Source organism: Molothrus aeneus, chromosome 20 (assembly GCF_037042795.1).
Source record: "Molothrus aeneus isolate 106 chromosome 20, BPBGC_Maene_1.0, whole genome shotgun sequence".
NCBI classification, from domain to species: domain Eukaryota; kingdom Metazoa; phylum Chordata; class Aves; order Passeriformes; family Icteridae; genus Molothrus; species Molothrus aeneus.
Genome location: NC_089665.1, coordinates 10947122 through 11230656, shown reverse-complemented (window position 1 = coordinate 11230656; position 283535 = coordinate 10947122). Strand labels below are relative to the sequence as shown.

Here is a 283535-nt window from a genome sequence, read left to right as displayed (position 1 = left end):
AAGAATGAGTGAGCTGTTTTGAATGTGTCTTTCTGGTGTATGACCCTAAATGGGGATTCAGGTGAAAACCAGAGACACCCAGACTCCTCTCCATTTGTCTCGTTCATGAAAGCCAATTTCCTTCCCTTGCTTTATGTAATTGTCTTGTCCTCAATCTAATATTCCAGGTTTATGAGGAACAACAAATCAATACCCTCTTTTTTGAAAACTGCCAATTAATTAATTGCTGGTGTCTGCCTGCATGCTGCAATCATACTAGATGTCAGCAGTAATTAATTTTTAAAGGAAATTGTTCTTGCTGAATTTTGAACACCAGCTCAGATCCCATCTTTCCTGCATGTTCACCTGAAGGGATGCTAGGCTGTTTCCCACAGGGGCATGTTCCTGACTGGTGGGGTGAGGAGCAGGTGCAGCTCATGGGAAAAGTGGACAGTGACACATCTGCACTGCAGCTCTGGGGGCATTCTCACAGGATTTTTGCATTAAATATGTTACTTTGGCTTATAAGAAAGTGAAAATACATGCAGAAAGCAAAGAAAAAAAAATATATGCCTTTTGAAAAAGAATAACCACCTTTACCAATGTAGAACAAAAATACCTGCAAGGTCTGCTTCTGCTGTTGAACAGACACATTGGCTGTTGTATCATATAGACTTAGAAGGAACATCAAACCTCAGCTTTTCTCCTGGAATACAAATTATCCTCATTAAAAACCAAACTATATTAAGCTCTCATTGTAAGCTTTTAGAGAGACTAAAGGATAAACAGGAAGGAAATGGCCTCTCCTCTGCTTGCTTTTTTTCACCAGTAGGAACATGCATTTTTTAAAGTTTTAACAGATCACTTCACTACTCTGAAGGTCAAGTGAGGAAGCTCAGTTGCATCTCACTGCCTTCTCCCTGCCAGGCCAGCTCCTAAAACATCAGCCTGTTCATTCAATGTTGACTGAACCTTGGACTCCTCACACTACTGCTTCTTCACATCCCTGATTGAGCCTTCCCCTCCCTCTGGGTTATCATGGATTATCTGACATTCCTCTAAATTCCCACAGGAAGTACACACCTTACCATCTCTGGGAGGCACAGAGATGACTTGTGGCTGTCACTTTGCCCTCACCAAAACCCAGGGTCCCCTGGCACTGACTGACCAGTGCTGCCACGTCATGGTGGTGGAGGGCAGAGAGAGATCGTCCTCCCAGCCAGCAGTGCAGGGGCTGCGGACTGCTGGGGTGCAAACAGCAAACTGCAATCGAGCCAGGACAGCAGTGTTAGCACACAGTGTCTAAAACAAATATTCCAAGGAGTCCCGGTTCACCGCAGATCTGTTGGCTTCACAGCTCAATGACCAGCACCACCAGCCCAGGAGCATCACCACAGCACCAGTGCCTGCTGCAAGCCACAAAATGCTTGCAAGGTGGCCTCTTAGATGGATCTGCTGAAGTCCCCTGGCTCTAAGCAATAGGGAAGAATACCTCTTGTCAACTCATCAGTGTGCTTTAAAAATAGCCCAAGAAACTCTGGTGAAACCTTAGCTGATGAGCTTTTCAGTGGTTTCTGAATTTAAATAGTTTCTTAATTCAATGGCTTTTCCCTCTCCCTTTACATGTTGCCTCAGGGTTATTTTTGCAGAATCACTTGAATTTCTTGTAACATGAACAGATTCCAATGCCAGCAGCATTGATTTGCTGTATTATACTGAGAATTAAGGGGTTGTTTTCCAGTACTGTTGCCTATCCCAGTCTGTTCTCTGAGGGCTGAGCTTTGGTTTGCAGCCTGCAATAGATAGGGAAGGCAGGGGCAGTGCTGGGGGTGAGGGGGATTTAGTACTGGCTTCCTGTTTATTTAACTGTCCTTGCTTTTTTGTCTCATTTTCCCCACATTGACCTCTCTGTGCTTTCAGCAGCATCTGCCACACCCAGGAGGTGAGGGGGTGGCATCTGGCAGGAGCATCACCTCAGGTTCTGGACACAGGTACTGTTGGGGCAGGCACACAAACTACGTGAACTGTCTTCCACCAAAGCTGTTTTGGACAGCGGAGGAGGATAGAGCCATGAACACTCTTCTGACCTCTTGTTTAAAAGCGTTTGGAACAGCAGCATTCAAACAGTCTGGCAGAATATTTTTCAATAAATCTTGAATGTGGCAGTTACATTTTCTATACTGTGCTGGAAAAAGGATTACAGTATACTTACTGCAGAGACAGGAAGATTGATTCTCACTTGGAAAATCTGTCAGATTTCTTGATTTAGAGAGCTGATGATTGGTGGAGTGTTTAGGCTTGATTTATCTCAAGTTTTCTTTCTCGCTTGCTTGCTTTCTCACTTTTTTCCCCCTGCATGTCGTTTTAATGTTAACATGAGTTAGTCTTATTCTGAATGATTTTTTGTTTAACAACTATTGAGGGGAGTTTGGATGTTTTTGATATTCAAGTCAAAACTCTCTTCTCTAATACTTGTTTGGTCAGAGTAACATGACTGAATTTCACTTTCATGAGGTCTAAATAAAGTCACTGTACTTTATGGTGACAGACATTGGAATCCAACCCTTTACTCTAAAGACTGGATAGATGCTTATTCCCTGTGGAAAAGCCTTCTTGGCCCCAGAGAGCTCTGCAACAAATTGTCTAGACCTTTAAAGATTAAGTTACTGTTTTCTTGGCCTAGCCATGGGAAGGAAGGTGGATCACACCCATAATTCCTCCAGGTCCTGGTGTTGCTGTCAGCACTCTGAGCAGAGTTTGGCTCACATCTAACAGTGTATGATAACCCTGATTGCAAATGAACACATGCGTGTCAAATGTTTAAAGATGGTCCTCCAAAAAATACCCATTAGAATTTAACATTTACACTGTATTTTGAAGGGAGATTCTTTGCTTTATATTCTCCTGCTCAAACACAGCATGTGGCTGAGCAGGGCAGTGAGTGAGTCATAGCTGTATGTGCATAATCTTCGTCTGATTGCATTGGTATTGAATTGCAGGTAGAGCATTACAATGATTTAACAAAAATATCTTTGCAAGTATCTAGTATTGATGGGAAGGACATTGTACATTTGCAGTGAAGTTATATCTCTGCAGTGAGGTCAGCTCATGACCAGTTTAGTCCTCTTGGAAGCCAAATCCAGCCAAATCCAGCACTGACCAAACACCACCTGGTGCAGGTGGGAATTTTACCCTTCATACAGCTTTCAGCTAATTAGCACACATCTAGATTCATCTCTTATTAAATCTTTTGTGAACCTCTAACAAAAAATGGATTTATAATTAATGTAGGTATTCTTATCAAATCTATATTAGGGTGCTTGTTTGAGACCACTGACACTTAATTGGAGGTGTTGCTAAGTGCTTCTCCTTCTACAACAGCAGTTGTGGTTCCTCCCTGAAAGCATCAGACCGGAGGCAGATACACCCATCAGGAGGCTCCTCAGCTGGTGGTGAGCTCAGAAACTGAACAAATAATTCAAGCCCACTCCTCCTATTTTTAGTGGCTGTGTGCAGTGTGTCTCTTGGTGCACTGGGTGTTTGAAGGTGATTTCAGGTTCACATCCCAGTTCACAGATTGCTCTCAGAGCATGCCTCTCAGTCACTAATCATCCCTCCCTTAAGGAAGTGGGAAGCTATTTGGATGTGTTCTGGCCATAACCAAATTATAGGCAAAACACACTGTTCAAACCCTGCCTCTCACAAGCGAGGCCAGATCCTCAGCTGCTATAGCACCCTTTTAATTATACATGTGGAAACAGTTCCCCAAAATCCATCTGGTTTCCTTCACTTGCGTCTAGAAACCTAGAATTACAATCAGCACTAAATTGTAGCTGGGATTGTATTACATGATTGCTTAGATTATTGGTGCTGTTTCTGAATTTTCTTTTTCTACTCTTTTCTGAGGATGTGACAAGTAGTGCTCAGATAGAGTCCTATAGCTGCAGGGTGAATATCACCTTCTCAAATACAGCCTAATGGAACTTTCATTCCTTTTGTACTCCCATGGAAATAGAAGTTGGGCTGGAGAAGATCACACATGACTGTTACCATAATTTTGCTCTGTGTCAGATACGATCTCATCAGAGCTTGACAGTATCACTAATTTGAGAAAAGGGCACAAGCATTAGAGCTGAGATACGCACCCTTTAGCAATCCTTCAGTTTCTGGGGAAGGTTTCTGGAATGCAAATCATTGGGCATTATGCTCTGAAACGTTCCAATAACTTTTGAACCACAAAATTATGTGACTGTCAGAATTGAGGTCACTTCTACCCCTCCTCCTCACACTGCTCCCCCGTACCTGAATACAAATCTGAAAGATGTAAGCTATTAGTATTCCAATGGATTTCCTTTTCCATATGAAAAATGAAGGCTTCATTTAAAAAGTAATTTTAGTGTTAAGTTACCTATTTATGGTGGGTCCTGCACTCAGCTTGCATGAAGCAGATGTATAAATATTCTTTCTAACCAAGGGCTAAATCTTGGTCCTGGCTCTGAGACAATGCACAGGAAATAGGGCGGTGTGACTGGATAAAATTCCAACAGAGGAATTACTTCTCTGTTTTGTTAGGTCTCTGGGGGTATGTAAGTTCTGCCCTCCTGGGCAATAAACCAGGATTTGCAGAAGTGCCTCGAGAATTTAGGATCCCAGATCCTGCTGAATGATATGGGGGATTTCCAGCACTGATTTCCTGGGCATTCAAAAGGCCCTGGTGTTTGCTCCATGGGAGGCAGGTACCCCACCGTGGCTCTGGATTCTCTGCCTCCCCATCCTGCCCAAAAGGGAGTGAAGGCTTTTCTGTTACTCTCTTTCCACAGGGAAATCAGCACTATAGAATTACTAATAGAGTTTATGGAGGTGGCTAAGCATGATTGAAAGGATGCTTGCAAATATAGGTAGAACTTGTTAGTGGCTCTTTAAAAGTGAGTAATACCATTTTAATTGTCGTCCTTACTGCTATATATCACAATAAGGTTATGTTGATGGAACCATCAAGCATAGTAAATGCTCTAAGTACAATATGTTAGTACTAATTATAGAGTAATTTAACAACAATGTATATGGAGAGGGCAATTTTGCATGCCAATTCACCATGGCAAATTTAATTGTATGGAAGTAGGGGAAAGCAAAATATTTTCAATAAAGAGTAAAATGACAGACACTGGGTGGCTTTTCCAGTGTTGGTGGCATTCCTGACTCCTTTTGAAAGGGTTGCTGCCACCTCACCCCACTGAGCATCCTTCTGGTACATGATTATTCACAGAGCACAGGAGATCTCAGCTTGCTGGCAACAGCTCTGAGTCTCCTCAGCCAAAGCAGAAGTGTGTTATTCCTCATTGAGGCAGGTAAGCTTTGAGTGGAAGTGATGTGAAATGGTAATGGAGAATGCACAGATAGAGCCCTGGGTCATTTCCTTTTGATTAAGTTGCAAGAAATCAGAAGCTGTTACTCACTGAAATAAATCATCTATCAGCATTAAGCGTTTCCCCCCTCTTTTAATTATTGCAATTTATAGAGCTGCAAAAGGGCTGAATTTAAGAGGTGTAAATGTTTAGAGCAGTGGATGCACTGGGCCTTCTTTGCCAGCATCTGGAACTTGCCTATAGACTTATTTCAAATTAAACCATAAGCATTTGCATCTGTAAGCAAACAGTTGTTAAATTTGCACAAATAATCAATTTGTTCCATCCCAAGGATTTCCAATCAATATTGCATTCCAGCAGAGAAATAATGTAATAAGCCATTATTAGAATAATGTTGTGTTTGGTTGTTGATGCTCACAACTGACTTCAAATCTTTAATTAATTTGTAGATTAGTTAAATAAAAGTTTAAGTTAATAAATAGAAGTTAATTAGTTTTCATTCTGGTCTTTTTATTAAAATAGTTTTATTGTACTCCTAGTACAGATAAAATTGTCAAGTTTGACCAGAAATGGACGTAGCTTTTATTTCTCCACACTGGGGATGCAGGCCTTTTATTTTTGAAAGCAATTTATAAATAACAATATGAGTTTTTGTAAGATGCTGTGGAAACCAGTTGTTTTGGAAGCTCCTCTCTGCATGGTTCTGATTAAAGGTATTTTGCATATATGCTAATGCTTCAGCGATTTTCAACTTGGATGTATTAATACTTAGCATATGTCTTGTAGTGAGTGATTAAAAGTAAGGATTTCGGCTTTTCTGACTTGAGAGAAGTGAGCCGCTCCTGGTAAGCAGTGTTCTGTAAAACAAGAGTCCTCTTTACACAGTTCTGGAGAATGACAGTCAATGCATGGTTTCCATTTTCTTGGCTAATTATAATTAGCTATATATTTGCAGCAATATCAAATTAAACATCATTAACAATCCTTGGTGAAATAATGCAGAAAGTACATTGAAAGTAATTTTGTTGTGCCTCATTACATGGAGAGTGGGTAGAAGTGGATTAAGCGTTAGTAACAAACCTCTATGTTTACAAAAGCTCAGAACTTAATTCTGATGCTGCTGTAGATTGAGCAGAAGATTTTGTTTCGTGACCCAGAAGAAATTTGAAATTTCCATTTATTTACCCTTTTTACTCTCCCATATTGCTGCCACATAAGAGAGCTGAAGAGAAAATTTCTGGGTGCATGAGTGTAAATAGTCTGAGGAACAAAACAGGCCCAGGAAGGATGTTGGTTTACCTTCAGTCACTCGAAAACAACCAACCATGAACTGGGTTTGTACAGCTGAGGTAGTCTGAACTAAACCAAGTCTTTTATACAAAATTAAAATGCTTAATTCTTCCCTCCTTTTTGGAAGACTTTATGCATGCATGTAGTCTGATTGTTTTCTGGGTAATGTGTAGATGTTCCATACTGATGAGAAAAGTTAATGCTTGTTTTATGTCACTTTTTCCCCTATGTGCTGTTTAATATTAATGATGTAAGTTGCTGTGTCAAAATATTAAATAATTGTAGCCTGTACAGGAAAGGAGTTTTATTTTAACCTTTGAAAACTGTATTTACATGTTTTAGTATATATGAATAATGCATAAAGTTAGGCACTAAGGTTATTTTCAAAGTCAGCCATTTCAGGATTAAGCTGTAGAAAAAAATAAAAGAGTGGTTTCTTTCCTCTTGCTCTCCCCCTTTCTTTAAATTCCCCAGGATTCAGGCAAAAGCACTGAAGTCGAATGCCATTAGGATTTCTCACTAAACTTCAAAGCTTAATTTAGTCTCTGCTGGAATAAAGAAAGGCATCAAACAGGCACAGTGGAATCCATTTAAATGAGTGACTGTGGAAAAAAAGAGTGTTTCTAAGAAAACAAATGTTCTGCACATTCTTTTAACAGAAATCCTCCACCAGAGCACAGTGACCCAGGTGCAGCTGTGCCCCGTTCCCTGGGGCGGTGGGTGCTGTCCCAGCTCTGCCCTCCCTGCTGCAGGGTGAGGTCCCGGCCCCGTGCGCCCGGGGCAGTGCAGAGGCTCCTCAGGTCTCCATCGAGTGAGTGTCTCCATTCGCTTACAGTGCCTAAGTGACCCCTGTCTCCAGGCAGGGACTGGCCTCCTGGTCCCTGCCTGGGGGATGTGGGACCAGCTGCCCATGCAACCACATACATGTGTGTTTGTGTGCGTTTGACAGTTTTCCAGAACATCATTGTAATAGGGTAAGGCAGCATGGAAGATTTGGTTTATTTTCCAGCATATTTGATGCTTCCTAAAAGATGCAGTTGTACTGCAGACTGCTCCTTTATAACCTCACTCGTCAAAGAAATGTTCTTGTCATTAGCAAGGTGTTGCCTTTAAATCACTTCCCTCTCTGTGTTTGTCATTCACTGTGACTTGATTTTTTTCTCCTATGAAATGAGCTGTATAATTTTGCTATGGTGGTACTAAATACTTTATTTCAGAAGTATTATAGGTTAATGCAGCTTCTGACATATCTAAAAATTCAAGGGCTGTGATTGTCTGTTTTGCCTTCGGGATAAGCACTCATAATCCAGTCACTGTGTGACTGCAGCAACTGCTCCAGATAATACAGTTTGCTTCCAACCCACCCCACCGGTGCAGAACAGACCTGGAAAGGTCTCTCCACTGTGGTTCATAGGACAAAATTATTTTTGTTATCAGTACTTTTAAGAGCTTGTGATTCCATAGCCTCTCCTCCCCACACACCTTGGAGCCCTCCATTGGGCATGCTGAAAGGCAACAGCAGCAAAAGCCATGGGGGCAGCTGGATGCTGTTCCCTGCACTGGGGCAGCACCTGAAGGAGCTGTAGCCAAGACTTTGGTGAGCCTTGAACTGCAGAAAAATCCCAGTTGGTGTCTCCAGGGTGGGCAGGAGGCAAGTTGGTACCTGCAGACCACCCTCCTGTAGGCCAGCGTGTGACAAGCAGGCTCCAAGAGCAGGGGCAGGACACAACTCTGCAGTAAGAGGGCAGGGAGAGACTGCATTGATGAGATCACATTTCCTCAATCAGAGTTGATTTCATTTAAAAATCTTTGGGCCTTTCACATCATCTTAACTATTGCATAAATATTTAATAATTTGCATAATAATTTCATAAAGCATTTAATAATGCACTTCCATTGTATTCCTCTTCATTTTGCTTGACAATGATTCATGTGATTAAGAGAAGCCATTCTCCTCTTTGCTGCTCTTTCAGGTAGCTTGGTCAAAACCATGCAGCCATTAGTGGTGATCATGCCCCATGTCTAGAAATGATACACTTCCCAATAAGATTTTAACATTTTCTGTGAATTGCTTTGTATGCATGATGGTGCATGATGGAGCAACCTGAGGGGCCTTCAGACTGAAGAACCAGGGTGTGTGGGTGGTAAGTGGAGTCCTGTGATGGGAAAAGCTCCTGGTCTGGGAACCAGCAACTGAAGATAAACAGGTGCTGTGTAGATGGAGCTGAGAGATGGATGTGTTTGCTGGTCTGAGTGTGCAGGAGGCTAAAAAATCATGGTTCAAAGGGGAAGAGCTGATTTACAGTCCATTGTATACATATTTTGTACAAAATGTATAAAAATAAAGAGGTAGCCCCTGTGCCTCAGCTATTAAGAAATGGTTGGCTACAAATTCTTTTTTTGTTAAACAAGCTGATTTTTGGCATTACAGAGCTAATGCACATTCATAATTTTTGCCAGCTCTAATTTTAGCCACCTAGAATCTTCATTACAGGACATATGTGTAATTAAATTGCCTTCTTGAGAGTTTACAGCCAGTCCTTGCTCACTATTTGCAGATTTGAAATGATCAAAATGTTTTTAAAATGATCCTGTAATGCTAGACAAGACTGGAAAGGCAATGTAATAAAATGTCATTCTCATAATCTTAATGTTTTGTGGTGGGCCCAAATCCTGGTTTGTGGTCTCAAGCATGTAATTCAGTGGGGCTAAGAGCAGTTTCTTTCTGTGAAGTATCTGTGCTCTTTCCATAGGCTGCGCTCAAACTTTGTGGGATGTGACCCACATCCATCAACAGCAACTACTGCCCAAATGAAACTTGGAAGACCTTTAATGCATAATTTCCAAAAGAATCAGTTCTTTACTAAGTCAGAGTGGAGATGGTGATAGTCCTGTTCTGTAGCATCCTTATTTATCTGCTTTATGGGAATGTTTCTGTACCTGGGTGTTTCTGTACTGTCTGTGGTGTTTCGTACTGGCACAATATTATTTGGGTTTTTTTCCTTGGAGTGCAGGGGTGTGTGAGCTGTGCTCCTGCATGGGGGCTGCATGGTGTCCCAGGGAGGGCTGTGCCACCCTGCGCAGGCACCTCAGTCTTTATCTGGGCTTACAGCACCCAAACTGGGTTTTTTTGAGCTGTATCTCTTGCATAAACAAAAAGAATTCCTGTTTTCCTTGTGAACCAGCTCAGTCCACCGCAATCCCTCACACCTTTGTGGCCCATGAGACCCTTACTGCCAAGGAAGGCACTGAGCATTAGAGATGGGGGTGTGACAGCCCCACAACAAGCCCCATACCAGGCAGGTGGCACAGAGATGAGCCACATGTGGGGTGTAAACAGGGAGAGGCTTGGGTTGAAGGGTACTCCATGTCCTGTATTGTTTTTAAAGCACCAATGATACATAGGCAGAGGAAGTTCAGCTCCCTTTATATAAACTTGTTTTATTAAAATTAGTATTTTCACTCAAATTATTAAGAAATCCTTTACTTCACATGAACAGAAGCATCTTGCAGCAGGGCAGCTCCTTTGGCCACAGGGATTAACAACCTCCAAGCTGCCCAGTGGCCCAGGATCATGGGCCCAGCTGCCCTGCCAGCCCTGGGTGCCCCCGTTCTCTCCCCACTGCACATGGCAGGGTTCTGTCCCCACGGGCTCCTGCAGGGTCAAACACACCCAAGGTGACTGCAGGAGTTAAAAATCAAACCTGTATGGCTGCTGGAAGGGGCTCCAGAGCGCAGCTTTAAGTAGCTGTGGTTTTCCAGGTTGGACTGCCTTGGAGTTCCTCCAGGGATTTCAGGGATGAGGTAGGGGATGTGATCCTACCCCTGCTGGGGCCAGAAGGACTGGGGTTCACCCCCTTTGCCCCTATTCTCCAGGTCTTCCCAGCTGACCATTTCTAGAACTAAGAGCACTGACCATGGTGACATTTGTCTCTGGTGTCCCCCCAGATCCACCATGACTCTCCAGATGAAGAGATGGAGATGCAGAAAACTGTGTCAAGCCCCTAGCACAGGTGGCACTCCCTTCTCTGCCACCCCTCTGGGGTCTCCTCCATGCCCCTGGAGCCAGGTTTGGGGCTCTTTGGGACTGACAAATCCCAAGCATTCCCAACTGCTGCAACAGCTCAGCAGCCTCCACAAGTATCTTTGCCATAACTGCTGAAGAGGTCTGGTCTTATTTTTTTTGTTTTGTTTTGGTTTGGTTTTTTTTTTGCTTTTCTTCTAATTTGTCTGTGGGTTTTGTGGTGGGTTTTTTTTGGGTTTTTTTTGGGTTTTTTTTTTGTTGTTTTTTTAGGTTTTTTTTTTTTTTTGGTTGTTGTTTTTTTTAGGTTTTTTTTCTGTTTTTTTAAGAAAAAAAAAAAAAACTTCATTTTTAACCACAGCAGTGTGATACCAGCCTATCATCTTGGCACATACTCCCTGGGCAGCCCGGAGAAGTTTCTTCCCTTTAGGGCTTCATCCACTGTCAGGATGTATCTGTTGATAAGATCTTTCATTTCCTGGGTGAATGGCTCAAAATTCTTCTGCTTAGCACCAGACCGCTTGAAATTCCCGTCCCTGTTGTTCTCCACACAGAGCAGCCGGTCCTCTGTCACTGTCACATTCAGAAACTCCACCATCTCCTTCAGCTTGGGGATGAGGCTCTGCTTCAGGTCCTCATAATGGACAACGAGCAGGCGCTTCCCATACTTCAGCCACTCCAGGACATGGGAGGCCCACCAGGAGGCATAGCTGTTCACGAAATCTGGCCACTCTGGACCACCAGGAAACCAGGAAAATGAGACAGTTAGAGACAGTTAGCCATGCTGCATGTCAGCAATTTTCCTCTGCTTTAGACATTAATGATACCTTGATCTCTATTTGATCTTTTTGATAATTTAATTTCCTGAAGTCAATACAGTCCTAGTGAAAGCTTTTGGGCTGGACAAAGAGCATTTTGGCTGAAATGTAACAATTTGCAGTTTGCAGTATGGGAAAGCCATTCCCAGCAGACTTTTTCTTTTTTCTGGGGGCTATTTTGTCAGTTTTTGATGAATAGGTCTTGAGTTGTGACTGATGAAAGGTGATACATCAGCTTGGGAAAGAAATGTGCTGTGACACAGGACACTTCCCCCCAGCCCTCTGCCAAGCCACAGCTGTAATGCCTAAAATATGTACAAGGAGAAATGGAAGCCAAGTGGCTTTTCTGCTGCAGAGTCTGAATGCAGCAGTGTATCCAGTGGGGAAATTGCAGTCACCAGCCAGTTGCCAGTCAAACACCTGAAGTGTGGCAGGCAGGTTCTGAAGCCTTTCCATGTGTTCAGGGGACACTGAATTTCAGGTCCACTTATTGCTATTATCCTTATTTTTCTGCAGTGCAGTAGCACCTGTGCAGTGCTGTAAAATATCCATCATAAAATGTCACGCTCCATTGGATCCTCCAGATTTAAGTTAGATTTCTTATGGTTATTACATGCTGTAGGGGCAAATTTTCTTCACCTCAGCCTGGCAAATGGGCTGTGCAGAGGAGCCTTGTACATGGACATGTTTTCTATGCCCAACAGTGCAGTGATGCTCCAGTGTGCCTGTGGTAATGGTGCTGCACTCCCTTCCCCTCTGGGGGTGGACATACAGCAAGACCACAACTGCTCCCACTGTGCAGGTGCCAGAGGTTTTGGGATTGATCTCAGCTGTAGCAGGACTCAAGTCCCACTGAATTTGTTAGCAGCACTCACTCAGGTGTTAGTGTGTCCCCCCTCCCCAGCACACTGAGGAGATGGGTTTCAAACCAGCTTGTGCTGGGGTAATGCTCACCTTTGCTCTTCCAGTTGCGGTCAGTGGCATAGCCCAGATGCCCGGCGTATTTTCTGTTGAACTCTGCCATCAGTGATTTGTACGGGTTCCTTATCAACAGGATTGCCGAGTCAAACATTTCAATCTCTGTCTTGCCACTTTCATGTGTTTTCACACAGATGGTCCTTCTACTTCTCCAGTGGTCTTTTTCTCCTTTAAAACCTGTTTTACAAGACAGGATTGTTGGCTGTTTTGCCTGATTATATGTCTGTGCCTTTTCCAGCTAAAATCATTCCCTACAGTGCTGTAAAGCTGGTGTGACAGTACCTGTCAGCTAAACGATGGCTGGAGCCCCAGCCACCACTCTGGACACGTGCTGGCAGCCAGGCTATCCCTCTGCTGGGGGAGGCATCCTCAGCCCCACTCTGCAATGAGGCAGCTTTTCACAGCGCTAGTGCTTGATGCTTGCTGAACCTCTGCCACTTCAGGATACTGTTCTCCCAGAGTAATTAGTAATGTTTGAAAATTTAACGTACATGTTTGCTGAAGGGTCTTACCCGCAGCATTTAGGTAACTGGTCTTTTGGACCAGCTTGTCAGGTGGGAGCAGCACGTGTGTGTGCATGGGGCAGCAGTGCAGGCAGTGTGCCCGTTTGCAAATGGAGAGCCTGGCTGCTGTCTGTGAGGGCAGCTGCCTGTCAGAGCAGCGCGCTGCTGGAGCTGTCCCTGCTGCCATCTGCACTGCAGGAGGCTGCTCGGGCCAGGCATGTTTAAATTGTACCAAACATGCTGACAGCAACAGTCGTTGCTGGCTCAAGCAGAAGGATGATAGGGCAATAAGTAAAGCTCTGTGCTTTGGAAGGGCTGCCTGTGTCCCATCTCTTGGGCCCACATACCTTTGTTGTAGAGGGCTCCATCAAAGTAATAACTTCCTGTGTAATATCCTGTGGCGTGCTCTATCAGATGGCGTGCCCATGTATTCCCAGCCCCAGGAAAGCTTGACAAAGCAACAAACACTTTGGATTTGGTGGTTAAGAATTTCCTGTCTGTGCAGCGGGTGTCTGTGAGGAGAGAAGATACTTCATTGTTAGTATTGTGGCTTTTTAATAATTCCACATACAGCTCTCGATTATAGTTTATTGCTTCCTTCTTCTCTCTCTTAGTAGTATAGCGCATAAATTTGGTCTGGTTGTGAGTCAGCTACTTCCTAAAATTAATTCAGCTGTATGAGACGAAAGAGATTATCCTCAAAGAGGTTTCTGCTGGCTTTGTGTAAGGCAATGATTTTTTGATAAAGCTGCAACAAACCATTGTACTTGCCAGCAAGTTGTCTTAAAAGGTGTTGCATAATGAGAGAATGGAAAGATGCATCTTCACGAGCATGATTGCAAGAGGGGAATTTAGAGAAAGACTGTTTCCTAAATTGCTGCCTGTGTGGTGATACCCACTACTGTGGCTCCGACTGCTGTAAACGAGGTCACTTTTACCCACTGCAGAAGGGGCACAGGGGCTGTTTCCAGCAGCGGTGGCCCTGGCACAGCGAGGCTGGAGCTTGTACCTTGCACAGGTGTCTGATAGACCAGGCAGTAGTCTCCCCCAGCAGCGCTGCTGGTGTTGTGGCTCCCGCTGCAGCGCCGCCCGTCCGTGCCCTCGCGCAGCGAGAAGTGCCTGGTGGGGTATCCACAGTAGCATTCCTGCCCTCGGATCACGGCCAGCGGGAACTCCTGCAAAAGAGGGAAAACAGATCAGTGTGTAAATGCCATGGCATCAGCAGCCTGCAGGGAATGCTGCTGCCATGCAAAGAAAATAAATCTTCACAAGGCCACTGCCAAGATCAAAGCATTGTCATTCTAAAGCTCATGCTACTTTCCTGTTACTGTCTTAGTATTTGTAAATTTTGAAATTCAACTTGCTTCTAGAAAGGAAGCCTACTAAGGTGTGCAATCATGAGAAAGTTAGTGTTGTTTGCAAGGAATAAATTTCTAAGGAAAATTCTTGTCTGTAAGAAGTGTTTTTTAATGGATTTGATGCAGAATAAATCAGATTTTGGTGTACCAATATTATCAAGGAAGGGTAACAGGCTGCAAAGCTGTGTAGGGGTGGGGTACTAAACCCTAGCTGATGGGCTAATACTGGTAAAAATTAAAACAATTTTGAGGGAAATATGCTAAATGTTTGCCAAAGAAATTAGCAGTTGCTTACTGGCCCTAAAATTCAGGGTTTTTACAGTTTACCAGAAAGATTTGGGTTGCCTTAGAGTCCCCCATGGGCTCTCTTGGTGGCATGGGGCTGTGTGGGCGGGCTGAAGGAAGTTCAGGGAGTATTTGAGCGCAGAATGTTCCAGTCCATCTATTCCATATCAACACTTTTTGCCTTTTAAAAGTCTTTCGGAGTCTGGGAGCATGTGACAGGACTGCTGAGCAGCTTATCTCTTGCTCTTTCCCATGCATTCATCCTCTGATAAGGAGTCGAATGCAACTCGTGTGCTATGTGTGCCCAACAGCCAACATTTACTTAGCGAATGAGATATGACATTGTCAAAAACTATTTACAGATTTGATCCAAGGGCAAAACAGTTCTGAGTTTGCTTGCAAACAGAAATTTTTCCTTTACAATGAAGCAGTGTTTCTCAGTTTGAGAAATTAGTAAGTGTCCCTGCCCTGAAACAGAGCCTAGAATAAAAGTGTTCCTTATACCTCATGCCAAGCAGCCTCTGCAAGTAATGAACTCTTCTGGAAGGCTGGAAGTTCTGTGAGGCAACAGAATAACTGCTCCTCTGTACACCTGCATCTTCAGAAGGCGATCAGTGCAGGGTGCCAGTGGTGCAGTGTCTGTCCCCAGGGCAGGCTGACCCTCACCTGCACAATCTTCCCACGGGTTGGGCAGCACATGAGTGAGGAAGGAGAGAAATCTGGAGTGGGTTTTGCATGAGAAATCTCAAAATTTTTCTAATATCCAGTCTAAACCTCCCCTGGTACAACTTGAGGCCGTTTGCTTATTCAGTGGGAGAGGAGGTTGTGCTGAGGCCATGGGTCCTGGTCAAAGCACTGTAATCAGCCAGCTAATAGTTTTAATCAATTTTGTGATGCTGCAAAAAGTAATTGAACGTTGAGTTTAGTGCATGAGGCTGAATGAGGCTGCAGGCAAAATCTGACCATTTAGTGAACCCTGTGTAGAAAAAACCAGCCCCATTAGAGTGGGGAGGAAGGGAAGGGAACCAACAGCCACTAAGGCAGAGGGTGCCCTGCCCGTGCCCTGTGATGGCTCCCTGAGTGGAGCCGGCTCCCTTGGAGGGCACTGGAGCCAGGTTTGGGATGCTGCCAGCCCACATCCACCCTCTGGCAGCATGTCTCCCTATGAGCTGCAGCCACCTCCCCCGGGGGCAGATGTGGCTCAGGGCTTGATTGGAATGTGACACGGAAACGGTATCGATTTCCTCTCGGTCGATACTCATTACTTAGAGCAGCTTGCCTGTGTATCATGTCTGGTGGCACCACTCTCATGACTTTCCCTCCCGCCATCCCCACTCTAGCAGTTGGACCAGATGCATCACTGGGTATTTACTCTGATGAGTTTTGTCCTTTAGAAACTCATTTGCAAATTCAAAGCTCTAAGGCACTAATCTCCGTCCTTCCCTCAGTAGATTAGAATTTAAAATAACAATAAAAGAAAGGATGTGAAATGAGAACTGTTCTTACTTTCTTGGAGCAAAATTCAGAGCACATCTCCACCGTCAAATTGGGCTGTATCAAAGAGGCTGGAAAGGTGTCTGTTAAATTTTCTGGAGCTCTAAAGCATCCTCGATAGATAACATTCCTTCCTGTGGGGATATGAAATAGGTTTCTCTTAAGAAAACTATGTCCGTAGTATCCTGCCTCTTTTAAAGAATAATATTAGGTTCAGAAGTCAAAAATAATAAAATAAATTTTATATCACAAAGGCTGCAGAAATAAGAGAAACTGTAATATACTGTATAAAAATGTGTTGCAAATCGTGTGGTATTGAAAGGAGCACATGCCTTTATCTCTGCCATGGGAAGCAGCGCTGCAGCACTGAATTTGAGTTAAATTCCACCAGTGGAGGGCATTGCTATTGTTTGCAGGTCCCAGTTTCCTCTGAAGACCTGCTTTCCCCTCAATGAGTTAAAAGCCCTGATAAAAATCTACAAAACTTCTGCATCAGAAAAGGAAAGGAACGGAAATGACTCCTGAAAACCCTGACACACCACCGGACCCACTTTCCTCTTCAGCTGCCCCTCTGCTCCCACACCTTTTCGGGCCAAGGGAGTTTGCTGCAGCCTTTCAGACTCTGAAGCGAGTTTTTGTCAGCTGCTTAGGGAGACCAGCTTCCACTGTGTCTTCGGCACCAGCCTCTGATTTCACCTGCTTCTGTAGAAACACCACAGAGCTTGGCACTATTGCAGTTGCTCCCTTAAACGGTATTGCCAGAACTGATGTGGGAAGTGAGTTGAATGACAGGAGAGACGTGGTGCAGTTACAAAAAAAAAATTGGTTCTGCATTAATTTCTTGGCAGAAATTTCTCTAGCAAGAGCCTAGAGCAATCTAAGGAGAAGCTGCTTAAGTTTTATTCTTGTAACTATTCAGATAATTTACTAGAAGCAGAGCTGGATCTCTGGGATGATGTGAAAATAAAATAACTCCACCCAAGCTGGAAGGAACAGGAGTCAACTCAGGACCAGGTCCCTTTGAGCATGGCACCAAAGAATAAAAGGAGTGTTTGGACTTCTCAGAATGTTCTTGAAAGGTCTTCTACTAAATTTCACACTGATATATAATTCCTGAAACAAAATGTTTACAGACATGTTTAGCGCTTTCTCAGTGGTCAGGAAGAAAGCTTAACCTGCCTACAAGCGCATCGGGAGGGAGCAGGATGCATCCGTGGATTACACTGGAAACAGCCGGATCTGTGTGGTCTGCCCACTTTTTTGGGGGGAAGGACACCCTGAGGCACGCAGGACTGTGGCACTCTGGCTGCCACAGCTGCACACTCTGGGCTTCCTTACCATGGCATGGGGGCAGGAGTCGGGGGAGAGACCGAGAGGGGCGACAGCAAACCCTGTCTGGAAAGGTTTAAGTGGAGATGTCACTGAATCTGCTCCCTGTAAAAGACTTATGTGAGGTCTGTGCTCTATAGTACACAGTGTAAATCATGGGGGCCTTTAGAGTCTCAGAGTTACATTCTAACATACTTGTTCGCTGTGATTAATACTTCTGTTGGCCCCTCAACTGGTTTGTGTCAGGGGGATTCTTCAAACAGACAACTGTCAGGTATTACTAAGGGCAAGAAAATTACAACTCCAGCTTCAGGCTAGACTAATTTGAGGAGTAATTAATTAATACTTTAAAAAAAAATTAAATGCTGTCTTTTCCTGAGGAATGTGTATATATATTTCATACTGGGGTTTAAACAGTGATGCATGTCCTGGGAAACCTGCCAACATGCCTGTCATCCTGACAGTAGCAATTTAGGTCTGTGCACCTTTGATATATAATTTATATGTAGCTGGTTGGATTATTGTACAAACCTTGACTTGTCTTTAAGAAGAAATGAGGGACCATTAATACTGGCACAACCTAAGGTCTTGGTGCTTCTTCTCAGCAAATAATATCCATAAGGTCTTGTGAGCTTGCCAATTGCAAAGAGTGATCAGCAGTTTAGATCTCTTATGTGCTTTGTGTTTGCCTAAAGGCTTATCCATGGAGTCCTCCATGGCAGCTAACTGAACGATGGGGTAACGATAGATTATCTAAAGATGGAACAAAATTCCCAACTCCTGCTGAAACAGAACTTCATGGAAAAGCAAAACTCTGGTCTCATTTCTCTCGGGAAAGGGATTGATGTGGCTTTTTCTGGCCCCTGCTTATTCCTCACAGTCACAGATTACTCATTTTGTTTAGGATCATCTGAGCATAGGGTGGCCTTGATCTGAGTAATTTTCTGCCCTCGTGTTACAGGGCACCTCTTCCAAGGCTGTTTCTTAAACATACATGGGTTTGTACCCCTTCAGCAGAAACCAAAGGGAATGGGTTTTTCAGCTGAAATTGTGCTTCTGTTGCAGTCACTCTGCACTGTGTTGAGTTTCCTCCCTGGTGGCAGGAACCTCGTCTGTGGCAGCCCTGAGGCAGCGTGCCAGGCACATGTCCCTGCTCTGGGGTGCTGAGCAGCACTGCTATTCTGGGTAGGAGCCAGGAACCAGACCAGCAGCAAATGGACATTGTGCCCTTCAGGCACCTTTGTTCTTTGCCGCTTCAAACTCTGGTGACAAACGGAGTGAGACAAGCAGCAGGGACAGCCTGGCCGTGACATCTGTCCCTCGTGGCCTCCCCTGCCCGGTCGCACGCCCACTTACGCAGTGGCCTGGCTCCTGCCCGCAGCTGCTCCACGCTGTAGACCGAGAGCCGGTTCAGCCCTCCGCACACGGAGCCCTTCTCGCCCTTGCACTCGCTGCTGCACTCCTCGGCCTTGGCGGCGGCGGCCGGCAGCGTGTTCCCGCAGTAGCACTCTGCTCCGAACGCCAGGCCCGCGTAGCTGTAAGCTCTGCAAGCAGAAAACAGCCACTGGCACAGAGGGGCCCATCTTCTGCTCCCCGGTCTGTACCTGAGGGCACGAGCCTGTCCCCGTGTCCCTGCATACAGCCTGTGCTCCTGCTGCCTTGCTCTGGGGCTGAGTGCATCCTGGAGACAGCGTGGCCTCCTCAGCAGGGCAGCCCCTCAACAAGACATGGGCTAGAGACCAATGTCTATCAAAAGATATCTATCTTACAATGACTCTTTAACCAAACAGTAATTTTTGTTCAGGACAATAGAGAATATAATGTAAGTAGCCACGGTGCCATAGAGAATAGAGAGCATTGTAGCAGTCTGCTTCAAGCAGAGAAGCAGACCTATGCTGTGCCTGAAGGTATGAGATAATAATTGTTGTCATAGATGCTGAATGTTTAACATAGGAATGCTTTTCCCATTTCAAATTCAGTTCCACTTATTGTCAAAGAAGAGAAAACTTGCAGTGAAAAAACACCACTCACCTCTCAGCACAAGCTTCCTGACAGTGACCTACTGTCATTTTTCTCAAGTCATAAAAGACAGCTCCCTTCAGTGTCCTCTCCCTCGAATCGTGAGTGAAGCAGCCCATGTAGGTGCCTGTGTGCATGCAAGACCAGGGTTAGGCAATGCATATGGGATGAAAGGGAAAAACCCATCCCAGGCTTATCCAGTGCCTCAAGCTGCAAGCAGGACTGCATTTGGTCAAGTCCCAACCTGTCTGGGGTCCCACACCCTCTGCAGACCGCTCCATTGCTGCTGAACCTTGGTAAGGGGTCAGTGCCATTGTCCTGTGGAAATGGGCTAAAAGGAAATGAGACTCTCCCTTCCACAGGGGTTGCATACCCAGGTCCCCAACCCACCCAGGACTGCAGCTCCTGCATGCAGCTGCTGTCTGCTCAACTCCCTCCTTGGGATGACAAAACATGGCACTTCTCTAAAGTACAGGAGAATGTAGCCTTCAAATGCTAAAAACTTCCAGAAATCCTGTTGGATTTCTCCCAAGTGTTCTTTAAAATCTCTAGTTGATAATGAGATGGTGCAAGAGAAATATTAAGAAAATCAATTTTCTTTGGATATATAGAGTTACATTAAAGCTGTAATGGAAAGATAAATTCACTTTTAACTAGGCAGCACAATGTAGCCATCACACTGAGCTATCTCCTCCCTGGTGCAAAGGAATCTCTTCAAATATGTCTTGCTTTACTTAGCATAGGAAAGATAAATGTTTCTCTTAGACTTGCATTCAGTGCTCAGCCTAATTTTTGTTGTCATGAACAAAATACTGTAAAACCCAGGCCATTTTTTAATATACAATTGGAACGATGATGTGGAGTCCCACTATTATACAGCAATTGTATGTCTATAAGTACATTTTATCATCAAAATATGAAGGAAAAAGGAAATTTTATTTTAGAAATAACAACATTGAGATGATAACACAGGGAAATTGACTAATGTAAGCACACATTAAATAATGTGGATAGGAAAAGAATGTATGGTGAAAAGTGAAACTAAAAAACATTTTATTAACTAATTCACAAGAAAAAGGAAGTTTGAGTTGCTCCATCAGGGATTTTGGAGCCAGGAATAGTAAATCAAACGTTTCAATATCACAAACACCACAGTAGATTCAAAGACCTGCACACGGTAATTTGGCAACATGTAATTAGAAAATTCACAAGCTGTGAACACACACACCCAGCACACCATTAACGAGGTGGGAGTCATGCACTTGCAACGAAGATGCTCCACATTTTACTGGAGACTTTTGATTTGGGCACTTTGACTCAAACCTGTAGCAGCAGAAAACTGAGGATGTGGGGCCAAAGAGCCTGAGTGGGGGTCCTGGGCAGGCCAGCCACCATGTGCCCTCCTCCCTGTGTCCCTCCCACGCCACCACCACTCTGGCAGCATTTCTCATTCACATCCTCCCATGAATGAGTCACGGAGATGCCACAGTCTCAGAGCAGCATGTCATGTTGTGTCAGCAGTACAATCCCTGTCACCTTGCATCCTGTTCAATGGCAGAACCAGGCATGGGGAACTGGAAAACTCCATCCACTGCGAGCAATCAGAACAGAAAACTCTCACAGTTGTACTAACAGTATTTGTCAGTGTCTCTGTCAGGAAAAGTGTGGTCCCTACCCTGAGCCACTTGCAATGTCAGCAGGTGAGAGCCTGACCTGGAGAAAAAAAGGACTTGGATTTTCTCACCAAAGGCCGCGTGCTCCTGGGTGGAGACAGAGTGAGGTAAAGTGAGCTGGGAGGTTCACAGCAGGCTGGGGACATGCCATGGTTTGTGGCTTGGGTTAAGGGTCTGCCCAGGGAAGCCTTTGAAGGGCTGGCTAGCAGCCCCTGGGGCAGAGCTGTACTGCCTCATGAGGATGACGCCTCTGGGCGTGCACAAGCCCAGCCTCCACGGTCAGCAACGCTGCTCTGCTGAGCAGGAACCACAGGGCATCACTGAAACATCATTAAGCATTATAAGCACGGAGGAGTTCATTAGGTCTTGAAAGGGATCCATAATGAAATAACAAGCCTCTAAGTTTACTAGAAATGAATTGGAGAAGATAACATGCTCTACATAGGTAGTTAAGTTTTAATTAATTACCTTCAAAGGCATTCCAGTGCTTGTTAACAATATTGTTATTAATAATGTCCCTTCATGTTCAATCAGATATTCAAATGATGTATATTTGAATCTACAGTTCAATATGGTGAGATGTACAAGTAAATAGTCCTTCTGGCCCCTCTCATCAGTAGCTAGAACCTCAGCAATGCACCGGCTGAGCAGTTCTCAGTCTCTCTGCCACCAAAATCTGCCACCAACAGGGTGTTTTGAAGCATCCGTGGAGCAGTTCCAGCTTAGAGCTTCAGGTAACTCCAGCAGTTCAGTTTGCCTCACTCACACTGTATGACTCATCTCCCACCACTATCACCTTCTCATTCCCATTTCTAGAGACAATTCCCTCAGTAAGTAGCACAATGTGGCACCCATTTTGTGTGATTTTGTGCCCTTCTGTTTGGGCAAATTTATTCAACAAACTAAAAAGCAGTTCGGAAATGTAGTGTCTAGTCATTCAGATCCCATTCCTGTTTTATTATCAGTGAAACATCTCCAAGAACAACTAATTCTAAAAGGCAAAGCATCAAAGATTACAACTCATACTTTGCAGCTGTAGTGAGGGCACAGCAGTCACCCAGCATGGATCCTCTGTACTTTGGCCTAGGGATATGCCTACAAGCTGTTTTGAAAGTGGTGATGAGCAAGGAGGAAGGCAGACCTGCAGGGCTGGTGGGGATCAGCAAAGTGCAACCTATGTGTGTGCCAGAAAACAGGCAGGGTCCGTCCCTTACCTTTGTGCTCAGCAGTGTGCTTCATTGCTTTAAGCCCTGCTGTCTGCAGGGGCTCCTGGTCACTGCTGAACCTGTGGAACCACCTTCTCCTCAGCTGCCTGAGCTCCGAGTTGCGGGACATGAGCCAGTGCGGGCTGTGCTGCTGGCCCAGGGCTGCCTCCTGCAGCGCATCCGTGCCCACCAGCAGCCGGGGGTTCTGCAGGCTCCTGGGCTCTGTCATGCCAACCCTGCTCATCTCCTCGGGCACCGGCAGGGCCTGGTTACTGGGGGTCCCACGGGAACCTTGCTGGAGAACCAAGCGGGTCCGCTGCAGTAGCAAGAGGCTGCCAGCCATCAGGTAAGCTGCTGTGAGGAAGAAGAGCAGAAACTGGATCCGACGGAGAAACTTCTGTAGCCTGAAGAAAGCTTTGGCCATGCCCTTACTGAAACTGGCCCTTCACGCTTCCCAACAGGCCTCCAAAATCTTCGCCTGGCCAGACACTCATTCCTCCCATAAGTTCAGCCCATCACTTGGGTGCCTTGTCCTGATGAAAAGCTTCTCCCAGCTGTCTGCAGCAGAGACCAGCCTGGTGTGGCACTGCTGCCAGCCTCAGGCACCTGGCTGCCCCAGGGGCTCTGTGGGCACCCGGGCTGGTGCCTTCATCGTGCCCTGCCGAGCTGCCGAACCGCCGATGCTGAAACCTGAAACACCAAGGGGTGTAAGGCTGGTTCACATCCAAATTGAAAACATCCACCATCAGGGTGACTTTCCCCCACCCACCCCTTTTGGCTTTATCTGAGCATTTCTCCATCTGTTGTTTATAATTATGCAGGTTAAGAACTATAGTCAAATGAGAACGATTGATTGAGCTCAATCAAGTTTCAGATCTTCTGACTTTTTTCTTTTCTTTCTTTTAACTTGGAATGCACAAGAAATACCTTAATGATGAGGTTATTTCTCTTGGAATGTTTGGAAAATAAGTTCTTTATTTTCTTTTATCAATAGCCAACATCTCCATCCTTTGTCACTGGATGAACAGGCATCTTTTTAGGGAGGTATTACCAAATTCCTTCCTTTCAGCTAAACAGTAGCTCAGCTACAAATGAAGATCAGAAGAAAACAGAAGTGTGGGTGTGTGGGAGGAAAAAAGAAATTGCATCAACTCACAATAGATAAGATAATAATTATTAATCTCTGTGCAGCACAAAGAAGTTGGGCTTTATGTTGGAAGGATATTTGGAGGTTCTGTGTGTGTTGCCTTAACAGAAACCAGAGATCCTGCTATAATTTTTTTTAGTGAATTCATATTGCCAACTGTTGATGTGGGAATGTGTGTGGAGAAAAACTAGTGAATGTTTGAAAAAATTTCAGCTCAAGTTCGGCAGATCTCTCTTGACTGTTGCTGAGCCTTGCAGCTTTAGTTGTGCTGATGTGTATCACGATGGGATTGTCTGGGCAAGAAAAGCTCCTTTGTACTCTAGGGAACCTTTAACCTCCCGTGGCAAATAAAAGCTGGCATATCCCCATAAATTCCTGTTTTCCCAGTCTATCCTTTCTCTGTGGAGCCAGGCAAGTATTGAGAAAAGATGCAGTGTTTTCCAGAAAAGAAAATATTATGACTTTTGCTTAGCTTGCAGTTGGGGCACACTCCTGAAATCCACAGTCCTAGCAACAAACATCTGCTCACTTATTCTGCTTTATTAAATAAATGTTACCAAATTAGTCTCTACCCATTCAATTTTTCATTTGGTTGTGCAAATTCTTTCTTTCTTATACAGCAACCAAACCAAAGATCCAAAACTTCTACGACAAAAATAAATTAAGGCTCAGTTAAATCTTTTGTCAGTTGAGCCTGAATTTCTTTTTGTGACTTTTAGCCTCAATTCCTAAATGAGCCTGTCACAAGCCAGGAGTCTCTGTCTCTAATTTTACAGTTCAGGTGATCTTCAAGACCTGATTTTGGTACTCTTATTACTGGTATTTTTTGAAGTACATGTATGCTGATTTTAACTGTAGAGGACTGAGTAATATCCAGAAGTATTCAATGTGCTGATTGCTACTCTTTCTCCAAGGGCTGGTGAGCACAAGCAGGTGCAAAGCACTGCCAAGCTGTAGCATCTTCAGTGAATTCTGACTGCTCTCTCTACAGCAGAAGTTACACACCTCCCTTCGGATCAGCTCCAAAGCCAAAGAAAATGCATTGATTTACACCAGCTCAAGAGCTGACCCCTAGAGTTAAATCTCTGATCAATGTTGTGAGTGCTCAAGAATTGCAGTAAAAGGGTCAGATGTACCGAGACAAATGAATGGAAAATTAGCCATAATTAGATCCTGCAGGATGTTACTGCACTAATTCATCTGAAGCAATACTGTCTATGAGCATAGGTGGGATTTGATTCACTAGTTGTTCCTGCCACGGGGCTACTGTAGACTCGAGCTGTTCCCGGTGGAGGCTGTGTGATCTGAAAGCAAGCAGCGTGCAGGTATCAGCCAGCTGAGATTTGGGCTGGGGATGCCCGTGCTCCGTGCAGAACCTCGCGCTGGGGCTGGGTCAGCAGGGCAGGTGCCCGCGGGGGCCGGGCTCTGCACGCTGCCCAAGGCAGCCCTGCCCAGGGGAGCTGCTGAGAACCTCAGCGGGGAGGTGGCAATGGCTGCACTCACACACCAGCTCAAAAGGTTTAAGATTTCCCCCTGCCAGCAGAAAGATAAGACTGGATAAATATATCAGGTTTGCAGTCATTTCTGCCCATCTGTAATTCAGGGTTTCACAGCTTTTTTGGTTTATTCACCTAGAGAGAGATGCTTCAGATGAGTTCTCAGATGAGTCCTTGTTGCTGGTGTTGGAGAGGCTGTGCTGGGATAGCTGGAGCTTTCTGGCTCATCAAGCAGTGCCCGCAACTTGGCTGGAGAAGGGCCATCAAGACCATGTAGCAAAGGTCAGGCACATTATGCTTGAAAATGCATCACCGGGCCAATTTAATCCCTTTTAGCGCCACTTGTGTGGTTGGTCAGTGGATTTTGATAGAGTTTGTCCATGCTTGCAGTGATGTAAAATGGAACAGCTGGAGGCCACATCAATGCCAGGATGAGAGGATCTGGCACTTGCCTGGGCAGCACGTGGCAATGCCTCCTGGAGCCAAGGGAGACTAGCCTGGCCAATGCCTGCCCAAACATCACCTGGGCAGGGCATAATGTTCTGCCTCCACATGAACAGCATGGAAAGCTTGCTGTGCATCAGCAGAACTGGGGAAAACACCCAAGGTATTGGACCTAAATGAACCGTGCAGCAGGCTCTGCATCCAAGCAACAAGAAATGTTTGTCATTGCTCCTAGTGCTCTGCCAAGTTTGTTTATGTATTTGTTTGTTTAGTAAGGAGAAGCTGTTTCGGAGTCTCAAAGGCGTAACTTTGCCCTTGCCCAGTGGCTGAAAAAGTTTAAATGGTACGATGCAATTTTGCTGCATTCAACATGATGTGTACGAATTACCTCCAGATGCACTCACCCTTAGAGCAGTTGCCATGACAGTACATCCTAGTAAAACCCAACCAAATAAATAAGCAGACTCCCCGCCCACAACCACTGCTGCAAATGTGCAACTCAAAAATTAAATGTTGCTTTTTAGTAGGGAAATAGCAAACTGCTGCTGAAATAAAAACTGTCATTTGATTTTTCCATAAACTGCATATTGCAATATCATCAAAGTATGCCTAAAAGAACTGAAGTGCATCACTTCTGATGATTATATTTAAAAGGAAAGACTAAGGAGGAAATAACTAGTATCTGTAATAGAAAATGCGGCATTTGTCTTTTTCATGCGTGTTTCACCTAGAATGAATTAAGCTAAATGAAAGAAAACAAGTCTTCTATCCCTGTTTATCAGTTCTCACAGCCAAAGGGTCTTAGAACCATAAGAATTGGAAGTTGTAAGTAAAATCATAAAATTATAATTGAAAGGACAATGATGGATAATTGATGGGCAGTCAGAACTGTTAAATGGCAGAGGAGACCTCTAGGTGAAGAGGGCAATGAAAGGGTTAACACTGCACTGAAAAAAGGGCAATAATTAGCACTGGAAATTATCAGCTTTGGGCATGCTGAGTGGAAGCATAGATCTACAGGGTGCTGGGACTTCAGCAGGGAAAGGATCTCTTGCTACCAAAAAAGTTGCTATAAGGAAAAGCAGATCAGTACCTTGCTTCCAAAATGAACTTGCAAAATGTGACAGAGGATATCACACTAGGCAGCTGCATTAATGTGTTTGTAGAGAGAAATAAAAGAAACATCATAAAGTTCTTGGCAATTCTACTTTCCTAGCTGAAGGAGCTTTTTCAGTCTTTTTAAGGGAAGACTGAATATTTTCAGTGAATGCTGGTAAAGGCTGAAGACATTGAAAAACAGCCCCAGATTTGCAGGTGAAGGGTTGCTTAACTGAGGACTGTCCCTTGATGTGTGCTCAGTGCAGAAGATTAAGTCAGTGCTGCATTGACAGCTGCAGGTCATCAAGAGTTGGTCCTTGTCTAAAGACCAGCAGGATTTTGCAAATTCAGAGTTGTTGGCAAGGAAGCAAGATGATTTTTCCTGTTGTAAACTGAAGGGAATTGGACTCATGATTACTATTTTTAGAAAAATCCATCCCTCTTCAATGTCTCTCCTTTCTTTTGTCAGCTTTCTTTGAGGACAAATGCAGTCAGGCCTCAGCTGAAGGATTCTGTCTTGCAGCCTTTTCCTTGGATACACACTGCCATTTTCTCAGTGTTTTGGAAAGTCAAGACAAATATCAAATTGTGTGAATGCACATAGGAAGTAAAACGCTTAAGAAACCACAGATTTGATGTTGGGACCCTGTCAACTATTTGCAGTTCCCTTTATTCCAATCATTCTGAGAAACTTCAACCACTTCTTACAACTTACAAAGTTTTCCTTGCTAGAGGATGTGTCTCTGCTGACCCCACAAGTCTCCCAACAAGGGAGGTCTGCCAACAAGCTGGAAATTAGGTAGAAGCACCCAAATTTCTCCACATGCTGTGGTGACAAGTCTTGCAGCTTGAGAGGGCTCTCCAGTGAGTTTACCATTGCTTGCTACACGTGGGCTTGATACAAGATGTAATCAGATTGCAATGTTATCTTTGATGGTGAGATTGTGTTAAAAACCTTTAATAACACTGAACTGTGATAAATAAGAAAAAAATACTTATGTGGAGTTAGCAGAAAGATGGAGAAAAACTCTATAGTTCTTGAACTGGTCAAATCAAGTTGAAAGTAACACAAATTTAAAATATATATTATACCATTTTACAGAGACAGATAATTGAGCTTTGGAAGGGAAAGGCAATGCCACAGAGCAGAGCTGCAGCCTGAGGCTGGAGAAGTTGGCACTAACTTGTGCAAATCCTATCCCAGTGGCTCTTTCACCAAATATTTGGCTTTTTAAGACCAATTTTTTAGCATACATAGGTATAAATGCAGACAATAATGTTGTTGGTGAGCCTGAGGTGAGGGATGCGGAGGAGCCTGTAGGAGGCAGATGGTCCAGCACGGCTTATTGTGAGAGTGCTGACTCGGAAAGTGCTAAGGGACAGCTTGAGCAGAGATCACAGCATGGTATTTCTCCATTAATCCCACACTTTTTACCTAGCTCAAGTCATAATGCAGTAACCAGCAAGACTAATTCCATGCCAGTATGGAAGAGATGCATGCAGACACATGCATACACGCATTTCAGGTGCACATGTGCATCCACATCCATGTGTGTACATTCTGTAAACAGAGTGATGTGTGCTCCAGAGGTAACACAGTCTGCTGTCACCATTCTCTGATAAACTGAAAGCTTTCAGCAAACTGTTACTGTATTTCAAAAGATTTAATTAGCAATAAAACATTCATGTATGATGTATGTTCTTAGGTATTAAAAGAGATCAACCACTGAGCAAATGATTCTCTATCTGCAGTTTCCAAAAGCTCCTATGTGGTCTGTGGCTGAAGTTTTGCACAAGAATGTTGTAACAAATGCACCATATATTTATGTATATATTTATGTTTGCCTTAGCCCACAGGATCTACAGATGACATCTTTCCCTGTGTGCAAGGAAATCTACTAGAATTAAAATAACATACAGCTCTGTAACTTAATCATAGGTGTTTTAGAAGTGTCTTTCATAAACCCTTCAATATCTGAATTCCTGCAACATTCATCTACTAAACATTGATAGAGTCTACTTATTCAGCACAGTGATGCTCCAGAAACTGTGGGAAAAGCTGAGCATTCCAGCCTGCCTCACTAGGCTGTCACACACACACACTGGCAGTATCCATTGCTGACTTTTCAAGTCAAATGTTCCATGGATGCTGGGGAAGGGCATCTCGAGAGCAACCTGCAGCCTTTGTAAATAATGCCGCTCAGCCCCTTTACTTAGATGCTGTGGATTAATTTAGTAAAACAAATAGTCATTGAGACTACAATGAATGCTCGAAAAAGTTGTCCGGTTACTGCTCGTGCCCAGGCCAGCTGGCACACGGCTCGCAGAGGCAGATACTGAACGGTGTAAGAAAAAGAGGAAAAACCTCACCTTTCTTTTGTGGCTGAGGAGCCCTTGTCGTAGGCAGGCAAAGTCCTGTACAATCCAGTGAAATATTACAAAAGGCCGTAATGCATATCTGAAAAGCTGATAAATCCTGCTCCCTCTGCCCTTCCCTACTAATCCTGCTGCTGCCTCCCGCTTCCAGCGCCGTAATCCTGCGCGCCGCGCTCGGTGCCGTGCCCGGGTCTGCGGCGCTCCGCTCCCTCCCGCTGCCCTGCCGGGAGCTCGCCCAGCCCCTCTCCGCGCCCGCTCACCGCTGCCGCCGCGTCCCTCCAGGGCTCCCCGCGGCTCTCCGGGCTCCCTGCGGCTCTCTGGGGTCCCTGCGGCTCAGCGGGCCGGGGCGCCGGGGTCCTGCGCCCTGCGGGAGCCGGCCGGAGGGAGCCGCTCCATGGCCTCCTGCGCCAACAGGCAGGATGGAAGCGGCGTCCGCGCTGCGCTGCCAAAATCCTCAGGCACAGCCAGCGCGCTCGTGTTTCATAACGCTCCCCTGCCCGGGGAAGCAGCCTCTCCTCTAAGGCTGCTTCGCAGCAGAGCTCTGCAGCCTTCTGCAGCTGCCGACGTTTGCAGACCTACCCATTCCCTCTGCCTGGCTGTTTGTCCAAACGCACGGATGGCTGCATCGGCAGAGAGCTGAGTGGCAGCAGCAGCAGCGAGAAGCCCTAATGCGATCAGCTGAACGGATGCTCCGCGTTTGTTTCTCGTGCCTCTTCCCACTAGGGGCACATCCCTTCAGAGCTGCCCCTCTGGAGACCCGGACCCCTTCCCAACAGGTCGAGAGGGTCCCGGGAAAGCGAGCCCCTGACCGCCTCCCAGCACCAGCTTGGAGATTTCGGGCAGAAAATTGTTATTCTGGGCACAGGTGGCTGGAAATAAATTATTTATAAATGTGAGAGCTGAAAGGCAGTTGCCGGTGTGCTCAGGATTGCCTGCACTGCCACCTTCCCCGCATGTTCCCGCTCTGTCCTGCTGCTCCTTCACGCAGAGATTGAGCAACTGATAATTATTCTTAAAGCATCTGCATTTAAATGGGTGCTGGCTGCACCCCTGCCTAGGGTTTTGAAAATACCCTATGGTCTACACATATTTAATGAAACCTGTGGAGATCCATCTCTGGGAGTCAAAACAGAATGTGGTTATGGGACCAACCTTTGGTTCTTCTCTGTGCCAGAGAGTGTGGATCAGAAACATCAGACCCAACACCTGCCTGGCTGTAAGAAAACAGCACTTGGGGTTTCTTGGATGTGGGAGGAAAGAGGGAATTGGAATGCCACCTGGGGACTGATCCTATTTCCTCTCAGTATGCTGCACATTGCTTCATGCTCTGACCAGTCCCATGGACTTGAGTGATGCAGGGGTGTGCCTGTCTCCATGCAGTGCACCCCATGAGTGGGGTCTGAACCCCACAATGGGATGCTGACACTATTTAAATGACACTTGGCTTTCCCATCTCCACATGACTTTGGAGAAGAGGAACCTGGTTGTTCAGCTCAACATGAACGACTGAAGTGCTTTTGCTCATAACCAGTGTTCTCTGGGACCTGATGGTCTGAGAGGGCTGCAGTCCTAGAGTGATTTGGTGAATTTTGATTAACGGAAAACCCTGAGGCTTAGCAGTGTAACACTCAAATTTTAAAATGCTGATGTGTGGAGGTCTATTCTCAACCCTAAGAAGATGTGCGTCTGTTAGATTGCAACCCATCCAACCTTCATGTAGGTGTACAGCTTTAAGGCTGAAAAATTGTGAAATTAATTTAGTTTTACTGAAATTAAATTAATCAAATGTTAACTGTAATGACATTTTTAAATGTGCTGGGTTGGAGCCTAAATCAATAGAATTGCAAGACTGTGCCCAGGTGAAGCAGTGACAGAAAATGCAGTCAGCATTCTCAGTGAGAAAACCTGATGTGCCCCACAGCACGTGCGTGGGCAGCAGGGCTGTATGGAGGTGTGTGGGCAGGTACGGGCCCTCGGGACCTTTGCTGCAGGAGGGACGGCTGGCGGGATGACCGGGCTGGTAAATCCAAAGGGTGTTCTGACCAGGGTGCAGACATGGAAAAATGATACCCAATAGTACTAAGAGAAAAGGGGCAAAACACAGGGAAAACAACCTGTGTGCATTATGGTCATGCTGTGAAATGAGTCACTGATGGGAGAAGTGGCAGCTGGAGGCAGTCTGTGTCTCAGTAAAGTCCTGGGCACTTTCTTTCTCTGCTTGATGGTTCTGCATGGTTGTTGCACAAAATACAGCAAAGAAATTTGGAATGAGTGGCATTACTTTTAGAATCCTGTTGTGGGAGCAGTTCTTGTGCTAAATGACTCAAACTTTCAGTCACTTCAGAAAATAGTCTCAATTGTAACAGTAAGGATCAGTTCAGAAAAGTGACAGGTTTTGCCAGTGCTGTTTCAAGAAGAAATATCTAAAAGACTGTGTGGTTTCCTAAAGAAATGTAATGTAGCAAAGGGTCTTGTCCTTTTCATCTAATAATCCTAAATACTCAGGGATTAGGCATTCCATGTAATGCCTACCTACCATTTTCAGCTGTTTTATGAAAGAACTGAGCAAACCAGCTGTTAAGTGAAACCATGCTCTTTTCACAATGACTGTCTTTATAACATACATGCCATGTTGGTGTATCATAGGGAAAACCGTGAAGTTTAATACGATTATTGACAAATCTTTGCATGATCTCAGAGAACCCTATAAATATGCCAGGCACAGAACATTTGTTGAAGATTGTGCAGATCAGTGAGGGATCTTACACTCCAGGATATCTCTCAGAGTTTGCTTTGGCTGTTGGAGTAAAGGCAGATGCTACAGTGGCAGTGCCATGTGCTCTGTGCAAGTGACACTGCAGCACAGGGGCTCATGTGCTGCTGCTGGCTTAGGTGGTGGTGGAGGGTGGCTCAAAAGGGTAGAAAGAGGTGCTGGGAGGTGCTCCCATCTTTACTATTAGCATCATCAGGTGTCTCAAACAACATTTGACCACAGTCTTTCTGTTAATGCTTTTAGCCAAGATGTTTGAACCCAGCCCTCAGCACCAGGCAGCCCAGGACATTTTGGGGGCAGAAGCTGCCCGGAGACTTTTAGGACAGTGTGAGGTTGTGAAGTTTGGGGCCAATTCTCTTCACCAAATGGGGGGAAATAAAATATCTCAACTCTTTGTCTTGGATATACACTTAGATTTTTTTTCCAGCTCAACTCATAACCTAAATTAAGTGCATGTTGTGCCTAATTCCCATTTAGAACAGTAATGGATGTAACAAAACAACTCATGATTAGAAAAGTGTAATGATAGCCTTGTGTGGAGTTAATGGAATGAAAGCTTTGGTGAAGCTCTGGATCCAGGCAGAGTTGGGGTTTTTTCAGCCTGGAAAGGTTGGGTCCCAGGGCATCTGTTTTCTTCTTTCCGCTGCTATATCCCTAGGCTATAGAAAATCCTGCAAAGCATTGCAGTGTGCCCAATGAATATGAGAACAGTGAATGTTAATTGACAATTTTGTTTGCTGTTTGCCTTCGTTTTAGTAATATACATCAAATTATGCTTATAGTTGCACCCACATACACCCAGAGCTCTTCTGCTGCAGCTACTGGGCTTATTTCAGATTTTCCTGTTCTCCTTGATCTTCCATCCTCTGTCAATGCAATGTCTCAATTGTTTTGCCATGCTCACTTCTTCCAAAGGCCCAGCTAGCTCTGGAGGCCACTCTGGGTGGAGGGTCCTGGCTCCACACACTGTGGTGTGCCAGCTGTCCAGGCTTGCACTCGCTGTCCTGGGCGGGCAGAGCCATGGGCTCTGCCTCCCCCGAATTCGGACGCGCTGCTGCCAGCAGAGCAGGTTGCTTGGTAACTGCAGCCACATTTCAAAAATGTACCCTTTTACAGCCAGCTTCCCAAACTAATGTCTTTGAAAGGAAGAGTTGTTCTTTCAGGATCATTTTAATTTTGTTCTTTCTTTAAAAAGGGGGGAAAAAAGAGCCTTTCAGCTCCAGATTTGCTTTTCTTCTCTCCTCTTTCCCCGCATCTGGTACCACAAAGGGGAGCAGTGTCACATGCCCAGGAGCGAAGCCCTTTCATCCTCCTCTCCTTAGGGTTCAGCCGTTATAATTTCTGACTTTCAGACTGAATGGAAGGAAACGTTGAGCACTTCCCATAACGTCTGCATTTGGCATCTTCTCTTTCCTGAGCATGGTTTTCCTCTTCTAAGGGTTCTATCTTTTTCTCTTTCCATGGCTGACATGTCAGTATGAAAGGTGGAACTGGTGTCATAGAAGTGTTTGGTGTCTGTTCTCAGCTCTTGTGACGGTTTGCTGGATGTCCCTGTTGGACATGTCGTGTACTCCTCAGGCCTTACTGTCCCTGTCCATGCAGGGGTGGGGACAGGTCACATCTTTCATGCAGATTCAGTGCTGGTGATCTGGAGGCTGGAGGAAGAGCCCACAGTCATTCCTTGTGCACAGGACAATGCAAGTTGCCAGGATGTGCAGGGAGCAGCAGCTCCACTGTCAGCATGGTGCTGAGAGGGCCCCTGAGCAGAGATGCACAAGCCCTGTCCAGTGGTACCCGGACCTCTGACCAATGTCCTGTGCAGTAGTAGGACAAGTGAGATCATCCCTTGCGCTCTGAAGGTCAGTGCCACGTCTTGGGCTCAGAGGTCGGGTCAGCCATGGTGCTGAAGCCATTTAGTGTGTCCAAAGAGCTGCGCTCATTTTGTGCTGGCTCCATCTGCTTGAGAATGGAAATGACGGCGTCATAACAACATTCAGTGTAGGCTGTCACTTCTTATTTCACCACTGCTGCCCTGTCACATAGAAACGCAAACAATTGCAAAAGAAGTACAACACCCAGAAAAAGAGGCTGCTGACACAATGGGAGTATGGGACATGGACAGAGCCTGAGAACATGAGCTGGGCCTGCTGGGCACAGAAACAGGAAAGCTGTGGTGATGAACGTGGTGTGAAAACAGAGCTGGCAGAAATCATGAGGAAAGGAGTGAGTGCTGATAAATACTGCATTAATAACAAGAAAGGATGACTCACAGCTCAAGCTGACTGTATGCTCATCTCAGCCTTCCCAGCAAGTTCAGAACCACGCACTCGTTACCGGGCTTTGTTCTGCCTGTTTGCTTTTAATTTCTGATTCTCTGTTCTGGATGGCTGCAGTCATCTGAACCTTTGGATGCATTAATATTTAAACAGGATGGGCAACAGAAGACTGTGAAATGTCAGATGTGTCTGAAAATCAAGAGGGATTTGGAAGTAGATGATGGGTAGGTGGCTGTCTTAATTCAGCAGTGTAACAGCAGAGCTAACACAGACTCCCTCCTCTCTCTCCTCCCCTCCCACATGCACTCACTGAAAGGAAAATAAAAGACATTTGCGTTTGTTGGCAGCTGGTGATGCGTTCAAAAGGATCCTTATTGAGCAGATAAACAGTCATGTCTCTCTCCCCTTCCCCAAGTTCTAGGTTGATGACTAGTTTCCCTTTTTTTCTTAGTTGGATAAGGCTCTTCAAAACATAAGCATTGATGTAATAAATCAGAGAAAGGAAAAAGTGCACACTCATACTTCTATATCTCATGGCTTGCTCAGGGCACGCAGAGCTGAAGTCAAACGGCAGCTACTCAGAGCTGGCATTTTCAGAAAGCTGGAGTCAGACCTTCCAAGTCCACTGTTAGTGTCCTTTTAAGAGCTGTTCATTTATCAGGGTATTTCATATAATCTGACAGGAAATTATATTTACGATGCTTTTAGCTCCATTTGGGACATTTTTTTAACACTACTTCTGGGATGTAAATTATTTAAAAATCATCAATTTAGTTCTTCACATGAAGAGATGAAAGCTTAACTAAAAAGCTTTCCTGTTCATGGCAGTCTTAAATTCTCCTGCAGATCTCTGGATTTTTGCTTAATTGAACACCTAAAGAATAAAAAGACCTTGGCCTCATAACACTTTTAGTAGAAGTAAATTTTAGATTTATTTAGCCCCATTGACTTTTGAAATACAACCACTAACAGCATCTGTTTAAGCACCATCCTTGGGAACGGATAAAGTGTTTTATCACCAGGCATTAAATTCCCCAATAGATCATTTTATGTACCCCTCTGCCCCTTGCACAGCTCTCCTGGCCACTCCAGCCCTGTGTTCCCAAGGGATGGGTAAAGCCACAGGAGGTGGCGGTAGCTGCTCTGGCCCAGTGAGGGGGTGGCCAGCTGGGCACACCCAGCTCAGGCGTCCCCAGCTCTGTCTCTGGCTGTAGCCCAGGGCAGTGCTTTGTGCCAGCCCCCAGCAGCCAGGCTGCTCAGGATGCCAGCAGGGCTTGTCCTCTGGCCTAAGCTGCTGCTCACACATCCTCCTCCGGTGGCACTTTTGGATGTGTGGGATTCCTTTTGTCTTGACAATCCCTTCAAAGAACTAATGTGAGTGATGACTAGGAAATACTTGAACTCCTGGAAGATATATTTCAGCTGTAAACAACCTCAAAGCCCAAATATAAGTGTAATTGAAATGAAAATTGAAAATAAAAATGTCTGTATGGATGCCATTTTCCTCCCTGAAAAAGTTCCAGTTAATAGAGTTCCAGCCCTAAACCAATCTGCAGGAAGATGCAGGATGAAGCCACAAAACCAAGTGCTCCCAGAAAAGGGGCCACTCTAATCTCACAAGGGAACTGCAGTGAATGGTTTTGACATTCTTTTAAAACCAAAATACATCTGTCATGCATAGGAGTGTGGAAACTTGCTAAATATTCATGAATCTGGGATTTCCTTTGTTCCAGTTGTGCTTGGGGAGTATGGGATGTTTCCCCCCTACCAATTACTGGCTGTTTGATCCCTGTCAGTGCAAATCTGAGGGCAGAGGGACACGCTTCACATCAAGGTGTTGTGCCTGATGCTAGCCTTAAAATCAATATGTGAGCAGTTGGTGGTTGCAGGTGAGTGACACTACAGATGCAATGGAGACACTGGGATTCCCTGTCGTAATTAGCATTGATTCCCCTCTGGTTTGTTGTCTGTGAACTCATTAAATTGTGACCTGCATATAGGACTTGCATTTCTGCCCTGGAAAAGTCAGTGGATTTGCTATCGGTTATTACACCCCTGAGGCTGCAGTTGTTTAAATGCATGTGATGAGAGGATTGTTGAAAAATATTTCAAGTAAGAACTATAAAAGCAGGTTCCAAGCGTACTTTTTTTACAGCCAGAATCTGTTCTCTTGCCTAAATGTGACATACTAAAAAAGCAGTACTCCGTTTATCAAATCAGTGTGGAATTTCAATGCCTGCACTCATTGTTCCTCATGAATGGAAGGTGGCAGCAGCCCTGGTGGAGCTTACTTGGAGGCTGATTTGGCTCAGTTCTTGCTTTCTGTAGGAGGACTTGGCTCTTTTTTTTTGGTCCTGTTTTGACTTCTGAGCGATGCTGGAAAACCCAGGTCCAGCATGAGGTGCAGCACATCAGTGCTCTACAAGATGCTTTTCCTCATCCTCCAGAAAAGAAACAGCCATTGTAGAAGACTAAGTAATACAGTTTCCAAGCATTCCTGGTACACAAAAACTGGGCTGTTTTAGTCTTGAGTTGCAACTCTCAACCACCACTGCTGGTTCGATGCTGAGGCCACTGGAGTTTGCCTGTCCATCACTGTGGTAGCTCCAGAGCTGGCTGAACAGAGAGCTCTTACCAGACCTGGTGCTCTCAGCTGTCTCCGTGTGTTTATGTGCTCATCAGTGTTTTTTCTGAGTTTAGGGGACTTTTTTTACTGTTGGATTAAAAAAAATAAATTCACACAGTAAGGCAATTTATTGTCCCCATGCTTAGTCCAGTATTCACCAGGGGGCCAATTAAAATAGTGCAGTGCTTGTTAATAATAATTCAAAGTGACTTTTCAGTTCAGTTTTGGTTTATTTAGGGATGCATGCTGGGACATGGCCAGCACCCTTCAAAGGACCAAGCACACAGACCCAGCACAGCTCAGGATCTCCACTCCTTTAACCATGACTTATCAGGGCAGCTGAAGGTCAGTTTTACTGCTCTCAGTGGGGATATTGATAATTTAAGGAGAAATTAGCACAAAGTTTATATATTGTTTGTGTCCCACAGAACTCCTGAGAGCTGATGTGGAATTTCAGCTAAAAAGCTGTTCTGGTTCTTTGCAGCTCTGATGGACAGAGTCTACATTAATGAATACACCACCTAATAAAACCCTGGCACGATCTGCATTCTTTAGTAAGTAAATGGACACCCATCCGGAGGTCTCATAAACTAGTGAAGCTCCAGTGACTTTACTCCTGCAGTTAATGAGTTGCTAGAATTAATTACAAATCTGGTTGATGATATTCATGTCTATACAGCTCTATTTAAAACTCTCCCCTCCAAAAGGTAAGCACGCACTTGCATTACTGCTGCAGAACAGGATTTGGGGCTGGCCATGGGGGACAGTGAGCAGAGCACAGGGCAGGAGCCCTACCAGGGCAGGAAGCAACACATTTCCAAAGCTGTAGTTTGTGATATGTTTGGATGAAGTATCACTTTCTGCTTCCCTGAAAACACAGCCTCCCTCAGGGCTGTGACCTGCTCTCCCTCGGAGTCCTGTGTCCATGAGGTTTATTGGACATTTGCTCTATGATCTGGTGTAGTTACTCCATAAGGGCTTATCTTAAGCTCCACCATCTTGATACACTGATAATTTTCTTTAAAAAGTGTCTGTAAGTGTGAATTTAATCTACTTATTTTTGATGTCCAGTGAAGCTTTAGACAGCAATTTAATCATTATTATTGGTACTGTACAGCTGCTCCCTAGAGGTGCTCAAACCATGTCAAAAAGGGAACCAACAGAATGAGTCTGACAGAATTTCAGAGGGAGAGATTAAATTTAGGATAATGAGTTCTGATGCATTTTTAATGTTATTGTAACAATTCACACCACTGCATCCTGTTCATCTCTGGACTCAAAACTAAAATGTCAATTGGGAATTAGGCTGTGCAGATATATTCTTTTTCAAGTCTTTTCCTCTTATAAAAATTGAAAACAAGACAAAAGGAACACTACATCTCTTCTGAGATGGGGCGGAATAAATTCTGTCTGTGTAGAAGCTGGAGCAGCGTCTTCTTGTTTCTCTGAATCAGACACCAACTTACAGATTAACTTGAGCTTTGTGAACTCCACTGGTGGATTTTTAAACCTCAGTGGTGATTCCTGGGTTGCACCCCAGGTTGCAGTCCTGCATGTGCTGGGGAGCAGTGAAAAGTGTGAAAAGTGAAAAGTGAAAAGTGAAAAGTGTGTGTGCCCACCCAGCAGGAGGGCTCAGACAGGGGAGCCTGGGGAGCTGGCTGCTCCCAGGGGAGAAGGCTGTTTTTCTACAGCCAGAGCTCCAAGCACGGTTTGGGGCTCAGGAGAGCTGACAAATGTCCCTTTTTGCTAGTGGAGTGTTACTTCTGGAATTTTTATCTCTCACCCCTCTCTCCTGACAGGAGCAGCATCATTGTTTGGTATTGAGAACAGTAACTCCCTTATCTTGGGAGTTGAACAATGTGATATAATTAATAAAAGTAATGACAATTCATTCACTGAATACCAATTAGTGTTCAGCTTTCTAAGGAATGGAGATTGGAAATGGAAAACAGGTTGGATGATACTGGATAAAGAAATCATTTCTTTGATGTAAAGGACATTAAGAAGGCGTTTCATTCCTGACAGGATGAAAGATGAAGCAAGCTTTGTGGCAGCTGTGAATATTTTCATCTGTCAGTGTGCGTGCTTTAAAGGAGACACGAGCAGAGTCCCACACAAGTCCACAGTGCCCACGGCTTCCCTCATGGTGGGCCTTGCTCTGGGGCTGCCATCACTGGAACTGGATTTCTTCTGTTGGAGCTGCACTGGCTGAGAATGCTCGACACATAAGGGTTGCTTCATCTGTTGTGTATTTTTTATGGTGTGCTGAAATGCCAGGGTGGAATCTGGAATGCCTCATTTATTAGCTCAGTATTAGGAAGAATAAGGATGCAATTAGGGATTGAAAAAATTAGGTTAAATACCCATTTCCTGATACAGAAAGATTAGGGCTCCTCCTGTTTCATATTAGGAGGGCAGGCTGGAGAGCAGCCCTGTAATTGGTGCAAATGGCACAGGACATGCTTGGGAGCACCTCTAGAATCCAGCTTCATCTCATCGAATTCCTGGAGAGCTGCAGTTGCACATCCTCATGCTTTCACTACATTCTGGATTGCTCTTGTCCTCTCTTCTCCTGTTTGGCTAAGTGTCATTTGCAATTCAGGTCTCTCCAGCTTCTTGACAAAAGGGTTCTTGACAAATCTCAATTGCTGCCTGTCCTGCTCCTCTGGTTCTTCTCCATCTCTTTTCCCAGTCTCTCACATATCCGTCAGAACTGTTCCTGTTTGTTTTCTGATGCTCTGGCACATGAAATGAACTCGGTGCTGTTGTGAGAGGGGCATGCTGCTCCCCTGCAGAACCTTGAGAATGGGTTCCAGGCGTCAGCAGCCATCACTTTGCAGCAAAAAACCATCCTCTGTGAATATCCATCATATTTCCTCTGAAATACTGATGAGTTGGCACAGTGTTCTTGTACTGATGAAGTTTTGCAGTTATATGATCCCCAGATAATTGGACTTCATAGTAAGACAAAGCCTTTGTCCCAGATAGCACTTTTAGAAAATACTTTTTTCTTGAAATTACAATTATAAAAATACCCCTACTTTTCACTGTGTCCCCTGGCAAATGGAGCATGATGTTTAAGTGCTCTTGAAAAATATTCCTGAGATAAGATCATTAGTATATGAAAATGCTTTCTTAACAGAGGCAGCTTTTGTTGAAAAGCCTTCATGGGTGGTGTATTGGGAGTAATTAAGTGAAATGCAATGACTCAAAATAACAAACAAGCTCTGCACAGCTATTTAAGAATACCCAGTTCTCCTGGGGAAACCTAATCTGACATGAGAACAGAGTCCGAGGTGTGCTGGTGGTCATGGCAGACAGGAGGGACATTTCTGAGCTGCAGAGTTGTGTCAGTGGCTGCAGAACAGGTTCTGTACCCCACAGCAAACCCATGCCAGGCTGGCAGCTCCTGCAGGGAGTCTGGGAGTTCACTGGTCCCACACGTTCAGTTTGATCCTGACTGCATGATTCCCTTTTGTCTCTCCTGTCGGCAGCTCCTGGGGACAGGGACCTTCACACAGCTCTGGTTTTGCATGTGGCTGTTAATCTTAGTTGCTGATCTGAGCTCCTGTTGCCACTAACACTCCTATCTGCCTGTCTCTATCTCTATCTCTGTGTACCTCCCAATCCATTATGTTCTGCTAAATGAAAGTGGTGGAGGTTCTGCACCAAAGTGGAAAAACTAAATGAAAATGAGAAATATCCTTTCCAGTGCTTTATACTCAAAGTGAGTCTCCAGTGTGTGTGTTTGCCTCACCCTGTGCAGTGGTGTCCCAGGGACAGGCAGTCCTGTAGTGATTTTTAAAACCTCTTAGAAACACACAAAGATAAGAAGTTAATTTTCATGTCTCTTCTATGGCTGCTTTATAATTAATTTCTCTGAACCAGTTTGTTTTTCTGCTGCCAAACACTTCAACGCTTATATGTAAATTATCAACATCTGAAGCCGTCTTTCCTTAGAAAGAATACAAGGCAATCATCAGATAAAAGTCATTACACATTCACAGCTATTCTGCTCCACTGATAATAAAATATTCTTAGGCAAAGGTGACCTTTTTACAATAGACTTATATGTCAGGACTTCAGAATTGTCTTTTCTCATTACAAGTCTTACCAAAAACATTAAAAAGAGTGAAGTTTATGGTCTTAAAGATGTGTCAAAACACAGCCATTAAGGACATTTTCACAGAATGTTATTTATATAACCCATTTTTTTTGTATTTTATGTGGAAAATATTGAGATAATACAGACATTCTTGACAGAACTTTGTATTCATGACTTCTTTTGACTTTTGATCATATTCTAGATAATCCAGATATGATTTCTAGCCCTCACATTTATGGCCTTGGATATCTCCCTGGATCCAAGATAAAGTTACTCCCATACACATGAGAACATCAGCTCCTTCGAATGCAGAAACATTTTTATGTTGTCTTGAGTTTTTGCCCCCAGTGGAGGGCAGATCCCTTAAAATCCAAACTATCCCAGAATTTCCATCTGCTTTTCCCAGTCTCCATCCCACCCAGTAGAGTTGGTGATGCTCATCCTCGAGCTGCTGTGCCAGCAGGATTCAGTCCCATGTGCCTCCACTTTGGTATCTCTCCAAAATCAATATTTTAAAGAAACTGAAATTATTCCTCCTACAGGAGTCATGATTCATGCAATGATAGCATCAATATTAATACAATAATCAAACTTTAAAGTCAGCTGCTAAGCAACCTGTCATGCCCACGGAGCAAACTGGGCTCAGACCAGAACAACTGGAACTGGAGAAAACTTAATGTGAAAAAGAAAATACTAAAGGAGGGAAAATGTGAGTCAAGTAGCAGATTTTGCAGAGCCACCCTCTGGGCTGGGCTGGAGATGGAGAGCTGCCTTTTTGGAATGTTCCCATCCTGCCTGGTGCCCAGGCTGCAGCTCAGCCCCAGCACTGCAGGCTCTGAGCTGGCCCCGCTCCCCAGGCACATCCACTCTGCTCACCTTCTGTGGAAATAAAGAATCAAGAGGAAAGAGGTACAGGAAAAAATCTGATTCTCTTGCTTTTTTCTTCCCGCACACTTCTGAAGGCCCATTCGGCGTTTTCCTTCTGGCAAACTATTTAGTAGAGCAATTGCAGAGAGCTCTGTTTCTGCCCTCCGAAGGTTTTCTAATGGCTTTCAGTATGGCCAGTTTAGGATGTGTCTTGATGTGCAGGGAGCTGGGATTAACAGAATAGAGGGAAATTACTTATTCCAATAGCTTTTTAAATAAAAAAGCAAGTTGGTTTAAAAGAGGAAAGGCCATGCCAAGTATTTCCATTATACTGGTTTTTTCATTATCTTGAGGAGCCTGAAGAAGTCTCTGGGAAATGAGATACTGTTTGGTAGAAGATGCAAGTGCAGGTTGGTAAAGGGTATTGGAGCCAGCTGGTGCAGAAGGAAAAGAGAAAAGAGGTCATTCATTATGATGTTTTTCCTCATGGTTGCCAGCAAAACAGAGGAAGAAACATGTCCTCCGGGATATCCCAGCTGGCAAGAACATCCTTAAAGGCTAAATTCCAACCACACCAGCAACAGAAAAAAATAATTTAACGAACCCTGGAGACCTACATTTTTGTGGATTCACCAGAGTATTGGCAAGCACACTGGTTGTTTTAATCTCTAGAGTTGCATGGTGATGTATAAAGTAGAAGAAAAATAGGATCTCAACTCTAGGAACAGACCCAAATTGCTGTTGGTTTTGTGTTTCAAGGCTCAGGAGTGTTTCTTTGCCTTTTCTCTCTCCTTTGCTGTGTTTTTATCCTCCCACAAAACACTTCTACCTGTTGGCCCTGCATGGTCCCTGCACTGAGCACAGCCTGGTCATGGAGGGACACCTGGCAGGTCTGGCATGGGCAGCAGGAGGTTTTTTTCCTTTCTCAAACATCAACTACCTCACTTTCTACTGACTGTAACTTCCTTCTTGTCTTTTTAATTAGCTCACCTAACACATTGGCTGCAAACAGCGACCCAGGTTCCTCTTCCTGCTTTTTACATGTCAATACATCATCCACTGTGACTGATAATTTATGCAGCCCCAGCTGTCCCCCTCCTTGCCTTTCCACTCACTCCCTGAGTTTGGAGCTGCTGGATGGAAGCAGCAGCCTGGCAGCAGGGCTATCAGCTCGTGCTCAGCACCAAACACACACTGAGCTGGACCCCAACCTGTGCAAATCCATTTCTGGGTCAATAGTTGTAACAACTTTCTCTGGCACCTGTTTGCACAAAAGGCAGTTCAGGCAAGTCTTTGTCACTCTTGTGAGTCCACTGGTGCTCCTGCTCCAAAAAAGAAAGGGTTTTGATTAAAGCAAGCACAGGAGTAAGCCAGGGATATTTAATTGTAGGGACTACTGACATAGTCTTCTGAACACTGAGGGCACATTATCCATGGGAAATAACTTTGATTGTTGCCTCCATTATTTAATCCTAATTTAGTCCTTAATCCTAATTCAGTACCTTCAGATAGGTATAAAATTCTCCCTTTGCAAACAAATGATACTTCTTTTCAGCCCTCCCTGCTGAGGGTTTGGGTTGTTCTTGCCAACATGATTTTTGGAAGTGGTCTTTGCACCTTTTCTGTCAAACAGTGCATTTTTCATGGTTCCAGTTTTTCTGCAGCTATTTAGTTTTCCTTTGATGGTAGTAGAAATAATACCTAAATAATCACTTTGATTTTTATTTGAGGCAGCTGTGCTGGGACAGAACTTATTGTTCAGATCTGTTACCTTTTACACAACAGAGATAAATTAATTACAGGGCTTTCCCCTGACATCCAGGCTCTTGCCTGCAAATGTTCACATAAAAGATGAATGACAATGAGGTTCTCATTACAGCTTGATGAATTAGGCTTTTCACTTCAGTTCCAGGAAAGTCTACTTCATGGTCAACACTCTTGTTTAGGCCCTGCTGTGTTTTTTTCTCTCATTGAATTTAAATCATGCAGCTGCTGTCAAACCACCTTTGTTGGAGCAATCCATTATTTTGCCCTGCCCTTTAGAATTCTTCTCTTTTCCAGAGAATTTGCCTCAGTGGTTTGCCAGTTAGTCAGCAACAGCATCTTCCTAATTTTCCTTTGTGCACATCACACACCTGGGGCTGCAGGAAGAAGTGGTAGCTTTGTGTAAAACAGCAAAAGGACCAGGAGAGCATCCCCTCCTCAGTTCAGGGGTGATCCTTGTGCTCAGGGTAAGCCAAGCTGCACAGTCTGATGTTCTCAGCCTACTGCCACCTTTTCCTTGTGTGTCCACACAATGATCTTGTTGGCATGTAACACAGTTTAAACTGGAATATAAATGGGGCAGGAGGGAAATGTGCAGAGGTGTTTGCCAGCAGTTGCACACACGTGGATTCATTTCCAGTTTGTGAGAGGGTGGGACAAATGATGATGGACCTCCCTTGTGTCCCCTACATCTAGCAATGCCCAGAGCAGGGACACCCTGTGTCCCAAGGCACGAGGGCCATTTTGCCTGCCCGTTCTGCTCTGAGAGGCCAAATGAATACCTGAGTAATTTGAAAGCTGTTGTCTACACAAAATAAAGTCAAAAGACTCAACACTGCCAGGTGCTATTTCACAAAGAAAGAACATTTTTTTTCTTGCTCACAGTTCTTGTCAGTTTATCATGTTCCTTTACTTGTATCTTTAAGTGTCAACACCTTGATCAACTTTATTACACCTGCCTGTGGTCAGAATATTATGAATGGTGGCTCTGGTTGGTGTCTGGGAACAAGAATAAGTCATTAGTAATGACTGAAAGTGAAAACATCAAAATATTGGTAGAAGAATAATTGCAGTAGTGTGAAGCTATCATTATTGAGGTGGCAATATTTACCTTTATATATTTTCCTAAAGCTTCCCAGACCACACTGACTTTTCTGGTTTCTCCCAGGTTTAAGAGGTTTGGGTGCTTTTGGAGGTGCTATCCCAAGGGGATGCCAAGGCAGAGCGATGGGCAGAGTCACCCAGTGACCTGGCATTGGGTGGCAGTGCCTGCTCCCCCTGTGTCACCTCCCCTCTTGAGCAGGACGGGAGGTGAGTGTCAGCCAGCACTTCTGTGAGGAAGTGTCCTCAGCTCCTGCACAATTCTGTGTCCTGGCATGCCACTGCTGCTCCAGAGCCCTCTCGTCCATGAGAGCCCAGCAGGGACTCTTTTCCTTGCAGTTTGCTGCTAGAACAGGAAAATACCTTGGGAATTTTGTCTGCTCTGCCTGCCAGCTCTTCAAGGAAAACTCTGATCTCTCCAACCATGAAATAAAATTGAGCAAAATATCACTGAGCCATATGGACACCAAGCAGCATAACACCCCTGTGGAAAGTCCTCCCTGCTGTCTCTGGTGCTGATTATCAACGCAGCTTAGAGCAAAGCTGAGATTTTTAATGCCCCAAGCGTGATGCACTCCCCTGACCTTGGGAATTGTTTTTATTGCTATTTTGGCTGGCTCTGTCCCTGGCAGGTTGCTGGACTATAAGCAGATGCAACAGAAATAGTGGAGATAGCTAATTTCAAAGGTACACAGAGTCCTTCCACAGCACATGGGAAAGATGTTTAATGTTTGGAAATCTTCTTGTGGCATGGGTTGAATTTGGAACTGCAAATGGAACAGTAGAAATTTCTTCAGTCATCTGTTCTGATAGAAATTACACTAATGTCTGTATTTACATTGTTCTGTGGTATCTGTGCTCCTGCTGCCTGGATTCCCTGGGGTTTTTTTTTCCCAGCAGCAGTGGTGGACAGAGTGTTTTGGCCAGGGGAGCACACGGCTTAGCTGGGGCTGCTCGCCCTGGAACACTCACTCCCTGGGCTGCAGAAGCAAACCATGCACTTTATTGAAGGTTGCTTTGCCTCCAGGCCTTTATGCTTCTTTATTTCCCCTTAAATGGATGTTTCCCCAAAGACAATCTTTTTAAAGCAGTTCAAACAGGTTTCCAATTACTTTTCAACATTAGTCTTCTGTTCTAAAAATCTCAATCTCAACATCAAGTCCATTTTGAGAACTTGGGAAATAGTTTTTTCTACCTGTTCTATTTTTGTAAGATGAGCATTTTAACAAAGAGCTTCCCTCTCTCCTCTCTCCACTTAGAAAACCTCAGTGAATTGGTTGAAAAGAGGACCAGTCTCTCTGCTCTAATAACAAGATGTTCTTACCTCTCCCAGTTCAAGCTCTGGATACTTGCTGACAAATGACCTCATGTGAGAGAAGACTCAAATATTTTGGGTGAGACATTTAAACACAGGAACTTCAGAGAAGTGCCTCATATGGAGCAGGTCCTTAACCTGTGCTTATGCTAAGTTGTATCCAGACAACATTTAAGCAGGTTTTCTGAAATCAAGGCTCACAGAGCAGGTATGGCCCAGACCTGTGTTAACACTTGGGTATCAGCCAGGCTGTGAGGTGGGATAGTAACTTATTTCCCATTGTTTTAAATCCTGAAACAATCTAAGAGTAAAACAGATTACTGAATAGTTGTTACATTTCGGACTCTAGTGTGGTTGTTTATTTGCAGGTCCTACAGAATTGAGGTTCAGTGGTACCAGTGTTAATTAGAGGTCAGTTTTGGCAATTGCTACAGAAGTGTTTCTCTTCCCACCTGGACATGGAATGAAATCAGCTCCACGTCACTCCAACAGCCCATCTTGACAAAGTAATCATCATTCTCATGCAGAATATTCAAATAATTCCCTGAAGTGCAATGTAAGGAAAAAGAAAACAAAAGATAATTGTAATTTGCTGTTGGACTTCTCACAAATTGGAAGTTGAGCTACCCTTCAAAGCCCTGTTTTGATGTGCAAGCCTTGCCCTCCGGAGGGTGCAGACACTAGCACAGTGCAGCTGTAAGACAGAGGCTCTTGTTCAGGTGTGTGCCAGAGGCCACAAGCCCCAGGAGTTCTTTGGGGGTCACTGGCTGAAGGACACATCCCCTCTGGGTCCTCACCCTGTTTTTTGGAACTTGTTTCACGGTTAATATTTGCAAAGCTTCTGATTTCATTGTTTAATGTAATTTTATTCAGTAAAGCTTCCTCATTGCATAAAGGTCTTGGTATTTAATATTTAATAGCATAAATCCCACGTGAGTCTCAGGCAGAGGATAAAAATTACATTTTAAATTAATGTGCAGTCAATGCCTGCTGCTCTTTCTGCATTTAAAGGCCAATGGCCATTTCAAGCCCAGCACCATCTTGCAGGGGCAATGCCTGTGTTCTCTGCCAAAATGGCCAGTCCCCATCACAGGACGTGTAGCATTTCCCTGTACAGGTGCTGTCACTTGCCTCCCTGGGAGCCCTGTGCTCCATGGCCATTTCAGGATGGACACCTGGCATTCATCCACACAGTCTTGTCACTCCCTCAGTCTGGCAGCTTGTGGCACAGGGCACTGCTCCAGTGCAGAGCCCTCCTGCATGGCCTCAGGTGTCCGTGGTGCTGAGCACGCTGACACCAGCACAGGACAGCCTGGGACACACAGCCCTACGGTTCAAACCACCTGTACCCCACATCTGTGCTGGTCATCAACAGGTCCTGGCTCCTGCAGGAAAGGGGTTTGGGCCAGATTTTGCGAGGATTCAGCATGTAGCACATACCTGGAATTCCACGTTTGTTTGCATGTTTGGTTAGTTACACTGCTGCTTTCATAGTGATAATTTCTGACTTTGTCTTTTATGACTTTTAGCATTTCCTTTTTCCTTCTGCTGGGAGAAGGTTTGACATGGAAATCTGCACCTAAATTTTTTGCTCTTGAGACATAGCAGCCAAAAACATGTTCAACTTGTCAGATGGTTTACAGACCCACCACACAACCAGCCATACACATTGTCCCTGCAATGTAATGTCCTATTGCCTCAGTGAAATTTATTTTATATATATATATACACACGCATATATAACATTTCAGATTATGTAATGTCACCATCTGCTGCTTTACATAAACAGTGCTCAGCTTCCACCTCTGCTGCTTTATGCAATTGTGTCCCCAGCCAAGCCACTGGGGTAGGGGATGGAGGAGGGAGTGCTCTGTTTGCTCTCCTCTAACTGAATACCCCTCCCTTCACCAGGGCAGAGGTGGGGAGCTTGCAGCCATAAACACCACACATTGCAGCAAAGCCCATTTGTTTTCCACTTACTGTCCTTATTCTTCCAATTGCAAACCAGGCAGCTTATGTTTACTTTGATGGGCAAAGTTGCTGCAGGGTCAAATGGAAAGAAGAGATTGGCAGGAAAGGAGCAAATCCTCCTTAAATGAAATGTCTGCAATAATTAGCAAATGTTGCAAAAATGAGCTGATAAACAAGCAAAAGGTAAGAAGGGAAAGGTAAGCTTCAGGGCAATTAATTACGATGGTAAATAAAAAGAGACCCAACATTTTTGCAAGAATTTAACAGATGGGAGGCTACACTGGGAGCATAGTATTTGTTCAAGCAGTGAGAAAAAGCTGGAAATACAGGGATTTGGGACCATTTTTAAAGGAACTGGCTTGTTTTCCAGGAATAAGCCTCAGGGCAAGCAAGACAACATTTAATTTCTTTGCCTACATTTGTATTTTTGCTGTTCATGAAGTCCAAAGAAATGGAGGTTCCTGTGCAAAACTAGAGAACCCACACCCAGCCCTGCTCTTCAAGTGCAAGCACCAAAACAGGGCATTAATTAACCTGCAGCGCAGCACACCTGCACAGATGGATTTGGGATGTAACCTGTATCCTGCCATGGAGCTGAGCCTTATTGCCTGTCCACCCTCCTGGGGTCCCTTCCTACCCACCCTCAGCCCCAGCAGGAGCCAAGTGCTTGTGCTGGTGCCTGAATTCCCTCAGTACCACAGAAATGTGAGAAGCCTCTCAGGGCCAAGCCCAAACCCTCACCCAGGCTCAGTCATCCTGCCCAGCTGTCAGTCAGTGGCTCAGGGAGACACTCCCAGAGGGGAGGGATCAGTGGGTGCATCAATGCAGGGAGGTGACTCCCCCTCTTACGTTGTCCCCACCTGCCCTGAAGTTCTGTAGCAGGCTGAGACTGCCCAAGCGATTTGGGTAACTGGAATCTGGCTGGTGAAGGGGGGGCCATCATCATCCTAAAGCTCTTCTGAGGACTCCCAAAAGACTCAGCTCTAAACTCCAGAGCTTTCTTGCTCTTAACCCTGGGAGAAGTCATACTTTAATGACTATATTATCACCCCAGTTTATTTTTTTTATGACTGAAGCACACTTGACTCTTTGGGGTGGGCAGCTTTGTAACAGTTAGTGTTAAGGGATTTGGGGCAAAGGGATTGGGATTGCTCCATAGAGGCAGGGCTGCATTCTGTATTTCAATTTTTGATGGGTTTATTTCTGATGAAGAGCAAGGAGGTGATGTATGTTATGAGGAAGTGATCAATTACCTGGCATGTCTGGAGCACTGAGGATTTTATCACATCAGGATGATGGTGATTGATTTTTTGATTTTTTTTTTTTCAGGTCTGTAGCAGAGCAGCAATCTGTGGATGCCTGATTGCAGCTGACAGGTAAGTTGTGGAGCCAGCTCACCAGTGCCTGTGACAGGCATCCCTATCTCATGTTCCCACTTCTTTTCAGACTGTAATGGCTTGATGAAGACATGCTGTCAGGGTGATAGAGATCCAGAGATTATTAAATGAGGACACCTTTGACTTGCTAAATTGCTTTAATCTTGCAGGAGGCTCTATTAGTTCCTATTGGTCCCATTTTGTAGGGGTTAGAGAAAAAAGCAAAGGGGACGGGCTGCAAAAATGCAGCAATGTTTGCTCTCCTGAAAAGCGGAGCCCAGGAAGAGAAGTGGGAATTGCAGCTGGCTTTGCCTGCCTTGCTGGCACCATGCTGTGCAGAGGATTGATTTAGTTTATCCCAGCAGGTGTTGGGTGCAGAGGGCTGTTATTGGCTTGGGGGCGTTGTGAAGCACAGCGCATTTGGTGTCTTGCCCCTTGCTGGCCTTAGAAAGGATGGAGAAGTTATTCCTGTGTCAGGCTGCTCTTGCCTGTAGCTGGCTGTGTGGGCTCCATCCTGCTCCAAGGGAGGAGAGGGTTGTGGCATGGGGGCTGGAGTTTGTATCCAAACCTTGAGTATCTGTTTCTCTGGAAATGAGGCTGCAGTTGCAATTTGTATAAAATCACTCTTAGCCAAAAGAAATGATGGGGCTGGTTTGATCTAATTCCAGAGTTGTTCCATTATTTTTGCTGTGACCGTGTGACATGAAATCCTGTGTATTCCATTTCTGATCACCTGTAGCATGAAGAGGGAAGGAGGCAGGAAATAGTGAAAGGAGCCCAAATGAGGCAGTGAAAAGGGAATGAAACCAAGCAGAAAGGAAAAGGTCTGTTCAAGGTGCAATCATTGGAGAAATGCTGCTATCCTCAGATGACATGCACTGTAGATGGGAAGGCATGTACCTGAATTCCCAAAGTGAAGCAGGCAATAGTCTGTGAGTGTCAGTGGGTTATTGCATTTGTTGGCTGCTTGCTGAATTAAGTTCTCTGTTGGTTGGATGTCACTGCAGAGAGGGTGGCAGTCAGCTCTGGTTGGATTGTGGATGTCCAAGACATGGTTGTTGTGCTCTACATTGAAAAATGTGCTGGTGGAGAGGAACTTCTCCTTGCCAGGTAGGACAGGCTGAACAGACTGTTTGCCCAGGAATGGTCCCAGCTCCAAGGCCTGTGAGTATTTTAGGGTAAGTGCTTTCAGGTGACTGAACTTCTCAGTGTGGGTAAAAAGTAGCAGCTGAGTAGAAAGAACTATTCCATGTGGTCTCATCTCCTTTCCTCTTCCCTAGTATCTATACAATTTTAAAAACCCTAAACAAAACAAACCAAAGCCAAAATAATAAAAAACAAACTAAGCACCTACTCCCCACTGAATAACCTCTGACAAGATTGGCATTAACAAAGCTGAATTTTTTAAAGACAATCTTTGCAATGAAATGAGCTGATTACCAGTAGGAAGAAACTTAGTTTATTATCTGATTTTTAAAAGCCTGAATAATTTTAGTCATTGGCTTTATCAGGCAAAATAATTATTTCAGTTATTATCTTTAATAACTTTGTAGGAAATCTTTTAAGTTCTTTTTCATGAATCCTACTTCAAATGCACCTGCGGAGATAAAAGCAGCAAACTTAGCCCAATGAATAACTGATAAAGCAGAAATATCACTGCCTTGCCTCAAGAACATCACAGCTCCAAGTTCATCTCGTGCATGTAATCAGGGTCTGTGCTCTCCCTGGCCTCTATTGGCGGCAAAGCTCTTTTATGATATTCTGTCATTTATGACAGCTCCTCCAGAGAGTTCATTAGGGTGAACATTAATGTGGCTGAATCCAGGAAACTGCTTTTCCTGACATAATGCCAACATCTATTACAATGCTGTGCAGTGCAGGGGGGAGCTTTATGGTTGTTTAATGTGCGTGTGTGTGTTGCAAATGGCATCACTTTTTAACTCTCTCCGTAAAGCAGTATCTGTTTTCTGGATTGCCACCACTATAAATACATGTAATGGGGAGCCTGAGCAGCTGTTGTGTTCAGCAGTTGTCTGTGATGATTATGAATTCATGGTTGTGGCTCCCAGGACTAGAGAGCCACAATTAATCTATACTACGATTCAGATCATCAACGTGAGTGCTGGTGTTTCCCCTGCTCTATTGGTATTTCTTAAAGTTCCTCATATATAAAATCTGTATTAGGAATTGAGGCAAAGGAAAGCAGCAATGGCAAAGAAATAGCCAGTGGTTTTCCCTTCTTCCATCTACGTCCACATAGCTGTGTTGTGCAGGAGCAGCTCCTGAGTCTGAAGTTGGGTCACTTGTTTCCACCTTAGGCACGGTGGAGTGTGGAGGGGAGGTAGGATGGATGTTGTGGACTTGCTGCTCCCATGCAGTGCAGACCATGTGTGTGCTTGGTTTTAAAAGAAAAACAAGAAAAAGCAAAACTAAAACCCCCAAGTCCACCAAAGAAAACAGTGTTTATGACAGCAGGAGAAACATGGCTGAGGATTATCATTCTTTGCGTGCTTGGCTCAGATGGAGAACACTGTAGCTGTAAACTACCTCATGCTTTTTCCCACAGCCTTATTCTAATCTCCTTTCTGGGTTAATTCCCAGGTAAGAGAGCTGTGCCATTCCATTTTTAATTGTTTTCAGCTCAGTCTCCTGATTGCCAGTACGGGGCTGGCAGGGCTGCCAGGACATGCTGTAACATGTCCTGCACAAGCATCTTATCTGGTCAGAGCTGCCGTGGGTACCGAGCTGAGGAGGCTGCAGGGACATGGGCATTCATTTCAGTCAGCTGTGATGAGCCACAGCTGCAGTGGATCCAAACTGGCTCCATCTCTGGGCTGCCTGGCCCGCGGGCTGGGATGGACAGGTCCAAGTGGAAGACTTGGCTAAAAAGCAGGAGAATAACTCTGGGGAAGGAATTCAGGGCTGGTGAATTGCTGCACTCAGCATGAGATGAGCTTGGGAGTCCCATAGCCTTGTGGGAGGCAGGAAACCCTAGGAATGTCCATTTGAGGTTAATTAAGTTCACATCAAAGAAGCAGCACATCAGGATCTGCTAAAGGCTGCTGAGGAACTGGGGTCCTGATACTTGTGCAGGAGTAGGAGACTGAGCACAGCAAGTCCTGTAGGATTGCCCAGGAGATGGGGCTGGGATGTGGGACTGGGAGAGAAAACCTCCCAGTGAATCCTGCTGCAAGAGGTGAACCCAGAGCAGGATCGTTCCTGGCCAAGCGCAGGGAGCGCACAGCTTCTATGGACAACCCCTGCTTTGAAGGGGCTGTGGCTTCAAGGGAGGCAGAGCAGCGGGGGAGTGGGAGTGGTAATAGACGGAGAAGCGAAATCTCAAGAGAAAGTCCTGTGCCTGTTACTGCCCCACGCCAGTGCTGCCAAGAACTGGGCTGAGGGCACAGCCTGGTGTGTCCCTGTGTTGGACTGGAAAGGAAAACCAAGCAACAGCCCTCGGTCCCTGCCAGCCCGGGGAGGGCACAGGCACAGCCCTCGGTCCCTGCCAGCCCGGGACAGGGACAGGCACAGCCCTCGGTCCCTGCCAGCCCGGGAAAGGGACAGGGACAGGCACAGCCCTCGGTCCCTGCCAGCCCGGGACAGGGACAGCCCTCGGTCCCTGCCAGCCCGGGACAGGGACAGGCACAGGGACAGCCCTCGGTCCCTGCCAGCCTGTAGGGGACAGGCACAGGCACAGCCCTCGGTCCCTGCCAGCCCGGGACAGGGACAGGCACAGCCCTCGGTCCCTGCCAGCCCGGAGGGGACAGGCACAGCCCTCGGTCCCTGCCAGCCCGGGGAAGGGACAGGGACAGCCCTCGGTCCCTGCCAGCCTGGAGGGGACAGGCACAGGCACAGCCCTCGGTCCCTGCCAGCCCGGGACAGGGACAGGCACAGCCCTCGGTCCCTGCCAGCCCGGGACAGGGACAGGCACAGCCCTCGGTCCCTGCCAGCCTGGAGGGGACAGGCACAGGCACAGCCCTCGGTCCCTGCCAGCCCGGAGGGGACAGGCACAGCCCTGGGTGGCAGCGCTCCCATCCGGGCTGCGAGCGGAGCCGCTGCTCCCTGCCGGGCTGGGGAGAGGCAGAGAGGAAAAACACCAGAATAAAGAAACCCAATCAGTTAATTGGTGAAATTCTCTTTCTCTGGTTGACTGTATTCATTCTGACAGGAGCCTCTCCTCCTTCCCTGGAGTGCTCTGGCAAGTGAGACTTGCAAATAAAGCAAAGGATCTGCTGAATGCACAGCCATGCATAATTTAGGAGTGCTGGAGTCTTCTGCGCATCTCATCACAAAATGGCATTCAGTAAGTGTTAACACAACTCCTTTGTGGATAGGCATTTCTGTGAATTTCTTGTTTTTCAGTAAGATTTGGACATCAGACCCCTGCCAGGAATTAAAAATTGACCATCAGGAAGTACTGTAGCAGGGCTAACACCTAACTGACACATTCGTTCATGTGTGCCCACAGTCAAAATAAAGAAATGATTGTGGATTCTTGAGTGGGTTGGCTTTGAAGGATAGTATGAATAAATGATGGAAGACTACATTTTCCTTGAATTCACACTTTTCACCCATAAGTCATAAAAACAAATTTGATGCTAGAGAAAATAGCTGGAAGGGGAAGCAAGGACATCTCTTTCATTCTAAGGGTGTGGAGAGAAAGTGTTTTATGTCTCTGGAGCAGGTGTGTGAGAGGAAAGAGCTGTAACTCTTTAACTTATGTGTATCTGTTCCCATCAGGTAGATGTTTCATACAGGGAGAAGGACCAAATGAATAATTAAGACTAGTGTTGATATTTACTTGGACTAATAGAATGTTGTGCAGCATCACCTGAATGAAAATCAAATTTGTGATTAGTAGGTGGTTCATCCTGTTCTAACAGTGTACAATGATTAATTCTTCTTTTTCATGCCACAAATAGTAATTAAAGAGAAATATTACATAGCTGCACCTGGTTTTCATTATACAGCTTTAACAGTGTGTAAACCAAATCTTTTATTGATGAGAAATGCCATAAGTTTGAAAACTGAGGGAAGAGCATGAAAACCCCTCTGAGGCTCCCTAGAGACATGTGAGAAATCTGAAATTATTAAAACATGTGGTGGCACATACCGATTACTGACAGCTCCTGCTGCGGCTGTGAGCCCTCCTTCCTCTTTGACTTCCAGCTTTTCTAAGGATTCTCAGCTTGCTTGGCTCTCCCCCTTCCCTTGGCTAATCTGCTGTGCCAGGGAAGCCGTGTGCCATGCCCTGGACAGTGAGACCCAGCTGATGGACTGTCCTGCTGCAGGGGCAGTTTGCTGGTCTCTGTTCAGCAGCATCCCCTCAGCCCCATCCCTGTTGGGTGATGGGCAGTCTAAAACCCCACTCACCTGCACGGCCCCTGAATCACAAGGCTTTATTCTACTGCAGTTTTTAAAAACCATTATTGTGTATCTGATATTAAAGCTGAGTGTTTACACCTGGTATTTGAGCCCCAGAGAGGGAGGGAGTATATTTGTATATCTGGTTTATATATTTATGCTGTTTGCTGAGTCCCTGTGGGCAAGGATGTTCACCATCACTCCGTGGCCATCATCTACTGCCATTCTCTCTTTATGTGTGCATATGTATTTACTGATATTGATTAATATTTATTTCTCATAAATAATACATCACTGTGATTTTGTGTGTGCCACTGCAAACTGCAGGAACACAAAGGGTAATGAATGTGGTGGTAAAGCTGCTCCATCCCTGCAGAGCTGCCCCAGGGCCTGGAGGCTGGTTCCTGCCCTCACATGAGCATCCCTGCCCACCAAGTTCTGGGCTCCAGCACCACCAAGCAGACCCTGCTGGTGTCTGTGCCCTGCTGCTGCTGCTGCCTGCTTTAGGAGGAAAAAGTCTTTCCTCTGCCCCAGCTGGAGCCAGCCAGGAGGGAATGTGGCAGCAGCTCCGTACATCAGCTGCAGGTGCCCTGTGCCAGGCTCCAGGGGCAGCAGGGATGGAGTTCTGTCCCTGCACAGGCAGAGCTGCCCTCCTGGTGCCTCATGAGTGCTGTGCCCTGCTGGCACATGGGGACAGAGAGCCAGGGCTGGAGGCACAGTGCTGGCAGCTATGGCTTCTCTGAGGAACTCGAGTTATTCACATCAGTACCTTTTTGCCCAGTAAAATGGGCAGATTCTCCCCAGACCTCACAGCCCCATTGTGCCAACCACAGCACGAGTAAACAAGATAAAAGCTGAGCCCCTGGGCCCAGGTTCAGTCAGCTCTGACAGGAGGGAAGGAGGGAAACAACACTGAGAGGTGAGCACATCAGCAGCTCCTTTGACGGGAAAAGTAGGTTATTCTGAAGCAACAAACAGGAGAAACATAAAACAAATAAAAGAAAGAGAAAAGGAAGATGGGATTTGGACAGAAGCTGCTTTATCGAATTCCAGCTGGACAGTGATACCAATACTGGGAGCACTCTGCAGTGCATTTGGCACTGTCCCCCAGTGCTGGGATAGGGACCAACCCCACTCTCCCCAGAGAGTAGCTATGTGTGCCCAGCTAGGAAATTCTGGAGAAAACTGGTTGTTCCCAATGGGCTTTCAGGGAGCCCATGTCCTTGTGCTCACAGAATCCTAGACACCCCTAGGAGTCCTCATCTGAGTGAATATTTGCCATCAAACCCCAGTCAGTCAAGGACAGACCAGTGCTCTACCCTGCTGGTTGCTGTTGCTGTGCAAACTTTGGTATTCGTTGGAAAAGGCTAATACCAGAATGGTTTGCTTTAGGAAAAAACATTCCTGATAAATGGGACTGTTCTGCTTTGAGTAACACGGTTGTGCTGGGGTCACAGCTGGAGCCTCTCATCATAGCAGGGGAAGGCTGACCTTGCTGTAGCATAGCAGCCTTGCAAGCAGTTTCTTTTTTTCCTCCCCTTTCCTTTGGTGGGGATACAAAAGGATGGAGGATTCTGTGCCAAAGCCAGGATGCTGAGCCCTGGGGAGTTCTGGTTTGGCCCGTGCCCTAATCCTACTGCTCTGTTCTTAAGCGTGTGCTTTGATGATTAAAGGCAGTTCAAATACCAAACAGCACTTTGCTACCCCAGGTCTCCAAATGCTTTTTAAAGAGGACAGGAACATGTGTGATGCTTACAGCTTGGATTCAGGGAGCTGGCTGGTGTGGGAAGTCACTGTGCACACCTGAGGCAGGATGGGCACCGAGGGTGTCTGTGCATGAGAATGCCTTCTGCATAGCCAGGAATGGGTTTTACAACACAGAGTGGTTCTTCCAGGCACAACCTGGGTATTGCTAGTATGTAATTATATGCAGAGGACAATATGTACCTGCTTTTGGAAACTTGTGTAGTCCCTGTTCTTGGAAGCACCTATAAAGTCAATATGTTATTGACAGTCACTCCCTGGTTTGTCACGTGGAGTTATCTGCCACCCCAATGGGGCAGGGAGCTACTTTTGCAATGATTTTTGGTGCTCCATCAAAGTTTGTAGCTCTGAATCAGTTTGTGTCAGCTGAGTATCATCTTTACAGATGATTTTCAGCAGTGAGTGCTTTCTGCAAAACAATTATTTCAATAAAATCCATCAGTTCCTCCCTCCTGGTACTGCTTTGGTCAGCCCCAGAGCTGACCATGGCCAGGCTAATGCCTCTGTTCCTGGCATCTCTGTGGGAATGCCACTGCCAGCACAGCTCAGGGGTGGCCTCAGACAAGCATCTTGGTGGGGCAGGGAGAAGCTCAGCAAGCCTGGGTTGCCTGGAGGCATATGGGATCCCATCTCTGCTGTCCCTTTTTTGGACAGAGCACTTACCCCTTCCCACACCACCCAGGCTTTCTCTTGGTCATGGATGATGGACCCTGGATTTCTACTTAGTTTAGTGCCCACTAGTTTTCTGGATTTGTCCTTGTACATTTGTCTTATTTTTACTTATCCTTAGTGACCTGACCCAGTTTCTGCTCTCGTGTATTTACTCCCTATGGCAAACCCCAGAGTCCACAAGACATCAAAGATAGTACATATCCTCTTCCAAATTTGTTGTGAAATGATTACCTGGAGGCAAATGATAATTTCCTAAGACTGCAAAAAATTGAGAAAAATCCTGTTTCAGATGGCAGCAGCCTCAGCTCTGCAGTAACTGGTGTCTTTGGCCACTCTGCATAAGCTCCCAATGGTTTCTGCCCCCCTTGTTTTTCTGAGCCACTGGCCAATAGTCACAGCTTTAGCAGCTACGTGATGCTCCAGCTTTGTCCCTGCACCATGGCCATGGAGAGCTTTTCTAGGAGGGGTGACACAGAGCCCTCGGTGCCTTGCCCAGTGTGGGGAGTGTTTTAAGGACTGGGTCCAGGGGACAATGTTAAGAGTCTAATGAGTAAGAGAAAATTTTACACCAGTGGGAGTCTCTTATGTATCTGATGTTATTTAGGAAAATATGCAGAGAGAGATTCTCTATCTTTAAATAGACTTGCATATTTTATCTATCAAGAGAGCAAGTCTGGTGTGTCAGAATATGTAAATACGTTGAGTAGCTCTGAGGCTGGCAAAAGAGCCAATATTAAAAAAAAACAGATTTGAATCTCTGGCTGCCTCATATCCTCTGCTGTAGATGCCTACCTCCTTAGGAAATAAAAGATATTGTTTAACACACTCTGAGTTGTCACAGTTAAGTTCAATACCTCCGGTGTCTGGTGCTCCTGAATGTAATTGGGATGCTGTACATTTTCCTAGTCATTACTTGGGAATGATGCCCTACAAAGTCAAGCTGAAAATCAATTGGAAAGCTGACTTCTTGCAACTTCCATGGCTTCTTTTCTTGAAAGTTGAAGTATTTTCCTGCAAGAAAATTGCATTGACTGAATCCCTGTGCTTCCCTGTTATGTCTTGCTTTCTGGGTTTGTAGCTGCTCCATCTTATCAGAGTGGAGATTTCATTAGGGAATTTTTGAGGGTTCTTCTTTTAATTAAAGGAGGTATTATACCTCCTTGGTCAAACTACAGCTGCTAATTCCCAGCTGTCATTGTGGCATTTGTTTAATTAAGAACAAAATTATCTGCATGACTGGAGAACCATGAGACAGATTTTTGAACATTTACAGGGTAGGATCTGTTGCTGGGGTAAATCAGCTCTGTTTCAGGTCCATGGCAAAAAAGCACATTCTACTGACAGGGGACAGGTTGAGTAGCAGGAGAGGGGAAGAACAATCCCAGCTCTTCCTTGGCTTTGAGCTGGCAGTAGTTAGGCATTGCTACCCATGCAGATACAGATGCCTTCTGCCAGACCTCTGTCCACGATGCACCCTTCACCTTGCTCCCATTCTTCAAGACAAAATGTTTGAAGGAAGAAATCCCTGCAAAACCCCATACAAACCCCCAGAGGTGGGTGGGTGGGTGCTGCAGGGCTGCTGGGGGATGGCCCAGGTGTCCCCTGCCTCTGGCAGCTCCTTGTGTTCACAGGATTTGTTTGGGCACAGGCAGGACTGGCAGGCTGGGCTGGATGAATTGTGGTACCAGGAGAGTCTGAGATGTTCATCACAGCTGTGCTAAATGGGAAATTCCTAAGTGACCCGAGGTGATGATTTCTCATAACCTTCGGGTTTTTTTCTTTTTACTGGATAGACAGAATGGAAAATTGACAAGTGCAAGCCACACTTCTTATCCTGCTTCTGAGCAGACTGGTGAATCCACTTGATGATAGAGTTGATGTATTGAGTTTGCCCAGACCTTCATTCTCAGCTGTCAGTGTGTCTGGTTTGACTTGAAACCATCTCCAATAAATTCAAGTCTGTAAAACTGTAAGAGGATCCAACAGCAACCTCCAGTTCCTTGAATTAAAATATTTTTCAGAGATTTTTGGAAGGTATTGATCTTTACTGTGCTTAATGATCGTTATTAACCTTAAAATTATGTATGGTAAAATGAGAAACAGAAGGAAGGAGGGAGAGACAGAATGTTTGCCCTGCTGAACAGGACTGATTGTTCTGGGAAGAGGCTCCTGGTGCCTGCTGCCCCACCATGCTGTGGGTATGGGGCCAGAGGGTGCAGGGACAGTGACACAGCCACTTCTGCTGTGAGAGCCCCCTTGGCTGCTCTTCACTCTCTGAGCAATCATGTCCCATGGAGGGGCACAGGAATTTAGGTATAATTCTGCTTTGTGAGAGCCAGTGGGATGAAAACAGCACAGCAACAAGAGTTGGGGTTGCTTGTGAGGCTGTCTCCTCCTCCCTTGAGGAGTTTTTAAAGCCTGGAAAGGTATCAACCCATTAAAAAGCTCATAACAAAAGGTGAAAAATTCAGAGAAAATTTGACCTATTAATAAAGGATTTAGCTAAACATTTGTGTAAATATTCATACTGAACTAAACCATTAGCTTTTCCAGTTAATCTGCTTTCTGTGCTAAGGGCTCTGAGTAAAATATGTTCCCAGAGTAGTTTACAGAAGAAATTAGTGCTGTATCTGGCCTATTATTCTTCTTCTATAAAAGATTAAAAAAGATAGATGCAAAAGTCCATTTCTGAGGGACCACTGATCATTTTTCTCTCTTACGGAAAACAAAACCACTAAAAGGCAGCAGAAAGGACCAGTTTCTGGGAAGTCTGCTTGGTTTGCTTGTCATTTTGCAAGGCAACTTCTATTTGCAAATGGAAAATTCTTAAGAATTTAAAATGTCACTTAGAGCATCTGCAATTGCCCTGTAGAAGAGTTTGTTCACCTGTCAGCCTTTATAAGCATATGAACATGAATTTCTTTTACTCCTGGGAAATCTTGTCCAATTTTAACACTTTTCAGTGTGGTTGGTGAGAGGGTCGCCTGAAGTTAAACACAGGAATATATTATTGCATTTGACACTTTTCACAAGCGTTGTGCTTAGTGTATTCTGAATTTTGAATGTGGAGGATGGGCCCTGCAGCCCATGGATAAACCTGGTCCATGCCAGGAGTCCAGTTAGTACCAGCAGAGAAGCTTCTGGGGAGAGGCTGCTGAGGACCAGCTTGGGCTTCTGCCCCAGAATAATGAGTTGCTCTTCAGTGGCATGGGAAGAGTTGAGCCCTGGCCCCTTTGCTCCTCTCCTGCTCTGTGCTCAGCTTGTAACACAGGTACTGACAGCTCTGCGTGTTCCAGGGCTGGGGCACAGCAGCGCTGAAGAGTGAACCTTCCAGGGCCCATATAAAACTTTTGTTTTCCAGATTCTCCTCAGTCAGCCATAACTACTGGCTGAACAGGAGCAAGTGTTTTTAGAAATGCTGAGACTTATAAAAATCCTGTGTCACAAAAGCACCCAGGGATCACTGGGAAGACTTTCTTGTGGCCACAGAAGCATGGGAGGTGAGTGCAGCCAAGGTGGCTGGAGTAGTAAAACACCTGAGACAGAGCACCGAGGGACCCCAAAGCAAGGCATGAAGACATTTCCCCCTCCCTTGTCAGCTGGAGTTACAAACACCAGAGCACTGTACAGACCCTCTTGAAAGCAAAAGGTCTTTCTCAGTCTGCCTGGAGCTAGAGTGTCTGGGGAGGGGGACAAGCAGGGATGGATAAAGACAAGGAATTTGTGGCCCCTCAGGTTTGAAATTATCAGTTTTGAAATATCAGAATATTGTCAGAACTGATGCCTAGGCTGCATTCACGGCCCATTGGTATGGCAGGCTCCCTTGTATTGTGTTTCTGCAGCTGAGGCTGGATTCCCACCCCCAGCCCCCCCCAAAGACAGAAAGTGGCTTTCAATGACCCTGTTCGTGCTTGAAAGGTTCAGCCTGCAGATCCTGACAGCAAGAACACGAACTAAAACCAAATTCTCAGCTTGAGTCCTCACCGAGAGCGAGCACCGAAGCTGCAGCTGCAAAGGACCCCTGTGCTGGGTGCTGGAGGGATCTGTGTGGGGCTGGATAAACACGGAACTTAGCAACAAAGAGCGAATCGTGCGGGTTTGCAGGGAAATGCCGAGGGCTCACATCCCCTCCCCTGTGTGAGGACATCCCTCCTCTGCCCCGGCCGGGGCTGCAGCTTGGCTGGCTGTGCTTTCCCAGTCATTCAGTCACTTCCCCTTTGCCATGGGTGCCATAAAATGTGATTATGTCTGCTTGCTGTCAAAGGGACTTGTCACAAGCAGAACTCTCTGCGTCTTTTTCCACCTCTTTCTCAAAGTAATGAGCAGTCCGTTGAGCCAACAGAGTTGCACTATGTATCTGCAGGAATTCTCGTAACAGATGTGCTGAGGCTTGGAAAACTTATTTTAGATAAGCCAAATAATCTTTTCAATTATCTTTTGCTGAAAATATTGTATTTTTGTAGGCATTCAAGAGTGTTATGGCATAAAATACCAGCCTAATTATCATTAACTTCTCTATTATGTTTGCTGAAATATTTTTTGGAGTTGTCAAATATGCAGCTATTTTGTTATTTGGGAGGGAGGTTTTAGCAGCTGGATAGTTTATTTCTTGATTGTGCAATTTGATCTACATATTTCATTTCAAGAAGATGTTATCTAAAAGGATAGCACCAGCAGCTCGTATTTATTAATTAGGATTATTCCATCATGGTGGGAACAGCTTCCTCAGCTGGGTCCTGCAGTTCCCAGGGCTGGCACAGCAGGGGCTGGGGGCCAGGGCAGTGTTGCCCCTTCCTGGCTGCCTGCTCCCCCCCCCTGGATGGGTGATGCCACAGGCAGTGTCTAACACAGATCTGGGCTCTGCTGGCAGCCAAGCCCAGAATGAGGGAGCAAGGCTGTGTCCTTGCTTCACAGTGTGTGTGCACACCTCAGACTCCCTCAGCTCCTACCCAGCTCCTGGAGCACTGAGCTCCTCATGCTGAAAAACAGGTTTTTCCCCCAGATTTGGTCATGGTGTGGAAGGCTGATGGAAAATCCCTCCAGCTGCTGTTGCAAAACACCATTCCCCTGAAAGGAAGGGAAGTTTTATTGCACTGCAGAGCCAGCAGAGGGGATGCATATACAATTCATTCTGGTTCCTCCAGGAAATTCTGTTTGGCCCTGACATGTCAGAGCTGTGACTGCTCGGGGGCTACTGAGACCTGTGAGAGAGGTACTGCAAGTGTGGGTTCAGTCGAGATGGGGAGGTGAAGCATTGTGCTTCAAGCATTGGTGTAGCCATTTACTTAAATTATCGCTAAACCTAATGTCACCCCATCTCCTCCACTGCCTGTTATTGAGTGCTCCAGCTGGGTAATCTCATTAGAATTTGTCTCATTCTCACCTCCAGCAGTACCCATGTACACAGCCTCACAAAAGGTTATTCACACAATATTGCATGACCTTGATGAAAGGCTAATTTGATAAGAATTCAATTTAAAATTCCATTTGTACTGACAAACCAGGATTTTATTGATGTCACAAATTTTCAGCAGTAGAAGTGACATTAGGGGCGAGGCTGCCTTGTTTGCAGGCCTGGAGGTGGACAAGGCAGAGGATTTATATCAGAGGGTCAACGTACCTTGCAGCAGTTTAGTTTCAACGCTTCAGTAAACTGTTTGTAAGTTTTCTTTCCTTTACTATCCTATTTTTCTTTGCAGTTTGCTTAAACAGATCTTTGCAGTGGCAGGGACGAAGCAGTGGTGGCTGATAAGGAAGGCCGTTTCCCTGTGCAGTTCAAAGCTCATTTCCTACGTGCCCTTTCATCCTTCAGTCTCCACCAGGCTGAGCCAACAGACAGGATAAATAACCAGCCTGATCTGCTCTCCGGATGGGGTGCTCATGCCGTGCGGTCCCTGGCCCTGGCAGGAGCTGAGGTGGCTGGGGACACACCGGGCTGAGCTGGGTCTGGAGGTCCAGCACCGGTGTCCGACACGTCCTAGGAGCAGAGGGGCAGTGCAGCCAGGGATGCAGTCAATCAGCTGCTGCTATCCACCAGCTTGGTTTGGTGCTGAGAGCCATGTTTAATGCTTCCTGTGTGTGCCCAGGAGCTGCTGATGCTGCCATCCCTGCCGTGCCTGCCTCCCTCGTTAACCTTTCCTGGCAGCCCACGCGTGCTGTGCCAGGGCAAAAGTGGTGCTGTGGCAGCCCATGCCAAGGGCAGGAGGGGCACAGAGAGGACAGCAGCAGGTGGCCAGGGGCTGTGGGAGTCCACGTGTGCAGAAGAAAACAGTGACTGAAGTGGCAGCAGCCCGTGCCCGTGTTCCAGAGCCAGCAGGGCTCAGCAGTGTGGTAATGTGTTGTTTGTATGAAACTTGTCAGGCTGTGGCAGGGCAGGAGAGCCTTTCCCAGGCAGCTGAATAAACAGTGCTCCAGTGTGGAGACACCTGGAGGGGAGGGTGCTGGCACCTGGCAGAGGCTCCCCAGGCGTGTGCAGGCTGCTCACAACAGCCTGGCTGGCCCATCCTGGGACAGGACACTGCCTCAGCAGCCAGCCTGTGTCCCTGCTGCCCACATGTGACACCCGAGGCTGCACCAGGTTCTGTGCTGCTGTTCCAGGTGGCAGGAGGTGGCACAGAGCAGGACACAGGCTGGGACTCCCATGCAGGAATGGCAAGTCCTGTCCCCTGCTGCTATAAGCTGTGCATTGGGGCCCATGCTGCAGTTACAGCATCTGGAGAGTCAAAGCTCTACAGCAGACCCAATATTATAATTACTCTGAGTTAGTACTTTGGAAAAATCAAATGTGCTCTGAAAGGAATGATATCCTCAGAAAAAAACCCATGCAAAGTAAAAAACCAGCCTTATCTGACTTAATTTCCTTTTGCTTTGATAGATTTTGCAATAAATTACTTATTTAATGGATAGCATGAAACATCACACAGTGATATTTCAAACATTCAAATGCCTTGATCATTTAATACTATTTTCCCTTCTTTATTATGCCATAGGCAGAATTTTAATTATAATATTTATGCAAATTATGTTTGTATAATCGTATTTGAAAGACTGTGTGGATCAAATTTTCCAGCCAATTTATCTAAATACAAGCCTTAAACTTTCCCTTTATCACTGTCACAAACACTCTTCCTCCTAATTTGTCATTTTAGGCACTTCCTATTACACTATCACAGAAGGCTCAGTGTCATTTGCGGCCTCCAAAAAAATAACTCAGGAATCATAGAAAACCCAAACCCATGTTTGTGTACATGGGTGAGTAGAAAATCTTGCTTTGTAAGCCAAATTACTTATTTTTGAACTGCTTGGTTTTCCCTTTCCCTGCTGGCTCTCTGAAGTCTTGTCCCAAAAGCTCACTGCCCCTAACAATGATATCTTTCCCCTTCTAGATCTGCTCAATGTTCCCAGTAAATCCTTCTGTTGGTGTTAGTGGGTGACGGTGTTCGTTAGCAAATGACTGTCTAAATAAGAGAAGCAATTAGGCAGATTTGTGAAGGACAAAACTTGTATTGATTAATGTAATGATGACACATGCAGAATAATTTTGGACTCAAACAGAAAGTAAAGATCAAAAGGATGGGAAAAACAGGTGTCTTCCAATTAGAGCATAAATCAACAATTAGGAGTTTTCACTGACTGCCTTTTGAAACTCCTGGCATTAATCACTGCTGCTCTGTGCATAACGCTCCAAAGAAAGGAAGCAACCAATATTTTCACATAATTAAAGGAAATTATATATCCAATACCTTTTAATGTGATTAACAATGATAGGATGAAACTGTTTAAGAGCAGCAGTTAAGAGGAATATTAGCTGCCATTATGGCTGAGATAAATATTCAAGGTTATATCTACCCAGCTGTGAATTTGGAAGGTTTTCCTGGTAGGTAAGATAAAACTCTTCACTCAGATAATGAAGCAAGTAGTACCTGGGAAAGATCATAATTGGTGCTGTGAAACAGGGCCACAGTGTTACTCGGTTACCAGCTGTCCCTGGGGTGAGCAGTGAATGTGCACAAAATGTCAGTACATCACAAAGATGCCAATATATAAACCAGACATATTATTCTGCAATAAAAAATGGATCCACTTCTGAATGCATTATGCAAAAGAGACAGATGAATGTCACAGCCCAGTGCTCTGCCCTGGATTCTGAAAGAGTGTGGAATCCACAGAGAAACCAGCCCGGCAAGGGTTTTTCCCTGGGCTGTTTTGGGGAGGGGGTGCTGCCACTGAAAGCCACTGTCAGGGCACAGAGGGCTCTGGGTGGACAGACAGACTGCCTGCACGGGGTGTTCTGTGGGTGCTTGTGCTCTGGGCAAGGAGTGGCCGTGCCCTGGCACTGCTGGGCTCCACAGGCAGCTGCCCTGCGAGGGAGAGGGGCTCACTGTGCCCCGTGGAGCCCACGAGTCCATAGGGGCCCTGATGAGGGAAGCTGGGCCAGGAGAACAGGGGGCTGTGAGTCCCTGCTCCAGTGGCTGCCCGCAGCTCTCCTCCCCGTGGGGAGCCGGAGCATCGCCCTCTGCTCCGTGCCTCTGGCCCTGTGCTAAGCCCCATCACCCCTGCTATCCTTAGCAGGCAGGAGACAAAGCATGCCACCAGGTGAAAGTGGGTTTCTGGACAAAACATTTGTATTTTCTTCTTAACGGTCTGAAAAGACCGGTCATGAAAAGACACGTCACAGAGAGGGACAGAGCACTGATGTGCATGAGAATTTCTGTCCATGTGGAGTGCTCAACAGCACACACATAGATGGGTTTTCGTGGTGTTGGTGGGTGTATTAAATGAAACAGTTACATCCTGGCACCAGCTCTGATTTCTGGAGGGATACTTTGTTGTATGAATTTAAGGACCTGTTAAATTAACCAAGACCCAGTAGATGAAGTATAAATTAAGAATTCTTGGGTCCCCTCCTGTTCTCTGTCTCTGTGAAGGCACCAGTGATCTCACAGAGCAGAGTGCTCCATTAGAGCTTGTGCTTCAGTGAGGCAAGAGGACGAGAGCGCTGGGAAATCCGGGTTGGAAGATAATTGTGTTCCTGTCTCCAACGCTCAGCAGTGTTATCAAAATCCTGGGTAATGAGCTGTTCCCCGAGTGACCGGTGTGGAGAGCGTTACAGCTCAGTCTCTGGTGCCCCGAAGGGCTCAGCGAGGAGGATTCTGTCAGCTTGCAGCAGCACTGGCTAAAGCCATAAAGCCCAGCCCTGGCCGGTGGGCGAGCACCTCGGCTGTGAGTTAGGAACACAAGCATGGGGCTGGGGAGGAGAGAGCAGTGCTGAGCTGCTTGTGCAGGAATGCCTGCTCATCCTGAATCGTAATGACAGCAGCCTAAACACCAGTGTCTTTAGTTATTTCCTGGTTTAATTAAGCAGAACCAGTCAGCTGACGATTTTTATTTTAATTCAAGCAGAAAGCCTTTCCCCGTGCCTGAATTAATGCCAGCCCAGCGGCCGGCTGCACAGATGCCAGAGTGCTGTTTGTTTATCCGGACACAAAGCCTCCATGGGCTGGGTGTGGATGATTAGTGACTGCAAATCTTCATTTTGAAAAATCTGCTGTGGATTTTCCTGTTGTCCCCATAAGTCTCTGAGTGGAGGAGCAGAGTAGACAGCACTCCTGCCCACGATGGGCGCTGAGCTGAGCACTGTCCCAGTGGTGTGAGCGGGGATGTACAAACCTCCTCCCTGCTGCTGATGACAGGCAAGAAGGGAGGCAGATGCTGGTGCTGCTGGGACAGCCTGATGTGACTGTTTGCTCTCCAGGGCTGGAGCAGGTGCAGCTGTGTCACCAGGGGGACACTGCAGTTACAGGTTGCCGCATGCAGCAATTGGGAACAGCCCTGCAGAGACCTGCTCTGCCTGGGGACAGCCCTGCACCAGGCTGCTGTAGCTCGGGGTTCCCCAAAGGGTCATTGGAAGCCCCTTTCCACCTCTCAGTCTAAAATACCCTGACTGTGTGTCCTTCCAGGAACCACAAAAAAAGGCGGGTGGGGAGGAGCAGGGCTGCCTTAAACCTGGAGGCTTCAAGCACCCCAAGTTTTTCTAATGTATTTTAGAATACTCTGTCATCTTAATGATGTTTTGATATGTCCCACTAAATTACGTTTGAAAACCCTCCACTAAAATTTGGCCTAAAAAGGTGGAAATCAATTCCTGGATAGTGAAATTTGCCCGGTCCTCTTCTTTTAAGCAGTTAAATGACTGAGTAATAGATCCATAAATGAACATCTTATTAGCCTAATCCTGAATGGAAGAATACACAAATCAGCCATTTGCTTAGTGGATATCACTTAAGCTTGCCATCCATCTTAGTCAAAGGAGGTGCCGAGTTTAATTTATCGGTGACTGGCCAAGAACTCCCAGAGAGGGAAGGGGGGAACAGCAGTCTCAAACTGGTGCTCTCCTGCTGTAGATTAGCGTGCCTGTTGTTTAATTGCACCACACTGAAATGCAGGGATTCCTTCAGCTGTGAGCTGTCCTGCTGCCATGGGAGGAGCGGTAGGGTAAGCAAGAATATCCAGTTGTCCAAGCATTGGGCTTGGGCTGTGAGGGCAGCCAGGAAAGAGGAGCAAGCCCTGTTTGAGCGGGGTGGGCACAATGGTGAGTTCTTCAGGTGGCAGAGGAGTGGGACAGGAGCTGCTACAGGTGCTGAGACCCAGCACTCCTTCACCACCTCCTAAGGAGCAGCTCCCCTGGACTCTGTGGTGTCCTTGACAAAGCCTGAAGCTGAACAAGAGACTTGTGCTCTCTTTAAAAATGACTGATTGAGATATCATTTGGATGCAAAATTTGTCATCAGTATTCATGTCCTCAGTCTCAGATAGCTTTTATTGAGCCAAATTTGAAATGATCGGAAATCAGAGAGTGGCAGGTTTTGAGCCAAGAATTAGAAGGTCAGGCTGGACTTTGCAGAGGTCTCTGCCCAAGAGGGCCAGAGCCTGGTCATGCAGAGGATTTGTGGGTTTCTGGGTTTGTATTAAGCTGTGTGCTTAATAAAAGAAGTAGTTGCACAAAAGGGATGGGACAACCACCTTTGCTGAGTGTTGGTAGCTCTGAGTAAATCAGTGTGCAGTTGTTCTCCAGAATCAGTGTTTCGTATCTCTGGCTGCAGTAAGCCCAGAACTGTGGCATTAAGTACATCATTGTCCCGTGACTACAGAGCCAGTCTGCAACCTCCCTGCACCTTCCAGACCCACACATTCCTTAGCCTGAACACACTGTAAGAGTTGGAAGCTCAGGACACAAGGATGTGCCCATTCCCCAAACTCATGGCATTCCACAGGGACACTAAGGAAAGCAGAGCTCTGGTGCAGTTTTAAAAATACCTCTGAAGTTGGGCAGTGCTTGTTGAGTTTGTTGCCCAGTTAAAACCCAAGAGGAACCTGACAGCTGTGGTTTGAGGAAGAAAGCACCTACTCATGTGTGCAGTCTGCTGCTCCCCAACAGCCAGAGTGGTTTAAGCTGTTGAAAACAGGATGAAATCCTGCCTTGGGCTGCTGTGCTGGGAGCAGAGCCGCAGTGAGCCTGGGCCCCAGCGCTGCTGGGCTTCCCTCGGTCCTCCTGTGGGTTTATCCAGATATAACTCAAATCATAACACAGCTCCTTAATGTTGCTAACTGTGTGATTTAGGCTTTTGATCAGCAGAATAGAGTGATCCTGAACACTTTTAATGAACTATATATTTATCTGGGGAGTCGTACCACTTTCATCCTCCACACAGCTAATAACCATAGCTCAAAAGAGCCCGCTGGCTCTGCATCTCATTTTCAATTCGTGCCTTTTTAAAGAAGATAATCATGGAAAGAAAAATGCAGGAGTTCGGGGAAATGGCTGTGCTGTGTCCATTAGTGGGAGGGGTGGGCAGGAGGTGGTGAGAGCTGGCTGGATCCTCTGCAAGCCCCACGTGGGTCTCTGCAGCCTCAGGATGGGAAGGGAAGGCAGAGGTGGAGCGTGGGGGCTGCAGGTGATGTTGTGTGACACTCCAGCTGTTCCTGGTCTGTGTGAGCCGTGGAGGCCATCAGCAGGAAAAGCAGCACAGAACCAGGGGCAGTTCGTTTCCAGTTCCAAACAGTGCACAGGAGCCACCCAAACTCCATCCTCCCCCTACTTTCAATACCACAGTTTTCTTTTGACTTTTCCTTTCTCTCTGGAAGAATTTTTAGTGCAACTTAGAAGCTGTTCAAGCCAGGCCAAGAGTTTTAAACCATAGTACCAGAATCACAAAGAAACATGGAATTACTCTCATCATTCTTTTCATTCTAATACATTGTTGTGCCTAAACCCTCTATGGAGTCAGGGTAGTGTTTTGCCTGCATTTGTGACAGAGACATGACTTCCTGGCAGCACCACAGGCAGAGTGGGCTGAAATTCCTCCCTGTCCTGAGCAGCCCTGTGCCAGCGATGGTGGCACAGATGGCTGCTGGCCACTGGTGTCCTGCAGCCCCTCTAGTCTTTCAGAAAGGAGCAGGAGGCCCAGAGGTAGGGGAGGCAATTGCTGCCTCAAGACCATGTCACAGAATGCTTCAGGTCTTTATGTATTAAGCTTATTTGAACAATGTGTTTTGTTCATAAATCACTGGTGACAGAAAATGTACAACTATGTATATCACATGCTGCAGAGGGTGATAAACAGGAGGTCTTAAGTATCTGAGGAAATTTCATTCCTCTGGCTGGTCTGGTATTTAGGACCATTTTAAAAATTGTTCTTTGCCAGTAAGAGCTGCAGAGAAATTACCATCAATCTAAAGCATCTGGGGCCTGAGCTCAGGCTGGGGTTAGTGGCTATTTTGCATTATATTGACCTGGTGAAATGCCAGTTGGTTTTTCTGAAATAAAAACAGCAATAGCCAATAATTAATGTTCCCATAGTTAATTAAATTGGTGCAGCTGGTAAAGTGAAGCCATGCACTCTGGCCTCAGAGATTTGCTGCTGTGGGTCACGTCCACGTGCATGCCTCTAAGGGCTGTGTGAGTGCACAGGTCATGAGTGTGGTGCCCTGCTCAACCCTTCCCACAGCAGCTCCAGTAACACCAGTGACATCCCCAAAACCACCCTGGGGACTTGCTGCTTTCCCTTTCTGGAGCAGACTGGAGCAGCTGAGCACCACTGACCTCTCCTCCTCCTGTGCCAAGTCATCACTCATCTGTGGGTTTATTAGCTGTTTATGAACATGCTCTAATGTTTTAGGGAACAAAGCTGACCTCAGCTCTGTGCAATTACCCCGGCTCAGTGCTGTGTGACAGTGCAGAGGGATATGTGCACCTCAGGACATGACCCCTCCCCGCGGGGGCAGGAGGTCTTGACCAAAAGGGATGGATGAAATAGTGACAGTAAGTTTAATGGGATGTTGCCAATAGTACAGAAGCAGCTCAGCAGTTCCCTTAAAGCCCCTGTTTAGTGCAGTGGGACAATTTCTGTTCTGGCAACGGTCTGGTGCCACTGGATTACAGTTTGGCCCATTTCTGTTTGGGTTTTTGCTTTAAATCTGTTGTGTTTATTTTCTTCTCATCAGGGCCATGTTCTTGTAAGAATGGGACTTCACAGAGCCACTACAAAGCTTTTGGTTCATCAGTTTTTAATTAAATTTGAATTGAAGATTCTTTTTCCTCTAGGCTAATTTTCAAGTGACAAACAAAATCCCCTTAAGTGCCTTTTCTTTTCTGCTATAAACTAGTAAAGATGCTGTCAAATTCCCTCAGAAACCCAGCTTTTCCAGCCCCAGAAGAGTGCAGATTATTGTTCTATTAGAAACAGATCAGAGCAGTTCTTTAGGTAAACAGGTGAAATAAAACCAGTGCCAGACCCCTCAGTGCTTGTGCCAGGTGACATCACTGGACCCCTTGAACAGGCATCGCTCACCAGGACCATCCTCTCTAACCTGTTTCCTATGATTAACTTCAATTAGAGAGAACAGGCTTGATTAGACTGCGAGAGAAACTTCTCAGAAAGCCACTCACTATTCTTTCTGGGGCAAGGGAAAAGTGCAGGGCTTAGTGAAGGAATAACCTCTGCAGAATTAACTTACTGCTCTTTTCAAATGAATTTTCAGGCCTCTGAGCACTGCTGTGTGGATCCTGTAAGAGATAAAAAGGTTGATTTGGACAAAAAATCGTGCGTGGTACCTCCTGTAGCTCCTACCCACTGATGCTCAGTGTTACAGCATTGATGCATCTGGTACAGTTGTGTTGAAATTGCTGATAATTACCTCCATCTCACTGCGTTTCAGTTCTCGATAACAATGTGCAACAGCTCCGTGTCATTTCCTTTCTTCCCTGTACACACCAATCTGCTGGATTCATCTTTCCAGAAGTACAAGCTGAGGATGATAAGGATAATTGATGATTCCCTTCTGGACCGGGTCATTATTAATAGCTGTGCTCACTTAGGCTGTCAGCTAATCTCTGCTGCCGAGGGTTTATCTTGGTGTGCTCGCTGTGCTCCCCACTGGCGGGGAAACGTGCTGTGCAGAAATGACATTCCTTCTTAAGCTCCTGTTCTGTTATTCAAATTTGAAATTTTTGCTTCAGCCAGACAAACCCAAACTCAAACTCATCCCACCAGCGTTGTTGGAGCTACTGGCAGTTTCCCTGTTAGCTTCTATGGCTTGAATAAGCCACGCTCCCAGGGTATCCCAGTACCTCTAGGCCTTGGTTTGACATCCTTCCCAGAGTGTTGGGAGGCAGGACAGTGCACCTGCACTGCTCCAGTGGGGTGTGCCCTCAGTGGGCAGAGCTGCAGCTCCAAGCTGCGATGCTCAGCATCCCCCTGAGCGCAGCGCTGGGGGTGCAGGAGCTGCTTTGGGGCAGGGCTGTGGCGCAGGGCCAGCACCCCTGGGAGCAGAACACTGCCTGGGGAGGCAGGACCTCGCACTGGGGAAACAGGGAATGGGAGTGAAACAAGCAGTTGCCCTTGAAATATCAGAGGGTTAATACTGTTCCCCAGTGACATCTATGCTTTGGCTTCTGCTAAAATGAAACTGGTTGAGATTTTCCTTGCTTTTAATCTGAACAGTTAAAGGAAAAATCTCTTTGTAGGGACTGTTGTGGAGAATTTAAACAAGTGGCATTTTCGCATGCTGAAGAATGTTGATATTTTGTCATAGCTCTTCATATTTCATCCATTAAAAAGAGTTCCCAGACCCTCCACTGTGACTAGCTTTGTGATGCTTTGGTCCTTGGACCAGTTGTAGCAACTGGAGCAGAATCTGGGTCCCTGGGGTGGGCTGCACCCACAAAGAGACCTTGAATTGTGTTCATGGCTGAGGGGCAGCAGTTCCAGATTTTTCACCACCTGCCATGATAAATCTCCTTCCCTCCCTCCCCTTGCACCTTCAAGAAATTGTTCCTTTTATTTGCGAAGTAGAAAAGTGATTTTTAAAAGGTGAAAGAGTATTTCTGACTTTGATAGCATGATTAGCTAGGTTCAGAATATTGTTATGGCTTATCTCGCTCTTCTGTGATAACTCAGAAAAACAATAAATGTCTTCTTACAGCAGACTGACATTCAGTATTGAAATTGGTCTCCTAATCTTTATGTGATTGCTTTCTCTGTGATAGAAATATTGCCTCTTGTAGGGTATTTATTGTCTAGTTCTTTCCAAAGTATTGACTTTATGTAACCGTTTGATATACATCAAATCCCGTAGAGATTTAATAAACTCTTCTGGTCAGTCTTCTGTTGTAAACACATTGAGATTTATGGTCATCTTAGTGGAAAGCCCTTTTTCGCTGAAATTCTCTGCTTCCAGATATCAAAAGATACGAATGGGAGCATAGATCACTGCAGGAACCTGAGCTCCCAGCTGTTGCATGCTGCTCAGGAGCTGTTGATGGCTGGCGTGAAGTGTGTGTGTTGGGTGATGGTGCAGCTGCCAGGGCTGGGGTAGGGGCACCAGGACCCTCCTGTGCTGGGGCTGTGGCTGCAGGGCCCGGAGAGCCAGCTGGGCTTGGCTCCAGGAGCATTCCTGTGGAAGAGCAACAGGAAAGGAACGATCTTTATTCTGTTATTCAATTATGCATAGTCAATGTATTGGTGCTGTGCTGCCGCACCTGGAATTGAGAGAAATGGAAAACTGGGAAAAGAAACATGCAAGCCTCACGAGCAGCCGCATGTGTGCCATTTCCTTGCCAGGTTCCTTGTGCTTTCCCACCCTCTGACTCCCTGGAGCTATTCGTTCTTATTCTGAAACCAGACCATAGGTATTTCAGTATGAAACTTAAAAAGTGTCCTTTGCTTTGGGATTGGAGAGGGGAGGAACACACTTGTTTTTAAGAAGAAACTTTTCTCCATACAGGAATCAGCTTTCTAGGGACAGCCTGCAAGAAATCCAGCCGAGCTCTTCAAATTCACTCATTAAATGCAAATACTCTCTTTTTCATCTTACATTAACCTCCCTTTAATGGTGTGTGAATGTCTTTTCATTTCACAGCTCAGCATTAAAAGACTATATAGTGAGAGGTTTCTGAAGTGTTATAAATCAATAGCAGCTAGAGAACAGAGCAGGTTCCTGCTTTGCTTGCAGTGGGGAGGAGCTGCTGTTCCTATAATGTCCAAATCAATCCCCTTAGGCTGGCAGTGCATCCAGACCGTGCCCCTACCAGCTGCTGGAAGCTGGGGTCTGAGGTCTGGCTCTAGAAAGGAAGTTCTGGATTGAGGCTTTCCTCTTACTTTGGTGAGATGAATTTCAGTTTCCCCTCTGATGGTGCAATTTAATGGGCAAATGCTGTTTGCAGACGCCTCTCCACAGACTTTGCATTTCCTGTTGTTGTTGTTGTGGTGGTGGTGGTGGTGGTGTTCCTGCCCTTCAGCTCTTCTCCCGGGCAAGAGTGAGAGGCAGCAGTGAAGATAAAATGTTTTTCCTCACCTGCCTGTCACAGAAGGTGCCTGTCTTGCTTCTCTGGCTGCTTCATGGCTTGGGGACAGGTAATTAGTTGGGGCGGTGGTGAAACCTTAGATAAATGGTGTGATACCATGGCTTCTCTGCTGATGGGAACACTTAATGGGAAACTTACTGGGAATGATGAAGTGATGTATTTAAACAAGCTAAAAAGAGAATTTGGGTGATGCTTTGAGGCAGCATGACAACCACAGCTCTCTGGCAGCTGACTATTTCCACTGTGCAAACCTAAACCTAGAACTGAGGGCTGGTGGGCACATCACTGTGCCCAGGGCTGGACCTGGTCCTCGTCCTTGTCCCTCATTTGTGTGCGGTATTGCACCAGGCTGGAATCTCCCTCAGAGCAAATATTGGGAACAACTCCCAGAGTGCTGCCAGCCACCCAGTTTGCTCCTTGGCACATCAGGTTGTTGCCATTGGAGCAGCAAGCAGAGCATTCATGTGGAGCTGAAATCTTGCAGTGTTATTTCATCTCCATTATTTTTCCCTCCTGATCTATTGAGCTATAACCACTTTCAAAGACAGGGACAGATTATGGTCACAGAGATGGCTTAGCTGGGACACAGCTAGTCATTTTTCCTTGCTGATATTTTATTAATATATGTTATTAACCTTGATTCTCCTTCCCCACGGTGCTTTATCATCTGAACTAATTAATTCTTCTTGCAAGATGTACAGGGAAGGGATGGGCATGTAAAGGAGATGCATCTCCAGGTGGCCACAGTGGTAACTGCAGTGAGGGGTGATCCCAGCTGAGGAGGAGCCCTGGCACACAGCAAACAGAACCTGGATACATGCACCTGTAGATTGGCTGAATTTGTCCTGTCCCTTTTAACTGGCACAAACACTGAGGGAGATGATACCTAAGGAATAACAAAGCTGGTTTTCTGCTTTTTAATGAACATGAGATAGCCAGGAAGAATAAACAGTTTCTTTGGTTGGTGGCTCACAGCCAGCACGGTGTCAGGATGTGCAGCACTGACCAGCCCCCCCAGATCCCCCTGGCCCTCCCTGCTCTCCAGAGGCTGCTGTGGGTGATGCCCAGCCCCAGCCCAGCCATGAGGGCCCAGCAGGATGGGACAGGGCTGTGGCACAGGGTCCCCTGTCCCTGCCCCTCACACCACGGTGTGCCAGGGGCTCCAGCCCCAGGAGCTCACCAGCGACTCTGTGCTCCCAACAGCTGCTATTAACACTCTTCCTCCTTTCTTTCAAGTCCCCCCACCCCCCTTTCTTGTTTTACTCTTTCTTTCTATCCCACCTCCCTGCTCCAGGGCTGACATTTGCTAATAGCGGCACATTGGTAGAGAAGCATTGGAAGTCTGAGCGAAACTGGGTGCCTGCTATAGCCTGGCAGAGTAAATGTAATCCTGTTAGCAAGATGAAAATACCATATGCCAGGGAGAGATGGAAGGAGATCAGAAAGGATGACTGTGCTTGCAGAGGGCAAAAGAAAATACGTACACAAATTCATTCAAAACGAAATAAAAATTGACTGGATTTGAAAACAATCTTAATGTCCTGAAAATGGCTCATCTGATTCATCCTACCCAGAGATCTCATTGCACTGAGTGACCTCCGTGTTCCCAGCCTGGGTTTATGCTCTTTATCTGCAGGGTCCCTGGTGCTGGTGAGAAATGGCACTTCCAAACCGATGCATTTGCTCCTGCAGGGCTGCAGGCTCCTGCAGAGCCACTGCAGGGCTGTGGAACAGGGGGGAGTCGCGTGTCCCACGGTCTGAGGGGCTGTTTGTCCATTCTCACTGGGAAATTCAGAACCTCCAGATGCTGAAGGGGAGAGAAGGTTCCAGGGAGATCTTCCTGCAGCTTTTGATGCTACTTTATATTCAGCAACAAAGTCTTCACTTGGATAAGCCGGTGCTGTCAGTTCTGCCCACGGTGTCCGAGCATGCAGCTCAGCGAGGGCTGGAGCCAGGCACTGTCCTGGGCTGGGGACAGTGGGGACAGTGGCCATCCCCCTGCTAGGGCCCATGGGCACCCACGTGCTGCCACAAGCCAGTGTGGCTGCGAAGAGGGAGTGGAAGCATATTGTCCTTGATGCCAGGAGAGATCTGAAATCCAAATGTTGTTTCAGGGAGAGCATCTCTGAGAGCTGCCTACAGCATTTTACAGGCATTTGAGTGTTCTTCCCTTTGAACTAAGCTGCAATTTGTCTTTGTAGATGTCTCTAATACATTAATACAAATGGTGTAGTAGTGGAAATGCATTATAATACTGCACAGTGTTGCTCTTAGTAATTCTCCTCCTTCAGCAAGTGAACACTTCCTCGCTCATTTGTATTCATTGTTTTGATGCTTAACTTGAAAAATGTATATTATACAACAGGCTGAAACCCATGACGAATAAAAGGAAAGAACCCAAGGGGATAATAAGCATCTCAGCACTGCTGTGATGTCTCCTGCTGCTAACATCAAAGCAACCAAAGGCACCACTGCTGTGTGCAGAGGACAGGGAGTTCCATGGAGTTCCATCTCACCACAGGGATGGGGACCCTGACACCAGGGAGCAGCACCAGGGCCAGCACCCGCAGGGGCTGGTCCCTCCTGTCCCGGTGTCACTGCAGCCCCTGTGCTCTCAGCAGAGGCTGCTGCCTCCTGGGCAGCCGTGCTCCAGCCAGCAGCTCATCCTGGGCTTGTCCCTGCGCAGCCGGGCCCGGCTCTGTCCTGCCCTGCGCCCCTCAGCCTGCTCTGAGTGATCTGGGCTTTGCTGCTCCCGAGGAGCAGCTCTCATGGAGTCTCTGATGTGTAAGGGGAGGTTTGGGTTATTCCATATATTCTTATCTCCAGTAACCTCGCCCACATCTTGCCTTGTAATTCAGACCATAGAATCCTGAATTTAGTTTTGGGGTTTTACTGTCATGGATTTTTACCCTGTGAGTGTACCTGTAAAGCCATTGATATTCAAATAACTCCACTAAATAAGCAACTATGCCAGAGTAGTTATTTATTACTATTTATGATGAGACTTATCTAACTGATTTCTCCAACACATTTCTCCAGAGGAAATTAGATACATTGCTTAGTTAAAGCTGTGCCAGGGAGGAAATGTTTCTATAAATACTTACCAACTCATCTGGAGAGATGATAAGTGCTGGTGTGTCCTTCACAATGTCATGTTAGTTGCTGAGTCTGGTTTAAAATTCAGTTGTTTATGTTCCTGGGAGAAAAAAAACCCAATGGTTCTAAAGTGAGGAACAAAGTATATGCAAAAAATCCGTCCTGAACTCCGAAACCTTGAATCTAAGGACTTTTTTTTTTTTTCTCTATTAGATTCAGTGGGGAATAAATTGCCAGACAGGCTAACATAGTCTGCTCGCTTAGCTGGCACCGGAGGACAAAGTGACACATGGTGGCAGCCAGGGTGTGTGTGCCACCAGTGCAGTGCTGGAGCAGTGTCTGTGCCCAGCCCTGGCATGCTCTGTGTCCTGTGTCCTGTGTCCTGTGTCCTGCTCAGCAGGAGGAGGCCCCGTCCTGCCCATGGGACTGCAGCACCCTGACAACAGGTGAGTACGAAATTACACTTCAATTACACTGAAAATTGTTACAAAAAAGGAAGTTTAGTTGTGAATCAGGCTGAGGCACTGTATGAAATACATTCAGATAAGCAGATGAGTTAACTAAATCTCAGATTTTGCCAGTTACAAACCTCCTGTGGTTTTCAGCAGGCCTGGGAAATGGAAACAGACAGCAAATAATGAAAAACATTCCTATAGGCTTCTACCTATGGATTGCAGGAGGCATGCAGGGAAATTGCATCCTGGTTTACATGAAATAATACACAAAGAGCTGGAATGGATGAGTGAGATTGGGGTCCAGCCTCAGCATTCCTCCATAAGCAAACAGAAGCTCTCATTTCCAGTGCCAGCCCTTGTTCAAGGTGACTCTTCAGTTCTGTTGCTGCTTCAGCCACAGAAGTGACCCGGGGGCACCCAGTGTTTTATTTGTGATAACTGACCACTCAGAAATAGCTGTGGGTGCCAGCAGCTCCCCAGTGCCCGCGGGGGATGCTGGTGCCCCTGCACGTCCCCTTGTTCCCCTTGGACCCATGGCTTGATTTATTTATTTCTTTGAGTATCTTTCCTCCTGATTTTTAAAAGCTCAAATATGGACACTGTTTTGCTGCTGGCTCTGAGGTAATGGGGTTTTTTGCCAGTTACCTTGTTATACAATCTCAAATGTCAAGAAATCCACCTACCAGGCTGTCTCTGTCTTAATAGCTCTATTACCAGCTCTAGCTAGTTTCAGAATAAACTTTAAAACGATGGCTAAACACACACATTGCATCTAGCTGCAGCAGTTAAACAAGCTAATTCCCTCTCTTGCCTGGAAAATTGTTCACTCAACAGCTCTTTGGACCTGTCAGGTTATTTTTAGCCACAATTAGCACACCAACATACAATGTCATAGCACCCCTTCTTTTAACTGATGTGCCAGCATTTTTTTATCCAGTAAACTATAAAAAGTTTTAAATTTTTAGTATTTAAAGCCTTGAAGGAGAAAGCCCCCCCTAGTATTGATGCCTGATGACATTTAGTCAATGAATTAAGAAAAAAAGAACGGTGATGGTTCTGACTGTCTCCCAGCTCTTGCTAGCACTAAATTACAGAATTAATAGGCTTTTAGAAGAGACTGACACACAGTTACTGTGGTAAAGACAATTAAAAGGAGAAAGCCACTTTTCTCACCACATTTAATTTTAACTGGAGGCTTTGAGACTCAATAAATCTTTTTCTTATTTCATTCTCACATTTTCCACAGGTATTCAAGTTTTTAAGGAAAGCTCCTGCTATAAACAATTTTTTCTTTCTTTGAATCTTTTGCTATTCTCTTTTTTCCCTTCCTCAATAAGGAGTTGAGGTGCTTTCCCATCACCAGCATTTTACTTTCTTTAGAATTGCTGTTACTAAGATGTGGCTCAAGTTTTATGAAAATACAGTGGGGCAGGAGTCTCAGTCCCATCTGGGATTTTTCTGGCAAATCTAGCTGGTGGAAAAAAAAAGCAGACAAAGCCACTTGTCTGCAGGAATATCTCAGGGCAGTGGGACTAGGGTGTAGAAGAGGGTTTTTTTTAAGAAAACAACAGCATCATGAAAATGCAAATTTTTATGACAGTTTTGGAAACAGACTCAGAAAATCTTTCTATTCCAAGAGCTTGGGCTTAATTAGCCTTTCCTTAAGATAATGGTATGAAATAGAAATGTCAATTTTGTTTAAAAACAGTTTCCTAAGAAACACTTCTTAAAGAAGTTGCGGAGAATGGATTTATCCAGGCTCAGTGGCTGTTCAGAGGATGCTGCAATGATTCAGCATTTCCCCACGCAATGGCTCTCTACAGGGTTTATTAGCACAGCCTGCTCCAATGCCTCTTGGAAAGCTCTTGGCACAGCACACTGTAAGTCTCTTCACTTGCCAAAAATTGTTTTAGGCTCTTGTTCAATATCAAGTTCATATTGTGACCTTGGGTGGAAGCACCAGGAGACACAGTGCTGCTGCTTCTACCAGTCAGTACCTTTAGGGCAATTTCTGCGGGGGAGATGAGCCGTGAGTCAGGCACATCTCCTGGTCAGGGCCATCGTGGTGCTTCTTGGTGAGATACAGCAATCCCCACCCTGTGCGCAGTCTGAGGGGCAGAGCTCAGCGTGGCAGCTTAATGGAGATACCCACATTCAGCAGTTTGAACACAAGTTCATTCTGATGGCAGCTTTAGTAGAGGAAGCAGGACTCTGGAAGACAGGAGAGCTTTAATTCCTTCCCTGCCCTGGTCCTTCTGACAGGTGTTGGCAGGACCATCATGACTTGTGGTTGTCTTCCACCTTCCCCAGCTCACGGCCACTGCAGATCTGCCCTGAGCTGATGCAGAGCAGCTTCCCTCGCCGTGCAGAGGCAGCAGCATTAATGTCAGGTGACATTTATACCTCCCTTCCCACTGACTTAACATTGTCTGAGTGGTTCAATGTCTCCACACAGATTGATGGAGCAAATTACCCTTGCGAAGGATCTATGTCTCTCTGACTGTAGGGACTCGGGTGACTAATTCCAGCCTGACACTTCCCTTCCAAGGCAGCAGCATTGAGACGTGTCCTGGCCATGCCCCCGTGCTGCTTCCCAATTGACTGGTTGATGAATGGCCTGGCCTTGGCATGGCAGCAGTGGTGATGGATGCACTGCCCGGCTCTGCGGCTGTGCCTGGCCAGCATCTGGCACAGCCTGCTGCTGCCACCTGCTCCCAGCCACCTCACCCCCTCAGAGCAGCCCCACGTCCCTTAGGGACCTTGTCAGGAGGCACTGCTGGCCAAGGGGTTAAAGGAGCTCCACAGCCAGGGCCCTGTGCCTCACGGTCTCCACTGGGTTATAGTCAGTCCCTGTATGATGATGTCAGTGAGGGTGAAATGAACTTGCAGCAGCTGAAAGCAAGATAGGTTAATTAAAAACCTTGATCAAAGCATCATACACCGCATAAAAGGTTCCATCTTCTAATTATTTTTAAATGGTCTCTCAGGCAGGATGGCCAACAAGAAGTCCCTGTTCCCAGGGCCTGTGAGCTATGGAATTGTGTCATCATGTCAGATTCAGTTATCACTTGCTGTCCAAACGAGAGGAGGGCACGGCCCGGGATGGTCCCCCTGTTGAGGATGACAATGAGGAATTGGTGATGAATCCTTAGCACTGGTGTGAGGGGTCGGGCTGGGAGCTGCACAGACCCTCCCAGCTGGGGCAGAGCCGTGCCTGGGGCGAGCCTGGCCGAGCTGGCCTTGCATCCTGTCAGTGTCTCAGCTCTGAATCTCACACCAAGGGAGGGAGGTTTCAGCACCTGCTGGATGTTTTGGTTCTCACAAGCACTTTGTGCTGCAGAGGGAAATCAAAGCAGTCAGCACAGCACCCAAAGCAGCTCTCCGTGCTTCCCTGCACACTCTCCTTCAGCAGGGAGCTGCCACCTGCCCCAGGCTCTGTGACAGCTCTGACTTCGCGAGGGCAGAGGGGCACAGGGCACAGCAGTGATTATCCAAGGAAGATTTCAGTGGGAATTTTAGGTTACAAATGATAATTCTGCACTCTGTGTAGGAGAGCTGGAAGATGCAAATTCAAGTCATCCCCACCACAGCATGGTGTCCAGGCACAGGTACCATGGGTGTCAGTGCAGGGATGTGCTGCAGTGAGAACAGCAAAGGTTCTTCCAAATCCCTTCTCCTGGCATGTAAAACAGGACCAGAGTAGCATGTGCTTCCTCCTGCCCTTTGGCTTTTGTATCTTTCTGTGCTGTCAGAGGCCTGTATTTACCATACATTATACACTCAGAAAATGACAGGCCTGTAAATCTGACTGAAGGCAGTTATATGGTGGTGTGAATACAAATAAATAGCATTTCCAGTGCAATACTGGGATAGTCTGGGCTGTCTTGGGTGGGGTACTGCAATTGCAAAGACTTCCTTTCTTGTGTTGATTTTGGATTTCATGCAGACATTGTTTCTATCCTATTATTTAACCCCTGGGATAGGACTTTTGGAATACAATGATTTCTTGTATAAAGGCCCAGGTTTGAATCCAGCAGTGTTCCTTTCCTGTCCTATGGTTTTGCTGTGAGAGGGGAAAGAAGTGCTGGAGAAAAGAGCAACACACGCTCACACAGCTAATGAGAGCAGGGTGTGAAAGTGTCCTGTCTTTCCTTCCCACCCAGCAGTGATGGACCCCAGAGCAAACTGCAGCACCGAGAGACGTGGGAGGTGTCGCACATGGTTTGCTCATCACCCCATTTGCTGCAGAAGCAGCTCATCACTTCTCCCTGCAATGAAAGAGAAGGACAAGGGCACCTCAGGTAGAGGATTTGTGTGGCCTTGGTGACCTGGGCTGGAGCAGTGGCCACCGTGCCTCTGGGGCCAGCCAGCAGGACTGGGGAGGCCGGAGCATCTCAGCCCCTCGGGCAGCCCAGGACCTTCAGAGCACCACGAGGGGCCGGGGGTCACTCCTGGTGCAGCTCTGAGCACACCCACCCCACCAGCCCAGAGCTGAACTGCGTTTGGAGAGCCCAGTCCTGTGTTCTGCAGTGAGCAAGGGGGCTGTTCACAGCATCCTGCCATGAACTGGCTTCAAGTGGCCCCTTGAGCTCTCTCAATTAATTAGTTTGATGAGGAGCTGGGTTAGTTACCAAGCACATGAGCCTCAGAAGCCAAGTTACAGAGCAGCTGTGAGCTGGTTTGTACTCCTAGGCCAGCACAACCAAGGCTGCTCTGCATCTCCCACATGTTTCAACAGTCTCGTGCCCTTTTCCCTTTCTTTCCTATCAAATCCCATTCCCTGGGCTGCTCTCCCTCCTCCTCCAGTGCTGCAGAGGACAGCTTTTCCCACTTCCAGTATGGTTCTGCACAGCCACTCACCTCTCAGTGTCAGTGTGACCTGTGTTACAGAGACATCAAAGCACAGCATCCTCTGGGAAAAGGAGAGATAAAGAGAGAAGAAAATGTTCCAGAAGCAGCAACAAGCAAGAGTTGTGTTCAGCCCCTTTTGGAACAATAATCTCCCGAAGGTGTGCGGAGCGCTCCAGCAAGGCACAGCGGGAGCAGCCGGGGCTCTGTGCGCAGCGTAATCTGATCATGCTCCGTTTGGATAAGAAACACAGCTTCATGCTTTTCACTTGCTAGGAAAAGATTTATTATGAAAATCAGGTCCCTGCCTCAGAGCACATAAAAAACAGTTGGCTTCATAACCTCGGGGAAAATAAATAAATAAAGAAATCCCATGAGACACGTGTGAGAACTGAGTAAGTATTAAAACATATGTTGGAACATATTGATCCCTGAAAGCCTCCTGCAGCAGACATGAATCTTTTTCATTTCCAGCCCCACTGATGGTTTAATGAGGATGGTGTGTGCCACTCACGTGGATCAATAATTTTTGCAGATTCCTGCCAAGCCCCCACCACAGGCCCTATCTCAACCCAGCAAAGAAGACCTTGCCATGTTTCAGCTGAGCAATATCAAAGCTCTGCAGGGAGCACAGCACAGCCATGGCCAGGCATCCTGTCTCAGGCTCCAAGGGTTGCCACCTTCATCAAGGGACATCCAAGGACCTACAAGTGACCTGTGGATCAGCATCCCTCCTGCTAGTTCTTGTCCACAGTAATGTCCCAGTGGCACCTGGCTTGGTGTGAGCAGAGTGCCTGAAATGGACCCTTTTATTCCTCTTTCAGGTGCACCAGATTTTTCCTTCTTCTCCTCTCAAAGTGTATATGTAATAAATATAGCACAGGCCTAGGTGGATGAAAAGATGAATCACAGCTATGAAAACATTTGACTATATTTTAAGCAGGACTCCCAACAGGTACAATCATAGCCATCTACCCTGACATGCTTCAGAGGCATCAAAAGATGGTTTTTCCACCACTGAGTTACCGTTAATTATTCTTAAAATAAAGTGCTACCATGCAGCATTAATTCAGAAGAAACTGTAAGTTCCTTGCTATTTTCTACAGCTTGTTTTCACAATGAATTAATGGGAGTTAATTTAGCAGTTCACAACAAACAGGACCACTGCAGGAATACAAACTAGGTGTTGCTTCCTGAATTCTTCCTCCCTCTTGTTAGTGCTCCTCTTCAACTTTTATTAGATGTAGCACAAAAGGTCTTAGTCTGGCAGAGAGTAAATTTGCTGGAAAGGCAGAAATAAGGAAAAATACTGCAAGATTTTCTCCTCCTGTGGATATTATCAGTTTGGCACAGATACATTGCTCTCACAGTGGAAAAAAAATGGTAAAAAATGGGCTCTAATTCTTTGCAGTATGTTAATATTAGTATCTATAACCGGGTGGTGTTGTCATGTCTGTGTAGCATGTCCTTTGTCCAAGACTGATCCCAGTTTTCTGGAGCAAGAATCATTTCAGCCCACAGGTGGCACTTTGACTGTCGATCACTTTCTCTAAAAATGCAAGAGATTTTAGTCCTCACTGAGATGGAAAACTAAAATAAGCAATTTGGAAAGCATTCTGCATCTTGGAGAGGCTTTCTATAATTTATTCAAACTCAGCTTGAAATAGAGAAATGGTTTTACCCCCAGAAGCATCCAAAAATACATTGTGTCAGCAAGTGCATTGTGTAGGAAAATCACCAAATCTTCAAAAGCTGCAGGTCGAGGTCCCTGTGCTAACAAAGGGCTCATTTACAGCTGCAGCTCCTGTGGATGCCTGTGCAAGCCAGATGCTCAGCAAGTGTTGGGGTCCAGCTGGTGTGTGGCCAAGAGGCTCTTCAACAGGAATGTCCCCACAGCCAGATACGAATGTTGGGATCCCCCTTAGCCAGTGCAGAAGCTGTAGGGATGCACAGAGGTTCCTTGGGCATTCCAGGAGAGTAGGATGCTCCTGCCTCCTTGCTCAGGCTTAGTTCTCTGTGTGCCAGAGATGGGAGTTAATGTTTGCTGCAGCGGGCATCCGCTCTATAAGGTCACAAGAACAGGAGGAAAGTCCCAAGCTGTGTCAGGAGAGGTTTAGGCTGGATACTGGGGAAAGTTTCTCCATGGAAAGGGTGTCCAGCCCTGAGCAGGTCGCCCAGGACAGTGGTGGAGTCCCATTCTTGGATAGATTTGGGAGACATGCAGGTGTGGTTCTTAGGGACAGGGTTTAGTGGTGGCCTTGGCAGTGCTGGGGGAACAGTTCCACTTGGGGGTCTTAAGTGTCTTTCCAACCTCATTAACTGTGATTCCACAAAGCTGTTGCTTGCTTTTTTTCTTTGAAGGTGCTTCTATCCTTCTTGGAGACCATGAGTAGAGCAAGTTGGGGTTTCATTTCCATCAGGAACAAAGCAAGTCAGTCTGGAAATGCTGCCTGTGTGTTTTAAAGATCGGTAGCAGCAGTTGTAGAGACTGGGGGTGGGGAGAATGGCACACAGAGAAAATTTCATTGAAGCAATTAAGGAATCACCACACTTTTATGATTAACTTCTTGTTCCCAGGCTGAATGCAGAAGATGTTAGTGGGGGCATTGCTATTCCATACCTGGCACGAACAATGGGAATATTTGTTCTGCCCGGGAGGATTACACCTTCCATTAATCTAAGTTTTATTGAAAGTTTAAATAACAGACAGACAAAATTTGATCAATTAGCAGTGTAATTCCAAGGAGATGTCACAGGGAAATTAAATCTCAAGCATTTTCAATGCAAAGAAACCTAGGAGCTCCCTCCAGTTTTCTTTCTCAGTACAGTGTTTAGATTTTAATTGAAAGTTTATTCTGCTTTGTGCATCTTCTAGTAAATTTTAATTTCAGACTGTAATGAGAACAGTTTTCTATTACAATGTTTGTAGCATTTCTCGGATAGATCAAAGATGCCTCATAAATGAAGAAAACAAACAGGTTTGTGTAGGATCCACTAGCCATGGAAATCTCCAGGAGGAAAGAGATTTATGTGGGGAAAAGAGAGGGAATTGGTGCTGTGGTGAGGAAGGATGCATGGGGAACCAGGTGGCTGTGATTATTGTACCCACGTGCTCAGACCGTGGGGACTCACTCGGGGCTCCTTCAGGTCCCACTGGTGCCAGCCAGGCAGGGCTGTTCTCTTGCTCATCCCACCCCAGACAAAAGCTGCTCCCTGAGCCCACCTCGGCACTGCTGCTCCTCTGCTTCCCGACTGCCGTGGTCCCCTTCCTGCCATCCCTCCATTTTGGCTTTCATTTCCTTATATAATTTCTCTGTCCCCAGTGAAGTGTTATTACTGCTCCACATGTCTTCCATTTTTCTTATCATAAATGTCATTCTCATACTGGAAATACCAAAAGTGCCACAACCTTCCTGTGAATCTATCTCAGTACCATCTTTGGAGACATACCTCATCTGAAAAGAGCTAATACTGAAAATAGCTGTATATTTTTGGATGTATATTTTTGTCTGGATGGATGTCAGGGATCAGCTTATCGGGCAGCTGAAGCAATGCAAATCCCCAGTCTGCACAGGTTTAGTTTTGTTTACACAATAAGACTTCCTGGTCAAACCTGGGCCTTGATACCCTTACAAAAAGCTTCCCAAAAGTGACAAAGACTCCAGATTTAACAGAAGATACTGGTGAGGAAAGGTTTCTCAGTGATGGTGGAGGCACAGAACACAGCAGCAGGACTGAGCTGCCGGGTGTGCAGCACACAGGCTGTGATGGCAAATCACTCTGGACTGTTCCCCTGTCAGTCACCGTCAGATGAGCAAATACCAGGAGGAACTGGTGCTTGTGAAAATTAATAGACGTGGCTGCACATTCCCAACACCTGATTATCTTTAACTGTACCTGCCAAACCAATCTGTTTGTGAATCCTGAGGCACCAGGCAGCTGGAGCCCTGGCTGGGGCACACCAGCTCTCTGTGGTATAATCATGCCCGGGAGGTGAGGATTTGGGGTTTCGCAAGAAGTAATTTTTCTTAGTAAAAGCAGTGATTAACCTTGCTTCAGTCACGAGCAGTGGTATTTAAAACAACAACAAAAAAAAGGCAGCTGAGAGCTGCCTGCAGCTTGGCTCGGGCAGCCGCTCCTCCATATGGCGTGTGAAATGCCAGCACATGAAATTAACTCTCATAAATAAGTAATAAGGGCTGATTTGCCCAGATCTGGATGGGCTGACTTCCTGTGGAACACAGCCCTTAACCATGGCATCATTGTAACTGCAGGTGTTGGAGGCCACAGAGTTCCAACAAAACGTGTATTCCAGGGAGAACCTGGAAAGAAAAAAACACTTTGGGAAGGGGCCAGCATTCCAGCCTCATTCCAGGATGCTCAAGGAGGAGTGCCTGTTTGTGTTTTCAGAATTGAATGTTTCAGTTTTCTGACATTTTCCACAAGTCAGGCTCAAGTGAAATTATATTTTGTTCAAACAGAGCCTTTGAAGTAACCAAAATTTTCCCTCTTCCAGGCGACTCCTTGTATGGGAGTTCTTTTCCCTCTCCAGAATGTGAGAAAATTGAAATAATGAAACTTCCTCTGAAAAATCAGAAAGATTTGTGCCACATCACATATCTCATGTAATCTTTCACTGACAGTACAGGGGGTTCTGACTGAAAGCCCTATTCCTGCTAGAACAGAAATTCAGTATGCAAGAAGGTGGCAAGATTTTAAGTAGAACTCCAGGACTTAGAGTTGCCCATCTCTGACAAAAAAAGTGATACACAAATAGTCAAATTCCCACAGACCCTGGTGACTTGAGACAGCAGTTTTTCAGCTCATCTGCAAGAGGCCTTCCCAAGTGCCTGGTGTCCACTCGCAGCAGGCATTGGTTCAGGTACTGACCCAACTGAAAGGGCCAAGCACCAGTGTCTGAATCCCCCTTTCCAGCAGCACCATGGGTTCCTGGAGGCCTGATCCTGCAGAAACAATGGAATTTTTCTTCAGTCACCATCAGTGAAGTGGGAGCAGTGTCACTGGGAGTTGGGGATTGATGAATGGTCCCTGAAGTGCAGCAGCACAATCTGTCAGGGCTGAGGTTAATGGGGGGAATGGAAATAGCCTGAGCCTGCACAGCTGACATCATCTGCTAAATTAGCTGAAAACCAGCTCACAGTGTACTCTTGCTCCTCACTTCTCTGTCATTGACCCAGGTGCCCAGCTGCAGCACAGCACAGCCTGGGATCCACACGGAGCCTCGGGCAGCTCTGGGGCCAGTGTGCTGGGCTGGCACTGCCCGGCTCTGCTGGGGCTGGGGCACTGCCCTGGGCACTGCCATGGCACAGGTCACAGCGTGACCCTGCCCTCATTTCACTGGGACACCCGGCTTGGCTTCAGTTTGTCCTCTGACACTCTTAGGGCACAGAGGGGGACTCACAGAAAAGGGGGAAATCCCACTCAGAATTCGTTCCCATGTGCTGACCGAGTGTCTCACAGGGGAGACTCACTGTGCATCCCTGTCACTTCTCCAGGGTCTGGGTCCTGGTCACAGCTGGTACCACTGTGGCCTTCAGAACCAAGCTCACTCTCCTGCCAACTGGGAGTGCTTGAGAAATGTTCCAAATGCATTTGGTACTGCCCTGCATTGTGCCACCCGTCCTGGAGACCAAATTAACCCACAGCTGAGAAAATGGAAAATCAGGAATTTCAGTGTTTAATGGCTTCAAATCCTTTACCACTTAATTCCCATTTATAGCATAAATACTGAAGAAAATCAAGGTATTTTAAGAGGAAAAACAGATCCTAATTTCTGTCGATGTCTTGTTCGCACCTTACAGGAAGAAAGGTCCATTCAGAGGCTGGGTTTGGCTCGGGAGGCACCACTCTGCAATGAGAGGCTCCAGCTCTTCCCACAGGTGTGATAATTCACAGTTTAAATAAGTTTTTTCCTGTCCTGAATGTAAAATACAACACAGAAACTGCCATGAGCAGTTCCTTTGGTTTGTGGTTGCAGCATGGCCTTTTCTGCCCTTTGGACATATGCCATGAATGCTTTAATCCTGGCAAGGGTTTTATCTTAAACAGATACAATGAAGGATCTGAGAAGTAGGTCAGGGGACATTAGAGGCTGTTTGATTCATTGAATTGTGTGCATAGCATGGCTTTCAAGCCTGAAATGTCATTACTTGGATGCAATGAAGCTGCTGTTTTGTTTTAGAAAGTAGTCAAATGGATGGTTAGTAGGAGAAAGGAGAGAGAAAGTACTGGATTTCTGGGGACCAAACCCGATTTCAACCAGGAAACCAAGCAGGTGCTTGAGCTTTGTGGTGGCAGCAGGGACCAGCAGCACCCCAAAGGTGCAGGGTGAGGCTCTGGGGTGGCGATGGGGTTACAGACTTGGGAACAGGAGAGCTGCAGCTGTCTCCTCTGCTAGCAGAACAGTGCTTGGGGGACACTCCTGAGATCCTTTCCAAAGTACTGACTAATATTTTTTTTCCCCTCACAGTGCTTTACCACCCTGTGTGTGTCCAGGTTGCAGAGTTTTCATTTCTTTTAATGGTTCTCAAGAAATTATTGAGAAATAAAAATGCATTTCAAAGATATCTTCAAGGCTTTCTGTGGTTCAGATAGTTTCCTTATATCCACAGTGCATATGCTATTTTTCAAAGCTTTACTGGTCCCCAAATGATTGTAATGGCATATTGACTGGCTTTACTGGGGCCTTGAGAGTTTAGGAAGGAAAAAAGTAACTTAGCAAGGGAAAACCCTTTAAATATTTTTAAAGTTCATCTAATCTGTCTGTAGTTTTGGTATTTCCAAACCAGACACTGTCATCAAGGTTAACAGCACTTTCCTGTTCTGGGAATGTTGCAGCAGCCAGTTGACTGGAGCTCCTTGATGCCTTAAGAAAAAAACCCCACCCATCTCACAGGGCTGGTGCACCCCTCAAACTGCTGAAATCACTGCCAGGAGCGAGAGCTTGGCCTTACAACACTTCCCTGCAATTGCTGGAGAGCCTGGGATCCTGAAATGTCCACGTAACAGCATTAATACAAGATGGATATAGCTCCATACCCTGGATCTGCTTAACCTGATAAATAGTTTCAGTTAATGGACAGCAAAAGGAATGCTGCTCAGTAAATTTGATTTTATGAGCCTTTCACTTATTTGCTGTGCCCATTAGGTCGGAAGTTAGGTAATGGTGAGTGTCCATTAGTGCATTAGCTCAGTGATGAGGGAGCTGAGTTGGAAAAAAAAAATGGTGGAAAACCCCCTGAAGCCAGGTGTATTGATTAAACCTTTGTTCGTTGGTGGTGGCTGTGGTGGACACTGAGCTGGAGAGGCATCGGAGTTTGGTTCAGGTGGGAGGAACAGCAACCCCTGAATCCCCTTCCTGCTCCCACAGCATTTGGTCCTTGTTTCTCCTGCCGTGGGGAGCCTGAGAAGCCACGGGGCTGTGGGGCAGGGGCTGGGCTGCTCATGTGCTCCTGTCCCAGGAAGGTCTCTGTGCAGTGCTGGTGTGATGGGCAGGCTGGGGCTGCTCCTTCCAGTCACAAATACATGACCCAGCTTGTAACAACCACAATAACCATTTCACTGATAACCCTTTCTTTTACCCACTTCCTTTGGATTTTTTTTCTCTGCCCAGGCAAATTAGTTTTTAAAATCTCTTTTCCCAATTTCTTCATTACCCTGGGATTATTTACACAGCCCACAAAAAGCTGTTTACTCTTCTGGGTAATTCAATGAACATTCTCTTGCTTTGAATTAATATGCAGTGTTGTTCCAAGTGCTGGCAATTTAGTGGTAATTGGAACATCTCCTTAGCCTGGAAAAAACATCCAGCCTCCCAAGTTAGTTTTCACAAGTGGCATTAATGCAGCAAGAGAGCCAAATTCCCTTGTTTATGTGCTAGAAAGGAAATGTGGGGCTTGTTAGCAATTACAAGGTAAATTTTCTTTCCCTCACCTCTGTAGCTGTGAGGGCTGTTCAGGTGACTGGGGTCTGTGTGCCACCACTGCCAGGGCTGGGTGAGTCCCTGCTGTGGTGATTAAGCAGTTTGCCCATGGTGTGTTACAGGTGCTGGAAAAGAGTTTGGTGGGTAAAAGGGGTTTGCAGCAGTGTGTGGAGGAGCAGGCCACAAAGAACCTTTTCAGCAGCAGTTTGATCTCACCTGGATGCACATCAGAGGTATGTGTTGAAGCTATTTGTGAACCAGGTGAGCCCTGCAGAGAGCTTTGCCTGCAGGATTTGGTAGGGATGTCTGTAATTGCAGCAGCCCTGGCTCAGCTGGGGATTGAGCTCCCTCAATAACAGCATCAGCCCTCAGCAGGCATTTCCATTTCAATCTGCTGGGTGCACTCTGACCACAGACAGGCCATGGCTATGATAGAGACCTGTCTGTGGAGCTAACAGAGCCTGATTGACAGAAAATGAAATCTGTTTGCTCTGCTCTGTTGTCTGCTCGCTTCCCTAATTTGGTTCTGCTTACAAGGGCTACTTAGGATGCTAACCCTTCTCCAGGGGTTTCCCCAGCAATGGAAACAGCTTTGTTAGGGACTGAAGGCAGGGAAAGAGACAATAAGTTGCATTTGTTTGACACAGTTTTGAGGTCCCAGTGGGAGCACTTTGAATCTGTGCAATCCAAAGTGAGGGTTCTGTGTCTTTCAGAGCCTTTTTCTTCCCTTAAGCTTTTCACCCCATGTATAACCTCCTGCCTAGGTAGGACATGGGGCTCAGCCAGAAGGGAAGACAAAATGTTCTGGGGTTAGTTAAACTCCCAGGTAGGGTTTGCTGCTGGATGTGGCTGTGAGAGCAGCTCCCCTGTGGGATGACAAGTCTCAGAGCAGCAGCCTCTCCCTCCAACAGCCTCTCCTGCTCTCAAGACATTCTTTCTCTCATCACATTTACTGTAGAACTGGTAAACTAATGATGAAAATATTTTTGTTGATTTTTATGCTTTGCTTTTGACCTGTGAAAATGTGTTTACAGCAGGATTTGCGTTAACACCCTGAGAATAAACAAGTGTGAATATGGCACTGATCATGCTAGCACAAAAATTAATGTTGCATATGCAACATTAAATACCACTAAAGAATTTAATTTAATTAGGGAATCAGGCCTTATGGAAGCCAGCAAGCTGACAGCCCAGAGAGCTGAAATCTTCTGGCCGTGGCATGAGCTGAGCACACAGGATCTCACTGGGAGATGCTGCATGGGGCACACCTGGCCCTGCTGGCAGGGGGACAGAGCAGGGTCCACGTGCTGCCAGCCCTGTCCTTCTCTGCATGAGCAGGGGCTGCAGTTACAGAAAGGGACCCAGTCTGGGACAATATTCAACTTTACAAATGCTCTGGGTGGAAATAGCTTCCAGTCACTAGAACCGGCCTGGGGGCAATGTTAAACCCACAATCTAGAGAATAAACCCTTCATAACCAATTAGAAGGCTCTTGAGCTAACAAGTACACTCCAGACTCCCTGACACCTGCTCATCGAGGCAGCAGAGCTCAGGGGCTGCCAAAGAGGTGTCCTCCATCCCCTCCTGCCCTTCACAGCCTCTGCAAGCCCCCAGGGGTTCGTGGCCCTGTCTGCAGCCCCTGTGCTGCCGTGGCACCGGCTCTCCTGCAGTGTGGTCCCTGCCACAGCTGGCATCTCTGCTCTGGGCCTCAGCCCTGGAGGAGGTGCGGGCTTGTGGGCAGTCCCCACACAGCTCACATGAGGAGGGATGTCTTCCTCCCACCCAGCACGGTCCTTGCCCCCCGAGACTGCATTCACAAAGGGTGATTAATGCAGTCTTTGGGAGGGCACATTGACTGAGACATCCTATTTACAGAGAGCTTCCTAGTGGTGTCCTCAGGAGAACAGGGAGCCAGACAGCACAGTATGTGTTGTTAGTAATGTAAAAGGACACTGTTATTTGTATTGCATCACTGAACTCCATTATATCTTTTATTCTCCTTGTTTCCAGGACAAATGCAGTTCCCTGTGAAGCCATCACCAATTGGCACCCACTGGCAGGTCACCAGTGCAGGTTTTATGCCACGAAGGAAGCAGGCTGCTCTGAATCCCAGCAGTACCTGGCTTACAGTGCCACTGACTCAGCACGAGCCACCTCCTCAGCTCCCACAGCTGCCCTGGTCCTCCCTGGCCACCCTGGGCACTGCCAGCAAAGCCACCTGAGCTGGCAAGGATGGGAATGCCCAGGGACGGGGCCATTGGCAGGACCTTACCCTCAGGCCAAGGTCTTTTTCCTCTGCCAGTTTTCAGTGGAGCTTTCCCTGCTCGTCCCCTTGCCTGCTTGTTGCTAGAGCTTGTCACAAGCATGGGGGGGTCTCTGTTGGTCACTTGGTCCCTGTCCCCTCCCAGAGCAGGTCCTGGCTGTGGGGCCATCCCTGGGGCAGGGCTGGGATCACCTCACACGCATTCCCTGCAGGTCTCAGGTCCCTTGGCAGAGCTCTGCAAGCAGCTGCTTCCCTCTCTCTCTGCATTAAGATTAATGTTTGAACAGCAGGCATCCCATCCATCTCTCTGGGAGGCTTCCTCCAAACAAATAGCAGGAGGAGGTGGCATCTATTTGGGAATGACAGGGCTTCAATCTATTTATTCCACAGGTAACTGCTCTCTCCTGAAATGTCAGATTGACTCTTCATCTTCCACGGGCTGGGTGTGAGCGCGTGTGGCGGGTACAGCCCGCCTCCCTTCATCTGCAAGGAAAAAGAGTCACTGAGATTGATTGCACAATTGAATATGCAGCATGGTAAACAGTTATTTGGAAATTATTGTTTGTGTTTAATTATGACATACAGAAGTTTAACAGTCATAAATTTTTCATTGGAGTTGGAATGCAAATGTAAGCTTTAACATGCATCAAGTAAAGACACAAATCAGCACTTCCCACAGTACATCACAGCTCTGGGGCCATGAGCACACTGCTCTTGGGCATCCCCCTCCTCAGAATGGTGGGCCAGAGCTGTCAGTGAGCTGGAGTGGCTTAGAAACCTGAGATTACTTATTTCTGCTTGGTTTGTTCTCTGCATAAAGTCCTTAAGGCAGAGCAGAGGCTGTAACAGGCAGTCAGGGCTTCCCTGCCCCTTGCACTTTTGGGGTGCAGCCAGGGTGGGGAAGGGCCTGTGGGTGCCACCTCCATCCTGGCAAAATAGGAAAACTTTCTGGTTTCATGAAAGTGTCTTTTCAGCACTTTTGCTGCTGGCAACAATTCTTTCCAACAATTATCAGATTCGTTTTCCCCATCTTTTCTCTCTTTTTATTCCTTTCTTATCTCTTTCTTCTCCTTCCCCCAGCACACGCACACGGACACATGCTGTAGCTCTTGGCAATTGAAGAAAATGAAAAATAGATATGTAGAGGGAAAAAAGTTTAACAGCAAGACAAGATATGCTGGAAAAGAGGGTGGTAATAAAGGAATCTAATTAAAATGGAAAATTTCTGTGGGAAAAGGAAGCAGTGTTGGGGGAGGCAGAGGTAGAACATTGTTTCTATCCAGCCTGCTCTTTTGGGGGAAGGAGCAGCATTTCCCAGCTGATTAAAAACTGGCATGATAATGACAGTTGAGTATTTTTCTGTCTTTGTATTTCTGAAGCAAATCTCTCGTGGGACAAAACACATCACTCAGTGAGTTGCATAACGTTTAATTCTGTATTAGGCAAAGAACAAACTGTGTCTATGTTGTACAGTTCACACGTGAGCAGAAAGGTGAGCTCACGTTTTCTGAGCAGCCACTTGTGCCTCCAGAGACACCAGGTTTGGGGAGGTTTTTAGGGAGAGACAGGAGTCCAGAGGGTCTTGTGACTGTTTCAGGGGTTAGCAAATGGGGTATGGAGATCTCAAAATAGATGTGCAGAGAGGGCTGACCTGTAGCTGAAGGATGTGTTTGAGCAGTGCTGACCTCGTCATCAAAGCTTGAGATGAAATATCTCCCCAGACGAGTTCTGTTTATGATGTTCTCAAGCTATTTTAACAACAATACTGCAGCCAGTGGAGCTGTGATTTACTCCACAATGGCAGAGGTGTCCTCGGTGCCCCTGCAGGGTGGCCACCCTCGGCAGGGGGAGAGCAAGGGTCACAGCGCCGGGGACATGTCCTGCAGCCAGTTAGGACTGAGCTGTGGCAATAAGGGACTCACTTCTTCAACACAGAGTGGCCCAGACACATCGCAGTGGGGCAGGGGGGTGCTGACAAGGTGGATAAATGGCACTGGGCTGTTCGTATTTCTGCATATTGTGACTGTGTAGCTGTCAAATGTCCCATGGCTAATCTCACTGATTTAGGCATTTCTTTGTTCCTTGACTGATAAGGGTGACAGGGGAATCTGTGGCCCTTGGGACACAATGAATCAGTTCTGGGAAAACAAATTCTCCAAAGAGGAAACTGTCTGTGGGAAGTGGGGTGGGAGTGCTAAACCAGAGATGTGGCAGTGGGAATGGCTTTCCTGGGCTTTGCCTTAAGATTATTCCTTGCTGTCTGTCACTTCTTGGTCCTCTTCCCATGTTCTGGTTTGAAGGACACCTTTGAAATGAGGGATGAGTCATAATGAGAAAATAAACGCGAATTAATCAAAGATGACACTAGAAATTATGTGAAACATAATTTCTTTGGCATAGTGTTCCAACGTGGGGGGGTCTGTGTGTGTGTGTACACAGGCACACAAACATGAGCCATCACCAGTCATCATTACAGTGCTCACCAAAGGCTTTACAAATATGAACACTAACAGCTCCCACACAGAGGTGTGGGTGACCTTCACTTGGGGCTCTGGAGCTGGATTCAGAAGCCATTGGTTTGTTTGCTGTCTGTCAATTCTCCTTTGTGCTTTCAATCATGAGTGGCAGCAGCAGTGACAGCAATTCCGCAGTGAGCAGCAGAGCCTGAGGACCAGGAGGGTGATGGTGAGAGACACCTGGGGTGGGCTGGGTGAAAAGGGGTAAGGGAGGAGTAATGTGGGACTCAGGCTGTATCACTGCAGTGGAAGGGAAATGCTGTTAAAGAATCGGGTGTGGTTCTAAAACCCCAGACTGGGGGTATTTAATCTTGGAATGCAATTACATTCCTGTAAAATCTTTCACTGGCATGATGCTGGCTGTGGAGGTGAGCACCAGAGACCTTCTGCCCACAACTTTGCAGAATTCAGTCAGCTTGTGACTGAGCAGTGATGCATGAATAACCAAGAGACAATGTGTGTCCTTTCATGAGCGTTCATGCTAGATCTGTCCTGAGAGGAAAGCAATGTTTGGGTCAAAGGACAGGGCAGCAGGAACCTTAAATCCCACGGGAAATAAAAATGAAAGAAGCACTGAGGCTGAGAACTTCCCCAGTCAGAGGTGGTGTATCACAGTTGTTCTCTGTTATAAACACCACCTTGAGCTCTTGCAGGTCCAGTAAAGAGAAAAGTAAAATGAAAACATTGTAATGGGTTAGAAAATGGTAAACGAGACAGCTCCATTCAGCGTCAGTCTGCGATGTGTCAGAACTGGCAAAATGTTTCACTGTGCCAGTTATTAAAAATGAAGAAATTGTGCACAGGGTGAGGTGTGATGATGATTGATTGTGTGCTCGGAGCTCGCCGGGTCAGCCTGAGCCAGGGCATTGCCCACTCAGTGACACAGCAGGAGCCGCAGCCATCGCCACCACGCTCAGAACTGTTTTCACTACTCCGCTAAAATAAATACCTCAGTTCTGCCAAAACGTATTAAAGGTAACATGAGTCACCACTAAGGCAAATGGAAAGAAAATTCCCTTGAAGGAAGTGAGCACAAACATAACTAAAAGCAGTAGATTAAAGATTGAAATATAAACTGCAGATGACAGACAAACTTCAACTTTTTCTTGGTGGTTTTCCAGAGGAAAAGCATTTATTGTGTCTTTTTCATTGTGCACTCTGCCTTCCTCTTGCAGCATCTCACACTGCCCTCACAGCCTGAGCCCTGAGAGCTCTGAGCCTTTATTTGCCAAAACTCCATCCCCACGTCCTGCCGGATGTGATTATACCCACACCCCTATAAAATGTGTGTATGTTTCTAGAACAGTTATGCACTTTTTTTTCTTTTTGTTTGGGTACAGATATGCCATACAGCGGGCAGTTAATGGGCTGCCCTCTGCAGTCAGAGAGCTGCAGGGTGAGCACACGTGGGCCTTTGCTGCCAGGGTCACCGGCAGCGGTGGCACTGCCACCTCCTGCCAGCCCCGGCTCGTCTGTGCCACCCTGCCAGAGGAGCCCTGCTGCTGAGTCACTCCTTCCTGGGTAAATATCAGGGTAAAAAGACATGACATTTTCTGGGCCGTTCTTCTGTATTAATAAGATTCCAACTACAGGGTGACCTTTTCACAAAGGACTTGTAAATGCCAAAAACTGCATAAAAATCTCTCTTTCTCAGGCAAACAGAGGCATCATAACTTTGCATTTATTTCTTAAATGGTGTTTTCCTGTCTTTTCCTCTTTGATCATCTCTTTCCCCTGAATGGATGTAGTGACAGCTGTACCTCCAATAACAGCTGTGAAAGGGAATGAGAGAAAATCAGTGATTGAATCACTGCCTGCTCGGGGGATCATTCTGCTCAAGAGGCTGGGTGAATGAAAACAAACAGGACAGGGATGATGCCCCAGCAGGGAGGGATCAGCCCCTGCAGGAGAGGGACCGCAGAGCTTGGGCATGGGGGAATGCTGGGTGCCACTCTCAGTTTGTGTAAGGAGAGCTGACACTGTTTCTTGCCACTGAACCGCATTCACACACAGAGAGCAGGAAAATCAGCTCAAACCAACCACACGAGGCTTTTATGTTACATTGCACTTAGGGTATCTGATTTATCAAATAAATGCTGCCTTTGCAGCAGGCTTTACACCCTCTTTGGGTGTATTTCCAAACATAGGAAAATAATAACAGCCAAACAAAAACCCAACAGAACAAAAGGCTTATAACTTTGCCAATGGAAAGCTGAGGCTTCATCCAAGAGCAGGGCACTGGTATACACCACCACCACCCCCCTGCATTGTGTCAAAAGGCCCCAGGGCACGGACCTCGCCTGACCTCTTTGGTCAGACTTTGAGTGAGCTTAGAGTCGCCCTGAAAATCACTGCATTGCCTTAATTATTACATTGTGTAAGGAAACTCTTGCACCTTTTTGTTTCACCCTCATGGTTACCTTTTTCCTTTGTCCTCTTTCTGCATTTCTCATGTCTTTTCATCACTAACTAACATAATTTAATTCTTTCTCCTTTTTGCAAGAGTCCAGAGCCTGCATTTGTCACTGGCAACTGTTCAGCTTTTCCTAAACTGCAGCTTAAAAAGGAAAAATTGAGGCTGGATCTGAGTCAAATGCAAGTTTCATATTTTAATGTTTTATCACCTCAAAATATCATCCTGCTTTTAATTTCCTGAGTGATTCTTGTGCCCAGCTCAGCAAATGCTAATATACTCCCCCTGATTCCCACTCTGGTTCCTCCCAGGTTTTCTCCTTTTCCCTCCCATTTCCATGAGAAGTGTATGATCAAAAGGAGCAACAAACTGTAGGTGGATTCCTAAGGTGTCACCTCAAATATTGAGGGTTGATATGAGAGCAGGAAATATGTCCCCAATTGAATAGGAATATATGCCAGGAAAACATGAAATCAGCAAAAACTTTTCCCTCGTGTACTGGTGAATTACCTGGAAGTCTGCATATCAGTTGCCTGAACTCTAGACCAGGTTCTTCAGTCAGGCCAGGACAAACCTTCCCCTGATGACTCCTTCTGTGGTGTTATCCTTAGAACTTTTGCATCAGAGTCCAGATTTCCCTTCAGCAGCACACAGCATTACTTCTTGTTCTGCTGCTCTGACTAATGAGAGTAATTGGTCTCTGTCCTCTTCATAATGTCCCTCTAAGTATTTGTAAAGAGTTATCATGGCTCCCTCCAGTCCTCTTTTCCCTTCACATAAAGATTCTCAATTCATTTTAATTCGTCCTCCCTGACCCTCCCTCCCACTCCCACTTTATGTATCACATAATGGAACCCAATTACCTTGCAGACATGCCACGTTGGGAGGAGAGAATGGAGGAGGGACGGCAGAGTGCACTGGAAAGGCGCTGGAAAGGCGGCTGAGGGCTCTGCGGTGCCCAGCAGCTTCCCCTGGGTGTGAGCCCCTGCTCAGGCTCAGCAGCTCTGCTTGGGTGGAGGAGCTCTGCAGCACTCCCGTCCCTCTCAGGCGCCGCTACAGCAGCTGCTGGGCACTGCTGGGCGCTCTGTGCCATGCCAGGACATGCAGCGCCAAGGGGTGCAGAAACACAAGCAGACGCCCAGAATCCCCTCCTGCTCTCTGTAACATTAAGATGAGGGTTAATTTGGATTAGCAAAATGGAAATGTCAAGCTTCATTTATATTCTGGCACCCAGTGTTAATTACCTTTCCCTTTTTTTAGTAACCATTCTTGTGTTCTGTTTCCTCACTTAAAACTGATAATAAGCTGTCCATCTATGTAACCACTCTGCTGACACAAATCATGATGGATATGGAAAGAAATAAAATGAAAATCTAATGAGACATTGCTCAGAATGAGACAAAAAAATTGAACCATGTTCTTTAATCATCAATGTGCAAAGCCAACCAGAATGAATTTGTTTCAAGGAGGCCTCATTTCTATTTAAATGTAAATACACGGAAATGTTTTAAGAACCACAGAAAACTATGGATTTTGAACAAAAGGCTAAGTATTAGCCTTGTAATCCTGGCCAAAAAAAGCCCCACACCAACCAACAAACAAATTCAATGCCCTGGTGCTGTGCAAAGAGGCCAATGGCTTCTCTTGCTTAGATTTCCCAGAGGGTAAAGCAAAACTCCTTAGACATAAGGTCACTGAAAACTTTAATCACTCATTTGCTCTGCAGGACAAAGACTCATCAAATTGCCAGCATCATCATAAATACTGGTAGAAAAAGCCTAACTCTGACCTGATGCTCTTATAAATAAGAACATCATTGCATAAAGTCAATAAGAGGTCACGAGCATTTTGAAAGGTTCAGTCCTCTAATCTTCCTCCTTCCTTCCCCCTCCCTGTTATCTCTCTTCCCCCATTTGTGTTTGAAGCTGCATTTCCAATCACATCCAGTGCAGAGTGAGATACACTGCCTGGCTACACTGCACTGCCGTGGTCCAGGTGTTTCAGAGCATATTCTAAACACTGTGATCCTGAAGGAAGCCCTGTAAGAGTTAGTAAATTTAAAGTAATAAAGTAAATCTTTGAGAACGAAGGGGGTCTTTGTTTACCTTCTAAACAGAGGTTTCAGAAGATACTCAGACCTCATCTCTCTTCTTTGGGCATAAAGAAATTAAAAAAATTAAAAACTCATTAAGAAAAGGAAACAAGACTCCCAGTCCTGTGCTCAGAAAATAAGGCTTAAATAAGCATCAGATGTTGTGGAAACCCACAGTGAGATATTGTGTAAGTGGTGTGAGGAGGGTGAGACTGGATGTCTGTTCCTTATGCTCGCTGCAATGGGAAGGGGTGCCCCTGAAGTCCCCAGGCACTGTGTAATTAAATGGTGAGATGTGTGACAGCCAGAAGGATAAATGGGTTCAAAAAGAGATTTAATTAATTCAGAGGAGAAACCTATCTGTGGCTATTAAGGCCCTTGTTCCCAACACAACTCGTGGCTCAGGAAGTCTGTAATCTGCTAATTACTAGAAATGGAGAGCCTGATTTGTAGGCACAGATCTGGCCAGTTTCTGCTGGAGACAGGGCGCTGGCTGGGCGGTTTTAGGTGCTCCAGGCTAACAGGACTTTTGCTTGGGCCGGGTAAAATCTGAGCCTGTCCTGCCTCAGCCCTGCCCCTGCAGATCCCGTGGCACACCCAGCTGGGCTCCAGAAGATCCCAGCATTATTTTGGGTTTCCATTTCATCTGCCCTTTAGGCTTTTGAGGGATTGTTTTTCCCTTTGAGTTTCTTCAATTATTTGGATGATATTTTATCACTGCAGTCAAGTAATTGCACTGGCACGATATGAACATTAACATTTGCAGTGTGAGTTGAGAAAAAAACACCATCTTTAAGCCTCCACAGCAAAAATGCTCCTCAGCAACAAATGAAGGTGCCACAGCCCAAGCTTGCCTGCAGCAGAAATCCCTGCTTCTCCTCCAGGACTTTGAACTTGAACACCTCCACCACCAATACCACTAACAAACAGCAAAGTCAAACACTTTTTTCTCAACAGACACCCAGTCCTTGTGATTTCAGATGTGATTTTGTTTCCTGATTTTATCTGCATGAGCAGTTTGAATGGTTTTATCATTTGCCTGTGCTTCCATTTTATCACATCTGCCTCCCATCTGTTATTTTTATGGTTTGCATTCCCATTCTCCTCTCCTAATGCCAGCAGCTTGACTGTAAAGCTGGTGGCACATCCTAGAAACTTATCACCTCTCTCAAAAAAACATGTCTTGTGCAGGATGGCACAAGAACCACTTGGAGAAGGATCGGTGGATCTGTCATTGATTTTCTTTAGCAAGAGCCCACAAAACCACTGTACTTGGTGCAGGTGCATGTTCTCTTCTCACAGCACCTTGCAAAAGTCCCACTGAATGAACAGAAACCAAATGTAAACAAAACCTTAGTGATTCAGGGGTGTTTATCTGTTATATCCCACTGCACTGGGAGCAGAACGGGAACAGAGTGAGCACTCCAGGGCTCCAAGCTCTTCCCCAAGGCTTATCCCAAAAGACAGGGATGTTCCATGAGCTGCCCTGGGCTACAGAAGGGAGGGGGAAATTAAAAACCAGCCTCTGGACCCCCAGGCTGAGCAGTTCCCTGTCACACTCAGAAGATAAATAAGTAATTTGGTCACTGTATCATGACAGCAATCCTCCTCCTGAGCATTGCAGTGCATCCCTGGGCAGGGATCCTGCCACAAAACATCTTTGAATCAAAGTCAGTTCATGGCAGCTCTCGCAGCCCTGGCTCTGGTCTGCAGAGCCCACAGAAGAAATGTGAAAGGGGCTGCAGGACTTGTGCATTGATGCCAGCTTGGCATCAGGTGGAAGAGCCATAACATGCAAAATAAATACAGAATTTCCCTAATGTTGTCTCCAATACTCAATGCTCAACCTCCTATAAACAACAGATGAGTCCTGCACGCGCCACAGGTTTGAGCCAGTTAAAATTTTCACTTATTTGTGGCAACACAGACTTCTTCTCCTTCTTTTATAATTTTCCAAGCACATGTATAATTGGCTCTGGCCTGCTACCAAGAGGTTTATTAGAGCGGCAAGGGATGAAACTAATGATTGTTAAGAAGATCTAATCCAAGGATACTGAGTTGTTGATTACACATTTATGGCTGCTAACCAGCAGCTCTCGAATAAGGGCCTGTGGATTTGTTTACCTTGCCAAGGCACCAAGATGTAGCCAGTCACTAAAATTCAGAGGTTGAGGCAGAAATCACCACAGAGCTGCTGAACACCCTCCTGTGCAGCTGGGACAGACTAATTGCTGATGAACCTATGAGTCCAATAAAAATGTGCATAATTTAAATTATATTAAAACCATAAGCTGCTAAAACATCAATATTTAAACACCATCCCACCATCCCCTGCAGTGTCACCAGGGATCTTACAGGAAGAACAGATATTGCTGAACATTAAAGCGACAAAGGCGAAAGAATTGCCTGAAATATTTCTTTCAGCAAATTTCTGACATGGATTTGAATAAAAGTGTCTCACAGAAAAATTTGGCCCCTGATGTTCTTCCTCCTGGTGCTAAGAACAGGTGCTGCAGCTGCAGCTGTAGGAGGAGGTTCACTGAGGGCTGACCCTTCCACAGCAAGGTCCATTCCCATCCTGGCACTGCTCAATCCAGAGCTCACCTGCTGAGAATAATGCATTTATCACCTCGATTCTACCCATCCGTGCTCTACAAGGTGTGCACGTGGCAAACCTCCATCATTTTCTCAGACACTCTGGGATACATACCATGAAATTTAACAAGGTGTGTCCTTTACAGGGCTGTAACATCGCAGCTGTGTGCACTAATTAGATAACACTCATTATTGTTCGTTCAATTTGCATTTGCAGAGGCGGTGCCAGCCTGGCTGCCGGCCCTGATTGATTGCTCCCACTTTGCATTCATTAGGAAGGTGGCCTCAGCACAGTGGTTTTACAGCGTGTTTGCTACCACTTAACTGGATGTGCCAGTCAAATGCCTTGAACTGTGGCTCTTGATTAACAATATTTTGCAAATGCAGTGCAGGCTGTTTGAGCAACCTGACAGGCAGGGGTGGGGCTGGGAGAGCACTGCTCCCACTCGCTGCAGAGCCCTCACCTTCCTGCAGAAACACCACTGTGACACAAGGGCTGGTGACAGCTCACCTGTACATCAGGGCCACCAGTGTCCACTGCCCATCTCCTCCACTCAGACGTGACTGACAGAAATAAATGGGCCTGCCAGAGGGTTTGGCTTTGTCAGACAATACTGAGCCCATGAAACTGGGGCTCGTGCAGGTCTCAGTGACCTCTGAGATTTCTCCTTCGTGTTCCCTCACAGCTGCAGAGCAGGGTTTTCTCTGGTCCATCCCATCTCCCCCTCCACTCCAGGCATCACCTCGGGGATCAGTGGAGCCAGGGACTCATCTCTTGCCTGGGTTTCTGTAGCACAAAGAACAGCCTGGAAGCACCCATTGCCCCAGCCCAGGGAGCTCCAGGCCCTCCTGTCCTCCCCAGCTCAGCCCCTTGCCACCAGTCACTCAGACTGCCAAAAGGAGGATGCTGGGCTTGCAGGGAGCCTCCTCTCAGCACATCCATGACATGGGACAGCTGCTTCCCTGCCAGAGCAAGGGCACGACATGGCAAGGTGATGCCATTGAGTGCTGGACTGATTTTGGGGGATTTTTCCTCAGGCTCAGTGTTGCTAGGCTGCTGACACAAAGCAGCTCCACAGCCAGCGTGTTCAGCAGATGAACTGTCACTCCAGCTCCTTCCAGGGTGAAACACTGTCACTTTTCCCTTTTGCATATGCAGCACGCACTGGGGAGTTCAGGTCTGTGCACAACAGATTTATTCATCAGTAATCGTTTCATTTCTGCAAAGGAAATATGTTCCACTGCTCCTGCAGCTGACAGGCTCTGGCATCAGTTGGAGGCTGAGGATCCAAAAGGAGGCAGAATATGTTTATGGGATGAACCACAGCTGTTTGCAGTATTCCCCTGCCCTAGCAATTATTTTAATAGAAAGAATTCCTGGAGGGTTATTTGGCTTCACACGGTGCACGTCATGTTCACAGTCACTAGTTCAGGTATCAGGCGAGAGAACCTCTGAAGACAGTTCTGCTCCTGTAAAGCATTTTTTAAAAAAGGCAGCAGGTTGAATGCTGCAGCCTGCTCACACACCAGAAAATACTTGCTCCCATGGGTAGCACAAGAAATGATAGGAAAACTGGTACATTTACATAATCTGCATTATCATAAAGTTGTTTATCAGCATGGCTGAGCTGCCCAGCACTCCCAGGGTATGAGAAGAAATGCTGCCCAATGCAGCCAATGCTGTCTAACCTAGAGACACAGAAAAGGTGAGCAAGACACATTTCTGCAGAAAACATGAATCCTCTGGCTCCACACATTTTTCCTTGAGGGAGAAGAGGTGGGACCTCCCCAGCCTGTTCATGGTGCAGTGGTTTCCATGGGTGCCTGTTCTGCCCCGTGGAGCAGTTCCTGCAGGAGAAGTCATCTCTGGCCAGGCTGGCTGCAGGAGTACAAAAGGGAGTACCTGCTCCAGTGCTGTATTTCCACCATAAACTGGAGTCCATTTAAAATTCAGCAGCATCGTGTGAATGTGTTACTGCTTTGCCTCAGAAATAATCAGTCAAGACAGTCCTCAGACACTGCTGCTCATTAAATAAAACACCCGGAGTCCTCCCTGAAGGGGAAGGTTCCTCAGGGACTGGCAATATTTTAGCCTGCTTGCCATCTGAGGGCTTTAAAATACTTCAGAAGCATTAATTAAGTCTCAGGACGTGCCTGTGAGATGGAAGATTAGCATTTACTCAGCAGTGAGCAGCCCTGGGGCTGCAGGCTGGGGATGCTCTGGGACTGTGGAAGTTTGGATCCGGTGCTGTGAATCCCAGAGCATTCCTGGTGCCAGCACAAGGGAGAGTTCCCAAGAGCTCCTGCCCTGGCCCACTCTGGGGAGGAAGAGGAGTTCCCAGGTGGGGATGCTCTGCTCCCGCAGCTCCTGTGCCAGCTCGGGGCCCTGCCAGCCTGGCAGCACCTGCGCCCTTCGCTGACAGCATCTCACACAGACACTGGCATTTGCTTCAGGTGGCTTAATGAGAAAGTAAATAAATCCCTTCCTGGGTTTTTATGTTCAAACCAGCTGTCCAGAACATGAGATATCTGAATTCCTTACATCTTTAGAATGTTAGACTCTGTTTTCCCTCTGAAAATGCCCATTTTTCAGTGCACAGGAGAGCTCTAGCTGTTCATCCCACCAACAGGACTTTAGTCACACACTTATGAATGTACAAGTGGAAGCTAAATGCTTTAATAGTTCTGTGGAAATAGATATAAGAGAGGAAAGCACGAATAAATAAAATCTGCCAAGTGCTGCTTCAGAAAGTTGTCCAGAAAAAAAAAAAAAAAAGAAAGAAAAACTGAACAAATATCCTGTAACTCAAAGGAGAAACAGGTAAGGGTTTGTGTCACCAAACAGTGCTGTTCACATACAGAAATGCCATTTCTTACCTGGAGATTTAGATGAGAAGCTCAGTGATTTTTATCAGTGCCTTTAGTTTCTCTGCAGAGAATATGAGCACACTGCTACTGGCAGAACATCCATAATGGGGGAGGTAAACACTTCCAAAGCGTTAATTCTCTCAGCATTGTGAGATCCAACATGTGCATCATCACTGTACGTCAGCGAGGGATAATGTGAGCAGGCACCACGGTCTAAAATACAACCATGCAATCTGCTTCTGAGAGAGGTTTCCATGTGGGAACAGACAATGTTTCAGCAGTTTCCCATAACAACACCACGGCCCAACACAGCTCCTGGCTGCTGGCATCTGCCTTTGTCACAAACAGCTTTGCAATAAATGCCCCTGGTGTGGATGAGCACAGCCCTATGGGCCAAGCACTCAGTAGCCATGGGAAGGGAAAAGGCAAAGGCAAATGGGAAAATCAAAGTCATTGGACTACCACAAACCATGCAAACTCACCCTGAGCAGCACTGGAGGCAGCTTTCCCTGACTCCCCAGGGCAGACCTGCGCTCTGGATGTCCCAATCATTTAGGCCTTCTGAATACTTAATTCCCCCTTTAATTGCTTCAGTCCCTTACTGCATTTCCTTCATCCCAGAAGGAGGTTAAAGAAGGCAAAATTATCTCCTGGACCATCCTCTGGACACAGAACCTAGGCTTCTGTTTGGGCTCATACTGTGATCTCTGACTCTCTAACAAGAGCTGTTAAAGAAGAGATTGAGCAATCTGTGTCTCTATCTGCCTTCCATTATGTTTATCCAGGACACTACTAGATCTGGACAAATGATTATGCACAAATATTTCTTAGATTATTTTTTTAGTCCTGACCATTTTCTCACTTCTTTTACATGGGGTTTTCACTTCTGTGACTTTATTCTACCAGCTCTGTTTAGTATCAAAGTATTCACTGAAGCAGCAAATTATACATGATTATTGGAGATTACTCACTGAGAGTGAAGTGATAAATGAATAATTAATTCTCATTATTAGCACTGTCTCCCTGTTGCCTGAGGCCTCTGTGAAATCAGGACCCCATTGCTTTAGGGACTGTGCTAGCAAATAGGGACAGGCAGTTCCTGTTCCCAAAGGGCTCAGCCTGGAGCAGTGGCACAGCTCAGGGGAAGGGTGGAGAGCTGGGCTGGGCTGGGGCAGCCTTCCAAAGTGGGCTCTGCACTGAAGAAATGCCCAGAGGTTCCCCCATTTCTCTGTGTGGTGGGTTGAAGGATGCTGCCCCTCCACTGCTGAGCTCATCACCCCTCACTCACAAGCACCAGGGACAGCTCTTGATGCCCTCTCACTCACCAGCACCTCTCACAGCACCACTGATTTTTCTGTGACCTCGTTATTTCTTTGGCCTGTTTTGCTCTTTGGCTTGGAGGGTTTTTGAGCCTCAGCTCCACCTTCTAAGTCAGGAAGGTGAAACAGGTGCAGAAGCTGCTAGGGAGAAGGCAGGAGGAGCAAAAACCCCACGGGGGAAGAGTTTCCTCCCTCTGCCAGCTGCCGTCTGCAGACAGTGACCAGTATGGTGTGTGACTGTGGAATCCCCCAGAGCACACACAAATAAAACAGGGAGCAGGCTGTAAAATATGTTGGAGCTGGAAAATGAATGAGCTCTGACAACTATTTAAAAGCAATCCAGTAATGTGAACAATCAGAAATGAAGAAAAATCAATGCACTTTTCATGGCACTGAAATGGAAAATAAGTGGGATTTTACTCTGGTAAAATCCATGCAAACAAAACCCAACAAATTAATTCTACTTGTCAATGAATGTGGTCATGTCTTCAGCAGCTGCAGCACCTCCCAGAGTGCTGTCTTCAGCCCCAGCACTGTGCAAGTGATGTAGCAGAAATCCCCACTGGACTCAGTGGTACATGACAGAGAATTACAAACCGTTGTGTGTTATTCCCAACACATTCAATTTGTTTAACAAATAATTCCTCTAGGAAGACTTCAGGGAAAGCAAACAGACAACAGAGCACAGCAGGCACAGCCCAGTCCCTGCTCCTGCACACGAAATTCAGACAAAGCACCAGAGTAAAGCAAAGCATCACCGTCCCTGTCAGACATTAGAGGCACGACTAGAGTGGCCAAAGTGGCCGTTTCTACACTCCAAATTGCAGCCAGGTTCTGACCTCAGGCAGCAGAGGGGAATGGCCTTGAGGGTACAGGGAGAAGCTCCTGTAGCAGTCAGGAGGTGTGGGGGCCCCTCCCAGAAAGAGCTTGATGGGAACTGGGAGAGGGAAGGATCCAAGGGAGATGGATCAGTGCGTGGAGTGAGCTCCACAGAGCCACACAATTTCTCTTGCAGGTCTCAGTGCCAGGCATGCACAGAGGCAGATCTATCAGTTTTCCTTTCAAAACTTTCCTCTCCTACTGGACACAAGAAATAGAGCCAGAAACAGCACGGAAATTCAAGACCATGGCACCGGCTGTAAGAGAACTGCCAGATGTGCAGCTTCTGAGCCTTGGCCAGACCTGTGTTTGGCACTATAAAGCTCACAGCTATTCAGCAGCCTTCCCTCTGCACCCCAGCAGCAAAGGTTGTGGCTGACTCCACCTAAGGTGAGACTTGAGGTAACACAGGAAGAACTAACAGGCCTAACTAATTTCTTCTCGTTGGGACCACCATTCTTTAAGCTTGTTGCATTTGGCAAAGTTGTAAAGGAAACATTAGTAGCACTATGAACACAAACGTGCCTTTTGCACCTGCGCCTCTCCCGGCAGCAGCTGCTCCATCCCTGAGCAGGAGCTGCTGTGAGACGTGAATTTGAGCTCTCCTGCAGCGCCTCCAACATTGCAAAGAAAGAAACGTTTTTCCCATTTAGTCAGCGTGAAGCTCTAAGCTCCTACGAGTACAGTTATTTATCCCCAGGTTACCTCCAGAGCCGGCGCCCCGCGGTCCGGGCGGAGCTGACACAGCCCCGGCCCCGGGTCCCTCCAGCCCCTGGCGCGGCTCCTGCCCATGGGGAGCTGGGATGGGCTGGGAGGGCTGGGATGGGCTGGGAGGGCCCTTCATCCTGCCCATGGCGAGCTGGGATGGGCTGGGAGGGCCCTTCATCCTGCCCATGGGGAGCTGGGATGGGCTGGGAGAGCTGGGATGGGCTGGGAGGGCTGGGATGGGCTGGGAGGGCCCTTCATCCTGCCCATGGGGACCTGGGATGGGCTGGAGCAGCCCTTCATCCTGCCCGTGGGGAGCTGGGATGGGCTGGGAGGGCTGGGATGGGCTGGGAGGGCCCTTCATCCTGCCCATGGGGAGCTGGGATGGGCTGGGAGAGCCGGGATGGGCTGGAGCAGCCCTTCATCCTGCCCATGGGGAGCCAGGATGGGCTGGAGCAGCCCTTCATCCTGCCCATGGCGAGCTGGGATGGGCTGGAGCAGCCCTTCATCCTGCCCATGGCGAGCCGGGATGGGCTGGAGCAGCCCTTCATCCTGCCCATGGGGAGCCGGGATGGGCTGGAGCAGCCCTTCATCCTGCCCATGGCGAGCTGGGATGGGCTGGAGCAGCCCTTTATCCTGCCCGTGGGGAGCTGGGATGGGCTGGGAGGGCTGGGATGGGCTGGGAGAGCCGGGATGGGCTGGAGCAGCCCTTCATCCTGCCCATGGCGAGCTGGGATGGGCTGGAGCAGCCCTTCATCCTGCCCATGGCGAGCTGGGCCCTTCACTGGAGAGGGGACAGCGCTGCTCAGCTCTCGGTCTCAGGGACGTCTCTCGCCATCCCGGGCGTTCGGGCTCTGACAATTCCCATCAGAGCCCAGCTCATCTGTGGGGCTCAGACATTCCAAATGTGTTCTGTGGTAGCTGCGCTGGTCACCTGGGAATTAACCCTCAGCAGGAGGAGGACCGGACCCCACTCCTGAGAGGGGGAGCACTTGGGCTCCCAGCTGCTCTGGCAGGTGCTACCCAGACACGAGCCTGTTGGTAGAGTCAAGCAGATGATGACATCTCATTCCTGTATTTCCAGTGCCACCTTCTGTACAGAAGGGGAAACTCTGAGTTCAGCAGCTCCGAGGAATGAAACTGGAAAATTCTTCCCCCACCCACGTGGAAAAACTCAGTCACTATTGAAATTAAACACTGAAGGATTTACATTTTCAGTAGCTCAACAGCACACTGAGTTGTGTGCTAGAGACACCCACAGGTGCCAAAACCTTCTAATTTTACAAAGAAAGTACATCAGCCTCACTTTGTGTTTGTCATAAATTTGTGCAGTTTCTGGGATGGGATGTAATGGGTGAGAGAAATAAACATCCACTATTATAAAAAAAGTAAAGCATAAGTCTGGCTATAAATATCAAAACCACATGCCAAATAAATTCATGGGGCCATGATTAAAGTATGTGATCAGGAATAGTTGTTTTTCTTTCCTTTGTCATCCTGAGCCCTTCCCAGAGGTTTTCAGCCCGGGACTGCTGTGGGGCTGCAGTGTCCTGGCTGTGCCATGGAGCACAGCCCTTATCTTTGGGGACCACCCTGCATCCAGCCACACAAAGGCCTGCAGGAAGCATCCAGCTTTTTTATATGGTATCAAGAGTTTGCAAGCATTAAAAAAAAACCCCAAAACAAAACCAAGTTGGATTTTCTTGTCCCTAATTTCAATTTCAAATATTAAGAACAAACCTGGTTTTTATCAGTTGGTGCCTTGCTTGGTTGAGCCGCCCAGAGCCATTGTCCAAGCTGGATCCAGAGCAGCAGCTCAAGGCCAGACTGGATCAGGCTTTGAGCACCTGAGCCTCGTGGATCTCCCTGCCCTTATCAGGGGTGAGTAGGTGATCTTTAAACTTCCCTCCTACCCCTAAGCATTCTGTGATTTCATTCGTCTTTCTACTTGCCTACAGTGCCTAGAAAATTACTTGCTTGCTTGGCTAATTACATTCAGGAGGTTTTCCACTAAGCACTATTCAGCATGATTATCTGGTACCTCCAGACTTTCATTAAAGAGACAGACAAGGTCTTATCATCTTTCCTAATAGCTGCCCCATGCTGCCCTGCCAGATCTGATAAGCTCTCAAGATTATTTGGAACAGCCTTAGAACATCCAACCACTTTTAAATGGGGTCAGTGTCTTCATGTCTGCAGATACTCCTGTCCCTGAGGGATCCAACCCCTCCCCTGTGACCAGGACAGGCCGTCTGTGGCACCGTGAGCATCCCTAGGACACAGAGAAGGTGCTCAGGCAGTGAAATCCTCCTGCCGTGACTCTGCACCTCTGGCAGGGCCGCCCTGGGCAGCACCACCGCGTCCCCAGCCCTGGCTCTGGGCACAGCTGCCATTTGCTGCCAGAATCACTCGGGGACGCTGCTCTGAAGGCTGTGCAGAGCTGGAACCGAGTGAATGAAACACTACACACAAACTCCTCTGTAACCTGGATTTAGGTTCTTGTTTCCACAACACTTGCAGTTTGTTTAAAAGCAAGTGAAGCAATTCTGGCTGAGCAGCCTGTTTTGAGCTTGTTTTCCAGTTGTCTGCTGTATTTGAGTCTCCCTCCCACCAAACTTAGGAGTTCAAATTCTGTGGGAAACTTTCCAAATTCTGGCTGGAATACTCAGCCATTAATTCCCAACTTACCCATCTGCCAGGTCTAGAAAACATTTCTTTAAATCCTTAAAAACATATGTCTAAACTGCTTGTTTATCTGTCAACATTGTCTCACACTATTTAATTTTAAAGCTTAACTTATTAAACTTCTCAAGGCTGACCCTGCTCTCAAGGGGAGGAGCTGTCAGTGGTTTTGCACCATGTAAGAGCTGCCTGTGGCACCAGACAGGCTTTGTGCCCACTGACCATGCACCAAGCTGCTCAGGTTCTCCCACAACAGCCTTTTCCCTGTTAAATCCCTGTTAAATCCCTGTTAAAATATATTTTAAAAAAAAAATTATTTGAAAGGAGGCTGAGGAGCTGGAGAGAGAAAATGCAATTTCCTTGTTAGCTTACCTGGCCTGCCCAGAGGCCTGATGCCCTGAGGGGAGCTCGGCTGGCACAGAATTGTTGCTGGCTGCTGGCAGGACCCGGTTTGTATGGAGCTTTATGGGACACTAATCTCAGTTCAGACAGGACAGTTCTCTTGGTTGAATGGCTGAGTGGTTGCAGAAGAGTGCCTGGCTCCTCCTGCGCTGCTCCAGTCCCAGAGCTGGGAGCTCCAGCAGAGATTTCCCCTTTTATGTCGCTGTGCTTCAATATTCCTCTGCTTCCACTGCCAGGTTTGACTCCCCAGGAGCTCCCCAGGCTCCCACTGCCACGGCTCAGCCCCGTTCCACGCCCTCACCTGGTTTTCAAAAGAAAGTTACCCAAAAGCTCCTCTAAAGCTGTCACTACATGGCCACACACACAGAGCATGTATATGGACACAAAATATGTTATTTATTGTGAATTTTGCAAAGACACATTTAAGCAACAAAATATACATTTGTGAACCTTTCGTTTTATACATAACAATCTGCTACCATAGCAATAAATTAAATATACATTATTTACAACAGACATAGGTCACCAGAAACTACAAAGCACTGCCTCTCTACATCAAAAATAAACTTTGTCAGATACATTTCTCCAAGATTCATTTTCACTCTATAAACTCTCCTCACATTCTCTGCTCTAAATCCAGCGTTCCCTTTGCAGGACACGGGCAGCGCTACATTCATCGGAGGCGATGGGAGCGTGCAGGGGCTGGGCAGAGGCTGCGGCGGAGCTGCCCCGGGCTCTGCCCGGCACCGAGCGCCGCCCGCGGCCGAGAGATCCCAGCCCAGGCCCGGCCCCCGGCGGCAGAAACGCCCGGGGCCCCTTACCTGCCGCTCCTGAGGACCCTCAGATCCCTGGGAAGAAACGGAGTTTGTGCTTAGGATGCCCTGCTTCCCTCAGAAAAAGCAATTCCTGTTGTGCTTTGGCTCTGTGGGCGTTCGAGAAGATGCGAGTGCGTGCCAAGAGCTTTGCTGAAGGGAAGCCCAGGCAGGGCAGACCGGCCCCGGTGGAGGCGGCGCCGCCGGAGGGGAAAGGCAGAGACCCCCAGAGACGCCTCCACACAGCGGGGGCTGCCCCATCGCCCCCCTAAGGCATTTCTGAGCCCCCTCTGCTCCCTCTGCCATGTCACTTCTGAGGAGGGCAGAAGCTGTGTGCATGGAAACAGTGGAATCAGAAAGGAAAATGCACTGCCCAGTAATTCTAGTGTCAGTTAAGGATCTTTTCCTTTATATATATAAATATACATATTTTATACATATATATATATTCCTTTTATGTATGTATAGATGTGTAAGTGTCACTTAGAAGCACAAAACATTTTGCAAAATATCTACAGGACACGTCCACGGCCGCTGGCAGCGCAGAGGTGCCCGGGATGTGACTGGAGCCCTGCGGAGCCCGGAGGCGCCCCGGGACCCTCGGGGCCGCTGGAGCGCGGCCGGAGCGGGGCCGGCAGCCGAACCCAGCGCCCGGAGGATGCACAGCGGGCTCCAGGCTCTGGCGAGCGGCGCTGCTGGAAACGGCCCCAGGAGCCGGGCCCGGGCCAGAGCCCGGCCCCAGCGCTGCTCCGGCGGGCTGGCACAGAGACAAGCCCAGAGCACTGCAACTCTCCCTGAGGCTTCACGCTGTTCTGCCTGTTAGTCCCATTCGAATAACTGCCAAATCAATCTAGGTCAAAAAGGAAAGCCACAGTTTCAAGTGGAAAAAAAAAAAAAAAAAAAGCAACAAAACAACCAAAAATGGCAAACCAGCTGACAGTAGCCACTGCATCATCTGCTGAAAGATCTCACGGAGATCAACACCCACAGGAATGACAACATCTACAGAACTGAGTGACTTCTCAGAGGAAAAAAACCCAGAGCAGACCCTGGGAGCAAGTCATTGCACCAGTCAGTGTTTCACGTGCAGCCTCGGGAAATCAGACCAAAGCTCATAGGAGGAGAATTGGGGGTGGGTTTGAAAGTGCTACTGAAGCATCATCAGACAAGTGCTGAGCAGCAAAGTGTGTGATCCTGAGACACCTACAGCTGCAGGCTGGGCTGAGCACACGGCATGCTCCTCTTCCAAAGGAAACTCAAGGCCTAAACCCTATTGAAATGCAACGGGCTGGGAGCAGGAGGGAGCATCCCCACGGGAGTTATTGGTATTTACTAGTCCTACACAGCACTTAGGACCGGTGAAACTGTTCCCTGCCTTTTCACAACTGTTCTCCTTCTTTAACCTGGTTCTCCCTCCATCATAGTTCAGCCTTCCCCCATGGATTAATTCCAGCACCTGTGTGAAGCAGGCCTAAGGCTCTTGGAAAGCACCTCCCTGCAGGACCAGGGTGAGCAGAGCACGTCCTGCTTGGCTGGGCTCGTCTCTGGCCAGGGAGATGGCAGGGAGGAGGGCAGGTGGTGGCTGAACCCTATAAGCACTTGCCCAGGAGAGGGGAGCAGGAGCAGGCACAGCCAGGGCGGCTGCCCAGGGCTGCTCCAGGAGCACAATTCTGCCCCTCTGAAACCTCTGCCAGGTGCCTTGTGCCTCTTGGAGCACCCACGGGGGAAGTGGCTTTGGCACTCAAAGTCCTGCTTTCAGTAGGAACCACAAACTTGAAGAACTGTGTTCACTTGAGACTGAGAACCTGATTTCATGAGGGTGTCCAAAGGTCACAGGCTGGGGGGACAGGGGGGAATATCTCTGCAGCATCATGGCCTGTCTTCCAGAAAATGGGTGAGGGAAATCCATGAGCAATGTGAAATTTACGGACAGGCTTCAGGAAACTTCACATGAAGCTCCATAAAAGAGCAAAAGGATTTCTTGGCATATTGAGAGAGGTATTTTCTGGGAAAGGGCATTATGGAAAGTTACCTTGCAGAATCTATAATCCTTTCATAATAACAAGAGTTTGCTCAAAAGCAGCAGGACAGACTCTGTAGGGCTGAAGCAGCCTAATGCCTCCCAAATCACCAGAGTTTTATGCATTTGCCTGCCTGGTGATCCAAGCCATAGGGAAAAGCAGAGCCCACCAGGTAAATCCCCTCTGGTTCCAGTTCTAGTACTAAGAAAAGCTAAAGCTGTACTACAGCACAGCTTTGGGTCACCTTTCCCAGGCCTGTGCCCAGTGTCAGGCAGGGACAAAGCAGGGAGGATGAACCTGCCAAGGAGGATGAGCTGGCTGCTGTCCCCAGCTCCACTCCCTGGGCCAAGTCACTCACCTGCCTCTTGTGCAAGAAACTGAGCACGTTTGGAGCGAGGGGCTGCCTCTGCCCCAAGAGTTTTGGGGTGTAGGTAGGAGCTGGAGGGACCCTGCAGACCCCACTCCAGGGAGAGCTGCCCAGGATCCCCCCAGGGAGGTTTTGCCCCATTGTCCCCAGAGAAGAGCAACAGCAAACGATGGTGGAGGGCAAACTGCCCCAGAGCCACTAACACCTAACCTTGGCCTGACCCCCACCCTTCAAAAAACAAACATAAACCCCTGTTTCCCCACTGATAACTGCAAATAAAGCATGGAGGGACCTAAACTATGTGGAGGTCTCTCCGCTGCCCCTCTGCCCCCAGGGACAGGGGGATGGACGGTGCCCAGCAGCTGCAGCCCATTGGGCAAGCACAGGGTGACCAGAGGGGGACGTGGCCCCGGCCCTGTGTGCAGCACAGGCAGGGGCACAGGGCGTGTGCTGCACAGCGGGTGGGGAGGTGGCTGTCCCTGTCAGGACAGGACTGCAGCAAGGTGAGAGCTCTTTTCTGGTGTGGCGGGCGAGGGCACCTCGCTGCCCATGGCTGGGGCGTGCGTGGTCCCATGGGGTGTTGAAGATTTTTCCCTTTGTTGAAACATTCTGTGCAAAGAAGAAAAGGATAAAAGTCAGGAGTGTGGAAGGAGAATATTCTCACCCCTGAGGTGCTGGCTATGAAGCACCTGTCCCAGGGAGGGAGCTGAAGCCACGGCAGTGCCCTTCCCCAGAACACCAGGCCACCTATCATTCCCAGGTTTTGGGGGAAGGAAACCCAGTGACTGGGTGAAAAGCCCAGCTTTTTGAGACGCATGCTTTCAGAAATGTAACTTTCTTTCATTCCAAGTTCTATGGGCTCTTCTGCTCAGTTTGGATCTTCCTAATGACACCCTTAATTTCATGGAACAGAAGGAACTCAGGTAAATCCCACTGAGTTCCCTTTATGTCTGCCCACGAAATCCATCTCGTGTATCATCTGTTTCCCCTTGGATTTTTGGAATGGGGAAGGGCCTGCACTGCCTTTCCACCCCAGTGCCCAGAGCACAGCACAGCAAATCTGGAGATGGGCACCAGTGTTTGACAGAGGTTAACTGGGAAAAATGCAACCGGCTGGGCTGACCTGGGAGCAGTGCAGGAGCGCGGTGCTGCAGAAAGGAACAGCAGCACTGCTGGGTGCAGAATGCCACAGATCCCCGCCCTTTCCTCCCCTCACCTACAGCAGCATCCAGGTGTTCTAAGGCACAGCATGGATCCCCCAGCAATAACAACCAGAGTGAGCAGCTGTGGGTAGCTGAACACAGCTGGCCCCCGAGCAGCCTTTTTGCACAAAGCAAAACACACCAACTCACCTGTGACAAGTTCATGACTTCCTCCTGCTAGTGGCTCTATGTGAAAGAACAGAACATGGGGTGGGTTGCAAACAAAGGGGCAAGAAGTCACAAAATCCCTTCCCTTTTCTCCCTCATGGCCCCAGAGCCTCCCCCAGTGCCCAGACCCCCATGCCAGGCAGGGAGGGCACGGCTGGCAGCATCCCACCAGTGAGAGCCCTGGCACCTACCATGCTGGAGCTGCCATGGCTGAGCTTGTCAAAGCGAAACTTCAGGTTGGACCTTGGAGAATTTCTGTTCTTTAGATCTGCTGGAGGGAGAGGACAAACAAAGAACAAAAATAATAAACTGTGAACAAAAATATTTGCAGTAGTACTGGCTGCACTTGCCCAGCTAGGCACTTTAATAGGCTGTCAGGAGTGCTACCAATATTTAGTCTGCCTTGGCTGAATGTTTGGCAAAAGCTGTACATTAAGTGTTTGCAATGGAACAAATTGAGGCTTAATTACATTTCACAGTCTTTCTCCTGGAAATGCCACTGAAAAGGCTACAAGGAATGACTGATCCATATAATGTATGGGTGGATTTTCATGTTCTTGGCAGGAAAAATACAAAATAAACACTTCAAGCATTAAAAGGGGCTGGTTTAAGGGTTCAGAAAATCACTTATGAAGTAAGGAGGAGGACCTGTGGGGTGCTGAGACACAAAAAGCCTGCCTGCACTCCATGGTCCCATTTTGCCTGCAACACTCCCCGTTACAGAGCTGTTTGGGTCTATTTGTGCTTCCTGGTTGTTTCAGAAACAGCTCCTCAGCTGACACTGTGTCTCCACGTGGCTGCTGGTGCCTTGTGGCAGGCTCTCTGTGGCTCAAGGAGCCAGAGCATGGGGATTTGTGGGTGACGGGTGACTGTGGCCATCCCCTGTCTCACGGCACCCTCACCACAGAACGGGCCAGCAAAGAGCTTTTCCTGCCTGTTTGGCCCTTCTGAGCTGCAACTCATTGTGCAAATCATCCGACTGAAATGGATGGAGCTGGTGAGCGGGTTGGCAGGAGAGGAATGGAGCCAAGACCACGGGAAGCTGATTGTTGATTAAGTAATTGTGAGTCATGGCTCAGCCTCTGGAGACAGAGTTTCCACGACGACTGCACATGCCTGTCAGGGGAGACAGAGGGAACAAAGCCACAGCAAGAGCCACCTCTGCACTCTAATTGAGAAAGGAAACCAGTTCCCCATGGAAGTGACCACAGCACATGGGGCCATGTGTCCAGAGCAGCCCTGTCAGGATGGGGCTAACCCACACCCCGTGGGTGCCTGTCCTGCCAGGGCGAGCGCGGCTGCTGCTTCACCCTGGGACAAGGCTGGGAGGGGGCTCCTCCATCCCAGCCCCCCCCACAGGAACCCAGGGGCTGTGGCTCCGGGTGGCTGCAGGAGAGGAAGGCAGAGGTGGTGCCTGCTGCCCTGACCCACCTGTGGGGCTCCTGCTCATGATGACGGGGGTGGCCGTGGCCCCCGCGCCGGGGCTGTCGCTGCCGGGCGAAGCGCTGTACACAAACACCTCCTGCTTGAACGGTGACGCCGTGGAGGGCTGGCTCCCCTGCTCACACAGACAGGACATGGCTTCTCCTGCAGCCAGGCCTTCCCCCACACCCTGCCAATGCCCCACTGCACCTGGGCCCACTGCAAATACTGGCCTGGACAGAGCGAGCAGCGCCCAGGGCATTCCAAGGCTCGCTGGGGTGCCAGGGAATCACAGGCTGGTTTGGGTTCTTGGTTTGGAAGGGACCTTAAAGACCACCTAATCAGACCCTCCCTGCCATGGGCAGCGACACCTTCCACCGGACCAGGCTGCTCCCAGCCCTGTCCAACCTGGCCTTAGACACCTCCAGGGATGGGGCAGCCACAACACCCCGAGTCCCCCCAGGCACAGCACCCCTGCTCCTCCCACAGCCAGGGGTGGTTGAGCCTCTCCACCTCAGCAGTGAGGAGGCACCTGGGGGTGGCAGGCACTTGTCCCCCTCAGAGCCCAGAGGTCTGGAGGCAGCAGGGAGCCCAGGGGAGTGGGGAGTGTTCCACAGGGAGGGTTTGGTACCTACCACGCTGTCGTACTCCTCCAGGGTCTCGCTCTCCCCCGCCGTGCTGCTGAAGCTGCTGGTGCTGGAGGAGGAACGGGAGATGTTCGACCGCCCGTTCTCTTTCAGCTTGATAAAAGGCCTAGAGAGAGGCGGAACGAAGGAAGGGCGCGTGGCTGTCACCAGGGCAGCGTGTCCCTGGGACTGGGACGGGGACAGGCCCTCCTGCACACCCCCGGAGCACAGTGCTGCCGTAGGAATGAACCTTTTGGGGTGCTTCAGCACATAACCACTTCCAAAGGCGTGGCACAGGGCACGGGGTGGGTGCCCAGCAGGAAACCCTAGGTGGAGCTGACTTCGCCTCGGCAGGGAGGAACAGGCACAGCCGCCTTCCACGTCCTGAGGATTCGGGCAACCTCGCTCTAACGCTGCTCTTTGCTCTTCTTTGTAAGACCAAAAAGGAGCTGGGCTCAAGAATCACCAGAATCTTTTCTCTCTTAATATCAAACTTATTTACAGGGAAATTTAGATATGGTTTTGTTTGACAAATTCCTTGATGTCTGCTGAGCTGTGGTGGAAGGAGGACGGGCTCCTCCTGGCTCACCTGTCTTTGTTGGGGCATATTTCAGGGGAGCTGGGGTTGGATGAGGTTTCAGATTTCATCTCTTGGGAAGAATGTCCCAAATCTGGTGTCTTCTGGGCTCCAGAAACACTGTCGCTGAGGGCACAAAGAGACAAGTTGCATGAGTTATACAAGAGACTTTAAAAGGATGGTCAAATTGTACTACCTGACACCAGCTATAAACTGTGAGAGAGGCAGAGGCTCTACAGGCACCACCACAAACTCACCACCTTGTCCTGCTCTCCGCCTGGCTCTCCGATGTCGTGTGCAGGCGAGGGAACAGCCCTGAGCGGCGCTTGATGGGGCTCCTGGACTGGTTCTTGGCAGCAACCGCTGGGACAGGGGGCTGGGAGCAGAGAACAGTCTGGGCCTGAGAGCCTGTCGGGCTCTGGAGGGGTGGGAAGAGGCAGGGACAGAGGGACATGTGGACATGCTCACCGAGAAGGTGGTCTTGGTCACCTCGCCGCTGTTGTGGGCAATGCCCCCACTGAGGCTGCCGGGGATGCCACTGCCGTGGTGCTTCTTCTGGCTGCCCACCATGGTCTCCATGGAGTGGCTGCGCACCCGGATGGCTCTCTGTGCCAGAGGGGACAGCAGGTCATCACCACCCAGCGGGCTGCTGTCCCCAGAACTCCTCCCCAGCTTCAGGTGCTCCCCAGGCACCAGGGAGAGCCACCTGTCTGTGCCTCCCCGAGAGCAAGCACACCCCAGCAGCAGCACAACTCGTGACAGCAGCCCTGGCAGGTGCAGCTAAGCACGGCTGCCCTTGGGGAGCCCCACAGCCACCACAGGATCAGATTTTCCCCCATTGCTCTGTGATATCAAGGACTCCATCTCTGGGACCGGGAGATACAGACACAAGCCCCAAGCCCTGGCCAACCTCCCAGACCCCTTGGCAGGAATGGGGACTACAGCCAAGCCATAAGCCATGCTTGTGTGCACACCCTCCACAAGTCTGCCTGGACTCAGAGAAAACAGATCCTCTCCTGCTTTTCTTGCACCTCTCCTGCACCTCTCCAGCCTGCCCAAAACAGCCCCTGAGCTGGAGGCTTCACAGCCACATAAAAGTGCTTCTGCTCTTCAGCAAGCTGCTGCTTGAGAATACATTTAGCCCAAACCCCTGCTGTGGCTTCTGGTTTGGTTTATCCACCTCTGGAAGGGACTGGAGGTGAGCTGTGCAGCACTGGCCCCACAGCAGCCACAGGCTCGCCCTGCTCCTGTGGATCTTCATTTCTCCATGTCCCTTCCCTCACTCCTCACATCAGCAACCTTCTCCATTCTCCTCTCAGCTATTCCCTCAGCCGTGGCTCCTCCAGCCCCTGAACCCCAGCCCAGGCTAAAGGGCAAATGAGCCATGGCAGGCCAAATTCCCTGGGTGCCAGCACTGCATCTGCAGCATGCAGGCTGTTTGCTGCTGGCTCTGGGGCTCATGGAGCCACAGGTGGACCTGCACAGGGTGAGAGGAACTGCAGCCCTGAGCTCTCACCGAGCCTGCAGTGCTGCAGACCACAGCCCCAGCAGCCCCTCCTGCCCAGCCAATAATGAACATCAGGCAAGAGTCCATCAGACTGAATTTATTGGGGTCAGCAGCATTGACATACAATTAGAAGTTGTTCTTAGGTAAAAGTGATCAGTTGCTTTGCTGCGAAGCAGCAGCCACAGGCACTCCCACTCTGCAGGCTCCTGTCCAGGGCTGTGGAACTCTGCAGGGTTCCCCAACACCCCAGCCCTGAGGAGTGGCTCCTTTCCCCACACAAGAGGCAAAGGCACCTCTCACTCACTCAGAGCCCAGCAGAACTGAGCTCTCCTCACCACTGAGAACTGGTCCCCTGGCCAGGGGGATGGTTCTGTAGGCTGGGTCGTAGGTGCAAGGCAGCGGGCAAAAAGGTACAGTGGGGACCAGGTGTGCGCCCTGCAGCCCCCCTTTTTACCATGGGGACAGGTGTGCGCCCTGCAGCCGCCCTTCACCGTGCGTGCTCCCCGTCACTCCCAGAGCACGCGGTGCAGGATGTGAGCCAGCAGGCAGCCCAGCAGCGCGGGCACGAGGCGCCCCACACGGACCACGGGGCTCACCTCCCACCCCAGCACTCCCTGCAATGCCAAGAGAGCACGGTCTGTCTCCTCACACACACAGAGTGGGCCAGAACATCCCTGCTCAACCTCAGCGTTGAGACCTGACATGAACGCTGCGATGTATGACTGACTGTGCCCTTCCTACACGTCTCACACTGGAACAGACACATCTGAGCCTCTGCAGCAGGGTCTGGGGAGCTGTGCACCCTCCTCCCCAGCCCCATCCTCCGGGTGCAGGAGGAGGTGGCTCATTCACCATCTCACTTCTCTGTGCTACAGAAAGAGCCATGCCTGAGATAACGGCAGGAACTGTCCCAGCAGGCCCAGCCAGGACAGGCCCCTGCCCAGACAGTGGCAGCCACCCAGCGCCAGCCCCTCCGTGCTGCAGGGCAGCTGCACCACAGGCACCTGGCAGTGGCTCACACCCTCACACTCAGGTGCAGCCCCTCCATCTCCAGGGGTGTCCCTGCTGCCAGTGGCTGCTCAGAGTTTCCTCCACAGCACTTTACCCACTCCTTTTCCTCCAGCCCACATCACCTGCTTTCCCTCCCACTCACCCAGTCTCCCTGGCACACTCAGCACCCCTTCCCACTCCACACCCAGCACGTTATTTCTGTTTCAAGCACGATGACCACCACCCCCACCCACTTGCTGTGGCAGCTGCCCCAGGCACCCCTCCTGATCCCTGTCCCACAGCAGTGCCAGCCGGCAGCCAGAACACGAGCAGGACACGTCCTGCCACAGCAGAGCCCAGCTACAGGCGCACCCTGTGGCAGGGGCCTGAACTGAGACCCCTCTGGGGACACAAAATGCTGCAGCACAGTGGTAGAGAGGTGCTCAGGAGCTCTGGAGAAGTCACTCCAATGGGGACACTCACCAACAATGCAAACATGCCAGCTTTTGCTTGCTCCCACTGGGACCAGCTCGGGCACTTGGCAGGCTGAGCAGGCAGCAGCCCCCCTCTTGCCACCCTACCCTCGGGGGACATCTCTCGTCCCCCAGCGTGCACTCTGCCAACCCCAGGTGCCTTTTGGCTCTGCTGCTGGCAAGGGCAGGGCTTTACCTTGAAAGACTCCAGGAAGCCTCCGTGACCCCCATTCTCCAGCTTGTCCTCCTCGGGCCCCAGCCCCAGCATGGTCTGCGTGTGCCCGTGCAGCTCGTCGTGCAGGTTGTCCAGCAGGGCAGCCCGTGTGCGGTCCTGGGGAGAGCCAGGGCTCAGCCAGGGCTCTGGGAGGAGCAGTGGCACTGCCCCATGGCCCCAGCCCATCCTCTCGAGGTGACAGCCACCCACAGGCACCACGCTCTCATCCCTGCGAGCACTGACCCAGCTCAGCAGGGAAAGGCGGCTTTGAGGAGGGGTGGGACAGCTGCCCAGAGCTGCTCCAGGCAGGGACACGTGGGCAGTGTTACCTCCAGCTTGGCAAACTTGTCGGACTTGCAGCAGGCGTTCTCAGCATTGATGAGCTTGGTCAGCAGGAACTCCCTGAACTCGGGGCTCTGCGGGGACAGAACCAAGGCAGAAAACATCCTCCAGTTTAGGAGTCTCTGTGTCTCTGGTAGCACAGCTGTACCAACCCAAAACCCAAGCTCACAGCACCTGGCAGTGCCTCCAGGTGTGGAAGCACTGGTGGAAACCCCGGTGGGTTTGAGGTGCTCGCCTGCACCAACACAGTGCCCCAGCACCAGAGCTGCTGCTGCTGCCTTGCTCAAGTAATGCCATGCTGTGGTGCTCACAGCACCACCCACCCTACCATAAACACCAGAGGCCCCAATGGAAACCAAAATTAACGCAGGCCAATTCCAGCAGTCCTGTTTTCCCCAAGCCAGTGTGCTTGGAAACACCTCGGACACGCACATCTACATTTCTACAGCTTGGAACACACTTCCCTGCCAGTCCCTACCTTCTGGAACACCGGCGGGCTCGGCAGGGGTGGGCCGAAGGAGGGAACATCTTCCCGGGCTGTGACTGACACCTGAGGAGTCAAGAGACGTGTTATTCCCACGGGTGCAGCAGGATAATAGGGTTTATGCCACCTACACCCAGGTGATATGTCAGACTGTTCCAAGACACATTCAAACGCTGAGGATCATCAAAACTCTTCAACAAATGAGCTGTTTTACAAACATGTATTTCATGTACTGCTGTCTGTATACACACACATTCTGTCACAGCGCATACATAACACACCTGTGTGCACACGTGTGTGTGCTCAGCACTCAGGTACAAGTCCCCACCAGGCCTAACACTGACTGCATCACTGAGCACAGGGTAAGTGCCCTGGGCAGCCTGTGCCTCAGAGGGAAGAATTTCCTCCTAATCTCTAATCTAACCCTACCTTTGTGAGTGGGAAGCCATTCCCCCTCGTCCTGTCACTCCATGCCCTCGTCAAAAAATGCTGAAGCAAAACTGGGTGGGTGACACTGAGACTGCCCTCACCTTGTATGCTGCGTTGTCTGCCTCGGGGTTCTCCACCTGCACCACGATGTAGGCGTGCAGGAAGTTGGAGGCAATCATGTCTGGCACGAATGGCGTGTTCTCCTCTTGGAAGATAATTGCCACTATGTCGTTGCCAATGTGCCTCTTCCTCTGGAGCTAAACCAGCAGGGAGAACATTGGGTCAGTAAAATCAGGCAGCTCTGCCCCAGCAGCAGCAAGTGCCAGTCCCGTGCTGGGGAGCCAAGCAGCCCCATCCCACGGGGCCAGGGCTCAGCAGGGCCCACGGCACTGGGCAGCGTCAGGGCATCCCCACTCAGACCCCTCTGAGCAAGCAACCACATCTCTCTTACTTGTTGTGTGTCTCCTTCGGTAAAAGGCAGCTTGGTGGAGACATGAAACATTATCTCCCTGTCCCTGAACACCGTGTACACAGACTCCACTCCCGTCTGCCCATGGCTGACATCCAGGCCTCCTCGAAAACTGGAGATCAAGGGAAAGGCGGAGAGAAACGAAGAGATGTTAATTGAAAGCTTCACAGAGAGCACCAGCGGCTGTCAGGGGACAGGCTGATGAACAGCCCAGCTCATTTATCTTTATCTAGCAGCGAGCAAATGGGAAAGAACAAACCGTGCGTCATGTGGTGTAACCAGCCATGGCTGTCACCAGCCTGAAATACAGGGTGCACACCAGCAGGGCTAGTCAGCAGGGCTGACCACAGCCATGGGCCGAGCCGTGGCCTCACCATCCCTCACCAGCAGTGGGGTTAGGGTTAGGGTTGCCTGCACTGTGGCTGCTGCAGGGACTGCCCCGGAGGCACCCGCGGCTGAGCCGCGACACCGGGCACAGCACATTTCCACAGACTGCCTTCCATCTATGGCTGAATATAGCCAGATTTTATCACAACCTCAAAGCTGCAGGAAAAGAAATTTTTCTCTCTTGGCAGCTCCAATTTTTTTTAACTCCCCCAGCCTTGAAAAACAAGCCAAAACTATATTTGCTTCTGCTCCGCACATCCCGCTCAAGAGCGAGATGACTTCTGTTCTCACACGTAGATATTTTTACATATGACATGGTCTCTTGTTAATGTATTTGTAAAATCATCCTTTTTATTTAACTTACCCTTTGAAGTCCTGGAGAGTTATGGTGTCTCCCAGAAAATTTAAGAAGTTCTTGAAGGCAGTGCTCTCTTCATTATTGCCAAACAGCTCCTCCTCTTGTGTCTACAAAACACAGGGTGCATCTGCTGACAGCCCCAATTTCCCTGCCTGTCCAATCCCCTGCCACCTCCAGCTCCACCCACGGGGTCCCTGGGGCCTGACCAGCACCTTGTTCCATGGTGTCCTGCACAGCCACAGGCTGCTCCCCACCTCTGCTCCCCAGCTGGCACCACCACATTCCCCACCAGCCACCAGCACCATCCTGAGCTGCACAGCCCAGGGCAAAGCTGCTGAGAGCCTCCTCTGAGCCCAGCAGGAACCTTAGGATAATATCCAGGAAATACCAAACCAGAAGTGAATCCTCTGTTGAAAAATCCCTAATCATCTCCTGCTTGCTGTATTTCAAAACAATGAAACCCTAATTACAGCCTTACATGAGTCACTCAATCCAACCCAAAATGCAATATGTAGAGTGCCTGTCAGAGTAATTTTCAGTGAGTTCTGAGGCTGAGTTCTGCACTCCCCATCCAGAGTCCCCCTGCTAATGACAGCACTTTCAGCAAGCGCCTCTCTTCAGAGCCCACAGTCCCTCCAGACAAACGTAGTTGTTTAGCTGTCTAAACATATATCTGATTAAAATACCACGCCTGCTAAAATCCATTTTCACATCCGCTTTTCCCTACAGCAGCTTGTGGGCTGATTTCCATACTGAGACTTTTCAGTCATATAATTTTTTAATGAGTGGGGAAAACATCCGAGCAATGAGAAACACAGTCAATGAGGACAGACAGTGCCACAAGGTGCTGCACATGGCAGAATTAAGGTCAGAGTTGAGTCTGTGCTCATGAAACGTGGATTTCTGGGATCACTGGGACATGCTCCATGAAAGCAGCGTGGGGACAGCTCACCTGCCTGAACTTCTGATAGATCACACCAAACTTGAACGTGTTGTTGACCTCATGCTCATCATAAGACACTATCATCTGGGATGCCTGCAGGAAAGCAAAATGCCAATTCAGTGGTTCAAAATGTGATGGCCAAAAGATCCATGGAGAGGGGTGAGGAGAGCCCACCAGAGCTGCAGCAGGGTACAACAACCGCTGGGCAGCATCAGGAGAGTGGAAGGGGAAAAGAAGCCAAATTCTCACATAATTAGGCTAAAAGTTTTCAACAGTGGCCCTGGGTGTGGTTCTCAGTGTCCCTGCAGAACACACAACCAACTTGGGCAAGTTACCTCACCTTGGGGTAGAGAACCGGGTTAAATTTCAGCCCAGAGGCATCGTCACAGAAGGCCTGTGGGCAAGGGGAAAGAACAGTCAGTGCCAGGTCCTGGGCCAGAACTTCAGCCATGAACGTCTTATAAAGAAGCCAAATACAGCCTCCAATAGCAGGAGCTTCCCACTTCACATCCTCTCATTGGGATGCCCCATGGCCTGGCTGGCCCCAGCTGAGGATGCAGCAAGCCAGGTCCCAGGTCCCTGCATGTCAAAGGAGAGGCACTTGCTCTCCTTGCAGGAAAACAACAGCAGAGCAAGCCACAGCACCACCCAAGCACCCCTTGACCTGAGAGCCCAGGCACTGCTGCCCAGAACTGCCCGGCACTGCCTGATGTGCACTGGCACAGGCCTTGCTGCACGAGCTCCAGCCAAGCCAGGCAATTCACCTTTGCAATCTGGGGGATACTCGGGAGTTTGCTGAATCCTGCCAATGGGATCCTTTCATGCAATGTCTTCACTTTGGACCTAGCAAAGAAACAATGAGCAGACAGATGTCAGAGAGTGTCTACAGCAAAGCAACAGCCACTGTTGGGAAACACAGTTGTGCTGCATTTGTTGGGCCTGGTTAGTGAGCAAAGGCTCGATTTGTCTTCTCATCTCTTAAAATATTCATAGTTTGAGGGAAATGACACAATGGTTCAGACATGCTGGGTCCTGTCAGCTTATGGAGGGATGGTGAGAGAAGTGACTGGTGTTATCCCAGGGAGGATTAAACCCACAGAAATTTATGTTCAGTTCCAGCAGGTTTAGTGACAGATCAAAGTGGCACATTCATTATCAGGTTTAGGCAAACCCAGCACAGAAACACAGGGATGCTGCCACTGCCTCCCATCCCACCCAGACCCCCTCCACATGCTGCCAGTCCAGCTCAAGCACCTCCTGTAGAAACAGAACCAGGGACTCCCAAAGAGAGAATATTTTGTTAAACAAAGATTTTTTTTTTCTGTACCTGAGTATAACCCTTAAATATTCTGTGCCATCTGTCTCCTCGCATTTAACAGAAAGGATCAGATTTCCAAGGCTGCTGGCTGTACAGTAGAAATTTAAATGATCCTAAAAATAGAAAACAGCATGTTAGCAGCCGGGAAGCAACTCGCTGATGGCACGGACACTGCCTGGACACTCACCTGCTACCCCACACCCTCCCACCACTCACCCAGCACCCTCTTGCCAGGAGCAGGGCTGTGAGCAACAGGGCAGGGGCTGCCCTACAGGGCTCCATGTCTGGCTGAGCCCCAGGTCCCCGGGGCAGGAGGCTCAGAGCCAACACCCTCACTGGTGTCCCAGGAGACCTGTGCCCGTGGGGCCAGGGGCAAAGCCACATGTGTGGCCATCACTGCCGTGCTGGGAACCCACCAGTGCTCCATTCCCTGCAAAGAGGGAAATTGTAAAACTCGCCCATTTTTCTCTCAACTGGAGAGTTTTCTTGGCCAAAGGTTTGAGCCCCGTGGGGTGGAGGAACCGACCTTCCCCAGGAAATGCTTGCGGTAGGCTCTGGCCTCTCCCTTGCACTCCAGCTTGTAGCCATAGGTGCTGGGACTGAGGTTTTCCTCCTCCTCCTCGCAGATGCTGCTGTCAGATGAGGTGGGCGTGCCAAGGTTTTCTGGGTCTTCTATCCAGTACCCCCCAAACTGGGGCAGGATGATCAGTGGGTATGGGCTACCCTTCTCCAGGATCTGCAGAGACATGTGCCACGAGGAATCAGGCAAGACTGGGGTGTGGGTGTGGGATGCAGAGCTCATTGCTCCATGTTTTGCCCCTCTACTGCAGCAGACCCCAGCCCCGCCACCAGGAGAGACAAGTCCAGCCCCTCTCTGAAACCTCTTCTCTGTCACAGAAGAGGGCACGTGCTACTGAGGAAAAGCCAAAAACCACAAAGGTAGGGAGGAGAAACATGCTTTATGTAGCTCCTCTCAGAAACAGTCTCAACCAATTCCTCTGCCCTCAGCAGTTTTGGAAAGGCATTCACCAGAAGGTGCTCAGGGGGTTCAGGGCACCCACCTCATCGATGCTGGGGTATGGGATGTAGTCTTCCTGGAAAAAGGAACCAAAACATCATCCATGACCATCTGCTCTCCCCAGCTGTCCCCTAAAACCCCAGCCCTGCCCACCCAAGCCAGGGAGTGCCTCCAGCACCGGCTGGTCCCTTGCAGGAAGGCACCAATGCAGGCTAAGCCCTGCCTAAAGGGAGTTCCTCCACTGGTGCAACTTCCCAGTGCAGTGGCAAACCCCAACCCTTTTGCACAGCTGGGAGCTGAAAAGCACTGGGCTGGGCATAAAGCTGGATTAGGGATTTACAGGCACCATGCTCCCATCTCTGCAATTCAATCAGTGCCTTGCTTTTAGATAACATCCAAATCCTTTCCAGCCCTTTGAGTGACTGTCTTTGGCAATCACAATAAACCTCTGAGATGGGGGGGACACTTGAAGAGATGCCCCCAAGAAACAAAAATCAACCAACCTTGTGTTTTTGACTTCCAGACCTCTGTTCTTCCAGTTTTGGTGCCTGTTTGGAACAAAATAAACGCATTTTAGATGCTTTTACCCACACAGGGGGTCAGTCCACCAACATGAGGGTATTTTGCTACATGGAGATCACTCCAAGCCAAGTGGCTGGAAGGTGAGGTCTGTTCCTGGGACAGGCCCTCTGCCCTCAGGGGCTGTGCTGGGGCAAATATCCCGAGTTATGGCATGCACACTGCTGCTCACCTGCATTTTTTCCAGCATTTCAAAGAATTCTGCCGACTGAAAAGAAAAGAAGGAAATCGACTGTTCGATAAAAGCAGACACAAAGCAAGCCAGTCCAAGCCACATGACAGCAGGGACACTGGACCCCCACCCCGAGCACTTGTCCTGCTCCCTGAATGTGACCAGGCAGCTGGGATTCCCATCCAGCCTCATCCTTGCTGCAGCTGCCCTTGCCAGAAGCCCTCGACCCCCAGAAATGCCGAGCTTTGAGCACGTTTGATCAGGGGTCTTGACTCATTTATTTTCACAATCACAGCAGCATTGGCAAAGCTGCTGCCTGTGGTGCTGGGTTGCCCCGTGCAGGGTTAATCCCCCTTGCCACAGGAACTGAAGAGCTTACTGAGCTGCTCTATTGGAATCCCTGCTGTGCTGCCTGGCTCGGGAGTGCCGGGGCAGGAGCCACACACAGGGCGGGCGGCCCCGCGCCCTGGGTGACACGGAGAGGGCTCAGGGACAAGAACCCACACCAGGGCGGGCTGAGCCCACCATCGCCCCTCCGGGGAGCCGCCGGCACCCCGCGGCCGGCTCAGCCGCTCTCCCTCGGGAGCTGCAGGTAACCCCGCTCCCATCTACCTGAGCTGCCCCTCCCGCACCGCACCCGCAGCAGCCGGGCCGGCCGGACAGTCCTGATCCCCCTCCCAGCTCCTGCTGCCGTCAGGTACGCACAAACAAACTCCCCGGCCAAGCTGCGGCTGTGAATGCGGCACTCCCGTAAGGCCCTGAGCGGCTTTTCTGGAGGCGCGCCGCCCCCGCCCCGTCCCTTCTCTCTGCCCTCCTTTCACCGGGCCGGGGTTGCTCCCGGCGCGGACCACGAGCGGCCGGGCCACGGCGGTGCCGCCAGCCCCAGGGGCCAGGGAAAAGCGGGACCAGCAGCTCCCGTCCCACCGGCCGCCAGAAACGGTTCGCGGGAGGGACATGCGTGATTTGGGGCCAAAAAAAGGGGTCATGGTAACAAGGGGAAAGGCAAGGGGGATGGTTTTTAGTGAGCCCTTAGAACAGACTGAATTTCTCAAAAGACAAAAAAAAAAAAAAAAGGAAAAAACAGAGGAGAGGATGAAGAAATGAAAATCAAAGGAAAAGTCTGAGAGACATTTTTTCCTTTATTATTTGTGGTGAGCAAAGGTCGGGTTTACAGCACGAGCAGTCTGTGGCTGCCAGCACAGGTGGGGCAGCTGTGCCTCGGACACAACCTTGCTGTTTCCAGCTTTAGACCATGCCCCTCCTCACCTAACACACCTGAGGAAGTCAAAAAAGAGAAACCCCACGCTCAGATAGCCCTGTGCCCACAGCAGAATACTCTTTAAAAAGTCTTCCTTAGTTTGAGCTTGGTTTGGATTCTGTTTATCTCCAGGCACAAATGTTCCTGGGTAGTTTCAGGTCCTGCTCTACCAGTAGCCAGAGCCAAGACCTGACTCCACAGTGGCACCGGACCCAGGTGCTACAGCGAGTCCCACAGAAAATGCCACACGTACTGAGCAAAGCACACAGCCCTTCAGAGAGCTGTGCACACTTAGAGCCAGCTTTGCTGGGCCACAGAGGAAAGGACGGAAAGAAAACTCTGCACCAGGCAGGAGCAGAGTGGAGGGCAGGCAAGCAGAGCTGGGCACCCTCCCCAGCACTCTCCCCCACATGTCGCAGCCCTGGAAGAAATCTTTTACCTTCCTGGCATCGCTCCCCGCCTGCATCAGCCGCACAGCCCGAGCTCCTCACGGGCACAGCAGGAGCCGCAGCCCGGCCATCCCCCCCAGCCCCGCCTCCCCTCGGTAACGTTCCCCCAAGCCAGAGGCACAGCAGGACGGCCGGATTGTTGTTCCAAAGGGTGGCTCCCCCGGGAGGCAGAGCCCGGAACAGGCTGGGCGGGCGGCAGGTGCGGTTTGCGGGAACAGGCGGGTGGGGTTTGCGGGGACGGACAGGTGCGGTTTGCGGGGACAGGTGGGGTTTGCGGGGACGGACAGGTGCGGTTTGCGGGGACGGACAGGTGCGGTTTGCGGGGACAGGTGGGGTTTGCGGGGACGGACAGGTGCGGTTTGCGGGGACGGACAGGTGGGGTTTGCGAGGACGGACAGGCGGGTGCGGTTTGCGGGGACGGACAGGTGGGACGCACAGCTCAGGGTGCCCGGCCCCGCGGCGGGCACCGCGCCTGCCCCATGCGGGCACAGAGCGACCGGCACGGGGCTGGGAGGGTCACCGGGAGGGAAACACACTGGGAATCACACAGAGCCACCCGGCACGGGGCTGGGGAGCGTCGCTGGCAGGGAAGCAGCTCCGGGACCCAGCGCCCGCCTGGCAGCGCCGCTCGCGGTGGCGGAACGGGAGCGCCAGTGCGGGATGGGCCGCACGCACGGCCGGCACCGCGGGTGGAGAGGGACGGAGCCGGAACGGGCTGCCGGCTGGATTCCAGAAACCACCCACTGCTGCTCCTGTGGGAACAGCCCTGCTCCGTGCAGCCGCTGCGCTGGCAGCGCCGCTCCCCACCGGCCTGGCGCTCCAAACCCCGGCCCGCACTCTCACCTTCATGGTCGGGGGGGCCGTCAGGGGGGGGGACAGCGGCCGCTCCGGGACGGCCACATCCGTGCTGTTCAGCAGCTCCTGCTTCCTGGAAAACCAAACACAGGCATGTCAGCTCCGCCGCCCGAGCCAGCGCACCAGGCAGGAGATAAGGGTTATCTCCCTTGGCAAAGCCGCGGTGTGCAGCTGCCTGTACAGTAATATCTGGAATCTGAGAAAAAACCCAGCAGACAGTGTGAGAAGGTGATAAAAGTAATCAGAAGAGCCCGTGCCCAGGGTGGGCTGCGAGTCCCCATGCGTGGTGCGGTGGTGCAGGGACAGCAGGGCTGTTCTTATGACAGGAACCAGCCGTCCCCACGGCTTCGCTCCCTCTGGCACCCTCCCCACCTGGGCAGGACCTGCGGCTGAGCAGCCCTCGGGCAGCAAAGGAGGCTCAGTGACACCCAGGGGCACCCCAGCACGGCTTTGGAGGGACCCAGCTGAGGGCACCTTTGCCAAAACGGCACCTGGCGCCGGATTTGGAAGTACCAAGAGCCATCATGAAGATGCAAGACCCCAGGAAAGCAAAAAGCAGCCCCTGTGCCACGGAGCTGTCAAGACAGCCCCCCGAAAGTCCCCTAAGCTTTGGAAAAGTACAGCCTCAGCCCTCCCCTGAGCAAAATTCCCATCCCTGTCGCCCGGCAGTTCCCGGGCAGGCAGCCACACCATCACACAGCGGCACTGCCAGATGCTCCTCCGGGAGTCAGAAAATCTGAGATTTAATTTAGTTTCCTCTCGTCCCTGCCAGGTTAGTCCTGCAGAAACCGGGCCAAAATGTCCAACTGTTTATCTCTCCGTAACGAGGTTTGGTTCCCATGGCAGCGCGCCCCGGGATGGCTCCGCGCAGCGCCGGCACCGATCCCGCCGGGCCTCTCCAGCACGCAGCTCCTGCCACAGGGGCACCCCGTGAAACCCCTGTCCTCCCCACAGCCCCAGCACCCCCGGCTGCCCTCCCAGGCCCCGGGATTCGGGACAGCAGGTGACAACCACCTGCTGGTCATGGGCGCCTGCAGCCCCTCCTCAGCAGCCGCGGAGCTGCTGGGGGATGCACTGGGGCTGCTGGGGAGGCAAAGTGGGACCAGCAGCATCATCCTAAAGGGATCACACCCAGGGGAGTCATGGCCCCACCTGGGCTGTGCCAGCAACATGGGCTTACCCAGAGGCACTGGGGGCAATACCCACTGCGTTGTGCCCAAATGTGAATCCAGACCAAGAGCTGGTGTTTCACATTACATTAAAGCAAAGTAAATCTTCTTTTTCTCTTTTTCATATCAGAGCAGGTTAAATTTACATTATTACACCTCATTTGAGCTCCTGGCATCTTCCAGTTTTTCAGTGCAAGAAATTAACTGGAGCAATGAGGGGCAATAGGAGAATTCCCATCCTGCCTACCCATACTGTTTATCAAGCTCCTTCCCTCTCTGCTCTCCACAACCTCACCATGTCTCTACTGCTGAAAAATGCCGAGGATGACAGATTTTCCTTGTTTGCTCTTTGACTTTCTAGGACACTAAAGCACAGCCTGATCTGGAGCAAACCACTCATCCTCTGCTCTCCTTGCTTTGAACCCTGAGCTCTGCCTGATTGCACTCAACTGCACAGTGGCCTCAAAGGCATAAAACAGATACGACTTTGAAAAGATTAAAGTTACAGGGATGCGCACAAATAATTTGATTTGATCTGGGATTTGTAGTGGGTTGCCATAGCATCATATTCTAAGTATTATAAAATCACCCAACTTAACAACATGTTCCTCTGTCACATGCTGGCTGCTTCTTTGGGGCCAAACTGCTGGAACTGCTCCTGCAGTTCCGGGAGAGCAAAACAAGCCCATCCCCAACGACTGCTAGGAACGGGCCTCTGCGCTGAGAATCTGTTATGGTAAAGTCCAGCCACAGACGCTGATGATTCAGCCCGCCATCAGCGCTGGGGTCAAGGGCCGGCGCCCGTTTCCCAAACTGATTGCCCTCGGGGATGGTAAATGAATCAGGGGAAGATTAGCACGCCTTTGTCTGTGCACCGGGGCTCACAGCAGCCCCTCTCCGTGCCCCAGTCGCCAGCTGGCACTGAGGGCGCCTCTCTGCACAGCCTGAAGCACAGCAGGGGTGGCAGGCGCCCACCCCAGCGAGGATGGGCGCTGGGGACGCCGGGCAGCTCCGCGCGCCTCTCCCTGGCACCACAGGAGATGCGCGGCCCCAGCACTGACAGCCACAGGTCACAGCGCTGCGCCCGCTCCCGAAGGGGGCAGCTGCAGCTGCCAGGGGGCTCTGCCTGCCCCCGATGCCCCCGGGCCCGCCCTGGCCACGGCCAGGCACCAGCGCACAGGATGGGCCAGAGCATCCTCCGGAGCCGGACACCAGCCTCTCCAGAAGGAAAAGTGGGCATCGCTTCTGTAATTATTTCTTTGTTTTTCTCATTAGGCAAATTAAGAGAGAAGGAAAAAGAGAGAATTAGAATCCTGCATTCTTAGTAAATCTAATTAAGGAAATACCTTAATGCGGTTATGGCAGGGCCGACTGCAGGGTTTCCGAACGGAGTCTGAGATCACCCCAGCCATCCCAGCCCCCAGGACTGTGCTGGGGGACCTGTTGCCAGCTCTAGGGAGGCAAAGCCCACCTGCCAAGGGCTGCTCTCCTGGCTCCTTCCAAAGAGGGAGAAAATGGGGATTTTCCCCCTATTTTGGGGGCAAATCATGGACGCTGGTGAGCTCCCAGCACAGCAAGGGCAGGTGAGGTCTTGCTCTTTAAAGCATCCCTGATCACAGTCCTAAAGCACGTTCAAATTAATATCCTGTATTTAGTAAAGCCCATTGACATACTGAAATTCTGATTTAAAAGTCCTGCTCAGCACAGAGCCAAGGCTGCCTGGACCCTTGGCGTGTTCCCATCCCGACCCTGACTCGGGGCGCACACTTCTCTCATGGTCTCTCAAGCCAAAGCCTAATGTAAAACCCCCAGGGCATCCCACCTCCTCATTTTGTCCATCTGATTTGTTTCCCAGACAGGCTCTAAATCAACACAGTACATTTAGATAAATCACAGGTGGGGAGGGGAGATGCCAGCATATTACCTGACATGGTGAAATGCTCCACACGTGGTTGGCTCTACTCTGTCAGGATGTGCAAATGGGATGGGAGCACCCCAGGTTACTCGTATGCCAATGCTTAATTCCACAGATCAAACCTGGCCTAAGGAGGTACCAAACTCCTGCAGCAACAAGTCCTGCCTGTCAGATGCCTCAACCTTGAGAAGGTCAGCAATGACTCTCCTGTAAATTAACAGCCTCTATTTTTGGACTCATAATTTTTTATCCTTGATGGGCATCACCTTGCCAGCTGCTTCCTTTTTAGTTGATTTCATATTCCATGCCTGATCTCCTAAGTTTCCAGAGGGGGCTGTGCTTCCCTATCACTTTGCATCCTCCCCCTACCAGGCTCAGCCCTGTCCACAGCGGGCAGTGGGACTGGGGCACAGGCTGCTCGTCCTCCCTCTGGGAGGGCTCCTCTCATTCATCCCCCACACAGCTGGGGCTGACCCCTGGCTCCTGGGACACGAACACGAGCACCTGCTGACACACCAGGCAGAGCAGCATGGCCAGGGCCCTTGCCAGCTGCTCACAAATTGAAAAAAAAAAAAAAAAAAACAACCAAAAACTATGGGTTTTTTGCATCACAGACAAGGGCACCTTGCTGTGAGTTTACACCTGGAAATCTGCAGTGAGTGCCTGAATGAAGAACCTTGCCCTGACTTTGAGCAGCTCTCCACCCAATCCCAGGATGCCAGGCAGGCAGGATCTCGCTGCATCATCACTCATCCCACGGAGGACATCAGCAGAGGACATGCACTGCTGCAGGCTCCCACTGATGTCAGACAGTTGTGGGGCTCCAGAATCCCCCCCAGGCAGGGGTGCAGCCCAAGCACTCAGTGCTGCAGAGCTGCAGGACCCTTGGGCAGAGCCCCTGCTATGGAGCATCTTCCCTAGAAACTGATTTACCTTGTTATGTCCTGGCTCAGCTTAGCCCTATTCAGCAGCGTTGCCTTCTCACATGGAAGCCTGAGAGTCAGCAAAAAAAAAGTGCAGCATTTTCTCATCTACATTTCTTGCAATAAATTACATATTTGCAAACTGCCAGCCTGCACCTGCACACACGCAGTGTCCCCAGCACTCTGTCCTCAGCCCTGCTCAAAGAAAGGTGACATTTAACTGCCACTGGGGTTGGCTTTAACTGCCCCTCCAAACAGCAAATAAACTTTGTTGAACAGTTGAGAGCACCGTGTGCTTGAGCAGGCAGGATCCCAGCTGCCTGCACTGGCCATGGGCTCCCTGCTGCAGCACGCATTGCCCGTCCTGCTGGGCAGGGGGGCCAGCAAGGAGCTGACTCCTGCTTTGCCTGCACCTCTACAGACACTGGAATCTTCCCAGCTGGCCAAGGGCTTCCCACTGGGCCAGGCCAGGACAGGCCAGTGAGGCTCGAAGTGCAAGTAATGGTGAAAAGAAGTTTCTATCTTTTACAAAATGTGCTGCCTACTCTGCCTTGCAGGAACAGAGAAAGTGGCAATTTCCTGCAGATCTGGGTAAATCAGCCAAGGCACTTGCAGACATTTTCAGACCAGAAGGCTCGTCTGATCCTATTCCTGCCAAACCCAAGCCAGGAACCTCGGGCAGCCGTTTCTGAGCTGATTCAATAATTTGCAAATTGCAGAGAACAGCTCCCAGAAACCTGCGTCTCCAAACGCCACGGCACTGATGCCAAAGGGCAAGGGGAGGCTGTGAGAGGAGAAGTGCCCCACACCAGGGCACCCTGTGAGAGGACAGCCACCACAGCATCACCTCACTTGCATGTGGGACAGTTGGGAAAATTCATTTAAATATAAATACAGTTCCAAATCCCAGGCTTTCAGAGGAAAGGAGGAGCCCACAGCAGCAGCCACCCTCCTCAGACCTCCCTGCTCCTCCCCTCCAGCTCAGGTGTGCAGGGGAGGCACAGGTGAGAAGAGTGCAGGTGGAGGGGCAGGTGAGCATCACCCAGCTCTGCCAGGGGAGCCTGGTGTGCTGCGCTGCACTTTGCTGGGTTGCTAACGAGGAGGGACATGGGCCACCACAGACTCTGCAGCTGCCACTGATCCTGCCAGGCTTGCATATGGCTCATGGAAAGCAAAATTCAATTGCAAATGCAGAACAAAGACTGAATGTAGGAGGGAAAAAAGCAAATAGGAGCAGGTGGAGGAACAGAGTCCCTTTTGACGATGCCGCTAGCAGTCCCTTCCTTTTCCTGCAGATTATGTCACTTTGATGGCCCTGGCAGCTTGCATAAGATGAAACAACCACCGTAAAGCACTGCTTGAGTTCTTGCAATCACTCCCATGGAGGCTCCTCAGTCCATGGCAGACAGAAAAAACCTCCTCAGGGTCTTGTTCTCCCCCTGAGAAATCTGTGTGACTCTTGCTGCACTCAGTAAACCCTGCAGCAAGAGGCGCACTGAGACGTTTTGTGCACAACATGATGCCGGGGAAAAAATAAAAAGGAAAACCAGGCTCAGACATCACGGGGCAGATTCCAGTGCAAGTTCAGAGCCAGGTTTTTTCTAAGCACTCCAGTGACATGTTGAGCTCATTCATAAAAACCTGGTACCTGGGGGAAAGACAACTCTCAGGCAAAGTCCTCCTTGGTGTCACCATTAAAGCACTCCCTGCCCTTGAGGCAAATGCAGGATTGGCCAATGAGTTTCAGCAGGTACAACATCCAGAGGATCATTTAGGTCCCCCCCAGTGTCACTCTGCACTTGCACAGTCCCCACACCTGTGACAGCAGGAGGAGAGGCTTCAGGTCCCCCCCAGCCAGCCAGGCCCTCCAACACTTGCTGGGTGGTACTAGAGCCCAAGGTCCAAGGGCAGAGCTATGGCCAGAACGGGCCTGGGCTAAACAGGACAAAACCCAAGGAGCAACAGCAAGGCAGGAACAGTCAAGCCCAGCAGGAGCCCCAGCACAGTCCCCACACCTTCATTCCAGGGGACCCAGCCACAGCTCAGCTCAGGTGAGCAGACATTGCTGCTGCTCATTCAGGACCTGCAGGTTGGCTTTTTCCAACTGTTCTGCTTTGATGATCTACCTAATAGCCCAGCAAGGGAGACAAAAATACCTCAAACCAGCAAGTGACACAGGAACTCCCCAGGAACACCAATGCTCAGTCTCTAGTGCATCACTAACATCCTGCTCTCCATGGCACCAGCTGTCCAAGGCAAAGTCCCAATGCCGGCAGCACTGAAAAATGAGGTACAAGCCCTGCAATCCACAACTGATGGCAGAGAAAAAGCTTCGTCCTCAGTCACCTCACTCTGATTTTTCTTGCTTATAGATCAGGGAGTGAGGGAATATTTTACAATAACGATTCCAAATAATCATTTCTTCACTCATTTTAGTCTGGTACAAAATCGCAAATTGAATCAATAAAAGGAAAGAAACAAAAAAACCCTCAGCCTGCAGCAGTGCCCATGTTGCTTCCACCCTGAAACAGAGGTACAGACACTGTGAGGTTCGGGTGCATATTTCTGACTATTTTTAACACCAAAGTTGCCAGAGCAGCAGAGTCCTGGAGGAGCAAACTCCCTGCCCGGGGCAGCCCGCATGGATCAGCGCGGGGTCAGTCTCCGAGGCCAGCAGCGGCCCCGGTGCGGAGCGGGGGGAGCGGCCCCGCGGAGCAGATGCCAGCTCGCGGAGCGCTGCGAACAGGCCATTCCTACGGCACAAAGTTGAGCACCAAGTACAGCCCATGGCTCGGCAATGAAAGATGAAACCGTTTGTCAGCTGTTCCCGCCGCAGACAAAGCTGCGAGGCCGAGTCACGGCAGAACCGCACGGGAGCCCCCCGAGCACCGCGCTGCTCGTCCCGGTGAGCCGGGGCTCACCTGGCCCGGTGCGGCCCCTGCACACACGCACCGACCGAGCGGGGCCGGTGCGCGGCTCCCGGCACCCCGCACACCGCGAGCGGGTCGCGGTCACCGGTGCCGGCCCCTGCTCCCCGGCACCGCTCCGGCACACGGCGCGCCCCGCGAGCGGGTCACGATTATCCCGGTGCCTGTTTCCAGCTCCCGGTGCCGCCGCCGGCACCCCCGCCCGGTAATTCCCTCCGCCGCCGGCCCCGCGTCCCCCCGCAGCCCCCGGCTCTGCCCGGCCCACGGTACCGAGCGCTCCCCGCGGCGTCACCTTCTCTCGCTGCTCTGCCGGGAGCGGTGCAGGAGCCCGATCAGCACCACGGCCGCCCGCACCCCCGCGCGCCGGGACCGCGTCCTGCCGCCCGCCCGGGACATCGCCGCTGCCGCCGCCGCCGCCACCGAGCGCCGGCACCGGCACCGGCGGGGGCGGCGGCGCGTCCACGGCCGCGACCGCCCCCGCCCCGCGCCGCCCCGCGCGCGCCCCGCGCCGCCGGTAACGAGCGCGGGGCCGGTAACGAGCGCGGGGCCGGGAGCGGAGCCCCGCGGGAGCGGCTGCGGAATGGCGGCAGCTCTGCCCCCTCCCCGCAGACCCCCGGACACCCCCGGGCCGGGCTGCGGGCGGGCGGGGCTCTGAGCACGTCACGGGCCCGGGGAGCGGACGGTCGGCGGCACAGCCCCGGGCACCCCGGTACCGAGGCTTTCCCGGCTTTGCCGGCTGCCGCAGCCCGGGCTCCTCAAGGGGCGAAGCGCCAGCGCAGGAGCTCCCCCAGGGAGGGAGGACTCGCTCCTGCCCCACAGACGGGTTCTCACCGCAGCAAACCCCGCGGGAGCTCCCGGCTGGTCCCGGCCCGGCCCTGCCATCCCTCCCTCTGCCACGGAGCATCCCTCCCCCCGAGCCCGGGCTGCGGCACCGGCACAGCACGGGGCCTCGAGCCTGTCCCTCACACCGGGAGCTGACACACAGCTCCCTCCAGGAAATGAATTCTTTTTTTATTAAGTAAACTGTAAATTATCTACTTCTCACTTCAGCACCTTTCCCTGGAAGTCCTTGTTGTCATGGTGATAAAACACCCAGGTCCCTCTGCCCCCCTTATCTCACCTCTCTCCTCTACCGGTTCAATTTTCACAGGAATTAGACACAGGACAAGCTACAGCACTTCGAGCTACTTCCCAGTCTAAGGGATGGAGCACCATCCCTGCTGCCAGCAGGTGTGGGACCATTCATGAGAACATCCACCCAGCACAGGACAGGACACAGGCACCTGCCCAAACCTGCCGGCTCTCGGTACCCCTGCAGCCACTGGGAGCAGTCAAACATTCCTCCTGCAGCTGGTCCAGCCCACTGCTCTGGGTTGGTGCACCCAGCCTGGCCTCAGAGCAGGGAGGGCAGGGTCTCCCTGGCAGTGGCACACAGGTGCAGGGCCCCTGGGGCAGCTCCAAGTGCCACAGCCAGGTCAGGGTTTTGGGGGGACCCTGCCACAAACAGGAATCTGTTGGGGGGCACACACAGGCTGCAGGCAAGTACATCCACCATCCATTCCAGCAGGACCTGAGCAACTCCCACAGAAGGACGGCCAGAAAGGCCCCTTACTCCCCACGCACAGAGCAAGAGCCCAGCACAGAGCAGGAGCTGCCTGGAAACCCCCAGCTGGGGCAGTCAATCATTAACAAAGCATGGGGCTCCCCTGGCAAAGCCTGTAATAAATGTGTTTGCTCAGGAGAAACAGCTTGCAGAGGCCACAGAGCACATCTGGCAGGGAACAGCCGCTCCTGCTGCCTCAGCCTGCCTGTGACACTCCTGCTTCACCCACCGCCCCTGCCTGTCCCCTCTTGCCTACCAGCCTTAAGGAGATCAACACAACCTCAGCTCTGGCCTTCTCTGTCTAAATGTTTCAGCAGAATCTCTAATCAGATGGATTCCTTAAATGCCACAGTAACAAAACCCTATCACTGCTGTTATCTCTTTCTGTATCCTACTGTAAGCCAGATAAAAGCAAGTGTGACGTTATTTTTGTTAACACACCACATGAATTCACCCCAGATGAGCCAGGCAGCATTTCAGTGTCACCACAGCACCCATCCCGACCTACACCGTGCACATGGAGCACTCCAGAGAGCCAAGACCCAAACTGAAACCCAAGATCAGTATTTTTGTGTTTCGCCAGATCTCGAGGTCCCTGGGGAGACTGAGGCAGCAGCAATTCCAGCAGACAAGTTTTAAGGTACCCACTTCCCCACAGGAAAAAGTCCAACTCATTCTCAAAAAATTCCAAATTGCATTTCTGTCTCCTCAGAACAACATCAGATGATGCCAGACTGAGTGGTGGTGAGAATACATAAGTTGGTAAGAGGAATGAATCTTGCTAAACCTGGGTGCTAACCTGCACTGCCAAGCCTTTCAATAAAGTCTTTGATGGATCAACAGATCTCTTCCTGCAGAAAATACCTGTCAGCTTTCCTTCAGGCTGAAGCTATCAGTCTGACAAATTCCTCAGGCACAGAAAAAAAAATAGATCCCATTTCTGTGCCAAATTACACAAATTCTCAAATTCATTTCCAATTAATGGAGGGGGAGGGGGTTAATTTTAAATCTTTTAGCTCTCACATTAAACAGGCAGATTCGAATTTCATTGAGTCTCCCTCTCTGGAGACATTTTCCACATCTCTCCTCCCCTTTTCCAGACAAGCTAAGTATTAATCTCCTCTTGGTTTATGCTGAAGTGGCTTTGTATTGATTTTTAAAGATGTTCAATTCTGTGCTATTTGGAAATAGACAAACACTGAGCAGAAACTCAGGTTCCCTCTCCACCCAAACAGGGCCCAGCCCACAGGGGATAGCAGCATCTGGACTCACTGCAGCTGATCTGTAATTTATAGCCTGAGGGCAAGGCAGTAGATGGTGAGGGCTGAGGTGGGCTGGGGGCTATGGGCTCCTAGGGGGGCTGGAGGCTCACACAGGAAAAGGAGCCAGGACCTCCTGCCCCACAGGACATCCCCTCTGGCTGCGCCAGGCCCTGCAGAACCTGCCCTGTGTGTCTTAGGCTCTGCCACCCGGGAGCTGCTCCAGGACGGAGAGGGCAGGAAGACAGGGCAGGCACTCAAGGTGGCAGGGCTGGTGCAGCTGAGAGCTCCTGCCCTGCCTGTCTTCCCCATGCCTCACCCCCTCCAGCTCCATCCAGCCTCCTGCTCCTGCAGTGATGCCACCAAGCATCCATCACCTTCCTGGCTGTTTGCAATAGGAATGCCCTGTCAGGGCCAGCACCCCCAGAAGCTCTCCAGATGTCCCAAAGGACATCTCCTAAGGGAGAATGCTGCAGCTCAAGACATTCCAAGTCTCCATCCTTCCTTTAAAACACCAGTACCACCCTGTCAGTGACTAAATTACCTCCAGACTAAGCAATTGCCCCTGTTTTTTGAAGAAATATATATCCCTTGAAAAGTGCCCTGACATTTTTGCTCCAGACAAAGCAGTTTGGCAGTGAGCTAGGAAGCCTGAGGGGCTGGAGGGAGCGCAGGACAGGTCAGGACAATTACACACGGTGATTAACTCATCACCTGGCAGCCGTCTGGACACTCTGCTGAGAGAGAAGGACCTGAAAAGGCCAGACTGGGACAAGACTGAGCCTTTATCCCTAGGAGTACTGGATCTGCCATGAATAAATGATGCTATCAATATTATTGTGAAGCCATTAATTTATGTAATAACTTTGGCTTTTGTATAGATGCTGCTGTGAGATGAAGCCCCCCATAGGTGAGCAGCCCATCTGCCTCAGCCCCCTGCTCTCACCTGAGCTGCAGCCACAGCTGAGCCCAGCTCTGGTGACTCAGGGCTTCTCTGGCCAGAGCTGTGGTGCTGCCTCATCAGACAGTGCAGGACATGTCCCTGTCACCCTCCGTGCCTCCCCGGGCAGGAGATATTTCTGATTCCCTCGCTCACGAGGGACAGTGCCAGAAATACACAAGCTATGCCAGGCATTTGCCACAGCCGGGCTGGAGGCACGGCCAGCCCAGCCTGAGCTCAGGGGCTGAGGAGAGCCCAGAGATCTGCCCAGGCCCTTCCCCACCACCCTGGGACCCTTCCCCACTGCCCAGGCACTCGGCCAGAGCCCCAGAGCACAGACACCTGCCCTGCCCAGGTGGGAGAGCTGAGATGGGGCAGCTGCACCAGCACCAAGGACTGGGAGCCAGAGAGGAACAAAAGGAGACAATGCAACACAGCCCAAACCCCAAAAATAGAAACCGCTTCCCTGCAAAGGAGCAGTCACATCCCGATTTCCCTGGCATGGCAGAAATGGATTTGGGAGCTTGCAAACGAGGGAGAAAGCGATTATAGTGCTTCAGTTGGTGCTGCAGGAGGAGGATAAGAGGGCATCCACTTTTACAGAAGTATCACAAGAAATAGAGCTTTAGATTACATTACATCCAGCCCCAAGTAATCTGATTAGAAATTTATTTTATGCCTTCAGTTAGAAAGACATGAAGGCAATCCCAGGAAAGCACAGAGCCAGCTCTTGCATGCAGGCAGTGAGAGACAGAGCACAGTGAGCCCATCTCCCCAAAATGGTGTGAGACGGGTGTGACACGCCACAGCCACCCCGACACCACGTCAGTTCTGAGAGATTGGATCATGTGCCAAGGCATGGGGCAGCCCCAGCTCCCACCCCACACGCTGGCAAGGCCCCCCAGCACAGCAGTGCCCCAGCCCTGATGGTCCCTGTGCCCCAGCACTGTGGCTCCTGTACAGAAGAGCAGAGCTGAAGGGCAAGGAAGGAGAAATTTACCTGCTGAGCTCAAGGAGGAGCACACAGGGGTGGGCTGGCCCTGTCCAGAGCCCATCCCTGTGACAAGTGCACTCCAGCATCGACCTTCTGCCTGGGCTGTGGCCAAGCAGGGCCCAGGAGTGTCCATTTCCCCAGCACAATTTCCAGCCCTCCCAAGCAAAAAGAAAGAGTTGTCAAAGAGTGGTCAAAGGCACAAAGAGTGGTCAAAGCCACAACAAAAGAACAAACACAAAAGAACTCTCACTGCAGAAAGCAGCTGAGGCCAGGTGGGTCTTGCCACCTCCCCTGGGCAGAGGGGATGCTGAGGAGCACAGCTAAGGAAGGTGCTGGGAGCAGCCCCTGCCTGTGCCCCCCAGACCGCCCCTGCTCAAGGGCACAAAGCCTCCAGAGCAGGCCAGTGAAGGCTCCTGGCTGCAGGTGTGCAGGGGACACCGAGCACTGTGCGTGACAGACACACTCAGCCAGACCAGCTCCAGAGGGGTAAGACCTGAGCTGTAGCCAAGAACTTTAAGAAAGCCACCGAAGAGCAGTGACCCGAGAGCAATCAGTGACAGCAGCCTGGAATACTGACCATGCCATCAACACATCAATGCACGAGTGGGTGGTTTTCCAAGACTCATTTATCAAAGAACAAAGAAAGCTGTGGGTACAAGGAGTCTCTTATACACCTCTCCCATCCATTGTGTGCCATTGGCTATGAACCAAACCCTATTTTGTAATTGAGACAGCCCAAGTGAGTCACCTTTGGGTTCTTCCTGCCCAGCAGCCTGGCTGTGTGGTGGCAATTGGGGGCAGCATCAGCCACAGCACAGCTGACACAGAACGAGGTAGTCATGGCCATGACAGCAGCACAATTACATGGAAATTGTATTCCTGATAATTTGGGGTATTTCTCCCTGTGAACACAGGCCTCCTGAAAAGATGAGCTCCAAGATTTCAGCATCCAATTAAATTAGATCAAATCAGCAGAGGAAATTAGTCTTTACAGCATTTGCAGATCCTCTGAATTTTACTAGTAAATCAGTGAGCTAAATGTCAGCATTGATCATTAACATCACTAATAAAGCCAGATTTGGAGGCACAGCCACTAACATGTGCCACTCACCCAACGCTTCCAGCACCCCCAGCACCCTGCTCAGCCCCGGCCCTTCCTGTGCAGAGCAAAGACCATCCCTGGAGCCTTTATGCCAACCAGTCACCACTGGAATCCTGCTGGGAAGCTCAGGATTAGCCCAAACTTTAGCCTCAATGGAGCAGTGCCCTTCCCGAGGGTGCTGCAAGGGATGTGGGAGGAGGAGGTGGGCAGGGAGGGGGGCATGGGGGGTCCCAGTGCCACAGGGGGCGGCAGCAGCAGCACCTGGGCCCCAGCCACTATTCCAGAGATGACACCATCTCAATTACCCGCCTCCCTCACACACCTTGTTTGATGTGAAAGCATTAAAAGACATATAATTTGCGGAGCTAAAACACAGGTATTATCTCTGACACATCCATACTACAGGGAACGTTCTGAAGTCAATCACATCCAGGGGTTTCTGTTGCTGTACAGATTTTTCATTGCCTCTTGCACCAAATAAGAAAGATGGAAAATGAAGCAGTTTTTAGCTGCAGACCCATCATCTTCCTCTTCAAATCACCTCACACTGTGCGACCTTATCAATGATCGGGAACAGGAGACCCAGATCAGCTTGTCAGGGCTTTAGAAAGTGGACTCTGCATTCCAAACTGGAAAGGATTAACACTCTATTGTTGTAGCAGAAAGGAGCTGTCATGGTCCCTGGTGTGACACCAGTAACATTTGAGAGGAACGAGACAGGACAGTGCCTGAAAGGACTGACCTTTGAGACTTCACAGAGACCCAGAATATAGCTCTGACCTATTCAAGTACCTGTCAAGCCTCTACATTTCTCTTCTGGGTGGGAGCCAGAGATAAGCCATGTTTCCATGACGGGCTTTGGAAGATGTGAGTTCCTTGGGTATGGTACGGGTCACGGAGAGCACCACAAGCCCCACTGGAACTGCAACAGGCGAGATGGAGAGGGCCATTCCAGAGCAGGAGCGTGGCACGGGAGTGCCGCTGGGTGCCGTGGCCGCCCATCCCTGCCAGGCCCGGCTGGAGCCAGGCCCTGCCAACTGGCAGGAAAAGCGACAGCCGGCGGGAGCGTACAGTAATTAACAAAATTATCATCAGGAACAAACCACAGGCTTTGGCAGAATGCCTGCACTGCCACGCCGGCACTGCCTACCCTGCTCTGGGCTCCTTGGCCCGGCAGACGTGGGGCTGCTCACGGTCCCCAAATCTCAACCACCTTGTCCAGGGCCAAGGGGAGGCCAGGGGGAGCATGGCCGGGCTGAGGGGAGGCCAGGGGGAGCATGGCCAGGCCGAGGGGAGGCCAGGGGGAGCATGGCCAGGCCGAGGGGAGGCCAGGGGGAGCATGGCCAGGCTGAGGGGAGGCCAGGGGGAGCATGGCCGGGCTGAGGGGAGGCCAGTGGGAGCATGGCCAGGCTGAGGGGAGGCCAGGGGGAGCATGGCCGGGCTGAGGGGAGGCCAGGGGGAGCATGGCCGGGCTGAGGGGAGGCCAGTGGGAGCATGGCCAGGCTGAGGGGAGGCCAGGGGGAGCATGGCCAGGCCGAGGGGAGGCCAGCAGCCACCCAAGTGGGGCAAGAGCCCCTGCAGACCCTGCCTGGGTGACCTCAGTGACTCTGCAGACAGGGAGTGAACCCAGAGCAGATGGGGCTCAGCCACCACAGCCATCATGGCTCCCTCCACCCATCAGGACAATATTTGCTCTCTGAAGGTGGCTGCTCTCCCAGCAACCGCCCTCCGGCTGCAAACAGCTCCCAGCCTGACAGGCTATAAATATGGCAGGAGGAAAAACCAGCACACTTTATTAGTTCTGAGACAGAGCTAAAAATAGACCCATGTGGGGCTGTTCAGTCCTCTGGGCAGATGTAATTGTGGATAATCTAGCTTTAAATATGGGAAGGCTGTCTGACAGCAACAACAACATTTCAGAATATGGACGGGGCGGCACTTGCGCCGCTGCGCCACCTCCAACGTCACCGCCTGATCCCAGCCCACCTCTCTGCTCCCTGCCTGGGCTTTCTGCAGGAACAAACCCTCACATAAACCCAATATCTACACCAGGCCACTAGGAGGAAAGCATAGAGTCAAGTACCAAGGGAGAGCATCAGTGGAGCTGTGCCAGTACCCATTCCCCCGGCCTGAAATTTTATATAGCTAAGGCTTACCAGATTAAATGGCTGAACCACTGCGAGTCCTCAGAGCTGACAGCACCTTCCTCCTCCTGTGAAAGCTTCCTCTGTCCCAGGCGGGCTGTGAAATGTGCTGGGAGGATGCTGTGTGGGTGCAGGGTTGGGTGTGGGCAGGCAGCCAGGGCGATAACTGCCCTTCCACGAAGAGGGAAGCGCTCCCGCCTGCCTGCCAGAGATAGCAGGGAGACGTTGGGACTGGCTGGATTTTGTAAATCTCCCACCAGTCCTCGGGCTGCCGGGGAAGGACAGACCATGGCCCTGCCACATCCTGGCAGGCAACTCAAGCAGATGATGGTGAGCAGGGCTGGTGGCAGCTCCCAGCCATGGCAGCAGCAGAGGCCTGTCACCATCCCTGGGCACACACCTGCAGTTCCCTGGCACTGCAAGGCGCTTCATCCCAGCAGGAACCCAGCCACAGACCTGCTGCCAACACAAGGACTCATTTTGCCTGGCATGCCATGCCCAGCCATGGCTCTCCTGCACTCTGCTGGGTGCACAGCTAACACCCACCCAGCACTGACTCATGGAGACACACAGCCCAGCCTCATTCTGCCCTCCAGCTCAGCACTGGCTTCAACTGAGTTTAAAGTTTTCTGCAAGTCCAGAGCCTTCCTTGCACCCTGGCCCTGCACGCCCAGTCCTTCCCCAGGCACTGGCAGGAGGGGGGCACTGCCAGGCTCCTGAACTGGGATAGCCATGCCGGGCAGGCTGCTGGGGGGCATTGCTGGGGTTGGCACTGGGCTGGCTCCACGCCCATCAGCAATGGAGAGGAGCAGTTCCACAGACACGGAGATGGGAAACCTCCCTGTGTGCTGCAGCTGGCTGCTTGCAGTAGTTTCCTTTGCATGCGCTTCTCCGGCTAAATATAATTGCAAAACATACATTTACATGCAATTATCCATTTATGAAGTGCTAATAAGTCAAAGGAATTTACTTAGATGCAATCTGCTCGCCAGACCTTGTCCTCACAAGACCTAAGATCAAACCTTCAAGATCAGTGCAATAGTCACCAGCTCCAAGATGCTAAATCATTCCCACATCTTCCCATTAACTCAGCTCCAGCCCATCAAATATTAAAGAGCCTCAAGCCTGGACACAGCTCTTTTTACGAAGGTCGAGTAAATCTTTCATCTCTTCCCACCTTCATCCTCCTGCTGCCATCAGCAGAGGAGCATCACATGCTCTTTCATGTGAGTTCTGACTGCACACACACTGGCTCCCAGTAATTGCTGTGCATGGCTCCTCCATTCCCCAGAGACATGATTATTTTGGTGCTATTTTTGCTTTATAAGGCTAAAAGAAGAGGTGACTCTGCCTGAAGGGGGGGGGGGTTTAACTGATCTTTTTGTTTAATGCTCTGTGGTTTCTCAGTACATCCTATCAATACCAGTGAGCAAATAGCCAGAGCACAAAGGCTGAGGAGCTGTCAGCAGGGGAAGGGCTGGTGACCCCCCATGGGACACCACCCTGCCACTGTTCCACAGAGGAAGAGGAAGGGCCCCACGAGTCCCCATCCCACTTTTCCACCTCCAGCATCCCCAGTCCAAGGATTTTACAGGGCCAAGGGGGCTCGAGGGTCTCTGCCTGCTTTCTTGGGGACTCCTGCACTTGCTGGGCTGCTGTGAGAGGCAAGCAAACCCACCTGGCTGGCTCACCTGGCCAGAACTGCTCTTTGACATGCAAAGATCCTTTGCAGGCTGATGTTTTCCTCCAGGGTGACCTTCCCACCAGGGAAGCAGCTTAGCTGCCATCTGGCTCAGGTCTTCCCTTCCTGGCAGCACAACCTGACCTCAAACACCCCACGTTTGACCAGGACTGCATGGAGCTGTGCTCCCAGGAGAGCCAAGGGGACCCCAGGAGCCTGGAGACACTTCCAGCTCCCTACAGAGACTTCATGTGACACAAGAAAACACCAACACCAAGCCAAGGCTGGGGAGCTGCTTCTGGACACAGCTCCCCTTCTGCCAGCCCAGGGGATTCAGCAGCTCCAAGTGCTTTCCCCTGAAGTGGGTAAGGAATAACAAAATGTAACAGAAAAGTTGGGATCACAATGGAATTCGTCCAAACCAAACCCAGGGTCTGCAAATGCCAAATCCCATTTACTGCCCAAGTGTCTCAGTCTCCATCCCACAGCCCCAGTCCCAGCAGCTCTCAACAGCCGCAGCACCCGAGCACAGCAGCACCAGTGCCTGCCGCCACCCCTGGGGACGTGCACCCCCAAAAACACTCAGCAGAGTATCCCCAAGCCTCTCCCAGACCCTCCATCCCCCAGAGACTCCTTCAGGCAGGAGCAGGTCTCAGCCCTCACCCAGAGCTCAGCCTCCTCCTGCAGGACAGGGGCTCCAGAGCCAGGGCTGGCCCGGGGCCGGGGCACTCAACCCCAGCGTGGCCCAGGGCACAGCAGCTCCTGGCTGGGGCTCCCGGGTTCCTGTGCCCGGCAGGCACGGGCGTGGCGCAGCTCCCGGGGGCAGCGCCAGAGCCAGAGCCGGGCTCCAGAGCTCCCCGGGCACTCACAGATCCCAGCTGCGCGGGAATGCCCGAGCCCTCCTGCAGCCCTGGCACCTTTGCCTGTCACCAGCGGGCTCAGCTGGCCCTGCCTGCGCTGCCAGGGCTCCCCCCATCGCCTCTCCCGACGCTGCCCCTCCGCAGCGCCTGCTCCCGCTCTCCGGTCCCTCAGACACATCCGCGGTTACCATAGGAACCAACGAAACCCGAGCTGAGGGAGAAAACGGAGAGGCGGGCACAGGGAGAGCTGCTGTGATGCCCCAGTGCCACCTGCGGGGGTGAGTTTACCCTGACTGTGTGCGGGCTCGCCCTGCATCCCTCACCCTCCCGCCCCGGCCAGGTGCCCCGGGGCCGGGCTCGCTGCCTCTGCCGAGCACTGCTGGTGTCTGCGCAGCACGAGGCTCCCTGAGCTGCTCCAGGGCATGCGGAAAGCAGCTCCGGTTTTCGGTAATAACTTATACAGGGAAAGAAAACTTCCAGTGCCTGGTGCCTCTGTGCCGCGGGTTAAACCAGGACACTCCGACAGAGGCTGCGGCAATAACAAGAGGGCGCTAAAAACCCAAAAGTTTGGGTTTATGATGTTTTTATAATTTTAAAAGCTTTTACAAATATGAAACGTGGCTCTGGCGGAGCCCCAATTACAGAACCACTTAATGAAGCAGCCTACCCACAGAGCAGAAGCACCACGGGGCTGTTGGAAGCATTCGCTGCAAACAGCAGTGGATGTCATCAAAAACTGCAAGGAAACTCCCTCCTCTGGCCAGGGCAGGAAAGGCCGAGAGAGAGGGAGAAGCGTGGCGCCAATCCTCGGCCTGCCCAGGCAGGAGCATGGCAGCGTGCCCGCAGCACTGGCACAGCATTCCGGGCTGCCTGGCACGGCGGAGAGAGGGGGGTACAGGGGGGCTCTGCTGCAGCAGCCCTCGAAAAAAATCAGGGCACGGTGTACAGCAGAGTGCAAGGAGCAGCTCAGTCCTTCTCAGCTTCACGGAAAAAGGAAAGTCTGCAGAGAATTCCCTGCGCTCCCCAAACTGGCAAGCATTGATTTAAACTTCTCATTGGTTGAGCACAACCTAAGCAGTGAGCGTAGTGCCAGCGATTCTGCTGTGCCATTTACAACGGGCATTGGGCTCGCTCAGGCAGCAGCTCCCCCAGGCTTTCCGGATACTTTTCCATTAATGAATAATTTGCACAATGATTATAGAGGGAAACCGCATGAGCCATCACCCTGTGCATTGCCTGGAGCCCAGGGGAGGCTTGGCCAGAGCATTTCTGCATCAGCACAGGGTGCAGCTGGCAGCACTGGAGCTGCACGTGTGCTCACAAGGGGGAACCCCAACCCGGGGTTCCAGGAATGCAGAATCCAGGAGAGGAGAGGATGCACTACACTGGGAGGGAAGGGATCAGTACCCAGGATGTGCAGCCAGGGGAACAAAGCTGGTGGGAACAGGAGGCAGGTCCCAGACAGCCAGGAGTGCTGGGGGAGCAGAGAGCATCGGTGCCACCACTCCCAGACCTTCTCCACCTTCTCTTCCCCATCAGCCAAGGGCATTCCCCAGCATGGATGGTGACTTCACACGGCTCACTCCATCACAGCACAGGACGTGGCCCAGCAACCACCAGAGCTGCACAACCCACACCACCCACCAGTGTCCAGCAAGTGGCAAATCCATGATGGACCCACCAAGGAACACTGCCAGTCCACAGACTTTCCTGGACCCCAGCAGCATCTCCACCCCCTCCAGAGCAGTGCCCAGAGCCCCTCAGCAGCACAGGAGAGGAGCTGGGTCACCAGCACTCACTGTTCCACTGACACCACCTCTCCAGATGGAAAAACAAAATACAAAAGCTCCACACTTCACTGGATTTCCACCCAGAAGCTCAGTGCCAGCCTGACCTGCTGATTCCCACCCCCGAGGCAGAGCTGGTGCCCTGTGGGTTGCCCCGTGCACCCCTCAGCCCACTGATCTCACAGCACTCGTGTCACCGTGCTTGCTGCAATCTCCCAGTGCCTGATTCACTGCAGGCCTCCAGGAGAACAGACTGTGGGACAGGCACCAACGCGTGTCCTGGAGTGGGCGGACTTGGCAGGACTCCACTGCACCAGCTGGAGCCCAGCTCCCAGGAGAGCATCCCCCACACGCCGAGCCAGCCCAGCCCCAGCCCCGCAGGAAATCACGGCGAGGGAAGAGCCAGGTACTCACTTGATCTTCAGGCTGGCCAGCATTGTCTTGTCGATCCTGAGGAGAGAGCAGAGGAGGCTGTTACTGCAGGCACGGGGCTCCAGATGTAGCTGGGGTGGCTGGGTACTGGGGGCTGCTGCCAAACACGACCTCAGCACATCCTTTGGAGGTGCCAGCGCCCTGGCTGACGTGACAAACGCCACAGAGAGATTTCATCAGAAAACAAAATCAACCAAGATTTAACCCAAAATGAAGCCTGGCAGCAAGCAAGAAAAGATCCCCCTAGTTCCTTCCTGGTGCAGAAGTGCTGCCCCCCAGTCTGGAATGCAGCTGGGAAGCAGAGGAGGGCATCGCCTGTGTCCCAGCTCTCTCCAAAGCACAGCTGCCACAAACCGGGTATTTGGAGATAATGGACCTGTGGAGGCCTGACGGGCTGGGAAGATCCCCCCAAGCTCCACACATTGCAACCCAGCCCAGGCAGACAAAACACAGGGCAGCCCCATTGCTCCCAGCCCTAGCTGGCTCATGTGGGACCAGCAGCTCCCGTTGCTTCACGCATTTCCCTGGCTCTGGTAATGAGTGCTCATCTCCTCAGAATCATTGTGCTTACAGTCATATTAATATTAATTAATGCAAATCATAGTAATGTCTCAAAATGCAAAATAATGTCTTTTGGCAGTCACTGAAAATGCTCTGTTATCTGCCACATGGAATCAATTCCACATCTCAAAAAAAGACCAAACAGCAAAATAACACCCCCAACACCCTCTTGTTTTGCACTGTGATCGCAGAGAACACAGCATGGCCACAGAAATACAGCTTCCCCCCACTTGCAGCTCTACCTTGTCCCGTCCAGGCTGGGCCCTGCTGTCAGGAGGGGGCTGCAGGGCTGGCACAGGGGGCTGGGTCCCTGGCACTCTGCGGCACAGGCTGAGCCTGGCAGGCACTCAGGCACAGGTGCCATCACCTTGGCCAGGGTCCCTCACCTGCAGCAGCCCCACCCTCCCAAAACCCCGTGGCCACGGGAGCTCTGTGCCAGGCATTTCCCCAAGCATCAGCTTCCATGCGCTGCTCTGGAGAGCCAGCATGCTGCTGCTCCTAAAAATAGATCTAGGGCACCTGCTATTGTGACTTAATACCTTACAAGCCTGCCCAGACCTTGTTGATCATTAAATCACGTTGAAGATCAGAGCGTGCTGGGGAGCAGAGCTGTTTCCAAGCTCAGCGGCAGAGGCAAAGCAGCTGAGGGACAGTGGGTGGCTGGGGCAGCTCCCATGGGACCTGTCCCTGAGTGAGGGCTGCACCAGGGGCTCCATCCAGAGCCACGGCAAGGAAAAACAGTTGTTGTTGTTTGGCCTCTTAGAGTGAGAAGGGGAGAAAAAGAAACAACAACAACAACAACCAAAAAAAAAAAAAAAGCCACAGGAAATAAACTCCCATATTTGGGAAACCGCAGTTGCAGTGTGACTGTGAGAGCCGTTTGTGTGCCCTGCCCTGCCCTGCTCCAAAGGCGGCAAAATGAAACTGCCCACACCCCACAGCGCTGGGGCAGCACCCAGAGCGGCTTTCACACCTTGTGCATCCCTACAGCCGGACTGGGGACACCACAGCTGTCCCCGGGACGAGCACGCTGCTCCGGGACCTCGCTGGCAGCCGATGCAGCTGCTGGAGACTTTAAAAAACAGCAATTTCCAGCCCAGCAGAGGCTGGAAATAGCGAGTGCGGCCACAGCAGGAGGCGGCTGGGTGTGCCCAGGCACCTCACACGCAGCCCCACAGGAAGGGTGGGTCGGCCGGGACCGTGAGAAGAGGCAGGTGCAGGTACGGGGCTGTGGCAGGTCCCTTCTTGTCCAGGGCACGCCCAGGGAAGGGTCTCCGGCAGCGCGCAGGGATTTCCAGGCGCCGCCTTCCCCGGGGAGAAAAGCACGGAGCCCTCGGGAGCAGCCCCCAGCCCACAGCTCCTGGAGGATGGGGCTGCCCTGCCACTCTCACCGCGCAGGTACTGGCAGGGTGTCTAAAGGAAAGGCCCTGTCCTGTTCCCCCAGCCCCAAGAGCCGCCTCAGCCCCCTCCAGCTGGCACAGCCCGTTTTCTTCATTGACTCTCCAGATCGTGATTTTCTTTCCCTTGCAACTGCCAAAGCACAGCAAGAAAACAATCCAGAGCAGAGCGCAGCTGGCCCTGGGTGCCCTGCCAGGGAGGGCCACGGCTCTGCTGCACAGCAGAAGCTCCTGGGATGCCCCCAGGCCGCCAGGGCCCCGGAGCCGCTGCTCTCAACAGGATCGTGGGACAGAGCTGCCCAAGAGCTGCCATTTGGCCACCCCAAAATGAGCCCGCATATCACAGAACTTATTTGTACAGAGGTCTGTCCAAGTGCTCCCTTTGCCTTTGTAAGTAAAGAACACCCATTCCGGCCGAGGCAGCTCTCTTGCTTCAGCGAGGCTCTGCTCCATCCCAGGGGACCCTGCCAAACCTCGGCGCTCCAGCTGCCCTCCCGCTGCCCTCGCAGTTACTCAGCATTTCCCCAGCCGGTCTCCGGTACCACATTCCCCTCAAAGCCCCGGCGCTGCCACTGTCCAGCCCCTGCGGAACCGGGAGGGTGCAGAGCAGCCTTGTGCCCCAAGTACCACCACAGCCACAACACACTTGGAACAGGCATAAAACACCTCGGAGAGGGCAGAGGGAGAACCGTGTCGTTTCCTTAAGCTGTTTCCCTAGGGATGAACGCCTCTCAGAGGGAAGAGACAGGAGCAAACAGTCCCGCCGAGCTCGGGGTGCAGGCAGCAGCCCTGCTGAGGACAGACAAGGAAGGGATGACTCCTGGAGGCGCCAGGAACCTGCCCTGGACCAGGAGGGAGCTTGCTGCACACGCCAAGGTGCCCAAGGTGGCTGCAAGCATCGCTGCCTGTGCGCAGGAGGAGCAGGCAGCGGGAAAGCAGCGAGAGAGGTGCGGGGCCAGCCGCTCCTGCAGGTACCGTGCCCACCGGAGCCCCGGGGCGCTGCCCTCACTCCCATCACCCGCGGAGGGCACGGGCGCCGCTCCAGGGCTGCAGCTGTGCCAGGCTTGCTGCGGGCACGGGGCAGGAAGGTCCGTCCCGACGCCCGCATGCTCGGGCTGGCACTGCCGAGGGAGGGCTGTGCCCGAGGGCAGCGCGCCGGTGATTCCTGCTCCGCCGGGAGGGGAGGGAAGCGCTCACACGGCTCCAGCAGAGCGAGGGAGGCAGACAGGGAGGGAGGGGAAGGCACCCACCAGCCGTAGCCGCCGAAGGAGACGCTGCGCTTCCTCTGGAACATGCTGGGGGCTCGGTGCTGCGGCCGCGGGGACAGCGGGGACAGCGGGGACAGCGGGGACAGCGGGCACGGGACAGCGGGCACGGGACAGCGGGCACGGCCGAGTGGAGCTGTGCCGGGCGGGGGGACCCGAGCACGCCCCGTCCGCCGCCCCCAGCGCAGCAGCGCATGCACACGCGCACACAGAAACACCACAAAAAAAGTCATTTCCTTTTCTTTCCGTGGCCACAGGCTTTTCGCAACCTGACGCTGCAAATATCGTATTTCTCCTAATGGCAGGACCACCAGCAGCGCCGCACGGGCAGCGGGGCTGAGCCACGGCCACCGTGTCACCCACAAACCCCGTGCCCTGCGGCTGCCCCGGCCAGCGAGGCCCCATCTCGAGGGTCACGGGTGCAGCACGGTGCTCTCTCTGCCTCTTGCTCTCTGTCCCCGAAATGGCAGCGCTGCAGTCACAGCACCAGGCTGGCTCCCTGCCAGGGGAACCTCCACCCACCGCTCAGTGCCCCTCAGGGGACATCCCACCAAAGGCATCAAAACCCCATCCTTCATCTCTCATGGCAAACAGTCCCACCATCCCAGAGCCCAGCAAGGCATCTCCCACTAGCTCCCATGCTGCTGCCTGTGGCACAGGTTTTCCACCCTCTGGTTCCCTGGCAGCTCTGTAAGGCTGAAGTGGCATCTGCAGCCTGACCACCACCCAAACTCCCCTGTCCTTTACCAGCCAGGCTTCAGAAATCCCATAGGAATGGAAATGCTGACATCTAGCTGGGTATGAGCTCCCATCCATCACAAATCCCCAGAAAACAGATGCTGCTCCCTGCACCACGCTTTGGGCATTGTAGGGCACAGCAGAGCTGTGGGGAGGTGAGCCTGGTTGCAGGGGTGGGCATGGTGCCCAGAGGCTGAGTGTGGTGCTCAGGTGTCCTCACACCTTTCACCTCCCCAAACCAACCAGTGCCCACCTGCACCCACTCAGAGCTGGGCTATGCCGGGGGATCACCACCACAAAGGCCAGAAAAAGCCTCTGGCTGCCAAGGTCCAGCCAGATCACTCACCTCCTACCCCAGTGATCCAGGCCAACGCCTGGTGTGGACTCGCAGCATCCCCTCGCCCTGGCACTCCATGCAATGCTGGCTCCTGGGTCAGAGGCAGCTCCAGCCCAGCGTTCTCACACAAGCACCCAAAAGCTTTAAATTGAGAAGCACTTGAATTCTATCTCATGTGTGAAAAAAAGGGGTGGGGGGAGAGAGGGTATAGCGAGCTGGAGAGAGAAATCACTCAACTCCAGGGAAAAAACTTGGACTGAAATCCAGCGATTTCAACTCCTACTTTCTGCCCACAGCCTTAAAGGGATGAAACGGTGGAAATTCTTTTAATTTTAGAGCTCTTAAGGACATTATTTAAAAAAATAAATGCTGCAGGCTTTGAAGCCATAATTCAGGTGCTACAAAATATCTGGAGCAGTCATTTGCTTGGAACACATTTGTTCCTGGCCTGCACGATCTGTGTCAAAGCTCTGCACCAGCAGCAGTGTGACGTTATCCTCTCGCTTCATCTTCCCCCAGGTCATGTCTTCCTTACACTCCTCCCAGTTGATTTCTGCCCAGCTCTACCGAGCTGCTCACAATTAAAATGTCTGAAAACAAAAGCTTTGGGTGTAGCCAGGCTCTGCCACACACTGGAACGAGACCCAATGCGGCTGCTCCAGCGAGGCCCTGCCTGCAGAGGTGTGGGACACAGGGTGACAGTGGCTGTGGGAAGCACTGACCTTGGCTGGTACCACGCCAGGAACAACTGGGAGAGCCCCAGAGACACGGCCAGTTTTAGACCTGTCCCCTTTTCCCCTTGCAGCACCATCTGCTGCATCTTGTTCTGTTGCTTCGGCCCCGCGGGAGCTCGCGGCCACTGGAGGTGGCACGGACACAGGACGGGTGACAGGGACACACACAGCAGGGCAGGACAGCAGGGGCACCCAGGGCAGGGCAGGACAGCAGGGATACCCATGGCAGGACGGGACAGCAGGGGCACCCAGGGCAGGGCAGGACAGCAGGGGCACCCACGGCAGGGCAGGACAGGACAGCAGGGGCACCCATGGCAGGGCAGGGCAGGATAGCAGGGACACCCAGGGCAGGGCAGGACAGCAGGGACACCCACGGCAGGACAGGACAGCAGGGACACCCATGGCAGGGCAGGACAGGACAGCAGGGACACCCAGGGCAGGGCAGGGTTACAGGGACATGCACAGCAGGGCAGGACAGCAGGGGCACCCACGGCAGGGCAGGACAGCAGGGACACCCACGGCAGGACAGGACAGGACAGCAGGGGCACCCATGGCAGGGCAGGACAGCAGGGACACCCAGGGCAGGGCAGGGTGACAGGGACATGCACAGCAGGGCAGGACAGCAGGGACACCCACGGCAGGGCAGGACAGGACAGCAGGGACACCCAGGGCAGGACAGGACAGCAGGGACACCCAGGGCAGGACAGGGTGACAGGGACATGCACAGCAGGGCAGGACAGCAGGGACACCCACGGCAGGGCAGGACAGGACAGCAGGGACACCCAGGGCAGGACAGGGTGACAGGGACATGCACAGCAGGGCAGGAGCTGGCTCCCCTTTGCCGGGAGCTCACAGCAGGTCATTGTCACCATTGTCACTCCTGCAGCTCTTCCTCACGTCACCCTAAAGCACAGGGTGACCCCCGTGCCTGCCCCAGGGTTTCAGAGCACAAGAGGGCAGGACCCTGGGTGGCCATAGGGAAGTATCTCCATTTCCTGCTCCAGGAGGGAGTGGGGCAGCCCCTGCACAAGCCCACCTCACCCCGCTCCAGCACCTGGGGATGCCCATGGCTGGCAGTGATAGGAGTGGAGCTCTTCCTGCTCCGCATCCCCACACAACTGGCAGCCCCCCAGGGCCACATCAGCTGCCACAGATCCAGGTGACAAACTGCATTTGAACCAGGCAAAGGTTAAAAACATACCAGGGCCCAGCCTCAGCTGTCCCAGCCTCCCTCGCTCTGGGTCCCACACCACTGCCTGCCCAGCACCACCTCACCCGCAGGGGCGTGCCTCCAGAAATAGTCTCTGCAATGACATTTTCTCACTTCCCCTCTTCCCCCCGAGGTATTTCACACAGGCTCAAAAACAACAAGGAGAAAACCTTCCTACTTTCAGAGCAGGCACAGGCAAATCATAACCGAGCAGCCAAAATTAGGGAACAAAACCCTGGGGGAGGACGACTCCTCAGTACCATCTGCACCAGTCTAAATTAACATCTCCCAGGGGCCTCTGCCAGAACCAGGATCCCATTGCTCCAACCTAACCCGGTGAGCAGCCCCTGCCCACTGGGAGCAGTGCCACACTGCTGGTGACACCTCAGAGCAGGATTGTGCCCTGCAAGGGCAGCATAATTCTTCCCTTTCTTACTGGGATTGCATCATTAGTGCTTTAATATTGCCTGCAGCACTCTGAGGGCATTCAGCTTCCTTTTATGATTCTAAAGAAGGTTGTGGGCACCCAGAAATATTAGATTTTGTCCTGACAGGAAGAACATGCCGTGCACATCATCAGCTTGACCTACAGAGCAAAGGAAAACAGTGTCCAAATTACCTCTGACTCAGTTCATGGAATATTTGAGCACTATTTTCTCCCCCTTATGGTACTGCTGAAGTGAAAAGACAAACTCCATATTTTAAATGCAGCTTCCCACAAACCCCAGCTTTCTCTCAGGGGTGGCTCTTCACTGTTCAAAAGCTTCAGACCAGAAGGACTGGGCGGCTCCTTGGGGCTCTGCAGGGGAGGGGAGGCTGTGTGTCACCCAAGAGGACAGCTTCAGACAAAGGATGGGAAAGCCAGAGCCCTTCCTGAGCCCAGCTCAAGCTGCAAACCACGCTCCAGCTCCTCTTCCACATTCTTGAGAAACCACTGATGGCTCATGGACTCATCCCTACGTCCAAAGTGATCTGACCACTCCTGCTCATTTCTGTGGAAATGGCTGAAAAACAGATCCTGGAGGGAGCCACCATGCAACCTGCAGAGCATCACTGCTCAGGCAGCTGGCACAGAGGATACTTGCACCAGGTATGGCAGCACCAGGAAGCGCCCAGCACAGAGGAGAGGAACCCAGGAAATCAAGAGGTGCTGGCTGACAGCCTGGCCCCCGTGCTGGCCAGGTGCCTGTGACCCCCAAAGCCCCACTGGCCTCTCCCACCATCACATGAACCAGCTCTTTGCTGCAGAGGCACACAGATCATGTCTCATCACAGCCCTGTATGCAGAAACTCATCACACGGGCTCCCAGGCTTATTGAATTCTTCTCAGCCCGCTGAATTTAATGCACAGAGTTGTTTGTTTTCTCAAGGCCACCCATTTCAGAGTCCTGCCTTGATAGCAAGGGCATGAGGAATTCCTCTCTCATGAAAAGGCATCAAAAGGCTCTCTCTAGGAAAAGCCTGTTCAAGCACACAGATTTCTGGGCCTGTTTTCTCCCCCTCTTCCAGCCACCCCCTTCCCATGCCAGTGGAGCCTGAGGGAGGATGCAGAGGGAAGCAGAGGCTCACATCCCCGTGCATCCGCACAGTGCCTCCCCAGGACCCCGCGGGGAGGCTGCTCTGTGCCTCCACACAGTGCCCAATGGGTGCCTTGCACAGGATGCTCCAGAGGCAGGGCAGCCTCCTGCCCCTGCGTGCTCCTCGGTGGCTGTGGCACCCCTGCTGCAGGCAGAGGAGCAGCTGCCATGCCAGAGCAGGTCCTGGGCGCTGTCACCATGGCTACCTGCACATCCCTGCACGTCAGTGCCCACCGCCTGCAGGAATGGGAGCCCAGAGCTCGCCTGCCCAGGCGGCACAGGGGCTGCAGGAAGGAGGGTGCATTGGGGCAAACCTCCACAAAATCCTGCTCCCAGTGCCTGGCTGGCTCTGGCAGCTGTGCCAGGAGCTGGAGAGGGTTTGGCCCAATTCACACAGCAATCACGGAGCAGGGGGTGGCTGCAGCCAGTGAAGAAATTGTGGAGAGACAGAAAAAGAACAGCTTAAACTGAAAACCAGGGCTGGGAAAACGTGGGGGTGGGATGAAAGCATGGGAATGAGAGAGACCTGAACATGCTTTGGCTGGAAATTAGGAGGTTTCTCATTTTCAATACAATCAATCTCTGAGACAATTTCCTAATAACGGAAATAAAGGAATCAAAAATTCCCCAACCCCCTCATTGAGACTCAGAACATTTAAGATATTACACAAGGTGGTAAGGTCTAGTGTCCCTGTCCACAGGAGGGGGTTTGGAACTGGATGACCTTTACAGTCCCTTCAACCTAAACCATTCTGTGATCCTGTGATCCCGCAATGCCCTGAGCAGCAGGGCGCTGGTGTCACTGACCCAGCATGTGTCCTGGCACCTTCCCCTGCCCAGGGCTGCTCCTCTCCTCACCCCTGCCCTGCGCCCCGGCCTCAGCAGCAGACAGGGAATCTGCGCCTGCCCAGGGCTGAGCTGCACTGGCACAAGGTCAGACCTCAGCAGCCAGGGCTCAGGTTTGAGGCCAAACCCGTGTGTGGACACTCTGAACATTGCAAACAAGCCATGTGGGGCTTGGACTTGAACATTTCCAAATCCTGCTACCTCTTGCCAACATCACCTGTATTTTTCAACCATTTTGAGTGGGCTTTTCAAGAGCCAGGCTGAAACCAAATCACAGTCAAGCAACAGTCCTTCTGGCATCCAGCTTGGAGGCAGATGTTAACTCCAAGCAAGGATTCATCTGCCCCCACAAAACTGCAAAATTGTCTGTGGAGAATGAGCTGGTTTTAGCTCCTGGAAAAAATGTCTCTCCTCCTGTTGCTGCTGAAGTCCTGTTCCTGTTTCCACAGCAGCAGCAGCAGCCACCAGAGCATCTGACCAGGTACACAGCAGGCAGCAGCAGAGGGCCTCTCTGAGCAGCCCTCGGGACCCTGCTACCACTCAGATATGCTTAGGGATGAAGGGAAGGGAGGATGATAAAACAAACAAGCAAAGAAAAAGGCATTTTTGCTGCTATGGTTATCCTCTCTAGTGGGAGGAACCGGCAGCAGAGGGAGAATGCAGTATCTGTAAAACGTGGTGTGTGCAAGCGCGAGCCGGCTGCCTGCAATCACACCGCGTGGTGGATCTGAATTTAAACTCTTTGGCATGGTTCCAACCTTCAATAAATCCTGCCTTGTGGACAGATATTATGTCCCTTCTGCTTCTAAAACAACAAGCAGTCTCAAACAAAACAGCAGAGCCTAGAGCGTGCAGAAGATGGCACAACCGGTCAGGATCCATCTCAGCCTGCATTCGCCAGGGATGCAAACAACATCTCACACAGCCCTCACAGGCTCTGTGCAGCTCCACACCAGGCGCATCGGTGCTCTGCCTGTGGGAACGAGCAGGATGAAGGGAAACGCTCAGCCTGGTGGGCAGACATTGCACCGCTTTCCTGTCAGGGCTGAGCTGCAGCCCCGCACAGGGGCGGCGGTGCGGGGAATTGCCCCAGCAGACTGGCGTGGGGCACGCAGGGAGGCTCAGACATCGCCTTCTGTGCAAACACCTGGGGCTCCCAGCCAGGAGGTGCCCGGGGGAGGCAGGACAAAGCCCCCCGCACGCCACCGGACCCCACCACCCCGACCCCCGGGGACAGCAGGCAGAGCCCCGCACGGGCTGCTGGAAATCGCCTCCTCGAACGGGCAATATCCTAAAAGCGGTGCTGGCAGCCGCTTCACTGCCCTCCTACGCACGGGTCCCGGTCCGTCCCCTGCCCTGAGCCTCCGAGCAGCCCCCGGTTCCCGGCCCCCAGCCCCAGCAGCCGAGAGCCGCGCGGGGCTGCCCCGCCGGAGCCCGTACGTACCGGGGATGGAGCCGCAGCCCCGCGCCGTGCCCGCCGCTCGCCGCCTGCGGATCCCCCGCGGTGGCGGAGCCGGCCCCGCGCGGGGCGGTGCGGGGCGGGACAGAACCGGGCGGGGCGGGGCGCGTTCCCCTCCCGCCGCCGCGGCCCCGGGATCCCGCAGGCTGCGGGGGCAGAGCCTGGTGCCGCCGCCCTGCCCGGCCCTGCCCGAGGGCACTAACACAGCCCCGCCGTGGCTGTGCCTCGCTCCCTTCCCACCGAGCCGCAGCCGCAGCATCCCCGTGCCCGCAGCGCCCCGTGCCCGCACCCTCTCTGCGCCCGCGGCTGCTCCTGCCGAGCCAGAGCTTACGCTTGGGCTGCCTTGGGGACAAACATTTGACTCCCATGAGAGAGACACAGACACCACTCATAATTGGTCGCTGGTGTCCGACAGAGTCTCCAGAGGGCTCCAGGTAACTTCCCAGGGGAAGCTTCCAGGTAACTTTTCCTCTGGGAAATCAAACGAATCCAGGGAAATTAACGCCCTCAGGAAATCAAATGAATCTAGTGAAATTAACCCCAACAGCACTTAACATTAATTATAAATGATGTTACACGCATTTCAGTTGCACGTGCCAAATGAAACATGCACATCAGGCGCGAGGCTAACACAACCTCTGAAAGCAATTTGCAAAAATTAGTTAAAATCAATGAACAGCACAGTCATTCCAGTTTCTGGAAAGCCTCTCCAGCGGCAGGCAGAGGAGTTCCCGTCGCGAGAAGCAGATGGCAGCAGTCAGCGCGTATGCCGTGGCTCCTGCCGGGAACAGCCGGCACCTCCCTCGTGCTCCTGGAAGTCTCTCCCAGGTGTGAATGTCACCTGTCCCAGGTGTGAATGTCACCTCCTTCCAGCCCCTCCGGCTTGCCCTGCATGAAAAGTACCCACAGCCCTTCCTGTCCTGGGAAATCCAAGTCTTTTGGGCACCTCCTTCCTCTCCAGCCACCCTCCCACTGCTGTTCTCATCCATGCAATTCCAGGCAGATAAATACCTCAGGGCTTTAAGGGCTCTTGGAGCAAAACTGCTGCTGAAACAGAGAGGGAAGAGCTTTTAGTGCCACAGCCACTCAGGGACTCAGCATGTTCCAGAGCTCTTTGCAGGCCAGAGAGCAGATGCTGCTCTGTGTGCGTCTGGAGGCCCGTGAGGCTTTTATGTTAATGGTGTTTTATCATCAAACACGGGGTGGGAACTGACAGCAATGCATATGCATCAGCAGGGAGAGCCACAGCATGTGCCTGGGATGTGGCTCCCGAGGGGAGAGTTTAAGCACCGACCAAAATCAGGGGATCAGAACAGATATTTTCCAATGATCACTGATGGCTGGGGGAAACACAGCCCCTGGTACCATCTGTTTTTATGTAAACCTCAAGTGCTGCCCACATAAAGCAGATCCTCAACCAAAACCATGGGGACGATTACAAGAAGAGTTTGGGCAGGCAGGTGATAATTTGTCCTTTCCACTGCTTTAAACCAAACAGCTCTTATGTGGTGTTTGCAGCTCCTGGTGCAACCACTGTGCCTGGCACTTGATTTCAAAGCAAAGCCCAAGATGCTCATGTGTCACAGGGCTCCCAGAGAGGCTCAGAAGGCCCGTGTCAAAACCACAAGGGCTTGTGAAAGAGCAGCAGCAGGGTGTGCCCGCGCTCCCCACAGTGCCCACCCTGCACCCGCAGCCCCCTCACCTGCTGGGGGAGCCCAGGTCTGCCCTGCTGACGATGCGGTGCTGCTGGGGCGAGTAGAGCCACTGGAAAGCCGTCAGCGTCCTCTCCTCGATGCGAAAGCGGCCCTCTCGCACGTACCTAAAAATAAACCCAGGGAGACTGAAATATTCATCAGCCCTGGATTGCAGGAGGGAGCGCAGCACGCGGGAGCGGCTGGCTCCGCACCACCACCTTCCCCAGGGGCAGCAGAAAATCCCTTTACAGCCCCTCATCTGCCTGATCCCTGTGCCAGCCCCACCCTCACTGCCCCCAGCCCACGCCCCCACGGCCGTGTCTGGGACAGGGCATCCCCTGAGACTGACCCCAGGGAGGGGTCCCTGCACCCCCTTGGGTACCTGTGGGGCTGCTGCCAGCTGCAACCCCTGTGCAGCCCCAGGGGACAGAGCCCCAGCCCACCCAGGGCCCTCAGACCAGGGCCCCCCTGACTGCCTTGTGCATGAAAGCAAAGCACAACATTCCCACAGCAGCACAGGACATTCCCCTGTACAGGCCCAGGGGACAGAGGCACAGCACACCCTGCTCAGCACCATCGTGTTGGGGTACAGCCTGCCCCAGCACACACCCACCCCCAGGCCAGCCCCAAGCCCAGGCTGTCCCTGGCTCCAAGGCCTTTCTAGCATCACTTCAAATGCCAGGCCAGATGCTGAGGCTTATCCAGTGACAGTTGAGTGGATTGATGGTTATGATTTGATTAGAAGAGTATGGGTTCCCTGTTAAGTGAGCAAAATTCTGATAACTGCAGTCATTTCCATCTTTTGGAACAAAATCCTGCTGTCTGCTTCCATGCCAGCAGCCAGCTGCACTTCATACACACTCCTCTGAACGTGAAATTTCATCAGCAAGTAATTAATAAGTTAAAGCCCCTGTAGTACTGATTGGAGACACATGCACACACAGCTGCAGCAGCCATGAACCTCAGCCAGAGCTGCAGAGAGCTCCTGTCCCTTCCTCTGCACATGGATGCTCCAGGAGGTTCATTCCCAACGTTAAGCCCAGGGATGTGCCCACATGGATGGGGCTGAGGGGAGGTTCCAGTGTGCCAGGAGCTCCCCAGGTGCTGCTGCTGGGCTCTGTGACCTGCCTGAGCCCACCCAGCCCAGCCCTGCGGGTGCTGTGGAGCTGGGGCAGTGACAGTGCAGAAACTGTGACCAAACTGCAGCTGAAGGAAACCCAAAGGCTCCCTGAGCACCCCCAGCACAGAGTGACCTGCCCATTTTCTAGTTAAAAGCAACCAAGCACGGTGCAATGCCAGTGCTCCCTGCAGCTCTGGGCTATGATAACCGTGCACAGAGCAGGGGCAGGGAAGCCAGGGTGTCCCTTGGGAAGTGAGGGTGAGGCAGTGGGGACGCAGAACCGCCGGGCCAGCAGCTGCTGTCACAGTTTGTTCAAGTGTGTGAGAGGAAAAAACTGTCCTTGGCTGCAAGGAAGTTGGGAAAAGGAGGGAGAGAGGAAAAGAAAAAGCCTCAGTGATTCCCAGTCTTCCCTGGTTTGAGGGGCTCCCACCCACAGCTGGGCACCCAGCACCAGCCTGGCCCGGCTCTGCTCCCGCCCAGGGACCGGCCCGGCCCGGCGCTCCCATCAGCATCCCCAGCCACAGCCTGGCATCCCCAGCAGCCGCCCAGCCACAGCCTGGCATCGCCGCAGCGCCCTGCTCAAAAGTCACAAGCTTCGGACGTCACGAACTGCACAATTGGACATAAAAGAACACAGACAAAGCTTGTTCTCAATGTCAGCCCGTCCCGGCTGCTGCGGGCACAGACAGTGCCCTGTTCCGAGCCCCGTCCCCGCACGCCAGAGACCGGAGCAGCCTCAGCAGCCACGCGAGTCCCGGGGACTCCCCCGGAACGAGGAGCCCTGGGCATCCCGGCACGCTGCCGCCCCCACGCTTCCTGCTCAGTGGCCAGGACCCTTTCCCAAGTGCACAAAGTCTTCGGGATCCCCCTCCCAGCACGAACCTGCCCCCTCCCTGCACTCCCTGTGTCCCCCCGGATGGAGCAGGAGCCCGCCGGGACCCCCGCTCGGAGCGCCCCGCACGTCCAGACCCAGGGCGAGGTCCCGTGTCCCCCAGCCCGGGTTCTCCCCCTCTCCCGGGCTGGGAGCATCCCCACGCCAAAGCCCAGAGCCCTCGCAAGCGGAGCCCCTCCGCTCTCCAGCTCGGCTCCCGCTGGCCGAGGGAGCCGGGAGCCCCGGCCCGCCGCACTCACCAGCGCACCAGCTCCCAGCGCCGCTCCCCCGCCGCCTTGCCCGAGGCCATCCCGGGGGTCCCGCCGGGCGGGGGGAGCCCGCAGACCCCGCTCGGAGCCGGCGGCTGCTCCTCAGCGGCGGCCCCGGGGCTGGGGCGGCTGCGCCGGTTCCTGCGCCCGTTCCTGCGCTCCCGCCCCCTCCGGCGCCCGCGGGACCGGGGGGGCCTGGCCCCGGGCAGGTGCGGGGGGGCCGCACCGCTGGCCCGGTTATGTAAAGCGTTATGCAACGTCCCCACCGGGGCGGCCCCGAGGGGGGCACAACGCCCCCGATCCCTCCCTGCGGACCCCGGAGTCTCGCACCGACCAGCTGGACCCCATCCAGGGCTCCAGGGAGATGAACGTTTGCCAGCCTCTTAAACACTCAGAGCAAGTCGGGCTGAGCATCCCAAAGTGCCTCGGAACAGCCACGGGGGAAAGCAACCCCAGGACGGGGCCCCGGCATCCCGGTCCTCCCCGAGCCCCCCACTCGCCAATCCCGCACAGGTGCGCGGGCCGGGCGGGGGCCTCACCTGCCCAGCCGGGGCTGGAGCCGCCCTGGTCCTGTCACGGTCCTTGCTCGCTGTGAGAGCACCCACCCGGCAGAGCCGGCAGGACTGTTCTCCCATAAATTCAGAGTAAAACCTGCCCGAGCCGGAGCTTCCCTCCCAGAGCCCCTGGGCGCTGCGGGGGGCTCGGGAAGCAAAGCACACCTGCAGTCGGGTGTTGCTGCAAGCAGCTTTAAACCACACGGAAAGCTGTTTCCCAAAAGTGGTGTTCTGGCCCTAAATCCTCACTTTTCTGATCTTTAAGAACTCAATTTCACAGCTCAGCAAACTCAGGTGCTGCATCCACAAGCCAACATCTTCATTTAAAGCAAATGGTGTTCATTACTCAAGTAAATTCCTGTTATTGGTAATTCTGAAGTCCTGCTGTTGTTGGGTGCAAAAACACATCTGAAGGGCATTGATGCTTCCCCACAGCTGAGGAGCAGAGGTTGCTTAGCCATGCTAGCTGAGGAGGCTGTGCCTTGCCTGGGCCACAGAAAGGGAGCTCAGATTCTCCCAGATCTGGGCAGTGGCCTGCCCTCCACAGGGGCTCTCATCTCCTGCAAGTCATGGGCTGAAGGCTGGACAGAACCACCTGCCCAGAGAGAACATGCCCAGGGGGCAGCTGGCAGAGGGGATCCCCCACAGGAGCCCAGCCTTGGCCCTCCTGTGTGTACCAGGAAACGGCTGGCACCCCACATCTGATGCTTCACCATAACAATTTTTAAAGACCTGGGAGATTTAAAAATAAAAGCAACCTTCATTTAAAAAAAAGTTTTTAAACAATGAGAAAAATTAAAAATTGGATTGTTCACATATATATGCATTAATACAGAGGAACAAATTGCATTGCTCAGCTCAGGCAAATATCCTTACAAGAAGATATTTTCCAATCCCTGTGGAAATGTTAAGCTAATGTTAAATTTATTAAAATCTTCCAGCTTTTAGCCTTTAGACTTTAAGGAGCTTCTTATTAGGTTCTTCAAAGCAATTAGAAGGCACACACACACTACATTTCAATTAGATTGAAAAATAATATCTGAGGCAAAGTTAAACTCATTTATAAATTAAATAGAAAAATCCCCCTAATAATTGACTCGGGGGTGGCAGGGGAAAGCTCTGGTCTCAAAGCACTCCCGTGGCCAGGCTGGAAGGGCACAGGGTTCAGGCTCACTCCAGTGCACGTGGGATGCAGCTCCCACTGGGAATCAGCTGTTTGTTCCAGGAACCAGTCACCACTGAAGGGACCCGGGCTGACCCAGCACAGGCCCTTGGCCACGTCCAGACCTGCGGGCAGAGGCTCCATCCCTCAGCTCCTCTGGCAACCCCGGGAAGGAGGGATGGCGGCAGAAGCAGCCCCAGGTGCTGCCCGGGGCCTGTCCCTGCCAGCTGACTGTGGCACGGAGCGAGACTTGGGGCCCTCTGAGGACAGGAGGAGGCCGTGGTGCCCAGCACCCCTTCCCCCTGCAGGGCAGCACGGCCCTGGCCCTGCCCAGCCCCGAGTGCCCGGTGTCCAGCACGGCCACAGCGGGAGCACAGCCTGGGACAGCCCGAGCCAGGGGCACGGGCACACAAACACACACAGACACACACAAACACACACGCGTGTACACACACACATGTACACACACACAGACACACACAAACACACACACATGTACACACACTCATACACACACACACAAACACACACAGACACACACAAACACACACACATGTACACACACACAGACACACACACATGTACACACACACATGTACACACACACAAACACACACAGACACACACACATGTACACACACTCATACACACACACACAAACACACACAGACACACACATGTACACACACACACAAACACACACACGTGTACACACGCACATGTACACACACACAGACACACACAAACACACACAGACACACACACACACATGTACACACACACAGACACACACAAACACACACAGAGACACACACAGACACACACACACAAACACACAGAGACACACACAAACACACACGCGTGTACACACACATGTACACGCACTCATACACACACAAACACACACAGACACACACAAACACACACACACACACATGTACACACACACACATGCACACACACACACAAACATACATGTATGCACACACACACATGCACACAGGCACACACACATGCAAGCACACACGTACGCACACACAAACACACCTACACACTCATACACATGCACACATACACACACATGCACACACACATGCACACACATAGACGCACGGTGCTGCCTGTACCGGTGCCGCTTATCCTTACCGCAGCCGGTACCGCTGTCTGCCGCTGCCGCTGCCGCTGCCGCTGCCGCTGCCGCTGCCGGTGCCACTAGAGGTCAGTACCGGCACGGAGCAGCAGCAGCGGCGGAGCCGAGCCCAGCCCCGCTCGGAAGAGCTGCCGCCCGCAGCCCCATCCGCAGTGCCCGCATCCCGCATCCCTCATCCCACGGCTCCGCATCCCACACACTTCATCCCTACATCCTCACATTCCCCATCCTGCATTCCCCAGTCTCCGCCAGCCTCGGAGCAGGGGAGAAGCCACGTTGCTGCAGCAGAACCCGGGGCTGGGGCACCTGGCGGGGCTCCCCACGTCTGCTGCCCCATGGGTCCCCGTGAGCAGGGGCTGCCAGGGCTCTCACCGAGGCACATGGCAGGGAGACGTCTCCAAGCTGGGTATGACAGGCGAGGAGCTGACTGCCTCTGCCCAGCAGGCTCTGGAGCTCAGTCACACATCTGAGGCAGAAGCAGGGACCCCCAGTTCCTCCTGAACTGGTATTCCTGCCATATTTGCCTCACTGTATTGTAACCTCAGAGCTGTTTGAGCAGGAACTCCTGTCTCTCAGAGCAAGCAGGGAGTGGGGAACAGATGCAGCATAACTGCAGTGCAGGACATCACGGTGGCTGGAAGCATCAGCAAAGGGACCATGTCATGTCCTGCTCAAGAAAGCTGCCAGTGAAACCAGTTAATTTTGGAGCTGGTGATGGGAAACGTGAGCAGGCTGCGTGCAGCAGAGTGACCCCGAGCAGCCAGGTGATGGCTGTGGAGGCAGCTGACATTTCCTGCGCCGTGCTGCATGCAGAGGATGCGCTGTGCTCTGCTGCTGTCCCGCCCGCCCGGCAGGCTGCATCCCGAGCGATGACCTCATTCACAGAGCTGCTCTATGTCCCCGAGTGCCTGACCTTGACTCTTGCAGGCTTGTCTTTTATCCAGTGGAAAATCAATGAAAATTGTACAAACCTTGTGAAACATGATGCACTCAGACGTTCCCCTCTCTCCGCTCCCCGCCTCCTGTCTGTAGCTCACTGCTGCTCAAGTTAGGGGAAGACACAAGGAGACATGAAAAACACCCACACACCCCAAGCATGGCACACTGCCCCGAGAGGGACAAGTGACACCTTGGCAAGCGTTGACCTGAGGGTCACAGATGGGCGAGAGGGGCTCCACGTGAGACAGTGCTGCTCTGAACAAGAATGGCTGCACTCTCCCCCTTCACACAGCACCTGTGACCCCTCAACAACTTCTTGTTTCATGAAGAACTCATTTTTCAGAGAGCACAAGTTGAGAGGAGGCCCACATAGGACTTGGTATTGGGAGGCTCTGAAGTTCTCCATTGCATTGTCTGGGGCTGCAAGCAGATCTGTGTGAATAACTTACTGCAAATTAGCTTCCTGTGTGTGCATGTACAGACCTTCAGACCACACTGCTCATCTTTTCTCCTGATTCAATGATTTCTTTCTTTGTGTGAACTAAACTTAGTCTCATCTATATGAGCCCTAACACCAAGCCCAGCCTTTCTCAACTACCAGAAACAACAGGCCAGGCTGGACCCCACCACTGTGCATGAGGTGAGGGTCCCGTCCTTAGCCGTTACTGTGCAGAGATGTCACAAACCTTTTTTCACACCTGGAGCATGTGCTTTGCTGCAGGGACAAGGCAGTCTATTGGCCACAGCACTCCCTCGCTGGATCTGTGGAGCACCAGCCCTCACCCAGAGCCTGGAAGCATTCTATGGGAGGGAAGGATGTGGGACGGCACAATGATACCACAGACCACAGTCTGTGAGCTCCCCTACAACTCCTCTGTGTGCTGGCTGCACACCAGGAAAAGCAGGATTGCAGCAGTTTTAACAGGAGACGGCAGCACGATTCAGCATCAGAGCAGGAGCACGGTACTCTGTAGGCACATTTGGGTTTAGGGGAACGGGAATCAGCAGACTGTCAGCTGACGGGGAGGACGCTACCATTTTGCTGTGCCGCCGTGCAGCGTGGAACAGGCCAGCGCATCCCAGCTCCCTGCCGGAGCACAGGCGCAAAGCATTGAGTCATCCTTCAATGAGAAGCCCCAGCTGGTCTGGGCACCACAAACAAAAGGCATGAAAAATCAGTAACCACTCGAATAAACAAGTTTTTATCCCCATCTCTCTGACCACACCCCGCTGGTTTGACGGTTTCCCGGCTGCAGCCGGTACCGGCCCGCATTTGAGTGGCGGTGACACCGCAGCCCCCGCAGGGACACACGGCCGCCGCCTTCCCCGCAGATACAGAGCCCCGCTCCGACCCCCGGGGCTGCTCGGGGGTCCCCGCGCCCGGGGCCGAGCGGGCGGCGGCCGCGGAACCCGGGGGCAGCTTCGGCCTCGGCTTCAGCACCGCGGACAGCGGCGGGGAGCGGCGGGGAGCGGCGGGGAGCGAACCCGGCCGCACCGAGGGTCCCGGGCACCGGCACCCCGAGACCCCTGAGGAGCGGGGCCCGGCCGCACCGAGGGTCCCGGGGAGCGGGAGCGGGACCCCGAGGGTCCGGGGAGCCGAGCCCCGCTTCGCCGAGGGTCCCGGGGAGCGGCGCCCAGCCCGATGCGGCTGCCCCGGCTGCGGCCCGGCCCCGGGGCAGGGTCTGTGCCCGCCCGCCGCCGCCGCCCCGGCGGAGCTCCCCAGTTCCGGTCACGTTGCCGCCTGTTTACGGGCGGCGGGGCCGGGCCGGGCGAGGCGGGGCCGCCGCAGGCAGCGCGGGCAGCGCGGAGCCGGCGCGGCCCCGGCCCGCCCCGGCCCCGGCCCCGGCCCGCCCCGGCCCCGGCCCCGGCCCCGGCCCCGGCCCCGGCCCCGGCCCCGCCGCCCATGACGCCCAGCGGGCGCCCCTTGGGGCCCCGCCGCTCCCCCCAGGTAAGGCACCGGCCGCGGGCCGCGGGGCGGGCGGGCCGCGGGGCGGGCGGGGTCCCGGGGCTGCGGGCCGGCCCCGCACAAGTTCCCGCAGCCCGGCCGTGCCCGTTCTGGAAGCTGCCTCTCGCGGTGCGTGACTCGCGGGCGCTGTGGCTGCCCCTGCCCCGGCTGTGCCGCCCGCCGGCGCTCGGTCCCCGCGGCCCCCCCGAGCCCGCCGGGCTCTGCCGCCCGCTGCGGAGCGCGGCACCGGCACCGGCACCGGGCAGGGTCGCTGCCCAGCCCCAGCGAGCGGCGGCACCGCGGGGGCCCCGCCGGGAGGAGGATCGGCCCGGAGCGGCGCTGAGGGCCCGGTTCCTCTCCCGGAGCAGAGCTGCATCCATAGCGAATTCCCTCGGAGCCGGGAGGAGAAAGCACGGACTTGCCTTCAGCCTCCGCAGCCCCCTGACGAGCGTCACCGGGGCTTTTCCTCAGGCGGTTGTGCTCAGAGAATTGCAAGAAACAATAATTTATAATCACCATCTGTATTGATTTTATCTGTAAATAGATACTGACAGATAATGAAGAGCAAACAGCACTCCGAGTGTAATTCTGCCTCTGCTGAGATCAGGGAAGGTTTCCCACTGACTTTTCCAAGGCCAGGATTTCACCTCTGCTTTCTATTCCTGGCATCGCCACTGCCTCTGTGACCTTCTGCAAGTTTCTGAGCCTCCTGCTTGCCTGATTTCCCTACATTTAAAGATACACTAGCTTAGTGGCACTGCTGCAGTTTATATTATTTGAGCTGGAAATACCAAGCGCTATGGATTTCTAGTGTGTATCAGTGTTTATTCCTGCGTATGTTTCAATGTGATGGAGAAGAGGTTGCTGGCAGCCACAGCAGGACAAATTATCGACCTGTTCCTGCAAACCTCATGCCCCCTGACTCCCAGCTAATTTGCCATTTTTGGGAAATAATAATCACAGATAAGGGCCAGACCACGGTGTGACCATGGTGTGTGTACAGAGGTACACAGATATGCAATACTGCATCTCCCTTTCAGATGCATCATTGGGCTGGAGGGTTTTTCTTGGGTCAGAGCTTTGGGATTCTGATTTACATTGAACAGCAGACTTAAGCAGAGTTTTGCCCTGGAAGCAAACTCTCAATCAACCTGTCTGTGCAAAGGTAATCATCTCTTGGTAGACTTGCAACTGAATTGGTCATTGTAGCTGCTCCAAGAGGCTGCTTCAGTCATTTTGGTTTGTGAAATAAGAATTCGATAAATTGGGATGAAATTGTAAATCTCACTGGGGTTTTCCACCAGCATTTGAAAGAAGCAGCTAAGATCAGGACTCTCAATATTCTTGTGCCAAAGGTCATGGTTGCATAGTGAAAGGACAAGAAGTGTGGAAAAAAACGTGGTTTAGAGGCAGGTGCACAGGAAGGCTCAGCAGCTGAGACCATGCCCACGGTCAGTCCATGTGGGGAACTGGAGGGGGCTGAGCCCAGTGCCACCTCACCAGTTCTGTGCTCAAAATCTTGGGGGACCAGCAAGGGAACCTCGTTCCTGGAAAGCTCTTGGTGGTGGAGCAAAGCCTGTGGATGTCCAGTCCCCAAAGCTGGAGAGAACTGTTTAGCCAGAGCTCTGCATGGAGCAGGGGCCAGCTCAGGCTGTAGGTGTCACCTTTGAATAGGGGCAAGCCACGCTGCTCAGCTGACTGCTGCCTCCTTTGCTGCTGTGTGTGCACACGTACAACTCTCAGAAGCACAAGGGCACGGAGCACCCTTCAAGCCAAAGAGGACTGCTATCACTTACTCTTGGCTTTTATTATGAATGAGATTGTTTCCTATGGTTGTAACCTGACACATAACTCATCAAAATCACAGAGTACAGTCACTGTGAGAGCTTCCACCACCAGTTGCCTTGGCATCTTAGAACTACTCTGGAAAGTAGCTACAGCATGGCTACAGCACAAGGGAGGGATCAGAGTGGGGCACCAACCGTGTCCCTGCTCCCTGCAGTACACCCATCCTCCTGGGAGCCACACTCAGCAGGGATCAGAGTGGGACCCCAACCATGTCCCTGCTCCCTGCAGTACACCCATCCTCCTGGGAGCCACACTGGCCCAGCTGGGGCAGCAGGAGCCGCTGGCAAGGACAGCCCCGTTCACTGTGCTTTGGCTCTCGTGCCTGTGGCACAGGGTGAAGGTTCCTGCCACGGTTCACTGCACAGTCTTTTGGACATCACCATTGTGGGTGTTCTGAAGCCTCGGCACAGGGAGTTTTGGTGTTACCAGCTGGGAGCTGGTGACCCTGTAAGTGTTAAATCAGCCAGCAGCAGCAGCTAATCCTTATTAACTCCCAACACCGCCCAGGATGGAACTGTGTGAAATGATAGAAGGCACACATCAAACTAAAGGCTCAGGATGCTGCTGCAATCCCACTTGCCTTCAGAAGCATTAGAGGGAGGATACCAGCTGTTGAGTTGGGTTCTGAACTCCTTTGGGGTAAAAGGTGGACACTGCCCCAGCGACGGTGACGCAAATGTTCATCTACTGCCCTCGAGTACAGTTAGGGACACTCCAACACTGATGTTACTGAGGCCTCAGGATGAGATTGCATCTTCCTTAACAGCTCTGGCTCTTGCATCATCACCTGTGAGGCAGAGCTGTGGGACCTGCAGAGGGGACAACATGGCCCTCCCATGGGGCTGCAAATGGTGAACAGAAGCAGCCTCAGGTCCCTGGAATCTCTGGAGAGCTCCTCCCCTCGCTGCTCTTGGGCAACAGCACGACTGTTTTTCCAGCATTGTCCTCATTTCCAGTGAAGGTAGCTCCTGCCCTGCTTGCCTCTGTGTCCCACCCCTGCCTTGCTCCATGCCCTCAGTACTGGTGGGAGGGTCATGGCTAAACAAAACGAGGCGCTCGCTCCCTCACGTGGGGCTTCAGATGTTCCTGCCACAAGCTGAGAGCTGCTTCTCTAGAGAAAACATGAAAGTCATGTTGGACAGGCAAAGCAGATTCAAACCCACTAAGGATTTCCCATTGCAATTCTGGAGACAGACTTCTCTTCCTGCATACACAGGTAAATTATGAAGGCTCTTTGCTTCCAAATCAGAGACAACAAACAGATCTCAAGCCCAGATTTTTTTTCTTTGACTTTTTTTTGCAGCTTGAAATCTATCAACTATTTTTAAAGGAAAACATTTTCATTGGTTAAAAAAAAAAAAAAGAACAATTTCCTACTTAAGGGGAGAAGCGAAAGTTCAACGGAAAATTTGCAGCCATTTCTACTAAAGACATTTCTACTAGACAGAACAAAGTGCTTGAAAATAGCAGTATGTGTCCCCTGGGCTTTGGCCAACCTACTTTCTGATGTTTCCTGAGATGAGGAACACAACTCCTATCAAGAAGCTCAGCCCACCACGGCCAGGGCTGGCAGGAGGATGTACCCATGGTGTGGTTTGCATTCCTGGTCTCTGGCAGATGCCAGATAACTCTCATAACTCTTGCACTGGCATCAGGACATATATCCCCCCAAGGAGGATGGCCTGGCCAGCCCCAGCCCCCTGGCACAGCTGGGTTTGACACCTTCCATAAGGACAACTACAGGACAATGCACTTTGGATCATTTCTTTACCAGCAGGTTGGGTGCTCAGCTGTCCCCAACCAGCCTGCACCCCACACCTCATCAAACACAGGAGATCTGACTGTAGAATTGTCACAAATCTACAGAGCCTTTGGCAGGAACAAAGCTTTGACCTTGGGGCACTGCCAAGACCACTTACTGAGAGATTGATCTTAAATGCATTCCGGGTGCAGGCATTGCAAAATGCCCTATGTGACCATGCCAGGGGTGCTGGAACAGTGAGCCACAGTGCTCACTTGGTTCTGCAGTGTCTGTAGAGAGAAAACTGGAGTTAGATGTGGGAAACAGCTGCCCAGGGACGGGATGATGCACTCCATCCCTCAGGCTTGTGGCACATAGAATCATTTAGGTTGGAAAAACCTCTCAGGTCATTGAGTCCAGCCACTCTGCCAGGTTACCTTCATTTGCTGCAGCTTCCCTGCTTCTGGGCTGTGTGTAGGGAGCAAGGACAGATTCCACACACCACAAAACGGTATTTCCTGGGATAAAGGGCTCTTTCAGGGGCTATTTTTATCTCTCTGTGCAGCAGCACAGGTGGGCACCTTTTGCAGCTGCTTTGCCACAGCCACTGAGGACGTGGGGATGGACCCCCAGCCCAGCCCAGCCCAGCCCAGCCCAGCTTGGCTGCCTGGCACAGCCTGCCAGCAGCTCTTGTTTGCCAGGCAAATTACCAGGGAAGACGTTCCTTCTCCTGGAAGACAACGTGACTCTCCCAGCCATGCAGTGCTGATCGGGTTAGACACAGCATATTGTATTTTTCATGTGCCGGATCGCTTGCTGCAGTTGCTGCTGTGTAATGTCGGGCTTGTCAAGTGAGAGCCAAAATCATCTCTGGTGCAACTCCCACCTGGGGACAATGAGGAGCAGTCCTGTCCCAGATGCATCCTACTCATTGATAAAGTATTTCCTAGGGCCAATTCAGAACAGACATGCATGCTGTGATGCCAGGGTTCATGCAGCAGGATTTCCTGCCTGTGCAGTCTCAGAGCAGGCAGGACAGGAGCCGGCCCCAGAGGCAGTGGAAGGTGAGAGGGCTGAGGCCATTCCCTGGGGATCAGCTGAGCAGGGCTGCTTTGCCCACAGCCACAGTCCCCCTGCAGAGGGTTGAGGAGAGGAGGCACCATCCTGCACCTCTGTGAGGGGCTCACACAGGGGCTCTGCCCCTCACAAGGGCTCCGGGGCTGGGGCACTGCTGCACATTTGATCACCAGCCACCTCCACTCCCTGCAGGCCTGGACTGTGAGTTTGGTTGCGATGGAGACCGTGTCCCTGGAGCACCAGATCCAGAGTGTGCAGCGGCACATCGCTTTCCTGAAGAAGGAGCAGATGGAGCTGCTCCACGACCTGCACCTGGAGATCCTGCGCCTGCAGAAGCACTGCTCAGGTGAGCGCTGGGCGGCCACGGTGCTGGGAGCTGAGAGCTCCTGGAGCTCCTCGGGCAGGAAGGCTCCTGCTGGCAGCCTGGGGTGCTCACAGAGGGGCTCAGAGGAGGCTGCAGGGCGAGGCTCGGGGCCCTGCACAGCTGCAGCAGGGTCACAGTCCCCTGCAGCCACCCCTGCAGCAGTGATGGCTGCACAGCCTTCTGCCACCACTGGAACTCATTCCAGCTTGTGCTGCTGCTCTCATCAATAATTCAGCCATAGCTAATTACTCCTTGTCTTCCAGCCTGTCATTCTCCCAGGTTCCTGGGAAACAAAGAAATGTCTGCACTGATAAAATTGGCTATTTTTCACCATCCTTTCTGAGCTTTTGCTGTTCTGTTTCATTGTTTTAATGGTTTCATCTACAACCTCTTCAGGCAGACAAAACAGTGGAGTTCTCCTGCCTAAATCAAACTTGGGGGGTCTGTCCCCACGGGCTGAAATGAGCCACTGCATGGTGATCTCCCCTTCCCAGTGTGGCCCAAGGACAGCTGTACCTGACCAGAGGGGTCCTGTCCTCCTGGGTGAGGTGTGTGCTTCTGCCAGGAGTGCCAGGCAACCCCTGGGCAGTTTTAAGGAGCCTTTCCTGACATTTGAGTGTCATTATCTGGGGGGCTGTTTGCAGGAGGAGAGTAGAGTCTTTAGGTCAGTTTTTACTCAATGTGGCCCTGTGGAGCCTTGCCTGCTGCCCTGGCACTGTTGTTTCTGACTTTTTCACTATCCCCTTGGTCTCTCTGAGGTATCCCTGTGGGAAAGGCTCTCCCTCCCACAGAGGTGGTTCTCAGCTGCCCCTCAGGGGTCATGGGGATGGTACTGAAGCAGATCAGCACCAGCCCCCTGGCTCCAGCACAGAAACTGGGACTCCAGGCTGTGCATCATCCCTGCACTTGCTCAGCAGGATGATGTCTTTGGAAATAGGCAGCTGCTTTGGTTTTCATTTGAAATATATCTGAGACTCCAAACCTATTATTTTAGCTTCAGAAAAATAGCACAACAACGGCCATTGATTCCCACTGGGGCAGTCAAGAGTGCTGAACGCTTTCCAGAAACTGCATTATGGTCTCAGGTACTTCTGCCTCCTCACTACAGATTTGTTTTCCAAGACAGACAGGCAGAGCAGTCTGAGACAAGCGTTCAGTTTCAGAAGGATGGCAGTGATGAGGATTAGAGTCAACACAAAAGCAGATTAAAAGAAAAATGTAGGGCAAAGATTAACCATTTGAACTCATTTTCAGTGGAAAAAATAGCCCCCAAGCAGCTGAATGCTGCTGCTACCACTCTCTTCCTCTGCTCAGGGCTGTTAGTGTTTGGGTGGGCTGTGATAATTAATTCAAAAGGGACTGTCTGTAAGAGTGCAGGGTAAAGTGAACTCCAGAAGGTCCCTGAGCTGCACTGTGTGACCTGGTGCTGTAGCCTGGGGCTAGACAGCGAGCAGGCAAAGGGCAGCAGAGAGGAGGCAGCGTGTTGGGGCTGAGCAGGCAGGTGGGTGCTGCAGCTCCTGAGATTTGGAAGGGATTTGGATGGTCCACGTTGCCCTGGAGCAGGGCAGCATCCTTCTGCAGGCACATCATGCTGGGATGAGGCCATCCCTGCTTGCATCACGTGCAGAGGCAGTGATCAGCCTGGAGCAGTAAATTATGAAATGCTTTGGGTGGCAGCTTACACTTTGGTCTATTTTCAATCCATTGCTCTGCTCTTTGTCCTGGTTTACAGTACTGAAAATGGTTCAGCAGCTCTTTCAGAAAAAGGAAAGGCAGAGGAGCAGAGCATCGCTCGGACAATGTCTTAGCCATGAGGCTGCTTAATACCATACAAATTGCCAGAATTGCCTATTTTTAGCTCAGCCTGTGGCTCGTGCTCCAAGATGGCCACACTCCCATGAAGGCTGGGCAGAGATATCACTGCAGCCACAGTGATGTCCAGTGCCCCAAAGGGAGCAGAGGAAGACATGGGGAGCACAGAAGGGGTGGGATGCTCCTCCTCAGTCCTGCTGGATTTCTCTTCCAGAGCTCACCCATGACCTGGAAATGAAGGAGCTGGAGGCCCGCCAACAAGGTGAGAGCACAGCTTTGGGCTCAAGATAAGGGGGAGCAGGTGTGGGTGCAGAGGGGCCCATCAGGGCTGCAGGGGCGGCACAGGACCGTGCCTGAGGGGCAGGGGGCTGAGGGCAGGACTGGAAGGCAGCGTGCACAGCCTGCTGGTGATGCCTGGGAGCCCCGCGGCCGGCAGGGGCTGCTCTGGGAGCAGCCTGGCTCCTCTCCCTCCTCTACCCACAGATGAAACAGAAGCTCCTCCCTGGCGCTGCCTGGGCACGGTGCCTGGCACCGAGCCCCAGCCTGTGCTCTGTCCTCAGTGCCAGGGCAGCCGGTCCAGGGTGGGTGCGGGCTGTTCCCACTGGGGCCAGCGGGGTCCTTGGCACCCTCACGCAGTGCCAGGGCTGGCTCCATGGCAATTCCAAACTCCCAGCTCCTCCCATGGGGTCCCTTCTCTGCACCCGAGGGCTTTGCTGGCAGAGGGCCTGGTGCCCAGCCCACCGGGTGCCATCACCAGCCACAATGCAGTGAGTCTCATCCCTGGTGCCTGCCCATCCTTCAGCCTTTTAGAGCTGCACAATCACTTTGCCACATTTATGGGGCAGCACCTCATTTACGATGCCATCAAATGATTGCTCTTCTAGTGCCGTTCATGCAATAATTACTGCCTGCAACTGCCTCCCTAAGACCTCATTATAAAGCTGCAGAAACACTGAGGAGCTGAGGCTGTAAGTGGCTGCCAATCACATCATAAAAAGCAGATTATTGCAGAGGATGGGAGCAGGCCTGGGCAGGCCTGGGAGCGTGGGCAGGTGCCAGCCTGCACCCTGCCAAGGGCTGGGTGCTGGAGCAGGCAGCCAGGGCTGGGGTCAGGAGTCCTCATCCCTCCTGCTGCCCATTGGGCTTGGCTCCAGAGCCCCAAGCTGCAAATTCCCCAAGCTGCCAATTCCCCAAGCTGCCAATTCCCCAAGCTGCCTGGCCATCCTGCCCCAGGACAGCATTCCCCAGAACACGCTCCCTCGTCCCAGGATGGAGGCTTCTTCCCTGCTGAGCGCAGCCCAATTCCTCTGTAATCATGGATTAGCATCTCCATCCTGACTAACCATGCTCTGGAATCCCAGGGCTTGAGGCCAAAAGTCCTCCAAAGTTGGGCTGATGTTTTCCCTGCATCATTTCCTTTTCTCTTCCAGCCCGTGTGATCCCCCACACCCTCTGCACACATTCAAAGTCACTTTTAGGGTGAAAAGCTACTTACCTAGGGAAATTTTAAAACTGCAGCAAGGTATAGGCAGCAGGTTCCATGGCAACAACATCCTCCACTGAAACTGCCTTTGCTGTCACCCCATGTTCGGGTGTTACACATGCCGGGGTTCCTGTGCCTGTGCTGGCAGTGAGCCGGTGCTCGGGCAGCTCAAAGGGGTTTTTTCCCGACTTCAAGAAGCACCCAAGCAGCCTCAATGGCACTGCTGGGACATGCTGGCACCACGGAGTGGTCAGCAGCCACGTCCAGCCAGGAGCAGTGGGGCTGAGCCCCCGCTCCCCATCCTGACCCCTCTGTGCCCTGACCCACAGATGTCCTGGACCGCGAGCTGGAGGAGAAGTGCCGGGCAATGGAGGCGCAGCTGCAGGAGAAGGAGAAGGACAACCTGGAGCTGCGCAAGGAGCTGCAGCACAAGGAGACGCTGGTGGCTGCGCTGCGCTCCAGCCTCCGCAGCAAGGAGCGCCGGTTCCTGGAGGAGCTGAAGCGCCGGAGCCACCGCGTCACCATCCTCGACACCGAGCTGCAGAAGCAGACGGAGGCGGCCGCCTACCTGTCGCTGCAGCTGCACGCCACGGCCCAGCGGCTGCCGGGCCCCCGGGCGGGCGGGCGGCCGCCCCCCGAGCAGGCCCCGGCCGAGCCCCGGCCCCGCCGCCGCGGCCACAGAGCGCCCGCCCGGCGCCCGCCCGGGGACGGCGCCCGGCCCCGGGACCCGGCGCCGGAGGAGCACGACGCCATGCCCGACCCGGCGCTGTTCCTGTACGCGCCGCGGCCGCACGGCCCGCAGCGCCCGCCGCCGCCGCCGGAGCCCCCGGGCCCGCCCCGCGCCCCGGCCGGCGCCGCCGCGGCCTCCCGGGGCCAGCGGGCCCCCCGGCAGGAGCCGGCGGCCAGGGCCAGGTCGGCCAAGGGCGAGCCCAGCAAGAGGCAGGGCTCCGGTGCCCACGGTGCCCACGGTGCCCCCCGGGCCCAGGAGTAGCGGCGAGGGCACGGCGCGGCCCGACCGGCCCGAACGGCCTGAGCCCGGCGGCACCGGGCGGCGCCGGCCGAGGCTCCTTCCCCATCCCCGGTGGAGAGGAAGGGGCGGCCGAAAGCGGAGCCCTGCACGCGCTTCCCACCCACCGGCAGCCAGGCAGGGTCCCCGAAAGGTCTGAGCCAGGGATGTCACCGGCGATGCCGCGGCACAGGGGAGCAGCCAGCGCTCGGGCTGCGAGGGGGACACGTCCGAGCGCCTGTCCGGAGCTTGCGAGGAAATAGGAAAGAAAGAAAGAAGAGGAAGCGTTTTTGAAATGAGATTTTCCCGCTGCTGCTGCCCTCAGAGCGGGCGCCGGGCTGGTTTCCGTGGCCCGGGGTGCTGGGAGTGGGCACAGCAGCAGCAGGCCGTGCAGCACACGGCTCGGCGCCGCGGCGTGAGCCCAGCCTGGCCATCCCGGCACCGGGCACAGCACCAGCAGGGCTCTCCGGAGCGCAGGCAGCCGAACGAGGTGGATCCCGTGGGTGACGGAGGGATGCCCTTCCACAGGGACAGTGCTGCTGTGCCGGCCAGCCCTGTTCCACGCTCCCCGTGCAGCAGTTTCGCTGTCTCCAACGCGGATTCCCCTCATCGCGGTCGCACGCAGGACTCAGACAAGGCAGCTGGACGAGTGCCGGGATTGTCCGTCCTGCTGGACACTCCGTGGCTCCTCGGCCGCTGCAGCCGGGCTCCACGTGCTGCCGGAGCAGGGCTGCACCCCGTGCTCTCCTCGGCACCAGCATTGTGGTTCTCAGTCTCATCCGCAGCCAGGTCTGGGCTCGCTGCTGCGGGCTGAGCAGCGCCCGGTCCTCCCGCATTGCCTCCCGTCCTTCCCAGCACAGCGGCCATACCCAGCTGCCTTCGCCCCGCCGGGGCAGCCTTGCCCCATTTCCAGCAAACTGTCAGCTTTACAATCTCTCCCTGGGTGTTGTGAAACACCATTGTAGGGGCAGGGCGAAGGTCACTGTGCTGCGGTGGTGCCCAGGGCAGCTCCAGGGGCAGGTTTCACCAGGCTGCCCGCCTGGCTGGCCGGCCGGGAGCGGCCCTGCCTGCAGCCAGCGCCCTGCCAGCCCGTGGGCAGCAGCCTCCCGCAGGACCTCCCTGCCCCCGCGGCTGCTGTGGGCAGGAGGGAGCTGCAGGGTGACATCCAACCCCATTTCCTTCCAGTTCAGTTTGAAACCTCTTGAAAGACATCACCCTCATAGACTAGCGAGGCTTGGCCTGCCCACACTCACCCTCAGTGTGCCGTGCAGTCAGAGCTGTCTATTTTTGTAGTCCAATATTTATATACTCTATTAAAATGCTTTATGAGATTTACAGCAGCAGTCGCCAACCAGCTCTTTAGTAAAAACAAGCCCCAAAGCATATGAGCTGCACTAGCAGGGCAGAAATTAGTGGCTTTTGTACCTTTTCTTTGGCTGTTATGTGACTAGTCAGGCTTTGGAGGGCAAGACCCGAGGGTTGGGACACCCCAGCTGCTCCCATGGTCCCTAACACAGCCCTGGGTTCTGGGTTTGGGAAAGAGCCCAGCAAAGCCACGCTGGGCAGGGCTCCCCTCACAGTGCCCAGGCAGCAGCCTGGCTTCAAGCCAGGCCAAGGTGTGCAGCTCCTGGGGCACGGAAGCTCCAGTGGGAAATGTTTGCAAGCCCCCAAGGTACCTGGAGCTGCTGCCTGGGCGGTGCAGAGCCCCAGGAGCCCCAGCTCTCCTCGCAGACTGCAGCAGCTGTGGGAGGCTGCAGGGAGCCCAGCAGGGCGCTCACAGGCCGTCCCTGCAGAGCTCCCCATGCCCAGGTTGCCCGCACAGCTTGGGCAGGTGCAGGGCAGCACGGGGGGCTCTGGTAACGCCCTGCTGGGCTCTGAGGAACAGTTACATGAGGGAGAAAGCCCTGAGCTCCCCGACAAGGCTGCAGAATGCATCCCGCTGTTTCCCTGTGCACAGTGACCCAGGCAGGCTCTGCCAGGCCCCGCTCAGGGCGAGTTGGGTGTGCTGGGCCCCTGCTGTCACCCACCCTCGGGGGCACAGAGGGCCGGTCTGTGAGGGGAGCAGCCCCAGGGCTCCAGCGGCACAGTTCTGGGAGTGTTGTGCCCGTACTGGCCTCTGGAAATCGCTGTTTCTCTCAGGTTCTGAGAGGTTCTGCTGCAGATTTGTCTCCCCTGTCCTGGGGTGAAAGAGGAGATGCCTGTCCCTGTGTGCTTGGCTGTTGCTGCAGCTGGGGTGTGCACAGCTCCTTCCCGTCCTTCCTAGACAATCCTGATAGACACAGTATGTTGCATCCTTATTACAAACTTCTTCATGAGATCATGGTGTTTATGACTGAGCATTGAAAAGTGGAGGGAGAAGTATGATCCTTCTCCTATGTAAATACTTTCCTAGCAATCATCATCCGTAGTGCCTAGTATGTAAATGAAGCAACCCTGTCTGAGCTGCAGGGCCCTTTCCTCTCCAGCAGTAATTAGCAGCTTGCTCAAGGAGTTGATCTCATTGCAGTCCCCCATGCCGGTCCCTGCCCAGCTGGGCGGGTCTGGAGCCCCGCGGGCGGGCAGGCAGAGGGGGGTTCCCCAAGGGAGGGAGAGCCAGCACCCCTGCTCCCCCCTTCATGCCAATGTAATGTGCTTGGAGATGAGTTGTCAGGGTGAGCCCTGCACTTTTCCTTGGGCACATTTGCCTTGGAGCAGGAAGGATCAGCTCTTGCGTGCTGTACCTGCTTCAGTCACTGCTGCTTTTCTTAGGGGGGAGGGAAGCTCTAGAGATACTATATATACACTTATATATATATATATACACACACACACATACGTGCACTTGTTTTGAAGGGAAAACACTGTATGATTGTAATAGAAATAATGTTGAGATAAATTATTTTAATCTTTGTATTTATATAAAATGATCAAAGAGATCAAAATGATCAAAAAAAAATCAAAAAGACAGTATTCCTATTTTTTACTGAGAAGGCTGCTGGAGCCACCGGGAGCCTGAGAGCCCCTGGGGCCCAGGCAGGGCCTGCCCTCCCCTCCTGGAGTGGGGGGCTCTCGTAGCCTCCCCCCTTAGCCTGTAAGGTGTCACAGGGATCTGTAGGTGCATCAGTCAGTGCTCTGCACTCCTCAGGAGTCCAAAGGGCGGGCTCAGCTCCGGCCCGCGCCGCGCTCCTGAAAGCACAGACTGAGGAGCACAGCCGCCCACAGCGACAGAACGGGCAGGGCTTGGTGCTGTAAAGCTTAATGATTAGACTGGAAGTGGAAGCATAGCAATAACGCTCGGTTGTTGAACAACGTCCTGTGTGTGTGAACCACCACGTGCTGAGAGCTGTCTACAGAGCAACAGCCGGGCTCCTCTCCTCTGCACCCCCTTCCGCTCTGTAGCTCTGCAGAGGCTTATGGATTTGATGTGTTTGGTTTGCTAATATCTCTTTTCCTTATATTATTATTATTATTATTATTATTATTATTATTATTATTATTATTATTATTATTATTGTCATCATTATTTTTCCTAATGCTATCTGAGATAGGGATGTCTCAAATGCACCTTGCAGCAGGTGTGAGGTGAGCAGTGGATGGGGGAAGATGCACCCACTGCACTCACTGTGGCAGAGCCAGTCCTGCAACGGGGTGCAGCTCCCCTGGACTTATTTAACCCTGGGAAGATTAGTCAGGAAGTTCTTCTTCTTGACCCTGTTAACTAAAAAGCCATATTTTCTGAATGTGTTTGCTGGAGCTAATCTAAGCACTCCCAGCCGTGTCCTTCCCATCCCCACTAGGCTCCCAGCCTTCCTACTGCTGCATGGCTCTGTGCTGAGACAGTCTGACCTGGGCCAGGCCCAGGAAAGGAAGCTTTCTGTGAATTGCCTTATGGCAGGCCAAGCCAGGTTCATGGCCCAGCTGATGGGTGCTCTGGAGGGACTGAGGGGTGCTCTTTCCTTGGTGCCCAGGAGAGGTGGCAGTGGCACAGCAAGAAACATCCTGCCTGAAGTGGCTGGAGCCAGCAGTGTGAAGGGATTGCTCTGCTTTTCCCAAGTTCTCCCCAAGCTCTGCACACTAGGAAGGTAAATCAGCAGCACAACAAGGGACTTTCATTGTTGGGAGTTAGGTGAACCTTTCAGAGTCCTTGTGTCCAGCCTGGTGAACTGGCTCCTGCTGCCCCAATGAAGCCACACCACCCTGCCTTTCCTAGAGCAGCAGCCCTCGTGTCCCAGCAGCCCTGCTGAGCCAGTCTAGCTGTAGTGACGCCGCAGCCGCCTCGCTGCACGCCTGTTCTTGTCACCCTCTTGCACTGTCGGCGCCTGGCTGCCAACAGGATGGCAGAGAACTCCCTTACGCCTCTGGGTTGCCTCATGCAGGCATCTGAGATCTGTGGATAAGATCAGCAGTGCTGAGTGTGGCTGTGTGAGCAGGAGGAGCTCAGGATCGATGAGCCCAGCAGCTGTGGAGGAGCACCAGACACCACGGCCAGTTAAAGCACAAGGATCAAAGCACCGTGTGCCCTCGCCATCAGAGCTGCCCTTTGCTCTCCAGGGCCCCATTTCTGCCTCTGTGTCCTCCTTGCCAGCCCTGGCCCTGCAGGGACGCTGCTGTCCCAGCCCCATGGAGGGACAGTCCCCCCGGGCAGGACACGGAGGGTGGCACTCGGTACTGCCACCACATCTGATCCCTTCATGTCACCCTCCCTCTCCTCGCACCTTCGGGCAGGAACAGGGGGCGAAGCTACCAGGGTGTGTGAGAGGTGCACCCAACCCACACCCAAACAGTGCCCGGTCCTCCCTGGCCAGGGTGTAGTCATGCCTCCTGGCTCTTCCTGATAGATTTCAGTCATCTTGCAGCTTCCAAGAAAGCTCCCCTTTCCTGTTGTTGCAATTATCGCAGGAATTAGACTACCAGGCCCTGGGAATGCCCCAAATCTTTGCATGTCTGAAGCAGCAGAGGCTGTGGGTACAGCCCTGAGCTGCAGCCCCCTCAGCCCACAAGGACAAGCCCTGTCTCTGTGTTTCAAGGTCACTGTCACCCCAGTGGGGTGGGGACATCACCTCTGCCTGGCCAGAGCTGTGCTGGGACCCCTGGGAAGGCTCAGGCAGAGAGATGGGGAGGACAGCATTTCTGGTCTCAGCTCCCCTGGTCCCAGAGCAGCTGTGGTTTCGTTGGAGCAAAAACATTGTCCTTGGCTGAGTTTGTGGAGCTCAGTGAGAACAATAAACGCCTGTGCCTCGTGCTGGGGAGCGCCGCCGCAGAGGGACAGATGCCAAAGGTTTGACACTGCTCTGCTTCGTTTGAATGTTCATTTTGCTACATGCCACCATTTTTTGCCAGGATGATATTCTTGTCAACTTTGCTTTTTAACCAAGTGCTTTTTAGAATGTGTTAACACCCAGAGACTAGAGTATGGAGCTGTACTTTAGAAGTTGTTGTAATATGCCTTTTTCTTAATAAAGAGACTGAAATCTGCAGGGTGGTACTGTCCTACCCCAGAATGCAGGACCTCCAGCACAAAACAGAAGCATCTCTGTCTCTGTCCCAGGACTGGCTCCTACCTCACCCCCCCAGAGCTCTTCCACAGCTCTGGGGAGTGCTCAGAGGGACACCCCAGTTCTTGCAGGGGGCCTGCAGGTAGATGGGGGGATCATTATCAGAATCTGAGTGCCAGGCCAAGGAGGAATGAATGGCTTCCCACTGCCAGAGGGCAGGGTTAGATGGGGTATTGGGAAGGAATTGTTCCCTGTCAGGCTGGGGAGGGCCTGGCACAGGCTGGCCAGAGAAGCTGAGACTGTCCCATTCTTGGAAGTGTTCAAGGCCAGACTGGACAGTGACACAGAGAAACGGGAAATAAATTCTCCAATCAGTTTGTTTGGTTAGAAAGTTGACATTATTCAGTGCTGGTCACATGGGGGATTGTTCCGCTTAACATGTATGGCAATCAAAACTTTTAACAATTTATACATTTTAGCAAACAAAGGAATTAGTGTGCATTGGCCACAAATTACGTAGTTCTCCTATTAATTAGTATTCTCTATTGGTCAATGATTCCCCGCTTCCCATGCTGATTGTCTTTCTCCTCTTTTGGGTTGGTTGATTTCTAGCATCAGTGGTCTGTGGGTTGACGGCCACAGACCCCCCCTACCAGAATTACCTTCTACCCTTTTGGAGCTGATTTCAGCACAATCACTGAGTCAGTTTTATTAGTTGGTCCTTATCTTGGGGAGTCCAGCCAAACGTCCTTGTGGCCCATAAATTCTGTACTCTTTGTGTCCATTATTAACGGTAACATCCTTCCGCTCAAGCTATGTTAACTTCCTCCCCCAGGTCTTAGATCACTGAATCATGTCAAGCCCTAAACTTGGTTTTCTAACACATGGACATCACTTACAGCTTGCTGGTTAGCTACTATGTGTTTCATGGATTAAATATCCCTTCTTGTTGGTTAGGATTGAAAGTGACAAAGATCAAACATTAAAGAACATCCTTCCTTTGTTTGGTTGGAATTTTTGTTTTGTGTTGGTTGTGATTTTTGTTGGTTTTGTTGTTGTTTTTGTTTGGTTTTTTTTTTTACCTATCACCAACCATTATTTATTACAATTAAAGATTTTCCCAACATTTCCATCCACGGCTGCAGACTCCTGTTTAAAGGAATATAACCTGTTGGGTGCAGCGGGGCTCGGAGCTGCCTGCACTGTGGGAAGGTGTCCGTGCCCACAGCAGGGAGTGGGACCGGGGGTCCCTTCCAGCCCAAACCCCGCTCTGCTGTGTCCCCTGAACGCCCCGGGCCGTGTCCGTGTCCGTGCCCGCCCGGCGGGGCGCGGTGCTGCGGGGCGGACGGGCCCGCACTGCCCGCTCCCGGCTCTGCCCCCCGGGCAAGGGGGCACCGCGGGGCCCCCGGCGCTGCACGGCGACCTGGCGGCCTCGGGCGGGACGCCGGGGGCCAGTGACCTTCCCCAGGCTTTGCGGGGGGGGGGTGTCCCTGGGCCGTACCCCGAGTTCCGCGGGGCCGAGTGGAGCGGAGCGGGGCCGAGCGGGGCCTGGCCCGGCGGGCGGTGCGCGCGGCTGCGGGCGCGGCCCCTTTAAGGCGCTGCCGGCGCGCGGGGGTTGGGCCCTGGCGGGCGCCGTAGCGGCGGCGGGGCCGCACCACGTGGGCGGGCGGACGGCGCTGTCCTTCGGCGGGCCCATGGTCATCCGAGCGGGCGAGATGCCGCCGGCCGCCGTGCCGGCCGCGCAGGGCGCCGAGCAGCAGCAGCCGGCACCCCGCGACAGCCGGCCCGCCGAGACGCAGCAGCGCCCCGGTAAGGAACTGGGCCGGGGCCTGCGGCGGCAGCGCGGGCCGGGCTACGGCGCGGGTGATGCCCGTCCCGAGGATGCCCGGAGCAGCGGTGCGAACCCACCGCTCCCTCTCCGGCGCCGGGGCTATTAGCTGCCGCCGGAAAGGTCGCGGGGGTCTGCGGGAGCGGGGCTGGGGCTGCGGCTGCGGAGGGGAGCCGGGCCGGTTACGGCAGCTCGGGCGGCTCGTCCCACCCGGGGCCAGCCCGGCGGAGCGGCCCGGGCGCGCCCCGCGGCGGGGCCGTGCGCCCGCGGCCCAGGGGCTCCGTTCCTGCCGGGGAGTCGTGCCGGGGCCGCGCGCACCTGCCCGCCTCGAGAATGCTCCCGGCGGCCCCGGAGCTGCGCTGGCTGCCGGGGCCGGAGGCCGCAGCGGGGCCGGGCCGCGCGGTTCCGGGTGCCGTCCCGTGCCGCAGCGGGGCCGGGCTGCGGCCGGGGCCCGAGGGAGCCGCGGGGTCAGGCGGGGCCCCGGGCCTGGGCGGGCCCGTCCCGGCGCAGCGGGAGCCCCGGGCCCGGTGAAGGTCACCTTCATGGGGCCGCTCCACCGCGCGGCCGCGGGGGGGCCCGGGCCGGGAGCGCCGTGCCCGGGCCGCGGGGAGCGGCTCGGCCCGGGGGTCGCTCCCGGAGCCCGTGGGCGCGGCGGGCGCTCCCGGCCCGGGCTGCGGGAGCCGAGCTCGTTCCGGGCACCGCGTGGCGCTGCCGGTGGGCGGACATGCCGGTCCCGGGGGTTGCGGGCAGAGCAGAGGGCTGGGTCCTCCTGCAAGTTCGGGCTGCGGCCGCCACTGACACGTTAGACAATACTCATGAGCAAGAGCTTTCCTGGAAAGGGCAGAGGCTTGTTCGACATCTCAGCTGGAAATTGCAGGTTTAACCAGTTATTTGCTGGCTGTTGTTGCTCTGTGTCGGAGCCTGAGTGGCTCAGGCCACGCTCAGGGACAGCGTGCAGCTCCCTGTCCTCGCTGCTCTCAGTGCCAGCTCCTGGGCTGGCACTGACCCTGAGATGCCTCCAGCTGCCCTGGGTTTGCTCCGTTTGGTTGTTTGTACCTTCAAGAACTTAGGAGCCTGAGCACCCATCTCAGGCTCAGCTCTTTTCTCTGGTCTCTAAAGCAAAAGGCAAGGAAGCAGTGTGGCTTGTGGCTGGCCTTCGTCCCGAGGCACGTGAATCCCCTGACTGACCCACACATTGCTTCCATCCCCCGCTGGTTTTATGGTATCGAGGTGGATTTTTGAAGTTTGTCACCTGAAGCAAAGTTCACCGGCGTTTGGTAGTGGAGCAGGTTGGATGCAGTTCAGCAGTGGGAAGCTCAGTGCTCGTAGCCTCCCCCTCTCACCCCTGCGTTGAATTTTGAAGCAAGCATCATGCCTGCAGTGCCAGCAACCAGGTTAAAAAGTTATGTAGTGTAATCTCTGCCTCTCCAGCCACAATTGATTGCTGAGGGAGGGTGGAAGGTGGAAGAATCCTTTCGGCATGGCACGTGGAATTTGGGGAGGAGCAGAGGAAGGTCTCGCCTGGGAGCAGGGCCATCCTGGCCACCTTGGAATCGGCCTCACAAGCTCTGGCTCCTGGGCTCTGGTGTTCCCACTGCTTGTGTGCCCTGCAGAGCACCCCTGTAGGGGGGCACTGGCTGTGTCTGGGGGCAGCTCTCAGTACCTGGAGCCATGGGCAGGCTGTGAGTGGGCTCCTGGCTGCAGAACCCCCCTGAGCTGTGCCAGGCACCCAGGCTGGGGTGCTGGGCTCTGTGCCAGATGAGAGGGCTGATGGCTGCTGCTCTCTTCCCCCAGCCTAGAAACTGTTGAGGCTACTCTGACCTGAGTGCAGAAACACAAAAGCATGGACACTTGGGGTTCCTGTAATGATTTCTGATGGGCTCAGTTTTGTTACCTTTGCTATCCGCTGGTGTGAGATCAGACAGCCATTGTGTACAGCCTTTCTTGGATTACTTTTATTCCTACAGTCTTCTCTGCCTTAGAACAAGTTTCTCACGTACAAGTTTAGCAGTGTTTCTAGCTGCTGTAAAATGCCTTTCAACCTTGCCCTGCCCAGATTAGTTTTCTCCTGGCTCAGTCCCTCTGTCCCCGAGCTCTCCAGACAGCCCTGCTTTCAGATGCGTCTTCTGTTGGAGCAGCAGAGAATGCAGGTGTTAATGGAAAACTGCTGTGGAGGCAAGTGTAGCTGTGCATTAGCAACAAGGTCAGAAGGCTGATTCTTAATCTGGGGATCTGCTATCGCTGTCTGTTGCCCAACCTTGGAGGTTCAGTGGTGTTTTGGAAAGGACTGAATTGCTGGCAGTCGGGGATTTTAATACGCAGCTCTAGCAGGCTTGGGGGGGACAAGTTGGAGGAAAGTTGTGCAAGAGAAATCTGATCACTGCTACAAGGTTAAGAAGAGGAAAGGAGTGTGATAACACAGCATCTGCACGGCAAGATGAGGGATGGGAACCCGAGGGAATCGTGTTCGGGGCGGTTCTGTCAGTGGGATAAGAGCTGAGCTCCCAGTGGAAGCTCTCTGCTCTGCCTGAGCAGCCTTGCTCCTGGGTTTCCCAGCTGAAAAGTGGAAGTAAGTAGGTCAGGAACACGCACTGAGATAAATCCACCTGCAGACTCAGAACGGCCTCCTGCACAGTAAAACCAGCACCATGTTGCAGAGTCCTGTGTTTACCTTCATTGTCTGTACATGACTAAACTTGGCAGCACACCCCTCTTCTGGCACAGCTTCCCAGCACTTGCTTTACTTTCCTGCATTGTGCTCCATTGGTTGTGCTGGAAAGTTGTTATTTCTAGAAGCTTTACAGGTCTGAAGTTCATGCATTTTTTTATTTGCATTTGAGAAGCAGTGCCAGTCCTTGGGGCAGTGCTTGGACAGTGTGCCAAAGATGAAAACCAGCACGTGGTTCCTCCTGTGGTGGTATTGGCTGTCACTTTTGGCAGTAGGTCAGGTTTTTGCCATAGTAGCAAGGCTCTCTCAGGATTAGCTTTTGGTTGGCATGTTTTTCTAAGAAAGCATTTCCTTAGTTTGTCTTTCACTTTAAAGAGAAAGTCTCTACTACAAGCTGTTGAAGAGGCCGCGGGCTCAGAGAGGTTGTATGTAGTTATGTGCAATGACATAAAACTGCAGGATCATGAGTCTTGCCCAGAACTCCAGTGGGTTGGATTAGCCTGGGACTAGCCCTGCTTCCCAGGCTCCCCACTAGCCAGCCTCCTGCCCTTGGGGTTGGATGAGACTGGGGGTGGTAATGTGGGTCCTGGCTGGTAGCAGGCTGTGCCGTGCCGTGCGTGCTCGGTCTTTGCTGTTGTGTCCCTGGAGGCTCAGCTCAGGTCGGGCTGTGGTGCCAGCTGGGGTCAGGGCACTGTGCAGCTGGGGTGGGTCACTCGGTGTCCCTGGGGAGGGGTTCCTGTGGGGCAGCAGCTTTCCTGGGCTGCTGCTGGCAGCACTCTTGCAGAGCTGCGGGAGCTGCCGTCCCCTGAGCCGTGTGTGACCCGAGTGGCCACAGCTGCACTGCAGGGCAGCCCGAGCTGCTGAGGCCATCACAGCTGCCAGACTTCCCCTGCAAACCCTGCCCGCAGAACAACAGGCTGGTTCCCTGCTCTTGCTGTCCCAGTAGCTTTCTGAAACTAAGCTATGTGCAAGGGTAAAGCACAGGGACTTGGAGGATTATCGGCTGGTCCTTGGTTTCTGTCTGAAATACAATTCTTTCCTTCAGCTCTCTTGAAATTTGAGAAACGTGCTCTTCCTGACACAGTTAATGGTTTTGTTGGTGCTGGTCTTTGCACTTTGCATTAGTCTTACTCTTTGTGCCCGATTTCTGTGATGTTTGAATTGAGTGTTATTGTAGCAGGGTCACCCAGACGGCCAGTTTCAAGGCTAGGTTCATGAAAAGTTTTGGCCAGATAGTTTACAAATGAGTTTAAATGTAGTTCCCAGATGTGGAGAGTGCAGGGTGGGTAAGTCAGGGTGCCAGATGCAAAGCACAAGGCATTTCAGCACCTCTAAGTGCCCAGGCCAGCAGCTGTGGGAACCTCTGGGTGTCCTGGGGCTTGTCCTGCCCAGAGCACTGCAGGCTGCAGCCTCACCATGCTCTGCTCTCTCTCCAAGCCAGTCTCAGTGGTGTGAAGCTGCTGAGAAATAAATGCAGAGCTTGTACCTCTGCCCACAGATGTCTTAGAACCAATTTGAGTTTAATGATGCCAGTAGAGCAGCTCTAATGTTTCACTGTGGGCTCTTATTAAAGGAAGTCCTTGTTGTACCTAAAGTGGGAAGTTCCTTGGAAGCTGTGGGTTTGTGGTTTCCACTAGGAAGGCACCTCCACATGTCTCCCACTTTTCCTGACAGGATGTCCTGCAGAAATGTTTTCATTAGGGCCATCTCTGGAGCTAATGCCTATTCATTTAGTAACTTTATTTGGATTCATTAAACTATTTATTTAGCTTCATTTATTATCCAGCTAAAATTTAATTTGCATTTGCTGTACTGACACCAGCCTTCACAGGTTAGAGCTAACACGTGAGCTTGCATTGGCTGTAGGTGAAGACATGCAGCTCAGCTTCATGAGACCTGACCAGGTACTTCCAGGAGATTCCTCCTCTTCCCAGAGGTCTCTTTGTGAGGAGGAAGAGTTGGAAGCTATCAGTACATATGAAGTCCTTCAAAAATCACAAATCACAAGAAAACCACAATGCTCATGTGATCTGAAAGTTGGTGCTGGCTCATGGGCCTGAGGCTCCAGAGCTCGGGGGCCTGTCCTGTGCCAAAGGAGTGAGACCTGGATGATGCCAGCGATGGCAGGTGAGGAGCCCGCGGCTGTGGCACGGCCTTGCTGGAGGTGTGAGGAGTGGCCTGCTTGGCCACAACCTCCCCGGCCACCTGGTGCTTGGAGAAAGCTCCAGCTCCATAATCCCTGCTTCAGTTGCCATGGTTTTCTTTAAGTAGCATGGAGAGAGGAGAGGTGTTAGGGGATTGTGTGTGTGGTTTTGTGGTTTGTTGTGTTTTATATGGCAGAGCAGCATGAGAGGAGAGAAAATTCGTCTAGAAACTACTGACTGGTTCACTGCCTGAATGCTTTGTGCTCGCCTGCTTAGTATGGATGGCTGTGCCGGGCCCAGGCGTGCCATAGTAACTGCTCTGGCCTTGTAATTCAATGCATCTCACTTGCTCAGGTTTGGCACAGCGCTCATCCCAGGCTGCACTGGTGTGGCACTCGAGATCAGGCTATTTATAACTGCCCGGCCCGGGCGGCATCCCCCGAGTGAGCCCGGCTGTGCTGGGGACCGGAGAGCGGAGCCGCAGCTGGGGACAGGGCCGGGGGCGGCCTGCGTGAAGGTGCCCAGGCAGCACCTTGGGGAAACTGCTGCAAGCCCAGCATCCAGTTCTGGTGAGCACACGGGACGTGGGATCCAGCTGCTGCTCCTGTGTCCTGCCACGCTGGGGCCACACAGGCATTCTCTTTGGAGAAAGCGCCTGAGTGCGAGAAGGCAGCACAGGGCACGGGCTGCGCGTGGGGACTTCGGTGTATGTGTGGAACACAGCTGACTGTTCTGATCCGGTGCTGCACGAGCCAGGCATGGGAAACAGCCTTTTTGCAAACTGCTGCAGGCAAGTCACCGATCTCCTCTTCCAGCCACGCAGCTCTGGCTCACCCGATGAGAGGTCGCCTCTCTTGCCAAAGTCTCCCACAAGCTGCAGTGTCGTCCCGGAGATGCCAGAAGCTGCTCAATGTGCTGGGCTGTATCCAGACATCATCCCCAGTGAGGCGGTGACTGGAAGCCTGCAGAAGGGCACTGAATACGTCCAAGACCTCTCTGAGACCAAGGACAAAGAAGGAATGATGACAGTTTGTGATAAGAGCGGTTCGAGACCTGGCGTTGGCACGGTTGGCCTGCTCCAGCGGACAGAGGCATCCAATGCAGCGACTGTCCTTCCAGCCGACCTTGGGGACAGGCCGGCAGGGCTGGTTGATCATGCTCAGTCACTTGAGGCCTGCCAGAGCTGTGTGAAACTTGAGGACAGCGGCTTAGCCCACAGATCCTGCCGCCGGGAGGAGCACGTGGCAGCAGCTGACAGCAGAGCGGGCCCTGGAGCGCATTCCGCTGGCCAGGGCGAGGGGCGAGCGGCCGAGGGGCGAGTGGCCGGGTGCCTGCACGCAGCCTGGGTGCCTCTGGACAGCGCGCTCGAGTGCAGAGCTCCTGCTCCCTCCCCAAGGAGCCCTGGGACACCCTCCTCTGCTCTGGCAGACAGTGCAGGCAAAGCCCTGCCAGCTCAAAGTGCAGTTGTGCAGCCTGTTCCCCCTGGTGAGGTGTCACCTAAGGCTCAGAACACAAGTGCTGCTTTTGTGACAGAGCCTACTGCCTGCCCCAGCAGAAGCTCAAGCTCCGATGCTGATTCCCAGGCCCCGGTTCTGCCCTCAAAGCAGCAGCAGCAGAAGAAGAAGAGGAAGAAAAAGAAGCTTCCTCTCCCAGGTGCTCTGTCCTGCTGCATGGAGCCCCCACACCGTGTGCCCCTCACAGGGGTGGGTGGCTGTGGGTGCCTGTGGGATGGGGCAGCACAAAGGAGAGGGAAGGGATGCAGAGGTGATGTTTTAACTTCACAGGTGAAGGAGGAAGGTGACGAGGTATCCCACCTGGGTGTGTACCACAAAGGGACCTGTCTGTGCCTTGTTCATGTCAGCAAAGCAAACTTAAGGGCGTTTTGCTTGTCTTTTTCTCAATTCATAAGCTAAATCCCTCTGTTGTTTGTGACTGCAGACGTGGTCCTTGTAAAGGATGGGAGTGGATCTGCACAGCCCAGCCTGCAGCAGCTTGGTTGGAAGTGTGCAGCTGTGAGGGACCAGCACAGGGAGCCTTGGGCTTCCTTCGGCTGTGTGCAGGTTGAGGACAGGCCTGAGCTGCAGGGGTGGAGCAGCTCCATCAACTGTGCTGAGGATGGGATGTTCCTTCTCTCCCTTCACCCAGTGCATTATTGCAGTCCAGTGGGAACAGTGGCCCCAGCCAGTTGGCCCCTCAAAATGGCACTGGAACTGATAATAGGAAATGCATTCCAAAGATTGGTGCTGGTGAAGTAGGGGGTTTAATTTTTAGTTTTGTCCCTCTAAGAATTTCTCCAGTTACTAAATGTAGGGAAGGAAACTCCCCACTGACAGAGCAGTCCCTGCAGACCAGGCTAACTCCCAGCAACAGAGTGTCGCTGACTTTTGGATCCGATAATCTTTGAAAAGGATTTGTGTCTGACTTTGGTTTAGAAGATTTGTTTGAACATAAATCAGTTATTAACTAACCCTTCCCAGATCCGTGCTATGTGCAGCCAGCAGGGTTCAGGTGTGCGCCCTCCCTCACACCAGGATCTTTGCAGGGGTTTGCCAGGTGCCGCTGCCACAGCTGGCTGTAAATAGGAAGCGTGATTAAAGTAGGCCCTGTCACCTTGGCGTGTGAACTCCTTGTCCAGGCAGAGATGAAACCTAATCCTGCATCTGATCCTTTGTGCCAGGTGTGAGTGCAGATGGGTGGGTGTGGGTTGGTGCGGCGGTGCCCGGCCATGCTCTGCTCTGCTCTGCTCTGTGTGCAGGCATTGCTGTGCTGTGCTCGGTGCCTGGCCATGCTCTGCTCTGCTCTGTGTGCAGGCATTGCTGTGCTTTGCTCGGTGCCTGGCCATGCTCTGCTCTGTGTGCAGGGATTGCTGTGCTTTGCTCGGTGCCTGGCCATGCTCTGCTCTGCTCTGCTCTGTGTGCAGGGATTGCTGTGCTGTGCTCGGTGCCTGGCCATGCTCTGCTCTGTGTGCAGGCATTGCTGTGCTTTGCTCGGTGCCTGGCCATGCTCTGCTCTGTGTGCAGGGATTGCTGTGCTGTGCTCGGTGCCTGGCCATGCTCTGCTCTGCTCTGTGTGCAGGCATTGCTGTGCTGTGCTCAGTGCCTGGCCATGCTCTGCTCTGTGTGCAGGCATTGCTGTGCTGTGCTCGGTGCCTGGCCATGCTCTGCTCTGTGTGCAGGCATTGCTGTGCTTTGCTCGGTGCCTGGCCATGCTCTGCTCTGCGTGCAGGGATTGCTGTGCTGTGCTCGGTGCCTGGCCATGCTCTGCTCTGTGTGCAGGGATTGCTGTGCTGTGCTCGGTGCCTGGCCATGCTCTGCTCTGCTCTGTGTGCAGGCATTGCTGCGCTGTGCTCGGGGCGGCAGTGAGAACATTGTGTTCATTGTGTTCTCACCGTGAGAACAGCACAGGCCAGAGCTCGGCAGCCTCCACCACACCTCGGGTACAAGCTGCAGCTCGAGGGCAGGAGGAGGGTCCTTGCTGGGACGCTGGCACATCCCTTGGAATGACAGGGGAGACCAGAGGTCACAGCCTTCGGTCGAGACCACAAACCCGGTCGAGACCACAAACCCACGTGTCGAGGCCGACGTGACCCGGCAGGGATCTCCATCTGCAGCAGGAGCAGGGTGGTGAGCGGGAGGAGCGCCGGGTTTGCCCCCGGAGCGGGTGGAACCGCTTCCCTGTGACTCAGACACCTTTCGTGAGCCATCTGGGGTGCAGCGGGAGCCCGCAGCCAGACACAGCTGCCTGCCTGCTTGGGACTTGAAGTGGCAGCAAGGAACGGGAGAGAGGTGTCCCTAAGGTGTTCCTGTGCCTCCTCCTGCTGTCTCAAGTAGGCTGAAATCCTGTGAAATCTATGAGTGCCCCATGATGTACCTCCCTCTGCGCCGGCGCTGCTGAGGCCGCGGCACAGTCGGTGCAGAGGGTGGGAGGAACCAGTGACCCACTTTAGGGCAGCTGGGTGCAGCTCTGCTTCCCTCGGGGAGCACATCAGGTGAGTCAGCACCCAGCAGGCAGCACGGCCTCCAGGCCAGCTCGTGCTTCCTTGAAACATACCCATTCTGTGCAGAACCCCTCTGGAAAGCCTTGCCTGGCTCACATCCAAGGGTTAACCTGCTGCACGGCAGATCTTTCTCAGTCCAGACTTAACTTTTGTTTCTAAACTTAAGACTGTGCTGGCTGGAGCTTGATCCTCTAGCATAAGGAGACATGAAGGTGTTGCCTCTACATGTCTCTTGTCACAAAGTGCAGAGTTGTGCCAGCCCTGCCTTCACTCAAGGAAAAGAGAGATGGAAGGTGTGAACGTGTTGTATTTCTGCAGACTAGGAGCAGTATTCTGATTTCTGAAACACTAAGTAGTTTGGGGATCTTACACCACTGAGCAGTGAAAAGCAGAAGTGTGGTCCTGGCTGGTGGCTTTCCCTTGCTGTGTTCAGATTTTCCTGCTTCACTTGGCTTTGCTGCTGAAGGTGTTTGCTGTTCTCCAGACTGGCGTGTGCATGGGTTGCAGTGCCAGCCTTCCTTTCAGCCAAGTTCTGTCTCCTTTCTGGCTAGCACAGCAGGAACAGAAGTTGAGTGATCCTGCCCTGCTTGGGTGGGCAGGGGCTGGGCCAAGCCTGGCTTGGGCACCTGGCAGGTCATCCTGTCTGCAGTACCAGTAGCCCCAGGTGTAGCATTTCCCTGGTGGCTTGTCTGCACTCCCTCCAGATCCCCACGTGTTCAGGCAGCCCAGGACTATGGCTGTGCTGGCTGCAGGGTGTGACGAGGGGCTCTCCCCAGCCCTTTAGGCATGGTGTGGTTTTTCTGAAACCACATCTCTTGAGGCACTCTTGCATGGAGTGTTTCTTCCTCCTTTCTAGCATGACAGCAGCTTGCTGGAGCCAGAGCCCGGCCTCTCGTCTCACTTGCCCATGGCTTCATCTGTCAAAGAAATGAGCAGTGAGTGCTGGGGACATACGCACAGTGACAGGGACCATGAGCAGCAGCTGCTGAGCTGCTGCCTGAGGTTGCTCTGCTACCTACTGCCTTTGGAATGGGTGTGCCCTCATTGCGTTTTTGCCCTTTCACCATGTCCCAAGTCAGCCCTGACAGTCATCTCTGAGGGTTTGCTGTTGGCAGTCGTTGTCTGGGGCAGGGACATGACTCTCCATGGGTGCTTTTGCAGGGCTTGTTGCTGCAGCCTCATGTCGTGCTCCAGAGGTGTGCAGGGGGGTATGGTGTTGCCATCCCTTTCTGGGGTATTGTGAAGGCTGGATGACTTCTCTGGGCTGCAGAAGCAGCTGGGGCTGATGGAGAAGAACTGGCTGTGACAGCTGTAGGTCCTCAAGCCACAGCACCAGCCTATGAGGTGAGGGAGGCTGAGTGGGGACTGGTGCCTTGCAGGAGGTGAGGATGAGGAGCGACACCTGCCAGATGGAGCTGGCTGCAGGGCTGCAGCCTCGAGGCATTAGCCTGGCTTGCAGCTGTCCTGGCCCTGTGCAGCCTTTGGAAAGGCTGTTTCTGCTGCCTGGGAAAGCACCCTACCTGCTCCATCTGTGCTGCCTGCAAGTGGGTGCCTGAGAGCACCAAGCTGGCACTGCTGCGTGTGACCTTGGTGTGCAGCTGAGGGTGCTGGGCCAGCCCTGCTGGGAGCACAGCCTGAGGGGCACGATGCCAGCTGTTCTCCAGCACCCACTGCCCCAGGTGTGCGGGGTGGGGTGGTGCCCTTGGGGCACGGGCCTGGCACGCTGTGGGGGAAAGGGGTATTCTGCCATCTCCCAGAGTTGCTATCAGCAGCTCTTTCCACTCTTCCAACTTCTCTTGGCAGCCCCTTGGTCCTCTTTAGTGTGGTCCCCAGCCTGGTTCAGAGGATGCAGGCTCCTCTAGGAGACTGGCAGCTTCTTAGATCTAATCAGGTCTCTGATGCTATCCAGCTTATTGAAAAAGAAAACAAAGCATTGCAGAGCTGTGAGATGGGTGCAGAGAGCTCCCCAGCCCTGTGACGCATCTGTCTAAACGAGCACTTAAAATGTCGTCACCATTTTCTTGAATAAAAGTGCTTAGGAAGGCCTCACCCTGGCACCATGGGATCTCTGTGAAGTATTTTGGAAATGCAGAGGGTGGCCCAAGGTGGGCAGGGCCTTGGGAGCTGTTGTGTGCCTGTGGAGTAACTGGGCTGCCACGTGAGCGCAGCGGTGCCGCGCAGCCGCCGGCCTCCCTCTCCCTCTGCTCTCTAACGTGTTGGTGCAGAGGTTACAGCTGCCTCCAGGCCGCAAAGCACCACACACCCTTTTTTTTTTTTTAATTAAGAGGCTTAAGACAGCTCAGTGTGGTGTACACTGACCCATCCTTCCTGCTCTCCTTCCCTCCCCTCTCTGCACATGGTTTGTGGAAGATGCAAGCACCGTAGGCAAGTGAGAGCACCTTCATTATGCTGTGAGGAAAGGGAGGGAAGGGCCTGGCACACCTCTGTCTAGTAAACAGCAAGTGCAGAATAAAACCCTGCCTTTTAGCCCCTGATTAGCTCGGGCTTTGCAGTGTCCAGGCCAGTCTCTGCAGCCCATTAGAGAGGACCTTGTCTAAACCCCTCTGTCCTTGCCCAGAGCACCCGTCTGGCGTGGCACTGATGAATGGCAGCGGCCCGCATGACAGCCTCAAGGGCGACAAGGATGCCAAGCAGAATGGCCACGAGGAGGCCGAGCCAGGAGAAGATGGGAACGACCAGGAGGTCATCGTCATACAGGACACGGGATTCACTGTCAAGATCTGTGCACCAGGGATAGAGCCCTTTTCCCTGCAGGTACCTGCCCTCGCCAGCTGGGGAAGGGGACAGAGGTGGGGAGTATTTGAGCCAGATCCTTTCAGCCAGGCAGGCAGGGAAGGAGGCAGTGCCTGGAAGGCCCCTGTTCAGCCTCACAGTTTGCACAATACCTCCTGGCTGCTCCCTGACCTGTCTGTCTTCTGACCAGGGCTACGTGGGGAAGGAGGCAGCAAAGGATGGAGGGTGCAGGAGACTGCCTGGCCAGTGCCTTGAGAGAAATGAAGGAAGAAGAGACATGAGCAAGAGGCTGCCTGGCCCAGGCCTGCCTGGGCATTGCAGGGACAGGGAGGGTGTTTCATTCTGGATCCCAGGTGTGGAGCAAGGGGAAGGAGAACTCACTGTGGTGTAGCTCTTTGTCCATCACAGAGGGGCTTGGCTATGGAGCTGAGCACAGGGAAAATGGCCTTCCCACTTCTGGGCTGTTCTAAAGCAGTGTTGTGAAAACGTGATTTCTGGGCCTGAGTGAGGAAGGGAAAATCCCTTGCTTGCTCAGCAGTTATGACATGATGCTGCTTCAGGCCAGCCTGGGTTTGGTACAGTGACAGGTCCTAACACAGCTCAGGGAGCTCAAGCCTGAAGACCAAGGGAATGATGCAGTCTCCACTTCCCTCTGCATAGAGAGCTCTGCCTCATGTCATGTGGACAGTGACATGCTGCCAGGTCAGGATGAGCTCTGACAGGCCTGGTTCATAGTCCCATTTAGCTTGATACTTCACCAAAAACTATCTGAATGAAGTATCTCTTAATTCTGGGGAGAGGCATATGGAATCTAAACCCAGTGGGAAGTTCTTATCTGCCCAAGACTGGCAGAGAGTGCAGCAAAATCCCATCCCCTGTGGAAATAGCTGCGTCTCAGACTGGCTTTTTGTCTTCTTTAAATCCCCCTGGCTGTTAGTTTTAATGGGCTAATAATAGCAGGCCTCGTTGTTTACAGCAGCTTATGTAAACTACCCCGAGTGCTCTGGGTTTTCAGCAGTGTCAGTGGTGCTGGAGCAGAGCAGGGAGGTGGGGGAGCAGCCCTGGTGCTCAGGGTGGGTCTGGCCTCCCCTGAGCCCTGTGGAGGTGTGGCACTGGCACAGCTCACCACGCGTGGGGAGGAGGAGCTGGGCTGTTTTCCATGGGCAGCATCCAAGGTCTCACCACTAATCTGGTGTGAATGGATAAGGGAAGAACCCCACTTCCCCCACCACCTGCTGTTCCTTCAGTGCCCTCTGTCACCTCTGTCCCGTGCCAAGTGCTTGGTGCAGTGCCTGGCTCTTACATCTCTGGGTGCCAACCCCGTGGGGTGGAACTCAGGTGGCTGACCCTGCCAGAGGTGACAGTGCCCTCCCAGCAGGAGCAGGAGAGATCTTCCTGGAAAGGGAGGTAGAGTCTGCCTTTCCAAGCCTGGAGGGAGAGGTCTGAGAGGTTTTTGATATTGCAGCTGAGGGGCAAAGTTTGGCAAGAGCATGTGGGAGAGTAAACAACAATTGTGTTCTTACCTTCTTAAGGTTTCTCCTCAAGAGATGGTGCAAGAAATCCATCAAGTTTTGATGGACCGGGAGGATACCTGCCATCGGACCTGCTTCTCCCTGCAGCTGGATGGCAACGTCCTGGATAACTTTGCTGAGCTGAAGACGATTGAAGGACTGCAGGAGGGCTCACTGCTGAAAGTGGTGGAAGGCAAGTTCCTTCAGACATGGGAGGGAATGAGTGAGGGTTTTCTTAGGGAGTGATTTTGGCCACCTGTCAGCTCTTTCCTCTGGTTCCATTTTGAGACCTGTGTGCCAAAGGAGCGAGCAACTGTCTAATTCCAGTTTCTTTCCTCACTTTTTGGTCATCAGAGCCATACACAGTGCGAGAAGCCAGGATACACGTGCGCCACATTCGGGACCTTCTGAAGAGTCTTGACCCATCAGATGCTTTCAATGGTGTGGACTGTAACTCATTGTCCTTCCTGAGTGTCTTCACTGAAGGAGACCTGGGAGGTATGGGTTGAAAAGACTTCTCTGGTGTGGTCAGTGGTTTCATTCCCTGACTCCTTGCTTAGTTAAACACACAGTAACAGTCGGCTGTGCTGTGTCATTTAGGAGTGCAGAGAATACTTGGAGTACTTCTGCATCCCTCTTTGAATGATGACTGGGGGAGGGACTGTTCACTTTTCAGAACTGACTTTATGTCTCTGTCTGTTCTAGACAGTGGAAAACGGAAGAAGAAAGGTACCGAAATGGAACAAATTGACTGCACCCCTCCTGAACATATCCTGCCAGGTAGCAAAGAGAGGCCCCTGTGTGCCCTTCAGCCCCAGAACAGAGACTGGAAGGTAGAGTTTTCCTGTGTCAAACAGCTACTGGTACATTCCTCACAGCAAACTGGTGGTCAGGGATTGAAAGCTGAGCTGGAGTGGACTTTGGGATTTGCTCTGCTTGGTGCTTAACAAGCACTGGGATAGCACTGCGTAGCCAAAAGAATAAAGTCCAGGAGCTGGTGTGCAAAACACTGGACATGGAATCTGGACATCTGCAGAGTGTGGAAGGGCCAGGCTTGCTGGGATGGGTGGCAGAGAAGGGAAAGCAGCATTCCTCTGCAAAGTCCTGGAGACAGGATCTGCAGGTCACTACAGATTGCTCTTAGCTTTCCCATGCCCTCCCACTCGGATTCTGGTTTAGAAGCTGCCATTTGAAAACAAGTACAGCAGCCCAAAGGCCCAGGGTGTCTGCTTTCACCCGTGTCTCGTGGTGTGAAAGGCAAACTGGTGGACTGCAGAGGGCTCGGGAGGCTGTGCTCGGGAGACCAGGTGCGTTTGTAAGCTCTGTTTCTGGAATCGAGCAAGGGCAGCAGGTAAAAGGGATCTGGCATCTACATTGAGTGACTCTAACTCAAAGAAATGAATTCCTGCTGACAGGAGTTGCTTGTGTTGTGTTCTGCTGTAGCCTTTGCAGTGCCTAAAAGTATTGACGATGAGTGGCTGGAACCCTCCGCCCGGGAACCGCAAGATGCACGGGGACCTCATGTATCTGTACGTGATCACTGTGGAGGATCGGCACGTCAGCATCACGGCCTCCACACGGGGATTCTACTTGAATCAGTGAGTAACTGAGATTCTTCCTGTCCTGCCCCGCAGCAGCCAACTGGAAAACAACTCATAAACAAACAGTTGCAGCCCTTTTTTTTTTCCTGTGGCAGAAACAGCCTATTTTAATTCGCTGCTCACATGGGTTTGTGGGAGTTGCTATACTGGATTGGGCTGTTCAGTTATGCCTGGTACCACTTTTCCACAGTGGCTAAATGCCTGATGCTTTAGGGAAAGTTTAAACGTCCCATAATGTCATCAGCTATTTAGAGCATTTTCAGTTGGGAGGAAATTCCTTCCTGACTATTGCAACTATCTCATTTTGCCCTGAAGCAAAAGCACAGCCTGTCAGAACTCCCTGAGCTGGGTGCAGATTTGACTACAAATAATTTCTTTTTTTGTTTTTCTAATGGTAACTGTGAGAGCTGTTGTGGCTATGCCTGTTGGAGTGGCTGTGCTGAGGGGTTTCTCTGTTAAGCAAAGGCACCTTTTGTGTGTTCCGGAAGTTCTGTGAAATCAGTCCTTCCCAGCTATAAAAATAGAAGCCTCTCTTGAGCCTGGGAATGGCTGAAAAAGGTCTAAATTTAAAAACCATCAGGGACAGGTACAGGGTTACTGGCTGTGGGGAGACTGGATAAGGTCCTTGCTGCCCATCTGCCTCTTTGCCCCATGGTCTCTGTCCCACAGGCAAGGGCACATGGTGCAGCCTTTGACAATGTGCAGGTATGAAGAGCTCTTGGTCATGTTCCACGTTCCTAGAGTGTGGAAAGTTTCAGGTATGACAGTGGTTTTTGACTGTGTCTTTTTTTTTTCTCTTGCAGGTCTACTGCATACAACTTCAATCCCAAACCTGCAAACCCTAGTTTTCTCAGTCATTCCTTGGTGGAACTACTTAACCAGATCAGCCCTACCTTCAAAAAAAACTTCTCTGCTCTGCAGAAGAAACGGTAGCAGTGCTTCTTCCTCTCTAGCTCCTTGAGCAGCCCAGTGTGAAGCTGGGGAGGCTGAGCTGGTTCTGGGGAGCTGGATGCCACCGGTGCAGCAGGGATTGCAGTACCTGCTTCTCTGAGCTCATGTAGTGGTGGGTGGTTGGGACACGTCAGGGGAAGCTGCAAGGACCAGAGCACCTGACTGAACAACAGGGCAGCACTCTGAGGATCTCCCTGATCCACAAAAGAGACTGAAGCATAAATATCAGTGAAAGTAACACAAGAGGGCTTTGTAAGGCTTACAGTGGCAAGAGGTTGGTTATTTTAAACATGTCTGTGCATGCTAATATTCTGTAATTTCCTCTAGCTCCTATAATAATAACACAACAATAAGGCATTGTTTGATTCTCCTGTCCTTGCTGCAGGGACCATTTGTTCTGCTCCAGGACAGTGGGTCCTGTGCAAAAGCCTGTCATTCTTCAGAGTCACTTAATGAACTGCCTCGGCTCAGCAGGGTGTGGATTGATAGGCACATTGTGTTCGGGAGCTCTGCTCCTGCTTCATTAAGGAGATGAAAGTGACACTAGATGAGGGCTGAAATTGGCAGTGGCCTCCCGCACCACTGTGACCTATCTGGCCATTTAAAAATGGCTGTACTGTGTTGCCTCTTGGGCCAGAAGTAGCTACAGATGAGCCCCCAGCCCCTGCTGAGAGCAGCCAGATTACACGAGAGACCTTCGGCGGTGCTTGGGTTTCCACTGCGCGCCGCTGTTGCATCGTGACCTGTAGGGACCAGTGCGAAAGCACAGGGAAAATTCTCTTGGAATAGAAAGGATTCTTCCTTTATAAATGTGTAATTGTTGTTTGTCCCAAACTAGGGTTCAGAGACACCCCTTTGAGAGGATAGCCACTCCTTTCCAAGTGTACAGCTGGACGGCCCCGCAGGCAGAGCACGCCATGGACTGTGTCCGGGCAGAGGACGCCTACACCTCCAGGCTGGGCTACGAGGAGCACATACCTGGACAGGTACTGGTCTTGCTTTGCCTGATGACACTGGCAAGACTTTGCTGCCAGCTGTGCCAAGAACAAGTTAACTTCCAAAAAGTAACCTCTGTTATTTGTTGGGGGTTTTGATCATCAAAGGAAAACTTGCAGGAGTCCTTGTTCTTCACAGGGCCCTTGACTACAGGGGCTGTGCTGCTCAGGCTGCAGGTCCATGAGCACAGAAGTGACTGAGAGGAGCAGCTCCTGCTCGGGTGTTTATAAATTCCATGTCCCTTCTCTGAAGAGTGCCACTACACAGGAGGCAGACCACTCCTCATGCCATTCAGGCCTGGAATAGCTCTTGTATCTCTGAGCAGACTGCTCCAAATGCTTCAGCTGCAGCTTTCTAGCACAAAGTGCTGCAGGGCAGCAATGGCCAGCCGTGGGCAGCACGTGCCTGCAGTGTGCCCACAGCACTGGCTAATGACACCTGCACTGTGCTGCCCCTTCAGTGCCCCTGCACTGGCTGGGCTGATGCAAGATCTGTCCCAAACTGCTGTTGAATAAAGTCCCCTCTCGAGCTGTGTTCATTCCTGCTGCTAAGTCACTTCCTCTGAGCCCCACAGCAACCTGAATTCTTGCCCCTTCCTTCTCTCCCAAAATGCCTTGTGAAGCAGGAATGCTGCCTTGCCAGCCCCTTCCCACACAATGCATTGCATCCCACAAGGCTTTCCCTCCCTCTTTCAGACCAGAGACTGGAATGAGGAGCTGCAGACCACACGGGAGCTGCCACGCAAGAACCTGCCTGAGAGGCTGCTGAGAGAACGAGCCATTTTCAAGGTAATTTTGGGATATGCAGGCAGCTCCTCACACAGCCCCTTCTTTGCTGCCTGTGTTCTGGCTCCTGGGACTTGTATTGAAGCCATTAGCCTGGCTCACAACAGTAAAAGCCAGTGACCTGCCTGCCTGCTGAAAGGCTGTTGGGAGGAGAGGAGCAAAGGAAAAATTTGCAGGGAGCTTTCAGAGCACGGGGGGCCATCGTGACCCTGCTTTCTCTCCATGTGCCTCCAGGTTCACAGTGACTTCACTGCAGCAGCAACGCGAGGTGCTATGGCTGTCATTGATGGCAATGTCATGGCCATCAACCCCAGCGAGGAGACCAAGATGCAGATGTTCATCTGGAACAACATTTTCTTCAGCCTGGGCTTTGACGTCCGTGACCACTACAAGGACTTTGGTGGAGACGTTGCTGCTTACGTGGCTCCCACCAATGATCTCAATGGTGTGCGGACCTACAACGCTGTGGATGTGGAAGGGCTGTACACGCTGGGGACTGTCGTGGTGGATTACAGAGGCTACAGGGTGACAGCTCAGTCTATTATCCCTGGCATCTTGGAGCGGGAGCAGGAACAGAGTGTCATCTATGGGTCAATAGACTTTGGCAAGACAGTTGTGTCACACCCAAAGTACCTGGAGCTGCTGGAGAAGACCAGCAGGCCACTGAAGATCCAGAAGCACAAAGTTCTCAACGACAAGAATGAGGAGGTGGAGCTGTGCTCCTCAGTAGAGTGCAAAGGCATTATTGGCAACGATGGGCGTCACTACATCCTGGACCTGCTACGCACTTTCCCTCCAGATCTAAATTTCCTGCCTGTTGAAGGGGAGGAGATGCCAGAGGAATGTAAGAAAATGGGGTTCCCCAAGCAGCACAGACACAAGCTTTGCTGTCTTCGTCAAGAGCTTGTTGATGCCTTTGTAGAACACAGGTGAGCAGAGCTTCTCCCTTCCTCCACGTGCATCTGGTCATGGTTCAAGTCAGGACCTTGCTGCACTGTCCTGGGAACATCCCAACAGAGCTCCCAGAAGTGAGCAGCTAATTGCCCTATAGAGGAACTTAATTAACAAGAGGTGAGAACAGTAGGGATTTCAACAGGGAGCCAGGGAAAGAGATGGTTTGTGTTTTAGTGTCCAGATCTATTATTGTTGATTCCTGTCCAAACATCTAGAAGTTCTTTCCCTGCAGGCGTCCTTTCCACTTGATGGCTAGGGAACGGGAAGGATTTATGCTGTTTTTTAAGGCTTTCCCAATGTCCCGAAAGTTATGTTTGTTTCTAGAGGCTGGAAAAAATCCTGTGGGCACTGCTGTAGGCGTGTTTGTGGTGGGATGTTTGGGTCACTTGGTGCTGGCAAGGCAGGGGAGCTCAGGGGGTGGGACATGTTCCAGACGGGTGGCGCTCTGGGATTCTGCTGTGCTGAACTGCCCTTTCCCTTTGCTGCAGGTATCTCTTATTCATGAAGCTGGCTGCACTGCAGCTGATGCAGCAGAAAGCCAACAAGCAGGAGAGCTCAGCTGCGCTGGAAAATGGAGCCTCTGCAGAGAATGGCGCAGCAGACAGCGAGAGGCCTGAGTCAGAGGACGGGAAGATGGAGGACAGCGTGACTGGGCTGGATCAGGTGAAGGAGCTCGCGGAGACCATCGCGTCCGACGATGGAACAGGTAAGTACCTTGCTGGGCTGGCGCTGGTGGGAGCTGCGCCAGGCTGGGCTGGTTGGGGTGACTGATGGTGGTTAAACAGGACAAGCACTGGCTGCCTGTCCGTGTTGCCTGGCCTCTTTGTTAGAGCTGCTCACACCCTGATGCATGACTCGCCCCTGCAGGCAGGGGGACTGAGGTGTCTGAACCCAGCAAGGCCCCCAGCCCCTCAACTCTTCCCTGGGAGCGAGAGCCTGGCCAGGCTGGCCTGTGGAGTGCAGGGGAGGGCTGGGGCCAGGCAGGAGGCCAGCAGTGCACGGGCACCTTTGGGAACCCCAGGCTTGCATTTCTGAGTGCATGTGCTTGGAGGTGGGGATATCCATGGGATTTTTGGGTCATCTTATGTTCCCTTATTCAGACTTTGCAGCCATTCTCCTTTACAATTGATTGTTTTTATAATGGATTTCTTTAGAATGTGCCATCATTGCTGTTTTTAGTAACAAAACTTAATTTAATAGCTAGGAATGTCATTTCCTGAGCTCCACATTCATTTGTGTTCTGTTTTTTTCCCGCTCCAGTGGATCCCAAAAGCAGAGAAGTGATTCGGAATGCTTGCAAGGCTGTAGGCTCCATTAGTGACACATCATTTGATATTCGGTTTAACCCAGATATTTTCTCACCAGGTACGTGTACTCAGAGCTGGGACCAGCCCTTCCGAGGGTGGCTGTGTCCAGCCAGCTGCAGATCAACACTGTGCTGAGGCCAAGACTGTTGCTGGTTTTGTTAGGCTGGGCAGGGCGCAGGGCCCTCTGTGAAGCACGGAGATGCAGAAGAGTGGAAGCAGCAATGGATTGCAGTGCTGAAGCTGCCAAGGGCAGCCAAGGGGAGCCTCTCCCACCCCCGGGGGAGGGCTGTGGGTTGCTGCCAAGAATCCTCCTGTGATTCTCCAGGATCCCAGCTGTGAGACCATGTGAAAAGAAGCAGAGGGAGGGAAAAAATCAAATTTGATCCTCATGTAGTAGTTTTCACAAAAAATAACACTTGTAGTTGAACGACTGATGTCAGGACCTCAGTGAAGGGCTGGGTTTGTTGTAGTAACATTTCAGTGAGCAGTCACAGTGCCCTTTTACATGCACACATCAGGCACAGGCATGAATTTCCATTACTTGGAGCCATAGTTTTTATTGGGAAATTGAGAAGCTCCCAGAGTGCATATTGGGGTGAATACTGGGGCAGTGTGCAGGCACATTGCAGGAGAATGGCCAAACCATTGAGTTTGAGCAATTCCAGCCACTGCCTGAACACAGCAGCCAATGGTCTTCCCATCAAAACATTTATAGTTTGAGATAAGTTTTTGAAGCATCCAGCATTCCAGGGAGACAGTTAGGTTTCTGTGAGTTGCTGTGGTTGATGTTTTTTCTCTTGTCCTCTCCCAGGTGTTCGCTTCCCGGAGTCGAGCAGAGAGGAGGTGCAGGATCAGAAGCAGCTGCTGAAGGACGCTGCTGCGTTCCTGCTGTCCTGCCAGATCCCAGGCTTGGTAAGGAGCCCAGAGCCAGTAGTGATGCTGCCCTCAGAGCCTGGCTGCTCTGAGCAAGCTGGTGACCACTGGGACAGCAGCTTTACCTGAGCAGCTGCAGGCTCTGGCACTGCTGGGGGACCACAGGGTGAACAGCATGAGCATTGCGTGCAAGGCACGAGGGGTTTTCCTTTGCCCATCTTACATCATGGCACAATTTTCTCACCTCAATCCAACAAAAAAATTTTGGCACTGGTAATTAAAGCTATTGCTAAGAGTTTGGGACAATAGAGAGCACATAAGCCATCCTCCCTAGCCCTGGGCATCCTTCAGCTTATTGTTTTAGCTGACCCTGGCTGTGACTCAGTCAGTGACTAATAATTTGAAGTGAACTGGGAAATTGTTTTAATTAATAGCAGTCATTAAAAACTCCTTCTGTAAGTCTTAAGCATTTTGGACATTACCCATGCACCTGGCCACGTAAGAAATCCCAGTTTCTCCCTTCTGGGATGCTTGCTGAATTGATGGCTTATGCAGCTGTCAGAGCAGGCACTGGAACTGGCAGGGGAGAATTCATGAGCTCTACTCTGAGAGGTCCAGGAGTTGTTGGTCTTGTGTTACAAGAGGGTTTTCCTTGTTGGAAAGTTTCTTCTGAACTCTAAATCCACTAATTCCGTAGTCAGCACAGCCTTCAGAACCAGCTATTCAATCTTTAAACAAAAAGTAGGTAAGTGAGTCAGAAAAGGGCTTGGTGATTGTTGATTACAAGGTAGTTGATACTCCAGTATATAAACCCAAAACACTGCACAGGCCTGTGTGAGAGCAGGTTGCAGACCAGCTGCTGTAGCAGGTAGTCCTGTGCATATCAGAGAGGAGCTGGTGTTGCTCCATGACGTGAATTAAACAACTGTTTATCAGCACTGCAGCACAACTTAACATGCAAGTGACATTTGTCCTTATCAGCTACGTGTGCACAGCTCCACGTACTCTTTTAATTGGAAATGGCAATTAGTGACTGTGAAGCCCTTAAAGAAGGGTCAGCCTGCTAGTTGCACAGGTAGGAGTTGTTTTGCCTCTGAGAGAGTGTAGTGCTGCTCCTTCCCTGCTGAGACAGAGGAGTGAAACTGGCCCCAGTGGTAAGGACCTGGCCCAGACTGGGCTGGCTACTGCAGGTGTCCCCCCTGCCTGTGTTACCACGGTGGTCCCTGGTGTTACAGCAGGTGTTACTCACCAAAAGAGTCTTGTTTGGGGTCAGGGCCTCCTTTCAGGGCAACCCTCAGCCCCAGGTAAGGAGGTGTCTGAAGTGGCATTGGGGAATGCCTGTCCTGCCTCCTGGCGGGGGGGGGGTTTAATATTTTTTTAAATGAAAGTTCTTTCCTTTGTGTTTGTCTTCAGTAACCAAAGTCTGTCCGTACCCTGCAGGTGAAGGACTGCCTGGATCACACGGTGCTCCCCATGGATGGGGCGACCTTGGCTGAGGCCATGCACCAGAGGGGCATCAACATGCGTTACCTGGGCAAGGTGATCAACTTCATCACCAAGACCCCCGGCCATGCACAGCTGGATCACATCTTTGTAAGCATCAGGCTTAACATCAGACAGTTCAAACCACTCTGGCATCATTTGTCCCAAGGAGATTCCCACTTGGCCAGTTGTTCTCTCTGTGTAAAAATATACAGCTTCAAGAACAGGGGAGGAGGGAGGAGGACCTGTAAGTGGTGGCTGGGGAGGTTTTTTTTCCAAATCCTTAATGGATTTCATAGTGTTAGGAACTGTAAGTATCTTTTGGGGTAGAGAATTGCTTCAGGGATTCCCAAATGTAATAGTAATTAACACAGTTGGATTTTCAGCCATGTATTTTTTAAGCCTCTAAGACACATCTGGGCTTTGGATCAGACTCTGAAGTGTTGTGTGGCTGCCCAGGAGCAGGCAGGGGCTGGGCTGTGGCTGCCCCTGAAGCATTGCTGGAGCTGTGCTGAGCTGCACTTGTGGCTTGTGGGCACAGAGGTGCCAGGGGCTCCTCGCTGGCTCCAGGAGGGCTGTCAAATGCTTTTGCAGTTCTGTTTGAATAGAGAATAGATACACTAAGCTCCCTTGCTGCAGGGAGAATAGTGTATCTTCTGCAGATCTTGCTAAAAGACCATTTCAAAAGCCCAGTGTATTTTTCCATATTCTTGTCAATGCACTCAGTCTGTTCTTTATTCCTTTGGGTAGAAAATTGGAATCAGTGAATTGATCACTCGATCAGCCAAACACATCTTCAAGACATACCTCCAGGTATGACCTGCAATCTGACCTCTTGCCTCGTATGTCCTCCCTAATGACTTTTTTCCACAAACAGAGCTGTTTGGGGTTCTCCTCTCATTAGGCAGTTCCTGGGGTTGCATGGCAACGAGAAGTACAAGCTCATTAGCACTGAAATAGGTACAGGCCCGTATGTAAGGGAAAACAAGTTCCCACTTGAAGAAAGCTTTCCCGGAGAGCAATCATTCATGCTTTTCCTCCCCAGATCCTCACTCATTGTGTTGGAGGCTTTTAAAAGTGAAATCACAGCTTGTTTTCCTTGTAGTACTTTTTCCTCTTAAACAGTGTTGCTTTTGCCCTTCTAAGAAGCTTTTTTAATTGACTCAACACTACATATCCTGGTAGGCTGTATTCACACACAGCCTAGCAATACACGTGGCTTGGTTCCAGTGCCAAAACCTTTGCACTCTCTGCTCTCTCTGTCCCAGGTAGCAACCCGAAGCGTACATGCCTGCACTACATTCCTGTGTGTAGGCACACACTTAATCCTACGTTGTCTGTGCTAGTGCCACTTGGACACGCTGCCTTCCTGTCCCTGTCGTGGAAGGTGGCCCTGTTTGTGTAGGACTGGGTGTGTGTGAGGCTCAGGGCTGGAGCAGTGCTGTGGGATGGCAGGTGTCTCTCCTGACTGACTCTGGTGTTTCCCTGTAGGGTGTGGAGCTGTCAGGTTTATCTGCTGCCATCAGTCACTTCCTGAATTGTTTTCTGAGCTCCTTCCCAAATCCCATTGCCCATCTGCCAGCTGATGAGCTGGTCTCCAAGAAGAGGAATAAGAAACGGAAAAACAGGAACCTTGGCAATGCTGATAACACTGCTTGGGCAAGCATGACCCCTCAGGAGCTATGGAAGAATATTTGTTCAGAAGCAAAGAACTATTTTGATTTCAGTCTTGAATGGTAAGTGGAGCAGGTGACCCTGGCTTGTCCCTGGATTCACCAAACTTCTGTAGCTCTTCTTCATTAACAGGACCTCCCTTTTTTATTTGTTTTCTGTTTGCATAAAATTTGTACCCTTGAGGGACTTAAACAGATCTTTAATGGAAAGAGATTGGGCAAAGAGTAGGAATGGGGAAGTGAGACTTGGAATCAGATGAAACCTATGATGCAAAGGCAGCCATGAAAAGCAGAGGAGGAAGGTAAAACTTTCCTAAGGGTACAGAAGGGATCAGAAGGTGAGAAGCAGAAGTAATAGAGTCAGAAGATACTTGTCTATATCAACAGTGATTTAGGCTGAAGGGAGCTTCGGCTCCAGAAAAAAGGACAACTGCTCCTGTACATGAGCAGAGATGGGGAATAAGGAAGGGGCACATTGGTGCTTCCAGTATAGCACTCTCAATGAAGTGGCCCAAGAGAAAAGCCAACTTTTGGCAGTTGGAGAATGATCATCCCCTCGTGACAGGGACTGCTCGCTCCTCACCAAGAGCTGAAGGTACTCAGCCCAAACACCGCAGTGGGCTTTGAGAACACACAGGATTTCTGTAAAAGCACTGCTGTGCTCTGGAGGCTTTCACAGACTGTGGGCAAACTCTGCAGGGTTAGTCCTTGGTTTGGGTTAGACCTGGCTGTACAGGGACCTGTGCCTCACATACCCACAATGCAGCAATGGCCTTGAGCAGAAACTCCCCTGAGAGCTGAAGCTTGTGTGTACTTTCTGCAGTGAGAATGCTGACCAAGCAGCTGAAGTGTATAATCTACAGAAAATCACCCTGCTCCGTGAAATCTCCCTCAAAACTGGAGTCCAGGTAAGATCCACATCCTCCCTCCTTTGCCATCATGTCCTGTATGGAGGAACATGAGGAGTAAATGCAATGTGTTTTGCAGGCACAGCAGAGCCCCAAAGGGTCTTTGTGGTGTACATGTTGGAATACAGGTCCCAGCTCTGAGAAACAGATTTCTGGTCCAGTTCACTCTTAGAGTAATAAACTTGCTAGCATGTCCCTTGGAAGAACAGCTAGCCTCAGTACAATTGCACTCCCTTCTCACTCCTCTGTGGGCTGTGGGACAACAGCTGGAGGAGCTCTCCTGTCACGGGTTCAGTGTTGTCACCATGGTGCCATTTTGCCATGTACAGGTGGTGGTGCACACCTACATCTGACCTTGGAGACTTCTGTCCCAGGTCATGGTACAGGAGATGTTTTGACTGTGATTCCACATTCAGAATTTTGCCCCTTTTCTTGCCAAGTGCCTATGGAAGTGGTAACTGTGCCCTCCACTCTTTTTGGTCCCTCCAGATCCTGCTGAAGGAGTACAACTTCGACAACAGGCACAAGCCCACTTTCACAGAAGAGGATATTCTTAACATCTTCCCCGTAGTGAAGCATGTAAACCCCAAAGCCTCCGATGCTTTCCACTTCTTCCAGAGCGGGCAAGCAAAAGTTCAGCAAGGTACAGACCCCATGTGCCTCTGCCTCTCCTGATGATCCCTGATAATGGGAAGAGCAGGGTATTTGGGGCATGGCCACCAGGACACTGCTGCCAACCCTGGTGTCCAAGATCATCTCTGGCTATAAAGCCACCAGCAATGAGCAAGGATGGCTCAGGGCAGTGATGTCCTGTGCCCAGGGCAGTGACCTGTGTCTGTGTATCCCACCGTTGGTCTCACTTCCTGTCTCCAGCAGTGTTAGAGGTTCTTTAATATGTATATACATATGGAGATACTTTCTTTTCAGGTTTCTTGAAGGAGGGCTGTGAGCTCATCAATGAAGCCTTAAACCTGTTCAACAATGTGTATGGTGCTATGCATGTAGAAATCTGTGCCTGCCTGAGGCTGCTAGCTCGGCTCAACTATATCATGGGAGATTACTCAGAGGTAAGCAGGGGCTCTGAGGGGATCTCCTCAGTGCTCTCAGTCCTTCCCCATGCTTGCTCAAGCTCACAGCGTGGTGTGACTTGCCCTGGGTTCTGTTCTGTTCAGGCCTTAAGCAATCAGCAGAAAGCGGTGCTAATGAGCGAGAGGGTCCTGGGCATCGAACACCCCAACACCATCCAAGAATATGTGAGTATGGGGAGCTGGGGGAGCAGCAGCACCCCAGGGGTCTGGCTGCAGTCTGAGAGCCTTAGTTCATGTCTGCAGCTGGAAAAGTTGCATTTTCCTCTCTTCTACAGCTTTCTTTCCAGAATTCTCCATTTCATCATCTTTTATGATCCTGCAAAGTGAAAAGCTGAGTGTGTCCTGTGTGCTCACTGTTTGTCCTGCTTACCCTAGGTTTCTAGTGTTTGTCTGCTGCATATTTATTTAGATATATTAATTCTCCTCGCTTCGGCCCTGGGCTTATGTCAGAAATTAAAAGAGGAAAGAATCCCCTCCAAAACAGAGTCAGAATATGACATACATATGTAAGTCAGGTTGGAAATATTCTGCAAGGGGTGTTAAGAGAAACTGAAATAAAACACACAGCTTCCTCAGTGCTGTGTCCTCAGGAACACCTCAGTGGTACTGTGCATCATTTCAAAGTGACTGAAGTCCTTCTTCAACCAGTGAGGAAGACTTCTTATTCATGTGCAGCTAAGGAAGGCGTGTAGAGATTAGTTTATTTTAGATTAATGCTGGGTCCCTTCTCTTGTCCTAGATGCACCTGGCTCTGTACTGCTTTGCAAACAGCCAACTCTCAACAGCACTGAACCTGCTGTACCGTGCACGCTACCTCATGCTGTTGGTATTTGGGGAGGATCACCCAGAAATGGCACTCTTAGATGTAAGTAATTTGTTTAGGAATCTTCAAGTTCCTAATCTCTGAGAAACCTCTTGGCCTTTAAGATGCCCACATGATGGCTGTTTAAAGCATTTAGGCAGTGCTTTTCCTCCCTGGTTGTTGCTAGTTGGTGCCATGAGATGAAGGAAAAAAGGAGTTTGACACTTTAGCTGGGAGGGTCAGCCTCTGTGCTGAGCTCTGCACTGGGACACTGCAGATGGTTTTGAGACCTGTAATCCTTAGGAAAACTCCTTTGTTTATTGTGTTCTTGTTGCACTGGCATAAACTGGAGAGTTTGTTACCTCCCTTGTGCCTGGATTGTTTGATCCATGGGGGACAATGGTCCCTGTCCCGTGTTACTGCTGCAGGGACTGGCCAGGGTCACAGCCCCTCTGGCAGTGACACACCTGTGGGGTCCCACTGTTCACAGAGCAGGAACTGCAGTGTCAGTGTGTCTTTCCCAATGCCTGCTTGGTTCTCTGTACAGAACAACATTGGCCTGGTGCTCCATGGGGTCATGGAGTATGACCTGTCCCTGCGGTTCCTGGAGAACGCCTTGGCCATCAGCTCCAAGTACCACGGCTCCAAGTCTCTGAAGGTTGCACTGAGGTGAGGCAGGGTGGGGTGCTGGGCTGGGTCACTGCTGTCAGAGCAAGCACACTCACTGAGCACTCACATGGGAGGGTCTGGGCTTGAGAACTGCATATTCAGTCTTGTCCCAGAGCCAAGGTCATGGTGCAGTATCCAAGTTTATTTCAAAAGATGGAGATCCATTGTTCTTAAGGTTAATGGGAAGATCTGCTGTGATGCTGCTTGCTCAAAACTCTGTCAAGATAAGCCTGGTCCCTGTGGACTCTCAATAGAAAAATGTATGTGGGAAGTAAAGGTTGGAGAGCCGGTAAGGGAATTACACTGGGAGACAGGGACAGTATGTTAAATGCTCATGTTTAATTGTTCCAGCCCTCAGAGAGGGATCTTTGAGAATCATTTAATGTGCTTTTGTCTTTTGCCATAAAGTTCTGTATTTGAATAAAAACCCTGAGTGGTTTCTGTGTGTTCCCAAGGGAGCTGGGACTGGTGACACCTGTAGGATCTGCTCCCAGTGCCCACTGCTGCAGTGCTGGATGCCCTCTGTCCTTCAGTGCAGAACTGGTTCTGTCAGCCAGGCATGGCCCACTCCCAGTTCTTGCTGCTACACTGCAGCCATCTGTTGTCCATCAGGCTGCAAATCAACCTGATTAAACACCTGCAAGAGCCTGCCTTGTTTTCCAGTGGCTGATGAATGTGCAGGCTCCAGAGACTCTTCAGCTGTCCCTCAGTGGCACTGGGGTGCTTAGAGAGACCCGTCTTCTCCCACAGAGAAACACTGCCAAACCCAGCAATTTCTTTTTCATTCCAGAAGCACTAAGGCCAACAGTCCAAGCCAAGTCAGCTCTCCCAGCTGGCGAGAGCCCAGAGGACTCAGGCCTGGCTCTGCCTGAGGGCTGCAGCCTTCCTCTCCAGTTAATAAATCCAGCCCCAAGGTATTCCCACGGATCTGCCTCTCCCTTCAGTTCACTCTTGTGGCCTTCAGCGTTCCTGGGTGCAGGACAGAAGATGCCCAGCTCAGTCTTTACCTCTGTAGGTCACTTCTCAGCATTCCAGCTAAAATCCAACTAATTAGTGTAGTATTTGAATCCTCAGCTGGGCTGGGAAGAAGTAACTCCCAGGGTGCTGCATTCAGTCTCCTTTTACACGTGTGTTAAGACTTTCAGCCCAGACACCAATGGCACAGTCACGCTCACTGTAGCACAGAAATGTTTCTTCTTCAGAGAAGTGACTCAGCCCTTTTCCTTCCCTCAGCCACCACCTGGTTGCCCGAGTGTACGAGAGCAAAGCAGAGTTCCGGTCGGCTCTGCAGCATGAGAAGGAAGGCTACACCATCTACAAGAATCAGGTGAGGAGTGGCCCCACCGTGCACTTGTGAGCTGTCACTGCAGGGCCAGAGTTGAGCAGTTCTGCTGCAAACCAGTGCCCAGCCTGGGCCTTGGGGAGGCCTTTCCTACAAACAGCTCGGAGCAGATGCCAGGGAGTCCTTGTAGGGCCAGGGCAGAATTGCTGCCCTGTGCAGTAACTGCCCACTGCTATGCCAGAGTCTTTGCTCAGCTTCCTGCAAATGTGTCCACGCTCCACCCATGGCTGGACAAGCACTTCTCTTGTGGCATGGCCCCACGTTCTGGTGGGGCTTGGAAAAAACTGGTCTCTTCTCATGTTTTGTGCCACTAGTCTTTAAATACCAGCTCCAAACTGGTTTGGTAGTGAGCTCTCAGCCTGCTGAGCTTTCAGGCTGCTGCTCAGTGAAACTCCTGCCCCAGCCCGGGGCTGTCTGAGCAGGTCTGTGGCTGCACGGGGTGACTCAGCTGAGCTGGCTGAGGGCACAGCCCAGTGTGAGGAATGCTGGAATACTGGTCCAGGTGGGGGGATGCTGCTCCTGGAAGAAGAGCCCAGTGCAGGGAATGCTGCTCACCCAGCAAATATGCTCCCACTTGATGAAAATGTGAAATGTTGATAAGAAGGTTCCCAGAGGAACTGTTTTACTTTTTGAATGCCAAGGCAGGTAAAATCCATTTTGCTGAGTTCCTGTAGGGGTGCTGAGCTGGCAGCAGCCGGGTGTGTTCCCTGGGTTGGGTCCTGCTCTCACTTGTGATGTTGAACCTTTTCTTTTTTCCCATTTCCCATCAGCTCGGTGAACACCATGAAAAGACCAAAGAGAGCTCCGAGTACTTGAAATACCTGACACAGCAAGCGGTCGCTCTGCAGCGCACAATGAACGAGATCTACAAGAACGGCTCCAATGCCAACATCATGCCCCTGAAGGTAACCCAGAGCTCTGGGGATCGTGCTCTGCCAGATAGAGTTGTGTGCAGCTGCTCCTGAGGGACACGGACTGTCAGGAGGGGGTAGCAGTTGTCCCTTCCCAGGCAGAAGCCCTTGCTAGGGCAGTGGCTCAGACACAGGGTGGTGTCTGTCACCTGTGTGGATGGAGCACAGCGTTGCAGGGTGCCTGGGGAAGCAGCTGGGTACAGGGACAGCTCCTGCGGTGAGAGCCTGGCACACCTGCACGCAACCCTGCCCTGCTGCTGACTCACTGCCAGGCAGCAGGTTGCTCAACCCAGAAATACTTCGGTTTCCTCATCCTCAGAAATGCTGTCATCTTTTACCAGATGCTTTGTTCTCCTTCCAGGGATGTTGTGGTTGGGGAGGCTGCGCAGAGAGCACAGAGGGGCTGTCAGGTTTACCTTACATGGAGCAGCAATGACTGGCCTTCCTGCGCCAAACCCAGCCGCTCCTGCCTGCCTCCAACCTGGCAGAGTACCCGGCCTGTGCCATGGGCGCTCTCCCTGCCAGGCTGTACCCCAGCAGACTGGGGAAGAAGGTTGCAGCTGCAGGGAGGACACAGTGGGACAATGCTCTGTGTGTGGGTGTTCTCCCTGTGGAGAACTGGCAACAGACCTGACGAGTTCATGGCAATGAAGGGAGAACAAGGACCTTGAATCAAAAGTCCAGGGATTTGTGGCCAGTGAAGAGGCTCAAACCCATAAAAACATCACTAAGGGGTTTACCCTTGTTAAAATACTTAAAGGAGGGGAGAAAACCCAACACATTTTGGAGCTGGCACTGTGATGTATTTAACTGAAGTCCTGCAGGGTTCAGCAGGAGCTCCCTGCAGGGACTGGTGGGAAGCTCTAGATGGTGCTTTCCAGCTTACAGATACACAGAGATAGATAATGTAAATGATGCCGTTTTCTCAACTGTTGGTAAAGAGACATGTTCAGCAGTTCAGTGTCCTCTCTAGGTTCCTAAAACTTCTTTTCCCTTGTGATGTAGTTCACAGCTCCCAGTATGGCCAGTGTCTTGGAGCAGCTGAACATTATCAATGGAATTCTCTTCATTCCACTAAGGTACAGTGATTCTTCTGGGTTATGCCTTTAGAAATCAAGTCTGCACTGTCTTAGTTCACAAAAGAGCACAAACCAGCTCCCCAGGACTTGTTTGTTTTAGCCAAGATCCCAATCGAGGCCTTGATTAGCATCAAGACCACTGCAAGCAGCAGGACTTATTATTATTATTATTATTATTATTATTATTATTATTATTATTATTATTATTATTATTATTATTATTATTATTATTATTATTAACTGTCTTTTATACTTCTAGTTGAAAATTTGATTGGGATGATGGTGGAAATAGGTGACCTGAGCCAAGACTGTTGTTCTAAGGCTGCAAATATCATTGGTGGTAAAAATGCAGCATCAGCAGCTGGAGGCTGTGAAGCCCCTGCTCTGCCCCAGCCCCACTGAGAGAGCAGGTCCTGGTGCCTCTTTGTTCAAACCCAGGCAGCAATAAACTGGGCCCTGGTTGTGCTCAGGCATGGCTGAGCTGTGGGGGAGGGAGGTGCAAGCAGTGTTCCCCCATTGAACGAACGTGACCTTGTCCTGCTTCACCATTCCCACAGCCAGTCTCATGTCTGCTCCCCTTCCTGCTTTCCCCTTCAGCCAAAAAGACTTGGAAAACCTTAAAGCCGAGGTGCAGCGACGCCAGCAGCTCCAGGAAAGCATGAAAAGTGGGGAACAGCTGGAAGCAGAGGACAAAGCTGTGGAGGAGAAAGAGGCTGAGCCGAGCATGCCTTCTGCTGCCATCCCCTTAACACAGAGCTCTGCTTAACGTGTACCTCGCTTTAAAAAAAAAAAGTTTAAACCACCCTTTTCTGAATCTGGCCCAGGGCCTTAGCTGCCCTCGGAGCAGCTCCTCCTTTTTGACAATGTTATTGCACTGGTACAATTAATACACAATGCAAAGAACTAATCTGAGCAATGTAATCTGTGTGCCCAAGGCTGTGTCTGCCACGCGAGGGGAGGTGGCCGGAGGCAGCACAGACCCGTCCTGGCGCGCGGGGCCCTCCTGCCGTGTGTGTGTCCGTGTCGTGTGTGTGCGCAGCAGTTATTTCTACTTTGTACATATGAATTCCAAATGAACTGTCTGGAGGAATGTAACATTTCTCAGGTCATTTTTATGTTGACTAAGGACACTGCTTTGCTAAACCAGTAAAGAACCAGCCCCATCACTGCTCCACGTTCTTGTAAAACGTGGATTCCAAGCCAAAAGATTGATTTCCCCCAGTCACTAGTCAAGCTTGGGCTGAGAACAGCCATATTTGTGTCACTGAGATGACTGAAGCCTGTGACATGTGGAAGTGGGGGATGTACAGCATTTTCTACATCAGGATATAGCCATGGGATCCCTTTAATCATTTTTTTCTATGTTTGGTTGGCAGTTTGGCAATTCAGTGGGGTTTTGTAACATTCACATTCTAATTTTCAAGGTAAAGATATAGATAGATATATATATATAGATATATATATATATATATATAGATATATATTATATTCACCGTTCCACCTCTGCCTCTGCTTGCAGCTGAGTAACTTGGGATACTGTATCCAAAGAGTGAGGGCTTGATCTTTAAAAAAGCGCACAAACTTCCATTGCAGTGGAAACCCCAGTGCCTCGGTGAGGTGGGAATGCAGCAAATGAGGGCTGAGCTAAGGGGAGTGAGGAGGGTATCACAGCCCTATTTGAGGGCAGGGGAGAGGGCAGGAAAATTGAGACCTGGTATCATTTGCAACAGCAGCTGTTGATACAGAGCTGAGGGCCCTGAACCTGACAGAATCACAACCAGAAAGTACCAGCTTTTGGGGAAGGGGTTTAAATAAAAACTGAAGTTCCCCCAGCACTGAAACCTCTGGCATTTTTGCTCACTGGTTTTGGGACTGCCGCTGGGAGCTGCCATTGCTGGCAATGGACGGTACTGAATGGCAAGTGCCACTAAAGAACTCCTCCTGTCCCCTCCCCTCCCACACACATCCTGTGGGGTTGTCACTGTCCTCATGCAGGTAAGATATGGCTGCTGCAGGCCCTGGGATGCCGACAGAGTTGAATGTCCCGTTTTCCAAGCAGATCAAGCTGTAGAAGGAGGTTGGGCTGGCCGCAGCTGGTGCCCAGCCTCTCCCTGCCTCGCGTTGTCCTGGATCGTGCCCCGTGCTAATCCGTGCTGCTGCTCTTACTGACCCTTGGAGCCAAGTGCTGTCCCTGTGCTCTGTACCCTCGGTTTCCTGTCTGACCCTACAGGTATCTGTAACTCGGGGCTGGGCGGGGGGGAAAGGAGGGAGCAGCCTCTGAGGTGCTGGAGACAACAAAGCAGAGTCTTCACTGCAAATGAACTTGCTCCTATTAGAAAAATTCTGAATTTCCTGGAAAGCAATCAATAAATGACTACAGTGCATCTTTCCTACAAGATTTTTCTTTTACTAGTGTCTTACAGTCCATTAAAAGCTTTTTAAACTCTTGGAGGTTTTTTTTTTGTTTCTTTACTGTTTGGTGCAAAGTGTTGGTACAGCACTGGAGCCACCACTCCTGTTCCTTTGAGCAGGAGCTGGGGGGAGAGAACAGGACCAGCTGACTCAGAGGCTTTAAAATCAGTACCAGAGTCACAACCCCAGCCCAGAGGGGGTAGGACCCACAACCTCTGCTGTCAGAATCCATTTGTGCTCAGGGAGATGAGTCACTTTGCCCTCTCATCCCAGGGGAGATGTGGGAGCAGGGACACAGCTCTGGGGATGTTGTACCCATGAGAAATGAGGCTGAAAGAGACAAGTCCTGGCTACTGAGACTCCACAGCTAAGCAGCTCGAAGGACAATGCAGGCTGGTAAGTAACTGCATTTGCCAACATCTGTCTGTACCTCACTACCTCTTTTGGGTTCTGAGGGTTCTCATTACTCTGTTCACAAGTTCTTACAACACAAGTGTAAAAACTGATTCAAATGGGCCCTGGGACCCAGCTGAGCTGGAGGCAGGCAGGTACTCAACCCATTCACTGAAAAATGTTCCAGTGCCCATCAGTGCTCTGCTGGGACTGGAAACACCTCACAGCTGCTGTCAGCGCAGCACTGCTGCACGAGCAACAACTCACCCAGCTAAGGGGGAAAATTAAATATTTAACTGCCCATACTGTTCTTAAAACTCACACCTGAACCTGCCTTGTGCTCCCTGTGAGAAACTCGCTGCTTGTGGACATACGAGGCTTGCCTTTCAACCATCACCCCAAAAAACCACTTCTGTGCCACCCTGTCACCCCATCTGGGATAGCCCATGCATGCACTGACTCTGGCAGAACACAGACTCAGTTTTTTTCCCAAATGCAAGTGAGTCTCATCCAAATGTCCATCCCATGTCTGTTCCCACTGCAAAGTACCACCCCACCAGCTGCTCCCACAGACCTCAGCTGGCGGGAGGGCCCTTTCATTCTCTCCCCACATCAAGCTCACAAGCACATCCATGCTCTTCCATTATGAAGATGTGCCCATTCCAGTTCTGGCCACTGACCCATCTCTAAACGGTACTTGAGGCAATTGGGGCCAAACCACAGGGAAGAATTAAACCAAAGCACACACAGGCACAAGACCCTAACAGCAGCAGAGATGTTGCCAGAAGCCCCCAGTGCCTGCTGCTCCACAGGCAGAGCGCCTGCCCCGAGGGTGGGCGGCCACGCTCAGCCACCGCCCCCGGCTCCAGCACGGAGCAGTGAAGGCAGCTCCTGCCTGCGGCACAGAGACAGCGTCAAGAGAAGGGAAAATCCCACCAAACCCAACCCAGCCAGGGCTGGCCTGTGCCAGGCACAGGGACAAGGCTCTCCTGCCCACCTGTGAGTCCAGCTTAGCCCACCCGAACATTTCCTGTAGCAACTCATTGCATCGGATCAAACAACAAAACCTCTCACTACTCCAGCTGCCATGGACCAGCTCAAAACTACTTCCTGCAGCCTCAGGTGAGTAAAAGTTAAATTAAAATCAGAGCAAGGGCAAAGCAGGTGGGAGCAAAATCTGAGGGTGAAACACCAATAGCTTTTTTCAAAATAGTTTTAATTCTTGCATCCAAGGAAACAAAACCACATCTAGTTTTATATGCATTTAATAGTTTACCAATTGGTACAATAAGATTTTTTTAATATGCAGAAAACATGAATAAATTTTGTTTTACACAGTCTGAGAGCAACAAATCTTACTGTAAAACACAGAGCAGTATTATATACATTCCTTTACCGATTTTGTTTTAATTGTGTCAATGCTTCAGTTAACTCCTACAGCCTGGGAACTGTTCTCTCCAATTGCAACCTCTAACAGCGCTCAAACAAACATCTGACATTTGCCTTCTCGTCGATGTCGGGATCGACTCTAAAGCGTGAGGATTTTGCTAACTTCTCTTCAGAATGAACTCGGGGAAGCCTGAGGGACAGGCAGGACAGGAAAGCAGCTACTTACATGACACAGTGGAAAGATAAAAAGGCCAGTTAACGCCAGTTGTGACTTGCAAATCCAACGCGACCCCCCCACTCCCCCCCCCGTCCATCCCACCCCTCTATGCACGTGCTCTTGCTACAGGACTCTCGGTATTGATTTCATACACGGACGTTATATACAGCTGGACACAACAGCTCACTCCAAGGGCGCTTCTCCTTTACTCCACTCAGCATTTGCAATATTCAAATCATTAAAGGATTACCAAGCCACCACTGTCTACAAAAACAAAGTATTTTTCCTTTTAACCAGCTCTCAGGGGAGTCAGGAGCTGTCTAAGAGTGATTTCTCAGGCAGTTCACATGGACAGGAAGCGGCAGAGAGGCAGGGACCCCATGCCCACAGTCCCCACTCACTACCAACCAGGGGTTGTTTTCCTTTCCTCAGTGTCCTGGGCACACATTGGTCACACCACACACAAAAGCAGGACGGGTTTGTTTCACCTTCTAAAGTGCAAGATGGTATAAAACACCAACCTCAGCTTCTATCGAAACCACAGAAAATGTTGCACTTTCAGAGGCGTGTGCCATGCCGCAGGCTAGGCTAAGCCCAGGGAGCTGCAGTGGCTCTGGTGACAGGCCAGAGCTGGGTCCTGGCACGTGCTGCCAGGTTTAGTCAGGAAGTGCCAAAGCACCAGTGACCCTCTGGTCCCCTCCAATGCATCTAGTTCATTATTGACCCAGTAACCTCACTGTGGCAGATCTGACCACAGCAAAGGCATAGCACAAGCTGACAGCAACAGTGGGAACAGTTCCACAGCATGTCCCAGAGTGCCCCCGTCACTCCCATGCCTGTGGTGTGGCTCCCTTCCAGCCAGGGCTTCAGCTTTGGTCCGGTCAGGACCATCCCTGAGATTATTCCCTGCTGCCCCAGAAGGCTCACTCTGCACAGGAGCAGCGTTGAGTCTCACACAGCAGCGACACTGCTGCCAGCACTGGGGCCGGGTGGCCTGGTAAATTGTGTCTTTGCTACAGGGAAAAAATGCAGTAGACAACTTCCACATCACAGGTACCTTTAATTTCTCATTCAGGTTTTGAGTTATGTACATGAGGGTGGTTTATTTTAGACTTAAATAAAGTTTCTAGGTCCTACCAGGAATTAAACAGATGTTATTACTTTACAGTTGCAGATGCATGGAGGGATTTAAGATGCACTACTTGTGTATCTGGAATTCTCCAATAGGACAAAAAGCAGCAAATTTTTCCAGTCCAAGCAGCTATCGAACAAAACAGATTTTATTCGTGCATGCTTATGCAGCAACACACACTGAGAATGACAGAAACCACTGGATTTAAGAGATTAGCCTGGATCTTAAACTGTCTCTGAAAACCCCCACATCAGAACCCCGCTTCTCCACTGCTTCCAGAGGATCCCACACCCCAGTCCAGCTCCTCCCACAGAACAAAGGCTCCTTCTGGGCTGACTGTGGGTTCCCCCCTCACCAGTGCAGTGCGTTCACCCTCCAGCCCACCCTATGCTGGTCAGGGACTCTCAGGGGCATTAAAAGGGACATTTTAAAAGCCATGGATTAAACCAAAGGAATAAAATAAAGCACAAATTCACCTGTTAAAACATCAGCCTGGTACTTCATTGTATTGTCAATTTTAAAGTTGATTTTTAAAAACACCTGGTTAGTTTGATAAGTATTGTAATTCTTGGTTATCTACAATGGAATCTGTCACAAAAATGCTGATTAAAATATTAATTTATAATATTTTCATTCATTTCAGATCAAAATATGTAACTTCAGGGATATGCAAATTAAAAATTGTGTACACCAAACAACATAAATACTAATAACTGAGCTGGGCTGGTTTTGCTGATAGGTTTGGTTTTAATGTTTATTATCATTCCCACAGATGGGTGTGGGCTTTGTTCATGGCATCTTTGTTTTAGAAGCCTGCATGGATCTGACCCGCCATTGTCAACTGATTCTCAAGATACTCAGTGCTTCCTTTAAAGGATTTCAATGCTGCAGCCCAAGGTTTTTCTCCACATGCAAACCCCAGGATGTTTTAATTGGAGCCACATTGCCAAGGTGAGGATCACCTCATTGTCCAAGGAGCACTAAGGAAACCAAAAAACTTTTGTATACCCCAATTTCCTGCCAGTGAATGAGGGAAGTGTCCTTTGATCCTGCTGTGTAAATAGGAATTGCACATCTCTAACAAACATGGAAAGCAAACAGCAAGTTGGACCATGGCAGTCATTTGGGAGAGGAAGCTCTACTGGAAACTGGATCACTAAACTCTAGTGGGATGGACAACTCCTCCTGGAAGTTCGTCTAGCATTAAAAAAAAAACCAAACAAAAAACCATTTAAACTTAGTTTAACAGCACAGCTTAACCATTGAATGACCAAATAAAAAATAAATACATTTATCACATCAGCTGCGACAAAGATTTGTTGTCTTATTTCAGGTTTACAGTCAGTTCTATAAATATACCAACCCTTGCGTGATAGGAGGCCAAAACAAATGTTTTCTGTTGATTTGGCAAATGTTTCATGACAAATATTCCAGAGTTTAATTAATTTCCATTAATTACATATAAGGTTCAGAAGATTCTGAATTGCAGCCTTATTATCTAGTATTCTTAGAGAAGATTTATTAAGCACACTTAAGTGATGTTACATAGATACACATTTCTGAAAGAGCCCTACAAAACTTTTCCCAAATGAGGTCACCAATTCAGGCACCAACAGACAGCAGAAAGAAAAACAGGTATAATTATCCGACATAACGACACTGTCAACTATTCAGTTAAGTGCCCTATTCCAATCATCCCACTTCTGCCTTCTCAGGTCTGATGTGACCAATGCCAGCCCATGTTCTTAAACCTATGGTACTTCTAGACAACGTATGTAAATTTACAGTATACAATTTGGATTCACCATGCATGAATACTTTGTGTGTAACATTTAATAAGCTCAATCTACATCCAGAATAATTTACATGAAAGGACAATATTTATTTAAACAGAGCTCAATGGGTAACCATGGTATCTGAGTGCATCCAGAGGAAAAGGGGTCACTGTGAACTCCATCAGCGGCACTCCCACACTTTTACTGTTTGATCTACACTCCCAGTCACCACGTACGGGGCTGTCTTGTGGAAATCTGCCAGGAGACAAAAGCTCTCGTTACCAGTGAACCTGGAACTTCAGCATTTCCTACTCTCACTGAATGGCACTGCTTTTTCAAAACAATTCTACCAGCTCAAAGGCTAAATTCCAAAGCTCCTGGCTATACTTCTGTAGCCAAATTCTCTCGTGCTGTTACCAAGATCTGGTAACACAAACCAGGGATGTCCAGGAATTCAAAGTAACTCTTTTCTGACTGCTGTGCACACCCTACTTTTCCTTTTGCTGGGCAAGCACTGACACTAGAACCCTCCCCACGTGCCTGCACGCTCTGGTGACAGGTTCCAGGACTCCCTGTCAGTTAACATTCTTATCCATGAGCAACACTGGCAGCAGAAGTGGAAAAATCCAGCACACTCCAAACTCTACAACTCACATGGGTGGGGGGTTTGACTAGAAACTGGAGTTAATTTCTAGTTCATTTCTTCTACACAGAGAGCACAAGGTGCCACTAGGGCCCCAAGGTGCCCAGCTGCAGCAGCGGGGAAGCAGCAGCTCTGGCACAGAGAGCAATACGTACCCAAAGAGGTAACAAAGTGTTCGTGCGCGTTGAGGGTTTTCATGCATCGCTTGTTCTTGAAGTCCCAGACACGGAGAGTCTTGTCATCAGCACAGCTCAAAATAAACTTTCCCCCAGAATGGAACAGGACGCCACGTACCCAGTTATCATGGCCCACCTTGTGCACAAGGAGAGATCAGTGAGCAGGCTGAGAGCTGAGCATCCCACACCTCGCACTAGGGCACACTGGGGGACCCTGCCCGGCCCCGCAAGGACAGCACTGAGCTCCTGAGACCTCTGAGAACTCACAGCTTATCTCCAGTTTCTATTATTACACCTCTATCAGTCCTCCCAACAATGCAAGTTCCCGTACTTGAAGGCAAACAAACAGCAGTCCTCATGTGATCTGCACCAAGTCTGCTCTCCACTCCCAGCACCACCACCCAGAATCTGAGCTGGGAACAGGAGGCCATGGCCCGCGGGAAGTCCCACATGTGCCAGCAACGTGATACTTCACAGAAGACACAATTCAGACGATTACCAGCATTTCTGTAAACAAACCAAGCTACTCATAACAGAACCTACACCACAGTACTGCATTCACACTATGATTTTGGAGGTTGTCAGTACTTCTTAGCAACAACAAGATCTGAACTATAGAAGCCATTAAAGCTGTATTTCCAGCATTTGGATTATTATAACTCTGGCTTCTCTTGAAAACATGACATGCAAGATAATACATTTCATTAAAACTGGTTGTACATATGTAGCTAGGACTGCCAGAAAAAACACCAATGGACTTACAAGTGTCATAAGGCACATGCCAGTGCTAATGTCCCACATCTTAATGGTCTTGTCTCTGGATCCAGACAGCAGAAAAGGCCCAGGCTTGCCACTCTTCTTAGTCTACAGAAAATTATGTTTTAAGTTATGGTATGCATAGGATGGAAGCAGCAAGAAGAGGAATGAAGCAGATCCCTTCCCAGTGATATTGTTTAGTACCAAAATCAGATCATACAACAGCTTACAGCGAGTAAACCCACACTGACAAAGCTGTGTCACAGGCACTGGTACTAATGCTAGGAGAATTACACAATCTGTTAAAAGAAATGGTTGCTTGTCCTGCTGATTCCACAAGCCAAGTAACACTTTGAATACACACTTGCCTACTGCAAGACATCCTCTGTTAACAGCAGACACAGCTCAAGGGCCACATCTCGGGACAAACGAGGATGCAGCTCACACATATTTTTGTGCTCACATTCTTCATAAAATGTAATGAAGCAGGGTTAAGAATTCCTGAAAACTTCCTACTGTGAAGTGATTTCTGTGTGTGCCCAGGCACGGTGTGACACGGCCAAGCTCTCACCTGCCCCAGGTGTGCAGGGAAGGTGCTCCCTGCGGGCTGTGCCCGATCCCTCCAGCAGGGGGCAGGGGAGGCACCCTGCAGAGCCCACACGGCCACAGGAAGGACACACCGACTTTCCTTTTAATTTCTTATCATCAAAAGATTATACGGATCTTTAAGCGATTCAAGTAACATTTGACTGAAATAACCTGTAAAAGCCATCACTAGTCAAGTCCCTGTGTTCAGTGTGGCTACTTTTCCCCTGGGGTGTCCATGGCCTTTGGAGGCGGAGGGCAAAACAGCAACGCCAGGAAGGGGGCTTGACTAGAAACTGGAACTTATTTCTATTTCCTTTTTTCTACATTTTAACATCCTTAGAACAAAAATTTCTTCTGGCCTTTAGGTTTTCCTGAGGCTCACTAGAAGGGGTATCAGTGATCACACAAACTGGAATTCATTTTAGTTAAGGAATGCTTTCCCCCATTAGTAGCTCTACAGTAAATCACAGCAATCGGTGCTTGACTCCAGCACACTGCACTCTGCACCCAAGACAGCTTCATTCTGCATTCCTGACTGGCTCCTTCCCCCCTCTACCTTCCAATTGCTAAGCATCCTTATAATCTTCACATTCTGCCAGAGAAGCTGCTTTACAGATTTCTTTGCTGCAGTACAAGACAGCAGTCCCACTCTCACCCCTCTCTGAGCAGAGCATCTCCCTGAAGTTCACTTTCACTAGTGCAAGGATAGGTCCTAAACACAAAAGCTGGATCCTGGGAAGCCAAGATGGGGCTTAGCTGCACACCAAGATACTCGGACCAAAGTACTCATACACCTGCTGTATCTGCCAGGCCCTTGAGCCCAAAGCTGAGCGGCTGTCAGTGCTACACAGAGCACGGACAAAGATCTCCCTGTGCATGCTGGTCTAACAGCCCGGGAATGTTACCTCTGATCCTGTAGCTTCTGATATGGTGGAGTAGGAGCTCTCAGGAGCCCAGGAAATGCACTCTACCACATGCTCGTGCTCTCGGAGCTCAGCTTTGCACTCCTTTGTCGCCACCACCCACACGCGCACCGTCTGGTCGTTGGAGCAGCTGGCAATCAAGGTGCCGTCCTGGTTGGGCCGCACCATGCGCACCCATTCTCTGTGCCCCGTGAAAGTCTTCACGCAGTAACTGTGCAAGAGACACAGCATCACCCAACTGCTGGCACAACCACCCCTGCACGGGCCTTGGAAAGCTCAGGACACCTCACCTACTCAGTGCTTAAGATAAAATATTTTAGTGCACACGTTCATCCAGGCAGGTGATGGAGCACGCCATGAGTTTGTGGAAAGGATGCTGATGTGAGAAAGCAGCAACAGCTAGGAGCTAGCTAAAACTTGCTAAGGTAAAAAGCAGGAAACTTGGGGGAAAATTAAGTTGACATGACTACTTGCATTAAACAGGTATTTTAAGAACAAGTAGAGATTTACAGGTGATTTAGGTTATTAGAGAGACAACTGATAAATGAAACAAGCAAGAAGACAAAAAAAAATCAGGGGACACCTTGATCTGTGTCAAGAAAGGTAACAGTTACTTTCTTTAAACTCATAGTTAACCAATGAATTTATTTTTGTAACTGGTCATGAGCTAGAGATCTACCCTCACAGCTTCTAGAAAGACAAAACCAGTTAGCTTTAACTAGTCAGTATTAATATCTAAACCCCTCTACCTAATGACTGGGGCAGAATCTTTCAGTGAATTACTCTAAACAGCAGAACATCATTTCTCAATTCAAAGAGTGCCTGCTGACATTCAGATTCCTGTGTCCCATTTCTACACACAGTGGTTTCTCCTCGCTTTTGTTCTGGTGCTGTTTGCTCACAAGTGCACTTACCCTGTCTGGACTTCCCACATTTTGATAGTTTTATCCCTTGAGGCAGAAACTATATGATCTCCGTTGGGCATGATGGCTACCGAAGAAACGTTATGATCATGACCTAAAAACAAAATAAAGCCTTTATTAAGTGGCACTGGCAGAATTTTCACAGAGCACACAGGACTTCCCTTTTGTTTTTTTATCTTGGTCAAGTAGCTACAGCAGCAGAGCATGCTTTATTGAATAATCTTTACATGTAAACTTGAGGTTTTATGAAATAATCATCCATACTTTTAGAACCCACACAGTCCAGACACTGAGCATCCTTAAAGGTGCTTTTCGTTTACTTGCATATACCTATGGGTGGGTGTTTATTTTTATAAGTCTCAAACATTCTCTATTTCTACTCACCCCTTCTAAAAAATGATCCTAAAAGCAAGAAAAAAGCTCTAACATAAGACTATAAAAACCATTTGCTGTCAATATTAGAATCTTATAGCTGTGGGTGTTGTACTTTCTCATTTTTCCTATGGCTTTCAAACCCAGTGCAAAGGGAACCTTCCTGTGTGATCAAACACATGCAGCCAAACCCCACATGGAGCAGCCACAACTTCTCTGGCACTGATTCCTCCCTTCCTCTGGCCCTGCATCAGGAACTGAGGGCTGAAGAAATCTTTCACTGATTTGAAGGCAGTTTTACTGTCTAGCAAGCATTTAATATTTAACGCTAAAATCCCTCAGTCATTTTATTTCAGAGATGCTTCCTACACCATCATGCATAGTAGATTCAAGATGCTATTTTCATAAACACTGCATGTATTCCCCTATTTACAGAGCACTCAAAGTATCAAACTATATCCCCCCTTTTTCTTTTGGAAAATACTCTGGTCTATAACCCCATTCCACATCAGCAGTTTTCCTGGATTAAAAAAAAAAAAACAAAAAACAAAAAAATCTCTTCACTTTACAGACTGCTAAATCAATCCCTTAATACCTTACCATGCATAGTTCTGATGCACTCAAAGCCCTGGAAATCCCATAGCTTAATGGTCATATCAGCAGAACAGGAGGCCAAGAGTTTGCCAGTGTGGTCAAAGGAAATATCCTGCACAGAGTCTGTGTGCCCCTTCAGGGTTCTCTCAAAGTCTCCTGTCTCATAATCCCACACCTGACAAGGGAACAGACAGCCTGTTAGCAGCAGCCCATTACTCTTTGTATTCTCCAGCCTCACATTTGCACTCTGCAGGCCAGTCTGGCACCTTGTTCAATAATTAAGAAGCAAGAGACAGACAGCCCTAAAAAGCTTTAACAGTAGACAAAAATAAATTTATTTTTATGTGATTTTGTTACTTATGAATTAACAGAATTAATGCATTTTGAAAACTATTTTCAGCTAACTTTAAGCATTATAAGCCCAGCAGGAGAACATGTTTCACTGTATTGATGTCACCTATTCCACAGGCAGTTGTCTGGAGCACACACATACCTTTATTGTGGCATCCTCTGAAGCAGAGACCATAACACTGAACACTGGATGGAAAATGACTCGGGTGACAGGACTCCTGTGCCCACTCAATGCATACTTCTCTGGAGGACGAGGAATCCACTCTTTAGGGTCTCGTTTCTGACCAAGAGGTCCACCTGATGTAAATTCTTCCTTAGCTTCATTCAGCTTCGATTCTAATTCCATTACCTAAGTGCAAGAATTTTAAAGAGACCTTTCATTTCCAGTTCTATACAAGATCTAATTCACCTTCTTCATTAGTAATCCAAATAACAACTGACTCCAAAACTCACAGAAAAACCAAGATTGCATGGACCAAAATTGATAACCAACATTCAGTAGCACTGGTTTTAAAAACCTAAATTAATAATTTATAGCTTATTCTTTAATAATTTATAGTTAATTCTTAATAATCTAATCATTTATTTTTTTCAAATTCTCAAATATTTTCACAGGAAAAAAAAGTTCTACAAAATCCCCTTTACTCACACACTGTACAAATACATCTGAATTACTATTGTGCCAAACTACCAAAGAAGGTTGTGCTAACAAAAAAGGAATGCCACTGCTGCAGGAATTCTGTGTCCTGTTGGAGCTAGCACACACATTAACCAACAACAGAAACACTGGAGGGCTAATAAACCCTCACTGTATTAACCTGCAAAAGGGATAGGACTTCATTGTTAACACACAGATTTTAGGGTTTTTTTTGCTTTTAGTACACTCTTGAGCCACTGAAGTGTGACTAAAAAGAGTTTTGTACTCTCCACTTGCAGCACAATCCCCCACTGGAATGCACTGGAGCTAATGGCTCCTTCCCTCTAGGGCCATGGCCAAAGACAAGAGGCAGCACTGATTTTCCCTCCGTTCCAGCCCAGCCTGACCCTCAGCACACAGCAATTCCATCTCCCTGCTCACCAACTGCCTCAAGGCACCTCCTGCCTCTCCAGCTTCAGGACTGCACATGCACGTTCAGTGCTGAATGCTTTCTGGGCTAACTTTGTATACGTCTACATCCAGCACATCTCTACTTACCTTCTTTTGTAATCTTATAACAGATGTCCATTTCTTTTCCAGAAGTCCAGCATACTTCTTATCTAACTCTTCATTCTGAGAAGAGGCATTTAAAGGAAGAGGAAGAAAAGCAACACAAACGTCAGAGGTGCAGAAGTAACTAAGTGCTGCACATCCTTCCCATTACAAAATTACAGTCTCATACTACAATAATCCTAAATGTGATGAAGATGACAGACATCAGAAAATAACCATGCCAAGGCTTACTCCACAGCAGACAAAAGCTCTGAGGACTTGCTGCCTTGGTCAGAGACAGATGTTAATCTACTGTTATAGGGGGGGACTTATGAAAGCTGGAGTAATTTGCATGAATGATCCATACAAAAATTAAATCTCTCTTTGTAGAGCTACACATCTATCATTCCAATTTACTCAAATATTTTCAGCCTTTACCTTTTCTTTCTACTTTAGTATAGCCCACTCCAGTTCAGATTTTCTTGTATAAAAGTTGTGAAACTTTTAGCAGCTGTGTTTTCTCTTTCCCTCAGGACCATCTAACCTATTTAGATTGCTTTCCTAAGCTTTGGGAAGAGGAGACTAAATTAGGTTGATAGATAAGGCAGATAGGGAAATGATATTAGGATTTTCAATTATAAGCATGGTATTTCAATTCGTCATTTCTACTTATTTATTCAATACTAGTAGCAAATTGGAGAAATTAAGTCAAACTTCAAGCATTTTGGAAAAAGAACAATGCAAGATATGTAACAAAGAAAAGGCAATGTAGCCATATGAAATGCACACCTCCTATGCTAATAGGTGGCAAAGTTAAAAATTATACCAAATTATCTGTGACAAAGGCAAGTCGACAGAATGAAGTTGCAAGAAATGACTGGTCTGAGTCATTGGCATCTGTAGAGTCTAAGCAAACAGAGCTGCTTACCAGAGCTGGTCACACAACCACAGAATCACAGACTGGTTTGGGTTGGAAGGGACCTTGAATCTCATTTTGTTTCACCCCCCTGCTGGGGGGAACACCTTCCACTAGAACAGGCTGCTCCAAGCCCCACCCAACCTGGCCTTACTGGATGATGAATCTCTGTGAACTGTTTCAGCCTGCCCTCCTACTACATGGCTACCCAAGAGGTATGCAACAGACTCAGGCAATGACTTAACTCCTCATCCAACTCAAATCTCAAAAGGATTTTCTGAACTGAAATATAGATGAAGAATCTCGTTTGAACTCACCACATCTAATTCAGCTTCCTTTTTAAAAACCGAGTACGCCTCCTCGTAGCCATTGGAACGGAGGTAATCTGCTATCGCTCGATTTCTACAAAACAACATTTCAAATACAATTGAAGGACTCAGAGAAATATTGTCATCACAACACAGTGCATTCTGATCAGATCCTTGTCTACGTTATAAAGTAAAATAGCGAAAAATGTCCAGAATTTACTCAAGATAAATGTAGAATTCATAGATTTCAGCTTATATTGCAATGTGCTTACTGCAAATTGAAGAATCCATTTTTTATGCCACCAGTAACTTTGAAATTATATTTTCATCATTTCCCAATTCTAGTTTCAAATACCATCAGTTCTAGCAAAAATAAAGAGTAGAGAGATCCAAACCACAGTACACAGTACTTAAAGGGCATGTGAACAGAGACACTCCAAAATCTATTTTGAAACAAATGCTAATAATTGAAGTTTAATGAAAATGCAACACACACTTAAAAACAATGATCCCTTACAGTTCATCTCGTTGCCTTTGTGACAGCACCATCGTGGCTGAGATGTCAGGTTAACGTGATCGAGCAGTGGCTTCTCCTCAAGAGCTAAAGTCTTGGGAACCCAGGATCCACAATTCAGTCTGCCACAGTGGCTTAAATCACAAGTATTTCCCCAGATGTCAAACCCAGTAGGAAATCCAGAGGCATTCAACACAGAAGATTCAATCCATCTACAAGGAGGAGAAAGAGACATCATTTGTTTCCTTGAAACAGGCATTGCTCAGGCAGCTTTCTTAAATTTATCCAAACAGCATCTTTAAAGACTCTGGCTCTAGCCCAGCATGGGGCCCTTGCAGCTACAGTGCTACACAACTGCAGCGCACGAATGACTTTTCCCACTCCAGTACCACCACCTGAGGGAGTTTGGAAGAACCTTTGAATAAGAGACAATACTTGTTCTCTTTGTTTACCTGGAGTTAATACTTCATCTCACCCATGTTCAGGGCACAGCAAATTTTTAAACAGTCCTTCAACCTGGTCAGAGTGGCCCCATTAGCATGGGTAGAGGTGCCACAGGCCCGTGACTGCAGCTGGGCTCAGGCAGTGGAGCGATCACAACACCTCTGGCAAGGCCAGCCAACTCGGGATACAGCTGAAACCCGACACGCTCGAGGTGGTTCAAGCCAGTGGGGCTGTGCTTTTCCAAAACACAAACTCATTAGTATCCTTTGATTCAGAAACATGAACTGCAGCATTCTCAGTGCACAACCTGCTTCAACTGGGCAGCTTCAACCTCTGCTCAGTGACATCACCAAACCCACACTGCCTTTGCCTTCTGCACTGCAGGGACCTTGTGAGCACCAAGACCATGGGAAGTGCTGAAATGGCACTTCTTGCACACCTGGCAGGTTCTGGACAGAACTCATCATTCACTCAGGCTGCTCAGCAAGTCTGATCAACCAACCGGCCTTCAGCACCGAGATAAGCTGAGGCAATGCACAGAGCTCAGAGACAGCAGGTGGGTTTGTAAACTTTCTACCGACTGCTAGAGGACTGCACACTCCCGTGCCTCACCTCTGCCCCTCCCAAGACACACGGGTACACTGACTGCAGTATCACAGCTCTATAACAACTTCAGTAAGGAGCCCCCTCTAAACAATAGCCTGCTATGAAAAAAGTAAGGAAAATACCAAGTGTGTACCATTAATGGCTATTTATTCATCACAGGGGATCAGAGGCTTCTTTCTAAACCTATCTAGGCCCTGCTGTCTGTTTCAAAATGAGCTTAAGCAGCAAGTTGCTTGTTTCCATGCTGTTGGTGGATCTTCCACGTTAAATGCTGCACACTGTAATACTGCCTGCTAGCCAGTTACGATAGGAGCACTCTGAACAGGCAATGCCTCATTTAATTAGTCTAACCTCTTCCCCAGTAGCTATTTCAGAAACAATTTGGCTGAAAACTAACAGCATAGGCTTCAAGCTTTTAGATAACAGAAGCAAGCATTTCACCTCCTCTTGTCCCATAACCCAATTCATGCCAGGTAAAGAGACAACTGGGTTTCAAGAGAAGTTCGGTGCTCAGTACAGAGCAGAGTACCACACGCAGATTAACGGAAATTCAGTTAACATCAAAAATAAGGTCCTGCAGTGCTGAGAGGCGCCCGCAGAGGGCGCGCCGCGGGACACGCGGTGCCGGACCGGGCTCGGCGCGGCGGCGGCAGCGGAACGGGAGCGGGCACCTCCCAGCGCCCGGCAGCGCCCGGCGGCGCCCGGCAGCGCCCGGCAGCGCCCGGCAGCGCCCGGCAGCGCCCGGCAGCGCCCGGCAGCGCCCGGCAGCGCCCGGCAGCGCCCGGCAGCGCGAACACACAACGGCCAAAATCTGCCTCCAGGCCTGCCAGAGGAAAAACCTGGAGTGGGATTTGTATTAGGAACCGCCACTATGCAGTGAATGCCTAGCAAATCCAGTGCCAGTACTGAGCCCAGTAAAAAAGCCCAATATCTCATCAACTTTGTAATGGCATCTGGGAGACGCAATTATAGATAGCACTAGTCTAAAAATAACAGCAACTGTGTTTGTAAGGCCATCTTTCACATGTCATCTATTTAGAAATGCATTCTCCCTGTCAAATGTAAAGTAACCCCAAACTTTTCCATATCCCATATCCGCTTCCCAACACCTGGGCTGCTCCACAATCTAACTCTGAATTGTTAGTGAGAAACAGATCCTAGTACTAGATAAATTCCAGTAGCCACATGGCAAAGTAGCTACTCCTGCTATTAGCAAATTCCAGCTGAGCTAAAGCCACCAACCAGCTGATCTACAGCTTCTCGCTCCTCCAGAAGGGTCTGTTCCAAGCACCCTGCTCAGCATTCCTGACTTAACTAAAAAGCCACCTGAATAGAAGGGGAAGTATTTTTAGGACTGCCTCCTTCATAGACAAAACCAGAAAAACAAAACTAAAACAACCAAAGCCCACTGTAAACAAAGAAAATCCAAAACAAACAAAAATCCCCCCCACAAAGAACCCACTCAAGCACAAGTGTTCAAACCCAAAAAAACCAAAAGGACCACCATTAATTACACACCTGTGCCACTACGTGAACTACCTTTTTTTCAGCTGGAGCAGACCTTGTGACATACAGGCCTCAGCACAAGACTAACCAGTCCTCCCCATCACCTATCAGCCAGCACCGTGCTACCCTCAAACAGCTCAGCCATGAGGGGCAGCTGGAGCTCTGGGGGAACCCTGGGGAACACGAACAACCCACAGAGAACTGCCACCGGCCCAATGGTCACTTTGGATCAGCATATTAAGGCAGTGTCAAGACAGAGTTAGATATTCTTCTGAAAGAAAAGGTGTCTTGGCATTAGAATTTTACTCTGTCCACTATTAAATACAGGAAAAACACACTGAACTTAGCCACCCATGGAGTAACAGCTACTAATTTAGTGTGAACCAGGATGTGCCTTTTAGTAATACCCACTTTACACTCTTCCAAGTTGTAGTTTCTAACTTAAAACCTATCTGATTCCCTATCAATAGTCTGCATATACAAAAGCACCAAGTGGCAAACCTCTGCCTAAGGACAGTGACAGAGGGCTACAGGTGTTCTCAGCAAGATCAGGTGTCACTGTAAGCCTTTTAAAATTGGGAGCTGGCAGAGACCTGAAGCTGGCACAGGTACGACACATGCAATGGGCACCTCTCACTCCTCCTGGCAGCACAGGACCTGCCTGGTTTTTTACAACAGCACAAACCATTCCTTACCTATACAAAACATACTCCTCAGCTCCACTAACAGCAGCAGATCCTCAGCAGGCAACTGCACCTCATCCCAAGCTGCCCACCTTTCCACTCAGCTACAGATCAGCTTTTCTACTCAGGACTGGCAGAAACATCCAAGAGTACAGAGAGCAGACCTACTTCAATCCTTTGGTGCTGCAGGACTAGAGAGTGGCATACTAAAGCATAATCTTTAAAAACAAATTAATTTTAAAAGAGACAGCCCTGCACCGAGCTGGCACGGACAGGAACACCCTCTGCCCCAGGGTGGCAGAGAAGATTCCACACACCACTGCTGCTTCCTGCCTTCAAACACTGGGCTCTTCCACTGATGCCTATCACTGTGGCTCAAGTGCTTCCAAGATTACTGGAAAACTTCACAATAACCTAATGAGAGACCTGCAAATGATTCATAAATGCACCAACAGCAAAATGAAATAAGTTCAGCTCCGTTTGTTAGCTGAGACAGCTCTACAGGAGGTATCCAAGCACAATAGCTACACGCTCAGTCACAGCAATGAGGTAGGGAAAAAATAATCACTTTCAGGCAAGAGATTCCCCTCAGCTCATGGTACGCTATGCCAATAGATGATACACCTTGCCTTGTAGGTATTTCTATGACTGTGTTCATACCTGCTTCAGGAGACACTTAACTGACTAACAGTGCCCATTTCTGCTGCTCAGAAAAAGACACAGTAGGTTTGGGCTCCACAAACAGTCTTCGCCACAAAAACACAAGCTATGTACACTAAACATGTAACTGTAGCTCATGATATTAAAAATTAGAAGTGATACATGGCATCAATTACAGAGCTAAAGCCTCAGCAGATACAGAACAGACCAGCAGAGTGCAGCTCTGAAAGCTCAACAAACCTTTAGCTCAACACTGCTGTGCTTTAGGAATTGTGTATTTTTGCAGAATTCTAATACTTTAGATAACACAGCTACAAGACCACTTTTTCTGTAAGTATTATTATGACAACATTTTAAATTATATTCTCCAAGAACGTTTATTGAAGGAAACAAAATCGGGCATCACTTTTGCAGACTGCCAGCTAAGGCACACCTAGTACAAAGTATTTGGTGTTAAAAAGGCACATGGGCCATCACCAGCATCAGGAACACAAAACTGGGTTCACACTGTGAAATCAGTTAAGAGTTTTTCATTACTCACATTAAGGTTCCAATTTAAATCTTAGCTTATCATTTAAAATGTCAATAACCCATAGAAAACTTAAAACATTTTGAAGTGTCCAGCTACATGCTAGCAACTTTCAAGTGGTTTCTCTAACACATTCTATCATTCTTAAAAGGTTTTTTTACCTCAAAGAAAACTCCTGGAGTTTACTTCTGTGTTGTTAATATACACAAAATCCTACTTCAGTTATCGCCCTCTCTTCTGCTAATTTTATAATCCCAGTGAAAGGCCAGTCATTTATGATAACCAAAGGCCACCAAAAAGAGTAACTGAATTGATATGATCAGAATTAAATTCCACAATTCTTTAAAGCTGAAAGGATCCATTTGTGCACTACTAAAGGCGAAACTCTTGTTGCATTGCCTCTTGCTACTTGCCTGGCACAGGAGGTCCTTGCAAGGTTCTTCGACAGTGTATCCTGTTTCATAACATTAACAAGAGAACTTCAAGGGGTTATTTGGGAGTAATTCCCAGGCAATTAGAGCTACAGTCCTTATGGAAGAACTAGACCACATGAATTGTTCTCTTACACCTCTGGATTAGGTTGCTAAATTCTATCAAGTATATAAGAAAACTTCCTTTTAATTTAAACTCATTTTTAATGGGTCTGATTTTGTTTGAAAAGCATAAGCAAAAAGCTGCTCTATCAAACTCAAACCACAGAATAAGATAATTCTTTCCACAATGTACTCAAAACCAGATTCCACAGAAATGAAGTAATATCCATGGTTCCTAGGCATAACTATCAGGACCTGAAAAGGGTTCCTAGATATGTCTCTATCTGTTGATAGGAAAGAAAAACAGTAACAAGTAAAATAATTCAGTTCCTCTCCTGCTTGCATCCTGCCCCCCATGACTGCAGGAAAGCTCATCCACAGTAGAATCACCCAGGCACAGGCATGCAGCTGCTCTTAGTGCAGCAAACAGACCTTATCCTAGAAAATGCTGGAATCCATCACCTGCTAAGCCAGCAGGGATGAGTGGGGAGAATATGAGAAAGCTACTCATTTATGAGCTGGGTTAATCTTTTTTCCACTTTTCAGCCTACATCAGTAAAGCTGGCTGAGGGATTACGACGAAGTGAGCTCCAACAGCTATCTGATTTGGGAAAAACAAAACAAGAAGCAAATCTGATCTGAATTACAACTCTGAGCCTTATTTTTAATTCATATGTTTAGTAAGCCTGTTATTCTGCAATTAAGGGAAGTCTCAAAATGCCTGTAGGTCAACACTTTGCTTGATACATCAATGTAGTATCCACAGAGTACATAGAGCATTCTGTGCAGTGCTTATAATAATTCATAAAAAACATTTTCCGTTTCAGTTCAGTTACAGGTTTATCAAAGGAAATATATTTTTAACATGAAAAAAGTGAAAAATTTTATGCCTGTTTTCTTCTCCATTTCACCTACTTTTACTGCTTTTGCTAAAAACCTGATACAGTAGTTTAGTTCTGAAAATAATTCAGCACAAAATCCGTGGGGAACCAGAAAGCAATCTGTAGCAGATCAAATATAGTGCCTGTGTTCCAAAGACTTGGAATGCAGTTTGCAATTACATCTGAAAAATAAAGCTAAGGAATGTCATCAAGATGCTATAAAGCAGGAGCGAGTCGGGTGCTGCACGCAGCATGCTGCCGAAAAAACGCCCGTGCATTCTGAAATCAACTCCTATGCCCGTCTGCTTTCCCGTGTCATTTCAAGCTAAATTTTTAACACATCACTGGCAGTCACTACCCACCTTTAGGACTGTAAAACAACAAAACACATTTCTGGTCTTGTTACCCTTCCCAGGCACCAACACCAAATGACTTTGAGGAATCTGGGCCAAATTTGCTCGGGAAATATTTTTTTAAAAAAGAAGACTTTAAATTAATTAAATCTTGACTTTTTTTACCATGTATCACTCCAGTTTTGCAATTCTGATAGAAGTATGATACATTAATTCTCAGGAGAAACATCTTGAGTGAGCATTGTCATATCTCATTTTAGAGCCTTTGAGCTTCCTCCAGGTCAGAGCTCCAGCCAGAGGTCTGTGTGTAGGCTCTGGTGGAAAATGGGAAAACATCCTTCTTCTAACCTGCCTGTTCAATTCTATGTGAAAATGCAGGTAACTTCAGCTACCAACAACAGGAAGAATGCAGGCTGCAGTAGAAAATAAAGCTCTAACACGTGTGAGAAGGCTCTGAGCTGGCAGTCCCCCTCTGCTGCTCAGGGTGCTGTGAGAGCAGCAGGAGAGCAGGTAGGGGTAGTGTTACGGGCTCCGTGTCACACGCTGCTACTCAACACTTGCTTAGGGCAAAGCACATCAGGGTCAGCTGGATGACTCCAGCAGGGTATTTTTCAGTATCATTACTGCTAGGTCAAACAACACACACACATTTTGGGATAGCAATTCTAGCCCACCAGGAGAAGAGTGCTGCACTTAGATATGTCTGTCAGCAGGCATGCACTGGATTCGAACTTTGTTGTTTTCAGTTCTTCCTCCCATACTTCTCCGGCTTGAAAAATTAAGTAACAGATTTATAACTGTAAAAGAGGTGACAGGACTATAATCAAATTTAAATAACTCAATCATTAAACTGCCTGTTATCCTGGCAATGTGATATTAACAAAAACAACCACAAATTGATTAAATTTATAAAGAAAAATATCCAGAAGGAAACTTAAAGGAACACCTATGTTAATATTTTAGAAACAGGAGAAGGTATAAACCACAAAGAAATCCAAACAAGAACTTAGACAGAACTTCCACTCTTCAATCGTGAGAATACTGTTGGTCCTTTATCCATTTTCAAATCTTGTTGACCAAAAATGGTTTCACTTGCCCAGAGGGGGGAGAAAACCAAAAAGCTCATCATAATTGTGATCTATAACATCTTATTCTGTTACAGGGTACAGTGTTCAACCTTTCATGAGACTAGTACCAAAAATAATGAAATCAGGGTTCTGGTAGAAGGTATCTCATCTTTCTTATCACCCACCTTCACCTACTACACTCCTGCCTCTAAAACAGAGCTGAAGGTGAGAGACCAGAAACTTCTACCATTACTGATTTAACAGACACCATCTGTTTAAAATACATAGACACTCATTAATGACATCATCCTCTTAATAGATTGCAAAGACACGAGCATTTAAACAAACCAAATTGTTTATCCAATCTCTTTCTTCACCCCAAAAAGCAGGTGGATCCAGCACAAGACAAGCTGCCAGTGTTGTTTAGTTTTGGAAGAAACGGTCATTTATCTGCAGCAAACAGCCTAGCTGGGTCCAGCTGATTTTCCTCTAGTCTTAAAGAGGGATAAACCTAACACCTTTGCTTTAGCATTAAGCAGAAAAACAAGGCAGAGGCAATCTCGGGGGGAGTGGGGAGGGGAGCACTTGTCTGTCTAATTAAACCAAAGGAACTTAAGGTTTGTGGAGCACAATGGGAACAATTAACATGGATACAAGAGGCAAGGTATAAATAATCTGTCATGAATGCCCCTGTGCTATCCCAGATGCAAACCAGTACAGCACCATGCCACAGAGCCTGTCACCTACCTCACAAGAGGTGTGACAGCTGAGTCACCAAGCAGCCCCAGAACAGGAGGTGCCTCTGAACAGCCTTCGACCAACTCCCTCAGCAGGGACCTACTTAACAACGGATCCGAGGAAATTACAGGACAGACACTCCTGCTGCACCACCTACAAACCTCAGCCATGGATGGGCCCATCTCTGGAAACACCTTCTCAAAGCTGCAGCAAGTAGTTTCAAGCCAAGCTGCAGAACTCACTCAGAAGCAGTACCATTAAGAAGGAAATGGCAAAAATAATTCCAAATGTATTAACTAGCAAGTACTTTGAATTAATAATGTTGATTTTTTTACATAGTTATATATGCATCAGTGCTCTTGGTATTGGTCAGTGTGGCAACGCTGTGCACAACATTAGCTTTGAAAGGATTGTATGTTTATAGTCACAAGGAAATGGAGTTCAGCATACACTTACTTCGTACATAACATTTTTCTTTGAAATTTCCTGACACTAGATGCTAGCAGGAAGTGAAATGATAGGTGGCTTCCAAGACAGTGAACTAAAAGCAAAAGGGCCTAAATCACACCTATCTAATCCCTTAAGGAGAAAGGAGGAGGTTAAAGAAAAAGAAAACAGAATAAGTTTTTAAACATTATGAATGAGACATTGTCTCATCTAACTTCTGCCTCAACTTAGAAGAAAAGGCCCTTTTTTAAACAACTGGGATAAGATACAGGTTAGCAACAGACATCTGTCGGGCTAACCTGCAGCAGCTGGCATCTCCAGGGTAAAACTGGAATTCTGTGTCTCATCAGATAAAATCCTGGTTCTGCCAAGGCTTTTAATGTGTACTGTTCATCAGTAGGTCTTAGAACTAGGTAGGAATGAAGAAAATGGTAGGAATGAAGAAAAGTTTTGTTCTAAAATAACTGTAATACATGAAAATCAGACATTTAACCCAACTTAGGCTCAGAACCCCACCAATAAGCTGATATGACAGAGCTACAGCTCCCACCACACCTCTGCACCACAGTGGTGTCACCATCCTGCCCACAGAGCACAGCCCTCCACACCCCCCTAGCATGGACAGCATTCAGAGCAAGAATTCTGAGGAAACAGCTTTATGCACTTGAAAACTGAGTTTAAACAGGTCAGGATTGTATCTTAGTGTAAATGCCTACTTCTAAAAAATTAAAAGTGTAGCCTACTCTGTCAGGCAGATCAAAAGATAAAGCAACACCACCATGAATCAAACCCTCAAAAGCCACATTAGGAGCCCCATTTCCCTCGTGTCAGGTCATAAAGTAGCTCCTGAGAAAGCCCTGGAACCCAGGCAAGGCTTCCCCAGTGCAATACATTTTTAGTAGTCAGGCTGTCCTGCCAATGATACGTAAGCTCTTATAAAAGGGAGAAAGAGGAGCCAGTTGTAACGTCACTGACAGATCTGCAAGTATGGACAGTGCTTAACGGAGCGACTTCTCTGCAACAAACCCCACAGGAGAGTCCCAGCACCATTCCATCAACACACATGGCTCTGATCCTTGGGAAACATCTTCAGTTGCCATCACAAAGTACGTGTTAGAGGCTGGAAACTCCCCCGCACCCTATAGGAAATCTGAAATTATTATCATTAATAATAATTACAGATTTCTATTGTCCTCTTGATTTCCTGAATTTAGGCCTACATAGCTCTTATTTTCAGCCTGAGAAGTATTTCAGTGCCCACTTCATGGATGCTTCAGCTGCTCTCCCAGTCTTTGCCTTTAGTTTAGAAAATGGGCCTCAAGTTCACCAAAGTAGAAGAGAGCTGACCTATACCAAACTGTTCCAATGTCATTCTCCTTCGTACTGGTAATTCCAACCCCTCTAGCTCAGGAATACAGGGCAGCTACAGAGGGTTGTAAAAAAACTTACAAACATATGCAGTCTATACCTGAGCTACCCTGAGGCAGAGGGGCCCAGCTATTGTCTGCCCAGAATACTCCACAAGAAGCATAAATACATTATAATTAACGATGGACATGAGCTATGGAGTTCTTCGTGGAAGACAAGGCTGCAGTAGTGGACAAGGCAGTCAGCAGATGTTAATTCTGGAGCTGTCCCATCCACAGCAAGTTGAGAGCAAAGACATAACCTGAGCTCTCTCAGGCTGGGAGGAGCACAGGAGTCAGGACAGGCACAGGGGTCAGCAGGACGGGCAAGACAGAGCCTGTGGGCAGCCAGAAAGGAACTGTTGATGCCTTTTGGTTCTGCAGAACCGAAATGAACAGGTTACTCTTGTAGAAAAAGTGACTGCCATCATTTCAAGGGCAAAAATCAACCAAAGCTGTTAAGATGGAAAGTGTTTTGCTAGGTTCTTCATTGGCCTTAGCCTGGATACACATTAGACTCAGGTATTCGGCTCATGCAGCCACTGAATCCTGGAACATCTACTCCAAGTGAATGAACTAGAAATAATGCAGAAACCACTGCCCCTTATTTTAATTTTGGGCATACTAAGAGAAGCAGTCTCTTTCTTGTGTGCCCATCTCTGTGAGACCCCCATGAAAAAGCAAAACCTCAGACTGCTTCAGAACCATCCATGTTCAATTCTGCACTTGCTCCAATCAGCACTGAAATCAGATGGGAATGCCATGAGGTACATATGGAACAGGAGAGCACTTCCATAGGCAGCCTTTCCTAGGTGCTTCCTCCAATCCCTATTGTATTCCCCAAATCCTTTGTTCAAACGCTTTTCCCACATAACTTTAAGCAGTAGTATCCAAGAGGGACAGCAATGCTCCTACAGAGCTACAGTGCTCAAATGGGCTTCCGAAATCCTGAGATGTTATTTTACAAGAACCTGGCACATGACGAAGGGCACTGCAATCCAGTCTGTACACTGACAGCAGTCACTCCACTGTGGTCACCAGAGAAACCAGGGATTGTCTTTTTCTGTGTGCCCACCCATAATCCGCTCTAACCAAGAAGTTCCATGAACAAATAACAGCATGAAGCCACAATACAGAGGCTTCTCCAGATCCCAGAAAATCTTGTGTGCAAAACACCGGCATAAAAATTGCAATTCTTATCTAAAGTGTAAATAAAATCAATTCAACAAGTGCATATCTCAGTGGATAAATTGAAGCAGTTATCAGACAAAAAAAATCCGGCTTTGCAACAGTGACTGGTCACTTCTCACTGCCAGACAAATCAAAATCCACCCTGCAGAAAAATCAGTCTCAGAACAGAATGTGAGATTTGTTTCATTTCCGAAGCTTCCTGCACCATTAGATTCTTCCCTAAAGAAGAGACTTCATTGTTACGGCAATTAGTATTCCTCCACCCCGGCAAAGGGAGGAAAAAAAAGCTCTGAAAGGGTAATCGAGCCATTTCGCAGCTTTGCCTCCTTACTCCACCCAGTCTCTTCCCTGCTCAATGGCTGCTCACAGCATCCACAAACATGGGAACAGCAACAGAAACACACAAAAACGAGATGCCCGAGAACAAGCCGGATATTTGCAATGCATCTTACAGTTTAAAAATATTTTCTTTGTTTAGTTCCCCAACATAATTTTCCTATTTAATAAAATTACTCTAAGGGCAAATAACATTCTGACAGCAGACCCTCCCTCTCCCGAAAACCAGCCAAATGCTGCACAATCATTTACAAAATGATCATCACTGAACGGAGGTTTTTTAACCACCACCTCCTAATGCCATGAACAATACTGTCATAGGAACATATACTTAAAAGAATCACCACAAAAATACATAATTTAGCCAGGTCAATATGCCCAAACATTTAATTATATTAAAACGGTGTTTATTAAAGATTTTTAATATAGCTTAGATTAACCTTCCCCCATCCCTAGTAGGCAATTCATTATGAAAGGACTTGACCTGCACCAACCAAGCCCACTGCTGCAGCACTATTGAAATGGTTCGAGTGATACCATGGCAAAGAAAGGGAAGGTGTCACATTATTATCGGTATTAAAGGTCAAGTTTAATTGCATCCACCTTAAACAAAAAGAAAAAACAAAACAAAACAAAAATTAAAAAAATCTCACGCCCACAGAACTGAACAAACCCTAAACTTTTCAAGGGAGGCACCACTCCCACCCCCCAACTTCCATCAAAAGCCCTGCCTGCCTATAACCTCCTGTGGAAACAAAACCCCGGGAGCAGCAATTAATACAGGATTTAAGCAATATTGTAAGGTTTTCACGGGAAGCCTGTGCACCTGCAGCCATCCAGGCAGAGATATGACCCCCAGAAGGAGAGATCAGACCTCCCTCCCCCGTTTTACTGCAGCTGGTTCTGAAGGTCTGAGCCACCTCCTATCGCTGCTGCCCTGCTGAGCACTGCAGGAAAACTGGGGATGCGAGACAAATTCTGAAACAACACCTACTCCTTTCCCTGGATTATTAATTCTCGTCTTGTTTTCGGTGCCTCGGCCGCGCTGGTCATTTGGGCCATCGCCCGACGCCCGGCCCTGCCCGGGGAGGGGTGACAGGGAGAAAGCCCCGGCAGGAACCGGGGAGGGATGCTCGGGGTCCCCTCCGCGCACAAACCAGGCCCGTCGTCCCTGAAGGCTATTTTATCGCTATTTACCCTGGCCCATCGCCTCCTCCCGGTATTTGCTAAGTCACGAACGGAGCGGCGCGGCCCGAGGGGTGGGGGGGGGGACACGGGCCCGGCGGCGGCTCCGCGCCCGCCCCGCCGCTCCCACCGGGCCCTGTTTTCCTGCAGAGTCACCGCGGGAGTGGGGCCGGGATCCGCGGGGAGCGGGGGAGCCGCGCCCCGGCCCGCAGAGCCCCCCCACACCGAGCCGGGGGGAGGACACCGGGCCGGCCCCCCCGCCGCCCCCCGCCCCGCCCGGTCCCTCCTCACCAACGGGCGCGGCCGCCATTTTGAGAGCGAGGAGGGGGGGGGGGGGGAGCGGGGCGAGGGCGGGGAGCGGGAGAGGAGGGGGAGAGCGGAGAGGAAAGCGGCGGCCGCTTGTGCCCCGGGCCGGGACAACCCGCGGGCCGGGGGGGCGGCGGGCCTCGGCCTTACCGAGCCCCGCCGGCGCCGGCGCCGCCGCCTCGCTGTGCTGCGCGGGTCTGGCGCCACCCGTCTGTCCCACTCACCGGCGCGGCGTCCCGGTGCGGCGTCAGGGTCCCGGTGCGGGGTGGCGGTCCCGGTGCGGGGGTTCCGGTGCGCGGTCCCGGCGCTCGGGGACGCTCCGCTCGCTCCGCGCTGTCAGAGGCGCCGCGGCCGCCGGGAGGGAGGGCGGGAGCGGCGCGGCCGCCGCGGCGCTGCGCATGCGCGGCCGGGGGCGGGGACGGCCGCCCGCCGCCATCTTGGGCGGCCGAGGCGCCGGGTGCGTGTCCCGGCGTGCCGCGCGCGCTTCCCGGCGTGCACTGCGCGGCCGCTCGCCTGAGGGGGCGGCCCGGGAGACCCGGGAATAGCGGGACTGTCCGGGAGCACACCGGCAGAACCGGGCACAGCCTGCAGGCCACGAGGGTCAGGCACACCCGGAAAACACCGGGCGCCGCAGCAGTGGCACCGGGTACGCCAACACCGGGCACGGCGAGTGTCACCGAGCACCGGGAAGACGAGGCACCGCCGGTACACCATGTCGCCCCCGGCCTCCCGCAGGCACTGAGCGCTGTAGTGCTTTCCGAGCGTCCCTCCCAGGAATCCCTTCCCGGGACAGCTCCGTTTTAGTGAGTGACCTTGTCCCTTAGGTCAGATTCATCAGCTGAGAGAAGGTTCGGATCCTTTGTGTCCATCACCTGCGTGTGAGGGGAGCTCTGGGGGCTCCCTTGTGCACCTCCCAGAGCCCCTTCACAGTGGTAGCATACAAATACTCTCATTTTACACTGGGAACTGAATGTTCACATTATCTACAAACCCCATTTAGTTAAATCTCAAAATGTCCTTTGTTTGGTATCTCAAAATGGTAGTTCCTGATGATAAACTGAGGCACAGACCAGTGCTGCTTTAACCCATGCACTCACAGGAGGTGACAGCAGAGCCTTGGCACTGCCTGTCCCAGCTCCTGCGTGGCTGGCACAGCCGAGCAGCTCCGTCCAGCACAATTCTGCCATCAGTTTGTAGTTATCAGTCCCCATGCTCTACAGTGATCTGGTGTCAGGGGCAGCAGTGCTTGCCCAGGACTCTGCACAGCCCAGCAGGGTGAGTTCCCAGCTGCGCTGGCCAGGACAGTGACCTCAGCCACCTCCCGCGCTGGCAGCAATGCAGTGAGAGTGGGGCCACACAGCTCTCTGAAATGCTGACCCAAGGAAAGAGGTAATTCCATGTGGAAAATTATCCAGAGAGCAAAAACTGAAAGAAACTTCAAGAGACACTGAAAATTTCATAATCAAAACTTTACAGTCCTGTCTGTTACTCCTGTGAGTAGCAGTGGAGGTTACAATGTAACAGTTACCTAATGGATCTCTGTGTTTGTACCCAGAGCATCTGAGGGTGCTGGTGTCAGCTTTGCCTGTGCTGGGCCTTGGCCCTGGCTTGCTCTTGTTTATTTTATACAGCAGTAGACAAGGCAGTGCTGTGCAAACCCCCTACACCACACTCGTCAGGGTTATTTCACAGACAACATAAGAAACAGGGGACTGAAATTTAGGGGAAGATTTTCAAATGGTTGCCCAAATTACCTTGGCCTTATTTCCCTCTATTTGCAAAGCAGATAAAACTGTTTTGACAGCCTCAAAATTCAAAATATTTCAAGTATTTTGGGGTGCATATTCAAGTGATAATTAGCATGTACCCCAAAAATTAAATCTGGTTCATGGGAATTAATGAATTTTCTAGAGATTGTTAGGACACTGGTATTTTATTCTCCTTTTACAGCTGGCCTTCCTTGTAATATCATTGCTTGATACTAGAGTGGAAAAGAAGTCCCAGCTGCCAGCACAGCTGAACGGTGAGGAGTCTCAGAGCCCATTTTTCTTGATCACATCCTTGATTGCCACCATGTACCTTGATAATAGCAAACACAGACCCTGCACCTCAGTGGGGACAGGCAGATCCAAATTGCACAGCTCCCTCTGATCTCAACTTCAGTTTTTCCCTCAGAATATTCCTAAAGGTAGTGTTTGCAGCTTGCACAGCTCTGCTGCAGCGTGAGCCAGGCTTCTTCAGGGGAGTTTTTGCCATCTGGGGTGGCACACACAGCAGTAGCTACTACAACTGAGATTATGATTCCAAACGTTCCGTCAGCCCTTGCCACACGCTTCCTGCTAAACACGGAAACTGGATTCATTGATAATTCATATGTTGCCTCTGAATGAAAGTTGTCATTAATATTCTGCGCGTGTACATATTTGTGTAGCAAGGCACCTGCAGTGACTGTACTGCTGCAGCCAGCTCATGTACACGTTTCACGTCCGTCGCGGTGCCTGACCTACAAAAGATGTGAGCTGTTACAGCCACACAGCTCTGGAAGGGAAAGAGTTGCATGAAAATGCCTCCACAGATCTGAACTGAAAGATCAGTGCAGTTTTAGGTCGGGACTGAATTCCAGTGACACAAATACTGTCATTACAAGGTGCCTAAGCACATACCAAAGGAAATTGACTTGTACCTATGTCTTGCAATTCAATTTAATGAGTCAATGGGCATGTCTACCTGTGTCATTAACCCTGTCACTGGGATAAATCACAAGAAATGAGCATTTTTTTTCTTCTTTTTGTTCACTAGTGAATAGTGACTTCTCTGTGGCTCAAGCAAGACTCTAGAACTGCAAGTTTCTACTTTATTGTTCTTATAGATGCAAAAGTTTCAGAAATTCCACTCGCAGTACTCATGTGGCCTTTCCTCTACATAAGAAACATAAGGAAGAGAGCAATCTCTAAGTGTGTCCTGCTCTACGTGACATTCTCAATAGCATTAAAAAGAAGATAAACAAATCCTGCCTCTGAGGTTCCTGTGTGGGGAACCTTGGCCCTGTGCAAAGTCTTCCCTTGCTGCAGTAAAATTTTTCACTGAAGTAAGCCCCTTTTCTAATTTGGTATGAAGGAAATGAAAATTAAATTTTCAGCAAGTGTTCCTATTTTACTGCTAAAAGTGGCCATGCCTGTCTTCACTCCATTTTGTGTCTCACCTGGACTGCTGATCGCATACAGCTTATAAAGAGTTTATGTTACTTTTGATGATAATGTGTTTCTGTATCTCGATTCAATAGTCTTTGATAGTCCAATGTTATTCTGATTATACTACTGTCACATGGTTCCTTCTTTAAAATCACGTGTTAGTTCTTTTCCTAGAGCCAAAGGGTGAAAGTCCAGGTACAAGAAGCATTTCAGCCACTTATCAGTTCTGTTTCCACTGGTGTCCCCTGCCAGGCCCTTATCCAAACCTGAGTGCTCACCCTGGAGGTGCTGTGTTCCCTGGCAGCCGTGGGCCTGGCTCCTGTGCCAGTCCCGGGTTATCTGCTGGTTCCTCTGTGGTTTTGTGAGGCTGTAATTGGTGTCTGCTCGGCCTCACATTCACCTTCTCTGTCCCCATACAGTCAGTGGGATGTTAAAAATATCCTTTTTCTGGGAGACTGCGAAAACAAGTGTTTCCTATAATAACTTTGTTAAAGTTTTTAACATAGGAGTTTTAATTGCAGGTATTTATTATCAAATGAGATGTTTTCTGTTCCCAGAATTTTAAAATTTATGAGAATTATATTATTCAAGGATAAATATGCTTACTTAAAAACTTTTATTCAATAGTTTTAGTGAATTATTTCTTATATCTTCAACATATTTTTCAGGGTTATAGTGAAAGCCAGTAACATACACATTCCAGTTAAAAGGATGGTAAAGTAGTGCAGGGATAATAAAGCATCCACCTTTTAATCTAATTGGGGCATGCACTTTTGCCTGCAAAAGCTGCACATAGTTCTCATACTAATGCTGCAGCTGAACATGCAGATCAGGTCATCAGGCTCCTGTAGCTAACCAGGATAATTTGTGCATTAGTACCTGATTTGTGTTGAAAACTGCTGCAAAGGTTCATGCAGGTATTTGGGATGGGATGCATCGTTCCTGGCTCTCCCAGATGTGTGCACAGCTGCAGTTCAGCTGCAATTAGCAGTTTGATGGACTCGAGCACAAGCTTTGCTGTACCTCAGCATCCCTTGTCCACTCAAGCTTGCTCTTTAAATTCTGCTTTTACAGCACAAATCTGTTGTTCATGATACTGTAAAACATCGGAGAAGTGTGGCCTCTGCTCCAAGGGTGCTGCAGCATTCCAAACACAACTTTATGGGACAAATTATCTTTATTTAGTTAATCCACGAATACTGGAGAAAGATGTTATCCATTATGTGATTCCTTTACAGGTGTGGGAAACGGGCAAAGTCCGCAGGAGCTGTAGCCGGGGCCGTGCCAGAGGAAGGATTGCCGGCCCTGGTGCCGTGTCGCGGTGGCACAGCTCTGTCCGTGCTCCGCAGGTGCGGCGGGGCGGAGCCGGCCCGAGGCGTCCCGCGGTGACGGACTGGGCTGCTCGAGGTGCTGCACCGGAGATTTGCAACTACAGGCTGAGGTATGCAGGGAGCCTGGTCAGTACCTACGGGGAAGATGACTTTTAATCTTACCTGTCTTCTAAACAACAGTATAATCCGGAGAAACACTTCCTCATGCAGCAAAATTAATGCTCTTTTCTAATGTACAATCTGTTCAGCTGACAAGCCTGCACCAACTTTAATAAACTCACAGTATATCCCCCCCATTAAAAAGAGCAACATTTTACAACGAATAGAGCTATTCAGAAATGTAAATGCCATACCGATGCTTTATTTTTTACATTTTAGAATATTTGTTATTACCAGAAAATGAAAATTGTCTAGTCTATTAGATTAGAAGCTCTTGTTTCTCAGCAACATCATGAATATCACTGGTCTAACAAAAAGGCTGGGATGTTGAAATAGATTGTGTGCTGAGAGCCCCATCAACTTCTAAAGAGCTAGTCCAGGTTTCTTTCCAACAGGACAGAATATTGCAGCTTCCCTACAAGGAGGAGGTAGGTGGCTCAAATGCTGTGTGATTCATGGCCGTAAGAATGCACCACCACCAGCCCATGCATGGATACTCACACGCCCTGATCAAATTATATGTTTGACACATTCTTAAACTGAACCTTTCTTCAAGCAATTACACACGTTAGTGATGCTGTGATTCAGTGTGGTGCTGGCTGCTGATGAAACACTGCAGGGCTGCACCTCATGGCACATGGCACCAGGAAACAGGAACCTTAGCTTGCCTTTTACCACTGGCTTCCCTCTGGAGAACAGCTGTAATGAATATTATTTTAAATGGTTGTTAAAGGACAACTTTGAGACATCCCCTGTTGCAGTAGGTATTTTCTAGTAAATGTACTCAAAATTGTAAATGGGAGAAAATACTTCAGCTTTAAAACTTTTGTCAGACAGCAAAGAACAGACACAGTGTGGGACAGAGCTGGCTGTGGCTTTGGGGGGCTGCAGCCCTGCCTGGGGAAGTGCAGCTTTAGGAGCTCTGAAGGACAGAGGCAGTGAAAGGGTTTGTTCAGTGGTACATGAGCAGGAACACTGCTGCAGTCAACCCCTTCTGGGTGCAGCTGTGAGTCCCAAGAGGGGGGAGGGAAGGAAGAAGGAATATCGGTCCATTTTTGGAAAAGTTACAAATTCTTAACACTGATGCACTGTGATATCCTGTGCTTTGTCCTCTCAGGAACTCCTCTTCTTTGGGGCAAATAATTTAATGTCTCTTGAATACTTGTTAAAACAGTTCCAATGCCAGCATTAGTCATTTACGTTTATGAAGTCTGTTTATATTTGGGCTTCAGTAAATGTCACCATAAAAGTAATATTATCAAGTATTGGAAAAAATCTTTTCCCAAACCAGTGGTAAAGCTCTTGGTGACTGTGATGGAATTAATAATCCAACTGGTCTGCAATGTTTATAGAGAACAGTGGATATGTCTCCACACTCTGCTGGCTGAAAAGCTCTCTCAGACATTCGGTGTACTTTTGTTATTTGTTCTAAGCATCATTTAGTGCCCTCTGTGACCTTATTATGTTTATATATATATAATTAGAAAAAGATACATTTTAGGATGTGGCATTTTTGGCCAGGTTAAAAAATGCACTTAATTAAAATTGATTCAGAAAGGATCAATTGTCCCTGGCTCTCCACTGGATTTTCTGTATTCATTCCAAATAGGAAATTCTAAACAAATTTCATTAAACTAATGTGTATTACCTAAAAATGATAAAAGACTGAGTTCTGGGGTTTTAAGAACTCTCTATGAAAAAGGGAATAGAACTTTACCTCAAGGTAAAAAATCAGCATCCAACTGTGACATAAGAGTTTGCAGGCAAGACTTCCACTGGTGCCAGTTAGAGCTGCACTGTAAGGAGATTATAGTTATGTAATAGCATGTTTTAGTGAATAGTTTCATAGTTCAATACATTTTCTATGACTGGGAGAGATGTGGGGCAGAGTGGGCTCTGAACATGACAGGACATGATTTTCATAGTGTTTACCCTTTATTTTACAGCAGTACTCCCTCTGACTTAGCCAGGATTTATCCACAACTCTAACTAGGAACAAGATGTCAGACTTGAATTGTAAAAATTACAGTTGTGAGTTTCAGTTTGTTCTCATTTTAATCCATGGTGATATCCTTGGTTAGAAATGGTGTTAATAAATAATGACAATATGTATTTGGAATTGAGAATGATTTACTAATTCTTAAAAACATAGGAATGAACTCCTCTTTGTTTCATTTAGAGTCCCAGTAGATTTCCATTTGGCCTGGAGAGTTTTTTCTGTCCCCTTTTCAGGCTTCATTGCGTTATCTGTATTCACTGCTCTATCTCCTATGGCATCTTCTTCATTATTAAGCAGGGTCTGAGAAGGAGAGATTGGATTAGAACAATTTTGTCATCTTGCAGCACAAGACAATACAAAGTATCTCCTAACATTTTTGACATACTGATAAAGCAGATTTTTTGATATGAACTCTGTCTAACACATCTGATCTGTACAGTCTTCTGATGCATTGTATTTGCAGAGCTACTCTGTGATTTTTCAAAAACCTACCAAGCAACCAATTTTCCTCTTTTAAGGACTTGTGGAGAGGGGTGTAATGCAGCCAGGGATGCTGATCTGCCTATAAAAACTGAGAACTGCGTAAATAAGGAGCTTGAGTTTGCAATGTGTTTTCCCATAGCAACATTTGCAAGGATTCTTTTTTCTCTTAATAATTATTTTTTAGAATTAATCAGCCTGATGGTACATAACACAGCTGAAAGAAATACCCTTTGTTTTCTTTTAAGTTGCCAATGTAACCATAATTAAAAATAAACAAAACAAAAAAAAACAAACACCAAAACCAATAAAAACAAAACCGACCAGACAGTGTTGGGAAGGGTGACTGATTGACAATGTGCCAGAATAATGGACTTAGGTAAGGCTGTTAGAAAGCAATCGAATTATGGTGAGACAGTAATAACTACAATGGGAGTCTGGACTGTAAAATTTTCAGCTGTAATACCTCAACAGACAGTTCTGAAAAATTTGCCTTTGTGCCACATGCACATCTGTAGGAACAGGCATGGCCACTGCTGGGGAATGCCAGGGTAGGAGCTCGGTTCTGGAGCACTTGTGTGTGCAGTTTCCGTAGATCACAGAGCTTCTGTTACAGAAGCAGGAAGAAATTAGGCTAAGAGTTACTCTAGTGAGTTGAAAAGAAAATGTAAGTTATGAGGAATAAAAATGGACTTGTTTGGGAAAAACTCCCATCTCCTGCCTTGTCTGTCTGCTCAGGAAACCTTCACCTTTTATTTTCAGGTGAGCAGAGCTGGGCTCTGCCAGCGGAGCTTTTAGAAGCATTCTTTGAATGCAGAGAGATACCTGTAGGCAATTCAGCAACACAGCTCTTATTTTAATTTTCTTGACAGAAAAAGACCAAGCACTGAAAAAGGTGGTGATTGCATTTTAATAACCAAGAAATCAAGTAAGTTTCAAATGGCTAAGAACAGATTCTCTGGGGAAAATAAACCAAAAGCATTTCCACCTTCAGCCTGAGAGATCGGCTTTCAGAGTGTGTAACCTGCCAGATTCTGGGTTCACCATTAGGTACTTTGTACAAACCACCTTTTTTAATTCAGGGTGGTTTCCCACAAGGGAATCTTTCCATGCTCCAAGTTAATTATGTTTCTCTCCTCTCGAGTTTCTTTACTACCTAGAATTTTAAGCTAATGTAGTCTATTTTAGGTTTTTAAAAGTGCTCAGTGCTATGATATCTATGTAGTCACCTAAAAAAAAGATTTCTTAAAATCTGAATACAGGACAGCTAGGGATCATCCTAGTTCTCACAGAACATAGTATCTTTGGGCTGGCTAGAATAGTTGTTCTCAAGTAGTCCTGCTGTGCAAAATGTGTACATTTTAATGAGGTGAGTTAATCCCTATGTTCTAGGAACAGACTTTGATAGTATTATCTGTCATTACTTACAAAACTGTATGAATTAGAGTGCACAGAGCTGTTCTGGGGCTGCCAGACCGGTTAAGGAAAAACAGGTTTTTTTCAGGACACTAAAATTCAGTTGCTTACAAGCACTCAGCTACAGTTGGGGTCAATATCAGCAGGGACTGCTGTACAGAGAGAGGGCACATATTGTCCTAAGATAGTGCCTGATGCTGAGGTTTTGCAATAAATCCCTTGCCCCACAACTTCCACCAGTCTTGTTTTTAGCTGGAATCTTCAAAGCCTGTTAGCAAACAGCAACAAGTGTTCTACTGACACCTAAGATGGGGAAAATAAAACACCAGCAGTGCTAAATGTCACACTTGAAAATGGCAATTGTACATGTTCAGCAGCCCATTACCCCCTGAATATTAAAAAATTATGTGGCTCCTTGCTGGAGGGATGCATCACCAGTCAGAAAATGGAAAGCACCGAGCTCAGAGAGAGCAGAGCCCACGGAACGTGCGGGCAGGAGCCTGTGCCAGTGAGCTGTTACCTAATAACTTGGTAATTCAAGCTCAGATACAGAGTCAGGGAGCACAAGGGAGCCTCTTGTAGCCTGACATTTAGAGACCTGAAACTGAAAATCAACTGAAATCACTCAATTTTTTCATTTCTTAATATTAGCCGCCCAGTGTTTATGTGAGCACTGAGACATAAGGGGAGCAAAGTGGAGCTAAGCATGGCTGTAAAGCCGGAATGGACAAGTGGGGTCAAATAAGCAAGCAGGAATCTTTCCGGTGTCAGCCTTGAACAGTAAGGGCTCTTAGTCCAGCAGTGGCAGGCCAGTGTCCCCAGGAGCAGGTACAACACTACATGGAAGGTGCTGGAAATGCAGGGAGGTCAGCAGGTGCACCAGAGCCAGGTGCACGCAATGCCTTTTGTTCCCATGTCCCAAGGGAGCATTGGAGTGACCTGAGAGACAACTGCAGTGGTGACTGCAGAGGGGAGTGATGCTGCTCTGTGGGAAGAGGCTTCTGCAGGACAGGGAAGCTCCTTCAGTGGCTGGTGGTGGTTGTGGGTTGTCATGTGTGTTCCTGACTCACCCATAAATTTGTGTGAAGATTGGCAGTAATTTGATTGGTAGGGGCTCACCAGGTAAAGGACAGTAAAGGCTGCTCAGGGGTAGTCAGAGATGATGCTCAATCTTGTAAGGGCTCCCTAAAAAGCAGTAAGAGTTTCCTGAAATCTTCTCCAGCATGGATGCAGGAAAACCAGTTGTCCAGCTGAAAAAAGGCTAAAAATAATGTGAAGACAGAAACTTGATTAGTTTAACATTCATGCTTGCCTTAATATCTAAAATGCTTTCTTCCACCTTCTATAAGCTTATGGAAAGCCCCCCGTGAATTCACTTGGAGCAGGTGCTTCAAGGTGCAAATGAATCTTTGTTTAAAGAAGGAATAACACCAGTGAATACAGCTGGCTCCAAGCAGTGGTCGCATTTCTGTGCAAAGATTTCATTAGTGAAGTACATTCTTTTCAGATCATTTGTAATGGGTGTAAGAGCTTGACATTAGCTACTTACTGTATCCCCAGACCAGCTTAAAACCACTGTGGAGCCTCCTTATGGTACGTTGGAAATGGAGAAGAAAATGTGAGGACTTGTAGTAAGTCCTTTAAGATCTTGTAGTAAAATTAATTCTCATGGAATTTGGGTTGTTTCACTGAGTGACACAAACAGCACTCTACGTTTGTACTGATTTATTTTTGTGCACTTCATTCTTCATTTTCAATTGTCTTGCTTCTTGTGGAGTAATTTACATATATGCAAAATGAATGTAAAAAAAATTAAATCAAAACTGTGTCCTTTCTCACTATGATTTTGCTAGTGCTAATAATAGAACAGGGTGCAAGGCAAGTGGAGAATCTTGCCTTCAGGCATGAATCTGATTTCACTGCATTTTTGTCCACTTAATTGTTTTGATGTTATTCTTAATTTGTCAGTATTTTTACTAATTAGAAAAATACTCAACAAACTGCACCATTCAAAAAATTGTTGTGCAACTCAACAGCTAATGCACATTTTAATCTGGAGTGTTGAGAATTATGGTGAGAAGCAAGACAAGATGGAGTGGGGGTAGGGAATTTGGAATAATTCAAAGAAATTGGAGAGAAGGCAAGTAGCTAATTTTATTCCCATTTATCAATTAAGGCAGTATTCAGTGTTTATCCATTGTGGCAGACAGAGGGAAGGAAAGAGAAGAGGGTGTCATGAGTTGGGTGTTGGGCTGTCAGCACAGCAGCTGTGGTGGGAGAGGTGAGCACAGCAAAAGAGAGAAGCTGCTGGTGGTGTTCGGACCAAAGAACGCCTGAGCAGGGCAGCGATGGGCTCGGCAGAGCCTGTGGCCCCCGCAGCAGCCAGGTGGCCATTCCCCACTCAGTCTGCCAAGTGAGTTGATCGTGAGCTCGGAGCAGACAGGGCGCCAGGTGGCCAGATCCATCCCTCAGCATCCAATTAACAACGACACTGGTTTGGAGCCAAGCGAGAAGGCGGCTCTGTGACAGGGACAGGGAGCATCACCACACCACCAGTCCGGCCCCTATGGCAGCTCCTGCTCCTTTCCATTCCTCTAGAAACCTTCTCAAGACTTTGCTTTGAGTTGTTTTGGTTGGTTGGTTGGTTTTGGGGTGGTATTTAAGCAGTGAAGCTGTCCAAATCTTTTGGATGTCTCAATGTTATTCTTTTCTAGCACTTTCTCCATGGCTCAGAGCACAGCTGTGCCGTGCTGTGAGCAGTGAGTCTGTCCACACAAGAGGGGAGCTACCCAGGTCATTTAACTCCCAAACTTCATCGGAGTACTGATCCAATTTAGGGAATGTTAGCCTGTGTCTGGTAGTGGGATTGTGGCACAGGTGGAACACGCCTGATTATACCTGAATTGCTTGGCAAGAAATAATGATCCACTTAGTTCTCATCAAGAATTTTAGAAATAAGGACGGTTTTCAAATTCTGCTTTTCACACTGATTCAACATTCAATAAAGGCAATTGCCCTTAAAAGGTATTTCACCTCAGTGGATTATGCAAGATGTTCTTCATTATTTACACATTATTTGATGGGTCTGCTTTTCCCACTCTTTACATCTGTCCCAAATTTTCCATAGCTTTAAATGGAAGTATAAAATTCAAAGTTTATTGTGATTATATCGGCATAATAATGGATTATCTGAGAAAGCTTTGAAAGACAATCAGGATATGGGAGATGGAATGGCCCAATGAGGTTGTGTTCAAATGATGCTGTTTGCCCACACTAGTGGCTCTCTGGAGGCAGTACATGTGGTCTCTTCTCAAGTCTTACTGATCTGTCATAGGAGCAAAGCCAAAAATTTTTTAAGTCTTTTCCACTCCCTAGGAACCAGGTTGAGATATGTAAGTAGAGAAAATCTGTCTGTTTTATTTGTATGTTGTGAATACATAGTGGTCTTCCATTTGTAGCATCTTGCGTAAGTACTAGGGTATTAAAAAATAATGGTAAGGGGAGTATTTTAAAATTTATCTCTCTTTAGGCTTCTCGTATGCTGAAAATAGCATTCCACCTTTAGGCTGGCAGTTAGGGCAAGATAAACATTTCAGAATCAGGCAAATGGACTGGCTGAAAGTGAGATAATAGTTTATAGGAATAGAGCTATTTATAGCCTGCAGGATGCAGTGGTTCAGCCTCAGCCCCATGACTCACGGTCAGCACGGGGAAGGTGCTCTCAGGGGAGAGGCCTGGCCAACATCTCAGAGCTGTCACTGCAGTGGCACACGTGACAAACTGACTGAACGATGGCGGGGGCTTGTGGTTCTACCTGGGCAGCTACAAATAGTGACATTTAAAACTCAATGGCCAGGTATCAGATTGGTCACATCCCACTGATTTGCTATATATCAGTACAAGGATATGCATATGAGACAATCAGCTACATCAAGCAGGGTGGCATCTCCTTTGGCAGGTGGAATACAAAATACCAGTATTTGTTTCGAGTTCTCAAATACTCTATTTGTTAAGTCATGTAATACTTCTCTGTGTTAGACTTCTCAGTGATGAGACAGAATAGCAGTTTTGATCCATAACTCCCTAAAGCCAAGGAAATATCCCAGCATTTTTGGATGAAGGGGACAGTAACTGACGTACTGTGATCCTGAGTTGACTCGGAGTGGCCCTGTGACCTTGTGTGAGCCTCTCTCACCAGTTTCCATGGCAAAACGGAGCTAACAGTGCTCAATTATCCACTTTATCTACTAAATAGGGTTAAGGCTGGGGACGTTACTACTATTTAATTACTATTTGTAATGAGCTCTGAAGAGAAGTGACTAAGAGCCGGCGGTGGTGGAGTAAATCTCACAGCTGCTGGATAAACGGTGTGGGTAGGGTGGGGGGCCCGGGCAGCAGCAGATGCCGATGCTGCCGTCCCCGCGGGCTCTGCGGTGCCAGCCCGCCCGGCGGGGCCCCGCTGTGCCGGTCCCAGCGCAGCCGCCACAGCGGGGCTCCGGCAGAACGGGGCTCCGGCAGAACGGGGCTCCGGCACAGCGGGGCTCCGGCGGAACGGGGCTCCGGCGGAGCGGGGCTCCGGCAGAACGGGGCTCCGGCACAGCGGGGCTCCGGCAGAACGGGGCTCCGGCGGAGCGGGGCTCCGGCACAGCGGGGCTCCGGCAGAACGGGGCTCCGGCAGAACGGGGCTCCGGCACAGCGGGGCTCCGGCGGAACGGGGCTCCGGCACAGCGGGGCTCCGGCGGAACGGGGCTCCGGCAGAACGGGGCTCCGGCAGAACGGGGCTCCGGCACAGCGGGGCTCCGGCACAGCGGGGCTCCGGCAGAACGGGGCTCCGGCACAGCGGGGCTCCGGCAGAACGGGGCTCCGGCGGAACGGGGCTCCGGCAGACCTGGGCTCCGGTAGAACGGGGCTCCGGTGGAACGGGGCTCCGGCAGAACGGGGCTCCGGCAGACCTGGGCTCCGGCAGAACGGGGCTCCGGGCGGCTCCCGGCGCCGCCTCCCTCGGAACGCTGCGGTCCGGCCGCCGCCGGCGTGATGCCGAGCGCCTTGCATCATCCGCCCGCCTCCGCCTCTCTCCGCCACAGCTGCGATAGTCACAATTACGCTGGGAGGAGTGTGTCCGTGGCATTTCTGCCCGTTGGATCCCTCGCAGGCCATCCCACGGAGGTGGGGTTTCTGCCGTGCTTACGTGTCTGTGTTTTAAATCAGGCTCTCCTTGTGTAGCCGCCCTGCGGCCAGCGTGCCCCTCTGTGCCCTGCTCGCACAGGGCTGCAGAGCGGGGCAACTCGCGGCCATCCGACCCAGCGCGGCCCCGCTCGCCCCCGGTGCTCCTCTGCCCCCTCCCCGGCTCACCGGCCCTGCGCACGGCAGGGAGGGAGAGGTTCTCAAGGGAACTTGAGAGAAAAGAGGAGCTTGGAGAGAGAAAAGGCTGTATGAGACCAGGTTTCTGGTTATCAGTGGCGGGACAGGTGCCCAGTAGCAGGCACGGTAATCCCCGACGGACCTTGCTCGCCGCCGTCCCCTGCCCACAGAGGAGCCCCATGGTGTGCCCCAGCTCTGCCCGGACCGGGGCCTGCTCACACAGCTACACCAGCAACCCAGGCATCACTGTAGTTTCTGACCAGTACACAATGAACTCGCTGAGCAAATTTAGTCCCTGAAAATTATGTATTTTGAAAAACAACTTAAAACAAGAATCTTTTGATTGGTGGCTAGGTTCAGAAATGCTTTATTGTCTTGCTTTGACTTTAAATGTTTGTAAAATATAAAGAAATCATGACTCTGTGCCTCCTTCTTGTATTCTGACATGATTGCTTTTAGAATACCTCCATCATTTTGGACCAGCAGAAGGATGTTTTCATGTCCATTTCTAAGGGCAGGAACTAATATAGTTGTATTGATGAAGGTGGTGTTCAGTCAGAGAGAAAAGACAGAGAAATTAATGGTCAGCTCCATATTTCAAAACTGAAAGTTCTAGGTAGGGTCTTCCCCAGATAATGTTTTTGCATTTTAATTAATTCTTCAATCTCTATTGGCATTTTTTACCAGCATCATCAGACTTTACAGTATTTACATTTGGGGGGCTTTTTTCAGAATGTTGGAGAACAACATGTGAAAGAATGAAACCCAAATTATATTCTCTTCAAAGATATTATCACTTTCTCATTAATGTAAGATAGGTCTTATTTATCAATGACCTCACATTCGTAGACGCCAGTTGAGAACCTGCTGAAGGACCAGACAATTGGAATGACTGTCTATAATTGAGCTGTCATCAAGTCAGCTGCCATCCCCAGGATCATGGAATCCTGTTCCTAAATGTCTATGACACCACAGAGTTTTGTGGGGAGTTTTACCACAAGAAGATGAGAATCTTCTCCAGGTTCAAATAGCCTCTCTCTCCTGGCCCTCTCTTCTCCAGTGATCCCAAATTGTGCTGTGGGCAGGCCCTTGGATAGGTAGTAGGGAGGATTTTGCAGAACTTATGAAGTGTAAAACTCTTTGCTTTGATTGCAGGTGGCTTTCACTACAGCACTGCTAGATTCATGCTAATTTCAGTGTACACTAGATGTTAACCTCAGTGTATTTCTAATTTCAACTTTCCTTGCTCCAGCCCCTCTGTTGCCCCCCTTGACACTCTCATACCCAGTACTTGACAGCCACACCTGGCAGTGTGCTCAGAAAGAGCTGATGAAACACAGAGAGCCCCTGCCAGACACCATGAACAGTGTTGCCCCAAGGAAACAAAAATTGCCTGTCTATTTTACACCCATGTGCTGTGCAGATTAGGATATGGCTTCAGGTATTTGAATGCTTTAAGCCTGACTGTAAGATTTTTTTTACCCCCATAATAATGAAGTGGAACTAAATGCTCTGTTCTCCAATATGCCACAAGGCTGATTAAATAGAAGGCTGGGAAAGGGGATGAAGAGTCAACATTTAGCTTTGGGTATTCTTTTGTTTGTTATTTTGGAACAGTAGGTTGGAGCAGATTACAAAGCTTGAAATGAATATAAATAGTTTCCTGATTAAAAAAAAAAAAAAAAAAGAAAGAGAAAAGCAGAAGAGTACAGAGTACTTAATTTAAACCTTGCCCTGAGGAGCTGGCAGCTCAAAGCCAACACGTGGACTTGTGTAGTGGCACTGTAAAGAGAAATTCCAAACGAAAAGGAAATTAAACTCATCTAGTTGGGTTTGCTTCAGTGTTCCCCCAGCCCAGTTGTCTGTAGAGCTGTTACCAACATATTTGCACTGGGAATTAGGATGCTATTATTTGTAACAGCAGTTATTTGTAACATCTCTCCTCCACTGCAGAATGCCTTCTTGGCACCAAATGATTTCCGCGACAGTCCTGGAATGGCAACAATCCTCATAATTTTAATAGTTCTTATCATCTGGGAAATATCAATCCATTTCTGGGGTCCTGGATTTACTTATAGCATTAAGATTAGTTAATAAATATAGTAACAGTGATATAATTGTTACCTGTATGACTTGCATGGGCAGAAAGCTTCACTATCTGACAGCTGGGTAGAACAAGGAAGGAAGGGCCAGGTAGGGCATTAGGGCAAGTGAGGAATGGAACAGCAACCTCCTCCCTCCCAGCTCCTGCAGTGTGACCTCCAGACAAGCTCTTCCCATTCATCCCAGCACTTGGTTTTCCTGAAGAAATCTGGCAAAGGATCAGGCAATGCATAATGGAAAGGCTGCTGCATGCTGCAAGTGACAAACCCCGCAGCATTTGGCATTCATTTCTGTTGCATTTGGAGACGTGGACTGGGTAATCCAATATGTCTTTTGTGTCTTATCTGGTGTTGTTTGCAGCAGGCCTGTTTAGTGAGCGTGTCACCTTTGGGCATTAGTGATGAACGACATCTGAAAATGAAGCCCTACCAGGCTGCTGCTTAAGCAGCACAAGAGCACAGCTCGTGCTCCCAGGCAGCCTGGGCTCCATGGCCAGCGCTGCCCGCCAAGCCACGCTCACCAAGGGGCTGTCCACTAACTGTCCTTAAGCCAAAAATATGAACTTAGCAGTTTGGAAGTATCAGTGGGAAATAATACTCCTTTATTTATCCCAATCTTCTTATTTACTTCTTATTTACAGGTCTGTGCAGGCATAAATAACATATCATGTATTTGCTTACTTCATGTTGTACCTGCTAATGACCAGGTACAAAATATCACTGTCTCTGCCAAGTGCATTAGGAATTGCAGAGAGTTTTTGGACTCACTAATAAATACAGATTTTATTATCTATTGAGAACAGGGTTGAAAGAGGACTTAGCAAAAAAGGCCCCATGGATGGTGTTTTTATTGCTGTCCTTGAGGGAATATCATCCAAAAGGATTTCAGCACTATACTTTGCCATCTCTTCTAAGCAGAATACAAAATTATATATAAATATATATACACTTAAATGTACTTTTGCAGCACTTTGGGGATGATGGGGCTAACTCTGACCCAATTTTTCACTGAAGTGATTAGTGGTTCAATGTTCCTCAAACTGAAATCCATTAAAAGGTGCTGCTTTGCTAAAGCTTCATCTCTGGTGATCAAGTTTCTTTGAGGAGTCTGCAGTTACCTGCTCAAAAATAGACTCACTAACAGTCACTAAGTAATTTTTGAATATTTAGGTCAGTTTTCATTTCTAGTTTTCAGCTTTGGAGGCAGAGCCTGGTACGGGTAGTTATTGCTCTGAACTCCCCCTTAAGTAAGGGGGAATTTCACCATTAACTTCAGTAGCCAGGACTTCTAGATCTGTTCAAATTTAAATGTATGAAAATTTCAGCGTTGCTGCCATCACAGTTCCATGTTTCAGGATGGTGTATCACTTGCTTCTGTTCCAATTCAATCCTTTTGGTTGGTTAGGAGTTCCTTTGATTGAAAAGGCCGTGTCAATGTAAGCCCAAAAAGGTTGAAGAGTTTGGTATACTTCTTTCCCTTCCTTTTATGTGATTTGAGCCATACCTGGATTTGGGGATTTGCTGAGCTTCAACAATCCCATTATAACCAGAGCAATGCAATTTGTCTGTAGACAAGCTCTTAATGTCATTTACAGTGATTATATCTGTGCTAAAATTACAGTATTGGTTCAGAGCAATGTCATTATTTTAAATAATTATTTAAAATAATTGTAAAACAAATCAGTCATCCTTTTTGGTGGAATTGCTTCAAATTACTTTTCTTCAAATACTTCTCTTGGAAGGAGGCCTGTTCTTGTTCTGTGTCGGGGACTGTCAGGTGCAGTCAGCCGTGGCTCGCAGCAGTGCCATGACAATGACACTGAGCACGTCAGGCTTGGCACAGGTGGCATCGACTGCTCGGAGCTGCTTGAGGGGTTTCCTGGGTGCTGAGGCTTTCCTGCAGCACAAGGAGCACTGAGCGTAGAGTTGGGTTGTTTATTATCAGTATTGCTTTTATTAGGATTATTTTCTGGATTTTCCATGTTCATATTACACTTTTTGCCTTCTCCAAGGATGGATTCTCCATTACCTTGTACTTGTTCCCTGATGTTATGCTCGTTCTGGCAGGTTGTTCTCACACCCTACAGTCACTTGGCCAGAGCATCTTTTCTAACCCTTTGGAGAAATGGCTCTTCTGACTTTAACCCTACAAAGAAGAACCTGACATTATCTTAACTTGCTACTTCAGTATTTGAGACTTGAAGATTTTAGGAGAAAAATAATAAAAGTTTCCCTTTCTCCCCTCCTAACTCAACAGGGTATCACGACAGCTCCTGTTTTGAATGTGTTGTATGTTTTGTGTCACTGGGACTCTGGACAGTTTAAACAGGGCGAACCAGACTTGGAAATGAAGCTCTCAAGGTGCGTGTGTGTGCTTGAGGCAGCTGACTCGGGAGCGCTTTGCCGGGCTATCCATGTGAGGGAGACAGGGAGCCGGGCCAGGATGGGCTCTGCACCCCGGGCTGGCCCTGCCTGGGAATCACCCACGGCTCAGGACACGAGGGTACTGCCAGGAGAGGAGCGGAACCGAGAACACACAAGGTGCTATCAGCTTCAAAAATGAGTCACCAGAAGAGAGAAAAGAACCTTTATTAAATCAGGCACTTAGACTATCACCTTGGCACAAGTGTGAGACCTGAACAAATGCTTTCAGCATCTGAAGAGATGATCCCTCTGCAGTGCACTCGGTTTCATCCTGAAGATGTTTAAAGACATCATTTCATGTCTCTAAACATTTTCTAATGCCAAACAAATGCCGTTTGCGTTTATGTGCTCAGACTAACAGTGACATCCAGTGGCTGAGCGACCCAACCACGGGAACAATCGCTGCGAATGGAGCGGCCGAAGGGATCAGTCATGGTGGCTTAGATCACATGGACTTTAGAGTGAATATGTAATATGCCATTCTCGAGACTTGTGTGACAGCCAAACCCATGCCGCCTTCTCACTTGTTCTCTTGGGAGTGTCTACAAGAGGGATTGTTGTGAGCTCTCCTGTGGTGGTGGTGGCTTTAGGCATAGATTGACTCCTCGTTAAAAACCTCCTTTTATCTCTGTAAACAAGTCTTGCTGAGTCTGTAAGCACTTCGGGCATGAGCAAAGCTGATGGCTGTTCTGAGAGCTGCCTGGGCACTGGGGAACAAGCAGGGCTGCAGCAGCAGCATTCATCTAAGATGTAGAATATTGTTTCATGTGCTCCTGAGTCCTCCAAAGCCTTTAGAAGGAAAAAACGACAACAAAAAAACCAAACAGAAAAGGTGACTAGAACTGGTAATGCAGTGTCATAAGCAGGGCTGGGGGTTTCTCTGTGCCCCTAAAGCATCTGATCAGAGGATGTGAATGCAGATCCGAATGTTTTATTCCTGAGATGTTATTTGTTACTGGCCCTGGTCCCAAGGGCAGCCCCTGGAGTTAGCACAGACCATTGTGCAGTCAGACCCTGGGCCGTGTGCATGTCACAGGTGGAGGATCACCCACGGCTCTTTGGGATGGCTGCTGCTCCCTCCTGATGGCAAACTGCAGCGTCTTCCTCTCTTGCTGCTCAGCTTCCAGAGAGACATTTGTGTTTTGTTTGTGGTCTGACAGTTAACAGAGATCTTAATGGCACACAATTCATAGAGCTTTAGGATGATAATTACAACAGCAGTGCCACATTCCAGGAACAAACTCGGGTGTTTCAGAGAAAACTCACACAAAACCAGGAACAGCTCCCAGAAGTCTTCTGACATTAAGCGTACAAATAGCTTGATAGAATAAATGGTTGCTTCCAGCATGAACCGAACTAATTTTAGACAGGAATCCCTAATGTGCCTGTCAGTGCTTCCAAATGAATGATTAAAGATAAAAATAGATTTATCATGTTTTTGCTTGCATGGGGCCTCAGATCTGTGAGCAATACAGAATCACCTGCTGGAAACAACCATGTGAGCCTGCCCTAATGTACTGTGGAAATGATTCCACAGTGTCCACTGAGCACAGCTAATTTCATTGTCACAACTGGAGACGGCCGGGTTGCAGTAACAAGAAGTGCTTGGTAAATTTGTTTGGACTTTGCTGTTTCCTGATTAATGTAAAAGTGCCAGTGCTGTGAGGCCTGTTCTGCACTATGCTTCATTTTCTTCTAAGAGCCTGCCAGTGAACTACACACACAATGAGAAATGTGTTTTGTAAGGCTGACCTGAATGTAGATGTTGTCTTTTTTGTTGGTTTCCCCTCAAAGTTTTGGTTTTATCTATTTGTTTTTATTGACTGTATAATTGAATTTGCATAACAGTTTCCATTTAGCAAGCATTTTTCTTTTAAAATAACTCCACTTGCCTCTGTCTTGTGGCCCAATTTCTAACAAATATATCAGAAATATATGTTAAAATATTCATAGTACCAGTAATACAGAAATATTGCCACAATATCACTGGATGCCTTAAACACATGCACTTGTAAATACTGTCTGTGTCACAGGGGTGCAGCGTGGCTGTGGCAGCTCCTTCCCAAGCATCCACAAGCATTGGCAAAGCATCCATTCCCAAAATACCTGATGAGACGATGCCTTCATCACACCTGCTCAAAGGCCAAAGGATTTCACTCTTTTTGTAGGCACATCATTTATCAGAAGAATTAACAGATCTTGTATTCAAGTGCTTAATTCTCAACTAAACAGTAAAGCCAGAAAAAATTAGTTCATTATTTGCCATGGACACAGAGTACATTTGCTTCTACTATGTAGAGTAATACATTTATAGTAAGACTTTATTCTTCAAGGTTCACGGGTCAAGATTAATCAGTTGTGACCTTGGCACACAGCTCATCTCTTCATGAAGTAAAAGCTGAGCAAGGGAATCTGAAACAAGGATCCAAACGTTTATATAGAGCTGAGTCTGACTGAATGGTTGAAATGTAATTGAACAGCAAAAATAACATTCCTTTGCAGAGGGAGAATTAAAGATCTTTGGAAAAAGAGAAGTGAAATATGAGTAATTTTTCAATGAATTGACATGATGAATTAATCTCTAACATGGCTGAGGTTGATGGTTATGGTTCCTTCCCTAGTATAACCCTTTCTCCAGAGCACTTTTCCATGCTTAAAATATTCAGAGAGAAAGACATAAACATCAACATTTTAAATGCCAGGTGCTTTATTGACAGAGTGTTTGCTGTTTGCTGCCAAACAAAATTCATGTTTGTTTCTGCTTGGCATCTTTACTCACAGGAACTTTTAATTTTTTATCTACTTCACGAAATCTGTAGTAGCAAACCACACTATAACTGTGTAATAGGCTTCTGCAGCCACCCTGGCAGTTCCATCCACAAAAATGCTGCCTACACAGCCAGGACCAGATCCTGTGTCCAACCTGTGCTGGGACACTGGGAGAGCAAAGCTCCTGCCTCAGCTGTCTGAGTTCACAGATCTCACTGTGTGCATGACAAGGAACAGCTTTGGTTTATATGCTGACAGGGACTTTTCAGTGATTTTTTTAATCTAAATATACTCTCCTTTTTCACGTTTTCTTTCTTTTTTTACAGCCATCAGAGCACCCTACACCTCTGCCCCACATCACCGATATGGTTTCTCTTGATAAGGGGAATTCCTCACACACGAGGAATTGTTTTTGGCTGGTTGGAGATTATTTTGTGTTTCTTGTCAGGCTTAGCACATGAGACAGTCTTGACTTGTGTGTTTGTGTGATTTTTATTTGTTCCTCTAAAAGCAAAAGGCTTTTGTATTTCCATGCATAATGCTGGCCTGAAAACCCATGTGCTGCTCAGGATCTGGCTGCACTGTCCAAATTGTCCACTCTACAGTTTAGCAGATCTTCACCTATTTCCACAGATGTTAAAGCAATTCCTAAAAGGAGTATTTTTGCTTAGTGATGTAGTTTTCTCTGGCTTGCTCTAGTCTACACATTATCCACTAAGTTTACATATGTTTACAGAGAAAATGCACAACTGCCACCATCAAGAGGGATTATTTTGAGCCACAGCTTTCCTCCTATTTCCTTCTGATTTTATGAGTTTCCCTGCCAAGACTAATCAATATGTAAACCTCTGCATGTTTGTAGCTGGTCTCATCTTTGTATATTAAAAGTTGTATTTCATAGCTTCCAGGTCTCGCAATTTCATCATAGCTTCCATAATACTCACCTTTTCGTTCACTCCTGCAGGCATGAGTTTTGTTATTTTAAATATTCTATTCATTTTCGCAGTTGTTGACAGAAACTTGCAAATCTGACCCTGCAGGCTTGAAGATTATTAGGGACATTGCAAAGCACAGAAGCTTAAAATGAGGCACTACTTTAAAGCTTGGCTCGAGAGAGTCCTCATCCTGATTCATGCCTTTGGAATTGCAGAACCCTATCTAAGCTCCTGTTCATCCTCGCTAATACAGATGTTCCAGCCGGAGGAAGGACTTGGGAGCCAGCCTGTTGTTGTTGTGGCTCTGGGGCAGCCCAGGAGCAGCACCTGCACCCCGGCCACCAGCCTGGGGCAGCCAGGGCAGCACCGGCACGGCCAGGGACAGGCAGTGGCGAGAGGAGCCAGAATCTGGCGGCTCCAGAACCACACCTGCTGCAGCTGCCCCTCCCTGTGCCCAGCACAGGGCTCCACAGCTCTGGCAAGTATGCTTTGAACCTGACTAGGACTTCTACTGCCTTTCCATAAATCCACTGAATCATTTGTGTTTGTATTAAGGTTTATAATCTTGTTTTTGAAAAAAGAGCGCTGACCTCTGGCCGATGTCATTTGCCAGACTTCCTCCAAGTGATGCCATCAAGAATTACAGGGATAATGAGGTGGAACAATTTATTAATCTGTCATCCCTGAGCAAATGGGCTACATTTGTTTTCTAGCCTTAATGTAGTGGTCATGGGTTAACCAGCTTGTAAAATCCCTTAGGCATTTCTTTCCAGGTAGGAATAAACTGGGATCTCAGTGATTTACCATATATTAGAGAAAATAATGGGTGATATCTATAATTAGCATCAAAACTTCTTGGATTTTCACTGGGTCAGGAATTCACTGATGGCTTCACTGCTGCAATTCTTTGCACCCAGAGAGCTCTGGAGAGGCTTTAGCAGAACTCCTGCCAGCACCACAACCTGCAAGAGCTCGATTGAGAGATTTACCCATGGAAATACTCAGTGGTTGGTCTGCGTTCTGTTCCCCATGCGAGGGCAGAGCTGAGAGCCCTGCCTGGTCCCTAGCCTTTCCCGGGAGGGCTGTGTTTCTCTGGGAGGGCTGTGTTTCTCTTGGGAGGGCTGTGTTTCTCCCAGGAGGGCTGTGTTTCTCCCGGAGGGCTGTGTTTCTCCCAGGAGGGCTGTGTTTCTCCCAGGAGGGCTGTGTTTCTCCCAGGAGGGCTGTGTTTCTCTGGGAGGGCTGTGATTCTCTGGGAGGGCTGTGTTTCTCCTGGAGGGCTGTGTTTCTCTGGGAGGGCTGTGTTTCTCTGGGAGGGCTGTGTTTCTCTGGGAGGGCTGTGTTTCTCCCAGGAGAGCTGTGTTTCTCTTGGGAGGGCTGTGTTTCTCCCGGAGGGCTGTGTTTCTCCCAGGAGGGCTGTGTTTCTCCCGGAGGGCTGTGTTTCTCCCAGGAGGGCTGTGTTTCTCCCAGGAGGGCTGTGTTTCTCCCAGGAGGGCTGTGTTTCTCCCGGAGGGCTGTGTTTCTCCCAGGAGGGCTGTGTTTCTCCCAGGAGGGCTGTGTTTCTCCCAGGAGGGCTGTGTTTCTCTGGGAGGGCTGTGTTTCTCCCAGGAGGGCTGTGTTTCTCTGGGAGGGCTGTGTTTCTCCCGGGAGGGCTGTGTTTCTCTTGGGAGAGCTGTGTTTCTCGGGGAGGGCTGTGTTTCTCCCAGGAGGGCTGTGTTTCTCCCAGGAGAGCTGTGTTTCTACCGGGAGGGCTGTGTTTCTCCCGGGAGGGCTGTGTTTCTCTGGGAGGGCTGTGTTTCTCTTGGGAGGGCTGTGTTTCTCCCAGGAGGGCTGTGTTTCTCTGGGAGGGCTGTGTTTCTCTGGGAGGGCTGTGTTTCTCTGGGAGGGCTGTGTTCTCCCGGAGGGCTGTGTTTCTCCCAGGAGGGCTGTGTTTCTCTGGGAGGGCTGTGTTTCTCTGGGAGGGCTGTGTTTCTCCCGGAGGGCTGTGTTTCTCTGGGAGGGCTGTGTTTCTCGGAGAGCTGCTCCCTTGCCGCTGTCTGTTCAGCAGGGCTGTTCCTCCCTGCTCTGCACCTCAGGAGGGTCCGGGGCAGCAGCTCCTTTGCCAGGCCCAGGCCCAGCCCATGGCACAGCTGGGCTGTGGTGATGTCATGTTGCTGGAGCTTGTGGGGTTTGGCCAGATATACCATGGCCTATTCTCCAAGTTTTGGGAATGATGAAGCTGCAGTTCCTCAGTTAATCCCTCCTACACACCTGAGCACACCTGTGGACTTTCATAGACATTAGTCAGCTTTATCATGGCTGGGATAGGCAAAGGATTTTAGTCCAAAAAACAAATAATTGGATACTCAGGTTGAAATTTGATTTATCACATTGTTTTCCTCTCTTGTTCTAACTTGAATCATATCAAAAGTGACTGATGTAACAGACTTTCAGGTTCAGCCTGTAGGTACAAAATGTCTGATAGCATTGTTCAGGGCAAGCAGATTAATCAAATCCTGTAGGCAAGGGCTGGCATATCAGACTCCAGAATCCTTGGAAGCATTTAAACATCCAATTCAAATAAATGCAGCCCACAGGAAGAATTCTACCTATCATGTTTAGGGCAAAGAGAAGGTCTAAGTTGGGATATTGCTGACACCACTGCTGTACTACGATTAAAATATGGCTTTTGATTAGTAAACAGATGGATTTTGATCTGCATCATGAGCCTGAATGAATTTGTTGCCAGTTCTTGAAGCGATTTTTGTTCTTGGAATCAAACTACCAAACAGTAACAGATGTGAGTACACTGAGCTGTCAAGAGCTTAATGAAGTAAAACCGAGATCACTACCCAGTTTCAGAGAAGGGTTAAGGGGATCCCTTTTTGAAAGCTAATTATTTAGGACAGCACACCTGTCATTAGGCAGCAGAAGATACCAAAAATTAACCATTATCTTGCATGAGTTCTCACTCTGCCACATGTGGTTGAAATGATAGACAGACTTGTAGCTCAAAATTAATTGAGCTTTCAAATTGGGAGAAAGCGGGAGAAAAAAATTATCAAGGGTTATTAAAACCAGTTGAAATCACTAGCACAGCACGCTTTCCAGTAGTATAAACAATTTCCTTTCAATCCTTCATAGCATAAAGACAATTTGGTACACAGAACACGGACAGTTAAATCCAGCAGACGTGCAGCAGACGAGACATCTGCTTTCAGCATGGTGTGGGAATAGAGAGCAGAGCCTGGCTGTGCAGGGAGGCGATGCAGGCAGACCCAGGTTTGGGGTGCTCAGGGCTCTGACCACGGGCAGGTCTCTGTGTGGGGAACCTGGAGGAGTGGGAGCCCCGTGCCTGCCTGCTCGGAGACTGCGGCCGGCCTTGGGCTCGGACCTGGCAGAGGCTGCCTTGGAGAGGGCCCAGCATCGCTCGGCCCAGGGCTGCTCGGGGTGACCCAGTGAGCAGAGGTGGCTCTGGCACAGCCCTTGGTCACGTCAGCTGGGTGCAGCAGGAGCTCCTCTCGTGCTCACATCCTATCCCCAGGAGCCGGCCCATGGCGCCCAGGGCTGCTCGGGGTGACCCAGTGAGCAGAGGTGGCTCTGGCACAGCCCTTGGTCACGTCAGCTGGGTGCAGCAGGAGCTCCTCTCGTGCTCACATCCTATCCCCAGGAGCCGGCCCATGGCGCCCAGGGCTGCTCGGGGTGACCCAGCGAGCAGAGGTGGCTCTGGCACAGCCCTTGGTCACGTCAGCTGGGTGCAGCAGGAGCTCCTCTCGTGCTCACACCCCATCCCGCAGGAGCCGGCCCATGGCGCCCAGGAAGGCGGCAGCTCCTGCCCTCCCTGACTGCAGATGTGCATGCAGAGTCACAGTTAGAGCTGAGAAGATGCCGGCTATCACTTTTTGTCCCAAGTGGAATGGGATGTACAAGCTCACCCTTGGGGTCAGGCCTGCAGAATTGCCCAGAGCCCCCATGAATCCCACAGCCCACCAGCTGCTGGCAGCAGCCTCCCCTCCTTTCCCTCCATTAGATGTGGGAGCACCAGCCAGCCCAGCCAGGGGGGATCACTAGTACTTTCCAAGGAGCACTGTTTCCATCCTTGTGCAGGCTGGTGACCAAGGCAGTATGTGTCCAGGGATGGGAGAGCTCTGATGCCAGTGGTGGTTCTTTGCAGGTTGCTATATGCAAGTAGTTTCACTCATGCAACTCATGCTATTAAAATCACTCACCTGGTACTGGCAAGCAGAAGGGCTCAAGAACCCAGGCATGGAAAGGAGACATGATGGCTGGCACTGGAAGTGCAGAAAGGAGGGAGAAGTCTTTGTTGCTCTCCATTTTTGTGGTAGAGCATGTACAGTGCTGACCCAGGGGCTCCTCTGCAGAAAAGCAAATTTATAATTCTTAGGAGATTGCTGCATATTTACAGGGGATTTGGGTGAATATATATAACTGCCTCCATAGGAGCCTTTCATCATTTAGCACCCTACTGATGCCTGCTTTTCTTCTCCACAGGAATCCTGCCCTGGAATGATTGTAAATTACCAGGCAGAAATCTTTGATCACTCACCAATTGACTCCCTTCCTTTCAACATGTAAAGCTCTGTACAAGGGAGCTCCGGTAACTTCAGTATGGAGAGAAACATTTAAATTCAACATTCTGGGAACTTGGTTACCTGCTACTTATTCCTGAACAGAAAATTTCTTCTGTGGTTCTTTTAGACTGTTCCTTTCAAGTAGGCACAAATCCAGTGTATGAATAGTGATGCTTTCTACATCTGCTCTTACAAAAACTGAAATCTTCTAGTCAAACATAAATCTTTGAACTTCATAGGTTATTTCAGTGAGAAATCATACATTGTTGTAAGCAGAGAGAGCGAGATGGAGAGAGGCCGCTCACTTCTTACCTTAAATTTCTTTTTTCTTGGGCCATAGTGAGAAGCAGTGAAATAATCAAGGTCTGCCTCAGCTTTGGGAGTGGGCACGGCCTTGGCTTTAGCCCTGCCCCTGTGCTCGAAGTCACAGTCCCAGCTCTGCTCAGCTGGACCCAATGCTCTCAGGGATCACCTTCCTCCTGCATTTTAGATCCACAAAGAGGAGGATTTGCTTTCCTTCTAATGAAGGATTTCTCAGTTGTAATTCTGCATGATTTACATATTTTTAAATATTATTTTGGTACTTTCCAAAGGGCAAACTTCATTTCTAAGGCTGAGTGTCAGCATGGCTCCAGCCAACACACAAGGGGCTGAAGGCAGTGGTGAGTTCCCTCTTGACGTGAGCCGGGGCAGCAGCTCGCCAAGTGATCCTGTTTGCAGAGTTAGCTTTGCTGTTTGCCAGTTTTTGACCTTCTAGAAATTATTGTTCAGTTTTAGCACAGTCTCAAGTTCTCATTTTCTAGTAAGTTTAGGACTTTTATTTTTTTAACTCTACACTATTTTACTCATTCCTTCCCAGCGGGAAGTGCCCCACATACTGAATCCAGCAGTGGCAGCCACAGAATTAGACTCTCACTTCCCCTGTGAAAACATCACAAAGTTTCTCTTGAATTTTGTTCTACTTTCATTAAACCAATGAAGTGATTTTTAGCTGTAAAATAAGTTTTACTGACTCTTGCTCTCCCAAAGCAGGTATCTAAAATAAACCCAATGATTACTAGCTAGCTATGTTACAGTAACTATTAAAAACCAGGGGGGACATTAGTGTCACCACTGAAACAGGCAGATCTTGTCACAGAAAACAAGCTTTCAAGGTAGAAAAAACCAAACAGCCTCAAACAAGTGGTGTCAGGGTAAACAGAGAAGGGTGTGGCCTTGAGGCCACAGCAGATACAGGAATAAAGCCGGGTGTCACTCTGGAAGCAGGTTCCTTGTGCCCTCTGGAGCTCTGCAGAAGCCCTGGCAGCACTGAGGGGCTGCCTAGGTATGATAGGCTGCTGGGCATGGGGGGCTGCTGGAGTCCAGCAGCCTGGGAGAAGTATGGCCAGACCACCCTCTTTAGCCATTTTTAAAAGAGTAAAACAGTTCCATTTGTTCTTCATTTTTCTTTCACTCAATATTTTACAGCAAAAAGAAACCTTTTCCTGCTTAAAGTAAATGTATTGTAGGAATTTGGGTGTTATGGGTATATCTTCATTCACAATCAGTAGAAAATGGCATTAAACTCTCTTTACCTGGAGAGACCTGAAATTTTAAACCCCACAGTCCCATCACTGCCCAAACAACATAGATCACATACAAACTGAGATGCTCCCTTCTGCCCTCAAACCAAAAGCCCTTTCAGAAGAGAGGTGTTACCACTCACCACCTGTCTCTCCAGCTGTCAAGATCCAGAGACCATTCATTAACCACGAGCAGCTCTTTCAAATTATTAAATTATTAAACCTGATTGTAGATGTTCCAGAGACCATTGAGCTGAACTGACAAATATCCTCTCCATGATAGTGTCTGGGTTATGGGCTCTATTTTGGAGGAAAAGGCTTTCTCTATCATTTTGGTCACATTCCTTTAACTGCCCTGATGGAGCTAGTGCTTGGCACAGGGCGTAGGGCTGGCATGGGCCCAGCTCATGGCTCTTCTCTCATGGCTGTGTTATCCTGGGCTCCAAGAACCTGGTGGAGGATTCTATCCAGTGGGCAAAGCTGGGTACTGGTTTACACTAGCCTGTGCCCAAATGCAGTTTCAAAGGTCTATTGTGTTTAGGGGTTTTTTTCTTTAGAAGTGAGTCACAAAAAATTACAGTAAAAATAGGGTGAAAGTGGTCTTTCTTCCTGTTGTTAGATTGGTTTTATTTACAGTCCAGTTACTGCATAACAGCGTGCTGCATATCCAGGAGGCCCCTGGACAATCTACAAAAGTAATCCAAAAGAAAAGAAGCAAGGGAAGAAGGAAAGCAACTTGCCCTGTGGTACAATTAAAAGTGAAGCCCAAGGATAGCATGTGATCAGGGAACACAATAAAGCAAAGGCTGGTTCAGTAGAGATGGCACATGTCACATAACCTCTGCTCTTCAGGCATCCCAAAGGGCTCTGCACATGTGGAGGACCTGCAAGCCTTTGCACCCCACCGGGGGCTCACCCTTTTACAGATGAGAAACAGGAGTTTCTTTAAATCAAAGGTGGCTGGAATAATTCAGCACAAACATTCAATTTCAAAGCCGCTCTTCCTCCAGCCCTCCCTGCCAGGCTCCCAGCAGAAGGCTGGGGTAGGTGCTGCTTGGGGTAGGCTTGGGCTGCAGTGCCAGCGCTCTTCCCATGGCTGCTGTGGTCAGTGGGCTCCCCGTGTGGGGTCTGCCAGCCACAGCCCGTGCTGGCTCAGTGGCTGTGGTGTCCCTGTCCCTGCGTGGGCCCTCGTGGCCGTGTGCGCATTCCCGAGGTGGTGGGGAAAGGGCCTGGGGCAGTTGGGGACAAAATAACTGCAAGTCGCTGATGGAGCCCTGGGCCGCAGTGGGCAGGAGCAGCCAGAGCAGGAGCCAGCTAAGCAGAAATATTGGCCTACATTTGTTTCTCCGCCTGGTGGAAGGCATGTGAGTTTCTATGGCAACTTGTGTTTTCTGTTCGTCAGGCCTACTGACTCACTTCTGAGGGAGCCGTGAAGAAAAAAGATTGTTTTCTTTCTGTGCCAAGTCAAGTGGCTCCTTTCCTGCAGCCCACAGCTCTTGTCTGAGGGCTGCTGGTCAGGGTTTGTCACTGGTGTGACTTCGCAGCATCAATTTAGGGTCACAAGAAAAGACAGTCGAATGTGACAACCCTCATCCCCTTGAGAATACACTGGCAATGAGTTAAGTTTATCTTCATTACAAGAGGACGACAGCCCAGCTGGAACCCTGGGATAGTCGGGCTGGTGCTGGTGCCAGCTCAGAGCTGTCTGGGCAGGAGGGCAGCATGGTGGCTCCCAGCACGTGCCTGTGCCATGGGGTAGCCCAGAGCACACATCCTCGGTGAGCTTGTGAGTGCAGATGGGATAAAATTACCAGAGAGGCCCAAAAGAGATATTGCTGAGGTTGGTTCTTGTAGGGGAAATCAGAGCTGGCGAGAGCACAGCTCAGTGGGAGGAGTGGACACATGTGCCAGGCAGAGCAGAACATGTTGTAACTTCAGCTTTTCTAATTGAGCACCTCGTCACCTCAGCTTTTCTTACTGAGAAACTTTCCTGCATAACCAAGCTCGATTTTCCAGCAGAGCCCAGGGATGCTGAGTAACCATTTTTCCTCAAAATGGAGGGGGGCTTTGCATGCACTTCTCTCAAGCTCCACTGAAACTCCCAGCTATTACACCCTAGAGAACACTGCGAACGCTCGCACGACCAGCAATTCTTCTGATGCTTTTTCTTTTGCCTAATCACAAACATATGGTACACTTTAGGGGAGATTATCCTGACATTGTTAGCTTTAAAATGCGGTTTTCTTCCAGCTTTCCAAGGTCACAGCAGCTATCCAGTTAAAGGCTAAAGAAGAAATAAAACGTTAACGCAGCATGACCTTGGTCAATCAGTTAATCTTTCTCTACCCTACTTACTCCAGCAAAATAAAAATCCATCCCCACACACTGCAGAGTGCTTTGAGATCCTGGGGTGAAAGGTACATCATAAGCTAGAGTATTAATTATTGAAGGCCTGATCGAGTGCGTGGTGCTGGAGGGAATGTAAATGAATTTTCTGTCGGTGTCTGTTTGTTTGTGCGCAGCTGCGATGCACATCGGTCTCTGAACCATGGCAAGGTGTGTGAGGGCTCCAGTACTGCTACTCCAGGGAGTAAGAACAGTGTAAAAGACTTTGTCACCGTTTGACTTAGAGCTCCTTGTTCATCACCCTGCTAGGGGAGGTCGGCTGCAGGCAGCTCTCTGCTGTCACCTGCAGAATGGCATGTGCTACCTGTGCATAACATGCAGGGGCAGAGCCTCCCGCCTCTTGTTCCTGTTGCTCTTGCAACCTTGAGGTTTTATGGGAAAACCTATTCTAAAATTGCTCATAAATGGGTTTTCTGGCTGTTACATTAAGCTGGATTACACAGCATACAGCATTGATTTTTAGATTTGAGAGTGCTGAATAATTTATGTGCACATTGCCTCCTAAACCAGGCTGTGGCTGTGATGGCCCTGGCCCTTCCCAGAGCAGACACAGACAACTGTGGTAGGATATAGCCAAATGATCAACTCTCTTTCTTTCTAGTATCTGCTTTTAGAAAGGCAGGTCATTTCTAACAACATTTTGTTACTGAGGTTTTATTTTAAAGTGTCCAGGAGTGTTATCCCACTGCAAGCACAAAGCATGATTTTTAGAGCTGCTCTTCCTTAAAACGTGCTTTTGCTATCATTCCATTTTAACATGGCCATATATTATGATATCCAATTGTTTGATACAAGCATGAGTACACAGAAACAGCAAAAGGAAAATTGTCTTTTTATGAACCATGACGCTGTTTATCATATATCTAAATAAAACCCCTTTTCAGACCTTTTATGAAATTGAATTGCCTTGTGCCATTCAAGCACTTCTATTTTTCACATGTATATTGTAGAATACATTTAAAAATAAAAGTGGATGTTGGCACAGAATTAAGCTGGTGTTTGCACTGTCCTTGTGCAGAGACAGTCTCTGAAGAGCTTAATACACTCCTGTGTGGATTAAGCATTGTTCAGACATTGACAAGTTTGTAATTTTTCTAACAACTTCAGTTTATTTTTAATATTCTGCATCTTTACTGACTGTAGCAAATGGAGTGGAACATGTCCATTTTTCCCTTGCACTGGTCAGCTTTGGTCAAGTCATCAAAGGCAAGAAACATCTATTAAGTGTTCTTTTGCTGAGTCCTCAATTTAAATGAACTTGCAGGGAGCAGCAAATATTTTTCCTCCTGTTTTCTGTAGCCCAGTTCCTGCGTCCCTCGGAGGTCACACTCGGAGGTCGCAGCCTCCCTGGAGAGCAGCCTGCCGCTGCCGAGCCCCAGTGCCGCTCTTCAGCTGCCTGTAATAATCTCCCTTAAATACACCAGAGATGCACCCTGCTCCCAGACATCAGAAGGTTGGGAGCCTCGGGAGATGCTGCAGGATTGCTGCGGGATCACTGCGGGGACTGGTGCGGGATCTCTGCGGGATCTCTGCGGGATCTCTGCGGGATCTCTGCCAGGATCGCTGCGGGATCTCTGCGGGATCTCTGCGGGATCGCTGCAGGATCGCTGCGGGAGCTCTGCGGGATCGCTGCGGGATCTCTGCGGGATCGCTGCGGGATCGCTGCGGGATCGCTGCGGGATCTCTGCTGGGATCGCTGCCGGGATGCGGCTGCGCGGGGCTCCCTCTGCCGGCCGCTGCCGGGAGTGCCAGGCGCCCGGGGGCTCGGTCCCCGAGCCGGAGGAGGCGGCAGCCCCGGACCCCGGCTGGGAACGGGCGCTGTCAGCGCTGCCCCGGGGCCCGGCTGGGAACGGGCGCTGTCAGCGCTGCCCCGGGGCCCGGCTGGGAACGGGCGCTGTCAGCGCTGCCCCGGGGCCCGGCTGGGAACGGGCGCTGTCAGCGCTGCCCCGGGGCCCGGCTGGGAACGGGCGCTGTCAGCGCTGCCCCGGGGCCCGGCTGGGAACGGGCGCTGTCAGCGCTGCCCCGGGGCCCGGCTGGGAACGGGCGCTCTCAGCGCTGCCCCGGACCCCGGCTGGGAACGGGCGCTGTCAGCGCTGCCCCGGGGCATCGCTGTCGTCTCCAGGGTGCATCACTTGGCAGGGCTTTTAATGCAGTCAAAAGTGACTCCAAGCCACGCAGAGCCCACTCCAGTTCTCAGGGGAGAAGAGTTATTTCTCTGTGTATTGTGTAGGTTAAATTCTGTCATTTCAAGCAGGTGTTTTAGACACAGACCATACTTGCAGCAGACTGTGGTGATGTGTTCGGCGTTTGTTCCGTCAGCCATTGCTCTAGACCTGGGAGACCTCAGCATGCAGCCTGTGGACTTTGGATGGGCCTTTCCCTCCCGCTGTTCCTCAGCAGTTCACAGCAGGTTCTGTGGCTGAGTGCAGCCCATGCCTGCACAGTTTCCCTGCGCTGTTGCAAACCACACAAGGTCAGTTCTTACCTGCTGAGAGAGGCACAGCTGGTGCTGCCCCGTGTTCCCACACCAGCCCCATCTGGAGCTCAACCCTGGGCCTGCTCAGATTGCACAAGTGAAGACCACGGGATGCAGCAGAACGCCAGGAAAAGCCAACCCCAGGTGTGAGCCCCGGGAGCCCAGCAAGGGTTTGGGTCTTCTCCTGAGCTCATGTGTAGCAGCATGGGCTGTTATAGTAGAAATATTAAGAATATATTATTGGTATAATATAAACTGTCCTTATGTCGTGCTGAAGTTCCTGGGCCAGTGCAGGGATTCCTGGGTAAAACCAGGAGGAACAGGGGAGTGTCTGAGACCCCGTGAATCCGGTGTCAGCCCTGCCCCAGGGTGGATGTCAGGTGCTGCTGTGAGAGGAATGGGTGAGTTTGCAGCCATATCAGCAGATCTGTGTGAGACCTGTTCATCACACGTCCTGCTTAACCACTCTCCATGATTAAATATTTACAATAAGAATTTATTCATAATTAAAACCCTAAATAAAAGGATTACAGAGAAAGTCAGAATGGTTCAGTAAGAAACAGCACTAATTATTTTCACCCTTGTGGGTTTTTCTGCATTTGGTGCTTGATTTTCAAAATGAAAATATTGAGATAAACTCCTGCTTTCATGTGAGCACAGTTGGGGGTGATTTCTTATTTGGTGTGAAGCCTGAAAAGGGAGAATTAACACTCATTTAATCATTTATGTTCAGTTGTAATTTAGGCCTTGAGCAACAAAGTATTTAAGTAGGAGAGAAAACTTTAGGCAGTCATATATTCCAGTGACTTCAGACAGATTATTCAGATGCCTGAACTGAAAGTTGCTTATTCAGAGTGAGGGAAGAGCAGAATCCCATGTGCTGGAAGCTGAGCTGTGGAGCCCAGCTGCGGCAGTTTTCAACCCAGGGTGCAAACACAGAGCTCAGTCCCTGCACAGCCACCAGTGCTGGGGGTGATGCCCTGGCTCTCAGGGGCTGTGTGACTTCAGAAAAGTCAGGAAATTAATGAGCATCATTTCTGAGCTGGGGGAAAGTCACAGAGATGAATGCTGCCAGAAAGCTAAACTCACTGCTGGTCATGAGAGGCAGAAATCCTGAGGATGGTTTGAGCACAGAGAAGCTGTTTCTGCACAGCCAGAAAGGAAACAAGCAGGAGAGCAGGAAGGAGATTGTCAGATTTCCAGCACTATTGCAGTTATTCTGCCAGGCCTGCACAGCTGAAGTGGTTTTTTTTAACATCCATCACATCCCTAGTATAGGATATGTGTAGGGTATTAGGTGAGCCTTGTGCCATTGCAAGACAGTGTCATCCTCAAATGGAAATTTGTCATCTCCTTTCAAATCTCATCTGTTTTGTGGGGGGGAGAAGGAAGGAAAGATGATGAGCCTCATAAACACTGCTGCTTTTTCCTGCACTGTTTATATATGAATATCATCATCATTTTATCTAAGTAAATCTAAGCCCATTCAAACTTTATATAATGCCATCAAACTCTCGAAACAAAGAAAGGCATTTACAACAGCCCAGCTTCATGATTAAGGTATTATCCAAATTCACCACTCAGAATGTTTCAGAGTGATTTCCTTCAGGCTCAACTACAGCCACAACATCATAGAGATCAATATCTGTGCCATCTGAGTATCACCCAATGCAATCTAAAGGACTGACTAAACAGGAAATAATACACAGATAAAAAGATAAAATGCCCCGGGCATTCCCTCAAAACAGGTAAAAAGGCTCACCTTGGAAACTATAGATGCTTATAAGGAGACCAAAGGTCTGAATTCTCCTAAGTTACATCTAATATTTAGAGAAGATTAAAAAACATCAGTCAAAGGATTTGACTGAAAGTTTTAAAACCACAGATGGAAACTGAAGAGACCCCTGTCCCCCTAGTGCAGGGCTGGATGTGGCAGCTCCAGCAGTGCCACCTGCTCAGGAGCCCTCTCTCCCTGGGAAGAGATTCCTGCCATGGGTCATTGTCAGGAGCAGCCCAGGTGAGGAGGACCAGCACAACCCTGAGCAGAGTTCCTGAGGCTGGGCAGCCTGACAGGAAGGACAGCTCTGACTTCAGACCGAGGCACTGAGGTCTGTGTCTGGCAGGGTTGTGGATGTAGCCCAGTGCCTGCTCTTCCCAAGTGTGGAGCACAATGGAGTAGAAATTGGACCTCTTGGTACTTGTAACACACACACAAAGTTTTAAACACAGTCCCTAAAGTGTTCACAAAGTCAACCCAGATAATGTAAGAGTTCTGGTTTATCCCTGTCTCCAGTAACAGTGTCAAATGATTCAGTGAAAACCCTTCCATAAAGCCTTCCAGAGGTAGATGAATATATACAGTTGATGGATTCTGGATGTGTACACAAGCTGCTCTGTCAGCCAGGTCCAAAAACTTGCAATAAGTAAATTTAATCAGGAAACATCACTCAGATATGAATGTTTAATGACGCTGATTTCTACTGTGAGCTGCCAAAGCTAGGAGCCAGCTTAGCAGTCAAGAGCCCACAGAGCTCAGGGTTTCAAAACAAACAACTCTCCTTCGAGATTAGTGTTGCAAAAGATGTGAGCAGGCAGAAGAAGGAATGTTTTGCCTCCTGCTAAAGCATTAACCCAGCACAGGACTAAACTATTGTATGGCACCTGAAAACGTTTCTTTCAAAAGCTGTGTTCAATCAAGCACCCTCAGTCAGTCAGAGCACTGTCTCTTGTATGCTCCATAACCTCCTCTAATGACTCGTTTCTGCTGCCTTGTTTGGGATTTTTTGTCTTACTCACTAAACCCAGAGTCTGTGGCCCTGCAGGGCTGGGGTCTCTGGGCTGGGCTGTGGCACTGCAGGCAGGGCTGGGGTAGGAGGTGCAGTTTGTACAGCAGGTTTGATGGCAGAATAGCAATTCCTTCCTCAAACCGAGTCCTTCTAGAAGAGCACAGTGAACCCAGGTGGTTTGTAGGATTACAGAGAGAGCTGGCTGGAGACCCCCGCACCTTGCTGGTGCATACACAGATCTGGAGTGCAGCCCTGCAGCCCACAGCAGCAGCCTGGACTGCCAAGTGCCTGTCCCAGCCGTGTGCTCCCCTCTGACAGAAGTCCAAGGCACCTCTTTGTCAGCTTTTTGGAGTGCCAGATGAGCAGCCCGAGCCCTGCAGCATGCACAGCACAGCCAGCCCAAGCTGTGGCTGTCCCAGCTCTCTGCTGCTCTCCAGCTGCGTTGGCCAGGGGCTGGGCTGTCCCCAGCTCCTCTGCTGGGATCAGACAAGCCGGTTATTGAATCTGACATACAGTCACACACAGCACATGCAACAGACACCCGAGTACATCCAGGCTGCACAGGGAAGAACCTGGGAGATGTCAGCTCCAGGCAGCCCTGGAGTGGCTGTTACTGAGCTCCCCAAGGCCACGTGCACCGTGTCCCGCTGCTGTCACAGGCTGAGCTCAGCACAGCCCGGGCTGCTCTGGCGAGCTGGGCTGGCTCATGGACGGCATTCCTGGTGTGAAACTCCTCCATTCATTGCGGGAGCTGGGAGGAGCCCGTGAGGCAGTTTGCAAGATCACTGGAAAGCAGCTGACAAGTTCCATGAGAAATGAGCTTGTCCCTCCATGAGCTCCACCTGCCCAAAGCTACCCCGAGTGAGTTCTTTTGGCCAGGCTTCATCTATATCTGTATTTTATCTACCTCTTCTGCTCATAGTTGTCTACATCTTCTGCTCATGTGTGATGATGCTACCCTCATTGCTGTTGTGAGGAATTCTGATAACGCAAGGATGAGTTCATGGCAAAGCCCAGGAGGAAATGACTCCTTGCATCTGCAGAGGAGGATCTGATGAACGTGCAGTGCATGAGGCCACCAGTCACACGCTGAGCAGGGATGAGGCATCGCCCTGACCGCCCAGCCCGGGCAGTGGGAAACAGAAGCACCTTGAGAGCCAGCCCCAAGCTCCACAAACAGTACAGCTCATCCCACAGGGATTTGGGCTTGCCCCCTTCAGTCGCCATTCCTCAGGGCAGTTTTTGGTTTGTAAATTCCTTAATGTTTGTAGGTAGAATGAAAATTCTCATAAGAAAATCTCGGTTTTTTAAATCCCGTTCCTTCTGTGAGAAGCACTGGTTTTTCTAACCAGTTTATTTTCCCTTTACTTCAGTATCTCTTCCCAGCCAAAAACCAGAAGTCAGTCAGAGGTAGATAGAATGAAAATTAGAATGGAAAATTTCCTTGTGGATAACTGAAGTTCAGTTGAGTTTCACAAGCTACTGACAAAGGGGCTGTACACAGGAAAACGTTGCTCAAGGTAAGCGTAGGCAGCCGCAGTGCGAGGTGTTTCCCGGGGAGCTGGCACTGCTGCGCTGACCCTTTCCAACGGGCTCCCTCTTCCTTGCTTTTATCCTTAAAAAGGGTTCGGCTTTTCCCTTCCGTGCAGCCAGCCCGCGGCTGCGGGGCAAGGCCAGGCAGAGCGCAGAGCCACGCGTGCCCGCAGCCGGTGACCGAGGGCAGCTCGGGGAGGGACGGGACACGACCGGGGAGCGCTGCGGGGCACAGCGGGGGCGGGGGGCCCGGATGGCAGAGCGTGCGCTGCCGGGCGGGTTTGTTTGGCGCGGTTCCGCCGGTCCGGGCCCGGTGTGCGCGGGGCAGCCCCGCCGGAGGCGCGGGGCCCGCACGTGCGCGGGGCGCGGCGGGCGCGGCCCCTTTAAGGCGCGCGGCGGCGCGGGGCGCCCATGTGGAGGGCAGCACGCGTGTTGTGCTGCGCGCCCATTGGCCCGCGCGCGCTGACAGCGCGCCCCGGGCCGCGAGCGCACTGCGGGGGGAGCGCCGCCCGCAAAACGCGGCGCCCGGATCGCGCCGCCGCCGGACCGGACCGGCCGCCGCCGCGTCTCGCGCCCCGCGCCCGCCCCGGGGCCGGCCCGGGTGGCGCCCGCCCCGCGCGACCGGCGGGGCTGCGGGGCCGTGCCTGCGCGTCCCCGGCCCGGGCCGGCCG

At 50.0% G+C, this 283535-nt stretch overlaps 5 protein-coding genes and 1 long non-coding RNA gene across 13 annotated transcripts; 2 read left to right on the top strand and 4 right to left on the bottom strand.

The window, feature by feature from the left end:
- Positions 1-11020: 11020 nt before the first annotated feature.
- WSCD1 (WSC domain containing 1) lies at positions 11021-29811 on the bottom strand. 2 transcript variants are annotated; one of them, XM_066563210.1, is made up of 9 exons: positions 29140-29811; positions 22328-23008; positions 19453-19567; positions 18778-18965; positions 16105-16226; positions 13965-14130; positions 13303-13467; positions 12429-12629; positions 11021-11388 (listed from the first exon to the last, which is right to left on the bottom strand). In XM_066563210.1, exons 2-9 carry the CDS (start codon positions 22740-22742, stop codon positions 11036-11038), a joined length of 1725 nt encoding a protein of 574 aa, XP_066419307.1. In that variant the 5' UTR covers positions 22743-23008; positions 29140-29811; the 3' UTR covers positions 11021-11035. The 2 variants fall into 2 exon arrangements, with proteins under 2 accessions (XP_066419307.1, XP_066419308.1); XM_066563211.1 differs by lacking the exon at positions 29140-29811 and adding an exon at positions 28874-29099.
- Positions 29812-92031: 62220 nt separating this feature from the next.
- On the bottom strand, positions 92032-111071 carry LOC136564946 (uncharacterized). The gene is made up of 5 exons (XR_010784787.1): positions 110763-111071; positions 104815-105018; positions 101467-101582; positions 98114-98408; positions 92032-92804 (listed from the first exon to the last, which is right to left on the bottom strand). It is a non-coding gene; the product is annotated as an uncharacterized lncRNA (long non-coding RNA).
- Positions 111072-112494: 1423 nt separating this feature from the next.
- On the bottom strand, positions 112495-166954 carry RAP1GAP2 (RAP1 GTPase activating protein 2). 7 transcript variants are annotated; one of them, XM_066563288.1, is made up of 26 exons: positions 166909-166954; positions 161795-161911; positions 149951-149986; positions 130221-130305; positions 127671-127706; positions 127423-127467; positions 126963-126995; positions 126428-126637; positions 125911-126014; positions 125348-125426; positions 124924-124977; positions 124593-124676; positions 123647-123747; positions 122878-123007; positions 122528-122683; positions 121992-122063; positions 121501-121587; positions 121154-121288; positions 118456-118593; positions 118245-118363; positions 118000-118113; positions 117420-117537; positions 116794-116920; positions 115554-115633; positions 115345-115380; positions 112495-114601 (listed from the first exon to the last, which is right to left on the bottom strand). In XM_066563288.1, the coding sequence occupies exons 3-25, from the start codon at positions 149971-149973 to the stop codon at positions 115372-115374; spliced, it is 2139 nt and encodes a 712-aa protein (XP_066419385.1). In that variant the 5' UTR covers positions 149974-149986; positions 161795-161911; positions 166909-166954; the 3' UTR covers positions 112495-114601; positions 115345-115371. The 7 variants fall into 7 exon arrangements, with proteins under 7 accessions (XP_066419385.1, XP_066419381.1, XP_066419382.1 ...); XM_066563284.1 differs by lacking the exon at positions 166909-166954 and adding an exon at positions 164038-164139; XM_066563285.1 differs by lacking the exon at positions 166909-166954 and adding an exon at positions 164038-164139 and having other exon boundaries at positions 115554-115630.
- Positions 166955-169746: 2792 nt separating this feature from the next.
- CCDC92B (coiled-coil domain containing 92B) lies at positions 169747-184581 on the top strand. Its single transcript, XM_066563290.1, has 4 exons — positions 169747-169799; positions 174655-174808; positions 176853-176900; positions 178451-184581. The coding sequence occupies exons 1-4, from the start codon at positions 169755-169757 to the stop codon at positions 179110-179112; spliced, it is 909 nt and encodes a 302-aa protein (XP_066419387.1). The 5' UTR covers positions 169747-169754; the 3' UTR covers positions 179113-184581.
- A 1714-nt stretch (positions 184582-186295) lies between these two features.
- On the top strand, positions 186296-219372 carry CLUH (clustered mitochondria homolog). The gene is made up of 26 exons (XM_066563481.1): positions 186296-186410; positions 197817-198013; positions 199525-199696; positions 199858-200001; positions 200209-200336; positions 200947-201101; positions 201908-202033; positions 202894-203041; positions 203747-203839; positions 204071-204765; positions 205279-205496; positions 206051-206155; positions 206909-207009; positions 208411-208563; positions 209203-209265; positions 209944-210188; positions 210949-211033; positions 211523-211676; positions 211961-212100; positions 212206-212286; positions 212861-212986; positions 213471-213592; positions 214826-214919; positions 215705-215839; positions 216851-216924; positions 217522-219372. The coding sequence occupies exons 1-26, from the start codon at positions 186296-186298 to the stop codon at positions 217688-217690; spliced, it is 4038 nt and encodes a 1345-aa protein (XP_066419578.1). The 3' UTR covers positions 217691-219372.
- Positions 219373-220978: 1606 nt separating this feature from the next.
- PAFAH1B1 (platelet activating factor acetylhydrolase 1b regulatory subunit 1) lies at positions 220979-245724 on the bottom strand. The gene is made up of 11 exons (XM_066563216.1): positions 245591-245724; positions 232499-232707; positions 231991-232075; positions 230764-230838; positions 229711-229917; positions 229224-229392; positions 228243-228345; positions 227311-227539; positions 225824-225925; positions 225041-225197; positions 220979-224497 (listed from the first exon to the last, which is right to left on the bottom strand). Exons 2-11 carry the CDS (start codon positions 232528-232530, stop codon positions 224424-224426), a joined length of 1233 nt encoding a protein of 410 aa, XP_066419313.1. The 5' UTR covers positions 232531-232707; positions 245591-245724; the 3' UTR covers positions 220979-224423.
- Between the last annotated feature and the right edge of the window lie 37811 nt (positions 245725-283535).

Excerpts from the sequence above, each read along its gene's own strand:
- WSCD1 (XM_066563210.1), bottom strand. The coding sequence starts at position 22,742 with ATGGCCAAAGCTTTCTTCAGGCTACAGAAGTTTCTCCGTCGGATCCAG. Across the intron at positions 16,227-18,777 it reads GGCAGGAGCCAGGCCACTGC|GAAGGAATGTTATCTATCGA; the intron begins GTAAGTGGGCGT and ends ATATCCCCACAG. Across the intron at positions 11,389-12,428 it reads CCGCAACTGGAAGAGCAAAG|AGTGGCCAGATTTCGTGAAC; the intron begins GTGAGCATTACC and ends CTGGTGGTCCAG.
- RAP1GAP2 (XM_066563283.1), bottom strand. The coding sequence starts at position 153,424 with ATGACTTTTTTTGTGGTGTTTCTGTGTGCGCGTGTGCATGCGCTGCTG. Across the intron at positions 127,468-127,670 it reads AAATGCTGGAAAAAATGCAG|GCACCAAAACTGGAAGAACA; the intron begins GTGAGCAGCAGT and ends TGTTCCAAACAG. Across the intron at positions 118,364-118,455 it reads TGACCAAGACCACCTTCTCG|CCCCCTGTCCCAGCGGTTGC; the intron begins GTGAGCATGTCC and ends CTCTGCTCCCAG.
- CCDC92B (XM_066563290.1), top strand. The coding sequence starts at position 169,755 with ATGACGCCCAGCGGGCGCCCCTTGGGGCCCCGCCGCTCCCCCCAG. Across the intron at positions 169,800-174,654 it reads GGCCCCGCCGCTCCCCCCAG|GCCTGGACTGTGAGTTTGGT; the intron begins GTAAGGCACCGG and ends CACTCCCTGCAG. Across the intron at positions 174,809-176,852 it reads CCTGCAGAAGCACTGCTCAG|AGCTCACCCATGACCTGGAA; the intron begins GTGAGCGCTGGG and ends TTTCTCTTCCAG.
- CLUH (XM_066563481.1), top strand. The coding sequence starts at position 186,296 with ATGGTCATCCGAGCGGGCGAGATGCCGCCGGCCGCCGTGCCGGCCGCG. Across the intron at positions 199,697-199,857 it reads ACTGCTGAAAGTGGTGGAAG|AGCCATACACAGTGCGAGAA; the intron begins GCAAGTTCCTTC and ends TTTGGTCATCAG. Across the intron at positions 215,840-216,850 it reads CCAACATCATGCCCCTGAAG|TTCACAGCTCCCAGTATGGC; the intron begins GTAACCCAGAGC and ends CTTGTGATGTAG.
- PAFAH1B1 (XM_066563216.1), bottom strand. The coding sequence starts at position 232,530 with ATGGTGCTGTCACAAAGGCAACGAGATGAACT. Across the intron at positions 227,540-228,242 it reads ATGTGGGAAGTCCAGACAGG|TTACTGCGTGAAGACTTTCA; the intron begins GTAAGTGCACTT and ends TCTCTTGCACAG. Across the intron at positions 225,198-225,823 it reads GCATGTGCCTTATGACACTT|GTGGGCCATGATAACTGGGT; the intron begins GTAAGTCCATTG and ends CTTGTGCACAAG.